Source organism: Excalfactoria chinensis, chromosome 1, assembly GCF_039878825.1.
Source record: "Excalfactoria chinensis isolate bCotChi1 chromosome 1, bCotChi1.hap2, whole genome shotgun sequence".
NCBI lineage: Eukaryota > Metazoa > Chordata > Aves > Galliformes > Phasianidae > Excalfactoria > Excalfactoria chinensis.
The window spans coordinates 84,777,888-85,047,981 of record NC_092825.1 but is presented as its reverse complement, the minus strand read 5'-3'; the positions used below and the strand labels follow the sequence as shown (position 1 = coordinate 85,047,981).

At 39.0% G+C, this 270,094-nt stretch overlaps 1 protein-coding gene across 3 annotated transcripts; it reads right to left on the bottom strand.

Moving 5' to 3' along the window:
- Positions 1–37,584: 37,584 nt before the first annotated feature.
- On the bottom strand, positions 37,585–253,806 carry EPHA3 (EPH receptor A3). 3 transcript variants are annotated; one of them, XM_072346829.1, is made up of 17 exons: positions 253,591–253,806; positions 237,497–237,561; positions 183,759–184,419; positions 111,854–112,009; positions 111,006–111,341; positions 93,925–94,049; positions 87,157–87,319; positions 84,686–84,788; positions 84,163–84,230; positions 79,815–79,940; positions 73,078–73,263; positions 68,171–68,232; positions 65,643–65,852; positions 55,767–55,916; positions 53,597–53,790; positions 42,612–42,767; positions 37,585–41,083 (listed from the first exon to the last, which is right to left on the bottom strand). In XM_072346829.1, exons 1-17 carry the CDS (start codon positions 253,673–253,675, stop codon positions 40,978–40,980), a joined length of 2,952 nt encoding a protein of 983 aa, XP_072202930.1. In that variant the 5' UTR covers positions 253,676–253,806; the 3' UTR covers positions 37,585–40,977. The 3 variants fall into 3 exon arrangements, with proteins under 3 accessions (XP_072202930.1, XP_072202938.1, XP_072202944.1); XM_072346837.1 differs by having other exon boundaries at positions 87,157–87,316; XM_072346843.1 differs by lacking the exons at positions 237,497–237,561; positions 253,591–253,806 and adding an exon at positions 236,123–236,232.
- Positions 253,807–270,094: the final 16,288 nt, after the last annotated feature.

The following is a 270,094-nucleotide window of genomic DNA, read 5'->3' as shown; positions in this document are numbered from 1 at the left end:
GGAGTGATCAGCTACAAAGAGAACTCCTGTTTTCCTTCTACAGCAATACATGCAAATGGGAGCAGGCAGCTGCTGACATCAAAAGGCCTGGCCAGCACATCTGATTTTCTCCTTGCATCTGCATAAACCCACCGACTTCAGGTTTAGACTGGTGTGGAACAGGGAATAATCAAAGCCAGTGTGCGCTATTTGAGTTAGGGTGGAAAATGTCAGCAACCCTAATCTTTATAAGAAATCAATCAAGCAGGACTTTAATCTAGTCTCTATGTTGTACCCAAATCTGCTATTGCATAATGATAAATGCATGGTAGGTAACACAGCTTGAAGGCTGGGAAGAGATAATTGAAATACACGTGTAAACTATTAGGCAATTACTCCCTGTGGAGGGTGTTGGGGGGAGTGGAGGCAGAATGGCTTCCAGGTGAAGCTTGTGGAGCTGCTGAATTGCAGTAGTCCCTAGAGAAGGCACGTGGCAGGGAAGAACAATATGGCTCATTTATTGACCTAAAATAAATAAAAATAAAGCTATAGAGGCACCAGATGTAGTCACAAATAAGAGTTGTGATGCACCAGGGGAGCAGATCCCGGTTAGGATCCTGAAGCTGACTTGCTGCTTCCCTTCAGATGGATGGCAGAAGTCAGGGAAAAAGGAGGAGGCTAGGAGGAATCAAGAAGGTGTCAGGATGAGTAGAGACTCCAACACCACCTGCACCCTGCCCAGCTTGCAGCTTATTAGCAACAAAAGTGACTCTAAACTGAACATAGTCCATATAAACTCAGCACTACATCCTTCCACCCCTTATAGCAGCACGGAGCCCACAGGCAGAACCAAACATAACTGTATTTCTGCTCTGATGGGAAGAGCCATTATGGCGCCAGCGCAAAGAAATGAAACAATGAGTAAAACTTAGGCAGCGTCTAATGGATTCTCAATTGCCATAAGAGCAGAGAAACACCTTAAAAGTCCTCAGTGCATCTGCTTCTATAATACACCTGGGGATCCAACTCTTCATTTTCACCCACACGGTTATTTTAGCCTCTGATGTCTTAGCAAAGGAACTCCCGTAATTATTCCACAGGGCACCAAGGAAACCACTGGAAAGCAGATCAGTTCTCAGGGACCTGTTTGACATTGTGTCTAATTATCAGAAGTGACAGAAAATGGGGCTGCATCTTTCTTTATGCATGAAGATAAACATCAGAGCTGTGCTTAGCTGCCAGAGGATAATTAGCTCAAGATACAAAGCTGGAACGTTCCACATAATCACCAAAATGTGCAAACGGAGAATTTTGTTGTAAAACTGCGTGCTTGTTGCAATGCCATTGAAAGTAACGACACAGGCATAATTAATCTCTGTTATAAATGCACAAAAATCCTGTGCATTTACCTGCCAGCCACAGCATATGGTCTGTTGGCAGTTGTGATTTCCTCCTCTATGCTTCAGGCCCAAGCAGATTTTGTTCTTCCCTTAGCCAGTTCCCATAAAACACAGATAAATGCTTGACCTCTCTCAAATAATCATTCCAGCCTGACAGCAAGTTTGTTTCTGCTTTATGCCCTGCACTGGAAATACAGCTGAGTGACACTCTAAGTGATGACATCAGCATTAGTATGGACTCAAATTTAGATTATGTATACAACATTTCTTCAGCAGCTTCCCCAACAGCATCTTTCCTGGCCTCTGGTTGCTGCATCTTAGCCAAAAAAGATAAGTTTCACGTACTTTGAGAAAGTGAGTTCTGGAGATTTTAGTTCCAGTGATCAGTTGAAGCCTTATACAGTGCAGTCCCTCTGCACAAGGGGACTGGAACACTGCAAGCCAACCTGCCACCTCCTCCTTTTTTCCAGCACCAAATGTTGACACTGATCTCCACAAACCCATTTCCTTCCTTCACCTCCAGTTTCTCCCACCCTTCACAGAAAGGCTAAGTTTAAAGCAAAGGAGAGACTTGCCAGACTTTCCCCAGCACTCAAGGGGTTCACATCCCAGAAGGGCTGGCTGCCTCTACTGCAAACTGCCATTTCATATGCAGATAGCAGATGGACAGCCACGGCAGCAGGGGATCCAGCCCATCCCAACTTTCAGGAGCACACTGGCAGGTTTAATCTGAAGATGTTCTGTATTTGCAGAAAAGTGCTTTTGTCAAGACCTGGGCTTTTTGATGCACACATGGTTCTCATTAACAAGGGATGGTTTGGGCTCTATGAAATGATTAACTTTGGTGAACTTGCTCATTGGGTAAAAAACAACTTTCAGATGCAGAACCTCTGTGATCCTTACTTACCCAGGATGATTTTATGATATGAAATAAACCAGTTGCAAAGCCAGTCATGTTTCTCGCAGACTCTGGGAGTGAACAGCAATAAAGGGCATATTCATCAAAGGTTGGTGCTCAGAGTGAAGGACTCCATATGGCCTCAGACTGGAGGCGGAGGGGGGAGAGGCCAAAGAAGAGGGAAGGGGGGAAAATTTCACTGAGGCCAAAAGCCACAGGAGCTGCTGAATGTCTGAGTGAGAGCATTGCATCAGGAGGCCTGAATGCTATTTCCAGAGATAAGTCCAACATACAGTGACTTTGTCCAATGCTCTGAAGGGAGAAAGGAGGATTTGCAACATATCTGGTAGGGCATTTACAATTCTCACTGGAGTGGCTGAAGAAGTCAGATGAGAGTGTGAACGGAGCTATAAAGAAATTCTGAAAGTTGAAATACAGAATATTTAATTTCAAATTATTCTAGCCCCATTATGTACATGCTTCACAGAGTTATTCTGGATTTTGCAAAACTGCAAGAACAAAACATTAATTAATTTCAGTCCAAGAGGGAGGAACATCATCACCCTCAAAGATTATTCTAGTTATTCCAAGGTTGTGTAGTTTGTATCTTGCACAAATGTTGAGAGCATTTCACTGCACAAAGTGACCTAAAGCCCTGGGTATTAAAGCTGGATAGTTAAAGTCAACTCAAGATCATTAAAAAGATTTAATTACATAGAAATTTTCTCACAAAATGAGAGAAAAAAAAGTGCCTGTTCATCCTAAATATGAACAAAAATTATATATAGGAAGTATGTAAAAGACCTCAGAAAAGTAATATCTGTCCTTCTTCAGCAGTGCAGAACAAGGAAGAGGAGATGAGAAGCGTGGAAAAGGAGAATTTGACCTTTCTCACTCTGGAATACATCACCTATTTCTGTAGGAACAGTTCAGAACTTGGAGCTAATATCACCAAAATGATGCTTCCCATTACCTCCAGTGTGCCAGCAGCCTGACACAAATAGCGCTGGGACCAACTGAGTGAATGAGTGGCACCCCAAGCACACAGCCCATCGTGTGGTACTGCAGTGCAGACAGCTTTCCCCTGTATCTGCTTCTGTCCCAAATAGCACAGAAAGGAAATATAGTCTAAAATGTCAGCAAAGATATTTATAGGTAACTAGGCTTCAGTTACAGCAGATTGAATGCATGCCTGAATCTTATCAAATCAGGGCCAAGTTCTGATCTCAAGCGAAAGGCAGAGCTCACGGAGCACACACACTGAGTTTTCACCCAGAGCTCCAAGGAGAGAACCAGACACAGGAGGTAAGGTGAAGTGTCCTTTAACCATAGCCGTTAAATCCTGATGTCAGTATGTGCCAAGGGAATAAACAAGTGAAGAGGCCTATCTGCAGCTGCTGGGTAACTCAAATGCAGATCCTCCGCAAAGGAGGGATAAATTCCAGCATGCTGCACAGCTGTAAATGGCTTTTCATCATTATGGGTCTGATTGCGTCCCCAAGCTTCCTGAGTAGGTAAGAAGGAAAGCTTTATGCAGCTAAAAGCAGTGCAATAGCAGATCACACTTTCCCCATACTGGCATGTGCTGCAAAACCAAGACAGAGATTAAGGTGGCAGAACTGGCACTCACAGAAGTTTGCGACACGCTACCAGAACTCCCATGACTTCTTCACATTTCCTTGTGCTGAAGCAGAATGGAAGCTGTTACAAAGACTGAGAAAATGTCAGTTTAAAACATTCCTGTGAGAATTTGGCACCGTCTGTGTTGCTGAGCATTTTCACTGTAAATTAATTAGCCCTTCCACAGGCACGTTTTCTATTTTTAACGCTTTCCTCGGTGACATTGATGCTGACTTCTTCCTGCCTAAATACTAGATGCCATCTGTGGGTTCCCCGTTGTTTCACCTACAAGTCAAACAAACAAACCACAACAGAAAGCACTGCTATCTATGCCTTCAAAAACAGCGCTAATGTTATCTTTTAAGTTTAGCTATATGGAACGAGCAACGTGTATACATAGGGAAAGTGTAAAAAAAACTATGGAAGTGGCCTCTTTGTTCTGCCGTCAGCTAACTAATAAAATGCAAAATAAATAAAACCTATGGGAAACACTGTGATAGATAGAACATATTTGAATCTTTACTTTAAACCCAAGAGGCCGAGCTGCCATGTCACCGTAAATTTCTTGAAATCCTCCCACAGAAAAATGATATTAAAATTTGCAATAAATAAATAAATAAAAATTAAAAGCAGTGCAGTTTGGAATAGGAGGCTGGTACGTTTAAGCTGAAACATCTATACAAGTGCTTTTTTTTTTCCCCTGTGAGAACCTAATTGAATTCTATCAGCAGAAATATGTTGAACAAGACTTACATCCCCTCAAAAAAAAAAAAAAAAAAAAAAAAAGGATAAAAAAAAACTGTGTTATGTAGCTCATGTGGGGATACTAGGGAAGGTGTCAGGAAAAATAAGGCCACAAAACCCTTGGAGACAGGAAAGAGTGGTGAGAAAGGGGTGCACCTGAAGAACATATATTTCTCTGCAGTGACTTGTAGACTCCAGGGATGGGAGAACCCTGCATGACACATCCAGAAGATTGTTGCTCAAGGAAACATGTAAATTAATGTTATGCACAAAAAAAAAAAAAAAAAAAAAAAAAAAAAAAAAAAAAAAAAAAAAAAAAAGTATGAAAAAGCCATGTAAGAAACTGAAAAGCTCTTTTCAGTTTAATGATATTTTCCTTTTTCTAGAGATACTATGATAGAAAGGGAAAACGTATTGCTGATAAGAATTTGTGAATGTAATTATAGCACCCTCACATAACATGCAGTAATATTTCCACACATTTAAGTTGTGTGAAAGTGTCCCTATACCACAAGCACTCAGCAAGCAGCAGAAATTCTTGGAAATAACTGGTCTATGACAACATACACTGAATAAACATTTCTCTATGATGGTTTTTCCTAAAGCTTCATACAGCATTCAAAGATCTGTTTTACTGGGTGCTGCTTATAATCAAAACTAAAATCTCATGCCAGAATCTCAATCGCGTAAGTTCAATTCTATGAAAATATGTCAGTTTTCTCTCTTCACATTCTTATAATCACTTCTGATTTAGCTCCAGACAGGAAAAAATATGCATATTAAACATCTTTGCCTGCTTTGCAAAAGAGCTGACAGATTTTATACTTCCCAGTGGCTTATAATACTAATTCAGTTATAATCAATTTTTCATTCCTGGCTAGAACACTAGAACACAATGAAGATCACTAGCCAGCTAATGGGCATATCTGTTTCTCTCCTTCTAAATCTGAGAGATGCTAACAAATATAGTCATAGCACTGAATAATTCTTCAATGTCACTTTCAAAGATTGCACCCATACTAGCTAGAAGCACAAAACAATCTTCTTTAGCTGCAGCTTTTCCAGTTCTTCAACAACATTTTAAACACAGCTTTTATGCAGAAATGAAGCCAGTATTTCCCCCTGAAAAATCCACAATCAGTTGGCACTGCAAAATAACTAATTAAATAATCACTCAGACTGTAAGCAGCCACATTCCAGAGGCACTATAAGAACAACGTGCAATTTCTGAAAGGCTTTGAAGCTACAGCATTCATTATGCCTATAAAAATCAGTAACCTTCAGTTGATACAGAATTCATACTACATTAAGATCATCAAATTTCTACAAGGTCAATACAAGATTAGTTTTGACCAAATACTTTTGCACGTTAATACCCCAGAAGTATAAGAAAGTAGAATAAGATTTCACGATTTGTTTTCCATTGACATTATTCTCTGTCTCTGGTGGTATTCTGGACCAGGTTGGATGGGGCCTTGGGCAGCCTGGTGTAGTACCTGATCTGGAGGTTTACAGTCCTACCTGTGGCAGGAGGGTTGAAACTTAATGATCTTTGGGGTTCCTTCCAACCCAAGCCATTCTGAGATTCTATGATTACAGATCATATCCTCTTATACCAGTTTATTAGAAGGAAGTAATAGAGTTGTTTGGTTTTTTATTGTCTGTTTTTGGCTTTTGTTGTGTGTATTTGTTTTTGGCTTTGTCATACTCTCACCAATGGAAGAACTGAAAAAGTAAACAGAAAACAAACTTTTTGAAGCACAGATATTCTATGTAATGTATTCCCATAAAACATTGATTTATACAAATAATATATGCATCAGGAACCAAGAGAAAATTAACTGCTAAATTCCTATTGAATGACATACAGTAGAATGAAGTTTGTAACATAATTCTCATAAGAAAATGGACATACTAGAATCACAGGTATTAAAGATTTTTTCTATGGAAAATAGTTTCATCATGAGAACAGATGCAGTAATTGCATACAGGTCTTCCTTTGGTGATAAAGTACCAGCCTTGCCCAGACTCAGCTTGGAGTTTGTCTAGAAGAATATCAAAAAGGATTGGGTACCCATCAGGTCTCCTAAAAGTCCTTGGTTACTAAATGGGGAAAGCAGTAAGTACAAATAAGAGGAAAATGATGGATCTCAGGAACTATTCTTTTGACATTTATGTTAAAGGTTCTTCCAGAAACAGTTCATATCCAAGCGACTAGTCTTACAAGTACCCATAGCTTCCTAATCAAGTTAGAAAGATTGAGTCATTAGGGTCAAGTGACCAACCACAAAAAGATTGAAGACGGCAATCAAGAAATCAAAACTAATTAGTACCTAAGCCTATTAAAATGGCTTAGAAATAAATTACTTCTACATGAATTTATGTCCAGAGGTCCAATTATAAAAAGCAATAAGAGAAGTTTCAGAAGGCAAAAGGTCATAGTATTCCCAAGTTGAATAAAGTGCACTGGATTTCACCAGGACACAGAAGAATGGGAGTGAGGGCAACTTGTGGCCCCAGGTCAGTGTTTCCAGTTGGATGACTAGATTTTAAAGGATCGAGTGTGATAGGACTTGAGTAATTTTCCACAGGCCTTGTTGTTAACACGTTTAGATCAAAGGAAACTATCTTTAAATATCTAATTCAAGAAATTTTACTCAAAAATATAAAAATAATTGCTCTCAGAAGTTTTGAGATGCTAACGGGAGAAACCTAGAGAACATGTAATCTCTCTCAATTTGTATTTATTAGAAAAGCTCCAAGTCTGAGGTCTTGGTTTCTCTGAACACCCAGGAGCTTGAGATTTTTTAGGATGCAGAACTAGATGGGGTCGCCAAATTTTAATCTTTACTGATGGAAGCACTGCAGATGCACTCCCCCCCATCACAGGGTTTCAGGATGTTTATATTTACTCTCCATTACAACCAAGAAACAGAGAGGAGCATGAAAATTAGAACTTATGAAAAGGAGAAGAGAGAAACGCCATCCAACTATATTATGCCAAGTTCAATTATGCTTTCACTTAAGAGAAAGATTTGGACTTCCAAATTGAATTTCCAAAACTGAGGCTTTCTTCCTACTCCAGTCTCCATTGAAAGCTGCCTGAATATTTTAAGGAACATGTTTTCACATATAATATATCTTTAAAGTATATTTGCAGATTTTATTTTTTTCTTTTTTTTTTTTCTCATGGGAATAAGAAAGAGGAAAAATTCACAATGTGAGTAACCCAATAATCTGGACTGATGATATAGAAAGCATTTTTAAGTTAAAAAATAATGGTTTCAGAACAATAGTCAAAAGAACAAAAAAATACACTATTTTATTCTCTCCATAGTTAGTCTACTCCAGCCCTTTCCTTTGTGATTTGTTTCTTTGATGGCATCATCATAAAAAGCTTTCTCTGCAATTCCATAATGCAAACATGCCTACAGATACCTACTACCTTTCAAAAGAAGAAAACATCTCCTCTTCTTTTGAGGCAACAAGAGACTAACTGACGTGATTAATTGTATTGCTTTTCTTTCTGCTTACCACAAAATGTGAAAACAATATCCTTCTTGCCAGAAGAGTGAGGGAAGTACAGCACCCTCATTTACTGCACAGGCAGTGACAACTGCCAATGAAGTTGTGCTAGGAGTGTTATACTTAATTATACCAATTCAGTTTTATGATCAGGCCACCTTTTCTTCTTAACACCATCAAGTGTTCAAGGATGTCTATTAAACTAAGTCATAAGCCACCATTTTGCAACTCTGTGAACTCACCCTACAGCGGAGCATGGATGAGATACTGGAAGTATGGATCTCTGTCAGAGAAAGCAATTTCAACTAAGTAAAATTATTTTCAAGAAATAACCTATTTTCTATGGCAAGTTTTTTTTTTGTTAGTTTATTTAATATTAGAAGCACATACTTAAAAATTATGCTTATAATTAAAAACTAAGCACCTCTACAAGAGGGTTTAGGAAAGAAGAAATGGTAGATTTTCCCCTCCATCGCCTGACAATGCTCTCCTCCTTCAGCAGCAGCTAACAACAGGCATGTATTTTAGCTTTTAAGAGAATGAAGTACTTCCAAACTTTTCTCCTTTCTCTCTTGCTTATGCAAAACTTTAGCATCCTTATTCTGCTCATTCAACTCCTCCCTCAGCTCACCCATCATTTCTATGGGCCTTCTACATGGATTTTTTCCCCTCAGAAAATTACACTCTTTCAGAGCTTTGGCTGCAGTATTATCTCACATTCCTCCCTGAAGGCCTGTCTCCAGTCAATCACTTGCTCTCAAGCAAACAGAACTTAGTACCTAAAGAATCTCCCAGTACCTATTAAATAAGCTGAGAGCTCACTTTCATTGGTGCCCACATGTGCCACCATGGTTTGTGTTCAGGTCAGTGGTATGAACTACCAAGACAACTTGAAACTTATTTCAAGTGGATTACTGCAAGCCCATCACAGGATGGTATTCAGTTCTGCCTGGTTTCTTACACAAAAAAAGAAGAGTTGATAATAAAAATTACATGCACAGCACATTTCTTGGTGTTAGGCAAGATAAGCAGCACGTCTGTCAGTAATTCAGTTTGAGCTTGTTATATTTCTCAACGCGTGCATTTCTAGAGGTTTGGATACCAAATGTTGTACTCTAATTATCATAGCTTCCTGGCACTCTTCAGCCCCTTCGAGAAATTTTTACTGGATATATTGGACTCTTTGCAGTAGTAGCAGCTGCTGATCATCACCTGGATGCATTCATCAGGGCAGGGCTTCTTAGCACCATTTCAATCATTTATGCTGGAAAATCAGTATTAAGTAAACTCAAATCTCCCTGGTTCTTCTTGCTTAAATTAAAGCATTCGGTCATCCTGTTTTTAAGATATGCATGTCAATTGCTTTTTAGCACTGAACATTTTAATTTGTCTCCAGTGAAAAACAAACCCATGCCCAACCAAAGAAAAAGTTCCATTAAAGTAGTTACAGCAAGCTTCCCAGATAAAGAAGAAAGTATGGTCCTTCATTTCCAGTTCTATAATTAGTTACACATGTTGAATTTTTAAATATTTTTCCATGATCATGGACTATACGCTCTGGGAAAACAAACATCTGGGGGAGGGAGAGGAATTTGCTGAGGAACATTTCTCTAACAGTAGTTTTTTCATCCATTGATTTACAAGCTACTGATTTACAAGCTGTGAATGAATAGTAGCCTTCAACAACAGGAAGCCTTGCCATTGGGAAACCCTATAGCGTCAGGTGGAGCCCGGAGACAAGCCTGTCTGCTTGCAGGGAAATTCGCTCCAGGAGCCCCCTGTAATCAGAGCTGTTAACCAGAAGGAAATGTCTTCAGTACTCTTACATGGCCCTTAATCAGATACTGACAGGGTCCTTTTGATCAATGCATTTTCAAAATGAGGGTAACTGCAGTTTATAGTATGTCTGCACAGATTTCACAGCCAGCTCCCAGTGCGCACAGTCAGAAGAATTGCTCGGACTTCACTCTCTGTTCTCCTTTTCTTTTGCTGGTTCAGAAGATGGAGTCAAAGATACATAGAAATTAGCAGCACAGAGCACCATGGATGCTTTAATAGCTTTGCTGGTCCTCCGGGCATGGCAGGGGGGCGTTTTTGCTTGCATGTCTCATGGCATTTAACAGCCTTGGGGTGGGGCAGCAGGAGACAGAAGCTCTCAGCCAGCTGCTCTTGAAGGGTTCAGGCTGATGGGGAGCCAGGGCTGGAAGGTCATACTCAAACAGCCTTAAACACATTTAATGTGGCCTAAATAGTATTAGAAGAGATGGTTTTAGGTCCCATCCCATTAAAAGAATGTGCTGCAAACTTAGAGATCATCAAGTGAAATGAGAACATATTAATCAAGCAGTCATTACCCATCCTCTTACATCACCTGGTTGTACCTTGGTACAGCAGGGGTCCGAAGCAGTGGGTGATCATACATAGCATATGCAGTGAACTGTGTAGCACATATGGTATATACATTGCAGAAACACAAGATAAAAGCTCACCTGCTGTTCTGTGGCTTTCTTAATAGAGTACCTATGCACCACCGGGTGAATTAAGAGTAGAGTAGCAGCTTTAACTCTAGATTTCCTCACTTCTTTGTTAGAACACTTTTCTTGTTTAATTTAAGTTCTTATTGAGTCACTGAGGAAATGAGGAATGTGATGTTAAGGCAGAGTGTAATTTTAATGGAGAAAAAGAGCCCTCTCAATTTTACTCAGTCTTTTTACATAAAGAAGGATACCCCCCATGTAAAACAGCTACAGTAGACCTACATATATTTTGCAGATGCATTCTGCAATGATAATAATGGCAGTAATTGCACACATGAAAACAAATAGCTCAAGAGGCTTAAGGAACACTACTAACTCATGTTCACAAACATACCGAGGAGACAAGAACAGACCTTGCATCTGGATGCCTCACAAGTCTGCATATCTTCAACAGTGAAGAGATGAAAAGATTGAAACATATGAAATGAATAGTTTCATTTTCAGTTTGATATTGCGCCCATATGCAACATACGTATATTTTGTTAGTCCTATCATTCATTCAAGTAGCATCGGAATCCAGATATCTTGCAGCATTTTGTGACTGAAATCTCACCTTGGGCACTTCTTATTCTGTTGTCGTAGAGGGAGACACACTGACTATTCCACAAACTTTGGCCTGAAAAGTTGATTGGGAAGAATCTGCTGTAAAAAATATTTTTATGTAAAAAACAAATTAGCCCTGCATCCTGACCTGGACTAGATGTAAAACTGGAGATTATGTTGGTTCTTTTTTTGATATTCTTGGAAAACAAACAAAAAAAACACAATAAAATAAAAACAACCTCTTTCTCCTGGACTACCACCCCTGCCCACAGTCTTCTACCATACAGGGGCAATCATACAATCTTAGTTTAAGAAATATGTTTTTACTTTTCATTTATACATAGCTGACTGATCACTGATCCGCATGATGCTGCTTTGTTTTAAGAATGATTTGCTGAATAACTGTTTCTCTTTAAGGCTAATTTTGACATTTACCTCTCCTCAATTTGAGACAAAAAAATCTGAGAATGTTTTTCATGGCTTTATGAATTGTTCCATGATAGCTGAACAAATCCAAATGTCTGTGAAAACAGTTGTTTATTAATATTTTCTATGACTTTGTAAAGAATTTTTATTCTCGTTGTCAAGCATCATAGCCAAAAAATAGTTTTATGAGCTATTGTAAGATACAAAGTAATCCTGCCCTTAAATCTATACATATAATACATGCTTTCATTCAGCCATATATTCCCTCTGCTTATGAAAGAAGAATAAAGAAATAATAGTACAGGATAAAGAGATTCAGCACATGCTTAAGGAGGCTGCCATTCTGATAAGTGACCAAATGTGTATAATATACCGCCAGGAAGTCCTATCTTATAGCTCTGTAGATATTCACAGTTCCTATCCCTTGAGTTTTAAGAGTTCTGAATTGAAAGTGAAAATTCTTCCTCCTCAAGTTCCAGCCCTCATCTCTGTTGAATTCCTGAAGCATGGCTTCAGAAGCCACATTGGTGCACACTTGGCCATCAGCAGGTTCAGTGCTGCCCTGCAGCAAGGAGACCTGAGCAGTGTTCAGCAGAACTAAAATATTACCAGCTGGAGGGCAAGAACAATAAACACCTACACCTTCCACCCTTTGCAAGATTTGCTTGCATTGATGTTCTTGCTCCCAATCTTATGGTAAGCACTTCCATAAAATGAAAACAAAGTTTTCCCATCATTTTCCCCAAGATTCCTAGTTACCCCTTTCAGTGAGGGATGCCCTTTGGTCTTATTGTGAAGCCTTTTGTCTTTCTTTTTGCATGAATGGACAAAAATGTCAAGAATGCATGACCAATTCAAGAAGCAAGACCAATGCATGGCATAAGAAATGTAACTATTCCTCTCTCTGACCATTATATAATCTCCATATTTCATTCAGTATAACTTTCTTTGCAGCAGAGAGGAAACCACTCTAAAGTGGGAGAGGGAAGGTTTTATTCACATGTTTAAGCAGTTGGGTTCCTCCTTGCTAGGCAGACACAGCAGATGCAAAACAATGGAAAGAGAACAACATCCATGAGACCTGACACGGCTTCAACAAGTTGGGTTAGGGTTGGAGCTCTGCGCCTGTCCTGACAGAGCTCAAGTGTCCTGAACAGACAAAGAATGGAAGTGGATATCCTTCCTAGCTGTTGTGTGATGGATGTCAGATGTTAGGACACTGTTGTCCTTGTGGATGTTTATACACATACATTTTTAAAGCAAAACATAAACAAACAAGTGAAACCATGGCATAAGCCCAATACAAGAGCAACCTTGTGTGCTAGCCCATAGATTGAAAGCAGATGTAGGACTTTGTAATTAGGCCTGATTCAAGCAGCCTGAAGTGCATAAAAGCAGTTGTTTTGGAAATGAAGGGAGGGACTAGGGTAACATAAACACAATTTGTCTTTTTGCTGCACATGGCAAGAGATTAAAGCAATGCAAGTAAATTAATCACGGAGGGGGAAGAAAAAAATCTTCAGGGAGGGCACTTACACACTGTCATCCTTCAAAAATGAAATGTTTAAATGTTACTGTTTCAGAGCTAGTATTCTAATTATTTGGATCTGCAACCTGATCAAAATGCTGAACTATTTGTGGAAGTACTATATTTATTGAACACGTGCCTCTGAAAAGTGCAATTGAAGTGACTGAATGCATCAGGAAGAAGTTACTGATGGTTGTTAGATCTGATCAGTGGGATATCTGCTTTGCAGGATTTCTATCAAGACCTTGTGCTTGGGAAAGACCGAATGCTAGCAAAAGCCTTTCCAGGTGAATGACACCAATACAAAATGATGCTTTGAAGAAAGCTCTGTGAATATATGATATAATTTTAAAAGTCTGATGGCTCTCTTTACTGACAATTGGAAGATTTCCCACTCTTTATGCAAAGAGAAGTTCAGCTGCAGTATGCAGATTTCATAGGTTGCTCTGACATCCCTTCCAGGTGAATTGGACCCTCTGGTGCTGAATCTAGTTATTAAGGCTCCTCTGACACCCTTGCCTGGACATGGAATTCCATTGTTTTTTATCTCACTGCAGCCCACTAGATGCTGTCAAATAACAGCACACAAATGCATTTTATCAAACCTAATGAAAATGTTACAGTACACACTGAAGTCATGTAGGATAACAATCCATTATTTATAGTATTATTGCAGATGAGAAATCCAATTTTTTGATAAATAAGACCTGATGTTTATTACCCATCCATAGCTATGCTGAGGACATCAGTACTATAAACATTCACTGTTCTTAATCTTTGCTTGCTATTCTCATTGCATAATTTAACATTGCCATTACACAGAAGCAGAATTTTAGTGACATCTCAAAAAAGGCCCACACTCCTCTAAGATTAAATGCATATGCTTTTATAACAGCATTATTATGACTTGGTCTCACATCATACTCTCACTTAGTATATGAAAAATCTGTCTAGAATAATGTGAGCTTATTGTTTGGTACAAGTTGAGAAGACAATATCACATTATTCATCCACTATATCTGCAAGTACACTATTCCAAGTGTCACCATGGCCAAAGGCCAGTTGAGAAGGAAGAAGGGCCTTCAGGCCCCCTCAGTGCATTAACATTGTATCATCAAAGCTCAGCTCCACAGCTTGCTAGTGTTTTTTGAGTAACCCTAAGGAAACCATAGAGGTTAATCTATTTTAAGGGGATTGCCCTAAATAGGCCTTGCAAGAAGTTTAAATGCCAGCCTTTCATTTTTCAACTAATTGAAGGTACATCATAGTGGGTAAAATTTAGAATCCCTGCTTTTGTGTTCAAAATACAGGTGTCCGTCCCCTCTCCCTCCCCCCCCCCCCCCCCCCCCCCACCATAAATAAATAAAAGCAGCTATAAATGTTTAATGATTTTCTTTCTCTCCGTCCCAAATTTCCTTACTTCTTTCTAGAATTGAACTGCTTCAGAACATCGTGTCCATATCTGTGTGTGCAGTGGTTTTTCTGGAAGGGGCTCCTTGACTGAAGTCTCCAAGTAACACAAGTAATCCTGGTTTGTGCCACACAAGCTGCTCTCTGAATCCTGCACCGTGAAACCACATGAAGATTCTTACTGTGGCCACAAATGCCAAGAATTTGGATGGAACAGAGTAAGGATGAAAAATAACATATGTAAAGCTCACTTTCCTATAGCATCACTTAATTATTTGTACTGATGTGGTTGGGTGTTTTGTTTTTATTTTATTTTGGCTCAGTAGTGGGGGTTTTATATAGTATTAGACTGAAAGGAAAGCGCAAAAGCACTTGCATCACCGCTGAACAGACATGCTAACACCAGATTTTGCCCTGCAAAGAGAGGTGCTGTATTACATTTTCAACTTCTCTGAAGTTTACACATTTCATACTAGCAAAAAGAAAAGTATCACAGCAGTGCAATTCAGTGCAATAGAATTTTAAAACAGGATATTGAGCTAAATATCTCATGTGATTCACATAATTGGAAGTTGAATGCAGTTTGGCACGCTAGTGATCGGTGTAGTTTTAGCCTGAATACTGCTGTAGAGTCTATGTGAGTAAAAAGGTATTTAGCAAAAGGAGGAAGAACTCAGGGGATGGCGTTAGCAAGCAGCACATAGCTGTTAGACTGCACGGGCTCCCTCCATAGCCATTCCTTACCTGAACTACCATCAGCTTCTGAACTGCTTGAAAGTTTAGTTGCAGCATCTATATAAAGCACCAGAGTTATTTTTTTCCTTCCCCACTCATCAAGTCAAAGGCAGTCCAGGTAGTCAGGAGGGGAACTCTCTTGCTGCCCAATAGAGGGCTCTGTGCTCCCTCCCCACAGTGAACAAAATTACTACAGCCGTACAAAAGCCACACAGAAAATCAAATTCTGAGGCTAAAAAAAAACATCTAAAAATGGACGGTTGCTTGTTTTGTAGGCACTGACATTACATCCCACTTTAAAGGCAATTCGAGAATCAGTGCCATCATTTCCAAGTAGTCAACCTAGTGGTTACAGAAAACAAAGAACTCCAACTCAAAGTGATCGTTTCCCTCCCACCCCCATGTTAGACATTGCATCTCTGCAAGGACATTTTAGGGGAAATTCAGTGCCCTGCATCACCTGTGAGAGGATTTACTACCAGATTACCGAAGCCCCTATGATGGGGTGAGCTTTTCCCTGTCAAAGGAAAGGATGATTTCTCCAGGGTTCCACAGCAATATCCTCAGCTCATTCTGCAATAACTGTGGATGCTGCAAAGCTCAGCACAGTTACTCAGAAAAACAGTACCAAGCATAAGGCAAACAGGCATTTCCTTCTTCATAGAGGAGAAAGGGGAGAAAGAAAAATAAAGCTTACTGTTCCAAACTTTGTTTCACTAGTTTATTCCCATTTCACTGATATTTCTCTAAACAAGAGGCACTGGATTAAGGCCTATTATTTTTAGTATTTTACACTAAGTACTTCTTAACTCATGAGAATATGGCTAAGGTCATGCTGAACTATATAGAGATTTCTCCACTTCAACATTCCAATACAAATGAGTATTTCATTGGTTCACATTTTCTTCTTCTATTTAAATGAGCAACTCCAGACTCTAAAGTCAATCTCATCTCAGAGCTGCATTGCTCCAGAAGATGTCAGTATTCTGCAGAGATCTCCCTACCAGGCTCAGCACCTCAGCAGTCTCTGACAAGATATTAACATAGTTCAGATGACCGAAAGGATTTGCAAAGTCTCAGTTCAGCCACTCTTTTCTCTGTGCATGCAGCTGACCAGTAGGCATTATTTTTTCCATCACGATCACAATATCTTAATTTGACACATGAATTTTAGCCCCTGACCGTTTCCTGAAAGTTACTTTTGAACACCTTTTCCCCTTCCAGGATGCATGCTTTTCTCCTAATATCCTATAAAGGACAAAAACTGTAGAGATAAAGAACATCTGGGGCAAAAGATGGGAGGGCAGCTCCAGACAAGGCAACAAGGCAGGTCTCTGCTTTTTTAATCTCATTTCCTGCTTAAACACATGCAACTGCCAGTGTAGTGAACTCCTTCATGAGTTTCAATGCAGTTTATTAAAATAGTCCATACCATGAGAATTTGGAATTCAAACCCAAATCAACACATTCTTAACAACTGCTTCTGCTCATTACAGAATCCTTAGTCTCAGAGCAAGCAGAGAATCCTACTAAAAACAAACATATATTTCAAATACATGTCTGCAGGGCCTGACATCAGAGGTGAGAAAAAAGCCACCTCACACTAAATAATTCCCTGTTCAGCAGTAGCTTCGCTGATGGTCTGGTATTCACTGGTTTTTAGTCATAAGTCTCATTTATCCACTCCCTGTAACCTAGAATGAGGGAATGGTGAGGACATGCCCATAACACCTTCACAGACAAATGTCCTCACTGAGCTTTGCTCTGTGGCTGATAAAGTCCTTCCCAAGGGATGATGAAACTCCTAGAGAAAGTCCAGATGTAGCACCTGTACAGTCTACATTTACCAATAATCACGCTGCAGTACAGCAGTATATCTGCACTTGGAAAAGAACTGGTACCATCATTCAGTGGGAGCTGTGATAGTGTAAAGAACATGTAGACATACAGGAAAAAGTAACTCAAATGGATTACCATTATGCCCCCTCTCAAATACAGAGGCCTGTAATTTTGGGCAGACAAGTACATTCATATCCTTAGATTCCATCACCTAAGCCTGTGCTGCTACCATGTAGGATGATGTGAAATTTACTGCATAACACGAAAAGAGAATCTGAGCTAAACAATGGCATCAGTTTCCTAAAGGGAAGCCTAAAGGGTCTTCTGTCCTGAGGTTCCCTCAGTCCAATTTTAATGTTTGGTTCACTGAAGATATCACCACATATAAAAAGGCAGAGAAAGAGGTCCAAATATGTTTTCATGATAATACAAGTATTTATACTATAGACACTTAAGACTGTTTCCATCACTTTATTCCCCTCAGTGGGCAGTTTCCCAAGAACTCAAACTGCTATTGCTTCACTATTACTTCAAAGAAATTGAACAAGGAGCCAACCAAAAAACCCACAATATACTCCCAAATCCCAACACTTAAGCATTCCCTCTCGCTGGGAACTAATCAAAGGCAGAGTAAAGAAGATTTTATATTCCTTCTCCATCCAGAGTGAATAAAAAGATGAGTAGCCATGGATGAAGATGTGTTACTGAAATGTACAGTAATGTGAAAGGTTTTAAAATTGAAACTGCTGGCCTTTATGTGCCTGTAGATAATAGCTGAGCTGCAGCCATGCTGCTTTTAATCTCACAGTACTGAGTGACAAATGATAGCACAAGCAGAAGAATGCTCTTCAGTGAGTTCTTAACAGGCTTACTAATCAAATATGAAAATAAGCATGCCATCAAAACTGAAACTTTTAGTTTATGAAAGGACTTGAAATAAGAATCTCACACACATACAACTTTGTTGCAGAAGAGTCAGAAATTGAGGAAAGGTGTTCCATCTGGAAATTATCATTTGCTGTAAACTTCTTTATTATTTATTTAAAATCAGAACACCAAGATTGATGCATGAACAAGGAATTTGGAAATCTTTAACAAGCCACAGCACAGGAAAAGTCAGAAACGTGAACTTTATATTCAAAGTTCATCACTGTCAAAGTGGCCCTCAAGTCCTATAGCTCTTTGCAAGATTTTATTTCAATGCTTCTCCTACTGCCTGCTGATCTCCCATGGGATTTGCCTTTGGCCAGTTCTTCCTGCCATTCTTGCTTGGTCTCAATTCCCATGCTTCAACCAGTCTGGCAATGATAACTCTTTCTGATCCAGATGCAAAATTGTACCCAAGTCTGATTTCTCAGACATCATGCCACTTAATGTTTTTTACCTCAAATTAACTATTCAGCTCACACTGTCTTTTATATTAAAACACCAGACTTGCACAGGAGTAGTATCTGCCAACCATAACTACAAAACAGGGTGTTAAATAAAGTTCATGCAACCAAGCAAAGCAAGATTTGCAGAGAACAGTAATATTTTTTTAAACCATCTGATACAGCTGGAAAAACTATGGTAGCCTTTTTTGATACGTAACCTGTAAGGACATATCAGCCTGGGTCTCTCAAGAGCCTTAAAAAAACCTTGGGGAGGCATAAATTGCCTCACTCCTCCCAGTAAGAGGCTTATTGAGTCACTAAAAGATCATTTAAATGAGCACTGAACCTTGCTTAGAGCAGATCTTGGGAGTATACCTCAAAACCATGAGTCTATATTAGATCATGCTGATGCCATCTACTCTTTTTTGTTTGTTTTTTTGTTTTAAATCAACTGATCAACTGATTCAGAGTCATTGCAGCAAAGAAGCAAATGGTACACCTTCACTCCTCTATGGGAAAGACTGGCTTCCTGGTTTGGCAAGAGAGAACAGTACAGATGCCATTCCAGAGGAACTATGCTGGTCCCAGTTGCAGCAAGGACATGCTTCCAGGAACAGAAACCTGAGGCAGGGCCCTAAAGCAGCTCCAGCTTAAAAAGGTGCCATAGCTGATCAGTGACATCAAGGATGTGGAAAACACCACAGGACAATTCCACATGGAGGTACAGCTGCTGCAGTAGAACAGGAGAAATATTCATCACTCTGCTCCAGTAAGCACTGCTTTTTGCCACACACACGATCCTCTACATATGATAAATTGCACTGTCTCAGAGGAAGACACGCAGCTCTTTGTCCACGGTTACAGTTTCCAAGCATTTAAGTGTGCATTTTCTACAACAGAATGGGTAAGTCAGAGCTCTGATTTATACGAATCTACAGCCACTGCTTTGCTTAGTGAGGGGTTTTCCACTGTGTGTTTTAGACTTTCTGTGCACACAACAAACCCAAAGGTGATGACATTGAGAGGAGCATAAAGGACTTGCATCAGCTGGAATTCAGTGACAGCAGAGTTTGGACACTCTACTTCTGCGCAGTTCTACCTATGTAGCTGTAGCTTAATAAATAAGTAGTCCATTTGGAACCCCCTGGTTTAAATATATAACAAACTGAGAAAAGAGACACTGTTGAAAAATAATATCAAACTCAATAAGTTTCTGCTATTTTCTACTTTGATTTATTCAGGAAAAAGCTTACAGAATTAAGCACAAACTTGCACAGTTCACATCAGTTCTGCAGCGGCAAAGACTCAGCAGAGAGTGTTTGAATGAAGACATGGGTACAAAGGTGACATGGATATAGACCAGGCCTGGCACTGCCCATGGCAAATCTCTGGCCCTATTTCAGTCACCAGAACTGAGCCTTACCCCATCACTGCCATTGAACAAAAGCTTCCATCATAAGTCACATTTAACATCCCCAAAAACTGGCCTTGATGATCTCCACCTTTAGGTAATCAGCAGACATTCCTAAGGAGCGTAGTTTGCGGAGCCTGGTTTCCTAGCCCCCCACTAACATTCCAGTAATGGAAACTTGACATGCAAAAACTGAGATATTCAAAGCCACCAGCCTTCTTAATTAAATGCCGCCTGTCTTCAGACTTCTTTCAAACCTCATTTTTTCCTTTAGCTGCTCCAGACCTCCCTAGTGGTACTACTTCAGTTGCTTCAACTTAAGCTCTGCAGCACCTTTACAAGAAAATATAGCAAGATTGAAAAAGAAAGCCTAGCTCTCATAAGGTTCAATTAGACGAGAAACAGTCAAGACTGATCAGTAGAGCTTAATTAGTATAGGTGAAACCATCTCCTAGCATAATCAGCAGTAAAATGTGCTAAAACAAGAGGAAGAAAGGATGGGCTAGGGACAGAGGTGATCATCTTGAACAACTATCTAATGATTCATAACCTTGATTCGCAGATATAGTAAATATATCCTCTTCTCTCTCATCAGCATGTGTTGACACCTACAGTAATTACTCCCAGAAAGTTAACTCTCTGAAGCAATATTTCTATCCTGCTTAATTGCACAAGTACCAACTTACACTATCAGCACTGATGAGCTGTGACACCCTCCTGTCAGCTAAGTAATTTGTTGGCAGAAAATGCCACAGACACTTTATTCTCCATCTTTCAAAGCCTCTCATGCAAACGAGGTAGAGTAATTATCACTGACCTTTACCTAATACTAGTTGCCAATCAGTGGTGTTTCCCTGCTTATCTGCAGAGCTTCTATGTCTCATTGAACAACCAGGAGTACAAAACACATATGCAACACACGTGACAGGCAGCCAACAGCACTCAGAACGTGGTTACCATCAGTGCATGGGGTGCTTCCCTACTGCTCCTAGGGATGGTTACTGCTAGTGTTCAAGGAAACAAGATCACAGAATCATTTGGTTTGGAAGGGATCCTTGAAGGCCAGCTCGTCCAACTCCCCTGCAGTGAACAGGGACACCCACAGCTAGATGAGGGTGCTCAGAGCCCCCATTCCACCTCACCTTGAACACCTCCAGGGATGGGGCATCCACCAAAATTTCGTACACCTCAGAGTATTATAGGAAAGTTCTAGACTGAAAACAAACAGACCAACAAAAAAACCCTACTGACCTGACTGTTTTCTATCAGAAACCGTTCAGCTGCTTGAGAGTTGAGAAAAGCAGTGGCAAACTCAAGTATTGCCACCTCATCCTTCTGGACCTGCTGCTCATTTTCTGTCAGCTCCTTGGAAAAGGTTATTTGAAGCTTCAGAACACCAAGGTTCAACAGTTAGAAGTGACCATGAAATGCTCTGTTATTGTTTTCAGAAGTGACTTTCCCAGTACACTCTCATGAAGGAGTCCCTTTGCCCATCCACTCCTCCAGCTTTCTAGCAATAATCCTCTCCCTCCACACCTCCAGGACTTACGCAGAGCTCCCCTGTTACAAGCACATTTGTTACAGTCGCATTCACTGTCAAGTGAATCTAGCTGAAAATAAATCACCCTGCATTAATCTTTAACAGTCCACACACAAGGCAGAAGAGTGGTAACTCGACACTTGAATCACAGCACCATTACAGGCTCCGCTCCCCACCAGGATGCTCACACCTCCTGCACTCCAGCCCATCGTCACCAGTCGCCCCATGGCTGTCACCAGGTGAAAAATGCTGTCTCTGGAAATGTTGTCTCTGTCTGTTTGCAAGTATAAAGATTAATACAGAAGTCAATAGAAATTGCTGGTGCCTACCAGGATGACAGAGGAGGCAAACAGCCCCAGAACTCAGGCACGCAAAGCTGCAACACAAGCATTCCCCCTCAGTGTTTTTCAGCTGGCACAGCAGTAGAAAAAGCACTGGGAAGGCAATGACCACAACTAGACTGAGGAGCTAAAGGCTCTGTCAACTGAATACCTCAGATGCACAGCTTGTTCTGACTCAAAATTAAAATGAAGTTTGACTTCAGGAGGTCATCCATCAACAAGATGCCTCTCTTCATCTCACATCCATGGAGTTGAGCAAATAAACATGCTCCGGCGTTGTCAGCAACTCAAATTAGCCAAGTACAGCAAAAACATTTGCCCAATAACACACACTGTCTTTCATGGGTGAAGAGAGAAAATGGTTACTTAAGAAATCCATAACTAATAAACTAAGCCACAAGAAAAATACGAAACTAAGCCATCCATCAGTGGTCTACACTTACAAATGAGGCTACTTCTACCCCACTGTAGCAACTATGCATTTTGGAATCTAGGCATAGCAAGCTGGAACAGATTCATGGTAAGCTTTATTAGGGGAGGTCGAATGGAAAAGTAAGATTGATGTTATCCTTATTTTATCATTTAATTGCACTCAAGGTCACATTCCTCCAGAAGAAACATCCAGCTCAAAGCACTTTCATTAGCCAGTAGGGCAAAACATATCTAGAAGTAAAACTGATTTTATATATTTATTTATTCTTTAAACATGCACCCTTTCCCTTGTATATTACTCCATGGAACAACCTGTTCCTTTTAGACTAAATATTCTTGGACAACTTTTCTTTAGTAGATCTGGAGCAAGCAGCTTCCTCTGAAGCCAAGGAAAACTGAACTTTCTCAACACCTTCAACTACCAGGCAAACTTGTAGATACACACGTGTGGATTATATATACATGACACACACAGAGCTGCAGGAAGATATTTGAAACAAAGTACCCTTTCTTACTTATTTTACAATCACCATGGGACACAACAAATTAACTGAACTAATCAGCTAATAGAGAACATTAACTCCCAAAAATCTAGATGTTGTGGTTCCTGTATGCGGGAATTGATACCAGACAGTCTTTAGTCGCTGGCTGTGTTACTGATTATGTCCAATTATGGACAAGAAAAGGAGTCTGAAATGTTTGAGCTGAAGCAGAGAGAGGCATAATTCGTGCCTTATGTTAGGCAGATACTCTTGTATAGCATTATTCAATTATTCACAATCTATTTACAGTCAAACAGACAATATGGCCATGTGCTCTGTACTATTTACCATTTTGCCAAGCTGTCTGATGCTAACACATTCTGTTAATAGGGTACCAAGGGGTGATGCTAAGTGAAACTGCACTGGAGTGGCTCAAATTGTGTTCAGCCAGCAGACAATTTGTCAAGGTGGGAGGTTGAGTTTCAAGCCTAGGATGTAATTCAATTCAGTGACCCGACAAGAGGCAGTGTTAGTGCTTTCTGCACACAGGTTAAGCGATACTCTGAAGTGCATACCAGGCCGGGGACGTGGTTATCCCATGCATCCTCAATATGGAACACCTTCTGTGCCTTGGCACCATGAAACTGCTCCTTCCCTTTGTTAAAATAATTAACTGTGAGATCTTTTTACTTTTGTCTGTGTCTGGCATCCATAGCTCTGCTACGTACACAGCATTCAGCATAAAGCATGGAAGCTGGCTTACAGGAGAGATCTGGGCAAGGTGTAACCTCAGAGAAACAGCATGAGTCAGTACTTTTCCACTAGAGTCATCTTCCTGCTGCCTGAAGACTAATACCACCCCACCCACCCAAACCCTAACAACTCACATACAAAGAAAGACAACTTACACTAAGTTAGCTCAACAACTACCCATCCAGAAAAAGGTGTGAGAAGCAGAATCTTGAAGGGGAATGAAGGAAGGCAGTTTCATTTCTGCAAAGTAAGTAATATATGTAATAGGGGATTTCATCACAGCCTTATAAGGACTCTCATTATAAAGTTATGCAGACATCATATCTGTAAGCCACGCAGATTAAAAGGTATTTCATTAAAGGAGAAACCATCAGATCTGGCCAACAGGAGGAAAGACCAAGCACCCAGCCCTAGGCATCTCATTCAGGGCTCATAGAGGCACAGCAAGTCTGCTCAGCAGTTCAGGAAGAGAAATTCCAGAAGGAATAAGAAAGTAAGACTGCTAGTCTGACCAAGAAGGGAAGAAGGAGCCAGGTTAAGTAGTGTTTACTTGGCCACCTTCCTGGAGCTGTCAAGATGGCAAGTGGGTCCCCAGTTTGGTACCTGCCTGCACACACCAGGCCTGGGTGGGGACCCTAAAGCAGCTGGGGGACAGAGAGATAGCAATGAGAGAGAGAGAGAGAGCTCATGCTGAGCAAATGAGGAAGGGAAATGAAGGCAGAGGCTGTTCTGTACACTGCTTCATATTTAAATACAACACAGAGTCATCATCACAAACCCAGAGCATAATGTTATCAGCATTCCTGTAGCATGGTGCCAGGCTTATGCCTGGAACTCAAGAAGCCTTTAAGTGCTTTGAACAGAGTCTAGGCAAGGCAACATGGATTGACCAAAAACACTGAGGATTTTTGCCATCAAAGCCCCAGGCCCCGGCAGCCATAGCAATTACTGTGCACTAGATCACATGATGAGGCTCAGTCATCCCATATATTAGAAAACATCTGCCTAAACTTTTTCCTTCAAACAAACACAGCAACAGTAGATACCATTAAAACATAAGCTTCAGTATACATGCATTGAGTTTATACACATGCAGTTAGCAGAGAGCAGGACAAACCAGAGCCATAGGGATCCATGCATAAACTTTCTGTCTGCCTAACAGGAGGAGCCCTTCAAGGATAGAGGCACAACAGAATAGTTTTACAACTTCTGTTTTGAGTTCAGAATCTTCCAAGTTCCTCTCCCGCTGTAGAGGATGCTCAGTCCCAACACCACCTCAAGGCACAGGGGGATGCAACTCAACCTCAGTCTTGTCGGGCTGGACACCCCCATCCAGGGTCTCACCCCATTTCCTCAGCTTACTTACAGCACAGCAACCACACCAGGAAACCTAGCTACCACATCACAGACCTTCTAACTAGCTACTTAACCTGCAATAGCCAAATCATGCCTTCTACTACCAGGTAACCCTCAATTCACCCCGCATTTAGAAAGAAACACAAAATAGAAAAGCATCAAGGATCATTTTACCTTTGTTGGTCAGCACAAAGCAGCCTTCAAGAAGCCGTGGGCATGTACTTGAGTTCCTGGGACAGCCAGGCACACCTGCTACCACACTGCTTTAAGTATACACAGCTGTGACCAGAGAACCTCCATTTTACACCCATGCAAAGAAGCTGCCTTCAGATTATGTAGTATTTTAAGGAGGTGCTGAGCACTTATGCATGATAAAAAGTTGTAAAAATGGGCCTGTTAACACCAGGTGTGTTCTTTTCTCTCCTGTTTTTTTTGTTGTTGTTGTTTCTTACTGCTTTTAATTGGTTCTGCAGGACAGAAAGTCAGACTAACCCATTAATCCCAATATAACTTTTTCCCTGAGTAAAAATTTGGACTGGATTTACTTTTATCCAAATCTGTCCCCTGTGTAATACTGTGGAAGACAATCAAGTTACAGCATGGGAAAATGCACGCTTTTATATCTAAGTGAAAGCTCTCTGTATTATTCACTGCAGATGTATGCAGGTGTAGGTAGTAGCTACTGATACTGTGTAAAAGTTCAGCTACGCAGCTTTCTCTAAAGATAGGCAGATGTTTAAGGGAAAGGGCTGAAAGGCCAAATGTTAATCTCGTATCTCATAACAAGAGAAACAGAGGTTGCTATGACAGTAGGGCAAATTTCTGGTTGATCATATCTCCAGAGTTACTCCTCTAAGGCCACACAGTCCATAACAAGTGACTCTCAAGCAGCTTACGCGCCAGGGAATATCCATCTAGATGTTTGGGAGAGGTGTTTGGGTCCCCTGAGCATATGATGTATTCCCCTCTCACACATCAGTACATGAAACTACGCTTTCTCCATCAGGTGATCATTTTTTTTTTTAAGTGTTTTTTGGAAGGAGATAAGTCCCTTAACTGCATAGAATAAATTTGTAAGGCATTACTCATCTCAGGGGGACTTGGGGCTCCAGCTGTGCCAGGCTGGAAGGCAGAGCAACTTCCAGGCTTGGATAAGCAAGAAAATGGACAGATATTCTTTCACCTAAGCCTGAAAAAGCAAGACACAAACACAATACAGTGTTGATCGTCTCTCATTTTTTGTTTTCATTTGGCTGCAGCCCAGATAAATTTCATTTGATATGACTTGGGTGTTTTTGTGTCTTTTTTCCAGTCTCATCAGTTAACAGGAATTAAACCAAAGGGAAGGTCCCCTTGTGTTTGATCAACCCACCCACATAGTTTTGTAAACATCCAATGGATCTGCATGTGGTATCACTCAGTTAATAAATAGAAGCTCATGCTTTCAGCATCCTGTCACTATGTAGTGTCCTGGAAAGCAGTGTAGTGCACCACATCTGAGAGGGAAAGAAACAGGATGCTCTTTTTGCTGAAAATACACAGCTAATATAGAATTGGGGTCTGATAAAGCAGAGGTCAGAAATAATGATTTCATGACATCTTTGGAGAGATCTCTGCAAATATGCCTTCACTAAGATTGCTGCACAAGTTTCTCTGATGTGCCTCCACTTCTTCTCAGAGACCAGTTTCTGTCCCAGAGCCACCAGGCTGTAAAGGCGTTCTGTCCCCTTTGTTTGCAGAACCCTGATGAACAAAGGACCTTAAGGCTACATGGGGAAAGCTTTGCCTCTGGTTAGATCTTGGGCTGCTTGCAGCTCGTGAACCTGCTTTGGACAGCCTCTCAGTGATGCCTAACTGAAAACGCTGGTTGTTTTTGCTGTGTTTGTTAACAACCTCTCTAAAAATGTCCCTCTCCTGGCTGTACCTGCACTTCTCAATGCATCTGCCTCCATGAATGAAGAATAAAATGGTAGAGCTGATGGACTTAGTAGCTGAGATCCACTCATTTTCTCCATGTTCCCAGCCACTACAGTGCTGAAAATAGATATTCATGTGGGTACAGATGAAGATTAAGCACAGCAATGGATCGATCTTGAATAGCTGGTCCTCTCTGTACTTTCCTGCCCTACCACCTTGCAGGTGCATGGTTTTCAACAAGATTGCTTGCAATGCTCTTGACAAAACACCTTCTCATTAGAAAATGCTGATTTGCAGAAAGTAAAATATTCCATGTCAACCATAAGTGTTTCTCCCCAAGGTAATCTGATAAGCAGCTAATAACTTTACAGATGTTCCCACCTCAGAGTTTCTATGCTATGAAAACTGCCCCAGAGCTAGGGAATTGAAGGAGCAAGGGAAGTCATATAAACTCCAGCTATGCAGATGGTTTGAGCCTGGGCTCCTGGAAATAGCATATTTCCTGGCAGATGGGCATAGATCCATGTGCTTTCCTTCCTTAGTCAAAGTAGGAGTCCTGCCCAGTGGCAGTCATCCCAAAAGCTTTTCAAACCCTCAGCAAGACTAAAAATTTCAGATTTCTAGCCAAATGGGTTTTCTGCCCATGGACCAAAAATTTCCTGAGGCCTTGAGAATCTAGATTGCCCCCAGAATCCTCTGGAGCCAACCTGGAAAATGCTATGGAATCCACAGCCAGATGTACTCTTTTGTTCCAAAGACATAAAAAGTGAGGGAAAGAAATGGATTCAAAAACCCCACACAAACTGAACAAAGAGTAAATGTTTTAGTTTCTGATGACTGCTTGTGTTTAACATCACCCCTCTGCAGGAAATAGACACTGATTCATATTTATTTTTTGTGATCTGGAGCACAAAGTTCTTCCAGAGATCCTGCAAACCCCTGTCTGTTGGACATGTGGTAGCTGGGCCCTGGCTGGGCTTTTCCCTCTTCCAAGGCTGCTGCCAAGCCCTTCTGCACTGTCAGAATCCTCAACGGTGATGAGCTCCCCAGCCATGCAGGCTGAAGTACCTTGGGCATCTCTGGGCTCTGCCCTGGCCTAAAGGACAATGTCTGCTTTCCACTCACGGCTGCAAGACAAATGGTCCATTCCAACAACAATAACAACAACAAAACAAAAAAGCCTGTATGACAGTGTTCAGGCATTGGAGATACTGTCAGCAGGCTCTTTATGTGAAGTATAGAATTATATCCAACATCATGCTGCCAGTGATGTCAAATGGGGACTTCCTATAGGAAACTGAGGTACACTGGTGTGCACCTTTCCATAGGCCTCTGGATGAAAGTACACCAAACAAGAAAAGGCCTGGACAGCATGGGGACCCATGGTTGTGCTCCTGGTTGCAACCTGTCCATCGCCTCTTGAATTTCTCAGAGGGTTGTGGGTGATCCTGCCCTGGCTTTAGGCCTACACATGGCTCCACAACCTCCTGCTGAGGGGCAGGGTTCCAGCCTTATTGTGCTGCACTGAGAGCTTGCCACATCCTCTGTGCTTAACTTCAAGCTGGCACATCACCACCACAGCACTCAGAGCTGGCAAGAGCAGTCCTGTCCAAAGCAGGACTCAGAGCCAGATGTGCCATAGCCTGCATCTCACCTACCATGGGACCTACAATTTGGAAACACTGGTAGCACAGAACTTGTCCCTGCCTCTTTTTTTTTTTTTTTTTTTCCTTTTTTCTTCTCTTTTTTTCCTCCACATCATCCCCTCTGAATCTTATAAGATATACTGTGAGTCTATGGACAGAGTGATCTGAAGCCTTAACTCCTATCTTCTCACATAGTTAATTCAAGGAAAAGAAAGGTAAAGGGAAGTGGGGAAGTAGAAAGTCTATTTGCAAGTCATCCTCTGAGCTCCTGGTCATCAGTGATATACACTGTAATGGCACAGGTCCTTGTCAGGCTATATTAAATAGTCTTTAACCGGATGTACTTTAAACACAAAGTCAGCAGAAAGTAAAGCACTCAGTCAACAGTATAAAAATACAGTGTTTTGCCAGCACCTGAAGAAATGTGTGTGAAATTTTTAGAGCTGCAAACACATTCACTTCCACTTACAGAGCAAAACTTGCCAACGAAATCAAGTTGTTTCATTGATTTTAGTTTATATTAAGTCATTCAGGTCTGCCGCAGCAACAGTCTCCATTTAAAATCTATTGCAATTTAATTTATTAAACATTTTAAAAAATCATGCAAGCAGATGCCATACTCTTAAATTTCTTGAAGCTACAATTGACTTGTAATAAAATCCCCCCGTGCATTACAAAACAGGGCTGTCAAGTCGTAACAGCTCTATTATAGCTTCTGCTTCAGTCTCTGCTAGTCTTTGTACAGGCTGCCAAAATTTTCACCTACCCAGGGGAAGTTATATTCAACAACAGAGAAGAGGAAATTGAGCTCAAATGAGTTGTTCTCTCGCTGAACAGATTGCACAGGTTGTTCTCTCGTTACTAAAATTGTGAGGATGGAGGGTTGAGAGAAAATGAGAGAAAAGCTACGGATTGATGAGCAGCAGGAGAGTAATGTGCAATTTGGTTTTTTACGCACTTTGCAACTCTAATACTTTTTTCACTATTTTGTAATAATAACCCTGCAAAGCAGAACAGCCCAGCAGTAGGGGGACCGTACTGGGTGGGAATCAGCCATCAACAGGCATCAACATTAACAACCACGTGAGACACCTTCAGCAGGTCTTAGAGTCCATCTGTGCCCAGCACACCAGGAAAATGGGATGAATGATATCTGTCTTTTATTGCAAGGACTTTTCAAGAGTTTTTGTGGGAGGTGCAGTATCACTATGGGTGAACCAGGCAGGCTCAAGCTCAGAAGACCCAGAGAGGTTTTCTATAGCTCAGCTACACGAAGAGATTTCTGTGAGATCCCATTCTATTACTTTCTTGAAAGACTTTACTGACAGAGGCTTCATAACTCCTTTTGTTGCTGATTTGGTAAAATAGTTCACATCTGAATGAAATGCCCTGAATTATTCAATAGCTAAACCCATCGTGTTTGCTGTGATTTAATGGAAACATTCACACCTTCCGTATAAGGCTGACCTAGGGCTTGTTAGGAAGTTTGAACAGAAGGAAAACAATATCCACTTAAATTAAAAAGTAAATAGCTACTGTATGTTCAAAATGCCATGAATAAACAATGAGAACCAAAGTTGTTGAGCAAAGACTGCGTTACTGCCTTAGTTCTCCTCTGGTGCCAAGGCACAATAACCAATACACAAGGAGAGTGAAATCTCAGAGGCTTCAAATTATGAGCATTTTCATTAATAAAACATTCTACTACTGCTCACTATTTTACATTGCCAAACTGACAGTGCCCCAGTGAGGACTGGAGATTTGTTGGGCCAGGTGCCATTAACCAACAGGAAATCCTGACACTGGGCTTCTGATTTTACAGCTTGATTGCAAGCTGTTAACTCTCCATCACCCCCTTGCAGCTGCTGCTTTGAGCCCTCCACCCCTCCCCTCTCCGTGGTGGAGCAAAGCCTTCCTGCTGCAGGGAAATCCCAACCCAGCAGCTAAACTGGGGCCTTTGGACAGACCTCTAAGGCCATGGCACTGTGGTGTGTGTTGCCACAGGTTGTTGTGGCTGGGACTCACTACCAGCTAGCAGGACCTCACCTATAGCTGAGCCATCTGGCTGGCATGAGGTGGTGCATCTGACACAGGAAGATCAAAACAAAAGAAAAACCACCTCAAAATTGAATGTGTTATTTTTTTTTTTTTTATACCCTGAGGGTTGAATATAGTGTGCATGGTCTAAAAAGAAAAATATGTGCACATTACTCTAAGCTTATAATGGTAGCAATAAGTCTCATGAGTACTTCTCTGAGCCACAGTTGGACTTTTACAATATGCAGAACACACTTCTCAGACATTTCATTCTACTTTCTCACAAATGCAAAGCGCTAGGCAATTATTGCAAAGTTAGAAATGCCGTAACCCCAAAATGACACGAGAGTCAACGTATTTTTCTTCCAAGAACCTTACGTTCCTAAGCTCTGCAAAGAGATTTATAATGCACTGTTCCCATTGCACATGCAAGACTGTGCAGAGCACCTCTGGAGAGAGCGGTAACTTTAGCCCCGTGTCCGCACTCAGCTAAGGCTAAATGAAGGAAACAGGAACGCTTCCCCTGAGCCTTCTACTTCTGCCTCTGATTTTACTGAACTCGGTTTTTCAGGTACCCAACCAGAATTTTTTTCCTGTCACCCTCCCATTGGAAAATTAATCAGCTCTTCATAAACTGCAGGTGAAATTTCTGACAACCCTCCTGAGCTCCACTGGGCTATTTTTGCTCTGGAAGCAAAGATTTTTCTCTCTATAGTAGTGGCAATCTCTCCCTCAAGAAGAAGTGCTAACATTCAGCCTAAACCAGTAGGCATGATGCATACATCTGTTGATCCAAGCCCATGTTGTATTTATTGGGTAAACATTTTTAACAAGTATAGTATCAGTAACACAGACTAATTCAACCTACACAGCCCTATCATAGCAAAATGGGAGTGTTTTACAACGTGATAGGGATAGTTGTTTGGAAAAAAAAGTCATATCATATCTATTGATAAAATGATAGAAAATGTGATCTGTTTAGAAAGTTTCCTTTGGGCATGCTTTTAAGACATTTTTGGTCACTGATTCATTTAGACCTGCCCATCAAGGAACTAGAACACTGAGAACATATAGATGAGAAAAGCATCTGAGCTGGACTTCAGTAAGCTCAGGAAGGAAGCCTTTGAGCTGCTTTTTTTCACTAGTTTCATACAAGATGGAAAAGGTCGCTCTGTTCAAATCAGAATGACATCTTTCCTCATGGAACAGCATCTGCCATGACCCATAAGATCTTGCTCTTGAGACTGGTGAAGTATTTCAACTGTAATTTTACTGCTCCCCTTGCAGGGGCAGAGCAACAAATGAATATAGCCAAAATAACTACATGACCTCATTAGGAGGCCATATATCCCATACTGATTGCCTGTACTAAACCCATAAACAAAAAGATTTTGTCCAAGGAAGGAAGGCTGGGAGAGAGGCTTGTATAAAAAGGCAACCAGTGGATACCAGTGACGTCTGTCACATCACTAAAGTGGAGAAGCTGTGAGAAAAGGACAAGATTTTGGTATTGCACTTACCATAGTTAGGAACAGATGGGATACATACATTCAGACTGTTGTTTGAGGTTGTTTTTTTTGCCTTATCATAGACCTAAGACCCCATTCAGTGGTAGGAGCTTTATCTTAATAAGCACTAATAGGGCACGGTTAGCATGTGGGTGCCATGAAAACAAACAACATACCCACCTATTTTTTTAAATGACAATTGAATGGCAGACAATATATGAGATAGAAACTATAGGAGAAGGATGATAGTAAGCTGTACTTTTGTATCTGAAGGTCAGCAAAGCTCTGTGATTTCTTTAGCCCTGTGCTTCAGGGTGTCTTCCTTCTTTCTGGGGAAGTGATCACTTCCCCAGCTTGCATAAGCACCAGGAAAGTTATAAAACCGTGTTACAAGGAATATGTTACTTTGACTTTACTATGGTCCTCTGTATAGCTCACGGGGAGAAGGTGCTCACATGTATTCTTGGTGCCCTTGTTACATCTGCTTTTACAGCAAAACACAGAACCTATATGAAGTAAACAGCTTACAGGTGAGAAAGAGGCAAAAAGGGGTAAAAAAAGTAATTCCTCCATAGATTGGCTCCTTTTCTTCCCCAAAACCCCCATGGACAATGACAGAATGAAAGGTGGGAACAAAGAGAAAGAAAAATGAACCAAACAATGTCAGAAAAGGAAAAAAGCAACCAAGCAAACATTTACATCTAAACCTTAGAAAGAGAATTCATTTGTTCATATTGTTTCCTATTTCCATTTGGCTTCCCTGGCAGGTAGCCCAGCTCACCATCAGTTAAGGGAAAGGAAGTTACAGTATCACATTTTTTGTAGGGGTTGGATTTTATTGCTTTGCTACTACAATTAGGCAAGTATTAACTCAGTTAATGAGGCATAACTATTAAAAAAAGTATATACAATTGGGGATTGTGGATTAGTCTTCCACTAAAGCCCAAACAAAAACTTTATGAGAGTGAAGGAAAGAGATTAAAAATAGTAAAATAACAAAAGGTGATGCAACTTTAAAGTGGAAATGCTAAAAGCAGGGAATCATTAGTGTTAATTAGCTGACAGCCAGCCTGAGGGGAGGCTGCATGCTTTCTCAGTGATCAAACCTGCTAGCAAATATCCAGTTAGCCATGCAAAAAGCAACCTGGAGACAAAACAAGAGATAGGGAGAACAAGGAGCCCTGTTTTACTCACCTTTGTGCAGGCGTGATGCCTATTCAGTGTTCAAATTTGAGAGGCGCAGCCCTTCCCAGTAACCTGGATTTTTGTGTTTTATTTATTTATTTTTAATTTTATTTATTTTTTTTCTGCTTTCTTTTTGTCAAGGAATCATCTGTTCCTAATAAAATGATACCATTCTCTGGCTAAAATTATTATTCTACCACTCAAAATCCTATGTGTGAAGAAATATCTACACCAAACATGATTTAGTAGGAAAACATTACATGTGAATCCACACAGTCAAACTTGCATGGCAGGAGATCAGGAATGGAAAGCACAGCAAGGCACGCAACTAACAGGGCAAATATTGAAATACCGATTTGGTCATCCCTAAGCCTGATTTTTGGGTTGTCTGGTTGGGCTACAAGCTCTGATGGGTGTAAGCCATCCACTCATAGGTTTGGGACATGCTTAGTGGGTGTATCAGGGGACAAAAGTCTGTAGGAGAAAGGAGTGCTTTGGCATGCAAAATGTTTGTGGATCAAGCCTATATTTGGGGCTGTTGAACCGCATGAGGGAAGATGGGAGATCTGAGTGTAATGAAAGGACTACATTAAGGGAGAAAGCCACCCCGTGAAATAGCTTCAAGCTGTAAACTCTACCCAAGGACTCACTCCTGCTGTGAACAGGGAGACAGGAAAATTGGCCTCAGAGCTGCTTATTCAAATCTTTGGCAAGAGTGCTGCACAAAGGTACCAGACTTCCATTTTCTTTTTTTAATTTCTTAATTCAAACTAATTGCCTTTAACATATATATGTTTTTCCTGGCTTCATCTCAGGGCTTTAAAATTACATTATACTCCAAGCTCACGTGAATGCAGTGAGATTAAAAACTCAGTTTTCATCCTTGTGGGCTTTGTGCCAAGAGGAGAAATTCAGCCCTATGGGGTGAGCTGGCCTAAGGCTGGTGCAATGTTTTGGGGTGAAGATTGTGGTGCTGCCAAGATGGCTGCTGTTTTGGCTGGACTGCTAAAGATGCAGAGCTTTCACCTCAGACAAGGCTGCTCAGCAGGTCAGAGGCACATGAACTTTGACAGTGAAGAGGCGATCTCAGTGCACCATAAAGTTTCTTCTGTTATTAGAGGAGCAGCCTACAAGTACTTTACATGCATGGGACGATGACATTTATGGATTCCTCAAATCTCATGTCTGGTGTTTACACCAAGACCTACTTTACGACTGCTGAAACAGTAATTTCAGGTATGTTTCATGGCTTAGTGTACAGCAACAATAATGAAAAGATGGTGGTAAATACCCAAAAGGTTATTTACAGGAAAAACTCACCCATATGGAAGCCTTTGGTCTGCTGGGAACCACTGAAGCAATCTCCACCAAGGAGCAATCTCCAAGAGATGCTGCCTTAGTGGTGGTCAGCCCTTAAATGAGGTCTAGAGGAGGTGGAGTCAAGCTCTACCCCTTCTGGGAGCACAGCTACATTACTCTCACCTGTGATTGCCAATTTCCCATACACTTAGTGATGAATCAGCTCATATACAAGCTTAAAATCCGTTTCCCCAAATAATAAGCATAATTCACAAAACTCTGTTCATTTCACACTCACATGCACATGTACACTTTTGAAAGGGTATTAATTACAAACCAGTTGCGGTTAAACTCAAGTGGGCCACTTTACTAAAGAGATTTAGAAATGAAGCTTTCTAATAATATTAGGATAAACTGGATGCAAGAGGAGTGGAGATAATGGATATTTCCCCCTTTATGTCTATAGCAGCAGAACGAATTAACAGATTTGTAATGAACCCAGACAGTAGATCTCAACTGCCTTCATAGGATGCTTGACTTTGTCATTTAGCCTCAAATTCACGTAAGCAGTGATTTACCACACTTGTTCAGTCTAATGAAAAACAAACGAAGAAATCTGCTAATCAACCAGCAGTTACTATGTTTCTTCAATAGTGAATCTGTATTGCTTGCTTGCTTGCTTGCAAAAGTTCAAGATGGAGGTTGAAATGCAGGGCATGCAGTAAAAACATTTGCCAATATGTATTTTACTTTTATTTTAGAATTAGGAACCTTCCGAGTAAGAATGATGTTTCCAAGCTTTCAGAATCTGTGTGATTTACTATAGCGAACTTGAAGAACTAGTCCAAGGGTAACCACTGACTGTTCTCTTGGAGAGCTCATGTTGAAATGCATGAGGGAAGATGGTATTTCAGCTGACTGGAGAGGAGCAAAGAACATGGTGACCTTTAAAAAGGGAAGAGAAGAAGAGCCAGGCAAGGCTAGGTATGCTAGCCTCAATATCCAGAAAGATATCACACAGTACACTTCTATGCAGCTGCAGGATTACAAGGTCTTAAGAAACCAACTCAGATTTGTCAAGAATAAACAAATCATGTCAAACCAGCCTAATTTATTTCTGTGACAGGATAATCTAAAAACTAGTAGATGTGATTTATCTTGTCTTTAGTAAGACTTCTGGTGCTGTCTCACATGACATTCTTATGAGCTAACTGGGGAAATATGGGCTATTATGAAATCGCTGTAATGTGCATGCATAGTGAGCTGAAAAATCTTACTTACTGAGTACTTATCATTTATCAGAGCTTTCCTGGCCATCTAAAAAGCCTAACAAAGAAGCCAGGAAAAGGCTGTTTTTTGGGTCTCATGCTGTTCACAGTTTGTATTAGTAACCAGTATGATGAGCATGTGCATGGTTATACAGTACGTGCATGAAATAAGGCTGAGACAATTATTTCTAAAAGAAATATTTTCACATTATGAGATTAAAATTCATTTAGAATTACACAAAGAATTGGACTGAAGACTGAACAAGATCTGAGACCACACGTACAAATGGGGAATTGCTGATCAGGCAGTGGTGGCTTGGAAAGGATCTGAAGAATTAAAGAGGCTCAGAAAATGAAGGGAAGTGTGGATATTTATATTAACAGGAGCGGTATATGTAAGACAGCCGAAGTAATTGTCTGATTTCACTTGGCACTGCTTTAGGCTTTTACTGGTTTAGATAACTACATCTGGACATCATCCTTAAGAAGGAATGCTAAGTGGAAAAAAAGTCACTTTGACATTCCAAAAAAAGAAAAGGAAAGAAAAAAAAAGTGTATCTATGTTTATGGAACTGATTATCAGCAACTTACACATCCAGATTTGAGCAGTGGCACGGCAGTGGGCTGCAACACATTTTCTTGCTCTGCTCCATTCATTTGAATGCATCCCACTGTTTCAGAGCTGGCTGCAATCACAAATACCATTCTACAATAAATGCAACTGTTATGTAAGCATTAATATCCACCGTGCCCTTTGGGATATAATGCAAACACAGCGTACCAGATTATGCTAAAGGGATAGACACACGTCAACCTAAAACAACTGCTGAAGTGAGTCCTATTTGCAATGCAAACAGTTTGTATGTAGCATATAGATGAGACAGAGCTGAATCCCTGTCCTTCAAGTCTATCATCAAAATTCCCTCATTAGAATTTAAAATGACAGTGTATGTACTCACCGCAGCACAGCATGAGGCACACTGGAGTTCAGAAGAGAAGGTGGCTGTTTAAAGTTAAGTCGGATTTTTGTCCGTATATTTTGGGTAGCTGCTTTTGGTGATATACCCTTCTACTTAAGATACCAAGACAAAAAACTTATACACTCCAGGACAGGTATAGTGTTCGCTGTTTTGTCCTGGCAAGCACAGTAATATACAAAAACATACAAAATCATTTATGGTACGGAAGGGCCTGTAACTTTACTCCTCAAGTAGTTTTAGCTGGTTGTGGTGAACATTCATACCATTTGTATTTTTCTGGGAAGATAATTTCTGAGATGCGAAGCTGAATTGTATGTCTGCATTTCCAAAGACAGCACACTTCAGTGAATCATGGAGAAACAACTTGGTAGGGACACAACAAAACAGGAGCAAAATATCTAACACAGATACTCAGAGGCAAGAAATGATCATGGGGTTAAACTACTGTAAGTGGTGGGCTTTTTATTTTGTTGAAAATTACATCTTTTACTGGATTCAACATAGTTATAAGATGAAAAGAGGTCCACTGGCAAGGGAAGAAAAAATGCAGAAGTTTGGAAATAGTTGACACAACTAAAATAAATGACAACTTTTTCAGTATCCCATAGGCAGGCTGTAGTAGACGATGTTTTCCTGTATCCATGGAGAAAGTAAAGTCTCTGACTGATGTAAGACGGTTTAGCACAAGTGCTGGTCTGTCTATTTAGAGCCTGCACTACTTGTTTCTTCTAACAGATAATATAGGCAATATCTAGCTTTCACTCCGAACCCATGCTTTAACACTCAGAATTTATCCATATTTAATTACAATTGTATCACACTTTTCTAATCAAATAAATTTACTTTGTCTTCCAAGCAATCACCTCAGTATTCCAGTATGTAAAAAATACTTTCATTATGTTTATTATAAAAATATAAATGTTTCCACTACAAATCATTTTACATTAGTAAGAGGCCATCTACAATTGCACAATATATAAACTAAATGAGTAAGTAATGCTTTGAAATACAAGTTAAAGTAAATACATATTGCCAATCAAATCACATCTATACATTGCTTATTGAATGCTAAATAACAGCACAAAACTAGATATGTTAACAGAAATAAATAAAATGGAAACTATATTTAAAGATACAAACCCAATAATATGGTACGACATTTTATGAGCTGTTGCATTTTGCTTGATGTCAATAATCAATGCAAGTCCTGTACAGGAAGATGGCCACACAAATTCTAGTATCTCTACTCCACAATGAAGAATTGTACACTGCTATGTATACATATGTACATGGGGAAAGGGAGTATAGGATGCTTGCAAAAGAGGCCACTTACAGTACAAATCAACATTTGACAGGGAGAAAAAAACTAAATGTAGTTTAAAACACTCTACTCCTCATAGCAGAGAAAAGCAAAATTGAGTTTCTTATATTCTCAAGCATCAGTAAGATTTCATTTCTTATGCTGAGCATGCTAAAACAGTGGGCAAGGAACACGACATGGTACCATGAGAAGGTCAGAAGTGGTTGGTGCAAGGTTTTTGCTTGTAATCTAAAACTCTATGAACCAGCTTTGTGTTTTCAGGAACATTTAGAGATCTATTCTCCCCACCTCAGCCCATTCACCCCAACTCTCCAGAATGAAGCTGCAGGGCAACATCAGGAGGAACATGTTGTAAAACGCTGTCCCCACACACATTGTCTGCAAGTGGATTTTGGTGAACTTTTAAATTCACCAACAGCATCTGACAGAGCAATCTCAGACTGAGCAAAAGAAAGATTCTGGATGAACTAAGCAACTGAAAATACAGTTTTTGTATTTAGCATGCTGTATTTCACAATAGATTGTAGTACATAACAAGTGTTGTTTGCATCACAAGTGCTTCCTTTTCATTTTTTCTTCCACTTTTCATTTTCTTTTTCAACTTACTTTAAAACTCCTTCATTTATTTATTTATTTTTCTTTCAGAAGACGTTCTCATCCCGTGAGTGCATTTCAAATGCAATCCTTCACAGCATGTCCATTGCCCCTAACTCTGCTTCTATTTATTAATGTGTGATAAATGCTGTTGCTCTGCATCTGAAAAGTTTAGACCTGATAAAAACAATTTAGAAGCTGATTCAGCCACACAAATCCTAGGAACTGATTTTATTTCCATATTTATGTGCCCTGTGCTACAAAGAGCTTCAAAAACCAGACCAACACTACAACGAAAGGACGACAAAGTTGACTGCACAGCAGAACATGGCATGCCATGCACCCATATGCCTTGCCTACACTCTTGGGACTGCCAGTGACTCACTGTCACTCATTAAAATCAGGTTTATATTTTAAAATGGCAAGTTGAAAATTCAGGGGGGCTCAAAGAAACTGACTTGTATGCAGCACTAGAAATGCCTCACACAGCAACTTTAACCCTTTGTTTTCAGAGGAAAGAGCTGTGTCTGCTCAAAAGCAGGATGATCATACTCAGGAGCTTAAGAGCCCACTAATGGGAAGATGCTGAAGATGTAGGAAGACTCAGATCCCCTCCCTTAGGTTCCTTTTTCAACTAAGAAATGTGAATGGTCTCCTAAAGATAGGCTCCCTTATGATTTCTTTCAAGGGACCAAGCACAGCTTATTGTCTTTTAAAACAGTACAGCTGGCTTTACCTCAGCTTACCTTTCAGAATCAAGAACCATTCCTAAATACCTTTTGGATGGAGCCTGGTGGTTTTGGTTAAACTGGGATACCTACCAAAGCACACCCTTACAAGTACTGTGGTTTCTGGGCTTTCACATTGCCACACAACAGGCCGTGAACTAATTTTCAGCCCTGCTGCCAAGACTGGGGTTGCTCCAGCCATGTTGAGTAGCAATCAGGTGCCCACGAAACCTGAACCAAAAAGCAGGACTCCTGAAGGATCACATCATCTGGACAGAGGTCTTCTGGATCAGAATCAAGCAAAATGACAAGCCAAACTCCCATTGCAGAAGCTTCAATCATCCTTTTCAACTATCCTTGGCTGTCTACATGGTAGTACAACTCCCAGTTACCAGCACTGGGAGCAGAGCCCATGAGATGGAAGACAGAAATGCGTAATTTCTCAGCAAGCTCATAAAACACTCTCAGATCATGCAGGATACACTCTTACATTTGCTAGGTAAATCTCCCACCTGAACAGCATCTGAAGACAGCAGACCTTTGCTGTATCTGACATGACATCAGGCCTTTGGGAAACAAAGGAAATGCATGTGATTTGCCAGGCCAGGTATTGATCTGGAGATCAATGGGCATGCAATTCTGACAGAATTCAAGACCAGATTAAAATATCACTCACTGCAAAGGAAAGAAATTGCAGCAAGTCCCGATGCTTTACTTAGGGTCGGAGTGACAAAAAAAGACCATCTTTCTTTCCTTCTGTACTTTGCATACGACGTTGTGAGTGTAAAGTAATCAAGTAATTAACCCTCACACAATTTGTCAGGTTAAACCAATGAAGTTTTGATAACATTTGGCACTTGTCAATAATGCAGCCAGGTTAAGGTATTTAAGCATAAATATAAACAATAATGGAAAAAAAACCAACAAAACAACAACAAAGGAAATAAATAAGTCTTTTAAGAATTAAGACTTCTTTTTCTATTTAAATGAACGCAATAAGGGAAGCTAACATAATGGTGAAAATCTTTTGCCAACTAACTCAGTCACTACAAATTTTATTTCTGTATTCCTTTCTGCAGTTCAAATAGCACGTTACAATGACATTATAGTAAATATGGCCAGACAGGTTGTGAGGTATAGTCCTCTATTTTCCTTGCTTTTAAAGAAATAAAATACCTGTTACAGATCTCTTCTGTATAAAAATACTGTAAGTCTTTCTTCTTGTTTGCTGTATAGATCAAGTACACAGCTTTTATGTCCTTGGGTTTTTCATGTTATTCAGTCACTTAATATTCAAATGGCTCTAGGTTTTAATATCATTGTTTTTTACTTGGAAGGATTTTTTACATTTTTTTTTTTTTCTTTTGACATTTACTATCTGCATTAACAGTCAGTTAAGAGCACCCACCCTTCAGGATTAACAGATAGAAAACAAGTTCACTCCTATTTTTAAGGCATTTATACTCAGTACTTGAGTGTCTCAGTGGGTTTGAAATTTCAACCATTATGTTTCCAAAACCGCTGCAAAGAACTCCTTTAAACCGTGACGTTTATCAGCCATCACTTATGCCCTTTGATGCAACTTTTCCGTTTTCTGTTCTCAGCAACATCGTTTTGGTACCTTACACAGGAACAGGGCTGTTCTTCGTATGAGTTTCTAGAGTTTTGATACTGCTAACGATCTTCTTTTGAGGCCCCACAACTGTAACACCAACTTTCTTCATGTCACTGGAAAAAAGATAACATACACTAGGTGAGTGAGCATCCTGCCTATGTGCTTCCTAAAGCTGATGTGAGAAGAGAGCAATCAACTTGCTCATCTTATACTGATGCACTGGATGAGCCTCTAGGTACAGAAATGCTGCTGAAACACAAATTCTGGTATGAAGAATACTGAGAGTCATTGTTTGAAGACAGCAGGAGGCTGCAAAAAAAAAACCGTAAAAACTCATTTAGCCCTGCTGTGTTTGCTTACCTGCAAGAATGGACAATGAAGTACTGTTTGCCAGTGGTGTACGCACAGGGGGCTACTTCTAGGCCAGCTGCAATCTTAAGCCCCTCTACCATCCCCCTATCAACATGATTATTCTTCCTGACCAGTGGATATTTTGACTTTATGTGCCAAGCCTTCTGTACAGTTGTATCATCCTTAGAATAAGCACCATGTCTAAGCTTCCCATGTCTACTGCTGTTATCACTCCTTATTTCTTGAGGCAGCTCATTCTCTTTGTTCATTGTGCAATATAGAAGCAGTTTAATGCTTGCCAAGGGCTCATTAAACAGTTGCTCACAGGAAACTGGGCATTCCTGGAGGATTTCTGCACTGTCCCCAAAGGGTAATTGTCATAAAAACCCATTATCAGCCTTTTTATAGTTGCAATAATGCACTAATTAATGGCATTGATGTGTTTAATTATCAGCCCTGCAGCTGTTGGCTACTTCTTCTTAACTGGTCTTGTATCCAGTGAGCCCAATGGGGAGTCAAGATATTCTTGTACAGTAAGTTCATAATTGTACTTGATACCTTTTCAGGTGCAAAGAGAACACCACCATATTCTTCCTTGTCACACTACATTTTAATGTATGAACTTTCAAGTTTTAAACTTTCAAGCTTAGAATAACTAATTGTCAAAATGGAAGGCAGGAGGGAGTTTTCCCCCTAAATAATTATTTATAATGGCCTGGATTGAAAAGGACCTTAAAGTTCATCTAGTTTCAACCCCCCCTGCTGTGTGCAGGGTCACCAACCACCAGACCAGGCTGCCCAGAGCCACATCCAGCCTGGCCTTGAATGCCTCCAGGGATGGGGCATCCACAACCTCCTTGGGCAACCTGTTCCAGTGCGTCACCACCCTCTGTGTGATAAACTTCCTCCTAAAATCTAACCCAAACCTCTCCTGTCTTAGTTTAAAACCATTGTCCTATCACTATCAACCCACGTAACCATTATTATCATGTAGGAAAAAATCAGCTACATTAGTACTTGGTCTTTGGCACGTGGGTTGATGGAATATGGGATGGGCAAAAAAGGAAAAGATTGGCACACATGACAGCTGTGGTGAAAAAACAGATAAAGGAAGATTATAAACAACTACAAAACAACTACTAAAGTGTGACTGAAGCACTATGCATGGTGCTGCCATACCTGAAGAAAAAAAGGAACCTGAGTATTAAAATGCTACCCTTATGCTAAAATGTGAACATCCAGCTCTAACCAGTAATTAAGTAATAAAGGGCTGTGTTTATTTCAACTTACTCAGTGGAAATCTTGGCTATTGTATCACAGGAGCTGTACTCCACACCGGTGAAAATGCCTTTGCACTGTCCTGTTCGAAAACCATTGAGCCAATCACCTGCTGTGCGGAAGGCTGAAATGTCAATGTTACTTTGGTCCAGGAGAAGATTTGATGGCCTGAAATGAAGAAGAATATGGTGAAAGTTGTGGATCAGACATGAATACGACTTCATTTTGTGTCTAAACTTATCATTTGCATCACTAGGAGCTCCCAGGCTACATGCAGGATTTTGCTCATCTGTAGAATTCATCCGCCACTGAGGCCACATGTATTCACACAGACAGCTTTGACTAACACTGTGCAGTCACCTTGCTTAAGAGCTCCAGCTTCTCACTCCCTGGCTTCAAATCACTGATGCATCACAAATTCATGGAGGAGTACAATATTATACTACAATTTAATGTGCTTAAGTATTAGCAAAGACAAGCCTACTTTAGATTATATTTATGTGATTCACCCAGTCACGAACAATATACTAGTCACAACAATGGTGCACACTATAAATTTCAAGTTCAGCATTTTGGCAGAAGTTACACATATTAAATGTCCATAGTATTGCAGCCCTCCAACAACTCCTAGGTGGTGCTAAAAAGGTAGAAGCATATAAAATAAGACACTAGTGGCATACAAATGGCATCAAGTCTAAAAATCAGATGGTAAGTAAACTGCGAGACAAATGCAACCACAAGAGACTTGTATTTTGCAGTCTGCAATTTGAGATTGTGCTCATCTTAAAGCCAAAACTTGCATAAGAATATCATATGAATAATCTGCCTTGGAAATGACTTTGGTGCTCATGAAGGATGCTGAACTGAACTGATTTGCTTCCACATTCATTACTTAGAAAACAACTAAATAATCCATCAGAAACAAAATCAAATCAAGGAATCAAACACAAAACTCATCTCCATGTTTCCTTGCCCACTTAAGCCATTTTCAGTAATTACCATTCTACCTAGAAGCTACTGAGATGAAATCATCCTTCTGAAAATGAAACAAAGATGAAATATATATAAGTTTTTCAACAAGGAAGAATTATGGTAGCTGAATCTGAAAGTTGGATATAGCATATGGTGAAAGACTTGCTCCTAAATTGATCCAGATTTTTTTTTTTTTTTTTTTTTTTTGTCTGGAAAGAGGATTCCTGTTTCCACACTTTTGAGAGCATACAAAAACTTCTTCTTTGAAGGTATTGAGGAACCATGTTCCTCAGGACAACATCTAACATTTCTTGAACACCTCCAGGGCCAGTGACTCCACCACCTCGCTGGGCAGCCCATTCCAGCGCCTGACCACTCACTCAGAGAAGAAAAAAGCACTGCAGATTTGCAATACAGCAGTAATTGGAATTGGCTACATATAAAACAGCATTTTTATTCTCGACACTGTGCCAATCCTTATCAATCCGCTGATTTCCTTCATGACTAGGAAATGATTTTAATATTTTCTTCCATTCTGGGATGCGAGGACACACCTGAAGAACTTATCAGGTGCTTGAAAATCATAATTGCAAATCAGAAGTTTCATACACTTCTGCAGATTGAGTACCAGTCTTCAGCAGGACTCAGGGCAGGGATGCAGCTGCTTGAGCACTTTTGCCCACTCCTTTGTCTGGATCCCAGTAAGGACATGCTCTGCTGCCTCTGGAAGGGACTTTGGAGGTGCCACTGACTCCAGATGCAGATTTCAATCCCACTGGGAAGAGGTACGGTGACAGAAGACACCAGAAGCCTGCCCTGGTTGAAACAGACTCCAACTTAAGGCCCAGATGGGAAAATCAAGCCCAATATATTTTTATCCAGTAGCTGTACAGCCTGACTCTCCTCAACTACTGTTTGTCCCACAAAGAGCCAATACTTTTTATTTATAGTTTTCTGAGTATAGTGTCTGGTATCCCAGGACATTTATTAAGAGTATTTATGAAGTGTACTTAATGATGAAACATAGAGATTTTTTTTCCAGCCTAGTACACCTTTTCAATTTAAATCTATTAAAATAAGGTCTGACTCACGAATCACCAATGAAAATAAAACAAAAGCATAAACAAGCTGAGATAGAACAGTTCTCTAGGATTAGGAATTAGAGTGTCCTGGAAGAGCTTTTATGTTTATTACTTGGATCAAAGTATCATCAGGACAAAAAAAATGACCTAATTTTAACGTAAGTGACCTCAGAATAACCAGCACTGTGAAGTATCATTTTTCTCCTTGTAGGATTCCAAACCAAAATTAGTTTCTTTCCTCCTCAGAGAGGACATCTGGACAGTTTATCAATGAACTGGAATTTGTCTCACAGCAAAGAGTCTGTGATGCCTCCTTGACTGTACCGAGGGAAAGCTGGGCTTTCAGAGCATCTGCACTCATTGACGTTTTTTCCCCCCTGACCCAGCCCCTAGACACTAGGTCTGAACATGAAATTTATGGGCTGGGTGATGTGCGCCATGAGCTCACACTTTACCAGACAAATTAGATGGGTTGCAATCCATGCAGCTGTAAACGACGTCCTGCAGGGTTCCACCTGATCTTTTACAGCTTTTCATAAATCAGTACCTACTAGCTTCAGAAGAGAGTCATTAAAAAGAAATCATGGAAATTACATGTTTGCTCAGGGGAAGTGAAATAGAACATTTCCCTCTGTCTTGTTTTGTAATTCCTCCCTCTTTGAAGAAAAAAGAAAAAAAAGATAAAAAATATATTTTTCTTTCACCAGCCATGATACCCCATTGCACTATCTTTTAACAGAACAAGATAGGAAGACTTTCTATCCTGTCCATCTTGACTGCGTACCTGTCCATAGAGCAGTATTTACTGACATGTGGTATCCCTGACAAAAGTCATTCAGACTTAGGTTAGAGAAAAAAATCTAACAGTGAGATGCCGGTTACAAAATGCCCTGATCCTGAAAACATTCTCTGGATGTGCCCATTATGTAAACAGTTGGAATTAACCTTTGAGTCATCCGCAGAAGCAAGGGGAGCTACAGTTTGTTATCATTAGCACAGGTTTTTGTCACAACACAGGGAAATGTTTGTTGCACCATGTAACAACGACAAAACTGTAGAAAACAACATTAGAACCCTCCTGATACAGCATGATCACCTTGTCTCTGGTTGGCTGATGTCTGGTGAGAAAAGAATGCTTGAAAACTTCAGGAACCAAGATAAATAAAAATCCAATGACCAATGACTTCTTCTGCACAAAGGGTGGCATTCTGCAAATGCAGAGTGCAGATCTGCACACAGGTTCCTAGACTTTCTCTTGCAGTAGCCTATCTCTTCCTGTTCCTTCCTCCAAACACCATGATCAATCTATAGTTTTTAAATCTGGACTTCTTCCACAGTCTTATTCATTTAAAGTGGGAAGTATGTAGAAAACAAAATGTAATACCCTGTGGCAAGAAAAATTTCATTAATTATAAACTGGTTTTGTAAAGTGAAATTGCTCCCTGGGAGGGAAACAGGCCTGGTCTGAACACAAATGCCATGTGCTTTATAATTACGGTAAGCTGAAATGCAGAATTCTGGTCTAACAAGGATTCCAATATTTCAATAACAACAGCAAAAATAACCCCCCAAAATGAACAGCTAGCACACAAAGCAGATTATAGTTTTATCTTCTACAACAAACAAAATTGTAGGTATACTAGGGTGACAACAGAAGACTAGTAAATAAATGGCATGTTGAGGAGAAATAGAAACCTTGTATTTACTTGTTTGTCCCTGGTCCTTAAAGAAAAGAATCTTTGGAGTTCAGACCTACCACACCATGCCTATTCTTGGAGTACTCTTAGCAAATTTGCAACTTAGACCCTAAAATAATCTGCTTTACCCAGGGGGCTTCACATCATGTTTGCACGGTCTGACAGTAAGCAGGTTGTGATTCCTTTCTGAAGTCAGAGAAGAGCTGGAGGAATAAAGAGGGGTAATACAAATAATCATTGGGGAAAAGAATGCTGGTTGGTTAGCCTGCTGCCTTGTAGCAAAATGATGCATCTCTCTACATGTCACACAGGAATTATTTTCTAGTTCCACGTTGTCCACTGGCAAAAAAATCTGCCACAGTTTCCTCTAGGATAAGAAGGACATCAAATTTCAGCTGCCCCAGATGTCAGCCCTCCAATCTCTCATGCTCCTTTGTCTGCCCCCCAGAAAAATGGTTTTAAGGGGCTTCCATCTTTTCAGCATCTGGTGAGGGTAATAAATCTGAAGCCTGTATGTATTAGTGCTCCCCATTTCACCTTTTCCCCACCAAAATCAGTGAAGACAATGAAGGCAAAAGCACCAGCGTATTGCTGAGATCTCTTTCTTGTAATACAGCCTAAGCTGTGCTTTTAAGCAGGAGAAGTAATATCCCATGGCCATTTCCTGGTATTCATACAGGACCCTTAAAAACAACCAGTCATTACAGTTCAGACAGTTTATGGACTCTTCAATAGACGGAGAGAAAAATGCCTTAGAGAGCTTTTAAAATGCTTTTCTGGCTCTTTGTATCTACCATTTGCTTTTGCCCTTGTATCACCCATTTGGCTGCAGTGTGAATTTTGACAGACATTCTCTACAGTACTCACAGCCGTGGCTTCATGTGGTTCCTTTCTCCAGCAATACCAGTGCAGCATTGCCATTAACACTAACAAGAGCTTCATGCGGTAAACCTACTGAATCAAGCTGAGAACCACAGAGCAAAATCCCGCAGAAGCACAACCAACAGCAAATGCTCAAAATGCAACCCCATGCTGATCCCTCCACATTTAAATTCTAACTACATAACTCAGTCTGATGTGAACTCGCGCCTGAGTTTCATCAGCGTTGTCAAGTTAGAAGTGCGAAAGTGCAAATAGATGTTTTTCTGTATATGTTAACAGCGAGCCCTCACAATAAGTAATTCTGAAGGAACAGTGGTTCATTCATGTCTACCTCAGGCATGATATTAATGACTACAGGAAAAAAAAAGTCAGGTGAAAATAGTTTCTCTGTCTCCAGCATGCTAATTCACCAAAGTTCCTAAAAGTGTCCTCAGTTTAATGCCTGAATTCCGTACACAACCCAAATTACGATTAGACATCAGCAAATACCAGAATCTGTTGTTTTTCTGTATGATTTGTGGAGTTTCTCCCATCCATAAATTCTGTGTTTGCTGTTTAACAGACACTTGAAAGAGAGCTAGCACACTGGGGTTACACTGTTTGGATTCTTTTAGAGCAGACAGTCTCCTTTTTAGGTCACAGCCTATATTGCTGCTGTTTTTTGAGTGGAGTTAAAAATTCACATGTGGGCTGAATGCTGTTATGCAGCATTTGGCCAGACCCGGTTTGTTACACCTGGACAAGCACAGAGGCTAAATCCTCTCTGAAATGCTCCAAGCAAAACCGACAGCTTCTTCCTTCAGACTGAACTTTCCTAAAGGGAAGAAGCAAGCAGCCAGTATTACAGTAGGTCAGCAATACATTTCAAGCATCTGAAACCATCTGACCTGAATGGCAAAAAAGGGTACTTACAAACAAAAGTTCAGCCAATGCAAATTGACTAAATTTTTGTTTTGACCTGTTTGCTGCTCCAGCTGAGTTTAATTATCACAAAGAACCTGTCAAGCTAGCACAAAGATATTTTCCACAGAATCATCAGATTTTAAGAGGAACCAAGTTTTGTGAGAAACAAACTTCAAGTTTTTAACTGCAAATGATGGCTCTGGTTGACCGAGAGCAAACATTACGCTTTGTCTCAGCAAGAACACCACAATGAGGGCCAACAAAGCCAATCTTGCAATCAACTACTGACAAATAAAAAGTAGGCCAAAACCTGCCCAAGGAAATTATTCCAGTTAATAACTCAAGCAAGACCTCAAATTCAAGAAAATCAGGGTGGGGCTGTAAATAACTTGTTAACACGTGAAAATATAGATGAGGAATTATTCGTACACATTTTCCAACACTTTTGGGTTTTCATTGGAAAGACCAGCTGACCCTGACCCCTTACATTTCCTGGACTACATTAAAAGAATTTCAACTATGCTTTTTCTGTAAATAACAAGCTTTCTTGTATTTTTCTTTTTAGCCTGAGATATAACAATACTAGGAGAAATCATATTTTAAATACAGAACACCTAACGTGTACCATGCATGAAACTAAATCTACCCACTAGGCTGAAGTGCAGACAGAAATAGTGCATTTATTTTTGCTTATTACTATTTTTCTTTTTCCAAGCAGTTATAGAGCAGTATAAATTACTGAAAAATATAAGCTTTGTTTATAGATGAAAACTTCACCTCATCACAAAACTGAAACCTGGAAATTAAAGTGGGATGTGAAGTCTGTATAGTTGTATAGGATATACAGTAGTATGCCTCTGTGCCCCTGAGCAATGGCTAGTTTCTCCCTGTTCTCGGTCAGGGCAATGCAGTTCTGGGGCCAGGGCTCTACACATGTTATAATGTACATATTTCCAGAGCCTCCAATTATATTTTAAAGGCTTACAAACACAAAGAATAATATTCAGTTGTGTATTATTATTATTTTAAAGCAAGAATAACTGGACCAAACTTAGTACCTATAGATTGAGATCTGTATTGTAGAAATTTTAAGTTTGAAATGAGGATAAATATAATTTAAACATTATTTTATTTTATTTTATTTTATTTTATTTTATTTTATTTTATTTTATTTTATTTTATTTTATTTTATTTTATTTTATTTTATTTTATTTTAATAGTGGTGTTATTTCTTTAAAAGTCTGCTTTCTTAGCCATATTTTAGACTCAGCTTTCCACATTTTGATAGTCTTTAATAAGCTGCAAATTAAAGGCAGACTTCTGCACAGATTGTAATATGTAACATTTAGTATGGTATCTGGAGCATGCTAGAGGATTAATGTATTTGGATTTACAAAATAAAACTTTGCTTCAGAAGATTCCATGTGCAAGAACAAAGATCCAGACTTTGAATCCTTTGAAAGTCTCTTAAACCCAAAGACTGCCTGGAAGTTAGTGAGCTTGGCTGATGCCACAAGCAGGGCTTGGGAGGCAGAGAGAGGAATCTGCAAAGTTCAAGAGAGTCGGCTTTACATCCTGTCTATGCTGATGAAATTAAATGGCTTTACTGAGCTTGGTGGCTCTGCTGAACAATCTCTGTCTTTTTCATTTAAGTAACACTTTTTTCTTCAAAGATCTAGGGCAAATTTGCTGATTAATCCTCTGGTACAGAAGGTACTTTAAGATTTCTGATAGGCAGGAATAGGACCTGAAATAGTGACTGCACCGCAGATGTGAGGGTACATGGCACCACATTCACTGCTGCAACTAGAAGAAGGCTGCCACAGTACAAGGGCTGCCTTAACCCTGTATTGGAACCCTTGCATCTAAATGCCACGCAGTCTTCCAACAGCATAATTCACTTTGGGGCACAGAAATTCTTTAAATGTATTTCTAATTAAACATCACGTTTTAAATACCTTTTTCAGATGGTTGTTTAAGCTTCAAAAACAGTTACAATGCAACCCTTCAGCCAGTATATATATGTATAAATATAGGAGAAATTATGTTCTTCCTGAAACAAACCAGCTAAAATAAGTGAAAAAAAAATTGAAATAGAGAAAGACACCAAAAAGCAGCATATACAAAATATTTTCAGTTGTGTGACTCTTTGGTTATGTTTTTTTCTACACAAATAAATAGAAATTGTATCCCTTGTAGGTCACAGCTTAACTAACTGGCTAGCAGGTGAGTGAAGTGACTCTGTCTCTCTCATTCAAGTTAGAAAACTTCCCATCTGCTTCGTATCTGCATGAAATGTTCACAAATGTGAAGTAATACACAGCGGACTGAAAAAAATAATAAGCTCAAGAAGAAAAATAGTAAAACTGATCAAAACTGGAAGAACTATGAACTCACTTCCACCCTAAAGGTATCTGAACAACCTAAAGACTCTGCTATAAAAATGAACATAATGCTTAGAAAACAAGAAAGAACAGCAAGACATAAATCATATACAAATATCATGTGGTTATGCCTTAGGAAACTGCATGACTTGTGCAACTCTGTGTATATCACATTCTGCTTCTATGGCCCTTTACAGAGCTGGATAATTCAAGGCAGCCTGAGGGCCACAAAACACCAATGCATCCAGTGCAGGCTTTGTTTAAAAGAACTCAAGGTGGCCACCTAATTAAAAGGATAAGAAAGCAATTAGTCATAGTTGGTACTTTGCAAGGAATAGTAAAGGAATTTTTGAGTGAATTAGAGATGAAGCATAACTTGAGGAAAGGTATCATGAAACATTTACTATGCTGAGATTACAAAAAGCTTTTGTTGAAGCAAGGTTCACAAGCACGTAGCGAGGTCTGCAAAGAGACGATCAATAAGGATAAAAACTTCTCCCCAGGTACCAAGAAATTATTAGATGCCATGGAGTGTCCAGAAGGGATAGAAAACTGAAAGGGAATACAGAAGTGAAGGCTTTGACTCCTCTGCTGTATTCCTATGAGATATTACTATAAAATGTGCTGGGGATACAGCCTTGGCATTGGACACAGAGCTAAGCACATCCTTCAGGTGCAGTCAGTTAAAAGCAGCATACCAGAGGGCAGGGATATCCTGTGCACCTCCAGAAATGTGCTTTCAAATAGGATACAACATTACTGTAACTGCTTTAAGCACCGACTTGAAAATATGCAAGAAGAGACTGGTTTTGTATCTGCAACAGACATCATCAGGTTAAACAATTTTCCTGACCAAATACATTTTGAACACTTAAGAACATATGTTGCGTATAAAGCTCTACCATTCTACCAGTAGCAGAATAGACATGGGTAGAAGAGGGACCTCCATAATTTAGATTAATTGCTTACTGCGGGTGCGGAGAGAGGTGCAGTAGGAGTACTACAGCCTCAAATAACAAGCAAGAGCAGCCGTTTGCACTGATATAATCCCCTGGGCCCCTAGAAGTAGTTCACCTTGTGTCCCTTGCAGCCAGGCTTGTCTGTGCCTGGCTTCTGGCAGTGACATGAGATTGGCATGAATCACAGGCTGACAGAGTGAAATGGAGAGATTATGAATCACATATACCCTGAATGGCCACAAGCAACTTCCCAGAGGTGAGGGGCTTGGGCTAGCCCAGGGCCTGAAGGAGGGTCCCACCACAGCATCTGTCACTAGCAAGTGAGGTGTGAGGTGCTGCAGAGGAGGAGAGGGGCTCAGCTGCTTGGAAAAGCAAGAATATAGTGCTCCAGCGCAGTACTCAGACTGAATGTGGGCTTCACTGGAGGGTATCAGCTATTACATGCTCTGAACTGGTAGCTGGAAATGACAGTTAAAACTGTTTTCTACACTGATGTGGTTCATCTGCCTCACTGTGGGGACAGTAAATAGGGAACATTTTGCTTTTGTTTGAAATGCAAAATACACAGGCATCACTTTCTACAATCAAAACCCCAAACCAAAATATGACCATCATGATGACCTGCTCTTCTAATCCCACTTTAGTTCATCAGTAAAAAAAACAGATGTTTGCATCAACCATTTGTCAATGGGTTTGCAGGATGTTTCCAATAAATCTGCTTCACAGAGAAAACAATGCTTTAAGAAGCTCCTTTTCTTTTTCTTTTTCTTTTTTTTCCCTAACCAGTCACCTAGCAGATAACAGAAATAACCACTCTGGTAAGCATGCTGATTTAATGTGCATTAGACGGTCACCAATTAAATTATGAAATGTAATTACTGTGCAAGAAAACTTCTCTCAAGTATTTCTAATAGCAAAGCTCATTAGCAAGTCTTTCTTCTTTCTCCTGTCTCTGCTTTCTTTCTGATGCCTTGGGAGTGGCAGCAGACAGTGACCAGCCAGCCAGCCACAAGCAACACCAGATGCATGAAAAAGAAAGCGAGGTCCACACAGCTTGCCTTGTGGTCCACAACACCAGTGCAGCCCTCCTAGCTGTGCTGCCTTATCTCTGCTTCCTTCTGTGCTTTCCTGCTAGACTGAAGTGAGAAGTGGGCTGTGCCAGAAGCAAAGGTTTGGGAGGAGTGATTTCTCGTCTTCATTTGTAAAGCTCGCCTCATGGCAGAATCTGTTCTCCTGCCCTAAAACAGCCGTTGAAGACCTGGGTCTGAAGGAGCAGAGAATCAGCACGGATTTCCCTCTGACAGTCTGCTTTGTGAATGGAGAATTATTCATAAGCATTTGTGCAAAAAATAATTTCACATCTCTTCAGATCACATAAGCAAAAGTATGATGTTTTGCGCATTATATAAACAAATTCACTTGAAGTCTACTGAACCAAAGTGTCAACACACTCTTCACTTTCTCTCAATAATTCTTATTTCAACATAGAGGTGTTCCAGAATGTGTTGAATAACCAGGATTTAAATGAATGTTTATAATGCAATTAGGAACACTGCATGGGTTGGAAATAATTCCTAGCTAAGGCATATATCAAACAGAGAATGTAAGTGCATCTTTAAGACTGTGAGTCCTACTGAAAGCAAAAGAGGCTATTGATATGATTAAAGCAACTTGTCAGTGCAGAGTATGAGTGTATAGTGTGTGTTTGGATCCAATTCTGAAAGATACTTAGGAACATGGCTAGCTGTGACCTATGAATACTAATCATTTAAAGCAACATCCAAAGTTAGAAGAGAAAAAGGAATATTACACAGTGACCAAATCTTTCATTGCTGTCTCTCTCGCAAATCTCTGTGCAGTCCTATTGTGGGTTTCATAACCATATCATACTAGCTTTGCAAAATTTGAATAATAGTGCATCGTTAATAAAAACAGCAACAATGATAATGTTAAATAGTTCTCCCAAATGGACAGACAGCTCTCTGTCCTCTTTAAGACTGCAAATATCTATGGTTAGAAAATGAAGATGTGGGTAAATAAATGAAACAAATTCTAGTTATGGAAGAAAAAGAAATCAAAGACATTTATTCACGTGCAAAGTAGGATCTAATATGTCACCTTGCTGCCGCATTGGTGATTATTTTCAGGCTGCTGGGATTACGGATCAGCTTATCCAGGATGCTGACAATCTGCTCAAACTTGGGTCTGTTGTTTCTGTCTTTCTGCCAACAGTCCAGCATCAGTTGGTACAAGGCAGCTGGGCAGTCCATAGGAGGTGGCAAGCGATACCCTTCATCAACAGCCTTAATTACCTGCACAAGGATAAAAGTTGTTGAGAACTTGAAGGCACTTGCATCAACTTGTTTTTATCAGTTCTGTGAACAACATTAACATGGACTTTCAGTGTTTAAACAATTGTGTTTATTCACTAATTGTCTTGCAGCGCAATGCCCTTGGTTTATCTGCAAAGTAAACCAGGCTGTAAATTAGGCATGCAGAAAGGGCTGTGGGAGAGTTAAGATACAGTATATGACTTTGAGGAAGGTAAGAGTCTAAAAAGAACCTCCAAAACTCACATTGAACTTAATGCATAAATAAAAGCTGCAGTTAGTAAGCTGCCTGCTTAAGTATGCCAAAATGCAAAAGGTCTTGAATGTCACTTGTCTGACCATCCTTGCAAGCAGGTTTGTCATATTCTCCAGTGGATGCTGCATGCAGCAGAAGACCAACCAACCTTCTCACAGGAGACTGCACTGGTAGGCAGAAGATCATGTTGAGAAATGAGTCTGTAATTGATCTCATAGAGCCAGAAAATACTTTAAAAACTCACCACAAGGTAACTTGACACTTCCTGCTATGAATTGTATCCCCAGTTCTTTTATCAGCTGTCTAGATACAAGGCCGGTGAGCTCAAAACCACCCCGTGATAAAACAAAATTTAGACCAATATTTACACTTTCTAATATAAACTTCTCAAAATGTATAATGCCTATTGATCAGTCCTACTGCATCTCTGCATCATAAGTCGAAAAAACAACACGTTTTAAGTAGAAAACAATAAAGGAATATTTTGTTCTCTCAGTGGCTCTGAGTGGCTCAGTGGCTTTTATTTATTTATTTTTTTTTCTGGATCAGTTAATAAAAAAAACAGGAAAAATCTGGCTTAGCGCAGGGATAATAAAAAGGCCATAATTAAAGCAGCCAATACAAAGAAATAGGTTAATATTTCTATTTCTCATTTTAGTGTTAACAGTTATTACAGAAAAGCATCCCACTAGTATATCAGCTTATGTAACAATATTAATTAAACTCCACCAAAAATTGAAAAGCCTTCATGACTAATTAAAGATATACATAGCTTGCTGCAGACTTGTATTCCATGGGTACTAATTTGAAAGGAAAACTTGTCTTCTGTTTAGTATTTGTTCTTGTTTAGTGTAAAGTAGCACTAGTAAAGTATGCCTCCAACTATGTTACTGACATATTTTTAATTTAGCACTAAAATCATCCCTTGGGAAAATCTATGTGCATTAGTGACTGCACATCAGAAGATTTGGTTCATATCCAGCATGGAATAAAGCTAGTATTCTTATGGCAACAACAACAAAATCACACACACACAAAAAAAGATACAACAAAAATCTTACTTGGGAAATATTATGATTCTTAAGAAATACTGGGAGAGATACATTCATCATTTGGATTAGAGACTTGGATAGTTTACTAATGCTGCAAAGAGGCCTGCATTTGAGGTCTTCTAATAAAATCACTCTACTACTCTACTTTATCCTTTAATTACTTCCAGAAATACTTTGGTTTCACTAAACTTTTAGTAGTAATACTGTATTTCTAGTTCTCACAAGCTTCAAGAGCAACTCGTTGTGTGTATTTCACATTTACTGAAGGCTTCTATGCAGTATTATAGAAGTGGAACCAAAGAACATAAGCAGAAATTCAGGAGAGTTTTCTAACAATAAGCTAAGGAATGTAAAAGGCAATGACACCACTGCAGTGAAACTGTTTGAATCACTCTACAGAAAATCACCAGAGTAATAAAATTCTCTGGTATGCTCCTTCGGAAGTCCAAAATAGCTTGCTAAAATTATATAAGCTTTTCAATAAGCTCATTAGAACTTAATTTTTGGCCTGAGAAATGGAGAAATTTTCTTTTCTACATCTTCTTCAATGTCAATGTCAAAAACTCAGAGACACCTGGTTTCATTATGCTTCGCTTACTTTCACAGTCTGATCCCGTTTGAGAACACAACTCAGATGACAGTGTACTTACATCCTGGTTGGACATCTCCCAGTACGGCCTCTCTCCATAAGACATCACCTCCCAGAGGACAATCCCGTAGCTCCATGCGTCACTGGCTGATGTGAACTTCCGGTATGCAATGGCTTCTGGCGATGTCCATCGGATGGGAATCTTGCCCCCCTAAGTAAAAGTAGATAAGAACAAGAAAAAAACAACTGTAATACAATGAATAGAATTTTGTATGATTGATTACTCTAAATGAATCCCTGAGATTACCATTTTGTCAGTGCAAAATGGTCTGGAATTGGCTTCCAATGTGACATTTCATGTGAACTCCCTTTTAGCAATGAAACCTGCAGAAAAGATCCCATGTTTTCTAGGACAATTAAGAAAATCAAGGGGCCCCAGAGTTGCTGTGTTTCACTAACCCAAGCCTCCAACTGCAGAAGGCACTACACACAAATCACCTTCTCCAAGCCAGAAGGCAGTCACAGATAAAGATTTGTGTGGGGTTGTTTGTGTGGGAAGGAGAGAGCAAAAATATTTGGGAAGTGGTTTTAAACATTCTTTTACAGTCACAAGAGAAGCAAGCCATCTTTAAATGATTTAAACATGAAAAGAATTAAAGCTATTGTTATAATTAATATTGTAATTCTGGGAACTGCTTTCTCTGATTATGGCCACTATTTGGTGCCAAAAGTTGGATTAGTAAAATGCACACAAGAAGCCTCGGGCTGAGTTTCTGTAATATGTAAATTAGAGAGAAGAGTCAGTTTCCAATAGTGCCAGCTATGTCAGAAGATTTTCAGACTCTGATTTGTGGATCACGGGTGAGAAAAGAAATTCATACGTGACAGAAGCGCCAAATTTCCTACTTAAGGTATGTCTGGATTGAATATATTGGAATACAAGAAACTATGACCGTTCCAAGATATATCCAGTTCCAGGGATGTACAACATATCCAGGGATATTTTCTTAAGATTTCACCCTAGACTATAACCATTTAACACACCTCTGAAACCTCCATTATACTATGGTCTGCTCATATACCTAGCTTCACAATAACCTGTGCAGGAAGGGAGTTCTATTGTTACCAGAAGTTACCAGCAAGTATTAAAGCATAAAAATAATATATGATGTGCACCTGCACTGAAGGCAGGCATAAACTCATCAGCTTAAGTTTAACTACCTTGGTTAACAGTAGAAATGTGGACATTAAGTGTTCATTAGAAACCTAAATACAGCTCATTTTGGCACCTAAGTGTCTGCAATTTCTGCACAAATTAGCTAAATATAGGCAACACAGGTGCAGTTTACTCAGTCTGCATTTCAGAATTCCAGAATGTCATCAGATATGTCTTAAAAGCTTGGCAAAGGTCAGAGATGGGATCTAATCTGACATACAGCTCTGTATGGATCACATCCTATGTAACAGACTCCTTACCTTAACCAAAAAGCAAACCTTCATTTCATACACAACCTTTACAATTAGGTAAAGACTGAATTTCCACATTACTTCTGGACCAGCAAATAGGAAACAGTAATTACATATGGGTATTTCAAACCACTGTTTCATTACAGAAGCCAGGCTGGAGGATCCTGATGTTTCTCTGGTTCAGACTTCAAAATCCATAATAAAATGGGCTTTAGTCAAGAAAAGTACATTCTATTTTCTATTCAATATATGTTATTTAAATAATTCCCAGTACTACTGTATAACAGTACTGAGAGCATAAAAATGATTTTGTTTTTCTCATACTCTATTGAGAAACAACACTGTGAATTTTTCAAACGTCCTGAATCCCTCACTGAGTCCAAGGCACAGCTAAGAAATGAATAAAGCTCTCCCATACCATGGTACTTTAATAACAAAGCCATTTGCCCTTTATGATTTGGAGATGATAATGATCTCTGTTCAACTTTTTCAGCTTTTTTTCCTATGTGTACTAGTAGACAGCTTTGTTTTCTTCTTCTCCCACATCTCACACAATAAGGAACATGAATACTACAGAGAAAGTCAACCTGATCTAGTCAGTGGCAACCCTGCCCATGGCAGGGTGCTTGAAAGTAGATGATCATTAAGATCCATTCCAACCCAAGCCATCCTATGATTCTATGATCCTAAGCTTACAGGAATTAAACATCACCACCACAAATAGAAACAACTTCCATGGCAAGTATCTCCCACTCATCCCACAGGCTCAGAAATCAGTCTGCAAATCTGAGCAGACTCGGAGCGCAGCAGAAAGGCTGCACAAGCAGTTGGTCATACAGGAGAACAACACTGGTGCTTGGTTTGAGAGGAACAGTGATGCTCTTTTTCTTACACTGGCATAATGGCTGGTTGTGCAAACCATCAAAATGTCACTTTGGAGTACTTAGAATCCTACTCTCAAAATTGGAATTTCCATCAGTGGTTTCAAGCTCACTTTTTCATTTTTTTGTTAAAATGTTGGATGGAACCTCCCTTGATGATTCTTAGAGAAATAGCTGTCAGATGGAAAAATGCATTTGAAGCTAGAACATGAATGTGTTTGTGGTTAGAACATGGTAACTTTGTATGATGAAGGGAAATATCATATTTGATAGAAAGTCTTTACATTTATAAGAAAAGTCATTTATGCAGTTGGAGAAAATAATTTACACTAAATGATGCTAATTAGTCTCCAAGCATTTTGGGACTGTTCTAATGCTGGGTAAGAAAGATTATTACATTAATGCTGGGTAAGAAAGGAATTACATTTTCTCTGCTAAGTCTTAACTATAATTCCAAACAAATCTACAGATACACGCAGCATTTCCATAAACGAGAGTAAAATGTAGAGAGTGTTAAAATGTAGCTAAAAAAGAATTAATCTGTCACTGAGCATACTACAATTTTGCTATTCTGCTCCACAATTTATCATAAAAATGCCAATCTTCTCTTTGTTTAAAAGGGGACTTTGATTACTTATTTCATGAGTAATTTGGGAGAGAGAACGGGAAACAACAAGTTCTAGAAATTATGTTTTATATACAGAAGTGTTTAAACATGAAAACAATTCTACCCAAAGTACTATGCAACATGTACATTTTAACAGATGTTCAAGTATTGATATATGTAGGAAATCTAAAGATTCATACCAACCTAAATGCATGCTTTTCTGTCACTATTACCTATGAAAATGTCAAGGATTACTGTGATTTAAAAAGTCTATATTGCAATTCCAAAAGCAGGTGATCACTCAGCACTAGAAAATCCCTTCTCAACTTTTCTCCATCATTTTAAAGAATTACACATATTTTTTAGGCATTCATCACCTCCTCGTTTTTTTTTTTGTTTGTTTGTTTTTTTGTTTTCTTTGTCAGGATCCTAGCTATCTAACATGAATTATCTTTGCACAAATTAAACCAAACACTTTCTCATAGACAACAGAGTTGGCGCTAGGAAAATTAGACTCCTCTACTTCTTTCTTTGCCTTTCTCTTGTTTGATACATCCTTGCCCCAGTCACTCCATATTTAATATTAATATAATGATTCTTACCCTCCAAATTGCTGTGATGAGAGTACTAAGAAATCCTACTTGTATTTTTTCACTATGTATTGTATGTTCAATAAGCATTCATACAATTTAGCCTTCTTTACCTGATATTGCTTAATGGTTTCAATATGAGCAAATCATATCTGACAGTAGGGTTACAGTGCTGGTAGATAAAGAAACTGGTGTAATCTATCTGAACTTTTGCAAAGCATTTGATACTGTCCCACATTATACACTTGTCTCTAAAATGAAGACATGGATTTGATGGAAGGACTAGTTGACAGATAAACAACTGACTCAATGGTTGCACTCAAAGAGTTGTACACAATGGCTCGATGTCCATGTGAAGATCAATGTCAAGTTGAGCTGTTATGTATTGAGGCCAGTAAAGCTTTAAGTGAGTGAACAATGTGTACTATAAGCCCAGGCTGCATTAAAGAAGTGGAGGTGATTTTCCCTCTCTTCTCCAGTCTTGTGAGACTTCACCTGCATTACTACATCCACATATCTGTTGGAGAGAGTCCAGAGAAGGTCCAGGAAGATTATCAGAGGGCTGGGGCACCTCTCTTTTGAAGAAAGGCTGAAAAAGTTGGGGTTATCTAGCCTAAAGAAGACACTGAGTATGCCTTACAACATCTCTCTAGGTCTTAGAGGGGGCCTATAGGAAAGATGGGGAGGGAATCATTATCAGGGATTGTATTGATAGGACAAGGAGAAACATTTTTAAGCTAAAAGAGGGTATGTTTAGGTTAGATATTAGGAAAAAATTCTTTACTATGAGGGTGGTGAGGCACTGGAAGAGGTTGCCTAGAGAGCCTGTGGAAGTCCAATCCCTGAAAGTGCTTTGAAAGGTTAACCTATTTTACTGGAATTGTAGGGGATTTGGAATTAGATGTTTTTTTAAGGTCACTTCCAAATAAAATCATTCCAGGATTCTGTGATATCTCTGCTGCTTACCATCCAGAGCAAAATCTGATAGTCTAGTATCATTAGCTCCTATCCTTTAAAGTTAGGACTGCTGGGAAGCATACAACTTATAATAAAAATGAGAAAACAAAACAAACTCCACCATCATAGATATGCCAAGGAATACAGGTTAATCCAAATTCTTTTGATACAGGCTTATAACAAGGAATTTGCATGTGCACACATCATTAGCTAGTGGTTCTAGGTTTACTGATTATTTTCTAAAGATAAATAGACATTTCTTATATTTTTTTCTCATTGTCTCCCTTTAAGCACATGCTTAATGTGAAGTTAGATAAGCTCCCTGAATTTGAGAAGAAAGAAAGCCTTAGTATTAGAGATGGTCAGAGGTTGTTATTGCAGATTCAAAGCCCTGGTAGCCCTTGTCAGAGTAACACTCAGGATTTAAAATGGAGCTGTGATTCCTACAGTATCTGGCTGTTCATTCTAATTCATCTCAAGCCAATGAAGTTCCCACTTTATTTCTCACGAGCCTGGTGCAAGTCAGCTATTTCCAGGACTTCGTACTCCTTCCAGCATTGTGATTTATCACTTGTACAGGATGACTGTCACAGGCCGCTCAGCCGCAGGCCTGGGGAGAGCAGAATCAAGAAAAAATGGTTCTAACAGAAAAATTAGAACAACATTGCAGGAAAACCTGAAGGTAAAAGCCTGGAATTAATTCATTACCTTAGGACTTGGATTAATTCATCGACACCTTATTGAGGCATAGCACGATGGTCTCATGTGTGTGAGATGAGCCTAGTTTACACTAAGAAATAAACACACCTTAAAATTACACAACCCTTCTGTTTCAACATTTAATAATCAATATTTTATCTTGAATCTACCTCCTTCTCAAGCGGTAAGTGATAACAGTGCCACTTCTGTCCTATACACCTATACAAGATAATTTGTCATGTTTTTTGGTTTTTTTGTTTTTTCTTTTTTGACAGACTCTTTGCAGGACAAAGTCTGTATTGCTGTGTTTTTGTATACCAAGGAAATGCAGGAAAAATATATCCTGTCAAGAAGCAATTGCAACAACGTGCATTAAAAGATCTGTTCTCAGCAGAGAGAACATGCCAAGGAGTGGTGCCTCACTGTGCCCACCCTACTCTGACTCAGTTTTATGGGGTCACATTATCAGGACACTTTCCACCGAAGCACAGTGCTTTTAGAGTGAAGCAGATTCAAGGAGCAGTGAGTTATGCATGCAAATATAGGAACTGGATACACTGAAATGCCATGAACACCACTGATGTGCCCAAGGATGAACTTAAACAGTCTATACTCATCTACTGATTACCCAAATATTATACACCTGAGAGACATAATTACAGTCCTTCTACATGTGTGATAGTTTAAATTTAATTTCAGTTCATACTGTTCCACCTACTTGTCATTCAGACCTCTAAAAATAATACGAATAGAAAAGATCAGTTTGACAATGGAAACGTTAATAGAGCCTTGGCCTTTCAATTAAAATTGAATAGGTACGGAGAGCATAGATAATTACAGTACATCCCCTCCAGCACATTTAGTGGGTTTGCTGCAGATGCTGGCTTCTGTTTCTGTAAGCAGGCAAACCTCAGGCTACTGAGTGCCTTCTGTGGTATGAAGGCAGTGACAGTAACTCAGGAGCTAAAACATGATCCTGTTAGGTAGCAAAGTTTTCTTACAAATCCCAGTTCTCTGTATGTCATATTATGGAATCACAGAATGGCTTCGATTGGAACAGACCTCAGAGATCATCTAGTTCCAACTCTCTTGCTGTGAGAAGGATGATCTTTCACTGTGCTTCAGAGCCCTTGTACAATAGTGGAAATATATTATAGATTATGTATTGAGAAAGGACAAATTATATCATTTAGGCAAGAAAATCACACACAGCTTCTGAGAAGAGAACAACATTACATTCATCCAGTTAGTGTTCTATGAAAGCTTGAACAGCTGACTGGGCTGTTTTGTGGTGTATGCCAATCCAGAACTGCAATAATGAATTAAAAGAATGTAATTGTTCACAGGTTTTGAAATTTAAAGATGGAAAGTAGGAGAAGAAGTGAAAGAGAAGTGCAGTGAAGCTGTGAAGGGTCTGGAGCACAAGTCTTATGAGGTGCAGCTGAGGGAACTAGGATTGTTCAGTCTGGAGAAGAGGAGGCTCAGGAAAGCTGCAGCTGCCTGAAAGGAGGCTGTGGTGAGGTGGGCTCAGCCTCTTCTCCCAAGTAACTGTGATAGGATGAGAGGGAATAGCCTCAGTGTTGCTCCAGAGGAGGTGCAAGTTGGACATTAGGAAACATTTCTTCTCTGAAAGGGTGACCAGGCACTGGAATGGGCTGCTTGGGGAAGTGATGAAGTCATTGTCCCTTGAGGCGTTCAAGAGATGTCTAGATGTAATACTAAGGAACATGGTTTAGTGGGCAGTATTCATGGTAGGTGGATGGTTAGAGTAGAAGATCTTAGAGATTGAATATATATATATAGCATTATATGTATAGCATATAAAAATATGATATATATATTAATATATGGCATATAATATATACATTATATATAGCATATATAGCATTATATGATTCTGTGAAATATGTAAAAGATTTATTTCCACAAGTATCTCTATATATTTGCCTGCTACCTCTGATATTTAGCAGAAAACTAGGAGTGTGATACATCCTCTTCAGTGTTTGAGAATTTGGCTATAACTTGCTTTTGTTTTGCTCTTTTCAAAGATACTATTGAGCAGTTGCCATCCTTCAGCCATAAAGGCACTTCATTGTTTGTTCTGATGTCAGTATTTTAAAAACTATTTTATCATAAATGCTCCAGGAGCAGGCTTTGTGCCATTACAAGGCATGAGCACCATGAACTACCCACCCTTCTGTCAGTGGCTCACAGAGCAGTCTCACAGAGAGCTTGGGGTAGTAGTCAGGAGAGTGTAAGCATCAGCAGGACGTATGACAGGAACAGTCTGGGTCTTATATACAGTGAATCTGTGTATCCACTGGGTGGAAATGCACTCTGTGGAATGCTTTCACACTCATGACCTTCAGTTATTTAAGCTGAGGCCCAAACATGCAAATGCCCAATCTGGATCTGTGTACAAAATTCACTTCAAAGGAAACTTGAGCAGAGAGACAAACAGCAAATACCCTTATCCTCTCAGAATCAGTGTGTGTGGCTGAGTTATATTCACTGACTGTTTTTGAAAGAAATTCAATTGTTCTAGGGTGTATTTGAAGGTTTTAATTATCTGAACATCTCCCTGCAGCAGTTTGCAAACATACCATAATTGCCAGATGGAGTTTACAGAACACAAATGAATATACTTCGCAAAATAGTTCCTTTCCATCGTGCTTCATTATCTAAATGTAAATAGGAAGTTAGACTTAGAAAATAGGTGGCAGAAGGAGGAGAAGAAAAAGAATTTCAATGTTACAATTGGCCACAGGAAATTTAGATGCAACACTGATGCTGAGCATCCTGGTTCATTCTAGCCCACCTGGGGATACAAGCCATTTATGTGTACTCCATTTACAGCAAAATCCACCTCAGTTATAAAGCTCTATGATATGCAGTATGTTGCGGATCTGTTTTATTCTTCTGCCTTTACAAATTTTTCATATAAGATAACTAGGACTTAAAAGCGTCTTCAGGTCTTAATGTGAGTACCCCAAATGCCCTTACTATATTATACTAAACTATCCATTTGCATGCCCAGGTGAATTTTGGAACATAAGAGCTTACCTTTGAAGCCTGTCAAAGGCATGTGTTGTGAGGTTAAGTTTTGCTAGAGATGGGAGGAATCCTCACCCATGGAGATATTAACAGACACGGCATGTGTGAGAAACAAGAGAGATATCCTATGCATGGTGCAGGGATTTGCTGTATAAGCTTTTGAGTATCACATTTAAATAGCCAGAAGGAGAACAGCAAGAATTATTAGGTTTGGAAAAAATGTTTAGAAAAGAAAAGAATGGAGGCATATGTGTGAAGAGCAAAGAAACTTCAATGCATGTGAGTGGCTGCTTTCAAGAGGAGACAGATCATCTGCCACTGGGCAGTGGAGGAAGGACACAAGTTAACTGCATCAGTTTGCAAGCACACATACTATGGGAGGGCATTTGACAAGGCAACAGATCTCTGTGATGAAGCTATAGGTGATTTTCTATTAAGGAACTCTTCCATTATATTAATATTTAACTATGAACGTTGCTCCTGTACTGAACATGAGAACTGCTTTCTCCTATTAGTGTCTCTTTATATTAACTGTGAGAGAGATCTCTGCAGACAGTTCCTAAAGCAGTATACATTGCACACTTCTGCCAACATGCAACAGCTTGTCAGAAGTCAAAGAAAGCATGGAAGGGTCAAGTAAAGAACAATATCTTTACATATGACAAATTGTGAAGGTAAGATTGACAAATTTACATACATACATATATATATATAAATGCATATATGTATGAATGTATGTATAAGAAAACAGCTATGATACCTTTGTTTTTCAAGTAAACTGCTGCAATAATTGCTTGTTGCTGTCAGTGATCAAGAATGAAGGAAACCTTAGAAAACCCACATCAAGATTCTGCTGATACATTCTACTCCAATTTGTTCTGTACATTTTGAAGACAAAATGGCTGCTAGGCTTCATTATAAATTTTACTTGAGTACAATACCCAACGAGCAGCTCTCTATCAGACAAAACCTTCTCTATCTCAGATGGAACAAAACAGTTAGAAGTAAGTCTAACTGACATCATTATGTCTCTAACAAAGAGTACCACTGTGTGTATATGATATAAGAAGAAAGCACAGAATATTTTAAAGAAGACTTTTTCTTTTACTCAGGTATTTGCTCAGTTAAAGGTACAGCAGCAAGTACGAGTGATGTACCTTTTACACAACAGTGATCTCAGCATGCTCCAATGAAAACATAAATAGCATCATACCGTAAGGTATAAAAACATAAAAAGATTTTTTTCTTGAGTGTTTTTGTTTGTGTGTGTTGTTGTTTTATTTTGTTGTTTTTTGTTTTTTTTTTTAACTGTTTAAGTGTTGAATAACCAGTGTGACAAAACCTTAATGCATCAAGTCTTACATCACTGTGCTGTGTACCAAACTACCTTAGGCCCTAGCTGTGGTATACATTCCTTGATATAAACAGCAAAAAGTAACCTAGCCATGAATTTTTGCACACTGCAAGGAAATTAATCTACCAACAGGGTGTTTTCTTGCCTTCTGTCTTTCCTGAGACTGAAATAAAAACAAAGCTGTAATGAGTTTATGGTTTCTTGAACACCTACAGCCAAGGAGGACTAGAGAGCCTCTGCAGTAAAGAGTATAAGCTTCAGGGACATCCTTAGCACAACTTTATCACAACAAACAGTATAATTTAAAAGGATAAATACAGAAACTCACCCTTGTTGTGTAAGCAGCTTCTGGGTCATCTTCCAATACACGAGAAAGACCAAAATCTGAGACTTTGCACACCAAGTTACTATTGATGAGTATATTACGAGCAGCTAGATCCCGGTGGACATAACCCATATCTGACAAATATTTCATGCCAGATGCGATCCCACGAAGCATGCCTACTAGCTGAATGACTGTGAACTGGGCATCATGTTTCTGGAAAACATTTGAAATGTCATTTCAGAGATTGTTTGTGCTCCTCCACATACAAGATTTTTGATTAAGATTCTGGAAATTCCTTAGACAAAGAGCTCATTAGTCAGAGATCAAAAGTTAAATGCCACACATGGCTCTACTTTGATCTCTAGAGAATAATCTCCCCATCAGCTGAGAGAAAAGGGACAGATTTTCCATTCAGATAAAAATTCAGTTTCCCTCTTCTTGTTCTCATCAGATTTTTAATTTCCTCTATGGGCCCTGTATAAAAGTGGCAAATAAATCTAAGTCATGCGTGCCCCTGAGTCTGGAGTGTCAGGACATTAGAGAAACAGATGTCTAGCTTCACTGAAAAGGAACTGGTAGTGAAAATCCCTGCCTTACCCAATAGACTCTTCTATTATGAATGGGTGCTTTTTTTGTTGTTGTTTGGTTGTTATTATTATTATTATTATTATTATTTTGCTGCAATAAATCCCGTCCTGATTCGGAGGCTTTCAGATGCCTCCCAAATTAGAACTCATTTCTCAAAATTTTCCTTAACTTCACAAACACAAAATCACTTAAGCACACTGTAGCCTAGAAACTAATAGTTGCATAGATTTCTAATTGTCTACTTCTAGGCACGTGTTTTAAATCTCTCAGCTCTTACTAATGCTATTTGTTAACACTGAGCTTTGATATTGACATACAGATATGTAGACAACAGGATAACAGTATGTCCTACAACAGCTCTCAAATGAATCCCTCAGTGCCATAAATGTATCATCATAGGCAACTCTCCAGCTCTTCCTGCTGCTTCTTCCAGAACTTTATTAAATACACTGGAGTTGGCTCTGCCACGTGTGGTGAGCTCACACAAATTAGTCTGCAAGACTGACTGTAGTCATTTCATTTCTGATTAGTATACTTTGGGGCAATATTAGTGCTGTAAACATTAGATTAATATATTGCACAGAGGATGCTTAAATAGCCTCTCAGAATTCCCTTTCATGAAGGAATTTATTATTATTAAAGACTCTTGGCAGTTCCTTGCTATGAAACCTTCTTTAAAGAGAGCCTAAACATGGGGATCTATGTAGATCCTGGAAAAGATTTAGCTGGAAATCACAAGAAGGTTTCTAACCATGGGAGGAATGAAATGGCAGTAAGGAAGGCAAGCTAACTACCTTTAAGAGGCATTTATAAAATGGGATATATGACCTGTGTTGCCTATGATATTAATGACTCATAAGGTTCTTATTCTATGTTTCCATGCAACTACACTAAAAGACAAAAATAAATAAAAAAATCACACCCAAATGAATGAAAAAGCTAAACAACTGTTTTCTACAGCCAGAAAACATACTTCTTTCCTCAGAGCTTTCTTCAAGAATTTCAAGCCTATACAAAATATATATCGCTCAGTACAGGTATATTTCATTCAGATACACTGACACATTATTTATATGTATTTTACATGCTTCAACGGACATCATAACATATACCGAACATATTGAAACTAAGGTTGACAATATGCTCCCTTTTGGGGTTAAACGTCTAGTTTAGTGTTATGAATTTGGGGGGATAATGTCATTCAACCATGGTAGAACCAAAGCAGTCTCCCAGACAACAGCTGAGTTTGCCCTAACAAATTAAAATTAAACTAGTGTTTCCCTCAGATGGGATTTCATTTCTGCTACACTTCTTGTTTTGCCACATGTAAATCTTGATGACACAGGGAGCGTTCAAATTGTTTTAGGCTCGCTACCAACTTTGACCGAAAACAAAGATAAATCAACAGCAGTGTAAGTATGTCTAAGGTTGGGGAAAGAAAACAGGCTAATAAGGTTTGCTAGCAAAACATTTCAAACACCCTCACGTAAGGGCTATTCCCTAAACTTTTTTACATATAGAGAAATGGCTCTTGGCTCGCCATTACTAGTTTACCAATAGCATTTCCACAAATCTGTTTGCTTTGGAAATCACTTGTAAGACATACAGGCTGCCAACCAATAAGCACAACTGCATTATAGTGGTAGCTTTGCCCCAAGAAAAACAATTTTTATTTCAATATGCCAGAATTATTTTTATTTAATAGACATGACATAAAAATAATATGAAAAATGTTTCACTTCTTTTTGGGACAACAGTGACAGGCAGCAAGCAATCAAAATACAAAAGCAGATCCTTGCAGATCATAATGCAGACAACCAGTGGAAATAATAAAGTATTAAGAAGCAAGAGCTCACGATGCATCAGAGTAGAGTGGCTACAAATTCATAATGAGCTCAGAACAAGAGCTGGTCATGCCCCATTTAATGATCCATTGCACTCACCCGTAAGAAGCTGTCCAAGGAACCGTTTTCCATGTATTCAGTAACAATCATAACTGGTTTACCTGCAAATACATTACAGGAGTCAGGCATTTAAAATGACTACAGAATGATTGGTAAAAAGAGGCATTTTGGACATGTATCCAAATCTCAAGGAAAATCTTAGTGTTAAAACAGAAAGCAAAAAGATACATGTAAATATCATTGTGCCTACAATGCAATTGTGTTTGCAACAACATCAACAGAAACAGAGGAGTTCCTTTTGTATAAACTGGAATGATTTTTAGCAGATGAAGCATCCTGCATTTTCAGCACACTGTCCAGCCAGTGAGCCAAACAGTTGCACTTATGCAGCTGTGCTCTGCTGGGCACATATCCTGATGTTTCTTCCTGAAGGTAACTGGGCATGGGCTACAGAAGAATCGCAGCTTGTCACCTCAAGTTTCTGCACAACAGAGGGATGAGGGCTATGCTGTAGGGGCACAACCAACATGTTCCTGCTATGGAGGTACCTGAGAGCAGCAGCACACTCCCTTTAGTATTACTCCTGTACCCTTGGAAAGCCTTTCGTATGTGAAAATTCTGGGCAGATTCAGACCAGTTAGTGAAACTGATCTTTCTACCCTAGGGTATTCTGTAACATAACCAAGGTATTATATATGACTCTGACATGCTGAAGAGAAATTAACACAAAAATGAATGTGATTACAGCAACATTTCCAAAGGCCACTGCCCCGCTAATATTTCACCATCATTTGTAGTTTATTATTTCATAATATTTTTAAAATCTTTGTTTATTTTCTCTTTGTGGTAGAGAGAAAGGTGGGTAGGAACACAGTGCTCTTTAAGGAGGTGAACTGTTATTTTTACATATAATACAAGAAGGCTTCTGACCATAAAAGCATGCCAAAAGGCTTCATATTGTATAGCTGGTGATACATCTTTCAAATAAACTTTTAAAGTAGGATGAGGCTTGAAGATTTATCTGCTATAATCAAAATCCAGAAAGCCGTGAATAAAGCAAAGCACATTTTAACTACCCTTTTTTTCCACCCCCTACTCCCAAAATTTCCATCAAATAGAAATTATTTTAGAAGATAAACATTAATTTCAAATAATTTGAATTCTTCAATGAATTTTCAAGAGAAAATCTTTTGTCCTCCCTGCATAGATGAAGGGGTTAAAACACCTTTCTGCTGTGCAGCTGATGCATTGTGCTGCGGGAGACACACTAATGGGAAACTGACTGCCCTCCATTAACTAGTGAGAACAAACTTTCCATTCAAAACATTGACTTGGAATTATATAAGATATAGTGCAAATAATAGAATGAATGATGTAAAAATTCCAGAAGTTTTCTGTTGCTTGTTTATTCTTGTTGCTTGCAGGAAATGTGCAGTGACAGAAAATGTACCCTGTTTACACTGGGCATGTAATATTAGCCCAAAGGCATTTCTGGACCTTTAAAGTAAACAGCAGCACTCTACTGTGGCTATCCAAAACTTTCTATGATAATCCACACTGTTAGAAACCAGGAGAAAGCAAACTTGTTATCTGCATAAACTCAATTTTATGACACATCAGAAGTCTGAAATTTCAGTAAGAAGATCCATCTTTCTGCTTATTAGGAGAGCATCTTCCTGCCTTGATCACCCAAATTAAGAAAGCCCTAAGTGCAGGGTTTCACTCACATCCAGTTACAAATGTGTCCGTAATAAGAAGCATATGCTCCGAAGCAACACCGTGCACTTTTAAAAGAATGATCTGCATTCATTTATCAAAGCACAGCCGTTCATACATGATAACAACTTGTGTCAACAGTGTTGCTGAAATTTATTATACTAACAGGCTACAAATTGCTGTAAAATATTAGTAAACTATGCAGAACATGTGTGCTGGTTATTAGGATTACTGACTACAGCACGTCTGGGAGATTGGTGTAAAGGAAAACTCAGAACTGAAGTCAATTTGAAGTAGGGGACTGAAGCTGTATTTGCTGAGTGCGACTCCTTCGCACTGCCAGCGTGTCGGCAGGCAGATCCCAGCCACCACAGCTGGATAACTTCTTGTATCAAGCAGTCCTGCTGTAGGGATTGCAGTTAGTGCAGCTTCAGAAGAGTGCTTAGTATGAGAAGTGAGTTCACCTCTGAGACCCCTCAAAAGACTTCAGCTAATGAAGAAAAGGTCATACTGTCTGCTTATCTGGATTAAGAGAGATCCAGAGAGTAATTCAAAGACTTTCTCCTAATGGTGTATATAAACCAGCGCTTATGAGTGTGATTTAATAGCTATCATTACGGAATCTGAACACTCGCTAAATCGTTATTACAATATAGTGGTCTGGTTTAAAAACAAAACAAAATCAAGACAAGGGAAAAATAAACAACATAACCCACCTTCTTACTCTTCTAAAACTTTACTGGGTATTAAAGGATTCTCTTTTCTTGCATTTATGCCATTTCATTTTACCCAGTAAAACAGACACAAATGATTCTAGAACAGTTTCTTTAACTTTCATATCATTATTCCAGCCATCTGGAGAGAAGGCTGAATCCCTGATACTTATATTGACTTCAGCTGGGAGGAATACTTGTATGTTGCCCTCTCATAGTTCAGTGCGATAGACAGCGAATCCTCCTAGCCACCCTTGAGACAGACAGCAAGTCTGATATGAATACTGCCAAAGAATAAACTTACTAATGCTCTCCTACACAAGAAGACAGAATTAATAATGCACATGTATAAGCAATGCTCAACATTCTGCACGTAGAGCATTAAATTATTTTTTGTAGTGCCACAGAATTACAAAATGTAACAACGTAGGTACCAGCTCAGCTGTGTACAGACACTTTTGTTTCAAGAAATTCAGGGTTCGTAAATATTATTTTGACTGCACAAAATGAATGCCATTAAAAACCAGGAGGTAACCTGAATTTATACAGGCAGATCCTGCAACCCTTTTCTAATAGGAACTGAGAGGCATGAGTTGAAGGATAATTTTTTTGTTATCTAAATCAGCAAAACAGACTTTCATGAATTATACCTAAAGGAAGAATTATTATTGTAGTTCTTTCTAACATATAGGGATTTACACGTTTTGACATTTATTTTGAAACTTATTTGAATTTATTTCATGTACCTTATTGCAGTAAGCTGTGAAAATCTTTTGTGCCATTCTGTTTGAGAAAACTTGAATTACCCAATTTGAAAAACAAGGTTGCTTAGAAACAACAAAACCACCTACTAAAAAGAAGTAAGAGTTTTACTCTTTCCAGTTAAAATGTCCTCTGAACATTTCAAGCAGGAGCTCTTCTTTCTAAAGGTGTGCTTTATCAGTAGAGTCCTCCAGCATGAACTAGAAAATATACTACATGATTTTTCCACTCCCCTGAAGAATTTCAGGGCATCCTGAATTATAGTTAGCTTTTAAGAATAACTCATGCAAAGTCTTGCTGATCTCCTACTTAACAATGACTACAGCACTTTTGCCATTAAATTTATCATGCTATTTTGCAATGGAAACTTAGTGTAGATGAAGTCTTTGAATTTATGTCTTCCAGAACAAGCTTATATTTTGTGCCAATATTTCATGCCTATTTTCTGCAACTGTTTCTGTCTTTGCATCCTAAGGTAGAAGCCAGTGAGCAGCACAAGGAATGAGGGTCAGAATTCTCCTAAATAAGGCAGCACCACAAGTAGGAGATCCCACCAGCCACTGGTAAAGAGACCTTGTCGCTCTTGGGAAATGCTTGGAAGGTTGGGATAAGACTACTGCAGCTGACACGGGATAGCTAGGTATGAGCTGTAAGACCAATATCAGCATTCAGGAATGCCTGTTACAACATGCTATGATCTTAAATTGGATCTGGAGATGGTTCTTAAAATATGTTTCTCGCCCAGGGAGGTACCATGTATGGATGGAGTTTTCAACTATTTCTTTGTCTCAGAAGAGATTGTTTGTTATAATAAACTCTGACAAAATTATGCTTTAATACGAAACAAAACAAAAACTATCCCACAGTCCAATGGTAGACTTAGAAAATGTGCATTAGAAAAATATTTAAACAGTATGAAATAAAATTAATTTTATTACTGACAGCTTAAAGTCCCAAAACTTTTAAAGAGATTTTTATCTAGGCAGTATAAATTCTAGAGGCTCTTTAAAGTGCCTCAGGCTGGCACATACTGAATATCGCACAGAGCATTTTCCCTGCATGAAAACCATGTAGGAAAAAGGGTGGACTTATTTATATACTAGTATCAGTTGCTGTAGCCAGGTAGGCTGTTCATTAATTTTTGCTAATGATAATTTCTAATGATTTAGTTGAAGGCAGTAAGTATTGCTTCAGTGCAATTAGGAAACCTTAGAATACCAGGCTCCATGACTTCTAATAGATTATATCTCCAAGTGCCTCCTGGCCACTTTCTAGTAATTTATATCTCCAGAGTATTAAATTGGTTCCTACAATCTGCCAGCTTATTACTTAGGTGCAACGTTCTTTAGAAATGCTCATTTTCTCCACATCATCTGTTTTATATTCAAGCAGACTACTTTTATTCCCCATTTTTTTCCTATCTTAATAACCCAGGGTTCTGTTTTTAAGTCCGTAGTATCCCGAGAGCAGCAAAACAGACAAGGTCCTTGTCTCTTAGCTGAATCCATCAACATAAGTTTACAAACATTTCCTTTCTTATCTCTCATGGATGATATTTGGTGCATATTATCAGGATTATGACATAAACATCTCTGGAAGGGTTTGCAGAGCATAAACACTGATGAGTCAGTGTTTTCCTCTCTTACTCTTTCTTGAAAGATCACACTATCACAGAATAGTTTAGATTGTAAGAGACCTCCAGAGGCCATCTGGTGACACTTCCCATGCAAAAAATGATCTCCTGTCAAATCTTACTTTTAGTCACAACGCCCTCCAGTCGGATGATGTTGGGGTGGTCAAACTGCCCCATGATGCTTGCTTCTCCCAGGAAATCCCTTCTCTGTTTTTCTGTGTAGCCAGCTTTCAGAGTTTTGATGGCCACTGAAATTTCCTTTTTAGAAGGCAGCTTCAGGCGCCCACTGCACACTTCTCCAAATTCTCCTTAAAAAAAAAAAAAAGAAAGAAAAGAAAGAAAAAAGAGTGGAAAAAAGAAGAAAGATTAAATGTAGTTAATTAATGGGAAGTTAATAACACTCATTGTTCAGAAAAAGTCCCTGAATTGTGACATCTACTAATGGACCACAGACGTGAACTCAGAGGAAGACTGCAGATGACTACTTAACATTTTCAGGCTTCTGCTCTTTGGCTGTTACACTGGAGAATGTCACCTACTTGCACTGAAAATTCAGATGACTGCAGAGGAGAGGACTGTATAAACATAACCAGAAAATTCCGGTTTCCTTTCCTATGCACTGAGACAACTGCAGTAGGGCAACAGATTAACACAAAGTACTGGAATAGTTGTACATCTTTGTGAACATTATAATCACTTTGTCCAAAAAGAGTTTGGTTCCCAATTATTTTATTTTTTCCAATTAAAGGCTACATAAGTGCCCAATGAAAGCAGGCCATACAGATTACTTTTGTTCTATCATTATTCAGATCGATCTAATTGTGTAAATACATCCTGTCACCATGGGTTTACAGGATATGATAATCCACTATGAATACTGTGCCCACTGAGAACTGCATGAGGTCCTTAAATATAAAATAGCAAAGTTTGATGAATGTTTACTTTTATATTATATGGTTTATCCTTTGCTATGTAACATCCTGGAGGAGACAAAACTTACTTACCTTAGTGTTTAAATGAAAGAAGCATGAAATGTTAACAGGCTGATGGAAGAAAATAATTCACTTGGAAATTTCCATATTTTTTTAATGATTACACCAAGAATATAAGTTTCAATATTTCAAAAGACAAATATGAGCAGTAACTGACTTTTGATTCCCAACTACCCAACCCTTCCCATACTTCAAACGTCATAGAATGCAATAAAGTGAGCAGAGAGCACCCAGGTTAAAGTAACTTTAAGAACATTTTGCTTCCTTGTTTTAATGACAGAATAAATGAAATAACAGAAAACACTGTACAAATAGAGAATGGATGACATTCAGGAAAATGGGGGACAGCAAGAATTGCCCTACATGTTTATTTATATTTAAAGTCAGGGGAAACAATTTACTGAATAGAAAAGAAAGTATTTATAGAAACTACAGGACTGGAGGCTTTCAACATTCATTTTCTGTCAATAAATGCATAAAGTTGTGTGTTTTTTTTCACCTCAAAATATGTGAGATCTAAATGTAAATAGCCTTTCCTATGCTATATTATTTCTAATGGTCTTGTATATATAGTTTGACTTGGAAAGCAACAAGCCGTGTAAAACAAAATCTAGCCAGCATCATTTTTATGCAAACTGGGAATTTTGTTTGTTTTTGTCAATAAAGCATAAGAGAAACAGTGATTACACTATTTATATATAAGCTTTCCCCATGCTATCATAGCCCTAAATTCAACAGCATTGCTATACCTCTAAAGCGAAAAGGCTTTTGGAGATTATTTGCTTGCAGTGATTCTCTCTTTACCCATGCAGCCAATTGTTCACATTAAGCAAGATTTAAAAATAAAATAAAATCAAAAGCATACAAATACAATATTTATGAGAGGTAAACTGAAATCATGTTGCTCTTTGGGGATTTAATGCTCAAAAAAGTATGATGAATTGATATCTCTGTACAGAAATCCTCATGCACTATTGATTTCAGAGGTGATATCACATGGGATGTGTTTTAGATGTTACCTTCAACTCATTTATTTATGTATTCGTGCATTTATCTGTACATTAAAATTCTTCTTTCATCAGTTTGCTACCCATATGGCTGGCATTAGAGTCCATGCCCCATTAGTGGCACTGCAATTCAGGAATGATGAAGGGAGTAATAGCAATGACCAGAATCTTAAAAATCCAGCTTGTGTGCTCATGTTCATAACTCAAGGAACTAAGCCTATTTATTTACAACAAAGACTCAGGATAGGGAGAGATGATAATGGTTTTGGCACATCAAAATGATGGTTATAAATAAGATGGGCACTGACTCCTTTTTCTACACCCAAGAGGCAAAACAAAGAATAGGTGTAAATTAGAATAAAGGTCAGTTACATCACAAAAAAATGTACCACTAAGGATGCTTGGACAGCAGAAAAAAAAATATTCTTGTGAGTCTATGAACTCTTTTATCTTGGAGATTGTAAAGAATAACCATCTATCAAGAGAAGTTCCTAACAAGATTCATTTTGGGTAAGAGCATCAACTTAACGACCCCTTAGGGTCATTTCTCAGCTTTGTTTTCTAAGGTTGCTCTGTCAGACAGGTAATTTAACCAAAAGAATCTGAACAAATGTGTCAAAGAACAACCTTTCTTAGTTGGTAACCCAGGCTAGAATTGAGTAAAAAATATAGAAGTGAAAGCCATAATATGTTATTATCAGTTGCTGAGCTGTTTCATCCTCTGGGCATGATATTGTGCTATTAATATATTAAACACTTTTTAAAAAACACAACAAAAACAGGTTATATCTTTATATATACAGGAGTATGCTACTAAAACAGCACTTACATCCATTATTTCAAATGTTATTTGTAATTTCAGGCTGACAAGACAAGCAACAGCTCAGAAAATGAATTGTAAAACCTATTACTAGTCAGTAACGAGTGCTGAATTCTATTCAGAGTTCTTAATTAAAAATGTTCAACCTCTGCAAACTAAGATGACCTATATGCTTTACCTACAGCAAACACTTCTTCAGTTCAAACACTAAATCCTGTCCAATAGTGTCAGAACATCATTATGGGGAATACCAAAGCATGACTTTAAAACAGAAGGAATGGGGAAAACGGTTTGAAATAGATAATATAATGTTTAGTTTTATGTTCCCTTTTTTTTATGTTTCCATGATCCAAAAAGCTGTAACAAGCTAATGTTAAAACTGTTGGCCAGGTAATGTCAATAGAATGTATCAGTGATTTCAGCAAGAAGTTTAGGCAATAAGTCTTTCAATTCAGTCTGGAATAGTATATCTGATATTCATTTGGCTTTTGAGAAGGAAAAGCTTATGGCTGATGTCCACCAGCATAGTCCCATTTAGCCATGGCTGCACAATTTAGATCTTGGGTGATTAATTAGATTCACACAAGTGCCTTGAGGCCAGTGGATGCTACAGGAGACTACAAATCAGACCCTTCATGGCAATTAATCTTCCTAGTGCCTAGGAACATGAAAGGAGTTTACTTTCTAGAAAAAAAAAATAAAATATATATATATATATATAGATATAGATATAGATAGATAGATATAGATCAACATATAAACATTACTTTAGTTCCTATTCATAAATGACTGAGTAATCTGGAGAAAGCTCACCAGGTAAACCAATTACTCTAACTTTAGTTCCCGCACATACATGGCCATATGAATGCTACATAAGTCTACGTGGCCAACATCCACATTGATATGCAATTATATTACATTTTTTTCCCTGTAAATCAATCATTTCTATATGATCAATATGGATTGGATGCATCCATATATAAAGAAACAGTAACTCATCAGATATTGTTTAGGAAGAAAAAAACTTTGTGTATGAGATGGAAGGTGGAAAATCTAGCACTGATTTTAAGAGATTAGGTTGATGGCTTTTTATGCAAAACCTTTCTGAAGTGCTCATTTTTAATTATGCTACACCTAAAAAAACTGTATAAGATGCCTTGCAGACTGATGTGTCTATTTGCATGTGGAAAGCAAATATATATTATTAGTTAGGGCTGTTCGTGTTACAAAGATCCCTCTTCAGGAAATCTTATCTTGTTTAAACAGGCTTCTTATAGCATCACTAAGTGGCACTGGCCATCTCTTTGGACCCAAGGGACAAGCAAAAGATGAATCTGTGGAACTGGTGGCTGCCTTAACAGTGTCGTGTTTTAAACAGTGATTACACTGCTCTTGTGTGCATGTAGCTCCCTCAGAGCTGGAGGGGCAACTCTGCATTTAACAAGTTTCAGGAATCTCTGCAACACTATGGCAATACACTGCATGTCCTCGCCGAGACACTACAGCGTTTTGCAATAAAGCCCCTAAACGTTTGAAGTGCTTTGACCAACACAGTGCTATGCTACAAGTATGTTTAAACTTTGAAAGGAAAGCACATATGTGCTCTACGTTCAGCAAAGTACAATCTTACATCAATTCCAAATCAAGAAAGCATTTTCCTTAGTATTCTCCTGTGATCCAATTGGATTTAAACTTTTTAAGTGGTCTGTTGAACTGGATCCATAAAAACAAGTAAGTTGTTTTAAAAGAAGGAATTATTATAAAGAAAAACCTGAAAATGTGGCTCCTGACCTCAATTTTCTTATGCTTAGCCTCTCACTAAAATCCCTTGTGTTTTTCTTGAGGTTCTTTTGGATAAGAGAATTTCCTTATTACATTTGAGAATGCTCTCAAAGCTATGTAAGCTGCCCTCTATTTTCTCAGAGATTTCTGGCTAAGGATGTGAAAAAAAAATATTTGGAAAAATACTGCAGAATACCAAAATTACTTCTCTGACTTGAAGGTCCTGTTACTTATGTCACAATTCAATGTAGTCAAATGAATCAGTATCTTTTTATAATTTCATTCACACATTTGTAAAAGAGAGGGGCAAGAAAAGACCAGGTCCTTCATTCAAAGAAGTCATTGACTCAAGTAAGAGACGGGAAATGCCTTTCTGGTTTTGGAGAGGAAAGAAAGTGCTTCAACAGAAGCAGTCTAGCAGACACTCACTGCATTTCATGTGACTTTCATAATGCTCTGATTACATAAGCTATTACATGAGGACAGCGTGAAGTGATGCTACAAACTCATTTTGGAAGCTCCCACCACTGCATAAAGTGTTTACATCTCCATTCCCTCTCCCCTTCTCCATCTCTTTTACTTCCTATTGGCATCTTTCAGGACTGTTAATAGGAATGCTAAATGCTAAATTTAATGCCATATGTAGTGTTTAAGCTGCATGAATCTGAGTCATGGCCTCATAATCAATACAATAGTGAAGCCCAGCTTCAATGCAGAAGACCTGTAGGTTTTGATGTTGAACCTGCTGTCACCTTCACTGGAGTGGAACAGAGCAAAGAGACTTATTTTTAAACCACCTGTCTGTTCTAAGACATTTAATGCACGATTTTTTGGGCTTCTCTGAAAGGCATTCCTCCATTTACAGACCTCATACTTGGCCAATTTTGGTTTATTTCTCCTTCTCATGTGCACTTTTAATTACAGAGATATCCAAACAATGAGCCATACAGTATGACATTTCACTGTTTCTTAGAATTTGCTCTCTAGATTCATAAAGTCCAGACAACCCAAGTTAAAAATGCTTGAGAATGAAGGCTCCTTAAAGTCTTGTAAAGTAACATACTACACTTGGACTCAGCTTTTCAATAACCCCCTCCTCCTCTATTGACATTCTCTATTATGTATAGTAGCAAAGCTTTGGTGCCTTTACTGAAGATGATGGAGAACAGTGCACTCTTGTGGGACAAAAATAAAACCAAGATGAAACAAGAATCCTACCTTTTCAGAAGATAACCTAAATTCATACAAGCAGCTGAGTAGCTGCAATATAAAGGAATTAATAGTGTTTCCTTTTACTGGGCTATTCAGGAGGTGCACTGAGCATAGCAGCATTGTTCCGCATCTTTTCCCAAATGAAAATCTTTTGCTGTACACTAGAAGTCTGTTTCTCTCACATCTCATGATTTTAATTCAAATAGTAAATGTAGAGAGAAGTCAAAAAAGAAAAAAAATCAATAATAAAAGAACTAGTAATTTTCAAAGGATTAAAAATCAATAGTCTTTCTCTCATAAATGCTTTAATACAGCAGAAAGCTAACACTTCATGATCATCTGACTCAATGAGACAATCTACTACTTCACTTCAAGGATCAAGAACGCATCCTATCAAGAGCTTCATGCTGCACAGCAACATGGACAACTCAGTGTGATGAGACTTTCTGCTATCTGTCTCCCCTGCTACAAAATCTGCTCATTTTGACAGTTTGCTTTCAGTAAACCCAACAATCTACAGCATCCGTATCCTTCAGACAATTGGTTATCAGATATACTATCCTTTCCTCCTAAATCAATAATTCAAATCCAAAGCAGTGTCCAAAATCAATCTAATAGCCAAAGGTCACTGCATTCTGATGGATGTGTGGTGACTGGTATGAAATGAGTTTGGGCTTTCACTCAAAGCGTGATAGTCACCATTCCTTTTAAGGAAAATACAGAAAGTGTCTTCACAGTTGATACCATTTCTATCCTGACTGATTTTAAAGAGAAACACACAAGTGAGGCTGAAGTCTTTCTTTACTCCTATGAGTGCTATGTCCAAGTGTGGGCTGTGGGGTGTCATTTGAAAAACAATCCTATTATCTGCTGTATTCAGGAAGCAAATAGATATGTGTGCCACTAACCACCCATACGTACTGAAGTCATCTCTAAATATGATCCAGGAATTTGCAAACCTATGAAGATTTCCTTTCCATTCACAAGTATAAAGTCAAAGATGCAAAACAGTACATACGATAAAAAGATACTGTAGTAGTCATTACCTGCTCCAACAACTTTATCAATTGATATATTAGAAGCATCTAGTTCCTTGGCAAATTCATGTACAGCTTGATTGGGATCTTCGTACGTATGCGGATCCACATAAGTTCTCAGGCCTGGGAGTTTTACTGTATGAAAGCAAATTCAGAGAGAAAATGTTACTTGGACTTAATTAATCTGTCCAAGAAAAGCAAATAAGATAACAAAAATATTATCAATAGAAAAAAATTACTATACAAGCAATAGAAGAAAATTACTATACAAGTACATTGCTTCTTCAAATCAAAAAGCTTTTGACAAATCTCCAGGAATCTTAAGACAGAGTGAAACAAGAGACACTCATGTAGTTATCACACAGAAGTTTGAAAAGCATTGCACTTGCCATATTTTACCAGTTTTCAAACATTAAAATAGTCCCTGACCCTTTTGGCTTGCTTCGTTTAGATGCTGCTTCATATTGTTCCTTACAAGTTAACGAGACCTGGAATTAATGGTTGATGTCACAGTAAACATGAAAAATTCTTAGGAATATACTAACTAGAGCACTTACATTCAACCTGTTTAACTTCTGATTCCTCTAGCAAGATATATAAGAAAAAGAAACTCATATAAATAAATGCACACCTCTTCCTACCCCTTCTGTTACAAATACACAGGATAGAAGCCAGTCATTCTTAGCATTACAGTTTGGATCTAGTGCTGAGTTACCACTAATACCTACACTGTATTTTGTTTCTTTGTACAGTCTGTTGGCCAAGCTTTCCTCTGCTTGACTGAATCAAGCACTAATTCAAATGACTGTATGATTTTAAAGCCAGTTTCAAGCTGTTCACAACAGGTAATCCAGCAGCTAGATTGGGGAACATAGTATCATTTCCAAAATTTCTCTCCATGAAGATGCAGAAGCATTTCTCCTTCCCAGCTTAAGGCCATGCTTGTATTCATACTCAGATACTTGTGTCTCTCTCTCCATATTCATTTTAGAATACGAAGACATTCTCTATCAAAAAGCAAAACAGCCAGTACATCCAGCTTGATGTTTGCTGCTTCTAACACAAAACCTGAGCTCCTGAACACATATTTCAATCGTTTCAGTAATGTAAAAGATGTAATAGATATTAACTATTGCTTTAATCTACCCAGGAATAGCACTTCCCGCATGGTATTATTCTACTGCATCCAATTGTTTACTGCTAGCATAGTTAAACACATTTCATTGTGGTTAGGTAGATGGGAAAAAGTGCCTTTGCACCATTAGTTAGAACTTGCCATTGTTTTGTCATACAATCCCAATGGTATGTGAAAAAATATATATATCGATTTTATGGAGATTTATTGGCCTCAGAATTGACAAAGAAATGATGAAACCAAGTTCCCAAACTAATTGGCTAGAAAACAATGCAAACTAAGAGCCACTCTCTTAACAGAAGGGCTGCGTATGTGCAGCATTAAATGCCGAGTGTGTTTCCTTCAAGAGACTGATGATTACAGAATTACTTGCAAGTAAAACAAAAAGTAATTGGCTGTATATTGCTGTTGGTTAAAAATCTTGTAAATGCTCCTTTCCGTCCATGCTGAATGTACATTACAGGCTCTCTCATACCCTCAATAAAAATAACAACAATTAAAAGCTTCTGCTCTGAGGGGATTTTGGCTGCAGATTTTTAATGCTGACCCTAGAGGTTCCCAAGATCAGGTGATGGTGCCTGCAAGGAGAATAATCCCTTCACACCAATAATTAAGGGCAGCTTGTATAGTAACTGGGTTCTGTCATGAAAAACAGATAATAAACACATACACATGTGTTAAGCTGTACTACTTTACAGCTCATTCTGTGCAAACATAATAATTTACATTTTCATTTTACCAGCATGAATTGCCCTAAGGGTAGCAAAAAAATAAAAAAGGTCTAGCCAAAGAAGGCAAAGGGAGAGGATCTGAGGAGGTGAAACACATTTTTGCTCCTTTGAAGTAATATTATAGGATTTGTAATAAGGCTGCAGGGAATAGCTCATGGCTGGTGCCTTTTTAAAAGTAATTCAGAATAAACTGATTGAAATAAACCAGCTGCTCTATTTGAGATGCTGAAACTTTACAACAGCCAGGGAAGTTACTTTACCCTTTTCTAGTTCACAGGAGCTATTTTCTTATTCTTTGAGTAGGACTCAAGTTTAGTAGAATACTAAAGTTTCATCAGCCACAGGTGCAGATACGTACAAATCCTAACATATTAATAACTGCAAAATCAGTAAATAATTTTCAAGAATTTCTAACAGAAACATCAAATTCATGATCATTTCTGTTCTGACTACATCGTGGATCAGCATGGCATGCCTCAGAAAGCAGTACATAAATATCTAAAGCCAAATTAAAAGCAATTTAATCCACAGGAATTTAACTGCATTGACATGTTTAAGAATAGCGATTGCAACTTTCCATTGTGTGGGAGTAAGGAGAGAAACTCTGACCTGTTATTTGTCTGCAACACTTTTTTTACTGGCTGCTTTTATTTTATAACCTCATTAAATTTGGATGATGAAGCATTAATTCTATGGGCCACATGTACTCATATAGATTTTTTTGCAGGCTAGTTGGTTAGCTGTTGATGGGCTGCATGATGCAAACCCACTGCCACAGTTTGCACACCCCTTAACAATGCAGGGAAGGAGCACGCGTGTTTGTGGATACAGCTCTCTGGAGATAAAGAAGGGCTCCAAACTTAAGATAATAATATGAACAGTCAAAGAACAGTTACTCCATTGCCACTGGGATTAGGAAGCAGTCCTAATTTCCAACTACGGCCAGTAAATCCCTCATTAAAATGTTAATTCGATTATATTTGGTGAGGAGGTATATTTGAGAGGAGTGACATACGGATACCAATAACTTTCTTCTTGAAAACGGTACAGTGTCACTGTGTGCAAAAGGATAAGAATAGAAGGAAAGTGATTAAGTGTAAACCACATTAACCTTGCAGCATGCCAAACAATAGAAATACACAGTTCCACACGGATTATATGGTATAGCAGGGTATTTATCTGGAGTTGAAGCAGTCTTAAAAGACCCCTGCTTCTTACTAAAAGCATGCTCATTAGACATCAAATATTTAGTGGAAAAAAATGTTGCAGTGATAAAAATTTCTGAAGCCTTCTTCACTCCTCACTGGCAATTTTAAACCATCACCTTCTTCTCCCTTAAACTTCTCCAAAATTTATTTATTTCTGCTTTAAAGCGAGTATGGGCAGAACTTTGATTATGACCTAACTTTCATGATCTGAAACTCCTCTGCTTTGGTAGAGCCCTGCCAGGTTATACACCTTGCAAACTGAGGTTCAGAGAAATTGACATAGTGCAGAAGGATCTCTCCAGCCACCTGTAGCCATAGAAAGTGTCTCCTCTCTGGTAGCCACAGATCATTCCTGGGCTCAGAAAATCAACTCCTGCACCATGTATCTCCTGGATTGGACCTTGTTCCATTATGCTCCTTTCACAGGACACAGCCAAATGATCCAGGAACGATGGGCCATGTAACCTCATCAAAAATAGGTATGAAAATATATAAACTAGACAGGCTCTGGATTGGTCCTTGAGAGAAATATCAACAGTAGCCCAGATTCCTCAGGATGACAAAAATGTCTCATCGTTAACTGTTAACATTTATTTTGTGACTCGAGGACAGTAAAAGTCAGTAGAAAGGCTTTCTTCCTAGTTGTGGGTGAGACCCAGTGAAAACACTTATAACTGGAAAATCAGGGCTCTAACAAAACATTTATAAACAGAGCTAGATTAGGAAATCTTATTAATTTGGAAGACACTCATTTAGTAGTTACTCTTAATTTAAAAAACTACTCCAAATCACTTTTCAGTCTATGCTTACAATAATTCCAAACTAAATTTGTTAGGGCATCACTGTTGTTAAACAACCAGTTTTCACGGTCCCTCTAGCACTCACCAAGATTTGTTTCATTGATTTTATATTTTGCTTTGGGGAAAAAAAAAACAACTAAAAATCATTGCTTAGATGTTATACAGTGGATAAGGAGGAAGTTGAAGTCACACTCTATATTTTACTAATGCACAGCAGAATCAATATCATATTGATAAACACGTGCCTTATTTGAACACAGCAATATTTTGCTTATTACTAACCTGAACATAAATGAATAAAACTGAGATAAAGACCGTTTGTTAGGGGAAAATCTGCTTGACCACAAAAGAATAGAATTTTCTTCCCAGTTTCACCTTGGTTTAAGTGAGGTATGGCTTATTTATTTATTAACTGAAAACCATAAATTATCTAGGGGATGAAATCCACAAATCTTTAAGCATTAAAAGACTTTGATAACTTACAGTGGCCATTCCCAAAATGTAGTCTTTTCTCATCATTGCCATGTTTAGACTTCTTGTATCCGCAGAATCTACAAGCAACAGAGAAGAAAAAATGAATATAGAGAATTGTATATGTGAACTGCAGGTGGAAACAGAATTGAATGTTTTTCCTTCACAATTAAAGGCCTGTTTGAAAATTTAATGATATTTACATTCTCTCTACCCTATAGAGGCATGTTATGTTCTCAGGGAATTTGAGGAAATTGGCTAATGAGAAGATTTATTGATTTTTGACCCCTACAGTTTAATTTTACAATTGCCTAAGAATGTGTTTATAGCTTTTTTTTAACAACTGCTGCATGATTGGGGCTGTGAATGTTAGCGGGCTCATTACCAAGCAGCTCAGAGCTCTGTGGAAGCAGACAAAGGAGAAGGTGCAAACCAGCCAGGCTACTGCCTGACGATGCTCGATTTGCCACGCTCATCAAGGTCCCACGGGGAAATGGAAAAAGGAGTAAATGTGCAAAACGGAGCACAAACTAACCTCCCAATCAAGACGTACACAACAACTGTGAGGAGAATGATGGCAACTGCAGCTGAAATGGCAATCATAACAACCTGGCTATTTTCACTGGAAATGGAGAATGCTGGAAAGTTAAGACAAAAAAATATATTAATAACCACCCCATACAAAATGTTAATTAGCACAACACGATTGACCACTCATATAGGGAACAGACAGACTGAAATGTCACTATATAGTGTTTGGTTTTCTGCCAAATATTTAATCTGTTAGGTAATTTTTCATCAGACAAATAAATACAAGGGAAGTAAATGAAAGACCCTTGCCTTCTTGAAAATTTACAGTTGTTGCTTCTACTGCTGATTGTTACTCTTGCCGACTGTAGTAATAGCTGTTAAACTGATACTTACATATAAATATATACATAAGTACAAACATATGTGTATTGTGGCATTTAAACATTTTGTTACAGTCAATATGAACTTTCTCCTTGAAAAGAAATTCCAGCTTGTCAATAATCATGAACCTTACTCTCGTGTCTGTGTGATGGAAAGTGCTTTAATGAATTAGGCTTCACAATTAAGCCATACAGTATCTCTGTGAAGGCTGTGAAAAGTCTGGGCCCACAGAAGTATACGAGAAAGACTACATAAGTTAATCAGCATTCATCGGAGAAAAAGAAGGGCTCCTTTCTGCCTTGCTTTGAACACTTCTCTTGCACTGCCTAAGGCAGGTGCTTGGGTACTGCCATGTAACAACAGGACATCTTTGGATCTTAAGTACGATTACCCATATAGTCGTCACCATTCTAAGGACCCTTCTAACTCAAACCATCTTCAGCAGACACTTACTGATCTTCATCAAGTAGAGCAGATTTAGGTTCCTAACCACAACGTTTCACGTTAGCTGTCCAAAGTGAGCTTAAAGACAGACCTCCTGCTCCCCACAAACTGGGCAGTTAGTCTATATGACTGCCTGGAAGAAGCCTCCACCTATTACATGCCTACAAGTGTTCTTATGTCGTTATGACAATAGGAATCAAGTAATGTGATCCAGTGTTTATCTGTATAATCTGCACGCTCTTTATGCTATCTTTTTTCACCTTCCACATTTTTGGTAATCTACTGTTTGTTCCTTTTTTAACTTCTTTTTTATTTAAAAATTACTTTGCAGAGAAAACTCATCAGTTTCCAAGTTACAAAATCTTTTACCATCATAACTATTCTTTTCTCCTTTCTGTACTACTCCGTTCAAACCTGAGTTTCATCCATTATGCCAAAGATGCATGTACACCTTCACAGTAATTTGCAATAGTTTTTGTTTTGTTTTTTCTTTAAATAGAGAGCTCATTTGATTTCCAAAATGCTGAAGCTGGGAAGGATCAAGTGGGAATGAAGTACTTAACATACCTCAGAAATGCATAGACGCTGCATACATAGATAGATAAAGAACACTGGATTTACCTGCAGTACTCTTCTTGGTAAGAGTTTGTTATTTTAGCAGAATATTTCTCACATCATGGGTTCTCAATCATTATAATGAGTACATGAATAAACCTTATGAGCCCATAGCAGAATTACAGTCTTGAATTGTTTTACAACTCTGAACAGCAGGTAAAAGTCTGTTATTTCCTTGCCTTCTAAGCAGTCTTTAATTACACAGCACCAGGCTACATCAGTAAGTGGTTAACTGAACTAAGGTGGACTTTCTGGTATATTAAGCTACTTTCACCTTCAAGCAAATAAAAGGTCTAATTTAGTATGTAGTACCAAGAGGTGAGAACATAATATTTAGGATGATGAGCTCCATTAGTCTCACTGATGTAAGAACAGAACTTGTAAATAATACTGACAAGGTCATCAGGTAAGCAAGTAAGTGTTATTACCTGTGCATTAGAGAAGAGAAAAAGGCAAGTAAATAACTTCTCTGGGAAGTTATTTCAGAAATCTAGTGACAGAGGGAAGGGAGTCAAGAGTTCAGATTCCCTTACCAGTTATTTAACTGAGCCACCACCTTGCTGGCCAGTGGGCATTAGTTTCACCTCAAGGCTGTATAGGAAACATCAGCTCTGCTCTGCAGAAACGTGGAAAATTACATTTTGACCCCCAGGAGTAACAGGCTTACATAATATTAACTCCTTTGGGGCATGGTGTTTAAAGTCCACAGGATTCATGCCACAAGCTGTGAACGTGGAAATGTACCAGGCCCTCTCTTGGTATGAGCTGCAGTCAAGCAAGATATTGATTCTGGCACTAGGCAGTGTAGGGTATGCAATGCAAGAAAATAACCTGTGGTATTCCTGTACATTCTTTAAAATGCATTTCAATTTTAATGATAAAACATAAAAGTTATATAGTAGTGTTATCCAGAAAGACACATAATAAATAGTAATGAATTGCATTTACTAAACTAGAAGGGGAATGAAAACAGCCACTCACATCAGTCAGAAATTGCCCAAGTAATCAATTTAAACCATTTGAACGAATACATACAATCTGGACTGGTTTCAAATTCAAACTTGCGGCTGCTTGTCCCATATCCAGCTGCAGTTCGGGCTCGAATTTGGAAGACGTAGGTGGTATCAGGTTTGAGGCCGCTGATGGTAACATTAGTGCTTTTGGCTCTCAGAATAGTGTAGCTTGTCTCTTGTTCCTGCTTTTGGGAAAAGAAATTATCAGATTAAAACCACACCCTAAGAAAAAGAAGCAAGAGGTATTTGGTATAAAATGACTACAAATCACCTGGAAAGCAGAGGCACATTGAATATTTATAGCCTGACAAATGCCTGCACAGCCATTCATTTTCAATCAACTAAAAATCTGTTGATTAGTAAGAAATCTAAATCATTAGAGCTCCTACATCCTTGCACTGTAAATCAAGTAGTAGACATGCTGAGTGTACAACATTTCATTAAATGGCTTTGTACCACTTTGTCCATAGCCTGTAATACAACAAGAAAAATGAAGACTACAGTTTTATTTAAAAACCATAAAACAGATTTGCCTACTGTACTGAATTGGAAGTTGTAACAGGCCAATTTAGAGCTTTTAGGGCCCTGCAGAGCTATTGCAGGACTTGGTTTTTACTGCCTCGTGTTTTACAAGATAGCATGTATCCTTATAACAGTCAGAATAGCAGCCTGTTCAGACTCCTTACCCCAGCTCTATGAACAGGCTAATATAACCAAGTTTACTACTATGCCATAAAAACTATGAGCCTGATGCGTCAGGCCTCATTTGGGCAAAACCCCACTGAACTTGTTCTTGAATGAGTCTAGGGCTTTAGTGGCCAGGAAGGACATGTATGCCTACCCTTTATTGCTTTTTGCTAAAGAACAAGGAGTGCGTCCAGTACAGATGATATCCTAACAAGCATGCTCTGCTTCAGTAGGCACATATTTCTGACATACAGACTTTTAGTGTAAAATAAAAAATAGACTACTTCGTAATTCGGTAATTTTTGATACCTTGTATACTGTGCAAAAAGCTAGTTCTGATAAAAGCATGTCTCAGTCTCAGTCTAAGCATAGCTTAAAATCTTAAGCATTCATTTGGGGCCAGAGGTATTGCTTATTTTACTACCATCATCCTGTACCAAAAAAAGCATTTTTGGCTTTCTAAAAATGGCAGCTGGAAGTGCCTCAGAGAAAGCCTTGGACTGTATCCATGTGTGGGGAACTGCAAAAAATGTCAGGTACTTCAGCTCGCAATGATGAACTTCTCTATTTTGGAGGTGGGGGGGATTTCATCTGCTGCCCATTTACTTTGAAATAATACACTCAAATCACTGAGTTATGCCTTGTTGAGAGTGAAATGTAAGTTGGGGTAATGCATGCTGATTGCAAAGAATCTCACCTAATTCCCGCCACATTTTATAGTACTATATTAGCTGGCAAGTTAGTGGGCTTTTAATTTCACCAGTGATGTACGGAGTCCTGAGAGAGGCTGGAAAACACTTCATACAGTCTGACTGCCAAAGGCAGCTCTTCTTGTGAGCAGTTCAAGTGACTGGAACTGTTTTAGCCTGTTTGCTTTACAGTGCTGTCCAGAGCAAGAGAATTAGATCTATGCAAAGTTAGTAGATTGGTAGCAGAAACCATTCTCTTCAATGCTGTCAAAGTCTAACAACTGACCTATCATTGGTAATCTTTGATATGGATAGAAACAGGGAAGTTTACATCACAGTTCAGGAAATTAAGATTGCCAGAATCTGTATGTAATATTTAACATAATGTACATTCACACTGGAAAAGATAATAATTAAAAAAAAAAAAAAAGCTAAGCCTCTGTCTATAGGTTATTTTCCAGAACCACAATTTAAAATAGGATAAGCTGGACCTATTCTTCAAAGATTGTCAATAAAAATGCTTATCGTGATCTAGTTTCCTTGCAATGTAAGCATAAAAAGGAATTGCTTTTTCTTATGGCTTTCTGACGTATCTCTGAAAAAGTTTTCTGTTATAAATTCCAGGGAGAAAATTTCTAGGAAGACATTCTAAGAAGCTAACAGGTTTGCCTAAAATACGTATTTTCTAACCAACAAAGAACTAGTACTGCAATTTACAAGTTTTCCTTATCTCATCATTTAGCTGAAAGTAGGCAGCCGTTTTAATTTCAAAGACATCATAATCTTGTCTCTAAAACACACAATCTTCTGTGTATGCTATGACTGGGCATTCATTTTGATCTCACTTCAGGCTCTTTTTCTGAAATGCAAACATTTCCTTCTTGCTCAGATACATATGTGCAAGAGAGAATATAGTCATGGCCCTGTCTGCTAATAGTCCACAGTGGAACTTGCAAAATAAATGTTTAAAACAACGGTATGGAGGATGTCACGATATCTTAGTTTATGGCAAACTTTTTACACACATATTTTGAAAGTCATTTTTTATGTTAATAGTAATCAAATCACTGAAACACCACATAAAAGCCCAAGTTTATCTTTCCTGGGGATAAAGTAAAACTTCAGAGATACAGCGCTAGAGCTGCCATGAGCAGAAGGGATATACAGAGGGGAGAGTCGCTCTTTGCCAAGCAGAATTTTAATCAAACTCTCTGATGATAAATTTGAACTGGGATGCAGAAAGAATATTCCTCGTGATCTACATGGTTTACTAGACACAATCTTTACTGGGAAGTAAATCCCACTACTGTTAGTGTCTCAGATGCAAATGAAATTTTATAATTACAAACCACGTTTTACGAAAGACATTTTTTGTATCCATTTAACATTTATGGTGGCTGAGCTAGTGAGAGTGAAAAGTACGTCCATTTTTTCAGATAAGGACACTGAATGTTTACACTGCACCAGGAAGAACATTTTCTCCGTTGGTGGCATGCAGTCAGTAGAGGCCGAACCTGGGCTGCACATCTTCAGGAGGTTCTCTGGCTTCCAGCACTGCCTCCCCTCACTGTTGGCAACAGCTGTCAGTATGACAGCTTCCACGAACCTCATGGAGTGTACATGGCCTGCCCTTAAAACCCTAACAGGAGTTTAAAAGCAGCTGAGTTAATTTGCATTTAATTTACTTTTCCAGCCTCAGAAAAAGCACAAACTGGATATAATGTTCTATTTGTTTGTTTTAACCAGTCTACTGAGCACATTATTTCAGTGGTGGGAAAAGTAAATCTATTTTAGTAATGTAAGGCTGCAATTAGAGTTCACTCATCATTTGGAGCATCATTTCACTCTAAAAAAGAGTGTGGGATTTATCAAAATTTTTACCTACATATTTAAATGAAGCAATTAATAATTTTCATGTGGTATTTTGCCCTTGCATGACAAAATACACCTTCCAGAGAACTTAGGTGTGCAAGGACAACAATGAAAAAAAAACATAGCTGTTGGTGCAAGAAAAAAACTCCTGATTATTGCTATATGAGCGCTTTGTCAGCTGAGACTCCTAAAACCCAGAACAGCATTATAAATGAACAGACTAAAGTGGGGTGTCATTCTGTACTGCTAACATCCCATAAAATATTATGCCTTGCAATAAAGTAAATGCCTAGATGTGTCATATGGCATTCATTTTTACATCTGAAAGAGGAATTTATTTCTTTTAAATGCTTGAAATAAACAGGAACTGGTCAAATAGCCTCACAACCAAGCTCTATAGATTTTTAAAGGAAATAAAATTCTATTTTGAACAGGAAATCTGAAGACCTGTCACTTCCAGTTCATAATGTTATACTTAATACCTCCATAAGTTCATTTCAAAATAGTCTCCCACAGCTGCAAATCCTGATTTCTATAGAAATACCATAAGAAGCTCTATTATTTCTCGGTTACACGAGTGAAATCACACATGATAAAAACTGAAAAGGTTAATTATATATTATTATATATGTTATAATTGATAAAAATTAATATTTTTCACAGACTTGATGCCGATAATGCATTAGAAAAGCTACACAGTATCATCACTTAGATATAAGTTCTGTTTCTAATCCAAATCTATTGTAACATCCTAAATATCAGTAACATTCAGTTGCCCCAAAATGTCACCTATTCTTCAAGATAAATGACAGAATTGGACTGACTTGCAATAACCTATTAATACTGTGTATATTAATTTCTGAGAGGTATTGTGAGCAAAAGCAAGCAGGAGGGAAAAGAACGGCTCAACATAAATCATCATCCAGCGATCACGTATGACTTGTCAGGAGAAATACCCAGATTGCTGACTCCGGAGGGTTTATTTCTTCGTAGCTGTCACTTAGCAGCAGTGCGTTTTGATGAGCATGGCCAAGATGATTTTAAAAGGAGTGGGCCAATTTAAAAAGCAAGCTCTCTTTTCAAAAGAGGAGAGAGAAGGGGACAGCTTCGCTATCTCAGACTGAAAAGCGACATCCCCCCAGTATGTCTGAAGGAGAAGCAAAGGGTCACCACCCAGCACTGCCTGGCCTGGCCCCTAGGAAAGTTTAACATCTCTAGAGTAGGAGCTTTCAACCTGTTCCAATTTGCAGACTTGCAAAGGGCAATGGATTGAAACCTCCTGACAATGGACTTGCTTTTCTTCATTACCTTTCATAAACCCCAAGGAACAGGCTGCCGAATCCCCGAGGGACTACAGACCACACATTAAAAACACCAGTGTCAGAAGGTTGTTTTTTAAAAAAAAATCCCTTTGCTCTGGATAGTCTGGCTCCTATTGTTAAGCAATTGGCTCTTTGGTTTAAGAAAGCTGTCTGGTGCCTATGAACTCTTGATCACAGACTTCAAAGGGAAGAAACACATGTGCACAATCAGCTCATAAGACTGGTTGTCTCATGAAGCTGTCTTGTGACAGCCAGTTGCTCCACAAAGACTGGATATACACAGTTTGAATAGCAGCCACGTGCCTGGACTGTGTGTATCCTTGTACTGGAGGATGATCATTTACATGAATTTAAAAAAGCCAATTTCACTGCAGAATGATAATCAAAACAGTGAGAAAAAAATAACACAAATACACAAGTACAGCGTGACAGTCATTTAATTACATTGAATTAAATGCTCACAAGCAGAAAAAAACTATCTCCCTTTGGAACAGCTCAAACCAAATCTGATGCCATGGCAAACACCACCTAAGCAGCACAACACACACCCCATGGGACTAGATAGCTGCCCAGATAAAGACTTGTGCCTGGAAAGGCTGGAGGTGGAGCTGCCAGGGACAAGTCCTAAATGAAATGCAGGTTAATCACACAGGCAAATAACCTGTGCACAACAGAGTGCAGTTCTGGGATCTTTCAGACCCAGGCTCTATGAAGTATGTAGCTCTTCCAAACCTTGCTAAAAGGCAGCACCTGTGAGTTTTGTTCCAAAGACTGAATTTAAGAGAGCTTAGTAATTCTGCATGCTTTTACTGCTGAGGATGTACATTTACAGACTGCCTATGTATAAGCTAGTTCTCTTTTTCTAATCCTCAAGCCCAGCACATAAACTTGATCTTCCTCCCATTGAAATTAACAGAAAAAAACCCCACAAAGCTAACATCTGGAGGCTACTGCACTTGAAGGTGCGACTGAACCAAGATGTTATAGATGCTTTTTGTTTATCCTTTTATGAGTAATGTTACATTTTTAGAGTTTTACTGAGTCTGTCAATCAATCTAAAAATGGCCAATACCATTCTTCACAATCTTTGCATAAATTCATAGTCTTTTCAACTCTACCAGTAAGGTTTATTAAAAACAAAACCATTAGGTTATACAGATTTACTAAATAAAAATGTTTATATGATGTAGTAATCTACAGCATAAGTTCAACAAAATGCCAACACAGGGCAGAACATCTTTAACGACAGACCCTCTTTGTTTTATCTAACCCAGTGTATAAAGAATTCAGATGTTCACGAAAAGTGGGAACTTCAGCAGTGCAAAGTAGTCACTAAAAGCCTAGTCCATCTCTTTCCAAATCACCTTTGTACCAGAGGGAAGCACTAATGCAAGGATGACAAATTACTCTATGAATAATACTCTAATAATGAATAATACTCTAAACATAAGTGAACTTTGTGCCATTCTGGGCTCCTTTGTTCAGTTCTGAGCTCAGTTCAAGAAAGACAGGGAACTTCTGGAAAGAATCCAGCAGAAAGCCACAAAGATGATGAGGGCCCTGGAGCATCTCCTGTACAAGGAAAGGCTGAGATACTTGGGACTGTTCAGCTTGGAGAAGAGAAGCCTGAGAAGGGATCTTATCAACATTTATAAGTATCTGAAGGGCAGAAGTCAAGTGGATGGGGCTGAGCTCTTTTCAGTGGTGCCCAACGACAGGACAAGGGGCAATGGGCACAAACTAGAACACAGGAAATTCCATCTGAACATGAGAAAAAACTTTACAGTGAGGGTAACAGAGCCCTGGAACAGGCTGCTCAGAGAGGTTGTGGAGACTCCTTCTCTGGAGATATTCCAGACCTATCTGGATGCTCTCCTGTGTGACATGCTATAAGGAACTTGCTTTAGCAGGGGAGGTCAGATCTGATGATCTCCAGGGGTCCCTTCCAATCCCTATTATTCTGTAATTTTGTCCATAACTAAAATTGCTGTTGCCAGTTCTTTCTACTCTCTTGAAAATATCAGTGGAGAAAATCCCATTAACAAATCCTAGATTTGCATTTAATATTCTAAAATCCCTCTCCCACCCCCATTCCACACACTCTGTTGTGGCACGCAGTGAATTAGTAAGGGTGTCTGGACCATTAACATGCACAAGACATAATAACTTCATTACCACATTACCAGCGTGAAAGCCCCCCCCTTCAGAGTTCCTTCCCACCTTTTCATAGTATTTGACCTCGTAGTCCAAGATGATTCCATTTGGGTGCTCAGGTTCCTGCCAAGACAGAGACACGCTGTTCCTGGATGTCCGGTCTTTCCTTATCACTGTGATGGGGGATGGTGCTGTAGAAAGGGGAGAGATGAAGGGAACAGGGAGAAGAGAAAAGCAAACTGGGTTTATCTCCATTCCAATCCTTGGCAAAGAGAACTGTTTCCATTTAAAAGACTCATGAACATAGGTCTGGACTTGTATCAACATTCAGCAGCTGGATTATTGTCCTGGTACACATGCCTTACAGCACGCTGGCCTCAAGGAAAATGAGCTGAGATTTGCTGTTAGACTAGTGGCAAGGCAGCAGATGGTTTCAATCTGCTACTACAGTGTAAGCAGTGAAATGCATCTGATGTACTGAAAAAGAGAACAAAACAACAATACTACCTATTTTTTTAACAATACCTAAGTATTATTATTTCAAGACTGCAGAACCCTGATCCTGCTTTCATACTCAACTGTAACACAGTCCTTGGATGCGCAACATACTTCTAGTAACTACCAGCAGCTTCCTGCAGACATGACTTGGTAAGTTCTCCAGATACAAATTGCTCCCAAATACGTTTTTCCTATATCCCATTGCTATGAAAATGAAATTTGAAGAAAAAAATACCTTAACTGCAGAACAACCTCATTTCTGATCCACGTTGATTGTGGTTAGGCATGACAATTGTTTGCATGCCACAGACTCACCCACCACCCAAAACTATAAACATCATGGAAAAAAATCATAATTACCTAAGATCCTTTAACATGGGTTCTTCTCCAGACCACCCAGCTTTTTGGGTTGCTCCAAGCCATAGGCTTCCTAGACTGTCTGAGAGCTATGTAAGCTCTTTATTTTTTTTTTCCACTTGTTTTCACTTGGTTTCCCACTTCAAATGCCTCTCTTCCATGGTTTTGGCCAACATTCATCAGATGATAACTTATAGATCACACATTAAAGGTTGTAACTGTCATTTTTTATAAAAAACCTTTTACAAACAAACAGCCTTTTATCTTACCACGTAAAACAGATGTGTTTATAAGTTCACATTGTGCTATCCTAATAAAAAGGCTGTAGTTGATCTAAACAATTTAATTTCAGCTGAATCCTATGAAGTTTTATTGCTCATATAAAACTGGTTGCACTTCACAGGCATTACATATTTGCATGCACTACCCAATGTCCTTTGTGTCCACGTTTTCCTTCCCAAAATAGATCAATAGGTCTTTCAAGAGCCAGGGGATAAAAAATACAAAAAAAAAAGAGCTTTAATTAAAACTATTAACAATTTTTGGAAAATCCATGCTGTGTTTAGTTTTGATAAAATTCCATTGAAAATGTACCTTCTACTCTTGCACTGTAACCTAAATGTTGATAGCTTCCTTTAACTGAGCAGAGCATCTAGAGAGCTGCATCCACTCACGCAAGCATTTGTATGTATGCACTTTCACATCACTTCAGAACTGAAACTCATTCTCTGGACAGTGCTTTTACATATCACGTGGTTCACAAGACTAAAATGTTGCAAAACTCCCTTTTGCTTCCCTGGCAGGAAGAACTTATCTTGAATTTCAATTATTTAAGTCATATTTTTTTTTATTTTTTTTAAGTGCAGGGGAAAAGAGTCTCTTGATTTTATTTGGTCTCACCAGATCCATGCTGGTTGAAGAGCTGCAAAGCACTTGCACAAAGAATACAGGACCAGCTTCTAATGAACATCCTCCAGCAGTTCTACTTGGATTGCACCCAGGCACGAATCAGTGCTGAAGCCAAAATGCAAGGGGTGAGTTGGTTGGGCTTCTCTGCCATAGCCAGCTCCATGCTAACTCGTAGACCCATGTCTGCTGCTCTCATGCTCTTGTAAGTCATTTTTAAGTCTTCCTTTTAAGCCAAGCTATTCATCTATTTTTGTGTTTGAACAGAGTGCCAAGCCTCGTATCCCAGCTGGTAACACTTCCCATTAAGGTAACGTTAATACAGATTTTATGAATAATTAATATATGATTAAAAGAAATGGCTTTTCCCCTAATAAATTACAGTAATTTGGGCTGTAATGCCTTCTCAGTGCAAGCAGGAATATTCTTATAAGTGCCAATACAGATGTGCCTTAAAAAAAACTTTCACGGTATTAATTATTTTAAGCTAATTTATACACATCTTTGCAGATGCTACCAGTAACTTATCTCACAGCAGCTCACTAGAAAAGCGTCTGCTCTACAGTAATCAATAACATTATAAAAGATTCATATACCTCTCCTGATCCCAAAGCTGCTTAGAAATTGCACACATGCAGTGTCTGAAAGAGACAGCATCCCAGGGCATGGGAGGGTGGAGGAGAGACTGATGATCCCAGAGAACAAAAAGTTTCAGGGACCTTCAATCCCATGCACAGAGCACATCTGGTTTCTGCAGCACAGTGATGAACTCTGCCAGCTGCTGAACCATTGAGCTATGGAAATTAGATACATAAATCCATACATTAAAAAAAATAAAATAAAATAAAATTACATACATATCCAAATCTCTTTAAAACAATATTTTAACAACGTGTGTTACAGAGCTTACCTAATTTTAAATAAGCTTCAGTGTACAAAGGAAAGGTTTCTTCAAATGTTCTTGTGGTTGACTACCTACTTTTAGAGGACATATCATTTTATTCAGAGAGAAAGATACTTTTTGTAATTTAATAATAATTTCCTAACAACCTTGTATATTTTCTTTCCTTCATCTTACTATATTATTATCTATTATCTTATCTTACACGCTACCTGAACATTTTCATTTTGAAGCACATGTGATTTGAAAAATAAATAACCAACATCTGGGAATGAGTTTCATCATTTTCCTGCTGTTCCCAACACCTGTGAGTGCACACTGGACTTCACATGCAATAGTTGACTATAGTCAACCCTTTGTATGTCATTGTTGTAGGAAACAGAGATTCAGAAAGGATAGCCTTCACAGGAACCTCTCCCAGCAGCCAGCCTGGCCTTTGCCACACCAGGCTCTGCTGCAAGGTGAGATAGATGTGACCTGGCTCTACTACAGCACCTGCTGCCTTGCACAACCCATGTCTCTGTCTATATCTACTGAAGTTTTTCTTTTGTCCACGTCTAGCTCTAACTCCTCCACATCAGGTCAAGAGAGGAACCATGTGCCAATTATTCTCTGGTTTGACCAAGATGAGAGAGAATGCAAAAATGGTGCAAGCTTCCTTTGCTGGTCTGAAGAATCTGAACTGTTTAAATCTCAATGCAAACATTCTTTTTTTGTTTTTATTTTTTTGCTGTATTCATTGAATAGACATGTTTGAAAGTGTTAGAAGTCCTCAACCCCAACATAAGAAAACATCATTTTCAGATGAATCTTAAGATTACGCTTAGATCTACAGCAATGAATGGATTTAATATGCAGTAAAAGTGAAGGAAACCTCTACTTATGTATTGCCCTGCATGAAAATAGTCACGAGCCAGTACAAATGCCTTTCACAGAATCACAGAATGACCTGGGTTGGAAGGGACCTCAAGGATCATGAAGTTCCAACCCCCCTGCCTGGCAGGGCCACCAAACTTCCAAACTTCCAGATTTACTCGACCAGGCTGCCCAGGGCCCCATCCAACCTGGACTTGAACACCTCCAAGTACGGGGCATTCACAACCTCCCTGAGCAGCCTGTTCCAAGACCTCATCACTCTCCTAGTACAGAATTTCCCCCTAACAACCAACCTAAATCTACCCTCTTTTAACTTAAATCCATTTCCCCTTGTCTTGGTATTATCAGCCCTTTTGAAGAGTTTACTCCCCCCATTTCAAGCCTGGGATGCATCTAAGAAGAATGACTTGATGTTTGGACAACGGAAACAACTATTTTTTGTACACATCCCTACAATACAATGCAAAACAACCAACCAACACCATATGAACACTGTCCTAAGAAAGTATCTTTTGAAATATAGTTATTTTCATAGTTCTTTCGTTCTTTCCCCTCCAGTACTTGAATGTATCCTGCAAAGCAGAAATAGACTACCACCCATCAATCAGAACTTTTTTAATCTCAGAGCAACCATTTCCCATTTCTGGTCTAAAGTAGATGTCAGCCTTAATTTCCATTTTGCAACACAGCTATCTTCCCTTCTAACCAGAATTCTTCAGTTATTGTGTTTTATTACCTCTTCTGAAGAGACTGAAATTCCAGCAAGGAGACAAGCTGAAGGAATTTAACATGATAAATCATTGACCAATGAAGATATCACAAAGAGCGATGCTGTCTTTTGGATGAAGAGAGAGATGAGAGTTTCCTGTTTCCTAAAGACCTTGAAATAAGTACAGTAAGATGAAACTGAAGTGAAAAATCAAGCTATGGAAGGGAGTAGAACAACTTCATACTTCATATGTCCATCTTTTATAGCAATTCCAGGATCTTCCTTTCTAAAAATTGAGAAGCAATTAGACTGTACAAAAATAGAATGCTGGAACAGATCTTCTAAATGGATGCCACTATCAATGAGAAAAACAAGCTTGCTAGGACAGGATACTAAAAATTACTGTGAATTTTTTTTAGCTAAATATACATTTTCAAACATTATGTCAAAGCATCAGCATTAGTAATACGTTGGATTGATTATCATTTAGAGAATGTACGTTTCAAAGCAAAACAATGAGAGAACTCTTCTAGACTAAAAAGCTGAGTGAATAGCATTTCAGTGATTGTTGTATAAATTCTGCAGATCACAGGAGGGCTCCATGTATTTACATTTTTATTGGTGTTCTGATTAATGTATTAGCACTCCTCGCTGAAAAAAGTTGGCTGGAGGGTTTTTTGTTTGTTTGTTTTATAACTAACATTAGGCTTGTGTGGCCACGCATGGAGAAGTTATGCCTTCTTTTTTTCCCCCTCAAGAAATGGCCTGTATTCTCAGTAGTCATATACAATGCATATAGAGACATTTATGAATCAAGTGGTTACTACTGCACTGGTACTACAGTTGAACTGGTTTATGACTAGTTTAAGCAGTTAATGTGAACACTCAAAACTCCCTAGAGTTACAAGGAGAAATGTATTTCGAGTGCTCTGTGCTGTTAGGCAGCATTTGTGACAACTGGGAATGTGGATGTTGAAAAGGTAACGAATGCAATGATCCGGGGAGCTTAGGCTCACAAGTGTAAAACCCTACTCACTCACAACTATTAAAGGTGGAAGCAAATAACATAAAGGATCTAGCAGAGAGGACAATAAAACTCTGCTCAAATTGATTTCCCAGAGAAACTGACCCCAACAGATCATTTGTTTTCCTCCAGTTTAATAGCAGCTGTATATAAATCTCCTTATTGACTTTTTCTTATTCCTTGGTTATTGTTTTCATATGTGACTGGCCTACAGATGTATATACTGGAAGAAAATTCCCAGTTCTGTGACAGAGAGAACTCACTATTAACTCAGGGAAGTCATGTGTGTACATTTGCTGAAATATTTAGAGTTTCTTGCTTGGGTCTCTAGATCACAAATTAAATATTAGGGAAGGCCTTGTAAAGTTCTCCCAGATTTCATTCTAAAAATGACCATGGTCTGTTCACTTCCAGCTTTTGCTTGCAACCAGCTATTAGCATCAGATAGTAAAATATTCCCACTGAGAGATGGTGATCATGAACAAAGTCAAGCCAGCAGAACTGACTGTATTAAAAAAAAAAAAAAAAAAAAAAAAAGAAAAGAAAAAAAGAAAAAAAAAAGAAAATGAAACTTTTTATGTACTACTGAATAAATGGAAGGCTTGCTTCTTTCTCTTTCTTTAGAAAACTGCTGGTTTTTATTATCTAATCATAACGCTGTCATCTGATATAATATATAAATTTTCTTTAATGCCCCTAGGAGGTAATGTGGAACCAGAAGAGTAAATAAAGATCATAATCTGAGAATTAAATCTGCAGTCTCTGACAGCAGGATCTACTGGGACCTAAACCCAAATCTGTAAGCCTTAGAACACCAGTGCCCACACCACAGAACAATTGCACAAGGCCAAGCATAAAGACCAATGTCTGAAGGAATAAACTGCTCTCTTCACTAGAAGCAATTTCTCTCAAAACCCAGAGTCACATCCATGAGTGAGGATACACAGCAGCACTAGCCCTGCCACAAGCATGGGGAGCCCACATCCAGCTGGGCCCAGTCCAGCCAGCCATGCTGCACGTATATGTTCCACCCACAAAACAAGACCCGGGCATTTAGATTTATGTATTGTCTTTCTATCTTCACCTTCATCCAACCATTCTACTGCCAGACAGCATTCAGCCTGTGACAAAGTTCTAAGTAATAATTGCGAATCAATACAATGATATTATATTTCTGTTACACAGTCACATCTGGTTATACAGACTTCTACACTTGCCCTTGGATCCTTTACACCTCCAGTCTCTAGTCAGTGGATTAAAGTCTAGGTGGTTTATTAAAAAAGACTGCTCACAGAAAGCAGGAGTTGCATTGCTTTAAAACTTCTAGGGTTGCACTACCATTTATTTTCTTCACAGAGTTACACACACTGCCCCTGCTACACCACTGTGCCATAGTGAGTAGTAGTGGGGCTGGTCCCACCAGTACATACCAGAAGGCTGGAGCTGAGTCACCAGGTGGATCCCAGGGCAGGAGGGAGAAAGAGGAAAAAGTCACATTTTAACATTTTGTAAATCTGCATCCTCCTCTTCCAGATGCAGCTATCCAGCTCTCTTGACTGGATGTGCAGACACAGTCCTTTGGCCTTTAATCTCCAGGACACATAGTTAAACCAGCACAGTACATTTATATGTCCTCTTGCACCTTTTGCTTGAGCTGCAGCAGACTCAATATAGTTTTATGACTTGAGCTGTAAAATGTCACCTGATTCTGTAACACTGTTAGGCAACCATCAGCCAGAACACAGCACGCCTTCACTGTCAGCAGAGACCGGGAAGCCTATCTATCCCAAACAACAAGAGGCTCATGGCAGATCTTTGTAGCACTCAATAGTTATGAAGCAGGTGAAAAGGTCCATCCTGTCTATGAGACAGCTACCAAGATATGGGCATTCACACAAGTCAAAGTGAGAAAGGGAAGTAAAATAACAGAACTTCTAAGTTGAATAGAAGCAGGTTAACTTCAGATGAAACAAAATCAAGTATGACAGCCATGGATGCTTCTCCCATAAGAAGAAAAAAAACCCCAACAATTTAGAGATGAATGTTTGTGATTCTTCTAATGGATGATTTCCTGCATTATGGCCAAAGTATCTGAATGCACCTGAAAGCTGACGGACTCCAGCCTGGGGTGATAGACTCCAGAGTGGCTGCAGGCACTGCACAGGTACCTTGAAAGAAAGAAGGGCAAACAAGCAGCTTGAGCAGGAACTGCACTAAAAGGCTGCTGCTGGATTTCAGTATCAAGTACAGATAAAGGCAACCTTCTGGGCAGCAGCTGTCACTGGACAAGTGATTGTCAGAGCTCATTTCTCACTCTTACAAATAAATTCTAAATTAAAAGCAAACTTCATTAAGTGGTGTGCATTCATGTTCTCGTCTTTCCCCCCTTTTATGAAGAGAGATAGCAAATGCCTTCCACAGGGCGATCAGAATGTTAGACTTACTCATATGCTTAACACGTGTGTAATAAATCATGGAAACACCGTGTCCATTTGGGAAGTATCAAGCTGCACAAGGCACTCACTTCAGAAACTGAAAGTTATGGTGCCATGGTGTTCACTGCTGTTATTGCACAGAGGAGACAAATGCTGTGTATGCTTTCCTAAGAATTCAGCCCAATGGTACTCATAATACAAATGTTATTCTTTCTGTACTCCGTTTGAGATGGCGATGGTAGGAGCTCCTCAATATTTCCTATTTATCACAGGATGCGTTTAAGTCAGTACCAGTTTAAAACAAACAATTTTGCTTTGCCTTTCCCACCCCATTGTTACATTACTTTGCAGGATGTTAGAACTTCAGGCTTCCTGGCGTGAAGTTTTCTGAAAGAACAGTTCATTCCCCATGACTGTGAAGTCAACTGTCAGATGCTGAGTAGACTTCTCTTTTCTCAGGCTGTTATGGAGTCCATCAGAGAAATGCCATTCACAATTATAGAAGTGTATTTAAGAATTAGCTCTAAAAACACCAGTATCCAAAAATGGAGAAAACACCTGCATTCAGATAAGTACTTTCATCTATAAAATATTTATGTCCCTTTGTAATAGCCACCGTTAACTCCTGAATTGGTCTATCAGTGAATTCCATTAGAGCCTATTCAAACTGATCAGAAATCACTGTGAATGGACACAGTATTTCTCAAACCTCTTTCCCCGTCATTCTTCGGTAATTTCAGAGTTGGCTTTGAATCAAATGATTTCTCAGAGGTTAACCAGAATATTAGAACCATTGATGGAACACAGCTGAAAGGTGATCACATCTCCTTTCACTTTCTTTTGGATTTGGGAGTTTCTTTACATATAGTGGCATAGTTTACTAGAAATATATGTATTCTGCTACAATTCATTTTTACATCAAAATGCTTGTAAAAATAAGTATTGCACTAATAATTACCATTAAAAGAAATGGTTCCCAAACCAAAATAAAAGGGTACCTTTCTATTTTTTGATTCCAGCTGTCACTGACTGGCAATTGTCTAAATGGAGAAGCTTAAGGAAGTAAGGGAAATTGATACCTTTGCTTATAGTAAAGAGAGACACATTATTTCCATCAGTGATCACTCAGAATGCCAGTGTAAGTAAAGGAAAGTCACAAGTCTAAGGGATATTATTTAACTGAGTGCTTAGCATCCTGTTTATTGACATTCCATTATTTTTATTATTTTACCAAACTAAGGTTTAAATGAAATGAGAATCCACTCATAGAATCAAGTTGAAGACTAAAAAAAGTGGTAAAATAAAATAAATCATTATCCACCATTTCACCCATTCTGAAAAGGGGTAGCTAAAAGCACTGGAAGGGGAAAGCACGAGAAAAGCCAGAACCTTGCCTTTGAACTTTCCCTAAGGTCACGAGCATTCACATGAAGTCTGCATTCACACTGAATAGACTGATGTATGTCACAGACTGAATCCTCAGCATAGCTTTCTCCACATCCAGGGGAAGAGGGATCAAAGGCTGTTCAGGCAGACTGTCTCTAGCTAATATAAGGCCATGCATGGAGTGACACTGCTAAAACACTTCCCTTTTATATCCCTAAAGGAGGAGTTTTATTGAGTTAAAATGATCCTTGAATAGCCTCTGGGCTGAGCTGTAAAACACATTTGAAAAGCATAAAGTCTTTATTTATGTCAGGAATGTTTGAAACTCAAGAGATAAATGTCATTCAAAAAACAAGCATGTCCTAGGTATTCGGAATGTAATGGGGCACAGCTGTAATAACAGTCAATGAACCAGAGACTCCCTACATCATGTCATTAGCTCACTTTTAATAAGTCTATCTTCATGTCCTTTTCATAAGGACCATAGGGAAAGAGAGAAATATATCATGTACTAAACATCTGTGGCTTTCTCAAACTGTCTCTCTTCGAAGATACATCTACTTAAGGGACCTGTCTTGGGAGACAGATTGCAAAGTGCGCACAGTCCTTTCTAAAAATGGATTTTATTTAGCCGGGGAGCATCACATGTCATTTGGAAGTTGCTGAAGACAGCGCAGTCTAGCTTGGCAGAATAAAGCCTGAAGGCAGAGATAGTGCCACAGTTGCCACAAGAAATCAGAGGCACATATTCAAGCAAAGCTTGGTGCCCTACTTGGTGCTGAATTTATTTCCTTGAAGCAACAAATTTCAAGCAAGAAAAGCTCTAGTTCTAAGATCTGAATAGCTTCCTCTGTAAGCCAAATGGGTCTATGTCTACAACAGAACTGAGAACTGCTGATTTCTTCTTCATTTTGAATGTTTATCTCTCAAGGTAACTCTGAATGGGGATATCAGAATTTTCTATCCAAAAGTGATCAAGACATACCACCAATCTACTCTTTAAACCCCTTACCCCAATGACGTTAATTTCTGTACCTACTGGTCAGTTTTGTGCTCAAAGCCTTTTTGAGTATTTTTTGATCCTAGCCACTTGCAAGAGCTCCTTACTGCCTTACTTGTTATCGCCTCCTTTACTTAGCTTATTCCTTCTGTGTTTCAAAGTTGCTGCATTTGTTGGCTATTTTTTTCAAAGAAGAGATAGGAAGAAGAATATAAAATAAATTTGATTAAGTGTATGTAACAGAGTGGACTGCATGTTTACATCCGCTTCATATAGTTCTATCGCATTGCAAGTTATTAATGCAGAATAAATGAGAGACAGAAATTGATTACATCTTTCTCCCAGAAGAAATACCGCCACACCTAGAGGAATAGGAACAACTACTGCAGCTGTCTATTTTCCAGAACCTTCCCACGTATGTTTAGACAACTAAGCAAGAACAGGCTAAATGCATTGTTCTGCTTTGTAGGTCTCATGACAAAGATACTAAAAATCAAAGAAAGATGCCACTTGGAAGGAAAAAGGAAGACTACTGCTCTTCTAGAGAACCCTGAGATTATATATAGTGTATCTTTTTATCATTATTCTGTATGCTACGGGCCTGTATAGGTGCCTCAACAGTTGCATAGTGGAGACCTCATTTTATAAGGCCTTAGTTTCTTAAGAACTAATTAAACATAAAACTATCTCTAAAGCTGTTACTCTTTTACCTTTAGGGCTTAAAATAAAACAAGCTTATTTTATTATCAAGCAGGCACATATTAAAGGCTTGAAGTATTAAAAATGAAAAGTTTCCACATCAGTATACTTGGAAAGCACAAAAATCATAATTATTGACATTGAGCTTTCTAGTTTATAATTATTTTCCTGGAATCCTAGAATTTCTGAATTCTATTTGAAGCAACAAAATGGGCTCACAAAAATGTACAGGCATAGTAGGGATTTTGAGACAGAATCTTAATCCGGAGAGGGAGTAACTGCTAGCTCAAGGAAACTGCTAGTGGAATAAATATCACAGGCAAAACATCTCATTCCCATCTATCTTCTGAGTTTTGATTTCACTCTCTTGCTCTGCTCCTGCAGCCCCAATGAACTGACCTGGACAATGGGATGTGCAACCGTACATGGCGACTCAAAACCATTTCAACTAACAATATAATATACGCAAGATCTTTTGGGACAACAGCTCAGTTATCTAGAGCATACTCGGACCTTGCAGCTAGGAAGCCCAAAGACAGAGCCAAATATAAATTGTCTCCTTAATGAAACTGTACTAATGTATCGTAAGCTTGTTTATAAACCAATTTTTTTTAGAACATTTCAGATCCCACACTGGGGCACTCTTCTTGTAGAGTGTCCCAATTAATTTAACATCATAAAGCAGGAAATAAGCTCCTCCTCACACTACAAGTGACTCTGCAGAGGTTTGCAGCAGTTTAACTGAAATGCTCGCAAGGGATCTGAAACTGCTTTCACCCATTGTCGAGCATCCTAATATTCACGTGAAGAAAGGTAGGTAGTAGACAGTAGGTCTCAATTTACTCGCAGCTGACTCAAAAGGGAAGCACAATAGCTGTTGAACAGAATACAACAAGGATGTACAACACATTGAAGAATAAGACTGGGTCCTGCAGGCTCTCTGATGAAAACACTTAGAAAGCAGGCATTAACTCACAGGCAATTTATCTATATCAAATCTCTCCCTTTAAACAATGCATTCTCATAGAGGTGTTCTGTAAAATAATTCAATCCTACTGCAGTTTTTCATGCTCATGTACACATAAACATTTAGTGCTATGACAAATGGTAACAGCTTTGAGGTTATCGTTGCTAAATACCAAAACAAATGTTTCAGCAAGACTCTCCCGAATTTCTTTCAAGCAAGGATATCAATGTTTATAAAACCTCTGCATCCACAGGCTTACTTTCTCTCTAATCTGATTACATGTACGTGAATTTTACTCCTCTTAAGTCCTTGCTCAATGAATGCAAAGATGAAAACTAAGAGAAAACAGAAATTAGAGAACAGTCCTTTTGAGCCACTGCTATCTCTTTGGGCAACCTGTTCTAGTGTTCAGTGACACAGTGTAAAGAAGTTTTCCCCTGCATTTGAAATATCTTGTATTTCAGTTTGTGCATGTCATGTCACTGGACCCCACTAAGAGGAGCCTAGTTCAATCTTCTTTACACCTTCACATCCAACATTTATAAATATACATTAAATCTCCCTGAGCTTTCTCTTCTTCAGAAAAAACATTCTCAGCTCACTCAGCCTCTCCTCACAATACAAATGTTCCCATCCCTTAAACATTTTAGTGGTTCTTTGCTGGACTTGCCTTGGTGTACCCATGTCTTTCTTGTACTGGGGAGGGCTGTGCTGCTCACACCACACGTGGTCTCACCAGGGCTGACTAGACTGTAAGAATCAAACCCCTCAACCTGCTGATAATGCTTTTCCTACTGCAGCTCTGGATGTTGTTGGTTTTCATAGTTTCAAGGGCATATTGCTGGTTTATGGTCAGCTCAGATCTATGAGCATCTGCAGGGCCTTTCCCAGAAAGCTGCTTTCCTGCTCACTGGTCTTCAACATGTACTGATGCACAGGGTTATTCCTCCTCAGATGAAGGAGGCAATCAGCTACAGGAATGGGCATGGCACTGTCTGCCAGTGGGATAGTAAAGGCTATTTAAGACATTCCTAACAGATTAGTATCTGCTATCAGTACAGATATCTACAAGTTCTGAAAGTTTTCCTTGTCTCTTATAGACTACAAAGGTCACTGCAGAGGGTATGTCTATTTAAAGTTCAGTTAAGTCAATTAAATCTTTGGTTACATTTTGCTCAGTATTCCTGAGTTGTACCTACAAACTATACGACACTATGGTACCATAAAAACAATCTTATGGAAGAAAAGATGTTACTTTCTCAGGCACTATCAACAAAATATATTCAGCATAGGTACATCACTGACACATTTTGTTTTGCATTGGATTACCTACTAATTACCCACTAGCACGACTGTGCTGTCCCTACCAAATTTTTTCTTGAGTTAGTTCTACACCCTACATACCCAGCTGTGGGAAGGAATTGTCCTGCTATGCTCTGCACTGGTGCAGTCTCATCTCAAGCACTGTGTGCAGGTTTGGGACACCACAATGTAAGAAGACAATCAAACTATTAGAGAGTATCCAAAGGGGGAGATGCAAAGATGGCGAAGGGTCTGAAGGGCAAAACATCTGAGGAGCAGCTGAGGTCTCCTGGTCTGTACAGCCCAGAGAAGAAGAGACTGAGGGGAGAACTCATAGCAGCCTACAACTCCTTTGGTGGGACTTTTGTGCTTGCTGCAGTCTGAAGTAATTATAGAAATATTCTAGTCTGGGAGGAATGTCTTTTTCTTTTGAGTTCTTTCTAAAGCTGCAAGGAAGCCACCACTTGCTGGTTTTACGTATTAAAAAAGCAACAACAAACAACCATTTAAAAAAGCACAAACTGTGGTCAGAAAACCCAGCCAACCTAGAACATCTATGCACAGGCACCTGATCACTTCATTCACAAGTGTCAGTCACTCTGCTTGGCACATTCAGTATTAACTCACCACCTCCATAGTCATCAGTGACCCTTTCTAAATGAGGTTGATTGGTGCTATTAGGAGATGACATCTGTGTTGGTGCAACACACTGACATAATGTGAAAGCCTCAGAATGCATCAAAATAATTTGGAGGATGCCATATCAAGCAGCAACTGAAGGCATGTATTACACTGCAATCAAGTAGGATAATCTACAAGCTAAATTAAATAGAAATGTGTGCCCTTACTCTTAATTCCACACCAGGGACAGAAAGATGTATCTGAAAAGTTCCAGTGTTATATCAGTCTAGTTATATTTTGCAAAAGGCCTCTGTTGTTTTTTTTCAGAAATGCCTTCTTACTCATCTTCAGTGGAAGGTAAGGAAAACAGTGCAATAAAAGCACAGTAAAACTTACAACAGACAGATGGAATTAAAAAGCACAATCTATTTCCTAAAATGATTCTGAATTTCTGTTACTGCATGGGGGCTGCACCTTGGCTTTACATCAGTTTTGTAGTTTAAAATGTAGTATCTTCCTTGAATTTCCAACACCTGCAGTCTGGATGTTTCAAACTTTACAACAGACAACAAAGCACACTTTTCCTTTACTTCTATATCAGCTTTCAAAACTCTCTAATAAAACTGTATTACAGTTTTCAGTCATTGTACAGGCATCGCTGTTTTTTCAGCAGCATCTAAAGTGGCTCTTTGTGTGAGTGTGTGTGTGTATCTACAAGTCTATGCAAATTACAAATATGTGTCTGCATGTGTGTATATGATGTGTTTACATTTAAAAATGGAGCTGCTGTGCAAACTGACTGACTCGCTAACATATCAGCTGAATTTATTTTAACACATGCTGGCAGATCTCCCAGCTGCCGTATCAAAGAAAGTTAGTACAATGCATGTTCTGATCTATTTGGCTGGAGACAGATGCATAGGCAGAAATGCTCACATGTGTGATGAGAAGCATGGAAGGGAAGGTTTGTTCACTTCTCAGCAGGACTTTGGGACTCAGAGTCCCAGCAAACACAATACAACACAATACCCACAATACAGTGGGTAAAAGGAACAAATGGACACTAAGCATCCAGAATGAGTACTGCTACTTTACCGTGTCCATTCCAAGGATAAAAGGCTCTCAAATTATTGCTAGCAGAAGAAAATGTTTGGATTCAGAAGACCCCAGAGAAGTGATCCAAATGTTATGGACCTTCTGCACTTTATCCTCTCTCCTAAATCCCTGTTCTGCTAACACTATTCATTCTATGAACTTGCCAGTGGCTCTGTCCCCAGGATCTGCCTGGCCATATGGAAATGTATGACCACATGTGACAGCCCACCCACACAACTCCCAAAGCAATACGCCTCTCCTGTTTTCTTAAGTTCAGCACAGCTTAATTATTTAACTAAAGTTTTATTTGACTCATAGGCGCATTGATTCTTGAAGGCATGTATCTGTAGACAAACAGCACAAATAATAGAGTTGTGACTGGCTTTTGGTTCTTTTGATCTCTTTCAGATCCTGCTCAGCAGTGCTTTAAATTGCTTTTGAAATGCTCTCATAGTTAAATGTATAATAAAATGTCATCTAAGATCTTCAGACTTTCTCACTCCTGTTCCTGGTTCTTCTGTATAACATGAACAGAAAGTATGCTCCTGGTGTGCCTTTTTTATGATCTAGAAAGAAAGGGAATACTAGAGAAATTGCTTTCTTGCATCTGTGCTTAAGATAACTGATATGCATATTTAAGGTCTAATTTTAGCAACATACATAACTTCAAGGGGAAATCTGACAAAGTAAATCAACCAGCACGATCAAAAGAAAGAACAATTAAACACGTAATAAGTCACATCACCTAAATGCACATAATGTAACAATGCATAATAGCATAAAATAAATAAACAAACTGCTTAAGCAGTCTGTACGTTGCATTAAACAAAACTGCTCTTTCCAGAAAGGCACTGACCCTGACAACCATGTCACAAGAGTCATGTATTCCAAAACAAAATCAAAATCCACCTTCCATCGTGTTGCAAAGCTTGCAAAGGCAGCCAGCTCTGGGCCCCAGGGAAGCACCTTGCAAAGCAGCAGACCTTTGCAGAGAAATACCTTTCAATGATCCTACAGAATTAATTTAATAGAGTGTCCCCAGGTGATTTCCAGCTGCTACGGTGATGAACAGGCTGAAAGGAAATATCTCTGATATAAAAAAAAATACAGAAGAAAAGGGAGCAACTAAACAAAGGTTGCTCAAGTCACTGACAGAAATATTCCAAAAATGTAAATACACAGTAGCAGTTTATCACAAGAAGACATTCCTATTGAGCAGATCCACCTCTATCTGCCTACTGCATAGACAGCTCTTCAGAGCATTTGCAAATATACTAACTGCTGTCAGAAAACCATCTGTTCTCACATTTCTGTGCCTCCCACCAAAGCAGATCTGTGATCTAAGGAGCAGAGACATAACCTCCATAGTGAAAAACATTGAAATAATTTAGCTTACTAGGAGAATGTCTACTTAGAATGATATTAACTTGGTCTGTGCTTTGAGCTTCCTCATGTAGGTATCTTTGAGATGTAGTATGGGATGTGAAGAGGTGGAAGCTGTCTTACTGCATACACACATGCTCTTAGTAGTGAGCATCCTGATTATGAGCAGGAGGAGTAGGACCACTGAAATTTAAGGATTTAGTCTTTCCCTTTACTGGCAAAGTAAAGCCTTGCCGCCTAAAAAGAAAAAGCCTGACAAGAGTCTAGATTCTTCACAACTTTTACATGAAACCTTGACAAAGGAGACACAAATGGTAGAATAATGCAGCAGTGACAAAAGCTCTGATCTGACCGTTAGGGCATACTGCTGTGCTTGTGCAAGGCCCAGAGGATTGTAATAAGTCTCCACAGAAGCAGAACAATCCCTTTGCACACTGCCATCCAAGAGACTGGGACCTAATTCAGTATTCAGCTCCACACCCCCATCGTGTTGGCAATGGTTCAGAATTGGTGAGACAACTTGCAAAGGATAAAAATAATAACAAAAAACCCCAATGTTTTAAGCCTCTCTAATTTAATGTTAGCTTTTGATGTGTCTAATATCAAAGCTTTTTTTTTTTTTCACTTCTATTTAATCAAAATTAATCACTAAGATTACTACAGTAATTTATGTTGGAGATTATTGAAATGAGTGTTTTATTAAAATCTGGTTTTATTAATAAAACACATTCTGGCTACAGAATCATATGAGTCTGCTATTAGGGACTATTAACTGGGGACTGGGAGTTAATCATAACAGCTATGCTGCCAGGTCCTTTGACAGCAGCACATGTCGAGTTTGTTTCTCTTTTTACTAGCACCTTCAAGTCAATTAGTTACCCTAGCGAATGAGCATTCTAAGTAACTCCTGTAAAAGAGGCAGTAGAGACAAAGGTACGTACATCTCAGTAGTTCTGAACAAAGAAAGGATAATCAAAAGGAGACTCACCAGCCTGATTAGTGGTGATGCTGACAGCAGCAAATTGTCTGGAAAGCGTACTCAAGTCAGATACCCCGTTGACTGCATCAATCTCAAAAGTGTAATTGGTATGTGCCAAAAGGTCCACTACTGTCACCGTGGTGTTGGTGAGGCCAGTCTGACGGGGTAAGAATCGTACGTTGTCACTACAAGGCTCACATATCTTGCTGCTTCCTCCACATTTTTTGCAAATGATGTTGAAAGTGACATCCTTTCGACCTCCTGTGTCAAGAGGCCAGCTCCAGTCCAGGATAACAGATGTCTCATTGATGTTAGAAATAACGTTTCTTGGAGCAGATGGTGGTCCTGCAAAGGAAAGGAAAGGCATTTCTGTATTGCTCTGAAATGAGAGTAACAAGGGCACAACCATATAAAAGCAAAAAGTCAAGTAGCCAAACTGTTCCATTTACTTTCTGTAGAGACTCCTGAAATATTTCACTAGACCGCAGAACCAGAGCATCAAGAACCATGTTTTGCTCTAAAAAGTTAGTACTCTAAGGGCATAGTTCAGGATGGAGTGTCACTCTTCTAGAGTTGTTCTGTAGGACAGCTACTGATAACTGCTCTTGGATTTTGATGAAAATATTGGTGTGAGATTAAAAGTCTCAGCTCTCCTTCTCAACAGAGAGCTTGAAGAAAATGAGAAGAAAATGACACAAATCCAGCCCAACAATTTTTGATAGCCTGTCCAACATGTATGAAAATGTGGCAGGCAATGGATTGCTGGCTGCAATGGAACATGGGAGGAAGCAAGCAAGCTGCTCAGATACAGATGGAAGAGCAAAAACGACAGCCCCAAGCACAATGATGCTACTCACTGGTGCAAGCCATGGATGGAGGGTCTTTCTCAGAGCGAAAGTAATTCTTTTCACACCTGCAGTTCAGAGATGCATCTTCATAGGTGGAGCTGTGAGGTGGGCATTTGGCACACTTCACATTGCCAGCAGAAGCTTTATAGAACCCAGGTCGACAAGCTGCAAAATGAAAAGAGTGGAATTTTAAATTTCATGGACAGCTCTTCCATTTTAACAGGTGATCCTTTAATTGGCCTGTAATCTTTCATATATGGATCATATTATGGGGTGTTTACAATCGAAAACCCACAGTTTTGTCATATGAAAGCTGACAAATTAACTTCTTAGTAAAATAAAGTCTTGCATGAATCAGCTTCAATTTGTATTCAGTTTAGCTTAAATAGCAGAACAGTATATTGCAACAAGAAACATTTTCTACACTGTATTACAAGAACTTCACTTATTTTTGTTTGCTTTTCTTCCATTACTGAAGGCCCATGCATCAGACTCTATGAGCTGCCCCTGATACTGATTAAAAGAAATTTGTAGGTTATGTACTGTGAGGATGCTTTTTGTGTTAACACAGTCCTCTAGTGATGCTGCTGGAGTCAACAGAGTCTGCTTCTGACAAAGTCTTGGTGGTGATGTTTCACCAACATTTGCACATCCTTTCTGTTTAGGTTCCTGTTGCATTTCAGACCAATTCAAAGCCACATTTGCATCAGATGAAAATGATCTTTGAAGTAAGTTACAGAAATGAATGATGAAGTAAATGTTTTTATGAAAAGCTCATGCAATTAAATAACATGGTTGACTTCTTTCCACTAAGATGATCTCACCATCTAAAAATTGGGAAAAAAAAATTAAACCAAAACCAGATAACAATCAGGCTCTACAGCTCAGCTGCGGTTTCTCTCCAAGGCACGCATCCTCCTCTGGATAGAATTTACCCAGTATGGTCACTCTGGCTGACACACCAATAAGACTGTAACCATAACTACACAACAGCTGTACTACAGCAGCACACAGACAACACTACAAAAGGAATTGCAACTGAAAACAGGTTCAGTTATTGCTTTCATTTCAAAGCAAGAACCTGCCTAACACACTAACGTCACTGACATCCTTAGGAAACCCCAATACATTCTCATGTCAAGTCAAAATAATAATAATTAAAAAAGAGCTACAGAATCTAAAACCCAATCATTTTTGTTTATTTCTTTTTATGTGTGTGTGTCTGGAGCCCAGACAGTCAAGAATAGATAAAATGGTTCTGGACCTGTCATAGATTTAAATGCTACTTCGAAACCAAAAGAATAGGTTCACCATTCTCAGCATGAACCAAAGCAGGTTCACATTTTTCATCTTTGCTTATGGAGGTGAGCTGATCCACGAATGTAATATGAAATACAGGATACAAGATGATGTGGTCCTGTCCATTCATGCATGCGGTGCCCAAACAGAAAAATAAGTTTGGATGAGCAGACTGTGGTAAACAAAAATAATTACAACACTTTCATAAGAGATGGAGTAGAGGGAAGCTGCAGTACTGGCTGTTCAGCTCCTGCAATGCCATCTATAACCGTTTCCTACATTCATTTCCAGTTCATTAGCGTTGGGCACCAAACACCTGAGTGAAATACATTGGAAAGCAGAGGGAAACCAAAACCTCACACAGCTGTACATGCAATCTTGAAACAACAAAGAAAAACCTCCTGGCACAGCACTGAGCTGGTCTAGAGACGAAATAAATGTTTGACAAAGAAGCGCTAATCTCAGCCACCCTCCAGCACTTCAAAGACATGGCAAATAGAGGATTCTAGACTGCAGCTGCTGCCTCCCATGCCACACTAACAAAACAGCTGAGAAAGTCATCTCCCACTTCACAACACCTCCTGCAAGCCTTAATGAAGTAATCCCCAGGTTGAGCCTCTGATGCGTGGTGCCACCAGGCAACCCGTGAAAACTGGATTGCTAAAAATGCTCCTGTAGCAAAGCTTGCAGAGCCTAATGCCAAGCTGTAGGATTCAGCATAGCTTGACCTTCTGCAGCTGGGGCTGCTTTTGTTTCCATCTCATCCCAGGCTGCAAGGCTTTTTTGGAGGTTTTTGATTGTTTAACTGGAGGAAAATAAAGGTGAATTCAACAACTCTTAAACACCTCCACTAGGAGAAAATACAGCAGAGAATTGGTTCTTTTTTTTTTGTTTTGCTTCTATTTTATTGCTGCAGTTGTTGCATTCCTAAAACTCAGCTCTCATCCTTTCTCAACTATTGCCCCATGATAAACAGGTCACACCTATTTGTATCTATTATCCCTCCTGCTGATAGAGGAGCTTCTGAATATTTTACTGCCTTGTGGTACAGAATGGGCTCTCCTGGCTCCATGAAAAGAAGGGACAGCAATCCTATCCTTTCCAGTACCAGTAACCAAGAAAACACAAAAAGAAACAAGCACCACACGGCTGCTACGTATGCATTTACACACCATCTTGACCAGAAGTTCCTGTGGAAATTCAGTGTCAGTTATAAAAACAAATGGCTTCACTTCACCATATCTACTTAGCTTGAAGGAAATCTTCATATTCGCGGAAAGCGTATACAAGACAAAGAGGCATTTCTGAGTACGTACAGTATAAATCTTACATATTTTAACAACTCGTCATACTAATTCAAAATAAAGATTGGAAAAAGACTAACAACCTAAAGCTGAACCTTTGCCATGTAGTTGATCTTCCCATCAGACAATTTATGCTCTTTAAGCATAATTTATTTGTAACACCTGAACATTGATTTATGGGGAGCAACTACACTAAGATTGCTTATTTGGGACATATTTGAAGTCAGTGTTTCTTAAGACAATGAATTAAGTATCAGTAAACATGCTTGCATAAGCAGCAGATAGATTTTGTGGGTGAATATGGTAAAGGAAGGAATCAAACCTATTAAGTAGAGGCTTACAGGGCAGCAGGTCTCTGGTACAGGCTGCCTAGACATTTTGTGGATGACCCATCCCTGGAAGCATTCGAGGCTGGGTTGGATGGGGCCCTGGGCAGCCTGATCTGGTAGTGTGGCACTCTTGCCCATGGCAGGTGGTTAGAGCTCTATCTTTAAGATTCCTTTCAACCTAAGCCATTCCATGATTCCATGAAAATCAGTACCCTCCATTTAAGAAATTGTGGTGCTTGTGTGGGGGAGAAGAGAGGAAGAAGCAGGTGTGGGGAAGAGAGGAAGAAGCAGGAACCAGATCAGGCTGCTTCTTTTCCAGAGGGACAGGGACATCCCTGTTTCTCTATTGCCACCAGAGCATTTGGTGGCGGAGATGCATTGCTGGATCCCTGCTGTCCCAGCATGTCCTAGAGAGGACATCCCCATCTTGTAGATTCCCCTTGGGCTGTCTCGCACGTACTGTCTCTGTCAGAGCAATTTAAGATTATTCAGCACTGCAGCCCAAAGGAGGGGGAAAAAAAAAAAAAAAAAAAAAAAAGCAAAAAAAAAAAAAAAAAAAAAAAAGCAATTTACTTGAAATCGAAGCTTGGAATGGAAATGCAAACAAGAAATCATCTCAACATATTTAGTATTATTATTCTTTTCTTAATCATTTCTTATTTCTGATGTACAAAGAAGACTTAAAGTGTCTTTCATTCTTTCTTATGTCAGAAAAAATGGATTACATGAACTGACAGAAGAAAGCTGTTTTTTGTTTGTTTGTTTTTAAGGTGAACACCATGGCTTCAGCTTCAGTCAGGCTGATAATAAAAGCACTAGCACACAAAGTGTTCACTGAATGTGTAATTTCAGCATGGGAACAGCTCTGAGAAGCACATTTCGTTAGCATTTTCTTTCAGAAGCCAAGGATTTTCTTTTCCCCCTCGGTTCCACGTGCTTTTGTGCAAAAGATAAGAATGCGATTACCTGTTTCTGTAGTTGCCGAATGTACCAACGTTACTAGTAGGTTAGTGTATTAAACAAATGTATTAAACAAACAAACAACAACAAACAACTAAAGTACTATCTTGCATTTGCATGTATTTCACATGAAGCATTCAAAGCCAACAAACCCCTTTGGAAGCAGAAATGGGGACACTGGGCTGGGAGAAGACCTCTCTCTTGCAGCCCCAGTCACACTGTCCTCCATAGGCAGGGGGCAGTGGGAATTTGTCCCCAGGGTCCCTCACTGCTCAGCGCTTGCTGGCAGTGGTAACTCCTGCACTACTCAAATCACAAATATTGTTTTATAACTCTATTTGGACTGACTTCCATCTCTTCAGCATGAGTGTGAGCTACATTGGCTTCACTGAAGTTACCTGCTGGTAAGAGTTTCAGGACTGCGGCTGTCCTTGTTACTGGATAAAAATGAGTTTCCTTAAGCTAAAATTGATGAGTGTCTTAGAGAGCGGTGAAAGTTACTTCAGTGAGAGAAAAACAACTCTATGTGGCCATCTACAGCAGTCATTGTTAAAACAAATGGGACTGTCCTTTCAATAATCCAGTGACTGATGTATTTGACTTTGAGAGGAAAACACAGTCCTAACTAAGAGTTAAATAATTCAATCATAGGATCATAGAATTACTCAGGTTGGAAACGACCTCAAAGATCAAGTTCAACCACAGCCTAACCATAGTACCCTAACTCTAACAACCCTCTGCTAAATCATCTCTCTGAGCACCACCTCCAAATGGCCCTTAAACACATCCAGGGATAGTGACTCAACCACCTCCGTGGGGAGCCTATTCCAGTGTTTAACTGTCCTTTCTGTAAAGAAGTGTTTCCTAATGCCCAACCTAAACTTGCCTTGGCACAACTTGAAGCCATTTCCCCTTGTCCTGTCACCAGTGAGAAGAGACTTGCCCTGCTCTCACTGTAAGAACCTTTCAGATACTGGAAGAGCAATAAGGTCTCTCCTCAGCCTCCTTTTGCCCAGACTAAACAGCCCCAGCTCCCTCAGCCTCTCCTCATAGGGTTCATTTTCCAAGCCCTTCAATTTGAATTAATGTGAAATTAAAATATAAAGTGCTAAGTATACTTCAGCACCCAGACTCTGCAGTCTGCCACACACAACACTACCACCAACTTCTAGCCATATACACCACTGAATGACCCAAATCACGCAACCAGTCTTGCAGTCCTACCGCTTCGGTCCCAGCCCCACAGCCAGAGGGTGTCCCTCTGCTCTTCATGCCAGGAATAGATGTGCCAGGCCTTGGGGGCTGGCTCAGGCACTACTGCACACTTGAGAAGGATATGGCTGCAGCTACTGTGTGATCAAGTGCTCTTTCGCTGCTCAAGAAGACAGCCCAAGGATAGAACATCACTATGACACTGAGCCATGGCATTTAGCAAATAAGGGAAGTCTTTACTTTTTGGCATTGTCAAGTCCCTTTTGGAAGCACGTACAACTTTCTTCTCACTACATGTGATGATCATGGTCAGGAGATGATGGCAGCTCCATCTTCTTATCAGCAGCAGAATTGAACCCACGTACATGCACAAATGCAAAATCAGATGTGGAACAGCATTCAGCTTATGAAAACAGGTGACATAATGAGCAACATAGATTAACCTTACAAAACTCCAAACCATTTTCCTTGGATGGGTCACCTTTTTCCCTTCCTGCATGTGTTAATACCTTTGGTAAACAACAACAAAGTAAAAACCATGACTGATTTTAAATGAAGGATATTACCCAACTGCTCGTTTCACACTTCTGTTACAAACTGTTTCCAGCCATATGTGTCATTCACGTGCTATATTAAAAAAAACACTGGACAGAGGTACTGCACTTTTGGTTCAGATACATGATGAATAGGAAATGAAGGTAAAATTCTGCCCTGAATCATCCCATCATCAGTTTCTATTGCACATCATTCACTGCACTGAAAATGTCTCATTTTCTCCTCCTTTGCTCATTCTGGCACCCTGCTCTGCAGGAGACACTGCATTACAATAAGGATTTCCTGCAAAATCCCTCAGAGCAGGGAAACAGTCTTCAGCAGCTCTAGCTGACATTAGTATACACAGAGCCACTTAATCCATGGCTTTACATAGGTGAACATCCTTTTTTCCCCTGGCCTCTTCTGGGAATCTTCTTGCATGCCTACACAACCCAGACAGGCTTCTATAAAGTAGAGCAGATTTTCAATTCTTATTTCTTAGAACTTAAGACAAGCTTTTTGTCACTTTATCTGAGTAAAGAGTATGACACTACTTCAGGGAGTAATCCTCAGAGCCAAGTACTGCACCACGCTGTAGGAACACAGGCAGGGGATGGAATAGCTCTGGAATACTTTGATAGGTCCCTGTATCTAAGAGGAAGAGGAGGAGGAGGAAAGGGAATAGGCGTCAACAGTCCTAAGGTTTCCCTACTGGCAGAGATGCCCACTATAGGCTACATCACTGGCACAGCATCATGCTTTCTCTTTTCTGGGCTGTTGTGCTGGTACAAACTGTCTCATCCAGAGGAGGTTGGAAATATGTCTGAGAAAGATTTTAGTGAAGGTTAAAATCCCCAGTGGAATGGATCCCACTAGAAGATCCCCAGGAAGAGGCACAGACAGCAGCTTCCTCCTCCTTCCCAACACCAACTGTTCTGTTCGCTGGGGAAATAAAAGCTTACAGTTCTTTCACCAAGATGTAACAGACACTGGCTCCATTGCAGTCCTCAGTATGCTATGTATAATAACCCAAATAATTACCAAACTGCTAGCAGCAGGAGCAACCCAGCCATTTTTGCTGTGTGTTATCAGCAAATCAATAATATCTCGTACTGTATTTTCTGTGCTTGAAACATACTTTTTACTCTGAAAACATGGACAAAATTAAAAGTTGTGTTTAAAATATTAAATAAACATAACCATCACTACTTCCATTGTTAGCTTTGCAAAATGCAGCTGCTTATTACGATAACTTATCTTGGGGGGGGGGGGAAGACTAGTGCAGAAGGAAGCATGGCCTGTGTACACTTTTGCATCTATAGATGGGAAAATCACAGCCAAAGCTGCTTGCAGATGTGAAGAACGGCAGCTGTCCACAGCTAGAAGAGACCAACAGTTAATGAAGACAGCACAGTTCCTTTCCTCCAACAGTGACAGGGCCACCATCTGAGGGCTCAGGATATACCCTTTCTCTTCTTCATCTGTTCCTCCCTCTCCAGCCCTGTGCGGGCAGGATGGAGAGCATGCTGCACATGCAGCAAGGATCCATTGTGATGTGATGCTGCAGTGCTTCTAGAAAAATCATCCCGGGAATAAGCACTCATTTTTCACACCTGAAAGCTGCTGCCAGTACAAAAAAACACACTCAATAGTATTCAATCTTACTCATGAAATTTCTGCTTTTTCCTCCTCACTTCATATTTTATAGTGATCTGTGACCTTAATGTATTTTAATCAGATGCCTTTTAAATTGGCTTTACTCCCAGGTCAAGTCATTCAGCAGAAACAATTCCTGTTCTTTGTTTAATAACTGTTACTGGCAGACATATTAATTATATGTACATAAGAGATAGCTTTATCTTGAGGGAATAACACTGCATCTTTCAACTGCAGTCTGTAATAGTTTTGTGTTATGCCTTGCAGGCTTCTGCATCTCCTTTTATGAAGTGCATTATGGCCATGATTGCACCAGCAGCATTATTAAAAGTGCAACGTCAAAGACAGTCGGTCCTAAATGCAACACTACAGTAAAGTTGTCCAAGCTTGTGGGTATGTAAATATCATGCTCCAAAATGCATAAGGTATTTCAGCTCATTTGCAGGCATTTGTTGAGCGGGAGGAGAGAAAAAATCTTTCATTAACAGGAAAACACTGAGAACCACAGCCTTGATTCAGAATTTAACGAAAATAAACACAGCTCTACCTCAATTCCACCCATACTCGGTGAGTCACTTAAGCAAGTGTTTCAAAAGGGAATTTAATAAACCTGTGTTTATAAGCAGTGTCTTTCACTTTCCCTAAACAAGATGTTTTCCTGAAGCACAGCCTGGACACACTGAGATATATTAAACTGTCATTTTGACAAACAAAGAAATCCCATGTTCTGTTTCCTCAGAAGTTAATTTAATCCACACCGAGATGAAAAATAACTTCCTAATTTAAGAGGTATTAAAAAACGAAACAACAGAGCAAACAAACAATGAAAAAACAAAGCTTAAAGAAATACCAGAAAACATACCCAGTATTAACTTGGAATGAGAGGGGTGAAAAAAAAAAAGGCTGTGCGAGCATTTCTACAAAGAAATCTGAGAGTTTTAAATAACCACTTGGCAAGGACAGAATGTCAAGATACCCTATGGACTTCTTGAAGGTAAACGAGAGGTAGGATCTTAATAGCTTCAAACAATGGAAGCTTCCTGACATCAGTGTACAAAATACAGACCTGAGTGCCACGCAGGGCACAAACTCTTGTGAAGGCATTTCCTGTCCAGCTCGGATGAACCAGTGCGCTGTTGGAAAGGCACTGCCCATGCTTCACTGTTTTCAGAGATGAAAAATCAAAAGAGTGGCCTCTAATCCCCCCAGGTTAGATTTAATTAATAAGCGAAAAACAGCTATATCGTTTTACACAGAGGTAGTTGTATAATTGCTCTGTGCCCAATCCAGGCTGACAAGTTTATATGCGGAAGCTGATATAAATAAAGAATAAATTAATTGTCAATTAATTGACAATAATTGCATCTAGCCCTAATACTTAACCTAATACTTAACTTAACCTTTGCTTACCTTGCACCAAACGGTAACGCCATCTGAAAGTGCAACAAAAATGCAGATAATTACTTGTTCTCCTGAATTATTTTACTCTCATCTCTAAAGTCTAGATATTATTTCAAAGACTTAAAGCAAAAGTTTTAGTATAACTGCTAGTTTATCACTAACAAAGATTAATTATGGTAAACCTCCGTATTACTGTCATATGTGTGGAATAGATGATATTTTTTGCTAAAGCCTAGTCTCAATATTAATTTTTCTGACATTCCTGTCCCAGTTGTTTGTGGCAATGCACATATGTTGTTCCAAAACACTGAATTCAGAACTATGAAAAGTCTGCTTTTTGTGTCTGGCATGAAAAGAAGATGAATTGGCTTTTATCGAGGCTGAACACCCTACTGAAGCATTCTACCTTTGTTAATGCATGCATCACTGTCCCCATTTTACAGACAAGCAAATTAATACAGAATAGGCTCTAAATCCTTTCTTTCAGTGCCACCTCCTAATCAAAATGCTGCCTCGTGGTTTGTGATGCTAAGAAGAGCTCCCAGATGACACAGGTCCACTACTGCAATTAGCATGAATTAATACTTCTGTTAGTAGTCTCGGCAGAGCTGTCAAATTAATTGGAAAAGAAATTTAACAAATATCTTTCCCCTTAGAGATACTCTTTTGGGTCAGGGTTGAGGCATGTTGATCGAGCAGTGTGGGGGAAGCTTATACTTCTTATGCCCTCACCAAACCTGTTTTGTTGATTAAAATAGAGGACACTGGTTTCTGGGGCTGTGAATTTGTGACAAGCAGTAGACTGACATAAAAAAGACAACTGGTTGTTCAACCCCGGGAAATATTCCAGCTGCTGGTAAAAATGAATTAATCTCATTTTCTTACACCTCAAAGTTCGCTCTTTCAGTTTATCTCTAATTTGCACAGGCATCCTTAAGTAATGCATTCTTTCCTCATTTCTAAGCTATATCCGAACTCAGTCACTGCAGTCGAAACATGGCCAGATGCTTACAAGCCTTAAGGTTCAGGAAACAAGTACTTGGAGATGGTTTACAGTTCTCCTCCACCACACACAAACACACACACACACACACACACACACACACAGGAGTTGGCAGTTTTAAGCACTCAGATTAACAAGACACCAGCATTTAAAATTCTGTGTCTATGCTTCATACATTGACAGCTACTTGAATTTCTTACTGTTTTACTGCCAACTGTTGACACATCGCTGCTTGAATTCATGAAGAAATGGTGCTGGGAAAGAGAAGCTCTTAAGTGGAGAAGTGGTGCATCAACAGCAGGAGTTGAAAACTGTATGAAAAATTTCCTGTGGTCTAAGTTGCTGTTACTACTTGCTGACATAAGTTTGGGATGCAATTTAGTGTGTCAGAACACAGCTGTAATTTGTAACAGCATGTAAGAAATAGTCATTGTTTTGATGATTATGCTGCTAATGTCACTTGATGGGTACATCTACATAACCATTTTATAAGTATTAAAGTCCAGATCTGAAAAGCGCTCTTAAAGCAAATTCTCAGTTGTTCCTTCCAGTTGTGATTTGCTTCGCACTGTCACCTGCAGAGCATATGAACAGGTAAACTAAGTGATGCTACACACATTCTACAAGATGAGTCTACAGCCAACCTGGAGTAGAATCTAATGAAATAGATATAGTAACGGTACAGGTATAAATATAATATCAACTGCATTATTCTACAGATCTGTTCCCACTGAGCTACAATACCTGCTTATGTAGACATAACACACAATTGCTAGCTTTCAAATATCTCAGTGTAGTGAGCATTGATGAAATTGTTACATATTTCTATGAGAAGGTTTTAAAAGCTCTGGTAATGGAAATACATATGACTTTATTAACACCATTAAGCATATAATCACAAATAGTCATTATCAGCAGTATTCTACATTTACTAGGACACTAAATGGGCATAAAAGAAAGTTTCAGTAATTACTAAAAGTCTTCAAGATGAAATGATGGCTTCACCATCTTCACAACCACCACTTCTCTCCATGTGCCTTTTTCACTGATTGCATTTTCATCTTTCCAAGGGAAAGCCTGAAACTTAACCAGTTACAGCCTCTGGGGACACCTCTGCACTGACAATCTTCTCAAAGCTGAAAGGAAAAGCCCAAAGCTTTTGCAAAACTATCTAACCACTCAAGTGCAATATTTACACATTGTATGCTTTAGCTCTTATCTGGGCTTCCTTGGTATTTTGCCATTTTAGAGGAGAACCCTTAATTACTTAACATGCATTTTCTATGTACGCATTATGAAATGACTAGAGTAATTGCAGCGTAAGCAATTATCTGAACCAAACAAAAAACAAACACCCAACAGTTAAATGTTAATGGAAACAAAACAAAACAAAACAAAAAACCAACAAAAAAAAGCCCAAAGCCTACAGTTCAGCATTTTTCTTCACTCCATAACTGTGTGAATTCAAAGGGAGTGGAAATACAGATACTTAGAAAATAGATGAGAGCCATCTCATCTATTGCTACAGAACTAAATAACTTCCTATACTGGGAACGGTTCACAAAGAGTAAAGGAAACAAGAACTCAATGTTCTTCAACAGCATTCACTTTGCAATGCAGAAAATTTATCAGAAGAGGAAGGTATCTATGTTTTCAGCGTTTCATTCTGTGTATATTGACTCTAGCAAGTGCTTCTGAGTGCGAGTATAAAACGCCACATGTTCAACTGACAGTTTTCAGATCTACTGAAGACCAGTGTTATAAGCAAGTTGGCACCTCTGCATGCTATGGAGAAAATAACTAAAGAATAGAATTTAAATATTCGTAATGATTCTGCATTGTTTTATACAAAAGCTTTTGCGATTTAGACATCATTCAATTTCCTGATTAAAGGAAGAATAAGAAATGATAATGATCACCATTGTTTGTATTTTCACTTTTCCAACATCTTAACAATTCAAAAGCAGAAACTAAGCTGAAAAGACATACAAACCCCTCAAAAGTCAAAGGCATTAGGGAAAACCCATCAGGAGGCATAAAAATCTGCATCCATTAGTACCAAGTAATGGAAAAAAAGGGCTGTGGTGTTTTCATCTTTTTTTCATCCATTTTCATGGACTTATACACGTTCGATTTCATGAGGAGGGCTCGGACTTGTTCCACTGTTACAGTGGGACAGAAACCACTCCATACGCACTCACGTAGAGGCTCAGGATCCTGGCAGACACAAGATGCATGACCACCCATGAAAACTGAGGCAAAGCACTCATTGAGTACCTCAGCTTTTTCTATGTTTGAGGAAGCCAGCTCCCCATAACCTTCCATCAGAGGGGGAGCACTCTCCTTGGCCTATCTCTTCCTGCCTATGTACCTGTAGAACCCCTTCTTATTATCTTTCACATCCCTTGCCAAGTTCAGCTCCATCTGCACCTTGGCTTTCCTAATCCTATCTCTGCACACATGGACAGCAGCCCTGTATTCCTCCCAGGCTACACAACCCTGCTTCCACTTCCTGTACACTTCCCTCTTTTCCCACAGTTTAAGCTACAGGTCCTTACACAGCCACAACAGTTGCCTGTAGAAGACCCCAAATACTAGATGCCCTTTACTGGACTGATACTTGATTTTTACCCACAAAAAAACCTGATGCCATGCTTGATAATGAAATAAATTATATACTGGGATATCGAACCAAAATTAAATCTTTGTAGGTCAGGGCAGCCCACTGCTATCTAAATTATATATGATATACCATCACAGTGATGTATGTGAAACACAGGAAATTGTTACATATTAATAGAACAGTAGTTCAATCAGCCCTATTAACAATATCCAATATATTCAAGTGCAAATATATCTTGATCTGGTTGTAAAAATAGTGAAAGGATAGCAATTTATTAATTAATAAACCATTCCAACCTGTTTTATACTTGCAAAATTAAAACATGTTACTGACATGGAATGGAGAGCAGATCTCAAAAGCGAAAAGCATTTTCTTCTTTCTTTGCTAAGGCACATAACCAACATTTTGCATTTATTTTTATTAAAGAATAACGACAACAACAAAAAACATGTCAGGAAGAAAGCTAACAACCAGAACTTACAAAATAACACATAAATCTCCCAAAATGTCATGTGGCATGGGACATAAAAATATGTTCCCAAGCAAACTGAAAAAAATCACTGCTACTATATACTACTACTCTCAAAGTGCTTTTGGCAAAACTATAAGCATAACACCCCTACGTCTTCTACTGTTATTTTTTCCACCACCCTGTATGCCACAGAGCAACAAACCTGAGCTCTGCCCCAAATCTCACTCACACATTTCTTTGTCAGGTCTGGGGCATGCCTGGAAGTGTGAGGCTGGAGTGCAGCTCCCCACAACAGGACCTGGCAGTTCTGGCTGCTAGCAAGTTCAACATGATCCAGCAATGCCCTATCAGTCCAAAGGACCAACTGTACTCTGGGGTGCATCAGGTCCAGCACTGCCACTGTGTGGAGGGAGGGGTTGTCCCAGTCTGCTCTGTACTATGCAGCCTCACCTCCTGCAATGGGCACAGCTTAAGACAGAAATAAAACTCTTAATGAGAGTCCAAAGCAGCTGCTCAGGTGCAGCTTGTGTGCAGCCTGCTCCAGGATGCTTCTAGGGACTTCTAATCTGGAGTTACCTAAAATGCATCTTTTAGCAAACGCATGGTTCGGAAGATCATGAACCCTCACTACATGAGCACCCCATATGTGGTTTTTCTACTACGTAAGTAGCTCAGTTCCTTAGCCAGATTAATCTAGTAAGTTGAAGTATAATAGGAATCTGATAATAATAAATAGAAAAGCATCTATAAATGCATCTATATAAAGAACAATATCCATATAAATCAATAAAGCATTTACACATTTTTGTTTGCTCCTCTCCTAGCTGTCTGTGCTCAATAGCAAGTTAGATGTATAGAGTGAGTACAATAAGCAAGTATAGCTGTTTATTTTGGAGGCAATGTCAAAATGCATTAGCCAAATGCCATATTGGAGCATAACTAATTTGAAATGATCTTCCACTAACATGAATTTCACCAGTGCTGTGGTCTGTTGTGCTGACATCATGAAGCAAGATTAAGACAGCTCTCCACAGCTGTAAATCTAGCACACAAGATCCAAGCTGATTAAGCACTTTCCACCCCACCTGGTGCCAAGAAAGTGGCACAGTGGCACACAGAACCCCTGAGTTTGTCTCGTTATCATCTTGTGAATGAACTGTGAATGAACCTCTTTTGCAATACTTTTTGTAACAACAAAATGCCATTGTCTGACAAACATATGGCCAAAAAAAGAAGAGGTAGCTTATTCTAACGCTGTTAGAAATTTCTCTGCTTCTCCATGCCACTTGGGACAGAGACTATGAGCTAATGCATTCAAGGACAGATGGCCCTACTGTGAGCAGGGACACAGATTTGCAGTGACTGGGAACACACTCACTTTCAGATATAACCCAAGTTAACTTTCTGTTGGCCCTTTTGCAATGAAAAAAGCTTTGCTTCTATAATAGGATGAAGGAATGTTTTGCTATTTCCCCTCTACTTCTCTTGGTTACAGCAAGCATGTATGGAAAGCAGTGGGTAGAAGTAAACTAGCAGCAACTAGCCACATTAATCCCAATGAATAGTGTAAGGTAAGAGCTGTAATACTTATAGCTGATTAAACAGCTGCTAATAGTTTAACAAAGCTTGATGCAACGTTTATAAAACTGTCTTGAATCATATTATTTGTTCTTTCTGACTTGCAAAGCAGATGGAAACGTTTCTACCCTGCCTACTTGGACACATCCTCCATTTGCTTTGCCCTATCTGTAGCAACAGTTCTCAGTTTATCTGAAATGTACATGGAGACTGGCAGCACAATGATCAATTCAGTATGCAATTCTCACCAGTTTAACAGGCAGCCTCTTCTGAAGCTCAGAAGAAAAGGTTAAACTTGATGGGACAGAGTAGGAAAGAAGGAGCAGCATTCTCCAGAGCTGGCTCTTGTCATGAACAGCAGACAAGTGGAACAGTTTCTGTACATCCTACAATTCCTTCCCCCTGAATCTGCAGGGGAAAAATAACTTCCTAAATTTCACCAGAAGAAACACTCAGCTACTCAGCAGCCAGGAATGGGAAACTCTGAACTTCAAGTTTTTAGGACAACGTGTACCTATCAGTCTTTGCATACTCACACTTCTGACCATTCTGAAATGAAACGTGGTTTCAAAGACTCGTGACCTCTCAGCAAACTTCTCACAGAACCTCAAAAGTGCAGAATATTGCTGAGAAATAATTTAATTGCAGCATGAGGAACTTACGATATATTGCAGAAGTTACAGATGATATCTCTTTTCATAATCCTTATAGAAGATAGGTGAACACTTGAAGAGAGATTCATTAAGAAGTGTAATCAAAGCTAACCTTCCAACAGAACAAAATTAAGAGCTGTGATATGGGAGAATGTCACTTCAATCATATTCAGTTTCTGTTGTACATTTGTAAATTCCATGTGTGCCATTTCAATTATTATCATTAACTCTGATCTTTGATCAGCTGTAGTCAAAATTCAGATTGATGAGACCATTAGTTTGCAACCTACTCTAGGAAACCTGTTTTAGGAAGAGGGCTGGACTAGATCAGGTCTGTCCAACTCACTGCCAGCCTCAGCTTGCACTGTGGCCATTCCCTACCCCACACCTTTGCAGCAGCAGCTCTGCCTCACCACATGGCCCAGCCCCTCAGTATCAATGAAACCCCACCTGGGTTGAATCCAGGGCACGGGGTGCAGTGAGGTATCAGATCAAGTATGACAAATGATGTTATGCATTTTGATACACTGGCTAATCACAGTCTTGTCAACAGAGAAGAATATGCAACTGTGCTTTCCATTTTGATTAAGGTATTCAACAGCAGGTTTCAAGATTGCAAAAAAACCACAAAAAACCACAAAAAACAAAAACAAACAAAAAAAAACCAACAATTTTTTGTTAATAAACAAATATGTGACTCCATTTTCAGTCAACATACATACCATATCTGCACATTTTCAAATGGGATGTACTGAGTTGCAATAAAAAAACTTGATTATGTCTCTTTTACCAGTCTTACAGAAACCTCCTCTTCCCAGAGATTAAAAACACTCACCTCACAGTCACATCTTATTCATGGCATTGCTTTTGGTCGTATGTATAGTTGTGAATGACTGTTTTCAAGGATGAAGCACAGGAAGAATAAAACGTCATCAAATATCTTTGACAAACACATTGAGAGCTAAGAATCGCAGCCACTCCCACTGAATTGTTTCAGAAACATAAGGTCAAATATTCCACTAGTTTTATGCTTTTGTTGTATTGGTGTTTGTTTTAATTAGATAAAAATAAAAACGGAAATAAGTTTTGTTACTTACATGCATTAACAATATCATATATTTTAAGAGGACTGCTCTGAAAGTAATGCCTCCTATTTTACTATGTTATCCTGCCCTCCCTAACCCCCCCATGCACTCTTCCAAACCTCCATAAGATCAGCAGTTTATTTTTATCTCATTCTTCTTAGAGTCCTTTCTCTGCAAGATGTTCTTTTACAACATCTCCATCCACAGATATTGTTCCACAACTGTGGCAAAACTTCATCATAGGAGTTAAGGCTCAGCTAGTAGTAAAGGGAAGTGCTTTATAAAAAAATCATCTTTCTCCTAAAATACTCAGACAATAAGAATGTCTAACAACACTGGTTTAATCATGTAGTAATAATGTTTAACTACTTTTAAGAAGCCTGTGATACAGCTGTCACCCAGTAAAACCAATTCATTTTATCCTTGCATCTAAGACATACAGAAAAGGCCACAGCAGGCTCTCTCTCCCATTTTTTCCTCAACATTTGTGTACTTGAGATTTGCTTATAAAGAGAACTTGCTTGCAAAAAATGTTTAAAAAATATCCACGGCCCTATCCAAGGCTACTTTTGATTGTAATTTCTGTCACAGAAAAGCACTGTACAACTGTGCATAAGGTTGAATTTTCTACTGGACCATAAACGGAGTGAAGGAAATACTTGAGGACCAAAAAATAATAGAAAATAATCACAAAGCGACATCAGTAAGAGCCTATTTGTAATTAGCATTTTACCACCTGAATGCTCTTTCACATTAAGATACCACAGCTGAAGTAAAAAGATGCTGTCTGCAATATCTAAGCAGTACACTTCCGAGTAGACAAAAAAAAAAGTTACTATGATATTTTCATAGCCAAATGTTCCATGAATTCAAGATTACTAGCATAATTTAGTTTTATAAGATATCTTGAAACAGTTCCAACTCAAGCAACAGCAGAATGAGCTGCTAGGAATCCATATGATCATTCAGTCTTCACGTTCACTAAATTTAATGTTGGCTGTTTGCAGACAGGCTCCCAGAGAGGAGGCAGAAGAGGGCCAGTCAAAAGCTGCCAGGTTCAGCAGTGAAAACCTGGGAGTGACAAACTGGCTGCCTAATTGTTAGCAGCAGGCAGCAGCAGTTTTAAGTAGCAGGATAATACGTTTGGGGGATATGCAAGGCAAAAATAATTTACAGAGAATTGGTATCCAGAGCACTTTTAATCAGATGCGATCTAAAAATCCTGAGTTGCCATTAAAATAAATTGGAGTTACATTTTCTTCTACGTTGCCTGATTTTGACTGCAGAAATGTTGAGTAGTGAAAATAGATTAGTAAGGGCCTGGCTTTATAGATTTTATCTCTCTAATTACATACTCCGGACTGGCAAAAAGAGTATGCAAAATCACTGGTGAGATATTACAAGTTTGTTCTATAGGTGCCTACATGTGGAAAATGGGGTCTAACCCTGAATCCAAGAAATCTCAAGTGAAGCGTAAGTTCCTGAAGCAATAACTTAGTTCAGGGATAGGTAAAGAGAATAGAAAATGTAACAGAAAGGGGGAATAAAAAACTATCCTCTGGAAAATTTAAAAGGTTGTTTCCAATGGTGACACCAGTGAACAGGAACATGATGACATTATAAATGATAAATAACCAGTCAGCATGGAAGAGGTAGATAACGCTGATCTTGCCTCTGGGGAAAGGAAGAAAAACCTCTTGAGATCCCTGCCTGCCCCTTTGTTCAGCCCTGCGATACGGTCCTTTATCGTTCTCTCAAGCAGCAAATAGGGACAGGAAATTCTTGAACAGGCTTTTATAAGAAAAAGAAGAAAAAAAAAAAAATCATCAGCTTCATCCCATAGTTAACAGTAGAAGGATTTTCCAAAATGAGATCAGTGATGAGAGCATTCAGAATAATGCAAAGATGAGTGCCGCTGACAAGGAGTTCACTGGGAGTCACCAGGAGGAGAATGAATTGCCACACAGCAGGACACAGGGGCCCCTCTGCAAGGAAGGGGAGCCTTGAGTTTGCTAACACAGGAACGGAAAGATTATTGCTTATTTTCCAGTCATTTTTATAGCTTGTCTCTCCAAAAGGAGTACCACAGACTGGTCACTGCCAGAAAACAGTGGACTAGAAAACGGTGCATCTCCATCCACCTTACACAGTAGTTCCTACATTTCATAGAATTACACTGGAATAACTGGCTAAGGTATCTTTTTTTACTTTCAATAAATTCTACATAAAGTGTTGAATAATCATCTTTTCCTTAGCTACATCTTCATGTTTACATCTACAGCTTTGCATTTCTATAGCTAACAATAACATAAGACCATTCCTACTTTGTGTCAGACAAAACATATTCCAAATGAACCAAGGACTACTTGTAAAACAAAGTACCAAAAAAGGTCTTTCAAAAGCTCATCTCAAAATCCTCTTACTTTTAATTTTATTTTTCTCTTAAGCTACGTTTAAGAAGTAGACAACAGAGTCCAAACACAGCTAACCATGCTGTAAGAGGTTATCATGAGTAGCGGCAATTGCATTTGTGTATGTTCTTCAGTTGATGTAAAGCTGAGATTGTAAAATGCACCTGTGTAAGATTCCTTCATCATTTACCATGGGCCTAATTCATGGCAGGTCCTTGCCTTTCCTCCTCACAACCACCTCCCATGCTGCAGTAACTGAAGTGCCCATCTAAGCTCAAGAAGAACATGACAACATGTATTAAAGCATTCCAGCACATATAAAGCAACTCAACCATGTGCCCTGTGTGGACATATTTAATACAATTTCTTTTGTTTCGCTGACACCAACCACGTTTCAGGTAACTACTAGAGAAGTAAAGGTGTGCATTAACCTATTTTCTTTAGTAGACTGTAAATCTCTCTGCACATCCTTGGCTTAACAGTCATTTATATCACCTTATCTTAAATAGTTTCTTAATCAATGGCAGTTAAAACAAAATTAGCCTGAAATTAAGCCAGAATCAATACAAGAGCTTCACTACCTTAAATAAATCAATTTCAAACAGCAACCTCATTTAAAGGTACACAGCTTGCTGATGCCCTAAACAAGAGAATAAGATTAAATCCAAGTAACAGTTTCTTAAATCAGAATAACGCACACATATACCTTTGCAATTACCTAATTAAGCTGTTTTCACTAATCAAAATACAGCCTATCTAATGGAGAATCTGGATGGGAGGCAGCGGAATTTAATAATAAATGTAGATCTAAAATCCATTTTAAATATATATTACAAACAACCAATTCTGGCTTTTCAAACACCTCTGGGGAAAATACCTTCAAATACTGGGAAAGAGAGCAAAAAAAGTAATAACAACCAAATTCTACAGTGGTAGTTCAATTATTTAATTTCTAAATATTCAGGACAAGACTGCTGAGTTGCATCTTGCCCTATTTTTCTGTTCCAATTGTATCCCAAGACTTCTCTAATTTTTCTGTCTTTCCCGCTTTAGTTGAGTATTTCTTGGCTCGTTTTCCTCAGCTCACACCCACAGTAGCATCACAGATTCTGTGTTGGCTTTCACTTGGGGGCATCCCACACATATGAGCTTTGTTAGCTGGCCACTCCAGCGTGCAAAATGAACCATACAAAAACACCACTGATGTTTACTCATATTTCCTTTTCCTTCCCCAAGTGCCATTATTTTACAAGAATTTTTTTCTAGGATTTCTTAGAGGATAATTTCCTAATATTTTGCTAATTTTCTTAAAAGAAAAAGAAAAAAAAAAAAAAAGAAAAAAGAAACCCAGTTTTTGCTTTCTTAGAGGTGGTGGTTATAAATGATTTGCCACTTGTTCTATAAATGAGACCTTCATATGCACAGTTGCCTCTAAACTGCAAGTCATCCATCCAGCTTTCTTGCCACACTCACAGAAATGACACATAAAGCAGCTACTAAAGCACTGAAAGTAGCAACTTACTATGATGCTAATGCTGATTATACTCTGTTAGTCATCTTTCTACTCAGCACTGTGGTTCTTTCACCATGTAGTTTGGCAAATGCTGCTACTTCTAGGATAATTCTCAATCTGATTGATTCCTTCCTTCCTATTAGCTTGATCTACAATGATTAAAACGGTTCTTGTTATCTGGTATTTGACCAGACAAACATGAACGCATACATATAATTATTTATTTATATAAACATATGTACATTTCTCCTTATGTATGCTTAAAATATATATGAAGTATAAAAATAAATATATACATACACATACAGAAATATATGTGTGTGCGTACTAATGAATAAATACAGTAACATTAACTGAAGGATTGCTTATTTTTACAAAAAACAATCCATTGTTGACTACTTTATCTCCCTGAATATAAAACATTAGAAACCTAACACAATCATTTTCAATATTAGTACTTTGATTCCTTTAGTTTTCTTATGTTGAATTAAGCTAAACATCCTCGTTCCAGTATTTGAGATATGAAGTTGCCACTTATGACACATAGCAGAAATCCCTTGTTAGATTTCAAGACTTCTATTACACAGCCCTCAGAGAGATGTCCCCTCTGGTAGCCAGCCTGTTCCACCCTTTTGCTACATGACCTGACTGGGCTACAGTCTCCTGGGCACCACACTTAGTGGGCAAACCCTGTGGTACCACATCCACTAGCCTTCTGCCACCACAACAAAAACCTAGAACAGAATAACTCTCTGGTTAATTTTACAAGTGAAGTTCAGTGTTTGTAATGAACTTGATATGAAAAAAGGAGCACAAGATGATCAGTCATAAGTAATTGAAGTTTACACCAAGAGGAATGGATTTAAGATGCGTGAGCCATCAAGCAAGAAAAGTGGCTCCAGTACTACAGAAATATAGCGTAAGAATATGCTTCCTGAGATAAACAGGAGTGTAGCAAAACAAGCACATGCACTGAAAATGGTGAGAGTAAAGACAAACACAAAGACATACTTGAACATCACCCAATCAGTACCTGAATTCCTCAAGGACTATGAGGCAACTCAAAGGATAAATGTACTGTGATAATGCTAAGGCAGCTAAACAAAAGCAGGTAGTGCTAAACTAAATCCATAAAGGAAGCTGTGCAGTAAGCTAATTCTGCAGAAGAAAGTTCATACAGAGACAGTATGTGGAACGGTGTGTTGCTCCAAGAGTGTCTTCATAATGTCATACAGCACCAAGAGTGAAGCTACAACTGGAGCATCTAAAATCCTTATCGTAACTTAAAGAAAAATACTACTTTATTAAGGGAAAGACCACAGAATCTCTCTTTTAGGAAAAGCACTGACCTCAGATATGTCCAATCTTTGACCCAGTATTCTGGGAGAATTTGGCACGTCTACTTGTTACCTGGTGAAGTGCCTATTCATGGTGTTTTCACTAGAGTTGCCACAAATTCCACCCAGAAAAGCATTCAGAAAATGTTAATATATAAATAGGTCTGTATCTGTTTTAGAAGTCTGATTTACTATAGGTGATTTTATAAGCTAGTGGGAGAATAAATAAATAAATAAATAAATAAAAGTTATAATTTAACATTATTAATAAAATCCTAGGAGGAATTAATAAAATGTGAGGCAAGTGCAAGAGAAAAGTGTCTGTAGTCAAGAAACTAAAACTAACATCTTAAAAGATGAAAAATAAAACTACTAAAAACAAATAGTGTAACAATTTGGCAAGGGAGTTTGTGAGCTCACTGTTTCAAATGGGGGTTTCAAGGTTGGATGTGACAAAGATCTACCATGGAAAACAAAAGACACCATCACGTTGTAATCCAAAACTAAGTAAAAAACAACTCCAGAAGCTCTTTTCAGCCTCAATATCTATGGCTGTTGCTTTCAACCTTTGCCATGACATGATTTTGTTATAAACAAAGAGGTGTAATGACCTTGCTCCCTGTCAGCCATTAGAAAAGCAAGCACGAGCACCGAGCACAGAAATGTTGTTACAATCCACATCTTGAGAACACGTGTTCTGGGACCTTGGAGTCTCCCCTTGCAAAATACAATTTAAATGACTTGAACAGCTTTGTTCCTACCAGCTAAAACTCAAGTGCCTTGGCAAAGTGGTTCAGCAATGTTGTTTCAGCACTTCCCCGTGCTAATCCTGGCATGAGCTACTGTTGTTAATCCTTTACTTTCCTAAGAAAGAAATTCATTATTATTTTTATAGTCATGGCAGATGCTGAACTGGTGTTTTCATGCGTGTGAATCAGAGAGATGAGGGGGGCCCCTTTCTGACCAAGCAATGCAATTCTATGACAAGTTAATACCCTTCAATCATGCCCTTTAATCCTACTATTCTCCCAAATAAAGCATGCTGGACTCTTGCCAAAAGATGAAATAGATTTTAAAACAGAATTAAATATAAATATATATATATACATATGTAGGAAAATAAATATATATACACATATGTATACATATGGAGGAAAAATTAAAAGGTTTTAAAGGCAGACTTCAGAACAGGCAAAACATTAACTATGGTCCACTATTCACATTTTCATTGTGGACAGTATAACTCTTCAAAATCTTAACTACATATTCTAAAATAGACAAAAAAAGATGTTATATGTGTGTATGTATTGCAATGACAAAATAAATGTACTTACCGTGATACAAATATATAGAATGATGAATGATATGAACTAGACCAGAAATACTCATCTTGCTTGCTGTGGAAAATGAGAAGAAATTCTCTCCCTAATCCTTTGTTTGTTTGTCACAGTAGCAGCTATAGAAATCCCCAAACTTTTATTAAGAACTATATTACAAACAATTCAACCTTTTCAAATTTAATTCCTTCATTTTAAGTGTAGAAACAGAGAAAATAGTTTCTTTTTTCATGCAGTAATTATTTACTGTCTTGACACGATACTTTAGGAAAAAGCCGCTACACTGTAAGTACTTAAACTAGATTTAATTTTGACCAGCAACATATAAGCAGGTGTGATGTAATTCTTGCAAACATGAGAAGAGAAGCAGAAAGCAAAAGATGAAGAACAGTTCACACAGACCACCTCAATGGAGAGAATTATTATTATTTTTCCCTCTCTTAGGAACTATACAGTATCTTCTTGTCAGGACTAAAAAGCTAATGAATTTTAAGATAATACTACTAATAAATGGGAGCTCCTTACATTTCATAGGAAAAAGAACTTCTTATTGTTCCTACACCACTATTATACTAAACTTCTGGACACAGAAAAACCTACAGCTATATTTTCTCTTCTGCAAAGAGAAAGTTAGGCAAGGCCAACACCATACGATGGTATTTTTACATTAATGAAGAGTTAACGGACACAAATGTGTACTAACGTCTTCCTTTAATTAGGATGCTTTCTCCTGCTAGTCAGTAGCATCCTCTTGAGACTCCTGTCTTACAGTCTGCATGACCTCTGGGATGAAGTTGTGATCCGATAAGTATCTGGACAAAAATACCCTCTAGATATTTTCTGTTTCCTGTATAGTTGTCCCAAAACTTAGTGCACCACTTGAAGTTGCTTCTTTCAGTGCTGAGCAGCATTCTAATCTCATAAATCAAAGGCTTCTCAGACATGGGGCTGTTGCTCTGATTTTCAAAAGCCTGGCACAACAAAACCTCCAAACTTCTCAAACCAGAGGATGCTGAGGGAAGGTAATAACTTACATAGAACGATAATGAGTTGCTGCCTGTTATTCTCTCAGAGACACAAAATCCTGGAGTAGGTGATCAGCAGAAATGCAGTTGACCTTATCGTGTGTCATTTAGCCGGTATTTTAATTCAAAGACCACTTATATTACAGAAGCATAGAAAAACTGCAGATTCCAAGATGCGAAGTCATTGCTTTATACTCAGTACAGGAGCACTGCAAATGAACTAAGCTGCTTCCTATATAGAATTTGGAGTGTGCAAGAGCCCAAAGAAGCAGGGAACACAAAGCACTGAACAAAGATCACCATCATGCAAATACGATTGGAGGTAAATGGGTACAATGAAGAACTAAAAACTGAAGAATCAGTTGCTGCTTTCCCATTTCCCAGCTCAGCACACAGAGAAGAAGTGTCTCACAGTGTAAGAGAACAGTAAAGGAGGCAAGCACACCAGGTTTAGGTTTTCTCTTTATCAGATGTTAGGAGAAATTTAATAGTCCTTTTATAATAATAAATGAACACTGCTTTGAGTGCTGACTGCTGTTATAGGATACCCAGAGCAATTAAAACATTAGAAAAAAAAAAATAATGGGAAATTTCACAGGGCTTTCCTTCATAGTTGCCATCACCTCAAGCACTGGCAGGTACCAGCGGTAGGTATTTAGTTCCTCTCTTTATTTATTTTCAGAAATCAGCCTGCCAAACATGACTGTAAAGAAGTGATGGAACAGGCTTCAAAGGCATTTGAATTACGCTAGAGGGAAACAGGAGAGAAACTGCTGACTGCATATACCAGCACCTGAGCCTGTAGTGTCCAGTCACAACAGTGAAAGGAAATGAACAAAATCTGCAAAAGAAGCACAAGTGCTGAGTGAGAAAAGCAGAGATTTGTTCACCTAATAATCAGTTAATATCAATTAAAAATGCTAATCTCTGGAGGCTTCTAGAGCAGAAGGACCTCAAGTGACAGCAAGTCTTCGCATCCACCCAGGGCCAAAAAATCAATCACATCATATGCTTGTGGTTCAGCTGGGATGTCAGCACATTTGTTAAGGTTTCACTACCAGCCATCCCCAATTTATCTCCCCTGCCTGGGCACCGAAGCTGTCACAAAGCAGAATGTAAACTTGCTCAAAATACATCAAACCTCTTGCGAAACAACAAGAAATTCATCAGAAGAAGAGACGTTTTCATATATCATGCCAGTAAGGCACCCATGTCACATTAATCAGCCCAAACTTTTAGCCATGCAAGAGAAAGTTTCTTTCTTTTTCCTGTCAGCAAATGACAGAGTTATAAAGTGCAGGAAATGATCCTTGCACATAATCTCATGCAACACTGCACTTCGAGGTCCTCAGTTAGTGGCTTAATAATAACTCTTCAGCTTAAGTACCTAAATTGCCTAAAAGGTATCTTCCATGTGCCATCTCCTACTGATCTTGTTATTCAAATATTCTGTATAAAAATCTCCCATTTCCTCCCCTTTCTTCCAGGCTTGGGGTTTTGTTCAGGAATGAAAGGGGAGTTATTACTTTCCTTAAACATCTCTGCAGATACATTGAGCCGCACTACATAATTAGGTTCTGCTGGTTGAGAACATCACGACTTTTCTCAAAGGCAGGCATGCTTTCATGTCTTACGAGTGCTAAAGGGAGCAGCTTCTCGTATAACCTGGATGTCTGCAAATGCCCTTTCTTTAAGGAAAAGTGAAGAGTAGTCTTCTAAGAACTGCACATTGAGGGAGAAAAGTGTACCACTGAGCCCTTGAGAGGAACTGCCAGGGATAGCTGCTCACATCATGGGATTTTAATTTGCTCCCCTAGGCCAGGCATGTTGTCTGCCAAACATGGAAGTGCAGGAAAACAAGAAAAATACCTCTACTATTCAAAAAACAAACATCAATACTAAATAAAAATAATAACAGATGCTACCATCATCACTCATGCAAGCCTGGGTCCCTAGGCTGGCCACCTGCTTCCACCCATTTCCATGCTTTCAGATAAAGCCTGCACATGCCTTTGAAATATCATATCCTGGTAGCAGAATGCTTTACTGTTTCCTAATATTGAAAGAGCATATCAGTGAAACACCCTTCTTGTGCAGAAGGTGCTTTTTAAACTCTCAATGTTTTATAAGAAATTATTTGCCTTATTTTAATTCTCCTAACATCCGCCTTCATGGTTCAGTGTCAGAAACTTCATGCTTTCATGGATGATGCAAAAAAGAGTATGTATTCCCTTAACTTTTTACCACTTTGTAAAGTTACAGAACTGCGTACCTTCCTGGGTCACAGAAAATCACTCAGGTTTCCAAAAAAAAAAAATAGCTTCTAAAGCAAAATCTTGTGCTGGTAGACTGCATTCTGTGTCACACTTTATTCCTTAAAAAGCAAAGGCATTACGAACCTCATGTGGCCAGAAGTTGAACTTTGAGAGAAGCCATTATCCTTTTATACAAAACAACTTTATCAAATCCCAGTTGATCATACACGTACGCCCAAAAATGCTGAAATATGACTTTGGACATATACAGATAAGATTATGTAAATTATACACAGATGCAGAAAAGAAAACCTACACCCACCAAGGAAAATGCCCACAAAAATTTCAGGAATAGCTCATCCAAGTCTAGTATCCAACACCATGTGGGGATAAAGCTGAGATCCTAAGTGTACCACATTTTTAGTGCATAAATGTGCTATTTCCCCAGCATGCACTATGTGCAGAGGTAAGGCTCCTTATTTCTGCCAAAGATTAAGGAAAAGCATAACAAACCAACCTCTGCCCCCACTGCCAAATTAAATGCATAAGCAAGAGAAAAAGGGATGTGAAATATAATCCTTAACACAGAGCTGTTAAGAAAATACCTCTAATAAGAAATTTTCAGAGGAGAAAACACCTTCAACATCACGATGCTTCAATGAGATGCAGCCTACTTTTCTGCTGTAAATTAGCTCTGGAATACTATTTCTAAGAAGCAGAGGCCAAACCTCCAAGGGTAGAGTTACAACTACATTGCCATGTATGCATTTCTACGGCTTTGCAAGTCCCACATGAAGAAAACGCAGTCTATGTATTGCACAGATGTTGAAAGCAATAGTCCATGCCTGACTTCTCACCAAGTTCCTACTCTCTGCCTGTATCTTTCCTAATAAGGGAAAAATGATTTTATTCTTGGCCCTGTAAAGGCAAGGTTGCATTTCAGCAGGAAACCAAAAATCCTTATCAGCAAACCAAGCAAGACTCACAACTCAATATGGGCACACACTTTTTGTTTTGTTTTTTGTTTGTTTTTCATTTAATGCATTCCTATTTAAGTCCAGTCTGATCAAAACCCCTCTTATACTCTTAGAATTAAGAGTATAAGGACAGTAACAAAGTATCGTCTCAGTATCTTTATAAACACTTTGAAAGAAAAGGTTAAAAGCTTTTCCCTAGTCCATACCAGCAGTCAATGGTTGAAAACTAGTACAGCCCCCTTGATACCATGTATTTTACATCTGACACAAGGACGACTACTCTGATGCTTCAGCTGAGGACTTAATTTTCCATCAAGCATTTACATCAGAAAGCTCCTGGGGCTCTCTAAAGAGCCGGCTGGAGCAAAGCCATGTAAAATATGAATTTAAAGGCATCTAAAACATCACAGTTTCATTTCAAATGGCTTTGCTGCTTCACGTATACCTGCATGATAGCATCTGTCCATGTGGCTATCGGGTGCTGTGCACGTCCATGGAAAGAATAATGATCAACAGCACTCTCTCCCATAGGAACCACTGCACAGTAAGATACTTTTCAGACAAGATAATTTTCAGATTATTATTATTTTTTATTTTTATTTTAAATCAGCACTGGCTTTTCAGGAAAAGGTATGTGATGACACATGCACAGAAAACATGTGAATTACCATGTTCCAGCTAGCTACCAGCTATTAAAATAGAGTTTCCACCCAGTTAGGGTACTTAAAGGGAATTCCACTCAATTGCAACCTAAAGCAATCTATCCTATATTGAGGCAGTTCAGGGAGGGAATAAAATGCAGTGCATGTCTTTGTTAAACCGAGAGACTGCCAATGCAATGAATCACACAGTGTAGTAAGATCTAAGGCTTTGGTGCTGAAACAACAACAACAACAACAACAACAATAATAATAATGGAACAATGAAACAATGTGTGCTTAGAAAAAAGGGTCCAAAAAGACCGATTCTTTTCTTTTTTCTTGCTCTCACGTCTCTATTAGCACTGTGCTGACATAGGTCTTGAAGTATGTCACACACACAAAGACACGCACATAATCTACTGCAAAACATCCCAACTTTTTGTCAAATTTATAAAACAATCATATTTTTCTTCTGTTAATGAAAGATACATTTTTCTGAGCAGCCACAGAGTAAGATGGATCTCATTCATAATATGCTTTTCATTCTAAACATTTGCCAAAATCAATGCCAAATACAGTTTCTGGGTAGGTTAAATATTTAACTGGTAACATGCCTTCCCTGACACAAATGAAGTACTATGGTGATATACCATGTTGGCCTTTACAGCCATTTTTGCAGACTCTATTAAGCTACTTTGGAGAGTACGAAGTCTAACGTACTGTAGTGCTTAAATGCAGACAAGCACAAGGGTCTTTATTCAATGAGCACTATTATACTATTGGCTGTTTGTCTTAGTAACATTTATTCTACAAGGAATTGAGAGACAAACAAGAACTAGCACTTCATGGAATTCGGTGGTAAAGATCTACATCAGTAACTGAACAGTGCTCTAGTATCACAAGTTTTACTTAACGTCCTTTAGTCTGCCACTAAATAATGCTTTTGCAGGCCTCTTCACACTCATTTAAGCATATCAAATGCAACCATACTGTAAAAGTTACAACCATATTGACTGCTAGAAGCTGTTAAGAAATGTGTCTTATCACTGCAATTTATGTAAGGTAACTATTTTTGACCAGCTATCATTTTTGGAAATGATCTCAAGAACCATCTGCTTTGGTAGGATAGGAATCTGCGAACGCCCACAAATGTCAGATCATAAGCCCCTTCCAAGGCAGAGGTTCTTTGCTGTTTCTCAGCTGGGGGAGCAAAGATAAGGATGCTAGCATACTCTGTTTGGCACGGCCATATCTGAAGAAGTCATGCTGTGTTTGTGTCGCCAAGTTGAGCCATGGCTGCAGCAGGCTTGTGCACAGTGCTTGGCATGAGCCCTTTGTGTAGAGAGGCAATCACTCTGCTTCAACATTGGTGTGCTCAAACTGGGCTTGGGCACAACCATGTCTTCCAAGAGGTCACTCTATAATGTCTAATCTAACACCATCCACACCTTCCATCAGGAAAAACAGATTGCTTGGCTATTCATGCCAGAGCTGAAGTACTGAAACTGTCAATTCAAGATCTTCTAACACATTAAGAATATCTGAGAACACTAAGATCTCAGAGGCTGTTAGCCTCTAAAGATTAATATCAATCTCACCAAACTTGCTATAAAGAATATGTCTAGAAGAGTTCAGCAGAGTTGGTAACAGGGCAGGAAGTTATCTGTGAGGAGAGGCTGAGTGCATGGGGCAGCTCAAACTGGAAAAGGACAAGAAACAACCTCATTGCTCTCTGCAGGGCCCAGAAGAGGGGATGAAGAGGGGAGTGCCATATTCTGCTCCTGGGAACTGATGACAGGGTGGAAATGGCAAAGAGCTGCACCAGGGGAGGGTCAGATGGACACCGGGAAACATTTCTGTATCATGAGGGTGGTCAAACACTGGGACAGGTTTCCTAGAGAGCTGGTTGGTGCCTCATGCCTGTCAGTGCTCAAGAAGCATTTGGATAATATACTCATTAAAGTGTTTTAACTTTTGTTTAGGCCTGATGTCAGGCACTGTACTTCATGATCTGTCTAGATCCCATCAAAATGAACTATTCTAGTTCTGATGAAGATTATTTATGGTATTGGTATATCATGTACACGAAGATTGAAAATCACCTCAGTTCCAAGTTAGGTGAATAGCTTTTCGCTAATGCAACAGGAACTTCAACATTTTGGCTTGTGAAAATGAAGATAACACCTGCATAGTCACAGCTCTTTCTAGAATCATAGAAATTTTTAAGAAGCTATGTAAGGTGGCTAGGGAGAGGACAACTTGTAAATCCACATTTTACGCAAATGACATATGCAAAGAACATGCTCACATATCCACAGAAAAAGCAAAAGAAAACAGAGAAAAGAAACAACTCAGTATTATTCACATTAAACAGAATTCAGTAACTGCATGATTTATGCTGGGCTTATTACCATCCCCAAGATTTTAGAGCTCAATGCCGCAGATAAGGAGCTGAGGAAGAAGGAGAAGGATTCAGCTCAGAGACATGAAATCGACCACAGAAACCTCAGTTGGAAACTTACCCACAAGAGTCATGAGATTAATACTTCTCATCTTTAAAAGGAAAAAATAATAATTATAAAAAAAAAATTGAAATTCATAATGGTGCTGTTATTATTTCAACCATATAGCCAGTCATAATCAAAATAGGCATTTTACCCCCAAATCATCATCCTGGTATAGGAGATCCCTCATGTTAGAGTCTTGAGTGAACTACTTTATAGAAACAAAACACAGATTCACTCTCCAATGAATGAAAAAATCTAATCCAAATCACAGTAAATGAGAAAGAATGTTCTTAAATCAAGCAAGATGCTGAAATCAAGTACTTAAATCTATCATCAAAAATGCCTAGAAATAGGCTAACACAACTTTCCCACATCCTAAGACAAGCCTTAGAAAGATTGCAATTAGACAACGGTAAGAACTACTTCCTTCTTAGCTTTTTAGTTCCCATTGGATAACCTGGAAATTAAGTTGAGAAATCTGTGGAACGTGTGCTGAAAAATCAACTACATGCAGACTTTCAAATTTGCTGAAAACTGTTATTGTTCATCTAAACTATTACTTACATTTCCAGTGATTTGGCCTTTACAAAACTGAAGACAGGATTTATTAAAAATAAATAAATAAATACATAATAATAAAAATCTACAAAACCAAAACCAACCACAAAACCGCAGAAGCACGCTGACTTAGTTGTTCCCCTTTCACTCTTCTGGAATTGTTTATCAATGGGACCACTGAAAAGTGAGGTGAAAGACACTGCCCAAGAGCATGGGACAAAAATATATATATATTAAAATACTATTAAATGATCTTGTTTATAGACACAGTTATAACTGAGAATTACATTAACAGCATTTAATTATCCATTAAACACTGCTGAACATCACTGGGCAAACTACTGGCTTAGTTCACTTTCTCTAGGGTGCAACACTGCTGATGCAAAGAAATACAAACTTGTCTAACTTTCCTCTTTATAACGAGCAGAAAGAATTCCAAGGTTGAAACCACCTCTTTCCCAGAAGAGCATATTAGAGATAAAAAGAAGAGACTCACTGAATAAGGCTTTTTAACATTATAACTTTAAAATTAGTCATCAGTCACTACTCAAACCTATTCAGTCACCGAAAGGCATTCATATAAATTTTACAAGGATATCGATGTCCTAAGATATCTTATTATTTTACACAAGTCAGAAGTTGATTTGAAATAAGAACTAAATATACTTCAAATGACTTAGTTACAGGAATACCGGATTCCATGAATAGTTTCAAAATACATATTTTTATGTTCAAGTAAAACCCAGAAAAAGTAGATGTTATAATCCTTGGGATCTCCTTTTATAAACAAAAGCACTCCTCTCTACTAGTTATTCAAGAAAGATTACACGGCGTACGTATACGAACTTCACATTGAAACTTCATCTTATTAGCATGAGTAACAAACATTTCTGAATATAGTACATCATAAGAAAGTGATTTTTAGATATATGTATTGAGGCAACACCCAATAGAAGAGGCTTTAACAGCAATATTATTAGTTATTTTGTTAGTAAAGAACAAAGAGACCATCACAAAAGCCTTAGCACTGAAAACAGTGAGTACACATTCATTAGAGCATCACAGGACTGCTCAGATGGTGGGTACCCTGGGGCTGGGATGAGGCTTTCAAACTTGCAACCATGGATAAATAAATGGGAAGCACAAATAATATTACTTTCCGTTTTCCATCACTTTTCATCTACAAACCTGTGAGAGATTGATGCAAGCAGGTATTCTTATTCTGTTTCTGTGATAGCTGGGACACTGAGAGGATGAATAATGAACCTAAGGTTAAGCAGGGAGTCAAGGATAGAGCAAGAAAGCCAAGAAGTCTCCATTCTCACTAGTCAGCTGCAACTTAACTTTTCACTGCCTTCATTTTTATCATTTATACTTGCTAGAGCTTAAACTGAGTTTTTGGAGGCACTCAAAATTAGCTACACAAACGTTTGGCAATAGGTTATCTTCAGATGTTAGACTATCTAATGAAAATTAGCTTAGCACACATAGGCAATAGCCAAATGCTACATGCGCTTAATACAAGCAACCAGTAGAACCGAAGTGATTGCATAAAGTCAGATAGTAAACATACAAACAAAGAAGGGAAAGATTCTTTGTTCTGACTACAATTGGAGTATGCTGATCTAGGAATGGGAAAAAAATAAAAATAAATAAAAAGAAGAAAGAAAGGAAGAAAAAAAGAATGTTTTTAATGTCTGTGTCCTGAAGGCAACGTTTTACCACTGTCACCCATCAAAACAGACATTATTAATGGAACAGACCATGCAATTTATGAGACATACTTTGGCAGAATTTTGCAGTCTTAGCACAGATACTTTGCTCAAAAATAGATTTACTGTGACAGATGTCCTCATATGCTTCAAAATTCCACAGTTCATATCTTGCAATTCTAGTGATAGGAGTGAAGAATAAATGGTGTCAATCACACACTCCAGTTCATCTATTGCAAAACTTGCAAAATATACGACTATCAGTTTACTATGTTATCAGCTCTGAAACTATGTAGCAGGATCATTTCTTCTTAGTGCTGCTGGTATGTCAGCTGGATTTCTTGTGCTGTATGACACGTAGCAATTTAGAACAGTGCAAAATGAACGTAAACGAGTATGAAGTACGATTAGCATCATACACGTCACTCTCTCTTCTTCCACAATAAGTACTTAAATTGCATGGTATGTGAATATCTCAGTCCCACCTAGATCTCTGTAGGCTAGCAGCGTGGCTTTTTTTTCCCTCCTTTCATTTTCCTAAAAGCAGGATTTACACTGAAAGAAAATCCTGATTACTTAGGCAGAAGATAACCAAGCAGTTTAATCAGGAACAACAGATCTGATATTTTCAGATTACTCACTGTGGTCTCAGCATGAAACAACACTGTAAAAATGTTCAGGAAATTTCTCAGGTTTATGTAGACAAGATTCCATGCTGCATAAACTACCAACTTTTTAAATAAAATTGTTCAGGAGACTGGTAAAAAAAAAACAACAAACAAAACCTAAGACATAAAATTGCTTCATCATCTTATTTGTTTTCCAGCCAGCCTACATGAGAAAATTGCACTTATTTTGTCTATCAAATATTAATTAACCCCTAAAATAAATACAGAGCTTCATTCTTCTTGGCTGTTAGGAAGCAGAAAAATAGAAGACTAAATGTCTCTCCCTTGCCAGCACATTACAGTACTCCCTACTATTCCACCTCAAAACCCCCGAAATCTAATAACAAAACTGCGGTTATTAATTTAAACAGAAAATATGTTAAGCTAAGAGGCAAATATTCTATAGAGCTTCATCCATGGGTTGGAAACTTGCTCCCCACTAGTGAAACTTCTTCAAAGCAGATGCAGTGAGCGCAGGTGCCTGGCAGCCTGCTGTAACTGTGAAGGATTCAAACAGCAAAGTCTGAGCCCCATATGATCAGATGTGCCAGAGAGCTGCTACCGGGAAACTGTGCCAGGAAGTTTTTAAGTCAGTCACTATTCAACCTCAGCTTTGACTCAAGCTGTTGCAGTTCGATTCTTGTGTGAGAAAGAGAAAAATCAGTTGAAAAGATGTTTGATTTGCAAAAAAATAATAAAAAATAAAAATAAAACAAAGAATAAAAAAAAAAAAATCTGCCCACTACCTGTACCAGTGAGGCTAACTGACCTTTTGAGGCTGATTTCCCCATGCGCCCTGCTGCTAGGAGCAGCTCTGCAGGAGTTCTGCTTGCCCATCTATGTACAACGTGAAGCGCATCTAGAACATCATAATAGGCAACCTCTGCTGATAAATAAACCTCTGTGGAAACAACCAGCTGATACAAGCCAATATACCACTTTCAAAAGAAGCACAGCCTCACTGCTTCCGACCTTGAATTTTCTCAATGTGTGTGTTACTCTGAGAGCTGGACCCTTAACTTCTCCAAGTTTGGCTTTGCTCATCAAGTGGCATATGTGTCCTCAGGCCACCTGAGAGAACCAAAGGCCAGGCTCACCAGTGCTCAAAAACCACATGCAGCTTCTCCCCAGCTCCCACTGAAACAGAGGTATCAGCCCAGCCTCTTAACCACTTCTACCATCCATACTGATGGAGCTCATGATGTGCCTGAAACCCAAGCACAGGACACCAGGCTCTGGAAGATACTGATTTCCTTGAGGACAGTTCACTCAGCTGAGATTGATAGGGATAGAAACATCGCTTGTCACTGTCCCAGTGCTTTGATTTGTATGAGCTGTACAACAGGCAGCAGAGACAAGACGACAACGTGTCCCTTGGTTTCCTTCACCAGACCCTGGCAGCCTTCATATTGATCTAACGTTAAATCTGAGCTCTCCCTGCACTGCTGTCATGAAGATGCCGTCAGGCTGTCTAACACAACACTTATCCTTAGTCAATGTAAAAAGGTTTCAGCTTCCTAGATGTACTTTTCTCAAATTCTTAGGAACAACCTACTGAGACTTCTGTGAAATATGATGTTGCACTCAAAGAAAATCAGGGATTTTTCCAGGGACTGATTGCATAACTCGATACTGCATGCATTTAGGGATCACGGGTACCCTTTAGATGCTTTCATTTGCCTTTTATTTCCTAAAGAATGAATCACGATAGGCTCGGCCACTTAGGTCTGCAGCTCTCATCAGTCTCAGGGTGGGGATTTTATCAACTCCAAATAACACATACTGAGGAAGAGAAAAAAAATATTTTTTTTTAGGGACATTGAGAAAAAAAGAAGTTATTAATGTGTTTCTCAAATATTAAAAGAAAATATAATAAACTAGAGGGAATTTATATCCAGTGAACAGTGTCACTGTAAAAAAAAAAAAAAAAAAAAAAAAAAAAAAAAAGTTGATTTATCAGGGCGTACATGCTTTTGTTGTATTCAAGCTGTGTGTTCTTCTCTTTCAAAAGTATTCCAGATTATATTCAACACAGGTTATTTTTTCAGTCTTGCATGTTATTAAGCAGAAGATGCTAAATAGTACTCCTCTCAGAGACATTGCTCAGTGTTCATGTATGGCCATGTCATCTAATTTTAAAAGGCTTTAAACCCAGTTGAAGCTAAAAATTAATGAGGAGAAGGTACAGTAACTGAAGGGTATAGCGCATGTTTACCTTAGCTACACTTAGACGATGTACCAAATATGCATTTCTATAGAACACTACTGATGAATGTACTCACTTAAGAAACAGTGGGCTATCATTTGTGATCAATTAATCAGAATCACATACAACTGGCTGACAAACCAGCTTATTCTTCTGAATACTGTGCAAATTGGGCCATTTCTCTGAGTTTTCAGCTCCATTTACTGTAGGAATTTATTAGACAAATCTGTAAGCTGTTAACCAATTATCTATAGACAGCAGCTTAAAAGGAAAATATAAAATTAATCATGGATAGCTCATGGTGTTTCTTTTATAAATTATGTCTTATCTGGCACTTCATCTGTAAATATAACAGTACAGCAGTTGTACCCCATTGACCTTTTCCATCTTCCTCCTAAAAGGCAAGTGGAGCATGGCTATTGTATTAGCCAGAACAGCACAACCTTTTAAGCATATTGCTTAGTGCTCAAAGAGGAATCTATACCTCATCACTGATAACAGCTTGCTTTTAGGTGAGGAGTGGTCATTTCTAGTTTAACAGAACAATATTTGTTTCATTAGGAAGAAATCTTTTGGGTTATAACCATATAAACAAATAATGATGGAAAGAACCCTGCTCTCTTCAAAAACCTTTTCAATGACTTTTTTCCCCCAGGTGAAAAGAAGAAAACTGACTCTAAATGAATGTCCATGTCACATAAACAAGTATTCCAGTGCCCTTGAAAGCTTGCATAAATAGTTTGAGTTTGTATGGATCCATAATTGATAATACTGCTGACAACAGATTGGAAAATATGAGGACTACCATGCGATGAGCACTTCTCACAGGAAAGACTTTCCAAATCATGTTGCTGCTGCTGCAGAGCTCAACAACAGCTATGATATGGTGGGTGACATGGGATGATGCCAGATTCTGCAGCCCTTCCTACTACCACATCATCCCATTCACTAAGGAAGGACCAGTGCGTGAATGAGGAAGTGGAAACAAAGGGAGCAAAGAGCAATGAACCAATGATAAAAGTAAAGAGGTACCAGATTTCAGTCCCTTGCTATCAGTGAGTGGAATTTATAATGACTCCAACCTGTGGAGCTACTCAGCTGCTCAAAATAGTGAGGGACAGCAACATCTGGAGCCAGAGAGATCCTTTTCATCAAATCTGGCACCATATTCTGTGAGGAAGATTTCTTGTGGAGGACACAACCCTTTTCAATTGCAAATGTCACATATCTAAGTAGGTATCATTACTCATTTTCTGTACCGAGTTAAAATATCTTAAGGGCAACCGTAATAGCCTGATTGAGATATTCTGTTACATGACAGTCTTCCACATTTTATCCAAATGCCACTTTATGCATTTACCCAACAGCAAGAGAGCAAGACAAAGGAAAACTGACAATATAGATACTATACGTGACACCAACAAGATCACAAAATGCCTTTCTGGTAGAGAAAATCAACGGGAAATCTGGAATGTCCTCCCGCTGGGTCTACACATGGTATTCTACTCAGTGAATGAAAAACTGGATTGTTTCACTACAACAAACACAGTGAGCAATGGGAACCCAGAGCTGCAAAAGTTTTCATTTAATGAACTCTGCAAACTAATCATGTTTCCATAACTCAGCCTGACAGGTTGATTTCCCACCTGAAAGAATGCAGCTTCTTCAAGCTGAAGCCACCTACAGAGCTCACCACATGGTCACAGATGCCTTTATTCAAGAGAGATAACACACTACATACCGACACTAAACCAGCCAAGTACTGGGATAAAATCATGCAATATGCCTTGAATAGCACTGGTATGCTTGAGATTAGAAAAACATCTAAAAAAGGGGAAGGCAACCAAGTAAAATTTTCACAGAGGTGCCTTCAGTGTATTCTTCAGTCAGCGGCAAAGCTACTGCCATCCACTTTTAAACTCTAGGTGCTGTTTCAAAGGCAACTTTGTAAAAACTACAAATTCACTGAGAAGCTTCTAAAAGCAAAATCACATCAACCGTGAACATCCTTTTTATTTTACTTTATTTAGCAGACAGCCAAACATGATCGTCTACCTTTTAAATGAGACACTGCCAGTCTTCTAATAAATATTAAAACTTTGTCAGCTGAGTTGATGCCTGGCACAAAATTTCCAGAAGCAGCACTGTTTGAATATCAATCGTATTTAGCTAGAGAAAATTCAAGGTACGCTGACTTTCTTTCCTTACATCTAACAAAAGTTCAGGTTGGCAATCTCCTCAACTCACATTTCAGTTAGGAGTTGCTGTCTTCCCTGTTAGAAAAAGGCAAATAGAAATGATATGTACTGAAGCTGGATCTAATCTTTGAAAACCCGAACCACCAAGACTGGCTGTTCTTTTACTATGACAGATACTATTCATTATTTTAAAAATAAATACATAAATAGTTAGTTCCATTTCCTCTCCTGACTTCATTACAGTCTCCCTGTTTTTCCAGACTCCTTTCAATCTTTATTGTATGCATTCCATGTTTTGCTGTCCATAGCTCTGAGCCAGGAAATGTATTTAAAGTATACTTTAATCGAAGCGTGCACCTATATCCTATAGGGTGAGGTATATACTAAAATGCTTTCCTAAATAAATACCTTTTTCCTCTTTTTGCCATTTTTATCCTCCAAAGGGTCTTTGCAAGGTAAAACACATCTGATGCGTTAATCCAAGTAATTTAGGGTTTATTTAGAATGGATCAAGGCAAGTATAAAGCCTTTACTGGTTCAAAACTCGACTTCTATCACGTTAATAGCACAAATCAGCATTAAATGATGAAATAAACTTGTGTTCAACTTCTGGTCTCATGCAGTTGGAAATCAAGGTAAATAGTATTGAACTTCCACTGTGACACAAGGAAAATGAAAAAGGAGACCCTTTTTGATCTGAAGTGAATCAGGGAAAAGAAAGATTCATACTGATGTGTGAAATGGTTAGAAATAATAAAAAGCTAACAACTCACTGCCGCAAGACAGAAAATCTCAAAAGGTATGTGGAAAAGCTTTAGCACATTAAGCACAGTTACTGAAAGATAATAATTTTACATTGAGCAATTTAATAGCAATATTAAAACTTCCTGAGATGCAGTCTTGCTCTTATTACCATTTCTCTAACAAGTATATATGGGCAAGCACTATTTTAAACAAAGTGTTGGCTGCAGTTCTCTTTTCATCAGCTGTTCCTACTTCATGAAATCACAACCATAAAACAAAGGATAATACAACAATGCAGAGGAATGTTTGGTATCTCTGATGTTGCTTCTTTCTGTCCCTTCTGCTAAGGAAATGGGTAATCATGCCCCTATGCCACATGCTTATTTTCAGGATATTCAGTTCTGTGTCCTTCCAAATAACAAACGTTTAACTGCTCAAAGATAACCCAACCAACCAACCACACAAACAACAACAAAACAGTCACTTGAACACCTGAAACTTTGAGATGGCTATTCTTTCTTCTTTTGGTGGAAAACTGTTCTTTATCAAACTCTCTGGAGTTAAACACAGCCCACAGCTGTAGGTCAAGAACTCTCCGTTTTATTCACTTCTCTGTTTTACTCACTTTCTTAAGAGGTTCCTATTTTGGCTTTTCCATTCAATGGACAAAGACACGTGAGGTAGTAAATTCATAGAGGGACTTCCCTCTGAAAAAATTAAGGGCTTGGTCTCCCCAGGAACAGATGGCCTAAGCTGCCAAGCCTGTTGCTCGCATGCTGTACAGCAAATTCTACATTATAGAAATATAGGAGAAAATAGATTATTTCATAGGACAATTAGTTAAAAAATGTTACAGCATTAAACGTTATTAGTTTAATCTTTTAGTGCAACGCTTACAAAATGTAAGCAGAGAGAAATTAGAGTGAATAAAGTTACTTTACGGTTTCCAGCCAAAACATGATCTTCTGGAATTTCTGTAACAATATCTGTTCACATTTTGTAAATTAAAGAGTAACTACGAATGCAGGCTTGAAATAACAAGTCTTAAATCTGAGTTTCTGTTGTAGGGACAGACGAGAGTTTTGTCAGATGTTAGGAATGGTACATAGACAGTGACTGCAGCAGTATGGCAACTGCACCCAGTAAAAACCAGAGTGGAAAACATTTAAGAAGAAAGTTTTTCAGACCAAACACTGTACCTCGTAAAAAACAAGACAAAACAAAACAAAGAAGTGTCGGAGAAAAAGATGAACAGCAATTCTGTTAGGTTACAGATTAAAACTAATTGTCTTGTTTGAATCTTCATTTTAGGGAAAGAAATTTGGCAAAGACCATAGGCCTGTCTTTGACTCTCTTCTATTTTTATAGGGAGCAAAATGACAGTGGTCTGGATTACCATCCCAGCTGCGCTCCCTCAGCATATCGGTGACTCACAGATACGCCTTTCAATGCAGAATGCCTGCTTCAGTGTTACAGAAAAATACATGATTTCCTGCGTGCTGTGGGAACTTTGGCTTCCTGAGAGCAACATTCAGTTTTTTCTCATAAATCTTCCTACGAAATACAGAAAGCTCAGTAAAACTTGCTGTCTTACTTAATCAAACTTACTTCACAAGGCATTTTTCAAACAACGTTTAAATAGTTAAACCATTGCTGTAACCTTTCTCTGCTCCTTTGGGCTCCTGTATTTCTTTTTAATTTATATGCCCAGCTGAAATTGCTGCATTAAAAATAGATGAGAGCCAGTTATCTTTGCATATATTATTATTGAGGCTTTAATTGGGAACTTGACATAAAGGATGCACAATACTGTGCTCCCTGCAGAAAGCCAAGCATTTAAGAAACCTTTCAATTCGGTCATCTCCCATCCTGCCTGCAGACAGCAGACTGCAGTAGGATGAAGGATCACTGACATACAAGGGTGGGCTGCAAAGTCTCAGCATGGCACACAGCTTTTCCTTTGCACCGAGCGCTCAGCTGAAACTCACTAAACAGCCTTTCAGATAGCACAGTATTTTCATTGCTACAGGTTGGGTTGTGTCAGCATTACCATAACAAAATCCCATTGTCGGTAGTTTGTTACATTGACAAAGATGGGAAAACTGCAAAAGGGATTTTGGATTTGTAGATTACTAAAGAAACTTATGATGGTGAGTTGATGGCACTGTTGCAAGAGATCTCTACTGTTCCCAATACAAATTCTCTGGCATCACCTTAAGCAAAGCACTGAATGCAAAATAAGACAACCACCAGAAAGAAACAGCCCATTCATTCTTCAGTGGAAACTGGTCAAGTATGAAGATAACTCTGCCCTGCTTTGTGAGGTTCCAACTGGACACATGCTAAAATCAGCAATGCATAGGAAAACTGTAATCATGCTTAGTTTATGCTAACAAATATATTTTAAATTAGCTTTAAACAAATTTATGCTGCCAAGCAAGAAGAAAAATGGTATCAGGGTATCAAAACATTCAAGTGACTCGAATTGATTTTGTTCAAAAAATGAAAGTTAATTAGCAAACGGTAGCTGCCTTAACAAAATTCAGAGCTGTAAAAAATATTTCTAATAAATTTCTGATACTACATTTAACCTTCTCTAAATTGGGCATGAAACAGACTTTGCATCTTGCTATGCTTCTCAGGCCCCTAAACGAAACATTCACTTATATCTCATTATAAGCAATAATTAAAAGAAGAAAGATTTTTCACATTCATGTCCAGTGATTCTCAAGGGAATTTTCACGTGACTGCAAGTAAGTTGATAACTCGCTTTAAGCCCAACTTTTAACAGTTGAAGTATCCTATTAGCCCTTTGGAAGCCCTGTTGGAAGCCCTGTTACGACTTCCAACAGAGCTTCTGGCTACATGAAAGCATCACTGTGCAAATGCGAAAGCTATCTAGAACAATCATCATATTTCTATCTCACTTAGTGTTTCTCTTGGTCTATGCGGTTAAAAAAACAAACTTTTAATATCAGAATCACAAGTAATGTTTTATGAATTATTATTATTTTTTTTCAAAACAGTTTTGAAACTGTTTTTCATTTGTTTATTACATTAAACTTCTTTTCTTCTCATTCCAAAACACGATTTTCCTAGAACTTTGGATAGAGCCAAATGTCACATTATTCAGTACAAACGATTGTCTGACTTTCACTTTCAAACATCATGTTCCCAAGGAAGGATGCCTGTGATTTATTCCACACGCCCTCATCCCAGACAGATCGCAGTTCGTATTTTCTGAAACAGAGCACATAGCTATGTGAGCAGAGAAAACTTCACTGAGTTCCCACCCATGCATATGAGTAGCCTACTTGTAAGCTTTGTCAGTTCCCTTGGAAAATGGCACGTTGGAAGACATTTTGTCACAGAGGAATATTGCTTGTTAACATTAAAGGAGACATTGCTCAGACTTCCTCCTTTCAGACATTATTAACTGAAAGATGCGTCTAATGTCCAGATGTTTGTACAGGAAAGAGAGAAAAAAGAAGCAGCAAACAGATCTTCTATTAATCACAAAAGAACAGCTCAAATCACTGTGCTAACGCAACCAGCAAAATAACAAGACATGGCAACTTCACCGAGGCGGTTTGATGGAGCTCTTTGTGTTTTCCACACTTAAATGCATCAGTTACGTTATTTGTGAATCCCAGAGTGAATGGAACTTCTTACCACCATGCCCTCACCAGAATGGGGAACACTAGCTCTTTTTCAGAGACGGCATGCTGAGGCCAAAAACCAGTCACCAAACTCAGGGAGAATACGGGAAGGGCAATTTAGCAGAGTTGCTCAAACCACTGATAACTGATAAGGTACTTTTCTTCTTAAACAATAGCAGCTTGGCTACTGGCATTTCAGCACAAGCAAAAATGCCTAGTTCCACATCATTCCTGGAGTGAGAGGCAGCAGGCTTTGGCAGACTTTTTCCTGACTCAGCCTAGTAAATATGGGTAATGGGAATGGATTCAAGGATTCAAGTATGTTCCTTGCAGAACTAGTGCTGGCACAGAAAGTGGCATTTTTTGCAAAGTTCTGGCTGCGGTGAAAGACGGGATGACAACCACCTGCTCTGTTCCAGTTCAGGCTTAGAGATTGGGCACAACCATTTTGCATTCATGGGAAAAGCTAGAAAAGATGCTCAGAATAACGGTCAAGAAGACATAAAGCTAAGGATGTTGCAGGAAACCATTAAAAAAATCAGATAAGGGTGAGAAAGCCACAGAAATCTGGCTGACACTGCACAGACAAAAAAAGAGAAGGAAACAGCATGGACAACAATGCAGACACATAACCTTACAGAAAGCTACCCAAACCAACTGTTTATTGAAATAATTTCCTCCTTGAATCCTTTAAACAGCTTTGTTTGGGCAAATGACCTTAGCTACAGTTATGCTGGAAAACAAGCCCATTTACAGACGCTCTAATTAGAAAACAGAGTCTGTGCTTGACTCAGCGTCCCATACTCCAGCAATATTACACATATGACACTCAGACAGCTTCTTACGCTACCAAACACTTCATTTCTATGACCATCCTCTAATTTTCCATATCTGAGAACTAAGTGAAAGGAACAATCACAAAAAGATGGCTAAGTAACCGCAAAGGAAGAAGAGGAACAATAGTGCCAGCAAACACCTCACTCACAGAACAGAAAAACTAGAGAAAATCACTGATACTGCCATGGTCTGGTCATCCACATCATTTGGAAAGTTTTGCAGTCTCACATTTTCCTCCTGTTCTGCTTTGTGGGTGCAGAAGAGGTTCGGCATGTACCTAACATATCAAAAAGATATCCCACACCAAGAAAATGAAGGGAAAGCAAAAATGTTGTATTAGCTGGAAGTGGGGGATTGAAACTACAGGGAAAAGATTTAATGAGTTCCAGGGGAAAGAAATATATATGTGAGACTGACATATGTTAGATCCCAGAATAACTTCTCAAAAGAAACAATGGAATTCAGCCCTTGGGATCTCTTTAAGGTATGAACAAGCAAAGCAGAAAAAGACCTTTACTGCAGGGAGCAATCACCACTGAAAGAAAGAACCAGTAGGTTTTCCATCATTGATAGCTTAAACACTTCCAAATTTGCCATTACCAAGTTTTGCTATAGATTTCCAATTTTATTTTGGATCATTAGGATGACTAGAAAGCAAGACAAAGTAAAATTCTTAGTACTATAAGCATTCTGGCCCTAAACAGTCTCCAGAGTTCCATTTCATTTAGGAAAATACTAAAACCTCTCAGTATAATCTCTATGAATGCACAGAACCAAAACAAAATCTTGACTCTAACATAGCATGGTAAAATAAATAAAACCTTGTGAAGAAAATTCCTCACCTACTTCAACAAAGAGGAAAGCTGATCTGTAGAAAGCTCGTGTTCAGCTCTGAAAAGCTGTTAAAAACAAGGCTGTGTGAAATGCGTCTGTCTAAACACAGACCAGATAAACCTTGTGCTGTCAGAGAGTTTCTCCAACCCATTTTCTGGTTTTATTCAAGACTTGGGATTCGGAGTTCTTTTACAAATAGACCACGAACCTAGTATAATAAATGACTTCACAGGAAAATCATGCCCTACTTTCATACCAATGCCTTTGCATAACCACTGAAAATGGAGTAGTGTGATACAGGTGCAGAATCAACACATGCGAAGAGTGAAACCTGACTTCTCACGTTCCTGACTGATGAAGCTTAAACCATTCACTTTAACCATAAGAAGAAATCAGATGGAATCCAGAACAATGCAGAGCCTTGCGCTTATGGCAAACACAGATCACTGGCATCCTCCCTTCCCTGCAGGTGCCACAGACGACCAAGAGGACACTCCTCTGGGCCGGTCACCATGTGTCTTCCTTTGGGAGAGGACAGGTGGCCTGGGGCACTTTGTCCCAGGGAAAGGAGATAGATAGATCAAAGGAAGGTGAAAGCCATGGTTGTCTTCAGCTGGGGCATGAGGAGGAGAAAGGTGAACATCCTAGCACAGCATGGCATCTACTCTTGCTTTCTTAGAGTGACCTTCGTAGACCTTTCTCTACAGGTACTGAGGTTACAGAGCCAATAGAAGGTACTGAGCCGAAACACAGGGCAGATCAATGAAAATAATGTACTTAAATAAGTACAAAAGCTGCCTTGTGAGGTCTAAGGTGACAGCAGGAAAAACTTCATCAAAGCTGCAAAAAGCACAAATAAAAAGCCCCACAAAACAGGCACAGCCAGCAGACTGGGAGACGCTCAATAACAAATTTCAATCATGAAACAGATCCTTACAAACAGAGGAAAATGAAATGAAACAAATCAGAGAAAGGAAACCACATTTCCAACATATTTGCCTGATGTTTGCCATGGAAACTTTTGAAAGCATTTTGGATTGAGCCAATACAGGTTAAGTAGCAATGTTTAGCTGATACCCTTCCTGTGACCGGTTCACCAGCATCTGAGCTCAGCATTTCCTAACACTTATTTCCTCTTGAATCACTCCCCTCCCTGATTTCCAGAGGGAATTGCAGTGTGGTTGCTCACTCTGTACATCTCAGCAGTATTTGCTGATTCCTTGTTTTTTTAATGAGAATATCCCAGCTCCAAAATAAGCCAATTTCATAGATTCATAGAGGCTGAAGATGGAAAAGACCAGGGTCATCCAGATCATGCCTTCACTTCCCCTCCCTCCTACCCCAGTTTTGCCAGTGTTCCATTGTTTCTTACAATCTATACTGCTTTCCTGTTTGCTGGCCCAGTAACGCCTGCTTTAACCGCTGCATAAAGTAACCACACATAATTAATTACATGCTTTCAGTAAATATACAGTAGACTGCCTACCCCAAACTTGAGCTCCCCACCAGCAGCCAGGCAACTGAATTCATTTACAGAGCAAACAATAATGTTGCTCACCAGCTCCTTAAATTACTTTTAGAGGCCTTGAAAGATATTCAGATTTCATTCTGAAAGATGCCTTCAGAATTTGGCTTTCTAAGGATAAGGTTACTCTTTCCCACTGATCTACTTCGTTTTCTTCTAATTTTCTGCTACATATTTTATTTGGTTTCATTTACAATTTAGTTACAAAGAAAAAGAGCACAATCTCAGGGTCTGGCTACTTTTTTTTTCTTCAGCTTCTACCAGCAAGCCTGGCTGTGCTGTAACAGCAAGAGAGAGTAAAATGTGTCTACACAATGAATAATATCTAAAAAAAAAAAGAAAAAAGAAAAAAAAGGATGTAGGGAAAAGAGTTTCACTTAAGAAAAGTCTCATTTGGCATTTTGTTTTAAATAATTTTTAAAGGTCAGCTACTCTTGAAGGACTTTAAAGGTTGAGTAGGAGGATCACAGTATCTGAGCAAAACAGAATATATCATAAGGTACTGAAGCAGTGCAACAATGTTATGCATGGGGAGTTTGACAAATTACGAGGTCAGCGATCATCATACTTCACCTGCTTCCTTCTGCACTTACTATTTACTCTCCATATTCCATAAAATATGTCTTTCTTAATTCTTTCCCTCTCCCCCCCACTTCACACACCATCCTCTTTCTTTCCCATATATACGCTGGTCAGGAATACCAAAGGCACAGTACATGTCACTCACTTGCATTTGTTCCCAAAGGTACCCCAGCTTTCTCAACAGAGTCATCCTTCCTTCCATGAGACACAGAGCAGAACAGCTGTAAAATGAGGCAGTTCAGCAAGCACATACTAAAGTGCCAGCTTTGTTCTGCACAGGCATAGTGCTACCAGAATCAATGGGCTGCACTACATTCTGTCAACTACAGTAAGGTGCATCAGCCCTTCTTCGGGCTGAAGGCAGCTGAGATAATACTGACTCTGACCCTGGGGAAGCCATACTATTAGCACTGACTTGGAGCTGTTAATTTCACCTGGAAATCCCAGTGTTTCCCACCTGGCATTCATCCACTCTGTCTCACTACACTCGTTGGCTCTTGTGCACCATTTCCTTTATCAATCCTTGCTCCCTTTCCTGCCTTCTCCTCTACTGCAGCCTAACTCTAGACACTAAAACAAGTGGTACATAGGACAACCAGAAAATAAATAAACACACTTCTCCCTTTCTCACTGCTGCCCATGCTTGATTTTCTTAGAAAGAGATGAGCAGATGGCCCTCTGAACAAGAAGAAAAAGCTCAGCAAGTGGTGGGGAAGATCCTACAGTCCAGCAGCCTGAGGGCCTACATGGGAAGCCTGAAGAATGATTGAAGAGTACCGGGTTCCCTGCAGTGCTTCTGTGAACTCTCCCTTTAAGCCACACAGGAAAAGATGACAACAGTCAGCAGACCAAGAGAAGGCTGAGGGATCAGATCCTGTAGCGGTAGAGAAATGTCTGTTCTCAACACACCTCTTAGGATTTCATGTCTCTTAAAATAATTGCCTTCCTTTGTGATTAGGGGACTAGTCTGTTTCTTGTGATTACGGGACTCATCTGTTTCTTATTAAAATAAGCCGTGTCTTCTACTTTGCCCTTCAAACCTCCAAAAGGAGAAAAGAGCCAGCAGTAAATGAGGTTCAAACCAATAATTTCCCTAGAAGACTGACAGTGGAACATCAACTGATCTATCCCTGGGTCTCACTGTCATTTTGGATCAAGTAAATAATTCTGCAGCTTTGCATACAGGCCACTGACACTTAAAAATAATCTTACAACATTCAGGTTTACAAAACATCCCGATACCTTCAAGATGTACCCAATGCAGCTGAACTTCCTTTCAGAAGTTTGCTTCACTCAGATCTCTTAAAGAACCATTCACATCCAACTCCGAAGCTGCAAAGTTAAGCCTGCAAAACTGTTACACAGTGCCATGCTTTCAACGTTAACAGGAAAGGACATCTGGAAGATTTAGGGGCAATAACACAGCAACTGCCGGGCTTCTCAGAGGGCAGTCACGAGCCCCTGTGATTTTCCCTGGTGTTCCTTTATGATATTTTTGAAATACCAGCACCTAGCCATTTGAGCTTAAAAGATTTTTCACTAAAGAATTTGAAAAGCTTTACGCTCTAAGTGCATGGTTTGGGATGCTAACAGAGGGCTCAGCTTCCTCCTTCCTTGTGAAGGTAAACTGTAGCAGAAAGGCCCCATTGCTGTCCACATCATAAATTGAATTTCTCCAGTTGTTGAAAACATACAAGATACAGTCACTACATGCAGCCTTGCCGTCCTGCTTTTGAAAGAACTGAAAAGCAGTGTAGGATGACTGCCATTTATTTTTAAGTGCTACTAGAAAGAACAGCTGAAATTCAACTATTTCTTGAAGATATACATCATACCTCATTCCCTAAGCAGACAGACCGAACTTTTATGATATACTTGATGTCTTTTTTTCTTCCAAGAATCTCCCTGCTATCAACAAGGGCTTTTGAAGCTCATTCAAAACCACAAGTATTTGGAAGTACAGCCTGTGCTTTACTAATCAAAGTAAGCACTCATTTATAATGTTGCTGCTTGACTCGGGAATCTCCCCCAAATCCTACTCCTCTTTTCTTTATACATGAGACCTGAAACTGGCCTTTATTTTTAATACACCATGAAACTAGGGCCTGATCTCTCCCCATTATAACATAGGGTCATTTCTGACATACATTCTCTTTTTGATGAATTCAATACATGTTACAGCTCTCAAGAGACAAAATGAAGTTAGAGCAGAAAAGCAGCGAGAAAGGCTTACGCTGAATCCTTAAAAGTTTTTATTCCCTCTTCTCTCTTTGTTTGCATAAGGTTTTATAATTCCCTCACTTCTTAAAGAAAGCGGTGGGTAAAAGGAATAAGAGGTACTCAAACTATTATGTGATAGTAATTGTTCTTATTTCATAAGCCTGCAAATCCTCTTTTTTTTCATATACTAATACCCTTTCAGATCCTCTGAGCACAAATGTACTGGATTAACTATACTGTTATGCACCTCAGGAATCTCTAGGCCAGAAGAGGTGACATTAGCTTCCACACAAAAAGTCTCCAGAAAATAATTTATGGTTATTCATGAGGGGAAACTTTGCAAAATCTTCCAAAAATGCAAGCATGCCAGCAGCTCCTGCTGGGATCAGGAGTATCACTTGCAGCACTGCGTTAACCACTGTTTCACCTCCACACTTGTCAATGCATAAATCTTTTATTATCGCTGGGAATAACTGAATGACACCTGGGAACAGTACTTGGAAAGGATGAAAAAACACTCTGAAGACTCCCACAGTTCCTTGAATCAGATTAATCTGAGAGAAGATTTATCAAAAATATGATGGTCAGACTCGTTTTAAATATACACACTCTATTTTCAGAGTATTCACAAAATAAGTTTTGAGACAAAGAAGGTCTACAGTTAGTGAGCACAGTTAGTATCGTAATTAACAAAACCAAACACACCACAGGGGCATTAAGAGCCCACTTAAAGAGAAACCACTGCTCTCATATAAAAATATTTTAACTCACTTTCTAAATAGAAAAAGATAAAACTCAATAGTTTTCAGAAACTAGAGATTCACAATAGTGATTTGCTAGAGGTAGAAGTACTGCTACAGATGGGCTTGTACTACTTATGGAGTTTACTGTATCAGTGTTTAGGATATTAAATAGAAGTCAGGAATAGTAATCTCACAGCATGATTCAATCTCCTTTCCAATACATCATCTGATGCGTGTTTTGTGGAAGAACATATCCTAACTATTGAGATTATATTTGAAGTCTCACCCGAATTCCATTCCCATAGTCACAATCGACTCATTCTGCTCTCCTCGGACACTAGTAATAATGTTGTTTATTTAAATTATGAGTATCTATGAGTATCAAAATCTCACCATCAGCTATCAAAGTCTTGCTACGTACAATCTGAAATAAAAACTTTTATGTATCTTATTTTCAGCCTAAAGTTCTCAAATTATTTCTAAGATACCCCGCAAGAAGTTAATTGAGAAATGCAACCCCACTGTCAATCTTAAATTCATTATGCAGGTACCCGCTTTTTCAATTGAAAACAAAAACTGGGATCTGAAAATTCAAAGGTGGAAAAAGATTAAACCACAGCGTTGCAGGATTTCTTTGTAATGTCAGACCAGTAAAAAAAAAACTGGATGCAAGGTCTTCAGGGAAGCAACCCGTGTCTCCCACTGTTCACAAGTTATCTAACTGTTAAAAGCACACTAACTGTCAAAACAAACATTAAGTTAACAAACTGATAAATGTCAGTGTCATTAAGGGCAAAAATATGATCCTACCAGACAGAAATGCAATCTATGTTTTTCAGAGTAGATCAAAGATATGCGTATTTGCATTTAAATAATAATATATGGTGACATTTCAAGTACATACTTACTTGTAAGCCACTCCATTAGACCTGTGACATGTAACGATGTTGACAGATACACACCAGGATAAATCTGTATGAGGTTTCTAATGAATGCTCTGTATGTGTGCACTGCTGGTCTTATTTTTCATTTTTATTGAGGTTCAACAAGCACCTTTCCTTATAAATGAAAACATGAGAAGGAAGCTGGGAAGGTCGCCCTTTGCAGTTCTGTCCACCCAGCGTCCCCAGAGAAACGGAACCAATCAATTCCCATACACTACACGTCCTGCCCAAATGACATCCCTAGCCTGCTGGGTCACATTTCTGTAGCTTGCAAAGCTGGCAGCTGAAGATAAACCTACTCCACCTGGACAAAATCAAATACAACATTTACTAAGTACTACTTTGGGGTAAGTTATAAGTATGCTCACGGGGACAAAAGTGAATCCATTCCTCCTTATTTACTCTTTTTAACTACCCCCAGTTTCACATTTTTATACTTTTATATCACTGTTTGCTGCTGATTCAAGGTTCAACTCAAAGTAAAATTTCAAACATGCAGATTTATATTTACCACCTTTCACTCCAATTGAAACAGTATTTATGGCATAAGCATGTTAAAAAATACTTCATGTTGACATCTTTGTGTATCTTTTTATGCATAAAACCACAAGGGAAGGAAAGACATCCTTTTTCTAATATCAGTTTTGCTCCCTGTAACCCGCCTTCCTTCCATACAAGCAAAAGCTGAGAACAATTGTAAAGAAATGACTCCGTGTGCATATCATATATACCTATGTGCAAACACTCATCAGATGACATCTTGGCAGTTAAGGTACTTCCAAAGGGATGCTACATGAGAATATTCCTCTATTCTTCCTGCGCAGGCTAAATAAATAAAAGAATGCTGAACAGTGTGAAGACATAAGATATGCTTAATAATAATTATATTTCTTCTGAATGTTCAAGGAATTAAAGTCATCTTCAAAGCCAATCAGCTAGAAATACGGTCATATTCCTATTGTCAACAAAACAAACCCTGAAAGTTTAAGATTCTGTTTTAGAAAGTTTTAAGAATCATAAACTGATTTATGGCATGTTAAATTTTACAGAGAACTAAATCACGGTCCAGTGGGAGAAGGAAAGATTGAAACTGAAATCCATCAATGAAAAGAGAAATTGATAAGTAAAGCACTTATGCATAGCTCAAAACTGCCCCGTATTCATAGCCTGAAACAGACTAATGCTGGCAGACATCTTTCAAGTGGCAGTAATTGTCAAACAATTAATCAGTACTTAGTCAAACATTCCAACAATGGGTTTGTTCCAACTTCAGTCATACCTTTTGATGGGTCTAATTGGTGCCACCATTCCTTTTGTTTTATTCTCTGTCAAGTACTCGAGTAAATAAATTAAAATAGCCTAAAAAAAGGGGGTTTCTTTTTAAAACGTAATTGAAATTTTTTACTCATATTCTGTGCAATCATGTGGCTTAACAAAGCTACTGTCTTGTTTTGATGGTTGCCCTGTTTTCATATGCAAACAACCATCACTTTGCTTCCCAAGCAAAAAAAGATGGCTCGACAATTGTACAACATCAGAACCTAAGTCACCTAGAAGTATGCTGAACAGCACGGGGTTGAAAGGGCAGAACAGCAGTCCAGGTTCATTTCCTGTCTTCCTACATTGGGGTCTAAATGCCCATCTTGCATTTAAATACACTACAAACATGTTTCAGAAACAAACTGAGATTAAGCAATGCCTCATGATACCAGTCTCTAGTATTTTCTTCTTCTCTCACAGGAAAAAATGAAGAAAGGCTGATGAAGAATTAGTGCATCAGGTCTCACATGTTCCCTTTTTGACAGGATCAGCTTGCAGGAAATGACCTCCCTACAACACGAACTGCTGCAAAAGAGATAGTTTTTATTTTTCTTGATTACTTTACAGGATGGATTCAGCTGTGTCAGATTTATGACACATTCCTCTATAGAATGCTTCACATCACTGAACATTTTAGAGATCCTTTTATTGTTGACTGGATTGTTTTTAGTTATTTTGCTATGAAAAAGGCAGCAGTTTGCTCAGGGGAGAAGGAAGCACTCCACAGCATCTGAATATCTTCTGCAGCCTGTGTACGTGGCACACCTGACCTTTACAAACATACCTTTCCCAAAGAGGCTTCTGAAACACTACATACCACAAGCAAGCCACAGGAAGGATCAAGTTACTCCTTTCAAAAAGCCAGTTCTCTTTTCGAATGCTTCCACCCTCCAGATCAGCAGATCACCTGGATTAGTGGATTAGAGGAACCATTAGTTCCTCAACCATTTAAATGTATGCAGACATCTGCACACCGGAGGGCTATGGAAGACACCAAAGGTGCACAGTAAGGACTACTGATTGAAGCATCCCTCAGGACTGTCGTACTAGTCTTATTTTAAATTAGGCTTTCCTCCTTTAACTGCAATGGGGTCAGCAGGAGCCCTGGCCCCATGCTGCTCCTGCCCATCCCTGCTTAGATGCTGGCTTTGTCTGTGCAGCTGCCATGTGCTTGAGCATTGGGAGGAGAGGAACAGACCTATTTGCATCTCCACAGCTCAGGCCAGTCTGCGCAATTACAAATTCTATCAACTTAATTAATTTTTAATTTCACACAACCTCTGCTATTATAAATCAAGTCAACCAGGCCGGGGCAACATCTATGGAAATATAAAAAACTGCCATCGAGCTGCCTGATCATAGATAGGTTCAACTTCAACAATCTGTCACTTGGGAGACAAGAAGGAAGCAAATTACTTTTCACAGAAATTATTAGAAAATATTGCCTTGATTAATTATGCTGTTTCAGAAAGGGCACAAAGGGAAGAAAAAAAAAAAAAAAGAAAAAGAAGTGTATTAGATTCAATCTCTGTATTCCCAGATTTGGTATTTTCCAGCCCTTTGAATGTCTTAGCCAGCTAGGAAATCTAATTTTAAAAAACAACAACAAAAATAATGAAGGAGTTCAGACTCCTTTTTCAAAACAAAAATAATGCAAAACAATATAAAACATTAACATCGCTGCATCTTCACAGATAATACCTAGGCTCTTTCACAGATGGTTCTGTCTTGCTGTCCTTGCATTTCTTCACCACAGTTCCAGAAGGAAGGAAATATTATTAATATAGAAATTGCTGGGTGATAAAGATTCACTTGATCACCTTCTCCTTGCCTTCTGGTGCTTTGTTAACAGGAAGCAGTTATTTATCAAACACGTTTCTACAACAGTAGGATGTTTCAGAATTATCCCTCATGCAAGATACACCACTTTCTTTCATCAATAAAATCCAGGGAAGGTTGCTGCTTTTTCCAGTTTTAAAGTTCAGACCAACTCTGCTGAAGTATAAATTCAGCAGGTTCATGGTCAGAGCTGGCCTGACCCAACTGGAGTAAACACAAAAATAATTACTTCCAGAAATGCAGAATATGAAGCTGAATGGATCCAAATATTACTCTCTTAACATTCACGTATCAGATACTACTAAATGCTAACACAACAGGTATGGCACAGAATATAATGCATTCTGTGTGCATGTAAAATACCAGTTAATTTTAGAAAGCAAAAAATATGGGACTAAACCTGGAAACCTTCTACACTACTTCTTTCTCTTCTACTCAATGTGAGCTTTGCATTCCTATCTACATATTCTGAATGTCTATTTGCTGCAAATTAGGTCACTTTACTTCTAAATAATAAAACTGAATCACCAGTATCTGCACAATTATGAACGCGAGACCTCCATACCATACTACTGTCCTTAATGGAGACCATCTCATGCCTGCTCTTGTCTCACTTGAGTACAGCAACTAGAGAAATGTTTTGATACTGCCTCAGGATATTGTTTTGACTCCAGTAGTTTGTGACAAAGGGCCTTCCTTAATCAACGAAGGTGCCTTTGTACTTAATAACTTTTAACAGATTTTTCTTCCATAGTTTTTTTTTTACAGTCACTTTTTCAACCCACATACATTTTTAGCATTTATGGTCTTCTGCGGCAAGCAGTCCCATAACTTACAGTGCAACAAGAAAGCAGTTTAAATTATGGAAATAACTAGGTGTACCTTCTAGAACTGAGCCTATAAAACCACTGTTCCCATGCAGTAACACCACTGCCCCCGTACAATACATTCTGCGTCATTTGCACTTGTTGGTAGCATAGAAAGGTGAAGGAGTTTATATTATACACCACATCACTTGTAAAAGCATGAATGTCCATTATTGAGATTCTAAATAACCAGAACTTGAGAACATCAAATAATAAATAACAACAATAATAAATACCTTTCCAAATATTAAGGTCACTATATTATTATCCAGGACTTTTAACACATATTCATGAAACAATCTGACTCTTATCTGTATGTAGAAAATATGTCATATTTACAACTCTAACCCTTGTCTTCAACAAAATAAAAATCAGTCAGTTGGATGATCGGAATTTTCTCTTGCCCTGGAGATAAAACTCTTACATCAAGGTCTGCTGGCTGCAGTATTTAACTTAAATTTCAAAAACAATAACATCTTTTCTAATGGGACCAATCACACCAATATAAAATGATATTTTAAAGATGAGGGAATTTATCTCTGGTGAAAATCTGCTCATTGGAAGAAGACACTTTTATGAGGAGTACTCAGTATTTGAAGCAAGAAATGTATTTCCTTTCCAAAACCAGAATGACTTCAAAGCTATTCAGACACATAAGATTACAGCTGATTGAAAATCCTTTGCCAAACAATTTTCCGCTCAAAAATACTGCTATATCAAGATCGAAATCCCTTCTTAAAAATGACAAGATGCATGCATGTGCATACACATTGGGGCAACTGTGAGAAAGAAAATGAAGAACCTACGCTTAACCATAAAAATCAATGAACATCACCTTAAAAAATATTGTTCCTGGGAACTTATGCTATCTGTTATTTCAAAAACACTCATTCTTTTAGAATGCGTTTAAATCACCAATGCTGATATTCTAACTGTTTCATATACCACACTTACACAAGCTTTATATTAACAGCTGGCAAACTCTGAGCTGTTGTGATAATATATGCACAAATCATAATCCACTTGTACAGATGGGAAAGGAAAGAGCAGAAAGGCTGCTAATGGCTGCCTATGGTGTTTCATTAAAATGACCGTGCTCTGCCTGTATTCTAAACTGCCCAGTGCAAATGCTTGTAAGTGCATTTCATAGTCATGTCAATTACTTGAATGCTTCACCCACGTAAATATGGCTCAAACACTCAGATACATGCTGCTGACGTAGGTAGATACTGCTCTGAAACGCATACATACAACTTCAGACAGTCAAAGAGGCCACACTACTGACAACAAGCTTATTAGAAAAGTAAAAAAGTATAAAAGGCAATATTCCTTGTGTACTTCACCAGGTAAACTAACTATAAATGCAGGTTTGCTAACTGATCTCAAGGAAAGCAATTAAGAGCAGCAAGTCAGCCCACTTTTGTTGTAAAGGGGGTGTTTTCTCATATGACCTCATCCACAGAGATCCTGCATATATTCCCTTTCATTCTACAGAAAAATACTCTCACTTCTGATTTGCTTCAAGCTAGATGTCTTCCTCCCCTGAGAAGGCTTAAACACATTATGAGCTCGGTCTAGTAATCACTCAAAGCAAAATTCTGACTCAAGCCCACAAGAGCTTTGTCTGCATGAGGACCACAGGCTCGGCCTCTTGTGAATACTCTCACTTAATACTGAAAAGGCTTCATTGTTTACTGTATTACCAGAACATGTATATGTGCTTGTAAATGGGAGGCATTTATCATTCTCAAACAGTGATGAGGTGGCCACGGTTCACGAAACAAGCAGAGATGAGACTCAAGAAATCTGGGTTCTGTTTCTCACTGGGTGACAGATTTATGTGACCAAGCAACTGCATCTTTTTCTATTTTAGTACTCCATTTGTAAACTGTAGTTAAGATTTTTATTATGGTGCAGAACGCTTTTGGATTAATGAATTAAATTCCCTGATTGATCATTAAACAAAAACACTTCTTAGCAAACATAACCATTACCACAATGAAATACGAATGAGAACATTCAACAGGATGCTAGGGAAGCAGGAAATCTCTTATTTTAATAGAGCTAAAGCAGCTCCACAATTTTAGTCCCCCTTCACCAAAAGACCACTTTCTGTGACAATAAATAAATTTTATTACAATTACAATTTTATTGTATTTACCACAGAGAGAAAAGATAAGGATCTAGGCAACTTGAGGCCTTATGGGGTCATAACATCTTATGACCCTTCTGGAGTGCAGCACACCTCCTCCAGTGGCCATGCAGCTTGAGTACTGGGAGCTTACAGAGGTTTCTGCTTCAACAGGACTACTGCTTGCCCCTTGCACAGATCACACCTTGACAGCCAAGGCACTCCCTCCTCTCCCATGTGCTGAGCTGCTGACTGCCTGGGCAGAGGTGAGGATATCTGACAGGATTTCCTGCTGCTGAGAAGTGACCTCTCTAGGATCACTTGTGAACCACAAAGCACACAATCTGAAATCAGGTCTGAAAAACAGCAGAAGGACTAGTTTTGTAGCTGGAAAAATAAAATCCGCTCTCTGAACACCAAAGGATGTTTCACTACAGCAAACTGCTTAACACACACTTGAATCAAAAAGAGAGTGTGGCAAAGGAGGAAGTCAGAAAGTAATAATTCACATCATTCTTGGGGAGCTGTCTTCCCCAGAAGAGCTGTTGGGATCATATTTACCAAAAGTGCTAAAAGAAATGATCTTCCTGAGTGAAGAGGACAAGCTGAACTTTACCGAGTAATCACCTCTGCATAGCTTGAATCCAGGCAATAAGAAGAGGTTGCACCAACAGCCAAGGAAAGCCATGCAGTATGGGCAAGCTACGTAATTTACGAAGGATAAAAAGAAGAAAAAGGAGACTGACTGAACTGGGTCTGAACACAAGGAAGAAGGTGGGTGGCAAACAAAAAGTAGACAAGGACAGCAAGTCGTGGAGCGGCCTTCAAGAGTTCCCAGGAGATTCATCCCAAGCCAAAGGCAGGAACCTGGGAGCAGGGCCTGGCATAGCACATGCAGCTTGTGGGGACTGCCACCTTTAGCCATATGGTGGCCTGCAATGGGCTATATACTTATAAGGCAATGTTAGCAAGAGAGATTCATTACCACCCTCACAATAAATGCCTCTCACTTTATGGGCAAAGCTGAGAAGACGGGAACTACAGCCTATTAACAAAAGCCACCCAATGCAGATTGCAATAATTTACTGCATTATTTGAATAATTATTTTTAAACAGCCCTCTATAATGAGTTATGAGCTTTCCTCAGGGTAAGCTAGACTAAAACAGCTGTTGCAAGAAGTAAGAAACTGAATCACAGCACAAATTAAGCCTGGCTAACAAATGCTTTTTTGGCTGTAGCCTGAAAAGTGACTTGAGGGTTTAGACAATGCTAATACTTAACTTAAGCATCCAGTTTTAACTCTTTTCACTGCATCCACCTTAGTAGCCAAGTCTTTGAAACAGCCCTCCCTGCTCTAAAAACATTAACTATTATTTATGCCACATTTGCTTCTATATATCAATTCTGCTACACTTGTGTAATCCTGACTTAATTTAGCATTAGCACAGTGTGTTTCTAATGCTGATCAGCTGCTTTTTAACATAGCTCATATGAGGGGAATTCTCCTCAAGCCTGTCCTGATGCCTGGTATCACTGTACAGGGTTGTGCACCACATGGCAGCCATGGCCAAACACTAGCCTGGTCATTCTGAGCCGAGTGCTGCAGAGAATCCACCCCAGCATGGGGCACCCAACCACATCCCAGCAGCTTCTGTCTGAGCTGAGACAGGGCACCCCATGCAGGAACAGCCAGTCTCATCAGGCATCACCCCCTACTATGGCTTCCAAATGTTTGCAAATCAATCTCCCTGTCTTGTGTTTTTTTAAATGACTCTCTCAAGACATGTAAAGGGAGCGAAAGCCAGATTTCAGTTTTTCTCTTTCTGGGATGTATATATGCGCATCTACGTATGACTGTGACAGAAAGAAAATACATATCAATACAAAAAGGGAAAAAAGAACAGTTATTCTTTTAAAGCACTGAAAAGACACGTTTGAACCAGAAGATTGGACCCAAAGCCTCCAGGCACACTGGAAGTTCAGTTTTATGAATGCAATAATTCATGCAAATTTCTAAATTATAGGGTAGGAGTGTGACAGTTGCAAACTGTTTCAATATATTGCTAATTGAAGCATTTCTCATGCACATAGCCCCAGCTATAATGAAAGTGTGATCAGGAGGACTCTGCAAAATACAAAACCACAAGAGCTAAAATCAAAGCCTTCATAACTCCTCTGCAATAAGACACAACAGTTATCTCCAGCTGCCTGCACATAACTGATGACAAATTTTTTTAATGACAATGATGGACAAATGTTCCATTAAATTTCTTGCCATTACTCAATAAGCGGAAAGCTGGCTCTGAATTATTAGAGCTACAAAAAAGAATATATGTCTGTCTACATCATAACCGAAGTTTCAGCTGGACCAAATTATGCCCACAAATACATGATTATTCCAAATACTGGTGCCGGTGATTTATTTATTATTATTATTTTCCAATCAAGAAGCTATTTTTAGGTAGAATATTTGCTAGAGAATCTCTTTAGTTGTGCATTTATTTATCAAACTGGTCATGTGAAATTTAGATTCAATGTATTAATAAAAACATATGGCTAATTGCTTTTTTGCTTTCTAAACGGATAACTTATGCACTAAAATTAGCATCACATAAACATCATATAGTTAACTGAAATGTTTATGAGTGCAGGTTCATGTTAATTTTAGAGAAGAGCCTACTGGAATCTAAAAGAACCTCACCAGACTTATATTAGCAACCTAACTGAGCTGCATTTTAAATTACAATTTAAAACAAAGCAGTTTTGAATAACTGGAAGAGATAAAGATCTTCACTGTGTGAACGTGCTAAATAATTCAATTTCAGCAGTGTGTGGAGACAGGACAAGGGGAAATGGACAGGAACGGGAGCATAGGAAGTTCCACATGAATGTGCGCAAGAACTTCTTTACGGTGAGGGTGACGGAGCACTGGAACAGGCTGCCCACAGGGGTTATGGAGTCTCCTTCTCTGGAGATATTCAAGACCCAGCTGGACGCCTACCTGTGCGACCTGGTGTAGGGAACCTGCTTTGGCAGGGGGGTTGGACTCGATCTCTGGAAGTCCCTTCTAACCCCTACAATTCTGTCCTTCTGTAATTAATTCCTAATTATGAAAATTTCATAATCTGAGTTGTAAGGTATTTCAAAAACAAAAGGATACCTATCCATTAATTTATGGCAGTGCTTTCCCTAACTGATAAGTTGCTATTTAAGAGAAACAGCACATCATCAAAAGGCCACATGTTCTCAACAGTCCAAGAACTTCTCATTGTTCATAATACTTGGCTCACTCCCATCAAATCAATGGGAATACTGAAACGGATCTCAAAGACGGCAAGAGCCTCTTGCTCAGAGGCTTTGTTCATAAACTGTAAATGCTAAAAAAAAAAACAAACCACCACCACCAAAAAAACTCCACCAGGCAAACATTCCCCCTTAGAGAAGGCAAAAAGTAAGCTTTGCTGATGAGGAAAGCATTCCTCCTCATGCAGTCACTGCTGCTTCATCTGACAGAATCCAGCATGCCATCATCTGTCTCTGTCATGGGTTCCACCAACTCCTGCTGAGAAGCAGCAATGAGCATCAATCCTGAGCCAAACGGCCTGCCAGCTATTTGCTACGGGAAAGCTGGCTTCCTCTTACCCACCCACTCTCTCTCACAAGAACAAGAATGCAGCAGACAAGGATAAAAAGTAGCCCTTGCAAAGGTCTGCAGGTCCATCACAGCATGAGAAGGTGAAATAAAAAGTTATGTCAACAACAACAAAGAAAAATATGCACTCTTTGATGTCATGAATAGCTGCTGATGCAGGTGAGGCGTGCTGCTTGTATGACAGCCCCTTCCTCCTGTTTTCTCCACATGTCCCCCATTCCTCAGGGAAAAGCAGACACACAGATCAGTCATTTTTAACGTTTTTTTTTCTTCAGCTCAACTCCTCCAGAATGAACAATCCCTTACTTCTTAGGAAACATGTTATTAGAAATCATGAAAGCTATGCAAGTGTGATCCTGATGACTATCCAGAGGGACTCATAAACCTTTTAAAAACATTTTATGCAGAATCTTAATCAACATACCTCATCAGACGTTATCAACGCAACGTAAAGGGAACTTCCGAATGATATCCCATTGCATCCCAAAATCTCCAGTACCAGTCAAGCTCCTTTGACTCCATATTTCTTCATTACAGTAAGAAGGAATGAATAGTGTATTTTCTTCTTCATCAGCTAGAAGTCTCTTCAGATTACTGAAGAACATGATTGCTATTCAAGAAGAGTAAGTGTTTCTAAATGGGTTGCAGAGGCAATATGCAATCTTGCATTTATTGTATGTTTTGTTTTTAAATCAACCCTTCTTGGACACATCCAGATTTCCAACTCAAGGAAACAGCCCACAGAAAGTCAACAAAACACATCATCATGCACCACAAAACAAGTTGCAATGCCCTAAAGCATATTTACAATCCACAACAAAAGACCAAAAGCCACAGTTTTATTAAAACATATCATCTCTGAGATTAGAATTGCTCTTGACTAAGTCCCAGAGCACAGAAATAGCAAATTTTTTTCAGAGTTCCAGATGACCCTAAAAAACATATATAAAATCAGATATATCCTACTGTATGGTGAATACTTATCCTCATGTCCACATATGTTTGGGTAGGGGTTTGGGAACTGGGGTGATTTGCCAGAACGACTCAGGGGAAAATATCCTTCCTACTTAATCTCAACTCGAGGAAAAAGAAAAAGGAATGCAGACAGCAGGAGGAATACTTGGCATTCAAGGTGCCTAGAAGTCAACAAGTCAGGAGAATCCTTACCCCTGAGCTGCATCTGACTGCTAGCTGCAGCCAATCAAGTGCTTCCAAGGAGAGTGAAAAGCAGCAACAATTTGGAAGCAGAAATCCTCAAGCACAGCACAAAAATGACACACTGAAACAAACAAACTTAAGAAAAATTATCTGAAACAATATCTGAATATCTGAATCAGTCAACTTTCTCCTCAACCTAGGCACTTAGGCACTTATAAATACAATTTTTTTTCTCTAGTAAACTGTTTACAGCACCAATTATATAGTCATAAAATCATGTTTCTTCTACACTAATACATTAAAATATTTGCTGCCCTTAAAAAAGACAAGAAAACACCTGTATGTCGGATGATTTCTCAATCTGGCAGATGTGCATCCACAGATTGCACATCTGTGGATCTGATGCCAACATGTTTGTGTGCAGTAACAACTTGCCTGTTATGACTGCAAAATAGACCAGGAAGCTTACCAACAGATGGATAGCTGACAGGCTATAAGATAATCCCTAATTATAAAAGAATTTGAGATAGAAGGCACGCCTGAGTTTTAAGGCACTGATTTAAACACATTGGTCCTGGAAAGTAATTATTACACAGCTAAGCAGTGTACTCAAATCCAAAGAAGCCCTTAATCCATCTTTAAACAAACTTCATACAGAACACACTTCTCCTTGAAAACATGCTTTTACCACAGGATTTGGGTTGTAGTTTTTTTTTTTGTTTGCTTGTGTCCACGTGTTTTTTAATTAAGAAAACAGTATATTTCACTTTTGAGGGAGCAACTGAGAATTGAAAAGTTAGATTTTTAGTACATGCAAATGTGAATCAGAACTATCGAAATCCCATCAAATGGAAATTAATGCCATTCATATCCCAATTTCAGATTCACTGTGGATTACAACAGACCAGCAACACTGGTATGCGGGTAAGTGAGGATTATCTCTTCTTTAGCCCCAAGAGCTCTGCTATGCTCTTCCTCTACCTCTCTCCCTCAGGGAATCATCAGGTAGGTACATATAGGTAGATAGATAAGAATAGTGCCTACCATATACCCAGACCTTAAACACTCGCTACAGTTTTTTGTAAACCTGAATGTCACCTTTGGCAATTAAGCATAGAAGACGACTGACATGGAGATGTTCACCTGCCTTTCCAAGACACCATAATATCTTACTCCCGTCCCAACCCAAAACAAAGTTTCCCCTTCTTATCACAGTCTCTTTTCAATTGTCTTTTTTTTTTTTTTTTTTTAGGAACACTAACAGAAGCATTTAGATTTTAATGAAAGAATTACATAAGGTCTATTTTACTTACCCTGGCAACATCTTCCCTCTGCTCTTCTCTCTTCCCATCCACTTTCCTGTTTTGTCTTGTTAAAAAAAAAACAAAAAACCTCTTTCTTCCACCATCTGCTGTACTTAGTGTAGGCAGAGAAAAGATACGGTAGGCGATTCGCCTTTTGCAGCTCATTTCACTGCCAGTTCATCCCCTCACACAGCAGGAGCAACAAGACCGCTATTGCTTATTAAATGGTGCACAAAAGGAGCAATTAAATGCCTTTCTACTTCCACCCCATGTTAACAAATACATATTCACACAGCCTTGTGGTATACGCTCTGGACAACACATCTTCGCAGTCAAATTTGGTCCTGAAATCACAGAGGTTATAAAACATATAACAAGCTGCTTAACAAATTAATTTATTAATTTATGAAACAGAATGTTCATTAGCCACGGTTAACTGAGATTTCTGAACATTTTATTCTGCTTAATATGACCTGCTTCCTACCCAACTCCTGTATTTTTTCAGGGTGAGTGCCAGTTTTACAGCTGGAACAGTGATCTCACGTTCATGATTAATACACCTTGACTTCACTTCAAGTCACAATCCCGCAGCCCTGCTTTAGTTTTCTACATGATTCTTAAGGGAGCAAAACTTGGAAATTCCTAGAACAGATTTGAAGCGCAGCTTGTTAAAATAACTGCCCATACCTGTCATCCCAGTAGTAGGATCACATTACAAGAAAAAAAAAAGAACCATCCTGTTGAAACTTGGGAGAATTCATGTTATTTTGTAATCCAGAGGAGAGCACTCTATCAGCTAGAGATGCCCCTCTTAAACTGGAATGACACACAGTTGAATAATTTGTTTGTATATCTTTGTATAAAAAGAACTGTTCTTTTTTGAACTTCCTAGGAATAATATAACATTTAAAACTCCTCCATAATACACTTAGGCACACGTATCTGAATCTTAGGAATTAGCTCTATAGATACTAAGGGACTGTTCAGTTTAGGTCAAATCTCTGCGTAATGCTGCAAAACATCAAAGAGCATGTTTAGTATTTGACTTTAATATAATGTTACATAAACTTTATGGCCTTTCTTCAGCTGTGTAACAGATGACCACTAAAAAATGTTTTACTGCTTTATAATAACCATCTTAGAAATTTTCTTTGTTTTTTTTTCCCCTAAAAGAGAGTTAGTTTATTATTTTTTAACATATTCCTATTATTTAGTGTCTAACAGTAAAAAAAGAAAAAAGACAAATTTTTAGACATAAGTATACGGCCAGTGGAGGGCTTTTACTTGCTTGTTTTCAGCATTTCCTAGAGCTAAGTACCGAGTACTTTTAATTTCTTCTATTATTCTCCTCCCATTAAAAATCTGCGCCAAACCAAAGACAGCAGGGAATACACTTATTTTACTTAAACTTAATTTTTATGAAAAGCTGTTCCTTCAAATTAAATGCTCCTAGGATTCTGAAGTCCTGATGGCCAGCTCATTCTTACATGTGAGCTGACCACTACCGCTTCAGCAAACCACAGTAAATGACAAATTTCATTAAGTTTCCTGTTATTCACATGCTCAATTTACTAGAATTTAAGCATGTGCATAAAGGCAGTGTGACATAAGTGAATGCTTAAATACTCTGCCAAAAACAAATGAACTCATGTATTAAACAAAGCATGTTGTTATGGTCGAAAACTCTGAAGAAATTGTTCCATGAAACTTTGATATACTTTTGCAGAGAGATCTGGAGAGGGTTACAAACAAACCGTATCTTTTTTAATCCTACAACCCTCTTCTGCCACTGAATTGTGTCATTAATTAAAGATGTTCTTATAAAATAACAAAAAATACTATCACAGAATAAGGTATGATTCAAAAGAAGCATAACGATTGGAAGTGCTGAAGGTAAGTAAAAATGCATTATTTCAACAACACTGCTTAGAGAACTGTCCTCCACTGCTTCTGCGGTTACTCAGGGTTGGCATCGTGACAACTTATACCATATGTTTTTTTCTTCCCTAGTCGAAAGTGAATCTTTCTGTCAAAGAGCAGCTGTTCTAAATTATCACATCAAATTTTAACCTTACAGTAGACAAACACTGAACCCACAGATTCACGACAGTGAAACAGTTTTCCTCCTTGACCTGTGATGGATTTGTCCTTGTTTAAGTCTACTTCTGCTTTAGCCCAACAGTGGCCAACTGCTATAGTATGCAATGTGGATAGGTACTTAATGGTGAATCCACATAGTCTGGACAATGAACTTCTTGTCTTTTTTTCCTAAAAGGATCAGGTGAAGTCCAGGTTATAATGCTCATGTTATCAAGGGTACAACAGAATATCAATGAAAATTTCATTGAGAGATCTGAAACACAACTCTTGTCTTTCCATTTGTAATCCAGAGAAACAGACAGTTTCAGCACTTTCAAGTACGTCCAAACCACAGCCTGGTTCAGCTAACACAGCAGCTGTCCTCTGCCCTGCATCATCATGGCAGTGCTCTCAAGCAGCCCAGCTCAGCCCCTCAACACCAACCAATGCATTTCAGGAGTGGTGAGAGCAACAGTGGTCACATCTGCTGATGCATGGCATGCAGGTTCTTGTTCATCGCTAGCAAAAACGCATGGCTAATAGTGGATCAGATGGAAAAAATAGTATTTTCTAGCTTGTAATTTGCTTTATGGAAGCATCATTGTGCTCTTTGGGTCTGCTGTCATTTCTATTGAAATAAATAGAAGGCATTACTTTTCAAGCAACCTATGTATAAGTGGCCCAAGACAACTCCTCTTCACTCAGTGTGGCCCAGACAAGTCAAAAGATTGGAAACCCATCGTCTAAGTGTTTCCAGTGAAGCCTGATATCAATTACTAGTTATTTAGATGTCTGCCAACAACATGTTTTGACAACATGTGCTTCACACTGAGGAGCAGCAGACACGCATATATTCTTGTTTTCTTGTATTCATCTTTCAAGATGATTCTTTTTTCTTTTTTAAGAGCATATTTGTTGAATGTTATCAAAACTTGCAGTTCTCACTACAATTGCTCTCTATTAAAGCCTAGTGCCAGCTGTCAGTTGTAATACAAACCCCGTTAGCCTTCATAAGCTCCACTCTGGAACTAACAAGGGATTGTCAAATAACGCTATGCACAGGCAGAGAAACCGATGGAGTAAGCGTGTGCTCAATGACTTCGCACTGACAATGCAATCTTTGTGCCAGTCCAAGCTAGGCTTCTACTCAAAGTCACCAAAGAAAGTACAAGCAAAACATGTTCAGGATGATTCTATTAATTTAGCTTTTAATCTTTTGAAAATCTCCAAAGAAGTAAAACCATGAAAACAAAAAGGTTACTGAAATGCTACCAGGGTCCCTTAGGATTCTCAGTGATAGAAATCAGTAAGATACCTGCAGTAAAATCCAGTGCAAAAATTCCATGGTAACACATAAGAAACAAAGAATTAAGGTGGAAATATCTGTGTTAAAAATAAAAAAAGCAAATATATCACATACACTTGTTAAACTGAGAACCCTGGATCCATACACAGCATATTCCACAGCCCTATTTCATGGTTGTTGTTTTTTTGCTGCTAGAAAAGCAGGCATGGAATGCACACTCAGGCACCAGCTCTAAAGAGATCTGCAACAGATAGACAATGCAACTGTACTGTCTTCAATTGTGTTTTGCCAGTCACTAATGTTTGTGCAAGTATTTACTGAGCAAACATTTCCATTTCCAGACTAGTTTCATATGCACTCTGAAAATTCAATTTGGAAGTACCTACTGATGCAACATGCTAACAGACTAGAATGGAACCATTTGAGGAAAAGCATTAAAATGTTTTCTTAAAGAAAACTTATTAGTTTTATTAAAAATGAATTAAGATATTTGCAAACATGCTTTTGTTTAAGTATGTCTGCCACAATTCACAAGAAATGTAGTCAAGTTTCTTACATAACTACAGAGCATCTGCTTTTTAACTTGAGAACCTGCATGGTGTCATACCAAAAAAATCTCATTTTGAGTAATTGGAGAATGTTCTTCCTTAATTTTGGCTTGTTCAGGACATGTGACAAACATATTCATAAACCGCAACATTTTGTCCAAGCAATTCTGCACTTTGTGTCTAGATCACTCACGGTGTACAACTTGTGAGAATGTTTTCCAGATTTGTAACAGAAAATATCACAAAGTTGGCTGTGATCTTTCTGAAGATCTTACTCAGAGCAGAATTAATTTTGCCTGTATGAAAAAATCATCTAGGTATCTCTCATGTAACTTTCTAAGAGTTCAAATAAATTCTAAGGAGAGAGGTAAATCCTTCAACCATGTGCTCTGGTTATGTACTTACAGAATATAAAGTGAACGAAAACAATGAATATTTTACAAATAAAGGGATTTATAATTTATAGCCGCTGTCATTTTAAGTTTACTAGCTTGAAAGATTAAGAGCCCATTTCTTAAAAAGAAAACAAAACAAAACCAAAACTCTTCAATTGAAAACATACTTAAAATCTAAGGAAAAAAATGTATCTCAAAACTCTTCTTTAAAAAATAGGAATCCATAAGCTTTTTCAGATTTCGCATAAAAGAAAACTCTTACTAGTTCATTATATGACATAATCTCTATACGATCAGATCCTATACTTTATTTCACATAATTGTTCCTATGCAGTTTAAAACTTAAAATCAGATGCTTCTGAAGCACAAGCAACACATCCTGAGTCACTTTGCTATTTCCAAGGGAAAATGTTATCGTCTCCGCAGTTGCAGCAAGCATGTGTGTCTTCCGTCTGTTTTCACTTGCTCAAAGCTAAACAGTTCCTCACAGTACCTCTTTTCTCCTTACATGTGAAGTTTTTATCTACTGCTATAAGCAAATGAAATGCATATTTACTTATTCAAAGACCAAAAGATTATTAAAAGCATAACCAAAAAAAAAAAAAAAAAAAAAAAAGGAATGTTTTCCATCCTAAGTATTAATGATGCTTTACATACTTCTTTCTCAAGTACAGTATCCGTTCTAGTGAAAGAATTAAGCAACAAATGCAATGGTTTGGATTAACAGTCACAGATGGCATTCCTTTCATATCGCCAGAAACTCACGGAGAGAGAAATACGATTTGGGATGTGCTCACTATACAACTTAAAGCACTGAATAATTTAGTGTTAGCTGAGATTTCGTGGCGTCTTTTTTGCAATAACCAGGCACGCTTCACCTCTCCCTCCCTCACCCCTTGCTCCCTTTCCTCCTATCCAACCCACATGATTAATTGCTAAAAATGATATACGCAGGGAAGGGGCCATCAGATTAAAACCTCGTTTTCTTCTGTCTTTGTTATAGACAACGTGTCAGTCACTTGAGGTTAAACTTACGATTTTATTATATAGCATCACAAGAAAATATACAGTTCAGATTAGCTCAATTCCATCAACTAAAATTTAGAACTAACCCCTGAAATGGTAGAGTGAAGAAAACGTAATTCAGTGCTTAGTGAGCCATTCCTTTCAGGCTCACCAATTTCACCTTCCACTTGAGGATGACTCACAAAGCCTTTTTCAGTTAAAGGCTCACCAGTCAGCAGTGCTCAAAAGAACATTTAAGCTCACTGACACTCCCATGTGGGTATATAATTGCCCACTGCATGTTTGCTAATTAAGAATATCAGTGTAAGAATGGCTCTCCATGTCTAGCTAGGCTTTCTGAAGTTCATGAAATAAATCAACAACAGAATAAACACGTTTGGGATGGAAGAGGTTTATTAGTCCAACCCTGCTAGTACAGGATTTCCTTTATCATCTGGTTACTCCATTTGAAAAAATAATAATAAAAAAAAATCACCTCCTGAAATGAGTCTTCGAATATTAATTCAAGGAGAGTTCCAAATTATTACAGAACTAACAGTAAAGACAGTTTTGCTAATATTTATCCTACATTTACCCATTTGTTCTGATACCAATACCCCAACTAGCCAACCCCTCATGTCATGAAGCCTGTTTCCTCTATCATTCAAAACCCAAACAGAGCCTAGTGTCTCCACATACAAATCACTCACTGGACAGGTGATGTGAATGCTCTTTCCAAACATTATGCCACTGCATAAGTTCTTTGTGTATTTCTAACTTGAATATTGCATGTAAGCCTCACTGTCCTTATAAAGACTGCATTGTTTTGAGTAGGTTCAGGGACAGTCAAAATGGATAACTCAGTAAAAAAGGATGAATTAAAGCATGGAGAAATTAGCTTGTCCTCCAAATAAGAAGGCAGTAAAATAGACCGAGAGCTGGGAAAGCAGAGAACAAGTAGTGGATAAGAGAGATTAAGACCATCATTAATGAGTATTAATGATAAGCTAAAAAGGCAGCACTTATTTTCTCTCTGTAAAAGGATATGGAAAACCATCCAACTGACTAACTGACTTTAAACAGAAAGCTTAGACACAGCAAGAAGGTACTTTTCTCTGCACAAGAGTAGTTACCACATTCACTGACATAAAAACTTAGAGATGCTCAAAATAAGTGAGTCAAAAACAGACAATTAACAGGTGGCAAGTCACCGATTCCCATTAAATATAGTATTTCCTACAAGATATCTTAATATTTCAGAAGGCAAGAGCTGATTGGTAGAAGATGAAAGGTATATCCAGTAAAGCAGCACTTCATACAGTTGTTTGGATTTTTTTTCCCCCCTTAAGAATCTGCTTTTAGCCAACTGTCAGAGAAAGAACATTAAGGCAGATAAACCTTCAGATCTAATTTACTATGTTGTTTTATTTCTTATGGAAAAAAATAAATAAAATCAGAAAAGATGAGTTATCCTTGTTGACCAGGGAACTGATGGAAGAAACTCAGAAAGAGTAACCTTCATTGTGTAGTTACAACCAGACGTTTTTTTCTAATTGAAACAAGTTAAAACAGTAATTCTAAGAGGGAGGATGCTCTAAGAGGGAGGATGCTATAAAGAATGTAGTCTGATCGCGGTGGCATGAAGACAATTTAGAAATGATATTGTGGAGATGTTGTTTTATTCAACAAGAAAGAATTAAAATATTATTAGGATGACTATAAGTATGCGCTAAGTTTCAATAATGAAATGGATTGCATACAACATATTTAGTTAACTACAAAGCCAACACGGATAAAACAAAACTATGAAAGAGCAGCTTTTCCAATGTGGTCCAATCATAACATCTTATCTAACTTCTATGAAACCACTTCATCTAAAATAATTAACAAGTGCAAAAATATTTGCTATAAGAGGTGTTAAATCTCATGCTGTTAACTGAAGTAGATTATGAAGACCAGAATTCCTCAAGGTGAGGTATACAATTAGCTTTGGATAAGCCATTTTTTCCACATACAACAGTGAGGACAAGTGTGGTCATAACAAAATGAGTCCCGATTCTTTAACAAGAAGGTATCCTACTGTTGAACTTCTAAAATGGGGATTAGTTGGTAGGATCAAGAGCATAACAACAACCTAACCAACAAGAACAAAGATGCCGAATGAGCCCAATAGTCCAGCTGAGGATTTTCAGAGCCTTTTCATAGACAAATGAAGGCATGTTTGTATCACACCAATGACAAAAAAGGCTTGTGTTACTTGAGAGCACAACTATGCCTTCATAACTGCTCAAGTACCAAGACAAACTGCTCTCAATGAAATCTAAATGGGCTGATGGCATACCATTAGGGCCCTTAATTTAAATCATCAATGATGATCTCCTGCTAATGCAAAATAACAGTTTCTGCTGTTTCTGAAAACAACATTCCAGGAGCAAACAAACAAAAATGAATTTGAAGAACTGAGATCAAGTAGTGATGGCCACTGTAAGTTGGTGAATCTGCTGACTACTATAACAATAAAAATTTCTATCTGTTGGTACTATTTCAAATGTCAAAGGAACATTTTTTTCCTCCACCCCCCCCTCAATAAGGCCTTAATTTCAGCAGATAGTCACAATGCATCATTTTGGCTCTTTTTCAGACTGTACAGTCCTGATTACATTGCTCTATTGATTATGACCAAAAACCCAGCTTTCAAAAAAGAAGAACAAGAGAAGGAGTGAAGAAAAAAAAGAAAAAGAAAGGAAGATGCGGGAGTAACCATTAGCCTGAGGTTGAAACATATGTTTAAAACTGAACTCATTTTCCGAACAATTCAACTCCTGCTGGGTTACTGATGCAAACAAATCAGAGGTTTTGGGTTACCGAGTGCTTTTAGAGTGTCACTTCAGCCATATCACACCAAAAATATCTGATAAATATGACTTCCAATAAAAGTTAGCAGAAAATTATATGTTAAATCGGAATAAACCAGAATGACCTGTCACTATTGCTAATGTTTCACCATGCATTGCTCCCTTGATCAGTAGCTGGTGAGGAAAAAAAAAAAAAGTAGTATTTCAATGGTCTGATTTTATGCATTCAAAATCATGCATGATAATACACATATATGTCCCTATTAACCCATTATTACACTATGCTATATACCAGGTATCACCCTAATCTCTGCAGAGCTGAGTAAGATATGCCCTGCTTACCCCAAGCACCTGACAATCTGTTCTTAATGAAATGATTTATTTTATCCCTTTTATTAAGTTCCGCTTCTGTTTACTCATTTTCAATCTGACGCTTTCTTGCAGCAATTAATTTTTTTTGACCATGTGTAATTTAAATTCTAACCCAACAGCTTTCAACTATCCACAAAGAGAAAAGGTTTGCAGTTAACAAGACTATATGCAGTAGTTGGAAGAGTACCACCAACTTTTAAACATTATTAGCTATAAGAAGTCCTAACTGAAGCATTTCTACAGAATAAAATATTCTCTCCTTATCTTAGCTCTTAGCAGTACAGTTTAGTTTGTTCTTAGTATTTGTATCTAACTGCAAAAAAACAAATACCCAACTCTCCAAGTTATTCACATTGAGGGCAAAAACAAAACCAAATAAAACACTCATACTCCTCTCCTACAAATCTTACCTGTCATTTTCTGAAAGAGTCACCATAATTAGAGGAATATGTTTTGCAACTGCACAGCTATACCTACTCTGGCTCTGTCAGGCCCTAGAAGCCCTCCAGCACTTCTCTGTTTTATATAAGATTGCCTTCAAACTGATGAAAAAGGAAAAAGCTTTTCTCAGCCAGGTTCAGAAGAGTAACATATCAACAGCTTTGAAATTTCTGTTCTTATGGATACATGCTTATCTACATAAGTACCAGCACACCACACAATAAATATCTCAGCTACTACTCCTTCCATCTATGACCTTTCCAGACATTTACATTTAACTTCTACTCATTCACTTAACTAAGACAATTTAACATAGCCAGGCACTGTGAAAAGAGGTAAAAATTTTGACTAGTTAAAAAAAGTCCACACCATATTTCCGTGAAAAGCAAAATGTAGACCACCAGTGTTTTGATTAATATTGAAGTTAGATAAAAACATTATGTATTTTTATAACATCTGAAAGACCATTTCTGGGGAAAAAAAAGAAACACACATCTCTGGTGTAAGTCTCTGTTCTTGGGAGCATTCACATAACCGCAGTTTGCAGAAATCAGAAAGTATGTAGAAAATGGTTTTGAGTTGTATACACGAGCATTCATGAAAATGCAGCTTTGAAATTCAAGCATTAATTTTCCAAATGCATCTGGCATTTAGGGACTACACTACCTGAACAAACGCTATATTTTTTTTTTTCTGATCAACCCCAACTAACAAATGCAGCTCAGCAGTAGATATCAACTACTCATACATCAAGACACAAAGTTAAGAAATGCTCACAAGAAAATAACACATTCCAACATAACAAATGCATTTGAGAAAAGTATAATCTACCAAAAGTAATTCCAAGACTGTTAAGGGAAACTAGGCTTGCTACATAACGTATCAGGTAAAAATCAATTTTTTAACCTTGTCAAATATTTCAAAAATCAAATTACATTATTTACACAGAGCAAATAAACCCCATTTCCGTGGCAATTTTATGGACTAATTTATTTCTCTCAAGAGTTTGCAGAAAATTAACGTGATCCAATACACATAGTAGGGACATAAAGGGAAAGCCCTGTTAATAATTGAGCTATGAACATGGAGTGCATCGTTACCTTGGCACGCAAAGCCTCTTTCTTCATAGCCAGCATTACACAAGCACTTCCCTATGGGCACTAGCCATTCTCCTTCCGTGCTGCAGTACATCTTGGGTGGCTCTTCTTCCTTGGAATGATTGACACAAGAACCCCGCACCTCCACCAGGGACTGGGAGTCCATAGGAACTGTATCTGGAAACATGGCGAGGTTCTTGACAGTGAAAGGGCACTTCTTGAAGTACACTCGCACCGAGACTAAGGCAACACATGCACCTACATCTTGGAAAGCCAAGTAAAAGCCCTTCTTGCTCACAGGTCCCACCTCGCGGACTTCCGTATTCAGCTTGAGAATACGGTCCCCAAGATCCATCTGAGTGAAGCTCTCATCAGCCGCAATGGTGTCAATCTTTGTAAATTGGTGCTCTCTGAACTTTGCCAAATGGTCATCATCGGATTCCATGTAATACAGATTGAAAGTCTCTTTGCAAGTGCCCAGAACTAGGGGGATACTATTGCAGTCCCTCAGGGTAAACTTGAGCTCCACATATATCTTCTGTGCTGAGTTGCGTGGAATCCAGTTTGTCCGCAGCCAATTGTTTTGACTGTGATCCATAACATTGCACACTTGGTAAGTTCTGATTGGAGTATAATGCTCATCAACACCACTAATCTCTTCCCACTGGAGAAACAAAAAGAGAAAGCAAAAAAAGGAAATATTTTGAGATCAACAAGCAATACCAATTAAAATCATATTTAGAGACAAATACTGTGAAAAGCAAAAGTCACAAAGGATCTGCTTCAGACATCAATAGAAAGTCTAGCTGAACTTGCACTTACTATTTTCCCATAAAAATAAACATATTCAGTGAATGGAGAACTCATCGTTAAGAAGTCACTTTCTGGCAAGTTATTACAACGTGTCATAAAAGAGGTACTACAGACATTTTACACTACTAAAATCTGGTCTCTTAGGCTGTACGCAGAGATGTCCCTTTGATCATGATTCCAGTGTGTCTTTATTACAACCACACTCACCTCAAACAGTAGAGGGTCCTTACAAGAACACCACATTTGCACTGTTAGAATCAAGCTGTACTTCAAATATTAAGCAAGATTCAAAGTTCAGCTAGTGTTTAAAAAGAAAAAAATAAAGGCAGCCCACTGGCTACAGCTGAAATTGCATTTTAGTCAGAAAAAAAATGTTACAAGCTTTAAATTTATTTCAAGCATGTCTCAAGCAAGATCAACTGTTATAAGTCCCCAGGAAAAAGAGCTTAGCTTAGCCCAGTTTCCAGTTCCTAAAAATTAATGCAAGCTTTCCTTTAGAATCTTAGTAACTAAGTTCTTCTCTATACAGTCTATGACTCTAAAATACTTTTAGAAAATTACATTGTTACTGTTTTGAAGCTGACAAACTTACTTCACAGAAAACGAAGGAACAAGTTACCTACTTGAGAATTACTCACGGTCCAGTTCTACCTGGTTTCTGAAGTCTCATTGAACAGAAATATTTGCTATTTGTGAGAAAATACGAAATCCTACAGGTGTAACTACAAGTACACATTTACTACTAAGTCATTTATCATAGACAATTGAGCGGCTTGACAGCATCTTTTTCGGTTTTCTCTCCGAATGGGCTACAACCACTTGTTTATTTTGTTTTTAAAGATATTATTCTTCAACATCTGTCCACAAAAAGAAAAAAGAAAATGGCAGCTATTCTATATTCTGCATCTCATACTATAAAATGAAGAAGCCTTAGCACTAGAGTACTAAAATCAAAATACTATGATCAGTACCCATGGCTGATTCACATCATAAAGACTGAAAAGCCTCCCCTCTGCCCATCTAGTCCAACACCTAGCTGAAACAGTGTCTTTTGGAGCAGGCTGCTTATGATTGCACCCACTCAAGTTTCTGAATACCTCCAAGGTGGACGCTCCACAACCTCTCTGAGCAGCCTGCATCCGTGTTCAATTGTGCTCAGAGTAAAACATTTTTTCTTACGTTTAAATGGAATTTACTACATTTCAGAGTGTATCCACTGCTTCTCACCACTTGCTGGGCACTGGAGGAAGAATCTGGTTCCACAGCTTTCATACACTGCCATCAGCCAACTATACACACTGCTAAGATCTTATTGAGCCTCATGATCTTCTGTTCTATTCTTAAAACATAATCATTACACAAACAAAGAAAGTAAACTCCCAATGTGATAAAGTGAATTCTAACAGAGCATATGCTAGCACAATAGCTATGGAAATCTTTGCTTCCCTGTTAACCACATATACATCCTTTGAAAAAAAACAAAATCCATATTACAAACGTTGTCCCACAAGAGCACTGCAGTGTAGTCGGAAAGCAATAGAGCTTAAAAATGAGCTACTGCTTAGTAAAAGTACTGGAGTGAGATGTGAAGCAGACAGAAATACTTATGTTTTGAGAAATCACTAACATCCTCAGGGAAAGCAGACAAATGTTAATTTCTTCCAGGAAAGCATTTTCCCTCAAAAATCAAGTCACATCAATGCTACATTTAAGATCTCAGTTCAACAATCATTCATTTTATGTAAGCACCTTTTGCTGAAGGATCTACATACACTGCAGAGAAAACATTCAGAAAGAATGTGGCCATATCATAGTAAAATCTGAGTATGCTCAGTCCCAGCTCAAGGAGGTCTGGGTATAACTATGAGCTGGTCTGCACAATGAAACTGTCCACACACCCCCGAAAATGTGACTTTAAAATATGTTATTAAACCAGTAGATAAAAGCAGTATAAATACTCTCCCTTTAATTGAAACAAAGTTTATTTTAGTTCACTTTATGGAGCTGACTATACACAAGTTTTATCTCTTCCTGACTAGTTCGGCAGAGTTAAAAATCACAGCCTCTGCATAAGCATACAGCAGCTAAAAAACAGCAGCCTACATCAAGCCAAAGAGCTAGCAGCGCAGGGACTGTGGGTCAAGGTTACCACACTGGTGCCCATGGCCATCAGAAAGATGGGCACCACGTAGCTGACCGGCAGACAAGGACAAGATCTTGCCAGGCTCTCAGTCTCTGCTAAGTTCACAAAGCTCAGTGTGGGACCTTCCCCTGGTCATCTATCCTTACCCTTGTGCAGGTACAGCCCCTGAGCCAGCAATGACGCAAAAGCCATTTGGATGCTATTCTCACCTCCCACAAAGCTGGGTATATCTACTTAACTGTCTGGACTAATACAAATTGATTTACAAAGTTCATCTATTAGATGAAACTTGACAAGATTATGAAAAAGCATATTATGGACACTTAAAACAGCACACACTGACACATATGCGATGATCTTATTCACTCTTCCAGACAATTTCTCATAATTTCAACATATCTGTTGAGATCCAGATGTTATTTATTTTTAAAGTCTCACTGCAAATTTTGTTCATCATTTTCTTATCCGGCACGCCTATACAGGCAGCTGGAATTGCTTGACAAAGGGAGCACCACATCCATGTTCTTCATCTACAGGCTGTAATGCACAATTATCAGTTCATTAATTTGTATGAAGACCAAATTGCTTGGAAACAAGTGTAGGTTGCCATATCATTTCCACTTACATATACAGTAGGATTTCAAATCTATCACTGAATACTGAAGTACCACTGAAGGGAAGGTGCAATCTCAGATTGTGATAACTTGACCAAATTACTCACACTGCCAGAAAACAATCAATGTTGGAGCTAATGCTTTAGAAAGCTCTAAGGTGAAAAATAAGTCACTGAAATTACAGGAAGAGTGCCTAAAAACAGAATATGAATCAAATTTGTGTAGATTGATGACTTCAGTAAGACTGATGATCAAACTAAAGAAACAAGCTGCACTACATCTATGTTGCTCATACATCGCAACTATTCCCAGTGAACTACCACAGTGCCATCCCCAAGTGACCATAATTCTAAACAAGCTACAGGGTTGAATTTCTCTGTGACTTTTCTTCAGATACCATCAAAGGCAGGAGGCAGGAGACTGCTCTTCACATAACAGAAAAGTACCTGAGATGCTCATTGAAAGGATTAATGATATTTAGCTACAATTTTATTTCCTATGAAGAAATTTGATATATTTGGCATGATTTGGTACAAGTACCATTTTAAATAACGTAACTCAATTATTCTAATTGCAGCTAGATAGGATACACCTTGAACTACACACTCACTGTGCACTCTGGAACCCAGGCTGGGAGAACACTGCTGAAAAATCAGAAGAAACAAACTCATGAGAGCACCTTCATGTGCTAGGATATGCCAGTCCCACAAAGCAAATTATTTCTAAGCAAATAAAATACATCTGATATTTTTCTTGTCAGTGTGGTTGCTTTTCTCCCTCCACAAGGTGTTCATATAAGTCACTGCAGAACCATCATTCATTCAAACTCTGCCAAAAAACGCTTAATGTCCTAATACTGAAAACTGACCTCACTCTCATCTGCTTGCTTTTAGCATTCAGTACAATTCCTCAGCCAGCAAAAACACCATCTTTATTACACCTTGCTTAGCAATGACAGAAAAGCATACCTTCCCATGCAGACACTTTCTGCCTTCTGCTACTCATTCAAGCAATCCCCTTTCCAAAAGAAAAGCTCATTCCAATAGCAGTCTCATGTTTCAGATAGTGAAATGTCAAGAATTTACATGCGCTAACAGAATACCAAAGCCTAATAATGCCTTTTTTTTTTTCTTTTTTTTTTTTTTTTTAACTCCCCAACTGCCAGGAAATACAATAAAAAGAGGTAATTACGCATGACAGAATTACTGAAGCTCAACATCCTATGGAACTACATCTTATGCTTGGTGCTCAACACAGACTCAGGTGTTTAACAAAAGGTAAGAAGGAATATAAGTATCTTCCTTGTTGGGCGCACTAAATGCACATACTGTCTTTTCCATCCCTCTTCTCCCATTGCTTATTTTTACAAATCTCATAGGAACTTCGGCCTCCAAAGAATTCAGCTTCCTCAGGAAACTGTCAAACCTCTGGGCTCTAAACCAGTAAGTGGCATATATATATATACACATACACACACACACACACACAATATTAAGTGCACATGTATCTGTGTAGTCCCATCTCCCAGAGTTCAGGATAGAAAGAAGGCAGATACAAATCACAGAGTTTAAAACCATAACATCAGTGCAGACCTTATGCATTATTTTTTTTTTTTTAAGTTTTTTTTTTTTTTTTTTTACTCTTAAAACTTAAATGTCTGTATTTGCAAGCAGAGAATCAAAACAGTCAGTCAGGATTTCATGTAGTACATGGAACAATGAAATACTCTGAAACTGCATTACACATGTTCAAATCCATCAAGTACTAAGATCAACGGTCAGCAAATACCTGAGACGTGACACTGTTTCATAGTACTGTTCAGAAATGGTCTTTGCTTCTGTGAGCAATTTTACATGATTTTTTAACACAAGGAAGAAAGTTACAGCTGACAGGTCACAAAAATCCTTGGTGAGATTAAAGGTGTTTTTTTTATAGAATCATAGAATGGTTTGGGTTGTAAGGGACCCTTAACATCACCTGGTTCCAACCCCCTGCTATAGGCAGGGACACCTCCCTCTAGACCAGGTTGCTCAAAGCCCCATTCAGCATGGCCTTGAACGTTTCCAGGGAGGGGGCATCCACAACCTCACTGGGCAACCTGTTCCAGTATCTCACCACCCTCACAGTAAAGAATTTCTTCCTGATATCTAGTCTAAATGTACCCTATTCCAGCTCAAAACAATTTCCCTTCATCCCGTCACTAATGTGCCCTTATAAAAAGGCCCTCCCTGGCTTTCCTGTAGGTAATTTCATGATGAAAAGTTAATTCCACTGATAATAAATGATCAGCATCACAAACAACTATTTGCACAGTATTGCTTTTTTGTTGTTGCTGTTTGTTTTTCCTCCAGAAAACAACTTACAAGAGCAAATACATTAAATGTTAATACATCTCTGTCAAAAATTAGTTCACTTTTTGTTCTGGAATAATCAAAGTCCTATCAATAAATATGTTCTTAAGCAAAAAGAAATTCAGGTCCTATTACATCTTTGTCAAGACAATATTACAACAAGTTGTTTCATGTATTGTAATAGTTACAAATCCTTCAGTATTAAACAGTGCTATTATTTATCTTAAGCGTGGAAAATTTATTCTCACTGACGAATCCTTCATCCACTTGTTGCATCCGACACTTGCCAAAGAATCCATAATCCTGCTTTTGAGGAACACTGGCTATTAACTCTGAGTATGAGCACTATCATAGTTGAAACAGTGAAATAAAACCCCCATGCATCTCCTGTGAAAGGTGTCTTATGACTGGCAAGGCTTTCAGAGGTGGCTGAAAACCAAAGAAATCCTTTTGGTTAGGGAAAAAAACAACAAACCAAACCTTTAAGCTCAGCCATTGCTACCACAGACATTTGTGCCTTTAGAAAAGAACTCAAAAGGTCTTCAGGCCAGTTCAAGCCTAACAGCTTTCTGCTTGTCACCTTTATGAAGTGAAAATATAATCCATGCTAAGTTTCAAACTACTCTATATCATGACAACACAAAAGGTAAAATGAAAAGCATTAGGCATGGAAGTATCCACCACTCATCTAATTAAAAAGACCCAACAAGCAATAATCAAAGAAGCAAAAAAGTCTTGCAATTTGTTGAGAGTTTGACCTAAAAATCCTTCAGTAGAATAAAAGAGAATTAGGTAATAATTAAAAACATATTTCAGTTAATATTTACATTACAGCATAGCCCATTATTTGGTATTCAGAACATTTGTGCCCTGCTGAAGCATACATTTGGGAAATGCTTTTAGGATTTAAAACTACAAGAATAACATTTCCTTTAGTTTAGATCATTAGGGTAACCACATTTATACATGTTGACCATGACTCTAACATATTGGCTATGAAGTTCAGTAGAACACCTACAGGAAAACTAACTTCTCAGCTTGTTGAAAGCAAAAAAAGTATTCACTGAGAGAATTCTACAGGCAACAAGCAAAACTTTGAGGAGCAAGGAAAACAATCAACATAAAAATCAGCGTGCGTTCCAGGATAGCTTGAAATCAGAAATAAAATAATATTCAGAAGTGGAATTTTCCCAAAACACTACGCTGAATAGAAACAGGAAGCAAGAGCTCTGAAAACCTGGGCTTAAAAAAAACTCCACAGTGACCATATCAGTGAAGAATGCAGCCCAGACCAGCTCATCAGCATGAAAACACTGTCCACATAACATCACGGAAGGCACTGACACAAACCCCATAAATACCACTCAGCTGAGATCAGTGGACAGATAACAATCAGATTTGGGAGTTTAATAAATTTGGCAAGCACCGTATTAACCTTCTGTGTTTTCGAAAACTCAATGAAATTATCTGCTGGCAGCAGCATTCTTCCACCATTTTTAGTGTTATCAAAGTTACAAATGAAGAACACACACAATGAAATTACCTTTGCTAAATACATAAATCTTTGGTAAAATTTTCCTTAATGCTATTTTAAGACTTCATCTATTTCCATTAGTTGTTCCCGTTGAATGAAAAGGCTTCAGTGGGATACCAGGAAGAATGTAATGTTTCAAGGAAGCTGTATTGGTATAAAATCACATGCAAAAATATTCAATCTAAGATTCACTTCAAGAGTAGTCACGTGTCATTCCCCCTTTTGCTCAGTTATATGCTAACCTTCAAATTTGTGGGAGCAGATTAAACATACCCAATGACACAGACTGTATTTAGGAGATTTTGTTTGTAACTTCAAACTGAAAGTTATGTTTTCCTTATAACTAAGTAGAACAGTCTCACAATTACAATTAATTCAGACACACACACACAAAAAAACCCTTAATTTCTTGTCTGATTCTGCTCAGGTGAAATGAGAAACTCCAAAACTCCTTGAAAGTATCCAGCTATTTTGCTATGCAAAACACAGCCCAAGATTTATTCCCAACTTATCCAAAATGCAAATAAGTCTAAAGGAATGTCCTGATCTTGATGTCGTTTTTTTTTAGGGGGTTATTTTGCCTTTCTTTTTTTTCCCTACTGCTGTAAGCTAAACAAAATGTGTTCATTCATCTCATAGTAATGTTGAATAACAAGTAACATATTACAATGTAAATTGTGTTAACATACATTTAGGAGAGATGTCAAGAGGACCAAGGTGTCTACTCACCCATACTTCCCCCAGTATTCTACTCTTTCCTGCCTTCCACTCCATCCCCGTGAACAGCACATAGAGTTTGCATGCTTGTATCTACCACACAGAGCTAGCAAGAAGCTCTGCTGTCAAGTCAAAAACACCTTCATGCACTGTAAGGAAGCCCACCTGTCCTCACCACAAACCTAGGGGATTGACTGGAGATGGTCAGTGCCTCATAATATGACCAGACTGAGTGAGCTGGAATAGACCATGACTCTCTCCCTCTGTCTGCTGCAGCTGCATCATCCTCTGCTAACTGCAGTACTGTCACAGTGGTCACAATCTTTCAGCATAAATAAGCCTCGTTTCTCCAAGGCATGAAAAATACGTACAGAATTTAGCACAAATCTCAACTCCCTTCTCTCAGCTGGTACACAAAAATACCAAAAATAGTGTTAGATGCATTAATGCCTACTTTGCTGTATAAAACAACAAGTACTACAGTAACTGGATTTAGAAAAGAGTGCAACACTCTTTGTCGATACCAAGCACTGACAGACACATAGCATTTAAGAAAGTAAGAGCACATCATGGCAATACAGTCATCTTTTTTTTTTCCCCTCCATCTCTAATTGCTAGACAGCTGAGTACCTTGTCTTCAGAGTTGTGAGGACAGCTGATTCTCACCCTTCCGCAAGCAAAATTCCCTAAATCACAGTGAGGTGAAAAGGTCACTCCGATGAGAAAAACATCTGACTTTACCTCTCTAACAGACAGCTGAAGTCAGCACTCAAATGCTGGTTCAGAACTTGGGCAAGGAAAACCTTCACAACTTTACTTTCTCTCGGCTGCTTGTCTCCTTGAGAAACAGACTTCAGTTTAATCTGCTTTGCAAGTTAATCAGATTTGCTGAGCTCCTCACTCTGCAGACCAGTGGTTGAAAACCGTACTAAACTACTACTCCCAAAACAGAGCCTCTCACCCACATACATCCCACAGACTAGGGAAGATTCACTCTACGCATAGCTGTTTCTGGGATGGAAATAAACAGCTGTTTAGTACAATGAGTATTTCAGCAAGCAGAATTTTATCCCAGATGGAATTTACCCAAGACTGCGGACACAGCAATCTGGCAAAAACTTTGTCTTAAGTACAAGTAGAGATGATTTTACACGTCATATTAGACATAACACTTCCAGTTATATGGCTCCTGTTATCAATTAGGAAATATAAAGCATAAAAAGCATTAGGTTCTTCATCATTACCTTCGGCTTCCCCTAAAGCACTGTGGATGTTGCCAGACAATGTACTGACAGCAAACTTTTACATAGAACTGACAGCAGACAAGCAATTCAAGAGCAGAAGGAAATCAGATCTCCTCCAAACTACTATTTATTTGCCAAGTAACCCTGAAGATAGCCCACATCCACACTTAGTTCTCAGTTTTCTGACATGTAGAATAGGAAGTAACGGAAAGTGAGATATAGACAGACACTTGGAATGCTGATGATAATTCTTGAAAGATCTTTAAAACTTAAGCAATCTAACTGTTATTTAGCTGCACTTTAGAATACACTAACATCACACAAGAAGTGATAGAGAAACTTCTTCACATTTAGAAGGAAGTTTTTCACACAGAGGCTGGTGACACACTGGAACAGGTTCCCCAAGGAGGTTGTGGATGCCCCATCCCTGGAGGCATTCAAGGCTGGATGTGGCTCTGGGCAGCCTGGTCTGGTGGTTGGCAACCCTGTACATAGCAGGGGGGTTGAAACTACATGATCATTGTGGTCCTTTTCAACCCAGGCCATTCTATGTTTCTATGAAGTGCTCGTTACTATAGAGGTAATGACTGTGTTCATTACTGTTTCAGTTATTAGTTGGACTACAATAAGAGAGTGATCATTCCTACACATGAGGGCTGCACCAAAAGTAATGTATCTTATTTTATTATGTCATCCCACAACATCAGAGATGGATATAAGTGGCATGGCAGTAGAGGTTGAACCTTCTGACCAATGTTCCATTTTACATGCAGATTTTTGTGAGTGCAGCATGCAAGATTTGTTCATCACTGTTGAAAACGCATAGCTAATGACTGTGACTATGTTGAAATAGCATTTTATAGCTAAGAATCTGCTCTATCAAGTAGTGTTATTGTGCTCTTTGTAGCTAGAAAATAAATTGAAGGTATTACTTTTGGAACAAAAACTTTAAGTCAGTTTTTCACTTTTTTAATAGCAGTAGAACATGGTTTCAGAAGCAGCAGCAAGTGGGAATTTCTAAACACGAAACCACTACTTAAATAGGAAAATGCCACTGCAACAGTGGAAGCGAAGAACATTTGTGGCACACAAACACTTAACAATTTACGTTTCAATACAATCTCTGCCATTTCTTGGTTTATATTTACCGGAAAAATAATAAACACAAAAGTATTTACATTACAATGCACAAAACAGGTGCATAATGTATCATTTATTTGGTACAGCCAGTCTTTCAAAACAACGTATTTTTACACAATGGTATTTCCTAAAGAAATCCCAAGCCACTTCATGTTCTCCTATTGTCATTAACAGAGCACTGACTGTACAGTGAAATTCAGTAGCGTTGTGATGAATGTAACTGTAAAACATAGCAGCTGGCTGTATTAGAAATGGCATTCTTCCAGGTCTCAAATGTCTTATTTATATACAGTGGAATTCTGCCAGCTGTTTAATATTTAGGGCTAATAAATATAACTGGCAGTACTACTGCACAAGTAACACAAATACATACAGAACTACTTCTCAACAGAAAATCTGATTTGTTCTTCAGTGATTAAGCTAAAGTTGGATGGAAAGTTCTGAGCAACTTTTACATAGCTGCCTTTTGTCTTTTTCTTTAATCTGATCAATATTTGCTTGTTTTCTAAATACCAAACTAAATGAGAAAAACTATCAGGAATCTTGATGCCAGCTGCTCTAAGACAAACAGAGCCTTCAACCAGGGTTTTCCAGAAACCATGAATAAAGAGAAATTGGCAAAGAGAGTGTGCTGGGGTGGAAAGAGAGGAGACTGTCAGGGCAGGTTTCCAGGAATGACCGACTATTCACAGAGAATAGTCCAGAAGGGATGTGCATCCTTATGAACACATCCATGGAGACTCGGGACCACCACCATCTCCCTCAAGCAGATAAATCCACACTGAGTGGAAGGTAAGCACAGCTCATCTGAGATGCAAATGGGACAGAGCTGCCCTGTGAGTAGGGTCTAGATTTGTTTGGTATTGCCACTTGTCAGGCACACGTGATGCAGATGTGGGCACTATGTCAATGCCTTAGTACCAGAGCAGTAGGTTACCACTGGGTGTAGCACTCTTCCGCAGAGAATCCAAAAAGCTGGCCCCTGTTGCAGGCAGCCCCATGAACCAAGGATAGTTTCAGGCTTTGCAGCCTCCACCATGACTACTGCCTTCAGTGTCCACCACAGGAAAGAGTTCTGCACCACAGAGATCAGAAGGGAAACACTGTGACCGCTGCAGTAACACCTGGCTTTCTGGGAAACCTACTCAAAATCCTTGGCATGATCTAGAGGGAGAACTAATCTAGAAATGGGGAGGCTTAATTTGTGTAAAGGAAACACGGTTAATGCTTCATATATTCATGTGAGAGAAACAATTTTTTCTGAAAACATAAGACAGCTTCCATGACAGATGGAGCCCACAGTCAACTCCATAAAAGACTGCCTACTGTAATTACCCAACAGTTACAAGAATTTGGTTGTTGGCTTTTTACTTAGTTCACACACTAATTTCTGATGTACCTCAGCTAAGCAGCATTCCATACTCAAACACCTCCATGTGCCCATTTAATATAATTTCTTAACAACTTGGGGAGTCACCCCTTCATTCGTCATTTCACTCTTCCACTTGAAACTGCATATTTTAGTCCAGTTTCTTAAAATATAAAGTTCACCATCGTGTCTACCAGCAGAAAAATGCTTAACAGGCAGGTCACCTATTAACGTCATCTACTCAACATCCTCTTCTACAGTTTCAGCTCAGATGGTGCAAACAGCAGCCCATTGCCTGGATGCTTCCTCTCACACATCTTTATTCAGCGTCCAAACTCATCGCTCTTACAACCCTGCCACATATTTCAACTATGGTAACATCCACATTCCCTTAGCTGCACTGTGAGCCTTCTCTTTCAGTCTATTTATCTGGGTACAGGCTCATATCCAAATCTGGCAATCACTCTCGGAGAGAGGCTTTATAAAAGCCAGGTACACAAATGGCTTCCCAGAGGGAGTAATGTGGCACCCACCTCCCTGATACAAGCTTACAATCGACTAGCTGAACCTGTGACAGAAGGTTCATAAAATTAAATCAGTGGATCCCTTCAGTAAACTAAGAAAATGCAGCACATTTCCTCCTAAGATTGTCTTTTCCTTTCCATAGAAACCAACACACATGCACACCCAACCTTGTTATAGGAAACAATATGTGAAATCCTGTCTCAGCCACTGTAACTTCTCTTCAGTAGGGTTAAACCAGAAGCAATTGTGAGATGAACCTGAACAGCACTGACATGGAGTGTCTTTGAACTCCTTGTTTGGGCAGTGCTGCCAAAAAAAGGTAATAAATATAAATAGTGAGGGTATTAATTTTAAAATCTAGGTACCGTATAGGGTTTTGAAAATTAAGCACTCTTTGAAATCAGACAAGAGTCATCACGTTCAAAATGCTATGTAAAAGTACCTTTAAAAAGCTTATTATTCTTTTGTCAACTGCTGGGTCAAAAGAGTAATGATAATTATTACATTCTTACTGTAATTCTATGGAAATTAATTTTCTCACCACGCAATTAGGAAAAGTTAGTGCTGCGTGCATATTTCCGCAGTTACTTTAACTGAAAAATATTTAATACAGAAACTCATAACTTCACATTCCATATTTTCCGAAGACAAGTTCGCTTCAGTTCAACAAGAAGAAAGTAATTAGACTGGGAATACTGGAGATAGTCCATACATCTTCTCAACTTCTGGCTAAGTTGCTCTTAATTTCTCAAGGCTCTAAGACAATTATTAAACAATTACTTTTCATATGACAAGCCAGGGATGAAAGATGAATTCATGCCTAATTTAATATGAAAAACAAACACAAGTATCTCAGCTAGGCTTTTAACCGAAGACTCTTGAGGAGCTACTGTACTGGCTCATCGTCACAGCTCTACATTACAGGCAAATCAGAGACCTATCAGTTCTAAAAACTTTCAGTTCATTATTTGAGAAAACGTACACATGGGGAACTGCAAAAGTTAAGTGTGTCAGAGAAACACATAGTTGTACGTGTTGTACGTGTAGGACACACATAGGAGAAAAAGTGGTGAACTATAATCAGGTAAGCAACTGGACAGTATTCCAATCCAATCTACTTCATTCAGTCTTTGGTAAACCAACTCATTAATTCAACGCTCCACCACCACTACCTTTACAAAACAAACAAGTCACATGTTGCTCACACAAGGTTACCCATGTCTTGCACACTATCTGTGCTGTAGACCTACCTCACAGGTCACTGCAATCTCAAGAAGTCTAGGAATCTTCTAGGAACTGGATAAATGAAATACTAAATGTACTGTCATATTTTAGGAAAGCTCTACAAAGAACTTTACATCTACATCTCATTCCATAGGTATATTTACATACTTACTACATGGGAAGTTGAAATACACCAGCAGGGACACAAACTTCTGACCTATGATCACACTAACAGAATACTTCCATAAGATCAAGTATGTAAACATGAGGTGTATATTTCATTTTCTAGCTTGCTATGGTATAGCGGAACATGATATGCTTCAAGACATACACTTCACTAATTATTATCCTTACTACCAAGATTGTGTGTGTGTGTGTGTGTGTGTGTGTGTGTGTATATACATATGTAAATATATATGTGTGTGTATATATATATATGTGTATATATATATATATATATATATATATATATATATATATATATAACTCCAAATCTAAACAGTGCTCATTAGCTTTGGTTCTGAAAATATTTCTGTAATTTACTTTTAATTATTCACACTTCATTTCTTTGCCATAACTAGCTTGCATATAAACATGCTCAACAGTACAGCCCTGCAGTTTTTATATTCAGATTGCCTCATTTCTAGGCTCTGTGATTAAAATAACCTTGCATCACTCTGCGTAAGACACTGATTACATACTGTGACAAACTTAAAAGGAAAAGATCCATGGGATGCACACGGGATATATTATGTTTTCGCTCCCTCCTCTTCCCCCCTCCAAAAAACCACAGCACTAAACAAATGATAGCCTGATAGGAAGATGTATCAATAAACACGTGTTCAACTCTGCTCTCTGCACTTGCAATAGCATAGGAAAAAGTTCAGACAAGAATTTCACTGTTTTATTTATTTTGATGAATTGTGGCTTTAGAGGTTAAAGTTTATGCAGAACCAGAATACAATGAAACCCTCTATTTGCCCACGAGGTAGCACTTCAGTAGTAACCATATGGCCCTTCCATGCTGTCCTGACAACGACCCCAGTGCTAGTGAGGGAATCACCACTCAAAGGATAAGACAGCCTAACCTTCACACTATATCTCATTCCTCTGGGCTCCTCCTGCCCAAAGGTCAGAAACTGAGTTCCTGTGTCAAATTATTTATGCTTCTGATAAAGAAGACTCAATCTCAGGCTCTGAGATAAGACCACCACACACTTTCTATTTCAGCAAAGCCTTTGAAGTCCTGTAAGCCAGAAGATAAAAATTACATTTGAATATATGCTGTTAGGAGAACTACCATATGTAGATAACTGCCTTTTTCGATCTGCTTCAGTCATTCACTTCCCAGAGTCCATCTAAACATACTGAGAAAACAGAATTCAAAACCCCCATGTTTCTGACCGAGAACCTTAGTGCCAGGAATCCTTGCTGCTGCCAGGACCGGAACACTTTTGTACAAGATGGATGGCACCTAGTGAGAAACCCAGCACATGAAAACATTTGGAATGTGCTACCAGCCACAGGAAACAGAGGAGAGAAAAAAGAAAGTTGGTATCAGTACTGATTTATAAACCATGAAATACAGCTAGTAACACAGATTTGCTGATATGCAATGAAGTTCAAAAGTGCATTTCGTAGTTATTTCATATTCACATGCCCCAGTGCCAGCATCCTAACAGGCAGCGTTCTGGGACGCTGCTGCTGCTATGGCTCAGAATCCATACATTACTAACAGCAGCAAAAAATGAGAGGAAAGATGCAGGAAGCTGACAAACCTAACACTCTAAAATCCATTTTTGAAAGGATTAACAAACACAATTACTACTGATGAACCTCTGCGGTACAATATCCAAATTCAAAAGAGTCAGGGGAAAAAAAGAAATACAACTAGTGTTAATATTCGCTTTATCTTTGATAGCGCCAAAACTCATATTTCACTTACCAAAACTGTGGTGGTAAGACTAATAGCTGTCATGAAAATTTTATTTTCCACACAGAACCGCCCAAAAATAAACATTTATCTGTCTACACTACAAGTTTGACAGGCAAAAAAGAAAATCTATTTTAGAAATAAATCAAGCAGGATTTCCAACTAACGAAATACAAGATAGCTTGATTTCACTGAAGCATTTGATGCAGGGGAGGCTAAATATATACCTTATGCCCAACAGTTTTATAATCTATGCATTAAGCATTTTGGAATACTATGACTTACCAATTTTAAATGCCATCTCATACTAAATGGAAAACTGCTTCCTGTAATGACACTGTTCCTACTGCACTCCACAAATAAGGATACTTACAAAAGGAAAAACATTCTATTGTCATTATTTACTGATTTCCAAATATTTATGGAAATTGAGTCTTAAAATCCAGTGAAAACAGTAAATAAAGTATGCTTTGATTGTCCTGACTGGACTGTAACTTTAACTCCTCATTCACAGATTTGTAGATATTTTGAAAATAAAATCAGAAAACATTATTTACATACGTATTTACATGGTATTATTAAGACCAGACAAATTAGACTTCTGTGGAAGAAAGCCCAAGTAGATATAAAACAAAAACCTGTTTTCTTAAACACCAGGGTAACGTTTTCCATCACAAAGTACACCCTGTATATCCCACACACATATTTTGCGCTGGTACTTCTTCGTTATTAAAGCACTTTGAACTATGAAAATTCAGTTTCCCATGAAAAATGCTGGACTGAAAAAAGGACAAAAGCCTTCTGCTTTGAAGAGACATGACAGGACATTTAGTATGGCTGAATTCTTCCCGGTGGCGCAGTGGTAGAATTGCTGCTTGCAACACCGGTGGCCCGGGGTTCGAATCCCCCCTGTGGCGCAGGGGGTAGAAGTGCCTCTTCGCTACACAGAGGGCTCGAAACCCGGGAGTTGGACTCGATCTCTAAGGTCCCTTCCAACTTGCACGATACTGTGATACTGTGATATACAGGTCCTTGTATTCAAGTATAAAACAGTAATTTACATACTACTTTTAGGAAAAAAAAAAAATATCTTATTTCCCACAAGTACAGGAGATACAGGTAAGAAAAGTAAACAAAATAGGTTTCTACATAGATGTTTGAAGGTTTGTGTTATCTTTGTAAGGAAACAAAAGCACCAATGTGCAGTGTAGGTGAGTAATCACACGAAGTGCCCACAAGCTGAAATCAGCACATAAAAAATTCAAATGACATTTGTGAACGATTCCAGTTTTTACTGAGAATTACATGCAGAAATCTAAATGCGCAGAACAAATTAGCATGTCATGCTTTAAAGTCTAAGCAAGAGAAAGAAAGGACAATAAATGATGAGAAATTTAAAAAAGAACCCTTCAGTCAGAAAAAAATCACAAACAAAATCCAGTATAAAAGTGGATACAACTCAGAAACAGCTATGTGTAACTGAGGTGAGGAGGGCAAGCCATAATTGAATCAAGTGAGAAACTCAGACACAAGCAAAGCATGCAATGCAAACAAAGCTGGAAGTGCAAGCAAGAACTACTCCCAGCAATGTGGAGGTGTGGGAAGCAAGTAGAAAGACCCCGGTCTGGATCAACAAGCAGATATAAAAAAAAAAACTACTGAAGACAGTGAAACAATTTCATGAAGCTTTCCAAAACTCAGGAAGGCAAGATCTAATTAAACCTGAAGGCTGTGAAGGGTACAGAATACAGAGGTAATGTACTCACATTCTTCAAAGTAAAACTGCAGTTTGATTACAGAAAACTGGATACTTCCACACGCAGAACATGTGTTCAGATAAAAATGAAGATCTTGCAGTTCTCAAGATGGGACACTCTAGACATGAAATTGTTCATGTTTTCTTCCAAGATCATCTCACACAGCACCCAAATGGATTATTTAAAATTCAGTTACTTCCAAGACGCTGTCCTTCAGAAATAACCATTGCTTGATTACTTGATCAGCAAGCTAAAACTAAAGCACACCAATCAAAATGCATTTCCAAAATACTCTTCACTTGATGTTTTTCCTCTGTGAAGATCATAGAAATGTGCAAGTGACCACCACATGGAAAACTGAGTGAACTTGCAGAGTAAATAGGTGAGATCACAGTACTACAACAGCTTATCTGCCACTCCTGCTTTGACCTAGTCCCACCTTTTCTTCTCTCCCCTGAATAAACAAGGAGGAGAAAAATGGCCATGGAGGAAGCTGACGAAGAGAGAAATCCATCTGAGCATCATCCTGGTAAAGAAGATCCCAAAAGCGGACTAGAACCAATCGACCAACTAACCAAAAGCCCCAGCAAGGGCAAGTATGATCAGTGATCAAAAGATGTTAACACCAGTTTTAAAGCTGGGTCAGGATAACAGGTACTAGGAGCAGGGAAGACATGGGAAACAACAAGTTGGTCAACCTCTATGCTTCACAATGTGACAACTAATTCTGGGAGCCATTTCTAGGCATGTGAAGGACAAGAAAATCATCAGGAGTAATTGGCATGGATTCATCCATCAGAAGTCATTCTTAATCATTTTGATAAACATCTGCAATGAAATTACTGACTTGGTATTCAAGTTAAGTAGCTGCAGGCTCTGTACACTCCCAATCACATAGGATATGACAGCTCTTCGTCCAGCTTTAGCAGTCTGAGCTGTAGTACTTCCACTGGACATTCAGTACAGCCTTACCTGGGACCTACTGTTGCACCTGCCTGACCTTTCTAAGTCCAACTAGTACAGGACTGGGATTTGCCTATTTTAGACTACAACACCTGTGATACTGGGCATTATTCCATACACTACAGCATTTACACACCAAGTAACCAAGAATTTTACTTCAGCAGTCTTTCCCCCCCCCCCCCTCACCTCACCTGTCCCTATTCATGATCCCACCACTACTACGACACTCTGACAGGGACACTCCTTGAAGTGAGAAAACAATGAAAAGCTAAATAGCTTATGCAGCAGAATTTGAAGGCGAAATCACATTACAAAGTTATTCCAGCCACTTTGGTTTCAGAGGGATAACAAAAAGTGTGTCAGGGGTTTTTAATCTATCTCTCCCTAGAACTTAATTAACTGTGAGTTTACTGAACTCCCATCAGCACAGTGCTGGACCTAGACCTGAGGGTAACACTCAAGGTGAAATGTTTGGAATTCCCAATGGCAAGACATGGCATCAGAAGATCAGAAAAAAAAATGCAAAATGACAGGAGCATGCAATGAGAAAATTCCACGACGCTTGCATATGTCACGTACATCATAGGTTTAAGGCTGGATTCACAGTGCAAAAGCAAGACACAAGGAAGATCAGCTGAATCAAAAGAAAACTGCAATCTAACACTGTACAAGTTGACAGTAGGGTATGACACTTGCTAGATAGCCAATGATCAAACTGATGAGCAGCTTTAGCACTCTCTAGTTTCAAAACACTCGTTATAAAAATATTAAGCAAATTTTAAAATTTACTTAAAATTTTAATGGTTTACAAAATATCAGCAGCAGCAAGTATTGTTTAAGTAAAGTTCAGTGAACCTCTTAGGAGAATGAAACAGCAGAGCACTAATTCACAAGCATTCTACATCAGTGAGCAAGGGACACACCTTATCTGCTCAGAGATAGTTAAAGAAGCTGCCCTAAGGTATGGCCATCAACACATAATGAAACATGCTTGGAACTTTTAGCTAAACTTGGTTCCCCTCTCACCACCAGTTCTGCATGACCCAAACATAAGCAGCTATGTCATAGCGCGTATGTCATACGCGTATGTCCACATACTTCCTTTTCTGGATTCTTTGCCCTTCCACACTGATATCACTCTATACACAGCAGTAAAGAGTTGATAACAAGTCCAGAACTGCTGGTTTCCTACATAATTTAAAGAGCGACCTCATTCTTAGTCTCAAATGTGCATCTCATGTCTGACACAAATCATTTGTGCAAGACGACCTGTGGGGTCCACCTCATCAGTAGTACCAGCACCAACATCAGTAAAACACTACCAGATTGCAGGTGATTTAAGTTTTCACTTGGTAGCTGCATTTTACAGCATCTGTATGCATACAGGTCACAAATTTGTTCCTTTAAATTATGACGAGAGAGCTGTGATCTAAATCATGGATGAGAAACAAGAGTCTGTACAGAATACCTGCGCAAGGCTATTCGTTACTGCATAAAAGCACTTTAACAGACACCTCTGATCTCTTCACCAGAATCACTAACATTTTCTGTTCCACAAGTATATACTTTAAGGTTTCCTCACATTTTCATGGCCTCCACCCACTTCATTAGTAGGGGAAGTATTTTCACTTCAGGGCACGAAAGTATCTCTTGACTTCTTCCAGGCAGTCATTTATTCAAACAGTGCTAATTCAGTCATGACAGCAATTTGGGGTGATTGCATATGTGTGATTCAAGTAGAGATGAACGAAAAAAGGCCACATTTAACAACTCATCCACATCTCTAAAGTACAGCACAAGCACACACGTCCAGCTGTTTCCTCAATTAAGTCAGTTTTGTGTTAAAAGATCTCTGTGGAAACCTGCATACATGGGAGAACTAAGATATGTAGGAAAGACTCTTTAAAAAGATACAATCAAATAACTGTTAGCAATAAAATGAGACGTTCCATGCATAACACCAGAGATGAAGATCAAATCAATTTGGGGATTACCAAACTGACATCTTCAACAGTATACAAAGCCATCTGCTTTGACTGACAAAAGCAAAAAGACAAAGGTTGAGATAGCTCTGCAAGAGGAGCAGATTACTGCTCATTGTGAAATGCAGCTGAGGTCAGTATTCGGAAAATAAACACTTGCTCAAATATTTCTTCTGGCATATACTAATTGCTTCTGTGCTTCACATCTTTTAACAGCTGGAATAACAACCAAACAAGTCTTCTGCAATACAAAATGTAAACACGCTATCATGAAGGTACTCAAGTCAAACATTCACTTCTAAATTTCCAAAACGACCCTATTCCACATGACTATGTAGAATATGTATATATTTATCTATTTGTACAAAAACAACGTCTCCCAGAAAGGGCCTAAATTCTACATTATTATTCACAGTCACTCCTCACAGAATATAGCAGTAGCTTGAAATTGAGGATTTAGCTAAAATTAAAATGACTTGCTACACACTAAATGGTAATAGAAACACAAATTTACACAAGAAAGAATACAGACAGATGGTTGAGGAAAAAAAGGAATAACTGCAAGAAACATCTACCCTACAAAGTAGGTCATGCAAAGAAAAAAAAACCCACAAATGTTCCCAGCAGTGAGATAATGGTACTTGCTTTCTATAAGATAAATTCACAAAAAAGTATTTTTACTGGTACATTTATTACTTGAAAAGTGGTAGCGCTAAGAAGGAGCAATCCCATTGTAGAAGGCATAATAGGAATATGTAAGAGTGACATGCTTCTGCTCAGAAAGAGCTTTCAATCTGAATGGTAGATGCTGTTTTATAGCATAGATTTGAGAAAGAGAATCCCACGCCTTTTATAATGAATTATCACAGCAAGAATTATTCAATACATCTCAAAACAGAAGTTGAGGTTTTAATCAATTTAGACGTCCTGATTTACAGCAACTACAAGTCAGAAAATTCAAGTGGATATTTCTGTATCATTTCAGTGCGGATATTAGGATCAGCTTTTAAAACTACAGTTTTCAGGAACAAGCTTTGGCTGAAAGAGCAGAGAAAAGCAGAAAAAGAACTGCCAAAAGAACATTTTTAAGAAAAGCATTATTTTGTCTTCATTTCTTTTCAGATGAAAGTACATTACAAAAAATGACTGGTATGTTTTTTCTTGCACTTGATAAGAAAAAGATTAAACACGGCACAAAACGCAGACGTATGAAATGTTAATTTCGCTTTATTTAAATCATATATTTTGGTTGGTTTTACATTAGCCAGAAAGTTTTCATCAAAGCACCCAAAACCTTATTCTTTTCCTGTGGAAATAAAATGCATTATTCAGGAATCATGAAAAAAAATGAAAGAATGCATTGAACCTTCTGAAAGTCAGTCACTTCTGTGCACCACACGTTGTAACATAACGCAGAAAATAATACAGGAAACATTTCTTTGCCTAACACTGCATTCTCACTGTTCTATTTATTTCCAATGAAGAAGAGCTGGCTTTATTAGCAGTAACTGCTGTTGGTGTTCTGTTGTTTCAACTTTGCTTTGTTTCTCTGTGGCTGTTCTGTCTCTAAGGAGGGGAGAATGGGCTTTGCACAAGCCAGCAGCCCTTGAGTGATACGAAACATTTGCCTGCTCTCTCTGCCAGCAAAGCCCCTTTAAGTACACTTTGCATAAACAGACCTCTAACAGCCGTGCAATTATCAGTAATTTGAATCAAGTCACCTACCCAAAGGTGAACTTGGAGTAAAAGAAAGCATGGCAACTAATTAATATGTCAAAGTAGCACTCTCTCTTCCAGAAGAGTTAATGAGGCCTTCTCAGGACACATGCGTGCCTTTCATCGTGCCAGGCAGCACAGCATGGCGCGTTGGCCCTGGCCTGCCTGCCCAAGTCACCCTCCTTGGCCCTACATGGCCTGCCCTGAGCTGAAGCAGCCGGCACCACTGTGGCCTCCTCAGAGACAGGCACAAAGGGAACATGAAGAGGTTTCCCTTTATGCCTCTACTCACAGCCACCACAAATGAAAAACAGAACAAAAGGAAAAAATATCTTTCTCAAAGAGTTTTCTTATCTACACTAAGCTCCTACCCTGAAAGACCTGGTACGCAGTGCCAGTCTGTTGTCTCAGAGCAATTACCCTCTGCACATTCCCTTTCTGGGAAATGAGTGTGCTGCACTATAAAATATTATCTAGCAACTTCAAATTACATGAAAATCTACACCACAATATTCGCCTCCAGCGAAACAAAACCCACATGAAATGCTGCACATATAGATGCAATTTGGAGACTGTAATTTTATAGCTAAGGAGTCAGTAACTCATGCTTTCATGACTGTATAAAACCTAGTTAGTTTTAGGATAGCTGAATAGCCTGACTGGACTAAATTAATCATTTAAGTTTGCTAATATCCCTCACTGATTTCATTTTTTAACTGTCTACTAAAGAAAAAGAGTTAAATTCACCCAAACAGCATCTGGTTCTTTTCTCTATAAAGAGAACTAGGGCTCTATAGAAGTTCTAAGCTATCAAGTATTTGCAGTAGTATTCCTTCCACAAGAGAAAAAAAAGCTTCAAAAATATAACACTGATACCACAAAAATGAACCTGCCACACTTTCACCTGCAAATACATTACTTGGGATGGCAGACATTCCCAATACATTCTTCATGTTCTAATTACCAGAAGTAACAACTGGTCTTATCAGTTATCAGTGGAGAAATGAACATTTTCATGATTTTGACTCATTAACTAGTTAAAGACTCAGCTCTTAGCACAGCAAGTGAATCTGCTATCAACATGTGCACAGCAGAACCTGGCTTAGGAACACATCTACATAGAAACAGAAGTCTCCTAAATCTTCCTTTACCTTAGCTAGGATAAACAACAGCAGACCTAAACCGTTCTTAAAGCAAGGGTAGTAGAAAAAAGAAGAAATTTGAACTTCTCAGAGTCCCAAAACATCCTTATGTTGGGCTAACTGCATGCTTTGCTAAGCGACCCTTAGTGCCTGATAGCAATCAGCAGAACGTTACCAAGGTTGGAATTTGCTTCAGAAGTTGCACACATTTTATGAAGAATGCCTCCAAAAAACACACTCAAAGCAAAATGCTTTTAGGCTTTTGGGAAAGATATTTGCGTGTCATCTAAACTCACTAGAAAGGTTAGCAATGTCTAGAGAGGCGATCTTTTACTAGCACAACATACTCCAGGTAAACTCCTGGTACAGGTCCTACATGAACATCATCTTAGGGAATAAAAAGACACTTAGGGAATAAAAAGCTACTGAAAAATCATCTCACACATCTTTCAGTTCCAGCCAGATCTGCATGTGAATTTGACACTTCTACAATCAGACAGATACATAACACACAGTTGAGAACTTCAAGATCACAGACCAGCAAAAAGGATTCTGCTATTCACACAGTACCTCCTCTGCAAAAGGCAGAAATAAGATGTTCTAGTCTGCTTTTCATAAGAAACAAGGCTTACATAATCATGCCAACTGCCCTTGTTAACTCTGAAATCACCCAGTCAATTTCAACTAAATTTTAGGGGCTGCAGTCTCAAAGGATATCTGCGGGCTTTGTAACTCAGTGCACAGACAAAGGAAACTGGCTGACTCAACAGCTGCCATCCCATTACTCTGAGCACACACACATCCACACTTTTTAAGCTTAATCTGATCCTCACTAGGATTCGAGGGTTAGTGAAAGAAAATGACAAGTCTAAAATGAGGAAGTAATTGCATACAGGAATCAATCTGAAACACAGCACATAACAGCAATGGACACTAGAGTAATGGTGCTACTATTAAGAACATCCGCAGGGAAGCAAGAGGTAGGAGATGAATCTGGAAAAAATAAAAACAGCTTTGTTCTGACACTTGCAAACCAAGCTGCTAAGTTTAATTGTCATGGTATAATTCAGTAACTGACAAAAACCTGAACTTCATTATATTTTAAACCACTGTGAATAAGAAAATACAGCTGAACGAATAGAGGCAGGCAATGGCATTTCGCAACATTTGGTAGTGTTTTCGAAAGAGTAAAAACCCACATAAACTTTGTAATTATAAACAGTTTGAACAACTTATATGCCTCTAACCTTTTAAGATACTATTACCATAATAATATCACTTATTATTTTCTCATTCCTTTCAGTTTGAAAAACCTCAGTGCTTACAGCATAATCTTTTAAAAATTACTTCATTATTGGCTAATGCTTTCACCTACCAAGAAAAGGCCAGCAGCCATGCCCCATCACCCATGTAATGCCAAGTGGTCACAGGAAACAGGGATGAGACAAGATGTTTGGCTTGCCCTGCGGGTCTAAATGTCCTAACAGTGTAGAAGACACATAGTAAACTCTTTCCAGAACTATGAATTCTCCTACAAGACTGTTAACTTCTACTGAAAGAAAATATCTCTACCAGATCTTTAAAAGGACAGAAATGAAGAAAATAGCATCATTTCATCTCATTCTTCACAAAGCCACTGAAACGTGAATCACTTGTGTGCTCTCTGAGACATGGAAGCCTAACTCTGCTCCACTGTGCATATGCATTAAGATACAGACTAATTGGGTGATTACACTGCCCCCTATCCCCAATACACACCCCCACAGGACATTTGTATTCCAGGAGAGTGAGAAATCATGCTGAACAGTAAGATCTAGTCTGGATTCTGATTCTTCTAGAGACAGTTCACAGAGCATCCAGATGCTGTCTTCCATGTTCTGACCACAGGACCAGAAATCCCTAAGTATGATACAGTGGATATGGAGCACATACCCAGACACATCTCAAAGATGTTTGTTCAGCAGAGCTGAGGCTGCAGAGGCAAATCCTGAGTGGGAAAGCATTGTAAGCTGGGAGCAGAAGCTCATTAGCCATGTGGACGGGTATAGTTTGGAATGAAGGCATTGACAAATGCTCCTACATTAAAGTGATCCATGCCCATTTTTTCTCAACGAGTGTACAATGTGAATGATGCTTATGCAGTGGGTCAGCATTTAATATCTTGGGTTAACTTTCTTACTGTCTGTTTTTTAAAGGTTTCCAAATTAGCTTGTTAAGAGCTCCAAACATTGGCAACGCTTCCTTTCCTTAGTCACTTTCACACTAATAAATACAGAGGCAGGTCCAGGGACCACTGAGATTGAAGAACAAGCAAAAAAGCAAACAACCTTTATAATTATTTTACTTAGGCCCAATATTTCTTCATGCCCTTACACCTATACCTTGCTCACAGCATCAACAGCATGCTAGAGCTCTGCACTGTCCACCATCTAGACAGGTGAAGGCTCCTAGGGAAAAGTTTGGATTCTCATCAACAAAACATCACTAAAAGAACAGAGAGCACAGATAGTAGCAGAAAGTGAAAGAGTAGCTAGAAGCTCTTCCTATTTGAGCCTTGATGGAGTTTAAGACAACAACCAAATGAATAAAACAAGTGGCACCAAGAAAATCCTTTTTTAAAAGAGGGAACATGCAGCAGTAGTTAAGGTGGAAAACTTAAATTCTTATTATTACAGCTTCACCTGAAAGAAGCAAAAAGAGAAAACACAGCTCTGTTTCCAGCTTGTCAGCTCTTCTGTATTTTAACTCAGTTTGGCCTCAAAAAAATCTTCATTCACAGCCACTACCTGTCAGAGAACTTTACTTCCAGTGGTACAATTTCAAAGCAGCATCTTGAAGCAAACAAGGGGATACACAGGGGATGACCCAGCCATAGTTAAGTCATTACATTACTGGAAGAAATCCTACTTTGTGCCCTCATTTTATTCAATTCATTATTATTATTTCTCAAATGAAAAACTACTAAGGGTTCTCTCGCTCATCCAACAAGATAAAAACGAGCTATCTCAGACACACTAATTGAAATGCATTGTTTCCCCTCTTCATTAAACACTTTAATTGAAAAAAGAGCCTCATACTTATCCACATCTAAAACCGTGTGAAGTTGATTGCATAGAAGAGAAATAAAGCACTCCAAGCAGAAAAAGAAATAAACAATCCCAAAGACTCCAGAAGTACTATATAAGTTACAGCGCACAAATAAGAACAGAATCTTTTTGTTTCTGCTTTTCTGTAAGTAATGATATACAGCTGTATTTATGCTGCTAAATATTTATGTGAAATGCGCCTGCAATCTATGTAAGATAAGCAATGCATTTCATTGTTGGAACATTAACATTTGGCTTTTCTGCCCTGCGTGTTCAAAATGTTCCGCCTTAATACCCCCTTCATTCTCTCTGCCCGGAATGTTTGCACACAGTCTGCAGAACTGCTTCATGTTTGCAATGCTAGAATTCCTTGCTGCACTTTGATCACAGCACAGTGAGCGGTAATTTTCTACCTTGAGCATGTCAGCCTAATAAAGTGAACAAACCGCTCCCAGTCTCAGAGACTTAAAAACAAAAAATCCACAGTTGCCAAAGTTATCTGCTTCTTATCAAGATCCACATTTGGCACCAGATGCATTTGATTCATTCATCATTGTCAGGGCACTTGCACACTAATTATTTCAAATTGTTTCCTCAGGCAGAGGTCTAGGACAAATGCAAGCAAGCCAAAAATAGCAGTTATGAATAATTATGCATAATTTAACTCAAGGTCTGGGCCGGTCTATAACAAAAACTTCTTGCCACCAGTGATCTGGGCTGATTGTGCACTTTAAATTAGTTCAAGATTCAACATTTAACCTTTCTATTAGTAGTTTTCTGATGTGTTAAACATTTCTAATGAAATCCTCCTTTTCCTGCTTTCTTCTTTTAAAATGCCTTTCCATTTCAAAACCTGACAACAAGTTTGCTAATAGGAAAAACTTCAGAGGCAAGGTCAGCACATGCAAGCTAACTGCAAAGCTGACTGAGGAACATGATTCTCAGCAAAGCACGATTACTCCTTCATGATGTCAAAGTCAACCCTGATGCTCCTAAATGTAACCTATTTCAGTCCCTATAAGTTCTGCTACTCCTTGTGGAAAAAGGAAGAGAACTCTTGCAACACTAACACTTCAAGAAAAAAGAATTACTCGATAAAGTGCTTCCGTCTGCAAATTCAGAAGTATATATTTAATTATATATAGAACTCATTCATTTCAATGAGTTCCGAAGTGGTGAGTGATGCAGATACAGAAGGTTTTTCAGAACACAAGGTTTTGAATAGGCTGCCGCGAGAAGCTGTGGATGCCTCATCCCTGGAGGTGTTCAGGGCCAGGTTGGATGGGGCTGTGGGCAGCCTGAGCTGGTGGCTGGTGACCCTCTCCATGGCACGTAGTTTGGAACTGTGCGGGTCGTAAGGTCTCTTCCAACTCAAGCCATTCTGTGATTCTATGAACCAGAGCCTTATTTCACCCACTGTACATTCCATCTTTCTGTACTGCTGTAAGCATCAAAGTTAGAGGCTTTAACAGAACATCTGAAAAAAATCCACTCTAAGTATTTATTTTTTTTTTTAAACCAAGTAACATGAATCATAGAAGAAACTGACAAAAGTAAGTATAACTAATAATTCTGAAACACTACCCCATTGTGGTGACAGAGGACAGATGTTTCACTTCTAGAGATGACTAAAAGTATGTAACAGCCAAAGCAACCTATGCAGAAATCAGAAGTATTGCTTAGCCAGGAAGAACCATCTGTTAATACCTCCAACTCAGGTATCAGTACCCAATTATCAGCCCTCTCAGGGACAAGAAAGACCCTGCTGCTGAGTGAAAAGCACGTGAAATGCCAGACTCAGTTGTGCCATACTCTAAAATCGTTAAACCACATATTCACGACAACAAAAATATCCAAGTCAAAGAGATTCAAAATATATATTAAAATACATTCAGTAGCAAAATGTAAGATGTCACTAAGAGATGAAAAACTCACAGCAAAATCTACATTCAAGCTGTCTTCTGGATAGCTCCTTAAAACATCAGTTACAAGTAGCTCTTCTATTAAAATCGGATTCATAAGGCATTAATGGATAAAGCTTACATAGGCTGAACAGCTCTGAAGCTTGACAGCAGACAAGTCCTGTTTCAAGTTGGAGCTTACTGAGCTTCTTGAACAACACAAGGAAAAATAAGTTTCCTTTCCTGACACCATTCACACAAACTACAACTGACATATACATGGCGGTGGTGCACGGTGTTAGAACCGCCGCTTGCAACACCAGAGGGCCTGGGTTCGAATCCCCCCTGTGGCGCAAGTGGTAGAAGTGCCGCTCTGCTACACTACAGGGCTCGAATCCCGGGAGTTGGACTTGATGATCTCTAAGGTCCCTTCCAACTCGCACAATACTATGATGTAGAAACTAGAACCTAAGTTATTTAAGAACAAATACTACTTTTTAGAAGTTGTTGAATGTTATTAGGAAGAATCTGCATCACAGCTGAAATAATACAAAAATGAATCCTCTTAGAAGAAATGACTTTTCTTTCCTTTGACACACTACAAAGTTAAAGCAGTAAAATGAATACAAAAATACAAGCTTCAAAAAACAAAAGTAACACAAATAATGTTGAAATTATTCATTTAAATCTTAACTTGGCCTAATATATTTTTTTATATAAAATCACAATTTACAAGGTTAAGATTATAGTTTATCGTCCTTAAAATGCTTATGGAAAGCAAGTCACAAATTTTCCTTCTGTTCACTAATGCAAGTACTCTGGAATCAGAGATAACCAAGATGTCACAATGCAAGCTTAGAAATATTTTTACAGTAGTAATCTAGAATTTTCTTTGAGAACAATTACTGTTGAAACACTTTGTACATTTCACTGTATTCACTTAAGCAGTCCCATTGTAACTGCTGATTCATACGTTCCCACCCTCACAAATGTCACTTGACCTTCACTATTGATCACTGAGGACATGTTGCAGGTGAAACATTTTCCTTCTCCAACAAATGATACCTACACAACCATCAGTTCAAAAATTGGAGACTGACCAGTGGATTTGCTTTTTACTGTTAATGAATGGATAATGAGAGAGAATCTGGGGGGGGAGAAGAAAAAGGAAAAGAAATTGGGCAGATTGATGCAAGAAGGAGGCATTAGAGAGCTATATATTTTTGCTAAGTAGAGTTAAACCAAAATGATCGCGTTAAGCTAATTAAAGAGCAAACACATACAAAAGAAGTTGTTTCATATGATTCACAAGGGTAAAATTCAAGAAGTAGTCATTTTTTAAAAGTCCCATTAAGAAACATTAGACATTATTAGCAAATAATTCATAGCGGCAAGACACGTAAAAGAAGGCTGCAAAACTATCTCCCAGAGGAAATTCCATTAGCTGAAATTTTAAAATTAGGTTGAACAAAGTATCAGAACACGTACTTTGGGGACCTGAGCCTGCTTACTCATTGAGGGGATGGAAATGTGTCTTCCCTAAACTTCCCTAGGTTAGTTGGGTTTAGTTTGCTTCTTTGTGAGATAGATGGTTACATGGGCTGTAGGTGCTGACCTTTGCTGATGACCCAAACATTAAAAATTGCCAGCATTCATACTCATTGGGCCTCACACAAGACCTCACATTTCCCTCCTGATTACAAAACGCTAAGCCCAAAGAAAGGGCTGAGTCATGAGGCTTTGTACTGATCTCTAAAAAGCATTTCTGCTCCTGATCCACCTGCTCCCTTTCAATCTAATGCTGTATCTTACAGCTCTCTCTGTGCTCACTTTCATTACAACAGTTACCAATAAATATTTTATTCTTATTTTATTACATCCAGATATTGTGTAGGAACTAGTGAAATCTTACTATAAAACAGCTTAACACAGAAAACCATACTATGAACTCCACTGTAACAACAGAACAGCTTAAGTAAACGCACTGACTGCTGTCAGTAAATTCCACCATAATAACCACGCTCTGTCAGCTGAGTGGTGTGGTACTACTGGGATATTTTTTTTCCACATAACCCTCATTTTCTTTTTTCTCTGATCTTCTCCCCTCGAGAGGCTCCTCTCATCTCTTCAGTGCTACACCCTCAAGTTCTTTGTCACAGAACACCTGATTTGAGTAAACCAGTATTTGAAGAAGATAAAATCTTGGCCATTGCTTTGCACAAGCAGGCTAAAAACAAAGGGACAAGAAGAATCAGTTATCTACATCAAACTCGGGGACAAAAGGATGCTGTGAAATAGTGTCAATTAAAGGGACCTGAATGGGTATAATTTAGGGAGAAAGCATGGCTGATGGTACAACAGAAATGGACAGAGTGGCCCAGAAGAAAAGGAGCTGAGAGGCTGCTTCATCTCATGACCTTACACCAGTCTGCAATCCAGTTATCCAGGAGTGCTAGGAAGATTGCGTATCTGATTTTGCACTGTACTGTTGCCCCAATCGCAGCCACAGATATATCTAAAGAACATCTTAAGACAGGGCTAAGAAAGTTCATCTCAGCATTCAAGTCCAGCGGGCAGCAAGTGCAGAGAGGAGGACAAAACTGGAGGAATGGATAAAGCCCCACCTATCACTTACATGCAAGATTTGTCACCATTTGATCTTCACTTGTCGCACAATGTTTCCCTCTTTTATCTGAAAGTCACTTCCAAGCTAGTTTTCCATTTTAATTTTTCACACTGCAGCTTCTGAGTACAATAAATATCTGTTTTTCCAGATTCATAATCTCTTTTAATATCCTATGCCCTCTTATCACACCTTTCCTGATAAATATTGTCTATGGATTTTTCACAATATAAACTTTAACAGCTGTGGATATGATTGAAATACAATGTTAACTACTTTTATCCTAGAATGATATTGGATAGATGTTCACACTCATCGTCTGTGCTTGTGCAGATTTAAAAACAGCAAGGAAATTATTCTAGTGACAAACTTTGGGTCATAAAAGATACCAACAACGAGACTTTCTTCTGTTTTCCTCTGATGTAGGATATAGAGTTACTTGATCTTGAAAGTAGATCAAGTAGTAGTTTAATCACATTAAATCCAAATACATACACACACAAAAAAACTTTCTAAAATGCTATGTACCCTTAAGACAGCTGATAAATATATCAGTCACAAACATAACATGAGTGCATGGCACACAGATCACCTTTCACAAGTTAACAATAAATTTAAACACAGTTTTGTAGAGGATTGCAAGGTGTTGCGTAATACTGAACAGCAGTCTTCAATTCTCCATGATAAAACACTTCTTCATTCCTCTCCTAAAATGACCTCCCACCCTCCCCCAATGAAATGTTTTATTTTTGCTACTTTTCATAGCTATTTTGCTAGGAAAATTCCACTGAACTCCGAACACTAAAAAATGCTTGCACTTCCTGAATCCATGATCTTCCTTGGGACAATTCCAGATAGGCTACTAAGTGCTAAAGCATTGCGATATCTTTTGCATCTTGCAACTTATTCTTCCTGTCTCCAACTTTCAAGGACCACAGTAATTCACTCTGTGGTATACACTACTTAATTTAGATAAATAATGATAATTTATCACAGAAGCTCAAATACACAGAATTTGCTGCAAATTACTCTCCTGACAGATTCTTGGGGAAGCCTAAGGAGACAGCTCACCCATGTTTCTGCATTTGGACATCGATGCTCTACTAAATCAATTTAATGATTCTAGTGAAGGATCCTTGGATGGCTTTACTAGTTAATTCTCAACTAGTTAAGCTTTTCTGTTACTTCCTGTTAAATTTATTATTCACAAGTGATAACACAATAAAATAGATATAGATATATATATATATGTATATATATATATATATAAATATATATATATACACACACACCTTGTAGCTTAGAATGCATCAAACCACATTAACAAAAGATTGTAGGATTTCTGCTCAAAATGACATGACAGAAAACCTGAAAATCTAGTCCAAGAGCATGGAAGTAACCGTTATACAAATTACCTCCAAATATTAAGAACCTCCACATGTTTTGAGAGTAACAGTAAAAGAAACAAGCAAACACACTTCAAAGTAGGGGAGCTCAGGTGAAAACTTCATAGCATAGTAAATTTACTTACGTCATTTGTTTAGCTCTTATTTTACACTGCAGCAACTGGTACAAATGGCCATCAAGAAAAAGATAACTACTGTTATGATTTTCTTACTGTCTCATCTCCACTCAAACATTATTTTTGTGATTTATTTATTTATTTTTCCAGCCAGAGTTTGGCTGGCATTTTGTGTCTCTTTTCACAAAGAAAACATGATACTAAGAGTCACAGCAGCTATGCAATAAGCAGATTCTCCTGTTACTTATCACTAAATAATAAGAAAAGACTAATTTCATTTCAGAAAAGGTGATATTTCACATTGACCAATGATGTGTCTGTGCTTCAAAGAAAGGGAAGGGGGGGGGGGGAGGGAGAGGGGAAATGTTCGTTAGTTGAAAATAAAATTGCCAAATCAGCCTGATGTGATTAAGTAGCATAACCTCAACTTCATTAAGGATTCTAGCTGTTATTATACATTTGCTCGCATCTGTGCAGTGATTGTCTGAGAAGAAAATGTGTTTTTATTAACAATACTCTGAAATAAACACCTACTGTTTTGCTGTGGGGAACGCATGATGTAAAATAAGAGAAAACCAACAAAATCTGAAACTGCTTATACAGAGGTATAACTGCAGCACATAAGAGCTGTTCCTCTGAAACCAACACAATAATGCTATGTATTTTAGTATAATTGAGATCAGAGTTGTACCCAAAGAATTTCCAATTAATATTTAAATCAACAAAGAAGAAAGAAAAAAAAACACACTGAAATGCTCACGCACATACTCAAAACTCTTCAGATACTATGACTATGGCTGCTACTGCAATTATGCTGCAGCCCTGGAAAAGCTCATTGCAAATTACCTGTCAGTCACAAGCACATTCTGTTCTCATGAGTTTGATATCATAGATGTTATTACTTCAACACCACCAGAAGACTAAGTGCTGGGAGCTCAAAGCATGGTCAGTTGGGTCAGAACTTGAAGAACCACTGCTACATTGTCTATTGAATCAGCTCAGGTCAGACACGTTACGTCAGTGGGTGGATCAGAAGAATATCCCAAAGCTCTGAATAATATCTACAAGAGTTTTCCTGTGCCTATAAGCACCAAATATCTAGAGGTGCTTGCATTAAAAACTAACATTAAGCTGACCACAGTTGTCATGTGTAAATGCAGTCTATACGGCAACTTGAGTTCCAAAGTTTATAAAATAACACATATTTAAGTAGTTTAATGATTTTTCAAAGAAAGCAACTTGACATTATTCAGAGCTGTGGAACGAAAGCAATAAATTTAAATGTTAACTGACTCTGAGGAATTGAACACCTAAATTTCATCTCTGCATGAATGACAATAGATGGAATAACCAAATAAGTCTTATTTTGTTTTGCAGACTTCTGAAACAAAGCATTTGATGAAGACTTATCTTCTCAAATGTAAGTTGGGAAGAAAATAGTCCAGACCAAATAAACTAGTGCCAATTAAGCCAAATGAATCATTCACAACAGTAAGGAAAGTAAAGCCAGCAAGCTTGCTTATCTCTTTATATTAAGAAGAAAAAAAAGTAAGAGTTAGAAGGAATAACCTTTAAAAGCAATAAGAAAGCAGTCAAAATCTGGAAGACAGATATCACATTACACATTGTCAATACATTACAGTACAAGATCAATGACTATTAAATTAATTTCACATTCATTCCAGTGCCATAAATCATAAAAAAAACCCAAAACCTACATATCAATACACTGATCTGCTCTGTAGCCTTCATTTGAATTAAAATGAATTATTTAAATACTTTTATTTTTTACTCTTTTTTTCTGGGGGGGAGGCTGATATACTCTGATATACTACAGCACACTGCAGGTTCTAGTACACAGGTGTTTAACCTTTTACCTGCCTGAGCTCTGAGGGATGAAAAACAGTCTTGAGCCACATACGAAATATATATGTCAACTGGAAAAGGAGCAACAAAGACACTAAAACATCGAGGATTTTTCTTTTGTAAACCTTTAAGCCTATTTTCAAACTCTGTTTATCAGAACAGAATGCACAGCTGCCTATTTTCCACTGTTCACATGACTGTGTCTAGCCAATGTATCAAAAGGCATAAAATTATTTGTCATCACTTGAGCTTTTCATAATTTAAGTTTAATTTTTAATGCTGCTACAGCTTAAAACATGCAAAGATAAGTTGATTTTCACCTTGAAGAATTATGTTTAACTCAAATGAAAAGTCCAATCCACCAAAAAACACTAAATCTGTGAGCCATTTTTCATCTTCAAGTTCAGACACAAATTTTGCTTCCAGTTCCATCATTAAATGTTCACAATTCTCAAAGTTCACACCATTAGCTGTGCTAGGCCACGGGCGGCCCATGCATTAGATGCACTTGTTCTACCACAACAGACATTATCTTATGAAAACAAGTATCCGTAGTTTATGGTCTTTTAAAAGATCATTTTTAGCTTGTACATACTAAGAAAAAGAAAAACACAAAAATAAACAAACAAACTGTATGTTTTCATGATAAAAAGACATATGTAATCATAAAAACCCTTGACGTGTGAAATATCTTTGTATTTAGTGCCATATGCTTCAGTTAATAATTTTATTTGAATGCCATAACCTATAACCACACTCTGAGTTATTGGAGGGGAATGTTACTGTTGTTTCTAAATGACTGGTAACAGCTCCTGTCCCAACTGGAAGCTTCTAATCAGAATGCAGAGCTAACATACGGGCATACGGCACCAAGACCAAAAGATCAGATGAGCAGCAGCAAGTCCTTTGTAATACAGGCTTCTTTTCTGTCATGAAAATTATTAGAATACTCTATTTTCCTGTTATCGATTTAATTGAATTACAGAAACAAGTAATACATTCTCTCCGGAGTTTAACCATATTTCTAGAGCAGGAACTTAAAATGCTGTACTTAGAACTGCCCCTTACAACAAACATTAAGAGTTTTTATATTGGCTGCCAGTCAAAAGAATCAAGAACACACAGTACAGCTTTTTATATCACTCTTCTAGACAAAAGAGAGATCAAACGAAGAAACAGATCCTTGCACTCAAAAGAAATGCACAAACTGCAAAAGTACTGGCAAACCTGAAACGCTTCTTATATGCTAAGTGATACCTGCTGGTACTCCTAAGAGAGATCTTGCACTAGCTTAGCAAATCAGGACCAAAAGTTGAAGGAACTAAATAACAACACATGTGAACAAATTCTCCTTCCAAAAAACTGGCCACAAATGCTTGAATCTAAGGGCCTGTGAAACTCTGCTCACACACAAACACTAAATAAATAAAGACTAAATAATCCTAATAAAAGAGCCTCTACAGATCAAGGTATTGAATTTTTCAGAAATTCAATAGCAGAAACTTCATCTCTATTTCTTTCTGGAGGACAACGTCAAGAGCAGAAAATGAATAAGATGAGAGAGAGAGAAAAAACTTTAGCATCCACACTGCAACTAAATTCATTCAGGTTTAAACCCTAAAACAATAATTTTTGATGAATAGGTAAATCTCTCTCACAAGTATGTACCACTGTCACCTTAGAAATTAAAAACATGCAGAGATGTAACTCCCACATCACCCAGATACTAATACCGTTCTTGCAAATTCCTCTAAAAGGCAGCCAACATGTTATTAAACTGCACACATGCTTCCTCCTGTATCCTCAGTTCTCACTTTCCCATTTCTGTTCTTATTGCTTCCTACAAGTGTACGAAGGCCTTTGCTCCCAACATCCTTTCCTATTAGCAGTACAAGCTGTGTTGGTGGAACAACAATGATGAAAATGAGCTACTGGGAGTTTCAGCGTGTCAAAATGCACAAGGTAACTAAGAAATGTCATGCAATTCAGTTGGAAGTCTGAACAACAACAAAAAAAAACATACGAAGAGAAATGGACAGGCTGGAAAAATCTTGCATCCAGAAGAATGAAAGCTAACACTTAATGTGTTTAAGTGTGAGGACCAGACTAATATTTACCAAGCTCTCTGACGTGCTGCTAAGACCTGAAATCATACCACTGGATTTTAGGAGCCCTCCAAAAGAGATGCAGTTGCTTTTGATGGATCCATAGGGAAAGACGTGACATTTTTTATGTTAACAAAATGCTTTATATTTCTTCTGTAGATTCAAAGAAAAGACTTCTCATAAACAAAGAAGAAAGACTGTTAGAAACTGCTCCAAAAAATGCCCAAAAAGTGATTTTCCATAGCTACTTCCTGTATGGATGGATAGTTGTAATACATATTACACTGCACACATACGTGCTCTATTTCACAATCTGACTTTCAGCCCTTTTACAACTGTGACTATATCATCTTTTTGTCTCTCTCAGAGACAATTTGGGCAAAAAAAATTAATTTTCACAGCGTATACATGACATTTAATTAAGTATTTTCTTTTAGGGTTTTCTCTGCAGCATTCTAGAAACAATCTATCTGCGAAACTATGACTGAAAGCACCTGAAAATTAATTCATTATACAAACTCATTATAAACCAAAACTGTCAAAACGTGTGCAGCTCACAGATAACAAGTATGCACTATGAGGCTATGCAATAAGTATGCGTGTTTCTAAACAGAAAAGGTGCGCACAGTATTGACTGTATGCAACTTTGCACATCAATTATGCATATTTTCAACCACTTCATCAGGCAAAAGGGTCAGCACATGGGTGACTATAAAGCTATCTGCTGTGTATCTGACCTTCAGAGGAAAAGGAAACAAAACATGAGAGCTTATACTATGTTATTAAAAGCATAGACAAATAACTAGTATAATTTTGCTACAACCTGTAATACTTTTGGCCAGCATTCTGTACTTTTTCAACCCATTAATATAACTGCTAAGCCTTGGAATAGAGCAAATGAAGAAATAAATAAAATAAAATAAAATAAAATAAAATAAAATAAAATAAAATAAAATAAAATAAAATAATTTTATATATATATATATTTTTATATATATATATATATAAAGAGACAGAATTCCCAGCAAAACCTCTGGTTTGGTACAGCACGAGAATTTCTTCTATTTTTTTTATTTTTAAACCACTCTTTTTATTGAACAAATGAAGAAAACAGAGCAACACAGCCTGTTCTAACAATACTGAATCTTAAAAATCAGAGCAGATTCTAAGTTTATACTTTATCAATGGAATTAAAATTCATGTGGATGTCACAAGGGCAGTTACAATTAGGGCCTGGCATTACTCAACAGGATCCAGCAGCTGCCCACCTACCTTCTTGACTCCCTCCCATAGTCTCCACCACTCCAATCTCATCCCTCAGTTACTTCAGGTCCACACAGGATTCAGAAACTATCCAGAGAGTAACACTGTGATAGTAAAACATAAGGCTGCCTAAAGCTTCTAGAAGAATCCCGGGAGGTTGTTACAGAAGGATACCCTGCTCTGTGAGCAGCTCATTGGTCACCTCCACCTTTTGGGAGCACAGGAGCACAGACAACCCTCTGGAGAGAAAGGACTGTGTTGCTAGAAAGACCACAGAAGCACACTTGGATTCTATTCTACTGGTTTAACAAACAGCAGGAAAAAGCTGTAAGCCATATGGGCTCCCTTTCTCAGTTTGTAGGTTGCTCATGCATAGCTATATATTTTAAAATAAGACTGCTCAGACAAATGCAAATGCTCTGTTTTCTTCAGCTTGGAGCTTGACGTTTGTTCTGAACCCAAATATTTCATGAGGTAGCATATACATGCCTTTCTTTTTCTTTCTGTTTTCTATTTTTCCACCCCACCATCCACAAAAATGGATGCTTCGTTTTGCCTTTTTCCCACCTCTTCCCAAATTTACTCTCTTTGGCTCCACCTTGGTTTCATCTCCTTCTGTGTAACATTTATAACATAGCTAATGTTTTCCCCCTTATCAGTCCTGTTCCTTTCATTCAGACAGGCCAACATCATCTTTTTTGCACCACTACTAGTTTACACACTTGTATGTATTTGTGGACATTGAAAGCGGTATTTTCATTTTATGCAAATTCCATTTTAATTAAATAATTTAAGATCTTTCACTACCTTCTTCCTAGCCCATTCTCTCCCAGATACTACAATGTACCCTCATTCCCTATTTTGACTTTTCAACATTCTTATTTTCTTGTCATTCTAACATCACCATTAACTACTGTATAACCTCCCCAGGCTCCCAGTGTCTGCTCACACTGTCTAGTAGTGACTGCTCAATGCAATTCTGTATTCACTTTCACTTCACAGCAAAGGCATTTAATAGCTGTTCTGAACCAAGGATTACTCTTCAGACACTTACTTCACCTCTGCCCTTCCCAGCTATGATTTCTGCCCACTGAATGTCATGTCCCAAAACATGCTGTTAAATTATAACACTTTATAGTAATTTTGGTTCACTGTGTTTACAAAACATCACTCATATCTAGGATGGTATAGGTCAGGGGAAAAAAATAAATAGACTACATTATCTAGATTCAGTCACGTTTTCCCACTGATTGGAAAAGGGGAAACATAAATCCCATTTTCAAGAAGGGAAAAATAAAAGAAGATCAGAAGATCCAGAGAACCACAGGCCAACTAGTCTCACCTCTGCCTGGCAAGACCATGGAGCAGATTCTCCTACGTAGGCAACACAAAGAAGGATCAAGTGCACTCTCAGCAAGTTTGATGATACCAAGCTGATTGGTGCAGTAGACAAGCTAGAGGGAAGGGATGTCATCCAGAAGGACCTGGACAAACTTGAGAGGTGGACCCGTGACAACTTTATGAAGTTTAACAAGGCCAAGTGCAAGTCGGGGCAATCCCAAGTACAGATACAGGTTGGACAGAGAATGGCTTGAGAGCAGCCCTGAGAAGGATTTGAGGGTTGTCAGCTGATGAAAGATTCAACATGAGCTGGCAATGTGCACTTGCAACCCAGAATGCCAACCATACACTGTGTTGCATCAAGAGAAGCATGACCAGCAGGTCAAGGAAGGTAATTCTGCCCCTCTGCTCTCAGGAGACCCCACCTGGAGTACTGCATCCAGTTCTGGAGCCCTCAATACGAGAAGGATTAGTGACATGAGAAGGGGAAATGGCTTTAAACTGGAAGAGGGAAGATTTAGACTAGATAGTAGAAAAAAATCCTTTATTGTGAAGGTGGTGAGAAACTGGAACAGGTTGCCCAGAGAGGTTGTGGATGCCCCCTCCGCGGAGGAATTCTAGACCAGGCTGGAGCAACCAGGGGGCTTCGAGCAACCATGTTTAGAGGGTGGTGTCCCTGCCTATAGCAGGGAGGTTGGAACAAGATGACATTAAGGGCCCCTTCTAGCCCAAACCACTCCATGATTCTATGACTAGTGGAGGCACATTACTTGCACTAGCTGTATTTTACTCTCAGTTACAATGTAAATCCAACCCAACTTCTGTGAGTAAAATGGATTCACAGGTGGGTTAACAACTTCAACCAATGCACTACAAACCCCAGGGCACTATGCAGCCTGAACTTTGTCCGGTGTGATGGACTTGATACAATAAAAGCCATTCTGTCACATACTAAGAACCAAGTTCAGGCAATTTATCTGGGTCGCTATTCAAAACATCCTTTTCACTATTCCTCGTTCATTTTTCTATGTAGACCTGTTCAACTATTCCATATTGTCAAAATCATACAGATAGGAAGTTAACTATGTCAGCTGTCCAAATGGTTCTAATGTTCCTTGTGAAGCCATGGAGCTTGGACCGCCTAACATAATCTTATCATCTTTAAACTGAAAAGTCTTCTGCTAGGTATATAATATACCAAGAAGCCTCTGGGCACTTTCCACCACAACTTCCAAAATGTTACTCCTGTATGGCTTTCTTCTGTATCAGATACTGCAGAAGTTGTTTGTGTGTAACTTTCAAATGTTGTTAATACCCAGTGAAGGGTTTAAGACAGTTTTTGTTTGACTAGGATGCCGAATTACGTTTCAGTGAAACATAGTAAAAATGTATGAATATCGCTGAAGTGCTTCTCTCTGAAAAGCAGAATCACATGCCTGAGATTCTTAGAAGGATTTAAATTGCTAGGAATCTAAGAAATGACTTTCAAGCATACACATGCTTCTAAAGCTTTTAAAATTCAAGTCAAGTACCACAATTTCAAGCAGTGTGATGTACGAATTGTGTAGAATGTTATCTATCACTTGCCATTGCCCTTTACATACCACACCTCAAAACCCAGAGAAGAAGGGAAGTTTACTAAAATAAGCAGTTTCTACACATATGAAGAATTAGAAATCCTGACCTTACGCGTTATTATATTCTTTAAATCTGGTGCTCACCCAACTATGTTTAGAGATGCAGAGCTTTATTAAAAGGCTTTTCCAGAGTAGGACATGTGCAATGTCTATCCTTTGTGTAGACAATGAAATGGTTAATAAAGTACAGTATAGCTTAAGTAGGACTGCTCAAAACAAGTCCTTCTCACATGACATACATAGGAGCAAAATATATCAGATATATGTCCACCTAAACTTCATCAAATGTGTCTGAAAACAGGAACAGTCTTCACAAGTTATTAGGGTTGGATGAGAAAAAAAATAGATATTGTATGAGAACTGCCATTTTCTTGATAGATCAAGCTAAATGTGATTCAATTATAACACAATAACTGTGTAATTAGTCTTTCTTTTATTACTATTATACATTTTCTATTGTTTTTAGCCATATATCATACATAAATGTGCATCTGCATACACATGCCTGTGTTGCAGAGATGCACAAGTAGCACCACATTCAGCTAACATCCCTGCATTGACAACATTCTACAAGGCCTTCTAAGATGATTTCAAGTCAGGTAAAGCTTTGACAGAAAGTTGTCACCAAATCAACTCAAAAATGTTTGTACCTTGACAGGATGGCTAAGGAATTGGACAATATCACTAAAATTCTTCTTCCAGTCCACAGAATGCTAGAGAAAACCTCTACATTGTCCCCATGGGGACGTCAAGGGACTGCAGGCCTGGCATTCAACTGTATTCCTCAAACTGCTCCCACACTACAGATAAAACGTGGACACATGTCACAAGACAGCAAAGCAGACAGATAAAAACTCTTGCTGACAAGAAATATTAAGAGAAAAATTGTCTGTTTGTTTTTGTAATGGAAGAACAGGGAAGCTTAAGAGCAAACAACTGAATGGAATGCTATCACTTGCAGTTTTGTCTTTCCTCCCCATTTTTGTTTTGCTTTTTTAATTAAAAGGAATAGAAACTGTAAGTAGACTGTTTTTCTGTTTTCTTGGTCCTTACTGGATAAGTACATTTTATGGAAACTGAGCAAGCAAATAAAAAAGAAAATGACATATAAGGCTTTAACTCAAAATGTGAGTTACAAAAGAATGCAAAAAGAAGATTTGACTCTGTATATTTAAATCAGTTTTCCAAACAAGGCACAACTAATTTGGAAAAAAAAAAGAAAAAAAAAAAAAAAGAAAAAAAGAAAAAACCAAAAAACAGTGTCCTTCTTACTAAATGAATTTGATTTCTATAAGACACATTGCAAGTGGCCATGCCAAAGCACGTTTATATTTGGTCATAGTTCTGCCTTTAACTCAGCTAGTAAACTAGGTTAAACAAACACACATCACATTTGACCAGTGTTTGTAAATAACTCTAACATGCACCAGTTAAAATGCATATGGTTTTTTTAAAAAGTCACTTCCAAACATGCCAGAAATAATGAAATACATGTAGCATAGAATACAATGGTAGACATAACAATGCAAACGGCTGCATATAAGTCACTGCAAAAGAATCTGAGGGCATACCTTCAGTTCAGATGCTTCCTTACCCTTCTGTTGAGTTCCCTGAGTTTTTGAAAAGGCATAAATTTTCACAGATTATATGCTTAATAACAGAAGTGTACTCTTTTTCACTGCCTGCATGGAGATCTGCCATTCTACTCATTAAAACACCACTCCTAGTCAAGTTAAACCACATCTTCTTTGCTCAGTCCTCAAAGTCACCACTCTTCAACATAAATATGAATTGCAGATGTTTCAATTTGCATCTCTAATAATAAGTGCTTTAACAAGTTAGCTCTATGAGTTCAATGCTGCCCTCCACCTTCTAAATCAAGACACTGCACTAGTACAATCATATGCAACTGAATTTTCAAGTTTAAGCATACCACGTATCACAATTTCCCTAAAAATCTTAGGAACACCAACACTTCCATTTATGTTTTATTTCCAGAATTCTCTCAGTTTCCACTTCCATTTTATTCATTGATGCTTTAAAAACCACAAACTCCTCAGGGACTCAGAAGTAGGGTAGTCCACAATGCAACTTCTGCTACAGCATGAGAAAGATGATTCACAACTTTCTCATAAACAGTATGTGAATGGAAGAGTCAGCAGCACTGAAACTCAGTAACTGGTTCATACCAAGATTCAGGAACAGTGGTTGGCCTACATAATTCCATACTCCCTGCCTTTTTAAAGCCACTATCTCCTTTTCTGTTGCATGGGTCAATTCCCAGTCTACAAGACAAAATCATGCAGAAGTCATATGGTCCTGCCAAACCAGGCATGCAGTTAAGCTTCCACGAGGGCAGCATGTTCATTTTGTGCGCTGACTACTTCACCACCCATCTGTCCTTCATCTAGGCAGTACTGTTCTACCGATCTTTTTAATGTTCATGCCTCCGGATGGTTTCATTGTAAGAGGATGTTCTAATCTGAAAACCATTTACTTCTGAATATACACTGCTAAATTATAGCGCCAGCGGGAGAAGCACGGCTCAGCTTCTCCTCTAAACATTTCTTCAGGCTAAAACACTTCTACATAAATGCTCTACAGTTCAAACATTTATTACCAGGTTTCAGAGTAAAATTAAATTACTGTCATGGACACGTTACATTTATTAATAAAGTGTCACAAAAGTATTAGCGAAAGTTAAACAGGTAACACAAGGATATCAGAGAATATAAACGCTCAAGTTCCAGTAGCAGTGTTTGCTTTGCCAGGTTACACATCTCGTAAGTTTGATGGAATGTGCTGCACATTATGGATGAAACTACACAGCCACCAAGAAAATTAACTTCTGAAGTTCTGGTTGGGATTTTAGTTTCGCATTCTGCAAAAAGCGGAAAAGCAAGAATCCTGTTTATTTGAACTCGTAGCAAATATTTACACAGACGTTTATAAAGGCAATACTCTGAAAAGTCAACAGGCACAAACGTCACTGCAGTATGAAGGAGCGAGTCAGAGTCACGGGGATGCTAGGAGTTAGCCCAAACTCTCTCCCTTCAGCAGAAGCCAAAGGTTTTAGTGGCATCTTTATTCCCTACTGTCACATGAGGAAGAATCTCCACATCTCTCAGATAGAAGGCAGCAATGCAGTTTAAATGTGAGCTGCTTGCTACAGATTCTAGTCTAGATTCTTCACTCGCCCTCACAACTAACACCTCTCTCTATATGTGCTATGACTGTTTAATGTCATTCTACCCAGAGTTATCACTTTCATTTCAGTTTAGCTTCCATGATTACCTCACCTCTCTTTTTTTTTCCAAGCCTTGTACACCCTTAGAAAACGTGCATTTGTTTTTTTAAACAAACAAACAATAACCACTCGAATAAAAAAGGTATGGTCCATAAAAAAAGCTCCTGCCACTCAATCATAAACAAGTAAAATCTCCCTTTTGGGCAGAAAATGCAAGCTTAAAGTTATTGGCTATTGTGGAAAAAATGAAACTGAAAAATAAAAGCCTTAGAAAACATACAGATTCTAGACAAAAATCTCCTTACAAGAGGTTTTGAAAAACAAACTAGTATAGGCAAGACTTTTCATTTCTAGGAGCTTTGGAGACTTAAGTTACAGCATGCTGTCACCTTTTCTTCCTAAGAAATCTTAACTTGTCCAGATCCAATTTCTCGTCAGTTATCTGGGTGGAAAAGGGTATGAAAAATACCAGCAATAGCTCGTGAATTGCTTCTAGATTAGACACCTAATGTGCACACAGACAAGATACCTATGTCCTACTTCATACCATTTTTACATTTTCTCTGCTATCCTCACAGGGACATTTCAAATCCTCATCTCTTCCAGATAAGAAAGGTACTGTACAGACAAGCATGGTATGATGACTAATACTCAAGAGAGTTAGGGGACAAAATACAAGAGGTGAGGAAGAGGGACTTGTTCAGTCTCGTAAAGAGAAAAGCTATACGATGATGTAACTGCAGACTGCAGCGTCTTGAAACACAGCAAAGCTCTCCTCAGCAGTGGCAGATGGTGTAAGAAGAGAAAATGGCTACAAACTGTGTCTTGAAAACTGCAGACAAGCATCAGGCAGAGTTGTTTCCACACCAAGACAGAGCAGTACTGGGACCAGCTGTACGCAGGGTCTGTGGTATCTTCACCAGAGGCTTCAATGGAGTTCACTACACAAAGCCAAAGCTGATGCTGGCAGTAACATTAACAATGGTCCAGCAGGGCTAAAGAGCCTCCTTGAAACTACCAAGTAACAGTTCCTGATTTCTAACAATTAACACCTCCAAAACTGAGACAGATTTCAATATGAAAGCTTAGCAGAAGATTTCAAGGGAAAAGTAACCCTGAATTGCACCATTCTGCTGCCTGCAGCCTAAAAATCAGGCATCAGCCCCCTGTGGAAGGGCAATACTGACCGTTTGTCGTTGCCCAGCGCCATAGCACACAAAGCACACAGCAGCTCACACAGGCACGTGCCAGCAGACAGCTCGCACGTCTTAATTATGCTGTATGGCTTCTGCAGCTGAAAACACAGTTCTGGTGTGAGAGACATCAAGGTAGGAAGGGAAAACTAACGCTCAAACAAAAGGACCAGAACTCATCGTGTAGAACTCACGCATTTCATCACCACATTATGCATAAGATCCTATCTACACACAGTTCAAAAAGCCCTTAACCCCGGTGTACCCTTCACAGAGCTCAACCGCGGATGAAAAGCAGAACGCGAGGACGTGACACGCGTTCCATCACAAACAGCTTCTGCTCCAAAGCCTCTCGACTACTGCAAGCGCTGCCACATAGCCCTCTCGTCCTGCCCTGAGTGAATACGAAGGGCAGTACCGCAGACACCGCCGGGGCCGCGCCGCACCAGACAGCGCCGCCTGCCGAGCCGAGGGGCGTCTGGGGCTGCTAACCCGCCTCAGGTGGCTGCGCCGTGGAGGCAGCGGCTGCTCTTTGGAGTATCGGTCTGAGAAAGCGAAAGCACGGTCTTAAAAATCAACTGCGCTGATAAACAGCGCGGCGTTCCGTGATAATTAACGCGCTCTGCTTTAGGCAAGTACATCCAAGCAAAACAAAAAGGGAAAAATCGCTAACGGTGATCAGGCCGTCAGAGAGCTGCTCACATGTGGCCCGTTTATGCCGTCGGGGCCGACAGAAATAACGCTGCCCACAAGGGGAGTAACGCCGGTTCTGAGCTTGGAATGCTAAAAAGGGGGAGCTGGAGGATCTGCAGCTCCCAGTTCAAGTGAGATCTTTATTTAAGTTTTGGAACAGAAGTCAAAACCTGCTTTATTCCTTTCTTTTTTCCTTTCAATTTGGCACCACAGAAAACTGATGCCGAAACTTCAGCAGCCATCGGTAAGATGAGTGATGAAGCAAATATGTGGGGTTTTCTCCTCAGTAATTATCACCTATAAGAATAGAACAGCATTTGCACTTACTGCACATTTCAATTTTGGGGGTTGTTTCTATTTTAAAAAGAAAAATGCCATCCTAATTTGAAGGGAAATGGTAAAATATATATACACACACACACATATATATATATATATAAAACAAAACCCAATTTCAAAAGATAGCATACACACACAAAAAAGCTTCCCTCTCCCTTAATGGTATCACATCATGAAATCTACATTAATGCTAACAGAAATTAGCACACATTTAACTTGATACCAGGTTAAAAGCATTTTTAAATGTGCTGAAGCACAGAATTGTTATGATCACAGTGGATTTTTCAAGTGACTGGACTAGAGGATGCAGTTATCAAATCAACACATCTAAAGGATATTCTGTGCACTATATTTTTAAAGCAGCATTTCTTTTGTAACGAGGACAAACAACTGACTGTACAGAAGTCATAATTTCGAGCTAACATTGGGATCTCAAGCTTTTTAAAAGTGTTTCCCTCATTTTTTCAGCCAGTTCCACCTATATTTTTGCATTAAAGCTCCCCTTTTAAATGCATTCTTAATGAAACCAGCTGAAGATAGAGCACAAATCAAACAGAAGTCAAAGCAAGCTAAAATGCAGCCAAAATACATATTGATAACACTAGTGTACTGTTTCTGTAGGCATCAAAATGTTCACATTATATTCAGAAAGCATGAGTAATAAATGTGGCACCAGTTTAACAACACTCATATAATGAAAGTAATCATCTTGCATCTCTCGTAGCTTTAAATCACTAACATTAATTACTGTAAGAAAGGGGAAAAAAAACACAGCACCAATACCCCCTCTCACATGTTCAGACTGAGTGTAAAGGAAGCATCCACAGACAGAGGTAGGCTCCAAATCAGAATTTATAGTTTTTTAGTTCAAAACAGGAAGACTTTTAAATGCCTCTCTGAAAAGCAAGATCGTTCACATTGTATTTATGAATATATATTTAAGCAGTTTTATTCTGATAAGAAAAGAAAACCAGAACATCTACAAAGGAGAAAGAACATGTTTGACTACAGAAAATAGGAGGTGTAAGGAAGAGTTTATGAAAACTCCAGTACAAGCGATCATTTCTTAATACACATTATTTTGAAGGAGAATAAAATGAAAGGAACATATTGTCCATGTGCTCTAAAAGCACATATTTCAGTTAAAAAAATAAAAATAAAAATCAGTGCCTATTAACTGAAAGCATTTATTTTTCCCAATCAGCTTTTCAGAGCAAAATGAAACAAAGTCCACGATTCACAGAAACAGAATCCCCTGTGGTTAGTTTGACTTTCAATCATCAAAATAGTCTGCTTAAATTTCAGACCTGATACACAAGTTCTGAAAGGCAGAGTGACAGTAGGAAATACATAAAGCTGTAAGGAGACCAGACCTCGGGCAAAACATGTATAAACCCTGTTTGCAACGGAATGTTAACAGAAGTACTAAGGAAATACCACTGCTAATGAGTAGGGAAAATGTAATAGAATAACATGCCTGCTTTCATTTTGAAAAACAAGCACTTTGGTTTTTTATTCTATATGACTATTTTTCAGTTTCAATCTTCTGTCTCATACCAATTGTTTGATATCGTTTGTTTCACACTGAAACATTTTCACAACCATCTGGTAAGTTTGGTAACATCCTCCACTTAAAATACAGTATCAATTAGAAGCTGACAAGATAAGATTCACATCTCAGACAAAAGAAAAATACAAAGATGTCGATCAGCATTAAAACCAAATTTAGGTTATGCTCATAAATTTCTGCATTTGCTGGCTAGTTTCAAATCCAACTGAAGGTTAAGCTGTCCTTAAATCTGCTGTGGCGTGCAAATGAAGGACTTTGTAAGGTCAGAGAAACTTTCTGCATGTCCAAGCTGATGGGTAGGCTGCAGCATTGTACCAGGAAACCCAATGGTATTAAGGACCCACTGCAAGAAAACCTTCAATCATGGGGACACAATTAACCGCAGGGCATAAAGCTGCAGGAAAACAAGCCACATTATTTCCAGGACTCATGGAAATACTTAATCTTGAAAATTTCTGTCATATAAACAGAAAACTTTCCGTCCCCAACGGCCAAAATAACTGACTACTGAATGCAGTTTATCTGAGCATACCTTAATCACAGTCAAAACATCATTATGCCCAAATTCTTCTCTACTTCATCTAGTCACAAGCAGTACCCAAGTGCTTATTTATTCAGACTGTTCTTTAGTCACAGCATCCATGACATTACACAAAGTCCAAAAGATTTTACAGTGCCACATGTTAGCAGATTACTGCAACCAGAACAAATGCAGCCTCTAAGACTCACTTTTGTGGGCAGGCAAAGTCTAACACGACAAACTACTCTCAGGCTTTTGAAATATAAGAAAGGAGATGTTTTCCTCATTTGTACTCAAGAATTTTGATTCTAACCCAATTTTGGTTCATGGAAAAACTCTCAATCAATCCCCATAATGCATGTTCTGGCCTTCCTCACACAACACAAACTATTATTATAGAAACAGGGAACGTTATCCGCTTCTCCGCTAATACTTAATAAAGTTTCCATTATTGAGAGCAACAACTTGCCTCGTCCAAATAATTATGAGAGTGAGCACTGAGAAAACATGAATTATTCGCAACAGATTTTGAAAGCACTTCAATGTACAGACAGCAGCTGAAGTATGCACCCCAGAGTTCACAGTGATGAATATGCCTAGCTCTCATGTCAGATGGGTCCAAAAAAAAACCAACTTTGGGACCTAAAAAAAAAATCCCCCAAAATCAAAGGCTATAGCTCTGCTTCCCAACCAGTATTTTTTAGTTTTGCCCACAATTTACTGTTTGTATACAGGACAGCAATTGGGATTAACGGGGGTTTGTTTTGTTTTTTAAACCATTATCAATTACATTATAACAAACACCAGAACATTTCTTTTCTCTAGTTGCAAGCAAAAGCAAGATAAACAGGATTTCTTCTTTTACTTTTCAACCAACTACCCAGAAGAGGACCCAAGAACTATCAAGTCTATCAGTATGTGCAAGAAACATGTAAAGATCATGTCAGAACTTGGGTGACTGTAAAACAATGCACTGTTGTTATGACAGAGATAATTTTCCAAACTTCCCAAAGAACACAGAACTAAATTAGTTCAATGTTTCAATTTAGAAATGTTTCAAATTAGAAACATCTTTCTTACTAGAAGAAAAAAAAACAGGCTGAAACCAATACAACTACTCACATGAATATGCAGAATAGGATTTAGACTCTACTCTTTTTGTCCTGTATGAATTATCCATCACATGTCTATTGTACATTATTAAAGTGACTTGCTTTTTCATCCTCCCAACCCCCACATCTGTGCTGCTGTAATTTACGTGAATTGCAGTTAATGATCACTTTCTTTATGCTTAATCAGCATATCAATAATATACTCTGCACAGACTAAGTAGCTCTTCTTTCTTTCCCCTTTAATGAAACCTATAGAAACCGAGCTGGTGTTTGACTGATTGGCATTACAAAAAGGTTGCCTAGGCAGGTGCTGAAGATGGTAGCAGAGGATACAGGCCTTGTGGCTGCTGCCAATCAAGCTCAAACATCAGCAAAACCAACCATTATATTTTTAATTCAGTTGCCTTGCTATCTGGACAGGACGGTGTTTTGTACTTAAGAAATCTTAATGAGCTTGACCAGATCAGTGTTCCTGACGCCAAGGCTGTGGCTGCATGAGATGATTCAAGGAGAGATCACATTCTTATGGGGTGATATTACTAACCATAGTCTAAAACACTGCCGCCAGAGGGTTCTTATGTGGGACACAAATCGTTGAATACAAATGAGCTATAAATCTTAACATGAATATTCAGGAATTTCTGGGAAGCTATTATTATATATGCCCAAGTCAGACTTAAAAGAAGAAAGAATAGCCATTGAATGCTGAAAATGACAACCAACCAGTTTGGATCATTTTGCCAGAAATGAATCAATATCATGTAAAGATCTAATAAAACAACTAGCCTTCTAACGGGCTTATTAAACACTTCAGATAAATTATTTTTATACAATTTCTGTAAGTCACACTCCTCCGTACATTGACATTGATGACTTCAGATGAGAATGCTGCTGCACACTGAAGAAGAATTGGCATGGCACCAGTACACTCATTTGTGAATCACAGCCTCAAGTGTAGCTCTATTAGCTTTACCCTGTAAATCACCACTATGCTATCAGCAATCTTTCAGTGTGATGTGACATCTTTATTATAATGTTTTTCCACTGAAGTTTAAGTTCATATTTTAGTTAGCTCAGAGACAGATGCAGCCATATTTACCAGGTTTAATTAATTGACTATAAATAATGGGCTGTAAAAAGAAAAGATCCTTCTTTCATATGACGCTCAAGTTGTCGCCATTTTACAGAAATATTTGAATAGGATATTCAATAAAATACATGTTGGTATTTTCATACTTCACACTGCTGTTTCAGTAGGTGATCTTAGAATTTCACAGTACTTTGAAGGGTACAGCTTAGAGCCTTAGTTCTTTTACAAAAACACTCGCAATACATGATTTACATTAATTTACTATGTGATTTTTAACAAGGAATTTCACTACCTTCTAAGGACAACAGTAAAAATCCATTATTTAGTTTGGCTTCAGTGTATGTGGACATTACAGTAAGTAGGATCAGCATCCACAGATGGACACGAACAAGTTTTGCTAGATTTACCTGACGCAAACTTGCAGAGGCTAATAAAATTGTTTTGAGAGATCTGGAGGCTCTTTCTGATGGGCTAATGCAGCACATCTGTTTTTCTTATAGCCCTCAAGATACCTCATTCCCTACCAACTGCTTTAGGCATTCAAGGCAAGAGAGGCACAGCTGCAGGGAACAGAGCAGTAGGTCTGCACAGCTGCAAGATGAACAGAGCAGAAGAGTACAGCGCAGGAGGGCAGGGCAGCTGAGTAAGAAACAAAAACAGGCTCAAAAAAAAAAAAAAAAAGACAAAAAGGTTTGATAAACTGTGGAGCCTGAAATTGTTGGAGAGTTCCCTCTTGGACATCCTGTTTATAAATGTTTCTTGTTGGGAAAAATCAGCAGGAACAGCCACTAGAAAGAAACTTGAACCCTCTTCCCCATGAGAATGGAAGAATTCGTTCAGAGACACAGCGAGAGATCCATGTATAAACCCAGACAGTACACCAAGACTCAGTCCTTCAGCACTGCTAGACACCTGTACAATAATTAATATCAAGGCGGCACTACTTTAATTTTACAACTGAATCCTGTAAGGCAGACGTACAGATGTACTATTATCACTGATATCTGTAAAAGCAATACAAGCAAAGTAACAGCTTACCCAAAGCGACAGAAGAATCAAACAGTGGATGCTCAGAGTCCTACAGATGTGCAAATGAGTAAATAACTGCCAACAGTGAGAACTTAAAAAGCAACTGGTCTGGAAAGACAATGGATTTATAGCTAGAAACTTCCCACCCTCATCACAACTGGAAACAATATAGGAACCATATTTCCAGAAGACTTTCATGCAGTAGTATGCTCTGATAGAGGTTTATTTTTAGGGCAGGAGACATAGGCAGAAAGATACAGAAAAGCTCCTAGGAGTCATTTAAAGATAAAGAACTGAAATAAGAATAGCAGAAAAGGAAGAAACCAAAGCACCACCATGTGCGGGGCTGGACAAGCTATAGAGCAGAAAGAGCTGCAGGTCTTGGAGCACAGTCTTTCAGATAAAGCACAGCCTTTTCCAAGGGTGAGGGAAGCTTCAGCCTACCAGGTGGGTATTTTGGTCAGGAGTTCAAATGCAGGAACTTGGGAGTCTCATATCTGCACTATGCAATGTAGAAAGAAAGAATAATGGGTTTTTCCTACACACCAGAATGCACATACATTCCACAGCAACACAGTAAGTTGAGGAGTGACCAAATAACAATGCCACCAGACGGCTACGTACTGATTTCAAGCTGGCAAAAAATGGTGGAAAATGTGGTCTTAAAATAATAGCATTAGCAAACATTAAAGCACAGATGATTTAAGACTGCACTAACCCATACAGAAGGCACAATTTCATTAAATCTGGATACAAGGTAAACGTACAATCAACAAATACACAATCAGCAGAGTGGTGTGGTTAGGCTAATATTTTAAAGGTTGTATAACTAGAAAGATTATTCATAGAATTACTCAGGTTGGAAAACACCTCAAAGATCATCAAGTCCAACTGCAGCCTAACCATAGTACCCTAACTCTAACAACCCTCTGCTAAATCATATCTCTGAGCACCATTCAAATGACTCTTAAACACATCCAGGGACTGTGACTCACCTGTCTGGGGAGCCTATTGAATACCCTGTCTGTATAGAAGTGTTTCCTAACATCCAACTTAAACTTACCTTGGCGTAACTTGAGGCTGTTTCCCCTTGTTCTGTCACCAGTGAGAAGAGACTTGCCCTGCTCTCACAGCAAGCACCTTAAGCACTTATTGCAGTGCAGCAAAAAAAAGATAAAGTACTGGGCTCACACACACAAAAAAAAAACAAAAAACAAAACACCTCCAAAGGCAGGAATCTCCAACAAGAAAACCATCCCAGTAGCAGTCAGCCCTTAAATGGGGGTCTAGAAGAGGTGCAGCCAGGCTCCACCGCTTCTAGTCACACAGCTGAATTACCTCCACCTGTGTTCCCAGGGCTGACCCAGTGCTTGCCTCAGGTGACCAATCAGAGGTTCAGGCCGTGACTCAACAATTCCCATACAGTAAGCAAAAAGAACACCTCAAGAATATGATTTAAACATATATTTGATAAGATTCTAACTAATAAATAACAGTATCTGAAAAATTCAGCACGGATTTTAACAAATGAGTACTCATATCACATAGAATCATAGAATCATAGAATTACCCAGGTTGGAAAAGACCTTGAAGATCATCAAGTCCAACTGCAGCCTAACCAGTACCCCATCTCTAAAAAAACCTCTGCTAAATCATATCCCTGAGTACCACATCCAAATGGCTCTTAAACACATCCAGGGATGGCGATTCAACCACCTCCCTGGGGAGCCCATTCCAGTACCTAACCACCCTTTCTGTAAAGAAGTTCTTCCTAATATCCAACCTGAACTTGCCCTGGCGCAACTTGAGGCCATTTCCCCTTGTCCTGTCACTTGTCACTAGTGAGAAGAGACCTGCCCCACTCTCACTGTAAGAACCTTTCAGGTACTGGAAGATGGCAATAAGGTCTCCCCTCAGCCTCCTCTTCCTCAGACTAAACAGCCCCAGCTTCCTTAGCCTCTCCTCGTAGGGCTGATTCTCCAAGCCCTTCACGAGCCTCGTTGCCCTTCTCTGGACCTGCTCCAGTACTTCCGTATCTTTAAATGCTTATTATTCAGCCTTCCATCATTTCCATCTGATAAAATTGTCAAAGCACTATTATGAAATGGTTCTGTGGTATCTTTTAGAAATATGCATTGCAATAGGAACAGGAACGATGCTTAAACACAGGTGTGATTTTTGTTATTGTTGTTCAGTGCACTTTTTGCTGTCACTTTCTCCAAGAGGCTCTTTGTGGGGATTATATGCAGCATGATATATATTCTAGAGAAAAGGCTCCATAACTTTCTAAACAATATATTTCAAGTTTAGAGCAGACTATTTCTGAAGCTCCAAAGAACCACAGCTATTGCACAGTGCCCTCTGAAGAGGAAACAATGGTTAAATAGCACACTGGTCTGTAGCAGCACTTTTCCATTTCACAGTCTAGTGAACTCACCCCATGTGATGGGTAGGAGATCCAGCCCAGCTCCCCTTGAATTGTTTTTGAATCCAGCAGATTAACTACAAAAAAGATAAAATGAAGAAGAATTAGTTTCGTTTGCCTCTGTCCAGTTAACCTCAGTTACTTGTACTAAAAGATGTGTTTATTTGAGGACCTTGTGAAGCAGTTGATTTGTTCAGGTGGCCTGGCAGATAGCTACAAAGAAGAAAAAGACAGACAAATGAAAAGGATCGCCTTGTTTATCTTAAAACATGGTATGAGCAGCAGACACAGGAACTTTTCAAAACAAAAAAGTGACAAAAATAAACAATGGATCTTTGTTCAAATCAATTACAGCAGGGGGTAGGAACAGAGCGGTTCCATCAGCTGCACAAACTACACGGTTTGCCCCTTGGATGGATAAAATTTGGGTCAGTGCATCTTAGTATGTAGGTGAGATCTGAATACTTTAATCATTATTTGAATAAAGGCTCGCATTTGGCATCTGTCATTTTCTCAGAATATAAGAATATATAATGAATGCAGATTAAAGTCTTTCCCTTTAGCTCCTTCTTCCTTCTGATCTAATTTGTTCTCAGATTGTCTTGTAGCACTGTTTTCCAAATGTCATGTATAACACCTTAAATGCAAAAGTAATTACTTACAGTGTTTTAAGTTCAGACAAAGCTACTTAAGGAGTGCCATCAACTAATCACCTGTATCTTTTTTGTTATTATTATTTGATTTGATTAGATTTTCCTTGCAAGCAGTCCAAAATAGACATTTTCCAGCCCATCCAATCCCAACGTCCTAAAATCTGTTTTAAAATGTGACAGGTAAAAACAAACAAGCAAAATACAGTGAAGGATATTCTCTGCCATTTGCTTATTCTTTCATAAGTACAAATTCCATTCCTTATCCTGGACCCAGTTTCCAATTGCTTAATTACAGTTTCCTAGCTAACCATTTATTCATTCACATGAAGCAGAACAGGTGAGAATTGATACAAAGAAACATAAAGAAGCATCTCTACATAAATACAAGCTAGTGAATTATGTGTATAAAGCACAACAACATTTGTCTTGATTGCACTGATCAGTGCACCTTCAATATTTATTATCTGCAATTTGGACTCATTTTTTGTTTTGTTGGTTTGGCTTTTTTTTTTTCTTTCAAGAAAAACTGGCAACAAGAAAAGAAATCCCACCATACGCAAGGGAACTTTAACATATGAGCATGATTAACAATGTCCCTTCTCCTGACAACCCTGAAGGGTTGACACTGTTCCCCGAACCGGATGGTCTGGGTATTGGTGCTAAAAGAATATAAAAGAATAGGACCAGGAAAGGAAAATTAACTATGAATCTGATAAATTGATCTATTTGTATCCTATATGTATTAATTTGGCATTTTTTCTTCTACTGGTTAATTTTGGTTATCACTTAAAAAACAAAAGTTTTTATTTTCCTGTTATTGAGATGCATAAAATAGACAGTAGGAAAACAAAGCAGGCACACCAGGCATACAGCATTAGAAATCAATCCGTGTCATCAACAATTGTAAATACATGCATTTGCCTATGCATATGAATGAACCATGTGTATATTTTCAGTGCTATACTACCACAAATGAGCTGCTCTCCCATCTAAGTGAGGGAAAAATAATTTTCCTGCAGTTATACACCACTCTAAAAGAAAACAATGGTATTTCAAATGTTTACCTATATCAGTAAGCAAAACATCTTTACTGATCTTACAGAAGTAGCATAATCCAACATCATATATTTCTTCCGCTCTGATTTTTATCAATAATTAAATTCTCAATCATCTACACAAAGAAATCAGTCAATCTCATGTTGAGCACACAGGGCCCAAGGCAGACATCTCTGAAGCAGCGTTTGCATCTCTAAAAAGGAAATACTAATAAGAATTCAAAAGGAAAAAGTGCAGCTCTTGCTTTTGTGACTACAAATTCCCACAGATTATGGATCTCCTGGGACAAGACGCTCTGCATCTGAAATACATGGTGGTGAAGGAAGTATGACTTCTGAGGCAAATTACTTGGCAGTAAGTTGCTCAGGCAAATCACTCAGGAGTAAACTTAAGCAATATATTTATTTGTTAAGAATGAGCTTCTTGAAAACATGATTGCAACCACTCTGGAATTTATGAATTCTGTTCAAATTCATCAGCCTCATCTAAAAAAACTACGCAGGGAAACAAGCCACAACCTTGTGGTAGTTTTCCTCTCCAGACTTACCAAGCAGCCTAGCAGAGAGAGCATGCCCTCGTGGTGCAGATCTGCACTCAGCATCACTGCCCGTGTCTCCCTGTGCCCCTGCAATGTCAACTCCCTGGTGCTCTCTAAGAAGGTTCAGCAGGTTGCCAGGTACTCCTGCATGAAGTACTCGCAGGCAGCAGAATAAGAACACAGGCAGCATTCAATATTCAGCGTGCCTGCAAAAAACGCCAGTAGGAAGCTAAACTCCTGCATGGGCCCCACTACAGCTGGATCCCCCAGCTAAGGGGTCAGAGAGCAGATATCTATTACCACACCCTACCATCCTTCTAACAGGTGAAGCTTATAGAGCAAGGGGAATAGACCTATGACAAACACCCATGCTAGCACACTTTCAGTTAAGAAAGTTTGTAAACCAGAAAACAAAGTTCAAGATTTTTCTCATCACAATTAAGGGCAAGAATTTTAACTAGTCCTGTTTTCCAGCAAAGTAAGTGAATCAGTAAGAGATCTCCGTCAGTCCTTCCACCCTGATGTTGTACCTGGGATCTGAGCTTTGAGAGCAAGAACAATTTTTCAGGGTTTCTCCTTCATTCCACTTTCCTCATCTTATTCCAATTGGCACCACTATGCAAACTATAAGTACATGTTCATAGAATCAAAGAATGGTCTGGGCTGAAAAGGACCACAATGATCACCCAGTTTCAACCCCCCTGCTATATGCAGGGTCACCAACCAGCAGACCAGGCTGCCCAGAGCCACATCCAGCCTGGTCTTGAATGCCTCCAGGGATGGGGCATCCACAACCTCCTTGGGCAACCTGTAACAGTCTGTCACCACCCTCTGTGTGAAAAACTTCCTCCTAATCTCTAACCTAAACCTCCCCTGTCTCAGTTTAGAACCACTCCCCCTTGTCCTGTCACTGTCTGCCCTCGTAAACGTTGTTCTCCCTCCTGTTTATACGCTCATTTCAAATATTTGTCCCTTCCCTCCTCCCCCCACCAAAGAAAAGTTTCTGTGACACTGTTTTCCTTTGAGTTCAGGAGAGAGCTGAACAGTTTGATAGCAATTAGAACACATCTTGCAGGCTGAAATGATCACGGTCCAAAGGCAAAATGATAGGGAATGGTAAAGTATTATCTTTTGTCATTATGTGTCCTTAAAATTGCTTATCATTCTAGAAACTGAAGGAGAAAAAAATACTCCCCTGCACTGAAAAATTTTACAAAAGCAATTGTCTCATGTAATGATTACTCATTTCAATGTGTTTCAACTCAGTAACAAAAGGCAATATTTGATTCACAGAACTGACCGGACCAATTCACAAAGTGTAATGCAGAGAGATGTTAAATCAGATCAACATCAGCAGGCATTTACCAGCATGATCCTAACAGACTTTTCCACACACTATTAAAGTTAAATGAAAACTGATATTTACACACTGTATAATTAGTAGTAGTCACGTCTTTAAAAGACACAACTAGAGAGAAGACTGTTCTGGCCCCCCTCTCTGAACACTCTCCTCTGTAAGATGTGTACTTCTAGCATGACATAAATTGTAGAGCTTAAGAAAAGGCCCTTAAAAGAAAAACAGATCGGTACTGGGTGCTGCCCTGCAGCCCGGTTCCCCACAGCACACACTGCAGCTGCTTCTGCCAAGCAACAGCATACCAGCAAAATATCTTTTGAGAACATGCGCTCTTTTTCCTGCCCGACTCCTCTGGCCCTCAGAGCTCACAGCTTCACCAGAAAGCATTTTTACTTCCCTCAATGTGCTTTTGTGCCAAGATGACTCCCTTCCTTCCCACAGCCGGAGCAGACACTTGGATGTGAGATGCAGAGTTCACTCACTCCCTTCTTCGTGGCATTGTGAAGAAGATGAATGAGGGCTGGAGTGGAATCTGACGTGCAGGCCTGCTCACGCTATCAGGAATTGCTTCCAGTCTGAGAGTGATGGCAGAGGGCCTGACTCCAGGCTCACTAACAGCAGGCTTTATCAGGAGCCATGTCAGCAAAAGAGAAAGAACCATAAAACTAACAAGATACCTGAATGCGGTTGGAAGGCTGCAGCGCTTCCAGAAACACGTGGAATACCGGCTGCTACAATGATATGAGCGTAGTATAAAGTAAAAATTGAACAAATAGATGCTGTGCCAGGTAGAGCCATCCTGAGATAACCCTGACTACCTGAGAAGCGGGGAGAAAAGCCTGCTAAGAGAGAGCTTGCAACAGCAAAGCAATAAGCTACAATCACTTCCCCACTGCAATGTACTTATGTATTTCCAAATCATAGTCCAGAAAAGGAAAACGCAGAATAGTGGCCGATGATGTAAAATATGTGTGAACTATTTTTTTTTAACTACTTAACATTTCCAATTGAAAGTTAAAAATCAAAAACCAAACAACAAACCAACTCTATTTTGTCTCTTCTTGTTTGGCCTCAAACTGCCCGTTTAGAAATATGCTAGTTATTTAAAAACATGCTAACAAATGGGAAAACTTACCATTTCTATGCAACCAAAAAGAAAAACAAATAAATAAATTGGTGAATGCCCATAATTGAAACGTGTCATGTAATTCTAAGCAGCAAAGAAAATACTTTGTGGCAGAAAGTGAGCCAGATCTTGGTTTTGGGGTGGGACAGAGCGGAGTCAGGGCAAACACAGATACAGATTTAGAAGGGAGGCCTAGTTCTGACAAAGGTTACACCTGGATTCTGGTGCACTTATGAGCACAGGTCTGAGTTCTATCAATCTTTCCTTCCTCCACTAATGGGGAAAAAGAAATACAAAGGGCTGCAGCAGATCTGCTTTAGAGCTCTGTTGTGTTCAGAGATTAGAGGCAACACCTACAGACAGTCTGGGCCCTGGTGATGCTGACATCACACCTAGATGCGCTCACCACAATTACCAACTAGGATCATGCTAATATAAAACCAGCTGAAGGATACTCCAAAAAATCTTTGGGAAGGAACGAAAAACAAAGAAATAAAATCTGTTGATTAGAATTTTCTCCACAAAGCAACGCCAATGAACTCAGTACTCTTCTCATGGAATCATGTTCAGCAATGAAGCCTGCTCCCAAGAAGCAGATTTGGGACCTGATTTTCTGCTTGTTCATTAATAAAAAGCCAAGCCTCCTGTGATTTTATGGTCTTGAAGTGTTGCAGTGAAGATTTAATTATTGCTGCAAATGCTCAGAAGGAAATGACCTTAGCATAAGAGATGTGCAAAGGGCTCACATTTAAGCTCTGCCTTTATAGCTTTGTCTCCCCCAAGCCTGGGGAACTCTAGGAAGCAAAGTAACAGTAAGCAACACAAAATAAACGTCCTAAAAGCAGGCAGTAGAAAATACTTTGTTACACATATCTAATTCAAAGCTCCATCCATTCACCTGACCATTCTCATCCTTACTGGAGATTTCTCAGCCGGATTCCTGCTACAGCTCAAAGCCAGACTAAGGTCCTGCGAGAGGCACAAAGCTGTGAGGTCTGCACTTTCAACCTTTCTTGCCTATGCCATTATACTGTACAATCCAATATGATTTTGTGCAGAACATTCCAAATTTGGCAACTGTCATGTTCAATCTGTGGTTAAATTGCTGAGCGAAGAACTCCACCAGGGTGGGGGCAAAAGACGAACAAACAAGGGAAAACCAAAATTAAGTTACAAAACAGTCGCTCTAAAACTGAGCACAAGAGTCTTCACAGGAGGACACTGGGTAGCCCGAGCCTCTATTCTTTTCATTGCAATGTTATGCAAATAATTTATGATCTATTTCCAAAATTAAAAGATTGTTACAAATTTTAAAGTAAATAAATAAACCCAGAAGGCGAGCAATAGGTGCCGAGTTACTCTATTAATTATTGCAACGATAAAGCATAAAAGCTTCCTACGTCAACTTGGATACGTTCTATTTTTACAGCAGTTGTCCTCTGCCTTGCAAGAGGAAGGGTGTCATTTTCCTCCCAGATCTCACTCTCTTCATCACACGCTCCCAAAGAGCGGCTGTTTCCAGATTTAGGCGCCTCGCTTTTTCCTACAGCTGAACGCTGAAAGAGCCAAAAGGGGAACTTTGTTGCAAGTTTCTCTCAAAAGGCTGCCATAAAAGAGGGAAGGCAGCACAGCAGTGAGCGATGCAGGAATGCCTATAAATAAAAGCACAGGCTGTAAAGGAAAGCAGGAAAGATTTCAGAAAGCAAGCTGGCAGAAGTGCACTGTTCCTTAGCAGACAAACTGGAACTAATTTCAAAGTAGAGTAGGAAACTACAGAGCACTTTGATGCTGGAAATCTTGGGACGGTTCACATAGCTCCAGAAGCCCCCTGCCCACCGTGCCATGGACGGAACTCAGGCAATAGCTATAAGGCCACACAGCGTAGGTGAGCTCTGATCTTACCCTGTATCGAGTCTACGAGACACGCTCAAAGCTACTAACGTGGCACCTCACAGAAGTTATTCTGGCTGCTGTGAAGAGGAAGCAGAGACAGGCAATTTGCGCAGATGAGGATGTGAATTTTAGCGGCAGTGAGGTGACAAATCCGTACCCTGCTTTTTTCTGAGGGTACCTGCCTGCATGATGTTGGCAGCTGCCTGGTTTCTAGGAGAACTTCTCATGGATGAACACAGACAAAACAGATTTTCCTTCTTTTTTATTACTTTGAAACTTGAGAGTTCTCTTGATATTGTTAAAGTGGTGTAAAGCTCAATTTCCAAGTATGCAAAAACATATGACTGGTGGGCTGGAATGCAATGTTTATCAAAAGGGTCTAATAAGATTTCAGTTTTATGAGGCTATTTCCTGTAAGTTGATACATGCCAGTTCTTTTCATTAAGACAAGGATATCAAAATTAAAAATGGATTAACCTAATGGGTTCCAAATTACTGTGTTGCTTTCACTTCTTTGCATTCAGTTTTTTAAACCGATTCCAACTGGTCTTTTTCCAGCATCTCCTACAAGAGGCATAAACCCTTAAGACATCTGAATTACTGTTAGGCTGAACTCACGCTGAAGTCCAAATCCTCTGAATCTCAATCTAGTCTACTATTATGGTGTTAAATCTGACATCGGTGAACTGTGGTGTTAAACATCTAAATGCAAAATGAGGGTCACTGTGTTAAAAAGGAATTTAAATGTCCAACTCCCAGTTCAACTTCCTTAGGAAAAACTAATAATACTGATGTAAGGATGAGGTTCAAATACCTATATACTATACCTATATACCTATACTAAACTACCTATATACTATACCTACCTACACAGGCTTCTCACACCTTTCAGCAGCTGAGAATTCAGTGACACTGTCCCAGGGTGAAAGACCAACCCTATTAGACTCACCAAACCCTAAAGCACAACATAGCTAACTCTGGGCAACCCAACCTAACAGCTAACTGATTACTAAAATAATTTTAAGGAGATCTAAAGCAGGAAGCCTGCTTGAGAAAGCTTCTAACAACCTAAAGGAAAATAGATATGCATATATATTGCAACACAGTGTCCACGTTTATTTTAGACGAAATGAGAATCTCAAAAACTGTTTATACATGTTCCATTTCTGGAAGTTAGACACCAAGAAGCATCAGAGAAAGGATATCTGACCACAGGTAGCACCAAGGGCAAAAAGTTTCTAAGTTCTCACAAATCTAACTGCAGTTCAAACACAATGAATGACCAACAAGGAAAATCATAGCAAATAATCAACAGTTCTTTGATAGGACTTTTTTTGAGACAGGGACCAGAGCACAACTCTGGTAAACCACCATTTATTTTGTTACAACAGTCGTGATACCCCCAAAGCAAATCAGGTGGCTGCAAGCCAAATCATAGGGGGAAAAAAAAAACAGTTTTTGTGGAATTACTCATAGGACACAGGGAAAAAAAGAAAAAAAAGAAAAACAAATCACTTTCAAACTACTGTAATTTTGTTGTTCCAAACAGAAATTCCTTTTTTGAAGTTTCTGAAAGTCCTGAAATAACAGCATTCAGAAAGCCACCTACTCAGGTGCACCCTGATGGAGCTTTGTCAATCTTTTCTTCTCTACTTACGTGAACCAAGGGTGCCAGTTCACATGAGCTATGAAATGCTTGAGGCCTTACACAGCCACTCCACAGATAAAATAAACCCACCGAACAAATGACTAAACATCCTGGTGCAAACTGGGGGAGTAAAATGCCAATAGCCTACGGAATCTCAAGTGTCACGTTGAGAAAATCAAGATGCTAAAACCAGTTTTATTTTCCAATACAGTGATGTCACCAACATGATATTTTCATTGTTTGCCAGGTTAACAGAATTTATGGAGGTAATTAATGCAGAACATGTGTGCTGAGCTATCCATATGAAAAATGGAATTGCCCCTGACTTCATTTGCTGCCTTTGCAACCAAAACCCTGCTAATGTTTTTTTTCACTATTTCCATATGTGAGAAATACAAATATTTATAACAAAGGTAAATGCTTAAATGACTGTTCTATTCCTGTCTATCCATAAGCCAGTTTTTTCAGACCTCTGTCTTCTGCTTATTCTTCTGCTTCCATTACCTACCCACAAAGGGCTCGGGTTTCCATTAAGCTGCACAAACTAAGCATGCAACTCTCTTCTCCAGAACTGTTAACCAAGCAAAGCACCTTGGTAGGAGTTGAACACCCTCTGTCCAGATTTAATACAGATTTTAGGACCAACACAGCCAACTATGTTAAAGGCAGTGCCATTAAACATATAGTACTGCAATTTTCCTCTGGTCATCTACAGGACTGAAGCGTCTTGCTTCCCCTGGAAGACATGATTTGGTAAGAAGGAATGGACATATCCTCAAAGCCAGTCGGAAAGGAAAAGACAACATGTTTTCTTCCTTTGATTCTGCATGGATGAATATTGACTGAATGTTGATTGAATCTTGAATTGTTGATTTGAGAAGGAAAAGAGAAAAGAAAAGTGATGGGCACGTGAGAAGGGCAACGTGGCAGTGGGGTGGGAACAAAGGAGATAACGTGAGGTTTCCCCACAGTTGGGTTACCTCCAGATAATTTGGGTGATCACGTGATATTTTCCATAGCTGAACCCCCCTTCTCCAAGTAAGCTGACTTCTCGTCATTGCTAGGACGTTTGTTCTCTGTGTGTGGCAGGAAAGTTTTTGCAAGACAGGACCCTCGGGGTTCTCAGAACCTGTTTCAATGTATGCCACTGGGCATCATGAACAGTAAGAATGGATAGACAGGAACTGCTGTTCTTCCTTTAAAATACAATAAAAAAAAGAAAAGCCAAGAAAAAGAAAAGCACCGTTACAAAAAGAGCAAATGGAATGGTAAAAATGTCTCTACCCTTTTCTAAACTGCAGTCTGTTGAAATTCGCCACTGGTAAATCACAGTGGTGAAGCTCACTAATGTAAACAATGCTTAGACTTTGAGGGCGGCAAGGAATTTCTTAATTTGCGTTTTGTTCGACGTTCAGATCGCTGTCAGCCCTGAGTTCTGGGTGCTTAACGGTGTCACTCATTTGAGAGAAAGCTGAGATGTTGGTCTGATTCTGCTCAAACTTTCACTTCTGTTTCTTTCCATTTCTCCTTCTACCTTAGCTTCTTTTCTCTGCTCCAAAAGAGATCCTTCAAAAAGCCCTGTCCTCAAAAACAACCAAACAACATCTCTGCCTGCTTTCCAGCTCCTCAACAACCAAACCAAGGAACGCCGCGCTGCTCCTCTCTTTGTCACTGCAGTTATTGGGAAGCCTGCCATGAATCAGAAGGTTTTCTGTCAGTTTTGCTGTTTAAACCCTCTGTGCTCAAACTTACAGAAAAGCCTCCTTCCCGAGGCAGAAATTTGAAAGTTTAAAATAAATGAAACAAAATTCTATGTGCGGAATCTGCTCTTTAGAAGTTTCAGGGTTATCCTTTTGTTGATGTTATTTTTCATTATTATTAAAAAGCAAACAAACAGAAACAGACCGATGTAACTTGAACTTCTCCTTCCAAATAGAGATATAAAAATGCCACAAGAAACCAGCTGGCCAAAAAAGAAATCCCCATTCCTGCACCATATGACACTAAACCGCCCCAAATGAATCTTACCATTCACCCTATTGTTCCCTTAATTGCTAGGAAGTTTCCACCACTGTTCCTTCGGTCTGCTATTATTCTTTCATCAATATTTCTCCAGCAGATTAATGGGATTTTCCTCCATATTTTGCCTGGAACAGCGGGATACAGCAGTTTATGAAGGAAAAAAAAAAAAGGAGCATGGTGCTAAAGTTTCTGCTTACAGTGCGCCTAGCTTAATAACGTCCCTGCACATTTAGAACTGTACGCGCCAGTGGTTCATTCATTCCGCCCATCACTCACACGGGCTGGGACTCTTTTGTCACTGTCCTAAGATTTCTTTCAGACAGGATTATCTCTGTTCCTATATCTTTATTTCTTCCATTCATTCACTGCAGAAATTTCAAAGGAATCTTCAGTCCAAGGGACTGAATTTCAATTTGACATCAGTTTCACGCTGCAAAATAAGAACTCACGCTAGGATTTATCGAGCACCTAAAAACCAAGCAGCATGAGACTGCCAGTGGGGAATACAATCCTAACCCAGCACTGCCACGTTCTGTTTCCAGAACTACACCACAGGGAGCTCACATCCCGTCTTTCAAATTAAAACTGAACTAAACTCTGTTGAGTTTTGTTTCTTATTTAGAAAAATTTAAATGCATATTAAAAAAAAAAAAAAAAGCTACAGCTCAAGGATTATGGAAATAAGAAGGGCTGTGTCACTAGAATGAATGTTTAGCAAAACAGAGGAGTTAGCAGCAGCCACATGCATTTGTACACAAAATGTTGCACTGACTGCGTCAGCTCTTACTGCAAGATTTTCCTCCCTCATAAATAGATTTTCAACGATTTTCAAGAACGCTTCAAGAAATCAGACTCCTTTTTGTAAGAAAGAAAACGTTTAAAAGAACAAAAGATAAAAAAAACTACATTTCACAGCAGAAAAGCAACTCTTGGGATGCTGAAATTATCTGTTAGGAAAGCAGTGCACTTAAGAGATTTCACTGCTCCACCACTCAAGGTTTATCTGACACGTCTACAGAAGTCCAGTTCATTTTGCACCTTAGGGCAGCAACAGGACCCGTCTGTGTTTCAACACCAACCACCTCCACTGAGAATACCTTAACCAAAAACAAGGATACGACTGTATCTCTGCTTACTAGCAGCATTTAATTAATTAATTGAATGACTGAAATCCAACAGCAGGCACAAAGCAGTGGCACCTCCCTGAATTACAGGTACCCTGTGCAGCTAACACAGGCTCTGCACAGAAAGCGACAAACCATACGGGCTGGATTCGGTAACAGCTCTGCAGTGACCCTCACTGGTGATAAAATCCAGAGCTCTGAAAGCAGGAAAGCGAACACCTGCATCTGTATGTCCAAACTTTCATCAAGCGGGGATTACAAGAACAAGAGCCATTACGTACGCTCCTGGAGGAAAACTTACAAGTTCTGAAACAGAATCAGGAGTAAGTACACTAATAGCAATTAACCCAACTCCTGCAAATAATAAACGAATAAATAAAACTAATCCCCACAGGGTAGGGAAAAAAGCTGGAAGTTCAATCAGAACGCACACCTGATTTGCAAAGATTTCTTGCAAGCAACTTTGTGTGCCTATTGTCTGGGTAACGGCCCCGAAGCCTCATTTCCTACAGAGGAAAGTGCAGAAAAGAGAGTTGTAACAAGTATGTGTCATCTGACCGGCTCGTTGGGCAGCAAATATGTCGCATCCAAATTAACTGCAATAAGAATTAATTGCTGTGTCCAATTGAACATCTCTGCGCTTCAGACATCTGCTTTAAGTTTGTCGTGGGGGAATGAAGAGATTTTCCTTTTTAGAGCACTGCACTGACATCAGCCGTAAGATAAGTTTCAGTCACAGAAAAGGAAATAAATAATGATTCCATTTGTGAGCGCCCGCTATCAGAAATGAGGGATTTGCCCAACTTCCTTCTCCTGTCGCACAGCTTTTAAAATCATCACCGTGTGAATTTTAAAGCATGATGTTTAGTTTTCTCGTCGTACAGCTTCGGATTAAGCGCAGCAGCGCTGGAGAACAGCTGTACGAAAAACGGCTTGCTGGAAACCCACCAATCTGAGCTTAAATTTAAGAGGCATCACATTTAGGTTTCTAAACTGACTTCTGACATCCTTTACAGGGCAACACTCAGCGGCGAGCTATGAGTGCCAGCAGGGATCGTGTCACCATACGGGAGGACTTTCCCTGCCCTAACCATACCTGACACGCAGCAAGGCAAGATCAGCACTGCCCTGCGCCATTCCCTTTTGATCCACCACAAAGTTTCCAGCGCTCCCAGCCCTTCCCCAAATTACACGGGGAAGTTGGTCAGGCACTTTGCTCCATGTGCAAACCTTGCGTTTTTCACAGCCGTGCCAACGGCTGTCACTGCTACGAAGGCGCACCGCGCTGCCTTCAGCGACTTTAAGTGCTAACAGATAAAATAGTAAACTTAATTGCGCAGTTACGCAGAGCTCTGAGCTGCTGGTGAATGAATAAAAGCTGAAACCGCATCTCCGAAGCCAATGCAGAGCGAAAGCAGAGGCTGATTGGAACCTCCTTGCTGTTAACCAAAACAGACAGTATCTGAAACCACGCGCTGTAAGCAGATTTACCGTATCGATCGTTTGGGAGCTGCGTTCGCAAGAAATTAATTTTATGCTAGATTGAGAGGTTACGAGAAGTTTCCTGTCTGCACAGTCAAAATATTATTGAAGCAATTCGGGTTGTCAGTAAAAGCTTAAACAAATTTGCTGATAATCCTGTTAATGACCTGGGTCAAGTGTTAACTGTTGTGGGTTATAAAACAGCGAAATTAAGGCTGCTGGTACCCTCGGGCAGGCAATATAGTTACCAGAGAGACTGAGGAAAAATTATTAAATTACCGAATGATAGAGCTCAGTCAATTCCTTGAAAGCCTAGGAATTATTCATAGACAAATTGCTTCTTTCTAGGAAAAAAAACACACACACACAAAAATAAACCCCACCACCCCACGTGAAAAAATATTCAGCAGAACGTGTGGTTCCTATGAGCGCCTTCAAACCTGAGGGTTGGATGTTAAACCCCCCCCCCAACATCTCCCTGCCCCTCAGAAAATGGCACACTCTTTGCCACAGCACGCAGACAAGCCTGAACTTCAGGGAGCCTCCCTGAACCTCTGTGACTACGTAGGGAAAGAGCAGAGTGTTCGCAACGAGCGTGGCAGGGCGGTTAACAATAAACTCGCTGGAAAATGTGTTTGATCGAGACAAAAAAAAGCCTCCAAACTTTTCAGGGATGAAGTAAGTTAACAAATATTCCAACTATCCAAAATAATGATTTTAAAAAGGAGTAAAAAAGGACTGCACTTACTGACAGAATGTAATGTAAGGAAGTAAGCCAACAACTCGCCTTCAGTCCCTTCCAGCCTTTTCTCCCTTTTTTCCCACCCACAGAAGTATCAGCACTACCTCAAAGGGTTGTCAGCTTTAATATTAACTCTAAATGTTAACTGAGGTTGCATTTTCAAAACAGAAGTGATTCTTTCGAGTCAAATAAACATAGGACATCTCCCTGGTAGCCCTGAGTCCTTTCAACGTATCCATCGTGACATTCACGTCCCTCAGAAGTTACACAGAGCAACCAGAAATGAGCTTCATCCTTTGTTACACTGATCCACGACAAGTTCCACAGCAGCTTCATATTAAAGCCTACGAAAAAAAGACGAGTGCGTCCTTCACCACAAGCCAGTTAACAACCTCCATTCGAAGGGTCTGCTTCCTTGTCAGGGGCAGAGAAAGAAAACTTCTTGGGAGGGGAAGGAATTAATGCTGACAGCAGAAGTGGTGAGAAAAAAAAACAACGTTATTTAAAAGTAGAAAGCAATCTTTTGGCGTTATTTAAAGCTCCGTGCTAATGCTTGACTTGTTAAACAAATTAGCATCAGCAAATCATAATTTGGATTTCTCTGCTCACATGATCAGCCCACGCACACTATGAATAAAGTAATTAGTGCGCTTTCCTTAGCGAAAACAAACAAACATTGAAGCTGGTCCCATTTTTTAAAGAAAACTGACGGTGTTCTATTTTATTTTACTTTTTTTTCTCTTTCTGAAAGGAACAGCATAATCCATCCCTCAAGAAAAGTAAGCCTGCAAAGCCAGTCACTATCCCATCACTGCATGCACGCTGCCTTTTGCAACCCAGGCTGAAAATATGACGGCTATGCTCCTGACACTGAGCACAGAGAGCAGAAGCGGTACCTACAGAAGGCTGACTCAGACAAGATGCTTAACATGTCTTCTGCACTATTATTAATTTTTGCCTCCTCTCCTGGTTCCCTGTGCCAATGGTTTTAAACAAAGACACAAAAAAAGTATCATTAGCAAAGCTGAGTGCCCAGCTCCTGTTTTGGCAGGCTTTGCTCAGCGCATGGACCGAGTCCGTGTGCCACTGCTGCTGCGGAGGCAGAGCTGTGCTGCTGGCTGATGGACCCCCAGCACTCCCAACCCGCTTTTAGCCATGACACAAGGGCACCCCCCACCATTGCTCTTGCTTTACTACCTGAAAACCATTGCTGAAACATGACAATGCATGACAGAATAGTCCACAGGACTTAGGAGTAAGCAACCGCTAGCAGCGTCATCCTCCAGGTACCCTGGAAAGCATTGCCCATGCAGAACAAATTTACATAGAGCATACAAACAGACATGATATTGTTCTGCAGGCACAACGGGACCACCGCTTCTTCCCAGCAATAAACTGACTGATTTCGGATTGCCCACGGTCCCTAAAGTTTTGGTCTTTCCCTATTTGCTGTATGCATTTTATTTTTTTCCCTTCCAGAAATCACCCGAACCTCTTTATCTCACTGCCATCAATGACCCAGAATACCAACTACATCAGCACTGTTTGCACGGGAGAACTGGTTTTAACACAGCTTTTCTATGCGTTTTCTTATGGATGCCACAGCTCGGGCAGGTGCAAGCCCCGCACTCCCATTGGGCATCACAAGTTCTCCGGAGCCGCAGGCTCTATCCCACCAGACTCAATCTGTGGATGCGATGGTAGCGCGCACCCTGGGCACCCCGACCGCATCCTGCGGGCAGCAGCCGCATCCCCCTTAGCACGGGGTCGGGGCAGCCGGAGCTTTCCCCAGAAGTATTGCGGTTACTTTCCCCAACAGCGCCCGGCGGTCAGCGTTTCTTTCCGTGACCCAGCGTGCGCGTTCATCAAATGTCACCTGAAAGAAAAAACCACCAGAGCGAAGGGAGAACAAAACGCCCGTGCATCGCCGCTCAACACTCGCGCACGTTCACGCACGCACACACACACACACACACAACCATCAGCTCCGAAACCGACGGGAGAACGCCGAGGAACGCTGAGGAGATCTGACAGGAGCCGAGCGGCTTTCCGCTATTAGTGCAAACTTGGGAAGCGCTCTCCGCACGCACCCGCACGCAGCGCGGCGCTCGGGGCGAGGCACCGCTTCACCCGCGGAGAGAGTCGCCCCAGCCCGCGGCGGGACCGGCACCTGCCAGGCAGGGGGATCCGCACCCCGGCGCTGCTCGGGCCTTCCCGTAGCTCTGCGGGGAGAAACCCCGCTCTCCGCTCCCCAACTTTCCTCGGGGGCCGCCGGAGCGGTGCCCCCCCCCCCCTTCCCCGCATCCCCGCACCGAGCGGCGGCCGCGCTGCCGGGGCGAGAGCGCTCTCGGGCCGAGGGGCGGCCGCCGCCCAAGACCACCGTAACGTGAAAAATAACTGAATAAATCAATAAAAATGTAAAAACGCGGAAAATCGGGGCCCGCCACGCCGCGGGCCCGGCTCACCTTCGTTGCCGGGGCGGGCGCTCAGACGCCCGGCGGAGCCGAGGGCAGCGCAGAGCAGCAGCAGCGGCAGGCGGCGGCGGTCCATGTCGGCGGGGCAGCAGCGCGCGAGCAGAGCCGCATGTCTCCGCGCCGCATGCCACCGCTCCGCACCCGCTCCGCTCCGCGCCGCGCCGCCGGGACCATGCCCCGCGCCCGCCCGCCCGCGCCCGCCTTCGCGCGGCGCCCGGGAGGGGCCGCCCCCGCCCGGCCCCGCTCCGCCGCCGCCGCCGCCCCGGGCCCTAGCGCCGCCCAGCCCTCCCGCCCACAGCCAGCGGCGCGCTCCCGCGAGGCCTGCGCGCTCCCGGCCCGACCGTCGCGCCGAAGGGGGTCGCGCACGGCCCCGCTGACCCTGGAGGGCAGAGAGGAGCCCCGCGGCTGGCCCTCACAGACGCGCCCTTGGTGCTGTGCAGAAGTAACGCGTGTGTGGAAGCAGCCCGTGCTCGTGCACTTTGCCTCCGTCCTCTCTGCCCCTCGCAGGCCGCAGGGTGCCTGTCCCAGCGCCCCAAGGTGCCGGGCTGCCCCATCTCTCCTGCAGGCAGCTTCCTCGCACTTGGACACCCTCCTGCCCCAGCCCTCCAGAGCCACTCCTCACGCCTACAGGACTATGATCCCCCCCGTTTCACAGCCCAGTGTGTTAAACATCCACACAAAACACCCCCTTGTCCTCCTGCGTTTTAGGGTCAGCTCTGCCAGCAGGACAACGCAGGCTGAGCTGCAGCCTGCTTCACCCCAGCTCCGAGCTCAGCCCCGGGCGTGCCACAGCTTTGCAACAAGGCACCCTCCTGCCCCAGTAAAACAAGGCCACTGGCTGCAGGGCTGTGCCAACAGAATGCTGCTACTGCTCAGTTACATTGCTGGTGCCCCAAACTCTCCAAACTCACCAGGCTTGCGCTGCACCAAGAGATAAAGCCATGAGAAGCCAGCCTTGTTCTGGTATTTTAATCAAGGGAGTGCAGCTTAGGGCATGAGCATCACTTTCCTTTTTTGCTCCTGTTTCAGGTTTGATTATTCAGTCAGACTAAAGCACGGTCTTCATCAAATATAATGGCATCTGTTACCTGATTTCTCCAAGCCTTCCTTTTGCTCACGCTTGTATTGAACACTGACCCTACCTATTTAGGTAGGGTAGGGGAACAATAAGAGTGGTGACGCATTAGAACAGGTTACCTAGAGAGCTGGTGATGTCCAGGGATGTCTTGATGTCAGCTGCTAATCTTCAGTCTGATGGATCTCAGAGGTTGTGTTGTTCAGTTGATGACAACTAACAATGACAGGACAGACTCTTATTTCATAATCCAAAGTGTCCAAGTCAGCTCTTTTGGAGTGATGCCTTCCGGCTTTGGGATCTCAGCTGGAGCTCCTTTCTTTCCCATCTTCCAGGCCTTGCAAATTAAAGTCAGCAGATGAAGAGGCAGCAAGGAGACACCCGTCTTCATGGGATACAATGGTATCATCTCCATCACCCCTTCTCCGGTACAAACTGGAGTTATTTGCTCAGGGCCCAAGTATTCAGGCAGTAAGCACACTGAGCACTCTCTTTCAAAGGCAAACAGCTCCAGAGAAATACTTTCAAGTGTCCACAAAGTGATGTTGATTGCCTCAGGTTGATTGGGGACAGTCCTTACCAGTCTCAGACAGCAGGCACCTCCCAGGGCAGAAAGAAGACAGGGTTCTCTGGCTGTGCAGTTGGCCGCCTGTGGCCCAGAGAAGCTCATCTCATATCCCACTTTGCCTTAATCAGACCTCACTCCACTTTTTATTTGGCAAAGATGAGTTTCCATAGCAAAACATCCAGGAAAATGCTCTGATTTCCTTCAAAATTTCAGATTCCCCAGTAATAAAATAAAATAAAAGATCTTGTTGATGCTGCTGTTTCAGCCCCCTATCAAACCATTCCTAGAATTCAGTTGCATTCCCTGACTTCTTTTTATATACTGGAGGACAGCGCCCGATGTAAAACACTACTACCTTCTCAGAACTGCTAGTTTTGATCTGTATGAAGCTACATCTTCACGACTTTGGGTTAATACATTTTGAAGGTGGAAGAAAAAATGCACAGGAAGACTTCAGAGCAATATATGTGCGTACGTGTATGTGCATATTACATATATTACATATACGTGTCTGTTTTTAGTTAGTGGAAAAATCAGTTCTGAAGAAGAAGATATTTGTTTTTCATTCTTCCGGTTGTGTGTATAAAACATCTGCACCTTCCAGCTGCAGCAGCATGAGAGAGGAGCCTACTTGATTCTGCTCTTCCTTCCCCTCTAGGAACAGCAGGGTGAACATCCATCCCTGCACAACAGTGCTTCTCTGGAGGAGGAGAAAAGAGAGAGAGAGAGGCAACTACAAGCCAAACCTTGTTCTTCTTCTCTTGGGAAGAGCACCTGTCATCATTCTGCAGCAAGTTCCTGACCACAAGCATCAGAGGACATCATCAGAAGCTAGAGCACAGCCCTCTGCTGATGCCAGAGCACCTGCTTCTCTCAGTCATCTGAGCCACACACTAATGTTGCCACAAGAGGCACACCCCAAACAGCCTGACAGGGAGGGAGTTCTTCAAAGTGTTCAGCCAGTGCCCAGGCCCAAGCAGGATATCAGCCCACATTTCCCCACCTGGTATTACCCTGTGAAGCTTGAAGTAACCAGCGTCCCTTTGGGTTGCATTGCTTCTCACCTTGATCTTAGTTGCACCTTAGCTGCTGCAATGTCATTTTCTACAGGTAAAAATCCAAGCTAAAAGGGAGAGGAGAGGAGAGGAGAGGAGAGGAGAGGAGAGGAGAGGAGAGGAGAGGAGAGGAGAGGAGAGGAGAGGAGAGGAGAGGAGAGGAGAGGAGAGGAGAGGAGAGGAGAGGAGAGGAGAGGAGAGGAGAGGAGAGGAGAGGAGAGGAGAGGAGAGGAGAAGCATAGAAGCATACATCTAGAGAACATTTCAGGTAGGAAGGGACCCACAGAGATTACCAAATCCATCTCCTGGCTCCACACGGGACCATTTTTTTTTTTCTTAAGAAGGGAAAAGGGAAAGAAGGGGAGGAACAAATTAAAATCTATGTAGTAAACAACAGATTGTGAATTCTCAAGCCTGCCTCGTGGTAGTGCACACATGCACACACACAAGCACACTTTGGATTATTGTTTTAACCATCCATGCCTTAAAGGGCATTTTTCAGCCTTTTTTCCCCCTTCCCTACAAGGATTATAAAAGCAGAGTATAATGTCTCAGTACCACAGAACCCATCCAGGAAGAAAAGAATACCAAACCACACCAACGTGACTCAGGCTTTGAATACTGAAACTTTACAAAGGACACCTCCGAAGTTAACAATTAATAGCAGAAATAATTTGGAAAGAAAATTGAAGCAAAGAATGCATTTCAGAAAACTGCAGGTTCTGGGAAAAATAATGGAGAAGAAAGGAAGGATAAAATTCATTACCAAATTCTCATTCTGTATTTTTTTTTCCCCTCTATGACAGATAACCTGAAATGCGTTGTGTTAGCTTTGTGCAAATTGCATGTTTGCTCTATTAAGAGTAATTCTGCATTAGCTTAAAGGGCACCTTTGAAGAAAGAAAACAGCCTCTAGTGGCATTTCTGCATAACCAGAGCGCACGTGGTAATAACTTTGCCCTAGCATCCATAAAATCGTTCGAGAGAAACACATAACCATGATTTATGATTTTCTGCCAACCCTGGACTTTAATTTCTTTAATATATTGAAGATCAAAATCCTTACTAAACACAAATTTTATCTCTTACATTTTTCTTTCATAAGAAGGAAGTGACACGTTCTGTGATTGCATAATGGAAAAAAGAAATCAGAACACATGGGCAGAATGCTCCGGATCTCAAGTTTGCATACTAAATAGGAAAACAACTTTCTGTCTAATGAAAAAATGTTACAGATTATTAGGAGCAACCACAGATGTAATCAATCAATTTATCCAATGGACTGGGCCACGGACTGCTTTCAAGAAGGCTTTTTAACATTTACGGCTCTCGCGTTGCATTGTTTAATTAATCAAATCACACGAAGTTTCTCCTAATCTGAGAGATTGAAAGATAAAATATTTTCTTTAAAAACAAACAGAACAAAGAATTAAAGAGAGGTTCACTACTCACAAAGAAAGGTGGCCTGACAATCCCCTATTTATTCAGGGAGGAGGCAACGCGCACAGCGGAACAATGCTCCCCATCGAGGGATGCCTCCTCTGTGACTCGATGGGATTGTCTGGAGGCGTGAGAACATTTCCTCCTCAATTTCTTTGACTTATTTATGAAGGGTCTTATTTGAGAAGTCGATCCCACTTCTTTATGGGGATCCAGACCTGGGTTGACACGGCACTGCCACATAAATCACACCAGGGAAAGCCTTCCCAAGTAGCTCAGCAATCATTTAGGCCTCAAACTAACCACGTATCTTTTCAGACTGTCAAGTGTTGAGCTCCAAATACCACAACAGGAAGTGTTGCTGCTTGAGCTCATCATAAGGCAACAGGCACCTGTCAGCCAGTGTTGGAACGGCGGCCAAGATGCAAAAACTCCCATCACCCTCCCACCAGTCAGCAGTAAACATTCACTTGTTTGAAGCACTCTTTGGGATATACTTCACCTTATGTTCTCCTAACGGACCACATTGCCCTGAAAACGCAAGCGGATGAGAAAATACAGAAAACTGAGGAATATAAGACAGGATGTAATAAAAACAAGTGATAAATGAAGTGTGAAAAGTTACTTTAAGGAAGCCAGTTATTTAAAGCTAAGCTATAGCTTTTTCTAATCAATACTTACACACTAATTAGGTGAAAATCCAAAAAAAATGGATTAATGAGGCAGCGTAAGGAATTCAGCTTTGAGCAGCAATGTAGCTGTACTTGTAATTATGAAGCAACCGCACACCAATTCCACAGTGGAAAAAAAAAAGAAAGAGCATTACTTGTTATGGAGATGGAATAGAGAGGAAAAGCACGGGAAATGCAAACGCAGTTTAGCTGCAAATTTTCCTCGTAAAGGCTGAATCGTTTGTTAGGAATGCAATAAAAAGGTGACATTCCAAGCACTTAGACTGAATTTACCTATTTCTAAACAAAAATCTATAGAAGCCATAAAAGAAATGCTTCTCCAGCATTACCGCTAGTTTTCAGAGGGAGAAGCAACATTTATATGCAGGAGAGAATGTTACTGTATCATGAAGCGGCTTGCCAAATTTCAGCTTAGGCTGAACGTTTACAGAAGAAATGTATGAATCCTGTAAAACCACGTTGTATTATGGAGACGTTGGCAGACCTCCAGCGAGGTGCATAATGACAAGTTTGATTCGTCTAATTCATTTTTCTTCAGGTCACAATGAATGTTCCAAAAAAAAAAAAAAAAAAAAAAAAAAAAAAAACCACAAAAAACCCAACAACAACAAAAAAAACAACACTAAACTAAAAAACCTCTGTACTAAAAAGAAAATAAAGCCACTAAGAAATAAAATCATTTATTCTCAGATATTTCAACTCACCGACTTTTTTTGTCCTTTCCGAAGATAAAGTCAGGAAGTATTGGACAATAAATAGGGAAACATATTTTAAAACAAATAGCTTGGTACTTTTAATACGGGGGATATGGATTCAGTTTAGGGATGGCATTGAAGAGTGCACGGAGAGATATCTATGATTTGACTGAGCAGTATCTGAAGTATTCCCTTGTCTTTTCAAAGCCAAACTTGCACACTTGACAGTGAAATAAGTCCTCCATTTTTGCTGACTAAAAAAAAAAAACAAAAAAAAAACAAACAAAACAAAACAAAGTGCATAAATATTTATCGTAGGCTGCAAATTTAAAGAACAGTGCAAATAATTTGAAGAGCCAGTGCCCGCAACATGTGGAAATTCCTTAAAAGCTTAATCTTCACTGAGAATTCTGTGTCTGGCAGTTGATTTGGTATCTATTGCATGCTTTTTAGCTGCAGTAAAAATTACAATAGTGCAGTTGGAATGATCATTGAGTCCAACTGCCTGATCACTTCAGGGCTAACTAAAAATTAAAGCACATTAATGAGGGTATCTTCCAGAATCATAGAATCAAAATCACCAAGGTTGGAAAAGACCTAAAAGATCATCCAGTCCAACCATTCACCTATTACCAATAGCTCCCACTAAACCATGTCCCTCAACACAACATCCAGTCGCTCCTTGAATACCCCCAGGGTGACTCCACCACCTTCCTGGGCAGTCCATTCCAGTGCCTGACCAACCTTTCTGAGAAATAATATTTCCTAATGTCCATATGCCTCTTGAACACTGAGGGGCACGAGGCACCAACCACCTCTCTAGGAAGCCTGTTCCAGTATTTGAGCACTCTCACAGCAAAGAGATGTTTCCCAGTGCCCATCTGACCCTTCTCTGGTGGAGCCCTGTGCCCTTTCCACCCTGCCATCAGTTCCCAGGAGCAGAGCCCAGTACCTCGCTCTGTGTCCCTCCTCAAAGCTGGGTCAAAGCTGGGGTTTTGTACATGGTCCGAGGCAGCATCTGAGAGCAGAATGAGATTGGTAAAAGGCCATAAGAAACATTATCTTAGAGTGTTCAACTTCACATCTAGCGCAACGATATGAAATCATTTCACTCCTTTGCTCAGAATGGTAAGCTACATACATATACTTGATTTCACAGTGTGCTTGCAATTAGCACTTCCCAACTGAGTGCCTCCCCTAAGGAGAAATCACTAAAGGAGGAAACCTTTCTGAAAAGATTTGTTTCAAATACTAATGACCGCATGGAGACAAACAGTTACTACAGTGCATTGAAACTGCTTAGTTCAGGTTTCTGGGGAGAGGCTGATTAATTTGGAGACTGACAACATCATCATGGAAGATGAACAAGTATTATATAAGTTCTGAACAAGTCCTTATTGGGGTACCTGTGTCTTTTGGAACTTCTTTCAGGGAAGAAAATGTACAAGCTAAAATTTAACCCAAATTACTGAGTCTCCAATCAAAACACATCAATAGAAATACCATAAATGTCTGGGAAAACTCCTAATCTTAGACTACAAGTGAGGCTTGTCCCCAGTAGTAGTCAGCATCGTTTAGGTGCACAGTTTGTCAGTAGTCTTACCTGTGTCACTGTCAACTTCTGCTCAAGGGTAGTAATCATCCTTATCCCCATTTCATCTGCATGATATGCTGGGTGTGCTGGGAAGCTCCTAAGCCTTCACTGTTTTCTTCTTGAATGATAATGAGTTTATCACTTTGCCAGAACAGATGAGTTAGCTTTGTATTTATCATCTATGGACACTTGGGCAACAAAGAATTGCTGTTTCTGTGAAAGACTAAGCTAACATTATCTAAATATTATTCTTCATAATGTTATGGATAAAATTATTATACAACACCGGTAATAAATAATTATACATAATGAGTATTCTCCAAGCACAAGTGGAAATGAATGACCTGTAGTAGGACAATCTGTCAATCCTGGGTCAAGCAACTCTCATGCATTAAACAGGGTACTTTGCTGATGTACTTTCTTCCCCAGTTGTGTAGCCAAGCGCAGCTCTGCCTTGAAAGATGGAGCTCCTCAACAGGACTCAGAAGGCCCGCCAAATGAGGCTGTAAATGCAAACACTTCATATCCTCTGCTGCAAATGTGCTGAGACAGGAAAATGGAATACAAAGATTTGTTTTCCTGGATGTGACAAAACCGCTGTTTCCCACTGCAACATCAGATTTGATTCATCTGAGCTAACTTTTCAATCTTCAAAATGCCTTTATTGATCAGAGGGGATTTTTCATTATATAAGTAGTCCGATACTTACTAGGACAATTAGCTTAAGAATTTGTATTAGCAGCTTCTCTGTTTTTTTCTTTTTTCTTTGCTGTTTTTGAATCACCACTAACGCATGGAAGAAAGTTACTGCGATGGTATCAGAAAAGGAGAAAAAATTGTTTCCTAGCCATTTGTATTAGCAAGCTAAAGAAAAGTTACAAGGAAATGGTATATCAAGGTTGAAATTAGTTGAAATTTTGGTGGCGTCTTAAAGGGAAGACAAAGACGACCAGCATTCAGTCATTTCAGTTGCACGTCTTCGGCATCAAATTTGGAATGGGGAAGCAACAGCAGGCTGAACACAGATGTGACAAATAATATGGACAGTATGGTCAGAGGACAGAAATTTATAACAAATAGTTGAAAGCTTTTCCCAAATTAGTGCAGTGTTCTAGCTCAAAAGGAAGCTGTGGGAAGCCTACAGGAAAGGGATCAGATAAAGATACTTGAGAAAGCTAGCGGCAATTAACAGAAAACAGTGTGCACTCAGAGCTGACACTAACCTGACATCCCACCAAACTGCAAAACTATTTAAAAACAAAATTAAGAAAAAAAAACACCACCAGCAAAAACAAAAATGAAAGCAGTCAACCAGCACTTTTTCTCATCAAAATTGTCATTAAACAAGAAACTGACATAAAGTCAAAGAAGGAGATGCTCTGCAGAAGTGCCTGTGAAAAAGATTCCGGGGACTTGCCAGATCTGTGGAGAGGAACATTCTATTGAAGCACAAGCCACAGACATAGTGTACTCTGCTGTTTTTATGGATATGCTTTCTCCAATATGACTTCATTTTAAATAATACTTTGCATTAAGAAGACAGTTTGCTGACTTATTATCATTGCCCAGAAGAGAAAGGAACTACAGGATATACAGAAGAACTGCTGAGATAAATCACAAGAAATAGCCGAGACCATAACCTCTGTTGCTGCTTGAGGACAGAGAACCACACAGAGGAATTCAATAGCTTGAGATCTTAGACCGAGAAGGGGAAACATTCATTCAAAGACAGAAGATAGGGTCACGCCATCTGTAGTACTGATTATTGTTGTTGGTGGTTGTTCATTTTTCTTTTCTTTTTTTATTGTTATTAAGATTGGAAATTATAATATTACCATTTATAAAGAATTTTCTGTTTTATAAATTTCAGACCAATGTATGATGGGGCATCTGCCCTTGAGCTTTCCTTAAGAAAGCTGTGAGAGATTCCAGTGAGTTCTGGAATAGTCAGATAATTAAAGCAGCATCTTCTGTTATTTTATTGAAAATTGAACATTCTGTCTCAAATTAAACAAGATTTTGCCAAAATGTTATTTATTTATTTTTTCAATGAATCTGCACAGGATCTGTCAGATAAGCAAATATGTTCCTATTCCTGTCAAATATTTCACTTCAGAGGTTTTGCAAAGGAGAAAGGTTTTGTAGAGGCTTTAGAAGTTTAACTCATGGCCCCCAAGCTTTTACAAGAGGAAACAAAAGGTTGCTTACTAAAATGTTAGAAAGGGGGCTCTATTTTTAAAGGATGTTATTATTTGTACTGGAGTTGTAATGGAGCTGCGCCACACCTACACAGAGAACTGGGCCAAACACTGCTCTCAGTTACAGCAGTTTAAATCCTTGGAGGCCTTTATTCCTAGGAAAATGGAGTAAGATTTCAGTAAAATCAATTTTTAAAAGCACTAAGAGTTTGCTGTTGACCTCAGTTACAGCAATCTCTGCAGCTTAGCAAAAACACGCTCTCTCTTAAATCTGACTGACGCCATTGATGAATTATGCTGTAAAATTTACTGCTTCAGTCCCTTAATACACAGAAGCTGCTGCTTATGTTTCTGGACGATGAAGTAACCTGTGAGAAGAAAGAATATCTCAGGCAAGAGAGCAATCTTTCTGAACTAACTGCAGAATTGCTTGCACTGAAATACAGCTATATTGCTCTTGTGTCTGGCATCTCTTTGGGACAGATTGTTCTCAGCTCCGTATCTTTGCAAACTACTAAGCAAGCAAAAAACTAACCACAAAATAATCTGGTTCATTCTCATGCAACTGGAGACAAAATGACCACCTCGCTGTGCAATACTGTCTTTTTTCTTCATACTAAGTCATCACGTGTGTTATTTCTCTTGCTTTACAGGTACTAATCTAGTTCTTTGGAGTTTTAATGGTGGTGGCTATTTTTCATTTTGTATTATTGCAAAAAGAGGTATTTGCCCATGAGTAAAACATGCCATAATATACCATAGCCAGTCAAGCAGCAACTGTTTTACTCCTTCAGACCTGCTTTGTGCATTCTTTGAGGCTTTGGAGCTTTCTCACTGAGACAGAGCAAGGCAAAATTGTGTTTCATGGCCTTCTAGTGCTCTAATGCAGTAATATTATTTCCACAATATCAGTGGATTTCCATTTTGCCTTTATTTGCTTTCTCCCTTCAATTTTTGTCACCTTTAAGGACTGTCCCTGATGGCACCTCATACCTTGAGAATCAGTGGTGATACTCAAATAACTTACCCAGTGCACACATATTAATAACATGCATCTAAACTTCCCAAGTCTTTTTATATTTACCATGTCTCTATTTGCCATCAAGTCATCTCGTGCACTCCGACCCTGCACACTTGACACATTTTAGTAGACAGAAGGAAGAAAGCTATCAGTTCTTCTTGGTACCATCTGGGGTTCTTTTTCAGTTACTTTCTTCCTAGCTGCCTAAATCTTAACCCTGCTTTTTTATTTGTTTTTTAGTTTCCACAGCATCTCCCTGATCTGCTTCACTTGGCTCAAAGACTCCTCATCTTTCAGGCCTCTACCTTTGTCACGCATTCCAGACAGTGCTTCTGTAAAGCTCGAGAGGTTTTTTTTCCCCCTGCTATTCTCATTCTGCTTCGACTGCACTGCAATTACAACAGGATATGAACTATCCTCCACTGTTATAGATGTGTTCAATTTTCTCTCTGTTAGTAGAAGTCTTTTCCCATCACTTTGGCCTGACAAACGTGACATTCACACATTGATTGTATATGTCTGCTTTACACAGCATAGCTAATGACTTTCTCTTATCCTGACTTGAATTTTAGATTAGTTTTTTGCACTACTGAGTATTCCATTCCATCAATAATTGCAGAACAATTTATCTCATTTGTGATTCTTTCACCAACTGCTGAAAAAAATCTATGAAACTTATATTTATTATATTATATACCGTAAGATTTTAAACTAATACTCTGTTCCAGACACTTGCCTCGCTGTGTCTATCAGCCTCCAGAGACACTGATGACTTCCATAGGACTGCATATTCCCAAAAAGGAACGCAGTTTGCCTTGTGTTGTCCAGTTATCAAGTCTCCTCTGAAAGTAGCTGTGGTTTTGGGTCAACATTACAAAATTTCAGTCTTAATCTTAAAAGACAAGATGGAAAGGTAAGTTTCTATGATAAACCATCATTACAGTTTCATCTGATACTTATATCACTTGCCTTACTATAAAATGCTTTACAAATCATGCTGTTTTCTGAAGAAAAAGCTGGTATATAAGCCATGTGACGCAGCATTAAATTGAGAGAAGACTCCATGGCATCCATGACTGTGTTTATCTCCGGACGGGGTCCATTCCAAATGGGGTCTGACCCGGGATTAGTTATTGGTAACAACAAGATCTGATTTAAAAAAATAATAAGAAGAAAAAACATGCAGAAATCAACTTTCAATAGTAAGATAAACCTATTGCCCTTCTGATTGGGAAAGAGAAAAAAAAAATTAAAAAAAAATGTATGTTTAGTGTAGGCCTTTACCAATAAATATCATATCTACAATTTTTTCCTAAAGAAGTATGTGATGTCAAATTCAAGGTACGTGATGTCAAACTTGAAGACAGGAATATGACTTTGTTTCAAAATTTGGGAGACATGATGTTGTCTTTGATTGGAATTTTCTCATCATCTATTGCATTACATTTCATGTACATTCAAAGAAAAGTAGATTAAAAATGACAATAGTAAAATCCTCCTCACTCTCCAGCATTCCTGAAGATTAAAAGGAAAATGTACAGAATCCACCAAAACTTAGTTCACATCATTTTACAAATAGGAGAGGAGAAAAAATGAGTTCTCCAGGCTTTTTGTTTTCATATTCAAACAAAATTGACCTCAGTGAAAAGACTGAGGCATCTGTAATTCACTAGTCATTTTTCTACTTTGCGGTTAACAGAAAAATGAATATAGTGACAACACGACAGAAGGTTTTCTTTTATAACAAAAAAAGTAGGGGATTAATACATACAACTGAGGGAAATCAGGGCTGCTGTCTCTCAACGCATACTTTGAAAACTGCAACCTTTGTAGTTTAAGGCAGCCATTTCAATAGTGAGGACAAAACTTATTCTCCAAAGGAGTCTATTGGGTCAAAAAAAAGAAACCAACACATCAGAAGCAAGAAAGTGTTTACAAATCCACTACAAAAGTTAAAGGGTGTGTTGGAACAAAGAACACTTAAAATAAGTCTCTTATGTAATACAACTATATTTCACGTTTATCTCTAGTGGAGGTTGTGAAGTGATACAAATATCTGTGTGTTGTTCCTCTGTCTCGCTCAGACCTATTGTCGATCAATCACCAAATACTCTTCATGCATAACTATATTCCTGGCAGCGGGTTAGCTATGGATTTTTCCATTATTACTTTTCAATTCCTTCTTGTGCTACATTTATGTAGCCCTAGTCTTTTTCACTATCCTCCTAGGAATTAAATTGGTGGTGTCAGTTTTTCTTATTTCACAGAAAGGAATGACTTCCTTTCATAACATTTTTATCATTTCACCACACCACCCCATCAGCACATCTCTACAAGCACAAACATGAATATAAGCAACATATATAATTACTCGATCTCTTCTTGCATTATAGCAGTACCTAGAGGTACTAATCAAGAATAACAGGCTTTGGAGCCGTGATCTCTGAGAATGCAGCCCTCAACCATGAAGTCCTTGATATCAATTCAATAAGAAAAAAGAAGTGCAGGCATGAAATTAAAGAGAGACAAAACCACAAACACTTGTTCATTGCTAGGGTGTAGACAAACTTGATTTTTAAAAAACCATTCTCTGTCTCTTTTTCCATTACTAGGTCTTCCACTCTTAAAAAGAACAACTCTAAGGAGTTAAAACAGCAGCAAGAAGCTCAAGTTAGAAACATTGCAGAAAAAATAATAATAATAAAACGATGTCTTAGGCAATATCAAATGGCAAACCTACTACTTTGATAATGTCTCAGAACAAAGAAATAAAGACCAAAGTTTTGGTCTTCATAGCAGCGTTCCCCAGTTAAGCATGGAAGGATTCAGTAAGATGCTACTCTCTGGGTAGCAAATATCACCTTTCAGGTGACAACTATCAAAGTAAAAATAACATTTTGAAATGTTGATTAGCAACATCATTTTTTATAGCTCAACTATCACTGTTGTAAGAGGGGCAACGGAAGGACAGACAGCTTGATGTAGAAGAGATTTTTACAGCTTTCTAAGAACTGATAGTCTGCACTAGCAAGTAACGTCTGTAGCTATTGGCAGAATTGCAAATAATTGCAGAAGGAATTTTGCAAGAAATGTCAAAGGGGAGATTTGCTGTTTCTGTCCTATTGGTCAATTCACTCTGTTCCTCCTTCTATGCATCCATGAATCTTTTCTGAAAACTGCAAGCTTTCAACCAACATCTTGTTTGAAGACTATATCTGGGGAGTGTGGCCATCTGCACAGACATTCCAGTTTTGCAAGGCATCTATGTGAGGCTGCAGAAGTAAATAGGGCCAGGTAGGCTCCTGGCCTGAGTGTCTTGAAAACACCTACCCATTCTTTAAGCAGCCACTGGGAGGCCAAGAAGAGCTCATGGACAGTAGGACAATTGCTGGCATAACTTGCACCCAATGTATCCAAATTCAGCCAGACAAATGAACAAGCCTGCAAGCATACCACATACGTACCAAGCTCTCTTGCCCCTACAACACCTAGATGCTTTAAGAAAAGTAATGCTAAGCTAGAGGTGCTATCCCATTAGTAGTTAAACACCACAAACTAGAACCTATACTGCGACATGCTTCGCATAGGGCTTTTATGTTACTGTAACTTGGCAAGCATGATGTAGACAAATTTTGTAACACAGCAGGATTATTATGAAAAAGAACACAAAAATACTGTTACTTAAAGGAAAATCTTGTTCAGAGAAGAAAAAAAAAAAAAAAAAAAAAAGACAGAAAAAAAAATTAAAATGGAATAGCAAACAAAACCAGTAACAGGAAGGACATTATTTCTGGCAACACTCCTGAATCTTCACTGTTAATTTTTTGGTGGGTCACTTAAGCAGCTACTCTTGTCTCAGAAGCTATAGTAATAGTCAATCCAGCAATTCTGTGGCTAACCAACTGAAAACACCTGCCCCGGAAAAAAATTACACTCCTGGTAGCAAAAAGGAGTTAGCTATGGAGATTTCAAAGCTGTAGAATAAAGGAATAGTGTTCAGCCAGTCATAACCACTCAAAGTCAACAAAAAGTAACCAGCTAACTCCAAAGAGCCAGCTTCGGTCTGTTGACACCTGCTTCTCAGAGAACTGAACCCCTGTGCCATCACCTAATTTGCACCAGTGAATACAAGTTGATACAATGAAGATAATACACAAAAACACTCATTCTAGGAAGCAACAGAGCCCTATCAAATAGCCTGCTTTCAATAGTACTGAAGGAAACAATTGGGCCTGGCCCTGTGCTCCCTGTAGGCCATGCCAACCCAGGCACATTTGATGCTCTACAGGAGCGTACTTCTGGGCTTCAGGTTGGCTGAATGTCTGAGCAGATATGTGGATGAGCTTGTATTCTTCCAGGGACTGATACACTTTAGCATCTTTGTCACTGACACAGACGATGGGATTGGCTGCACCCTCAGCCAGTTTGCTGATAACACCAAGCTGAGTGTTATAGCTCACACAACAGAAGAGAGAAATGTCATCCAGAGAGACATTGACGGGATTGAAAAGTGGGCTTATAAGAACCTAATGAGATTTAACAAGACCAAGTGCAGGTTGTTGGGCTTGGGTCAAGACAAACCCAGATAAATGTAAGACTGGGAGATTAACTTCTTGAAAGCAGCCCTACTGAGAAGAATTTAGAGGTCCTAATAGATGAAAAACTTAACATGAATCAGCAGTGTGTTTGCAGCCTGGAAGGCACCTATATACTGAGCTGCATCAAAAGAGGGGTGGCCGGCAGGGAGAGGGAGGTGATCGTCCATCTGTACTCTACTATCCTCACCTGGACTACCATGACCAGGCCTGGGGCTCTCAGCTCAAAAAACATGTGGAACTTTTGGAACTGGTCCAGAAGGTGATTAGAAGGCTTGGAGCACCTCTCCTACAGAGATAGGCTGACAGAGCTGGGTTTGTTCAGTCTGAACAGAAAGCTCAGGGTAGACCTCATTGTGGCCTTTCAATACTTAAAGAGGGAGCTTGCTTGTAAGAGGAAGGGAGACTGGCATTTTACATGTTCTGATAGTGATAAGACAAGGGGAAATGGCTTTAAGCTAAAAGAGATTTAGATAAGCTGTTAGGGGGAAATTTTCCACTGAGAGGGTGGTGAGGCACCAGAAACAGGCTGCCCAGAGAAGCTGTGGATGATCTGTCTCTGGAGGCATTCAAGACCAGGTTGGATGGGAACCTGGGCAGCCTAATCTAGTGCCTGATTAAGTGGTTGGTAACCCTGCCCATGGCAGGGGGGCTGGAACTAGATGATCTTTGAGGTCACTTCCAACTCAAGCCATTGTGTGATTCTATGAGCTTGTTTCCCTTTAACATCAAAATCCTTTATATGCTTTTCTGCTGTTTCATCAACAACATCAGTGCTTATTAGGAAAGGGCACCTTTTAGGAATATGCAAAAGCCAAACTTCTGTTTCATGCTACTCTTTCTGTACAGCTTAAAACGCTCTTTTGGTGGGCAACTTCAGATGACAACCATCTACAGATGAAATCTCAGACTACACAGATTTGCTGAATCAATGCCATACTGAGTCAATACCTGAATATTTTCCTTAAGAAGATGAAAACAAGGTGAAATTGCTAGAATTTTGGCAAGTAGAGCAATTTTCCCCACAGGGAATAGGTAGAGAGAGCTTGAATATGTATTCCTGAAATACAACAAAGGTATTCAATTAATTTACATAAGTCAGTATCAATTTCTAAACTTCCACTGAGATACCATAAATAGCGCTTTGCAAGCCTATTAATTTAATAGCTCTGATATTCATTCTATTTCATCATGTGTTTCCTAGGCTTTTATTCATTTTGATTTGTTTTTCCCTCCTCAAATATTATTTTAAATAGCTTTCACTAAATTGCTGCAGAATAAGTGAAACATTTTATTCCTTTTCAAGGAAACTCAGCAGAAATATAACAAATAATAAAGCTGATAAAAGGATACACGAAAGGCATACCAAAATCCAGGGGGGTTATTCTGATATCTGTACCACTTAACTTCAAGCTAAGAAATGAATCTCATCAGACAGCTTCTTACCAAGTTCTTGGCCGACGGATTAAGGCCAGCATTAAAGCCTTGTAAGTACTGGAATTCTGTTTTTACCCTCTTAGCTGTGAGCATGGAACACAGTTATGTGTTATTTAGCCATCCGG

Coding starts and splice junctions, on each gene's coding strand:
- EPHA3 (XM_072346829.1), bottom strand. CDS start 253,675: ATGGACCGCCGCCGCCTGCCGCTGCTGCTGCTCTGCGCTGCCCTCGGC. Junction 94,050..111,005: donor CATCACCACTAATCAGGCTG/GTGAGTCTCCTT, acceptor CCCTTTCTACAG/CACCATCCCCCATCACAGTG. Junction 42,768..53,596: donor ATCACCAATGCGGCAGCAAG/GTGACATATTAG, acceptor TCTTCATTTCAG/GCCATCAAATCTTCTCCTGG.